This window comes from Hesperophylax consimilis, chromosome 20 (genome assembly GCF_061612785.1).
Source record: "Hesperophylax consimilis isolate HC1 chromosome 20, BYU_Hcon_1.0, whole genome shotgun sequence".
Taxonomy (NCBI): domain Eukaryota; kingdom Metazoa; phylum Arthropoda; class Insecta; order Trichoptera; family Limnephilidae; genus Hesperophylax; species Hesperophylax consimilis.
In genome coordinates this window covers 30,015,020-30,303,377 of record NC_142855.1, presented here as the reverse complement: position 1 = coordinate 30,303,377, position 288,358 = coordinate 30,015,020, and the positions used below count along the sequence as shown (strand labels likewise).

Below are 288,358 nucleotides of genomic sequence, written 5' to 3'. Positions count from 1 at the left end.
TTTTTTACATTCATAACATATTATTACAATTACTATGCTATGTTTGTATTTGTTTTAGGATCCGCATATTGATTTGAACAAATAAGTTTACATTAGGACGGGTTTTTGAAAAATAAGTTTACCTTAGGACGGGTTTTTCTCAAATGAGTTTACTTTAGGATAGGTTTTGGACAAATGAGCTTACTTAAGGACGGGTTCTGGACAAATGAGCTTACCTTAGGACGGGTTTTGCTCAAATGAGTTTACTTTTGGAAATGAGTTTACTTTGGATTGATGTTTTGGACAAATAAACTAACTTAAGGACGGGTTCTGGACAAATGAGTTTACCTTGAAACGGGTTTTGCGCAAATGAATTTATTTTAGGATATGTTTTGGACAAATGAGCTTACTTCAAGACGGGTTTTGGACAAATTAGTTTACTTTAAGACGGGTTTTGGATAAATGAGCTTAATTTAAGACAGATTTTGAACAAATGAGTTTACTTTACAACCAACCAACAGTTTAAGTTTGAATTTGAAATTACCGGTCGAGGATAATTGTGCCGATTTATCGGAGGATGATGATACGATTGACCCCGTACTACAGCTAACCCCGAGTTTTGTGAGTACAATTCTACAAGTTTTACAAGCTCAAATGCTTGTCCGTCCGTAACATGTCCAAATCCTTTTTTATTTATTATTATTTATTACTTATTATATCAACGCCAGGTGTTAGACGATGTCCTCTGGAGGTCTAGCACGGAAGATTGATAAATACCTAAATATCAATACGATATTGACCAAATATTGCATCTATGGTCAGTTAGAGATATTTGCGAACACGGTCAGAATATAATTCCGACAGTCTGTTGACAAAAACCGTTCCTTTAAGCGTGGCCTCCAAGGTGTCGGATAATCAGTATGCACGACTTTTAAGATATTGTCAAATAACTGACTTTTTAATTAATGAGGGTGAACCAACTAAGCTCTTAGAACTGAAAAAGATCGTACACACAATTCAAACACTTAATAAATTCACTTTAGACGCGATAATTGTTTTCCGTTCCAGCTTCGTTTTTAACTCCCTTTTAGTGCCAAAAAGTAGATGCAGACTGCCAATGCATGTTAATGTTAATAATTCTATTCAAAATTGACATTTTTTGTATTTTTAACATTTACGTAGCCGTTTTACGTTTAGGAATGTCAATTCATAGAGAGATGTGTCAATGCTGCCATGTATATCAATTCTGATTTACTGCGTTGCAAACATCGTTCTGTACATAAATCGGGAAATCGATATAAAATTATCTGTAGTTACACCTATCGATCCGATATCGTAAAGTTATCGTCTCTCGAGAATGCTACCCACTAAGCTAAAAGCATAGCAACATTATTACGGCTAGGTCGGTCAACTTCTTTAAATTGTGTACAACAAAACCTAATATCTTTGTGTCTGATTTTCCATCCTTGTCCATTATAACTCAAAGGCCTATCGTAGCACACAATACACACCTCACTACGCCGCTACGAACTCCGCTACGACTCTACAGGCTATGTGACTAGGGTCTCCTCACTTCACAGTCAGTCTCTCGCGAACTGTCGTAGCGAGCGCTCGTAGCTCGTAGCACCAAGTTCGTAAACTAACGAGCTATAACAACCAAACTTACTAAATGTACGTTAAAACTCGTAGTAACAAGCAATAACCAATCGTTTTCTTTATAAATGAGCTTAAATCAGGACATTTCACTCGGTTCTTTATTTATCTTACTAATAAATGTACGTTAAAACGAAGATCTTATTACCGCATAAAATACCCACTTTGTTGTTTTCATTTTAAATAGTTTAAAACTAATTTTACTCGCGTTTTATTTATTAGCAATTAAACTGGCCAGGTAAATGTACGTTAAAATTTTTAATACGATTTATTTAACAACACCATATTGTTTTTTATCTAAACTACTATCTCCAAAAGTACGTTTAAACTAGTAGTATTAATAAAAAAACCTATTGTTTTCTTTAAAAACGGGTTTAAAAGAATTTTCTACATTACTAACTCTAAATGTACCTTTAAACTCATATAATTACCTTATATCTATTTGTATCTAACTTACTAAATCCAAATATATGTTCAAACTCGTATTATTAACTAAAATCTATAGTTCTCTTTACATATGGTTTAAAAACTTATTTCACTCTGTTCCATATAACTTAAAAATTACATATATTTACTATCTTTATTCTAACTCAAAATTTAAGTTAAAACAAGTTGTATTAAAAACTTAACTATTATTTTGTGTCACAACTGGATTTAACTAAGTCTGATCTAAATTACTAACTCCAAAAATGTACGTTCAAACTCCTATTATTAACTGAAAACCTTGTTTGATTTCTTTACAAATGGTTCAAAAACTGATTTTACTCTGTTTTATCTAACTTAAAAACTAAATGTGTTTTCTACAAACAGTTTAAAAACGTACGTTCAAACTCCTATTATTAACTGAAAACCTTGTTTGATTTCTTTACAAATGGTTCAAAAACTGATTTTACTCTGTTTTATCTAACTTAAAAACTAAATGTGTTTTCTACAAACAGTTTAAAAACGTACGTTCAAACTCCTATTATTAACTGAAAACCTTGTTTGATTTCTTTACAAATGGTTCAAAAACTGATTTTACTCTGTTTTATCTAACTTAAAAACTAAATGTGTTTTCTACAAACAGTTTAAAAACGTACGTTCAAACTCCTATTATTAACTGAAAACCTTGTTTGATTTCTTTACAAATGGTTCAAAAACTGATTTTACTCTGTTTTATCTAACTTAAAAACTAAATGTGTTTTCTACAAACAGTTTAAAAACGTACGTTCAAACTCCTATTATTAACTGAAAACCTTGTTTGATTTCTTTACAAATGGTTCAAAAACTGATTTTACTCTGTTTTATCTAACTTAAAAACTAAATGTGTTTTCTACAAACAGTTTAAAAACGTACGTTCAAACTCCTATTATTAACTGAAAACCTTGTTTGATTTCTTTACAAATGGTTCAAAAACTGATTTTACTCTGTTTTATCTAACTTAAAAACTAAATGTGTTTTCTACAAACAGTTTAAAAACGTACGTTCAAACTCCTATTATTAACTGAAAACCTTGTTTGATTTCTTTACAAATGGTTCAAAAACTGATTTTACTCTGTTTTATCTAACTTAAAAACTAAATGTGTTTTCTACAAACAGTTTAAAAACGTACGTTCAAACTCCTATTATTAACTGAAAACCTTGTTTGATTTCTTTACAAATGGTTCAAAAACTGATTTTACTCTGTTTTATCTAACTTAAAAACTAAATGTGTTTTCTACAAACAGTTTAAAAACGTACGTTCAAACTCCTATTATTAACTGAAAACCTTGTTTGATTTCTTTACAAATGGTTCAAAAACTGATTTTACTCTGTTTTATCTAACTTAAAAACTAAATGTGTTTTCTACAAACAGTTTAAAAACGTACGTTCAAACTCCTATTATTAACTGAAAACCTTGTTTGATTTCTTTACAAATGGTTCAAAAACTGATTTTACTCTGTTTTATCTAACTTAAAAACTAAATGTGTTTTCTACAAACAGTTTAAAAACGTACGTTCAAACTCCTATTATTAACTGAAAACCTTGTTTGATTTCTTTACAAATGGTTCAAAAACTGATTTTACTCTGTTTTATCTAACTTAAAAACTAAATGTGTTTTCTACAAACAGTTTAAAAACGTACGTTCAAACTCCTATTATTAACTGAAAACCTTGTTTGATTTCTTTACAAATGGTTCAAAAACTGATTTTACTCTGTTTTATCTAACTTAAAAACTAAATGTGTTTTCTACAAACAGTTTAAAAACGTACGTTCAAACTCCTATTATTAACTGAAAACCTTGTTTGATTTCTTTACAAATGGTTCAAAAACTGATTTTACTCTGTTTTATCTAACTTAAAAACTAAATGTGTTTTCTACAAACAGTTTAAAAACGTACGTTCAAACTCCTATTATTAACTGAAAACCTTGTTTGATTTCTTTACAAATGGTTCAAAAACTGATTTTACTCTGTTTTATCTAACTTAAAAACTAAATGTGTTTTCTACAAACAGTTTAAAAACGTACGTTCAAACTCCTATTATTAACTGAAAACCTTGTTTGATTTCTTTACAAATGGTTCAAAAACTGATTTTACTCTGTTTTATCTAACTTAAAAACTAAATGTGTTTTCTACAAACAGTTTAAAAACGTACGTTCAAACTCCTATTATTAACTGAAAACCTTGTTTGATTTCTTTACAAATGGTTCAAAAACTGATTTTACTCTGTTTTATCTAACTTAAAAACTAAATGTGTTTTCTACAAACAGTTTAAAAACGTACGTTCAAACTCCTATTATTAACTGAAAACCTTGTTTGATTTCTTTACAAATGGTTCAAAAACTGATTTTACTCTGTTTTATCTAACTTAAAAACTAAATGTGTTTTCTACAAACAGTTTAAAAACGTACGTTCAAACTCCTATTATTAACTGAAAACCTTGTTTGATTTCTTTACAAATGGTTCAAAAACTGATTTTACTCTGTTTTATCTAACTTAAAAACTAAATGTGTTTTCTACAAACAGTTTAAAAACGTACGTTCAAACTCCTATTATTAACTGAAAACCTTGTTTGATTTCTTTACAAATGGTTCAAAAACTGATTTTACTCTGTTTTATCTAACTTAAAAACTAAATGTGTTTTCTACAAACAGTTTAAAAACGTACGTTCAAACTCCTATTATTAACTGAAAACCTTGTTTGATTTCTTTACAAATGGTTCAAAAACTGATTTTACTCTGTTTTATCTAACTTAAAAACTAAATGTGTTTTCTACAAACAGTTTAAAAACGTACGTTCAAACTCCTATTATTAACTGAAAACCTTGTTTGATTTCTTTACAAATGGTTCAAAAACTGATTTTACTCTGTTTTATCTAACTTAAAAACTAAATGTGTTTTCTACAAACAGTTTAAAAACGTACGTTCAAACTCCTATTATTAACTGAAAACCTTGTTTGATTTCTTTACAAATGGTTCAAAAACTGATTTTACTCTGTTTTATCTAACTTAAAAACTAAATGTGTTTTCTACAAACAGTTTAAAAATGTACGTTCAAACTCCTATTATTAACTGAAAACCTTGTTTGATTTCTTTACAAATGGTTCAAAAACTGATTTTACTCTGTTTTATCTAACTTAAAAACTAAATGTGTTTTCTACAAACAGTTTAAAAACGTACGTTCAAACTCCTATTATTAACTGAAAACCTTGTTTGATTTCTTTACAAATGGTTCAAAAACTGATTTTACTCTGTTTTATCTAACTTAAAAACTAAATGTGTTTTCTACAAACAGTTTAAAAACGTACGTTCAAACTCCTATTATTAACTGAAAACCTTGTTTGATTTCTTTACAAATGGTTCAAAAACTGATTTTACTCTGTTTTATCTAACTTAAAAACTAAATGTGTTTTCTACAAACAGTTTAAAAACGTACGTTCAAACTCCTATTATTAACTGAAAACCTTGTTTGATTTCTTTACAAATGGTTCAAAAACTGATTTTACTCTGTTTTATCTAACTTAAAAACTAAATGTGTTTTCTACAAACAGTTTAAAAACGTACGTTCAAACTCCTATTATTAACTGAAAACCTTGTTTGATTTCTTTACAAATGGTTCAAAAACTGATTTTACTCTGTTTTATCTAACTTAAAAACTAAATGTGTTTTCTACAAACAGTTTAAAAACGTACGTTCAAACTCCTATTATTAACTGAAAACCTTGTTTGATTTCTTTACAAATGGTTCAAAAACTGATTTTACTCTGTTTTATCTAACTTAAAAACTAAATGTGTTTTCTACAAACAGTTTAAAAACGTACGTTCAAACTCCTATTATTAACTGAAAACCTTGTTTGATTTCTTTACAAATGGTTCAAAAACTGATTTTACTCTGTTTTATCTAACTTAAAAACTAAATGTGTTTTCTACAAACAGTTTAAAAACGTACGTTCAAACTCCTATTATTAACTGAAAACCTTGTTTGATTTCTTTACAAATGGTTCAAAAACTGATTTTACTCTGTTTTATCTAACTTAAAAACTAAATGTGTTTTCTACAAACAGTTTAAAAACGTACGTTCAAACTCCTATTATTAACTGAAAACCTTGTTTGATTTCTTTACAAATGGTTCAAAAACTGATTTTACTCTGTTTTATCTAACTTAAAAACTAAATGTGTTTTCTACAAACAGTTTAAAAACGTACGTTCAAACTCCTATTATTAACTGAAAACCTTGTTTGATTTCTTTACAAATGGTTCAAAAACTGATTTTACTCTGTTTTATCTAACTTAAAAACTAAATGTGTTTTCTACAAACAGTTTAAAAACGTACGTTCAAACTCCTATTATTAACTGAAAACCTTGTTTGATTTCTTTACAAATGGTTCAAAAACTGATTTTACTCTGTTTTATCTAACTTAAAAACTAAATGTGTTTTCTACAAACAGTTTAAAAACGTACGTTCAAACTCCTATTATTAACTGAAAACCTTGTTTGATTTCTTTACAAATGGTTCAAAAACTGATTTTACTCTGTTTTATCTAACTTAAAAACTAAATGTGTTTTCTACAAACAGTTTAAAAACGTACGTTCAAACTCCTATTATTAACTGAAAACCTTGTTTGATTTCTTTACAAATGGTTCAAAAACTGATTTTACTCTGTTTTATCTAACTTAAAAACTAAATGTGTTTTCTACAAACAGTTTAAAAACGTACGTTCAAACTCCTATTATTAACTGAAAACCTTGTTTGATTTCTTTACAAATGGTTCAAAAACTGATTTTACTCTGTTTTATCTAACTTAAAAACTAAATGTGTTTTCTACAAACAGTTTAAAAACGTACGTTCAAACTCCTATTATTAACTGAAAACCTTGTTTGATTTCTTTACAAATGGTTCAAAAACTGATTTTACTCTGTTTTATCTAACTTAAAAACTAAATGTGTTTTCTACAAACAGTTTAAAAACGTACGTTCAAACTCCTATTATTAACTGAAAACCTTGTTTGATTTCTTTACAAATGGTTCAAAAACTGATTTTACTCTGTTTTATCTAACTTAAAAACTAAATGTGTTTTCTACAAACAGTTTAAAAACGTACGTTCAAACTCCTATTATTAACTGAAAACCTTGTTTGATTTCTTTACAAATGGTTCAAAAACTGATTTTACTCTGTTTTATCTAACTTAAAAACTAAATGTGTTTTCTACAAACAGTTTAAAAACGTACGTTCAAACTCCTATTATTAACTGAAAACCTTGTTTGATTTCTTTACAAATGGTTCAAAAACTGATTTTACTCTGTTTTATCTAACTTAAAAACTAAATGTGTTTTCTACAAACAGTTTAAAAACGTACGTTCAAACTCCTATTATTAACTGAAAACCTTGTTTGATTTCTTTACAAATGGTTCAAAAACTGATTTTACTCTGTTTTATCTAACTTAAAAACTAAATGTGTTTTCTACAAACAGTTTAAAAACGTACGTTCAAACTCCTATTATTAACTGAAAACCTTGTTTGATTTCTTTACAAATGGTTCAAAAACTGATTTTACTCTGTTTTATCTAACTTAAAAACTAAATGTGTTTTCTACAAACAGTTTAAAAACGTACGTTCAAACTCCTATTATTAACTGAAAACCTTGTTTGATTTCTTTACAAATGGTTCAAAAACTGATTTTACTCTGTTTTATCTAACTTAAAAACTAAATGTGTTTTCTACAAACAGTTTAAAAACGTACGTTCAAACTCCTATTATTAACTGAAAACCTTGTTTGATTTCTTTACAAATGGTTCAAAAACTGATTTTACTCTGTTTTATCTAACTTAAAAACTAAATGTGTTTTCTACAAACAGTTTAAAAACGTACGTTCAAACTCCTATTATTAACTGAAAACCTTGTTTGATTTCTTTACAAATGGTTCAAAAACTGATTTTACTCTGTTTTATCTAACTTAAAAACTAAATGTGTTTTCTACAAACAGTTTAAAAACGTACGTTCAAACTCCTATTATTAACTGAAAACCTTGTTTGATTTCTTTACAAATGGTTCAAAAACTGATTTTACTCTGTTTTATCTAACTTAAAAACTAAATGTGTTTTCTACAAACAGTTTAAAAACGTACGTTCAAACTCCTATTATTAACTGAAAACCTTGTTTGATTTCTTTACAAATGGTTCAAAAACTGATTTTACTCTGTTTTATCTAACTTAAAAACTAAATGTGTTTTCTACAAACAGTTTAAAAACGTACGTTCAAACTCCTATTATTAACTGAAAACCTTGTTTGATTTCTTTACAAATGGTTCAAAAACTGATTTTACTCTGTTTTATCTAACTTAAAAACTAAATGTGTTTTCTACAAACAGTTTAAAAACGTACGTTCAAACTCCTATTATTAACTGAAAACCTTGTTTGATTTCTTTACAAATGGTTCAAAAACTGATTTTACTCTGTTTTATCTAACTTAAAAACTAAATGTGTTTTCTACAAACAGTTTAAAAACGTACGTTCAAACTCCTATTATTAACTGAAAACCTTGTTTGATTTCTTTACAAATGGTTCAAAAACTGATTTTACTCTGTTTTATCTAACTTAAAAACTAAATGTGTTTTCTACAAACAGTTTAAAAACGTACGTTCAAACTCCTATTATTAACTGAAAACCTTGTTTGATTTCTTTACAAATGGTTCAAAAACTGATTTTACTCTGTTTTATCTAACTTAAAAACTAAATGTGTTTTCTACAAACAGTTTAAAAACGTACGTTCAAACTCCTATTATTAACTGAAAACCTTGTTTGATTTCTTTACAAATGGTTCAAAAACTGATTTTACTCTGTTTTATCTAACTTAAAAACTAAATGTGTTTTCTACAAACAGTTTAAAAACGTACGTTCAAACTCCTATTATTAACTGAAAACCTTGTTTGATTTCTTTACAAATGGTTCAAAAACTGATTTTACTCTGTTTTATCTAACTTAAAAACTAAATGTGTTTTCTACAAACAGTTTAAAAACGTACGTTCAAACTCCTATTATTAACTGAAAACCTTGTTTGATTTCTTTACAAATGGTTCAAAAACTGATTTTACTCTGTTTTATCTAACTTAAAAACTAAATGTGTTTTCTACAAACAGTTTAAAAACGTACGTTCAAACTCCTATTATTAACTGAAAACCTTGTTTGATTTCTTTACAAATGGTTCAAAAACTGATTTTACTCTGTTTTATCTAACTTAAAAACTAAATGTGTTTTCTACAAACAGTTTAAAAACGTACGTTCAAACTCCTATTATTAACTGAAAACCTTGTTTGATTTCTTTACAAATGGTTCAAAAACTGATTTTACTCTGTTTTATCTAACTTAAAAACTAAATGTGTTTTCTACAAACAGTTTAAAAACGTACGTTCAAACTCCTATTATTAACTGAAAACCTTGTTTGATTTCTTTACAAATGGTTCAAAAACTGATTTTACTCTGTTTTATCTAACTTAAAAACTAAATGTGTTTTCTACAAACAGTTTAAAAACGTACGTTCAAACTCCTATTATTAACTGAAAACCTTGTTTGATTTCTTTACAAATGGTTCAAAAACTGATTTTACTCTGTTTTATCTAACTTAAAAACTAAATGTGTTTTCTACAAACAGTTTAAAAACGTACGTTCAAACTCCTATTATTAACTGAAAACCTTGTTTGATTTCTTTACAAATGGTTCAAAAACTGATTTTACTCTGTTTTATCTAACTTAAAAACTAAATGTGTTTTCTACAAACAGTTTAAAAACGTACGTTCAAACTCCTATTATTAACTGAAAACCTTGTTTGATTTCTTTACAAATGGTTCAAAAACTGATTTTACTCTGTTTTATCTAACTTAAAAACTAAATGTGTTTTCTACAAACAGTTTAAAAACGATTTTTTTCTGTCTTTTATCTAACCTACTAACTCCGAAATGTACGTTCTATCTCGATTATTAAAATATAAACGAATGTTTCCTATGTGAACTGTTTAAAAATCAACTTTACTATGTTTAAACTGGTGTTATTTACTAATAACCTTTTGTTTTATTCTCTGTTCCAATTCAGCAAAATAAATTAATGTGAACCTACATTCAAATTGTAGTACACAAGTTAAAAACAATAAGATAATGTTTTGTTTATGAATGGTTGTAAACTTAGTAATTTATCCTTATTCTCTTATCTAACATACTAACTAAATATACGTTAATTCTTGTAGTATAAGTTAAAAACTCAATTTCTTTTTTATAAATGGTTTTAAACTCAAAAATTGAATCTCTATCAAATTAACTTAACAGCAAAATTTACCTTTTATTGTTTTCTATACTGATTTTAAACAATTTAAAAAACAACTTATTTATAGTTTTTTTAGGATCGTTGATCTTTGTAAGTATTTTATGCAGTTTTTAATGATAGAAAAATTCGGGAACGCGAAAGAAAGATTTGTTGGGGATAGTTTGTTGTTTGGTGGTCCAACATCTCCGTCTATCCCTGCGGAGAAACGGCGTGGTTGTTAGTTAGTTCAGTTAGTTAACAATTCTAAAACTAGCTTATTAACTTATGTTGTGGGTCAGAGAAAGGTTCCTATTCAGATCTGCTCACCAAAACACGGCTAAATCCATTTCAAGCTGCGTTTTCGTTAAGAGGAAGCTACAAGCCAAAAAATGTGTATATTCTTGGTATACCTTATATTTTAGGCAATAGGAATTAAAATCGTTTGACAAACGGAGTCTAGAAACGTTCGATTTCAAGCATAAAACTGTTTTTTATTTATTTTGTAAATAATTTTATAAGAAAGCAAAAAAGAATCAAGTGAAACTGTCACAGATAATCTTAGCTATAATACTGTATTTTTTTAATGTTGTTTCCTTTACGCGTTCATACATTACTATTGAAAAAAAATGTTTTTAGTGGCTTGCATTTATATTTTTTATTGAGTAATTTATTTTTTATTTGTATTCTACTCAAGTGAAACGATAGGAAAACCTTCAATTTATCAAAAGCATATTTTTTGGTATTCATAATGTACAACAATTCGTTATACAGATTAATCAAAATAGTTATTTGGCATTAATTCTGATTGGTGGTCTTAAACGACGGCGATACTGAGAGTTAATTTCATTCTGAAACGGGCCGCAAGTGAACTGTATATTATTTTTAATTAATAATTTGTGAACTAACACAAATTCATCAATTAAAATTTACTTGCGAATGTCGAGATTAGAACATGTTAATTTTATGGGCTTTTAAACTATAGAAATCCCCATCATTCAGTCAATTATTAATGGCAACATATATGTATTTGCGCAGGAATACATTTAATACTAAAATCAAGTATTTAAGCAGATATAAGGAGGATAGTAATTTTGGAAACTTCCTTCTCCCCCACTTGGCTGCTGGATAGTTGACATTGAAAAACTGTCTTCATTATATTGGTACAGCACACCCGTGAAAAATCACGGGATATTCTGAATTCGTGACAAAAAAGTTCTAATTTTTTAAATCACAAACATAATTTTCTGTTAAAAATATTATATCATATATGTGCAAATAGATACTTAATCGTTTGTGCGTACTCTTAACACAATCAGTTCCATTTTGAGTTCATTGACCAGAGTTACGCAGGAAGCACAGACAACTGAATATAGTATGTCTGATGATCTTATATACACGGTGTCCGGAAACTCGTAGTACAAGCGGGAAACTGGAGAATCTACACCACATGGGGAACCCAAAAAAACATAAAGTTTTTTATTATTTTTCGGAATAACTTATTGAGTAAAACCTCAAATTATAATATTTTTAAATATTGAAGACAATATTAGTGATTCTTAAACGCAAATCTGAAACAGAAAAATCAGAAAAGGAAACGGTCACATCTGGGACTCGAACCCAGGACCCTTGTCTTTCCGGGGTAGAGCATTGTCCCGGAAAGACAAGGGTCCTGGGTTCGAGTCCCAGATGTGACCGTTTCCTTTTCTGATTTTTCTGTTTCAGATTTGCGTTTAAGAATCACTAATATTGTCTTCAATATTTATAAAGTTTTATGATTTGAGCATTTTCAAAAAAAAAAAAAAACCAAAAAAAAATATTTTTCGGCTATTTTAGGGTTAAAGTTTTTTCTGGTGTTTAGGGTTGAATAACAGATGTTTTAACCCTGCAGAGCAGAAATATTTTATGATTACACCGGGTTAAATGAAGGGTGATTTCAAAATAATGCTTCAAATCCGAGTTTCTTCATTTGTTTTACTTTCAAATAGTTTTAATTAGTTGGGTACTTTGATCTTCAGTAATAATTTATAAGAATTTGATTAAAAAAAAAAAAAAAAAATTAACTTCAAACTCGATTTACTCGATAACGAAAGCTCAAATAAAAAAAAATATACTACAAAATCGACTCCAAATGTGATGTAGATTCACCAGTTTCCCGCTTGTACTACGAGTTTCCGGACACCCTGTATATTAATCCAACAAGTAACTACAAATGTAAAATTTTGGCAAAAATGCTTCCTTTAATATGGTACTAAAATCCCACTCTCATTCAAAACGCACAACAATACAATAACATTTAAATCTCAAATAAAAAGTTGGATACAAAACACAGGGAGATCAGAAATAGATTATGTACTAACAAAAAATACAGACCAATACTAAAATCGCTCAATTAAACAAAAAAAACACCATGTTATTTTTGATTTGAGATTTTCACGGCCAAAAGTATTATAGTGATTTTTGGGGTATTATGCCGTGTTGAGCTACATCCTTCTTTAGCAAACGTTTCGGACAGCTTTGCAGTGTCTATTCTCAGGGCAGATGTGTAATCGCTGTGTAACAGATGCGTAATCGATAACACATCTTCCCTGATGATTGAAACGTTGGCTAAAAAACGAGGTAGCGCAACACGGCATAATACCCCAAAAACAAATCACTATAACCATGTTATATATGTTTTTATAATAGTTTAAAAAAAAACTATTCATGTTATATATTTATATTGGTTTGTATTATCCATGCTAGTAAACTTTGATATATGTGTAAATAAATAATATATAAATGAAATCCTCAGCAGAATACTCTTCAAAAATATTTTTTTTATAAATATCGATGGTCATTTATAGGTGTAAGCGACTCTTGTGAAAATAGTTAATAAAACACGTCTTATAATTGAATAAAAATAACTCAATAAATGTCTTAAGATGAGACAATACACTAAAATAAAGCCAGAATCTTGACGATGTAAGTGAAGCAGCCGGCCACGAAATATTCGACGCGCGGCCTTGAACATACCTCCGAATTTGCCCAATCAAATCTCTAAAATAAAGTGGGAATCTTCGAAGTAAGTGACTAAGACGTGTCAAAACAATATTCGTCGCGCGGCCCGACGTAATAGATGAACCTACGGTCGACTTTGCCCTGGCAGGCCTAGAAAATTGATATGTTATGTGTGAAAAGTGGGAAAATACGTTTATTTTTATAATTTTTGATGAACTAATTACTAAAATCGCAAATGTTTCTAGAGGGATCCCTCGAGAAGTTACTAATTCATCGTCTAGAAAAATAAAATCTGGTGCTTTATAATTGTTTTACGTCAAATATTTTAATGGTAAGGCCTGTTTTTATTAATCTTAAATATTTAAATAACTTACATCCAAAGTGATCAGTCTAGAAACATTTGAGATTTTAGTAATAAGTTCATCAGAAATAACTTAAATGTGAGCGTAGAGCATACCCCCCTTATTAGAGTCTTATATACAACTTATGTAGCATCTAAATAAACACTGAATTTTTTTTTTATATTCCTATAACATGTTTAATAACAGAACCAGATGTGTGAAGCATATTGTGATTTCATATAATTACATTTTCAAGTCGGCAAATGAGAAGAGATTATCTTGCCATTTCTGCGCAGTGGTAGGCAGAGAGGACTTTCCTTGGCACACACTTCTTGCCTCATTCACATTCATACATCGTCTCATACATACTCTTCTATTATTCTGATTCTTCACATGGCCCGACTCAAGTATATGATTCACTTGATCGTGCCATGTCTTCCTCGGGCGTCAAACCATCTGAGCGTCCCTCTCTTAATCTTTCTCATTATACTTACACCAACTTTGCATTATTTGCGGATCGCCACATTTATCACACGATCATACATGGTTTTACCACATATAGGCCTCAGGGATATCATTTATACAACGTTCATAAGATTTCTCGTTCAATTTTAATAATACTACCCAACCTTCTATTACCCATTTCCTTGAAAAGACCAGATTACAAATTACTTAATTTTTTTTGATGATATTGTGACAAACATTATTTTATAAAACAGTTATATAATTAAATTAGACATAAATCTTATTGAATTGCAATCCGGATGTCGCGAGTTCAAATCCCGGTGTGCGCAAGTAAATTTTATTTGATTAATTTGCATTATTTCACAATTTTACTCAAAAATAAATTCGCAATTCACAGCTTTTTTTGTTTGTGCGCTTAGTTCTTCTAAACTACGCAACGGTTTGTGATAAGATTTTCACTATCATTTAGAAAATTTCTTCCGGAAAATTTATGTATATAATACTTGCCTACTATATTTATATAAAGTAGAAAAAAGCCGATTAACACCGGGTACACATCAGATCGTTGAAAAATAATAATGTAAAGATGTAATTTATTACCAGGGTCAATTTGGATAACATTAGTAACTGCATTCAGAACAGATGAATGGTTTGTTTTGGGACATCACAAGTCTGAGATTCTTTCCAGGGCTTTTTGGAAAACATTTACAATTGTATAGTTTGAATTTTCACATTTATAAATCAGTATAAGACATATGAATCCTATAGTACTATAATTTTAGAATTTCTTAGGTGATAGAAATTACTACTCGATAATAAATTAAATACTATCAGTATTGCCCTGGTGTAATAAGACAACCATTCAGAATTGGAACGTCGCTTTAAATGGCTTTAGGCATGCTTGGTGACAATTGGCCACGCGGTAGTATCAATAACTCCAGATGGTTTTTAAATACGTTTATTGCGAAACTGGTAGGTAGAGATATTATTTTTTAAACCTATGTAAATATTTGTAACGAATTCTTGCGCGTATTTAATATTTTTTCCAGTGTAAAGATTTTGAAATAAACTACATAGCAATTAATATTTAAATTGATATTGTGTAATTAATTTAATTAAGAAAATAAAGCCGATATTACACGGGTCTGGCAACACAGTGGGACGGCGTATTGCTAATAACAAGTGAATATAAAGCCAAAATTACGGTACATAATTAATGCTTTTAATTAAATAAAAAATGGTACATTTACCTACACCGTTGTACAACAAACCCAAATATAATTAAAAAATGCTGATTTCAGTCGGGACTCTGTCTGTCTGTAACTCCGGTTAAAAGAACTCCAGTATTTGTGCTTTAGATTTAAGTTCGTAAAATTCAGACAATTGATAAATTAATTGACTTATATTATAATATTTTTAACAGAAAACTATTTAATCGATTTTTTTTTCAAAATTGGAACTGATTCGTCTACAATTTAGACCACTCATTATTTTTCAAGGCTTTGCCCTTGTTAAAAATACTAATTTTGGTTTTGATTCTCTATCTGTAATTTCAAAATTGGACGTGTTTGTTTGGAGAATTCAGACAAGCGATAAAGTTCCTACCTATAAAATTATTTTCAAAATTGGAACTGATTTGTCGAAAATTCAGACAATCCGTTATTTTTCACGAATGTATTATTATTATAAATTGACAAACATTGGAATTTTTTTTTGCCAGCTTTTACCAACCGGTTTCACTCGGATGTGATTAGTTTCGTGTATACATTTATTTTCTCAGATTCTTGTAAGAAATATTCATCGTTCTATCAGGGACCTAGACAACTAGCACGGTCGATAACTTATCATCCTTCCTAAGCATGACTGCAGATCGTCAACGATCAAACAACAGTTGACGTCAAATAAATTAAGATCACTTTGTGTTATGAACTGTTGTTTTGAAGTCGAGTTATTTTCTGTTCGTTTATTTTTAAATGCAGTGAAAATTATGTATTTTTTTAATAATGTCATTATGGTGATTTAAGAGTGTTATAAGAGAAAAAAATTTACAGTGCGACGCCTCGTGGAGAGACCATTGATGCGAGGAGACTTCATATAAAGTAAGTATTGAATTAAAATAAATTACGTTATTGATTTATTCACTTTTATTATACTAGGTGGCGTTTACCCGGCGTTACTGGGGGTTATGCTTTTGACGTAGATATATACCGTTCAGAAATTTTTTGTAGGTTTTTTTAAGATGTACAATTCCGTAGTACATTATTTTGATGTATCTTATAAGGTTTAGCCAGCGTTAGCAATTTAGTGCCCAAAAATATATTTTTACTTGATTATAAAACATCGAATTTTCTCTACTTTTTATAAGTATAATATGCATGTATTATATATGTAAACTTTTCAGAAGAAATTTTCTAAATGATAGTGAAAATTTTATCGAAATCCGTGGCGTATTTTAGAAGAACTAAGCGCACAAACAGACAGACGCGGATAGCGACTTTATTTTATACTATTTAGTGATTAGAGATTACCAAACACCGAATACTAATAATACCTTCAACTTCTGACATTCTGATGGCAACTTGCTACACTAGCGCCTCCTAGCGGCATGAGTTTATTTATTTATTTATTTGAGGAACATAAACAGTCTTAGTTATACAATATACATAAGAGGATAACAAAAAAACAGACCAATTATTAATGTTCACAGATATTCAGAAACATAAAACTAACCTGTAAACGATAAACCTATAATATGCCTACCATAAACAGCAATAAATAAAAGTGATTATAACTATACTTAAATAGACTTGGGTTGGAACGGGAAAGGGGAGGAGAGGGATAAGGAAAAGTTGCCACGCAAGTAATATTAAAATATTAGGTACAATCAATTTAACAGTCGTGAATATGAGTTAGAATGTGATACAATGAGATTCTGTAGTGATAGTAACTAGCAGTGAATATGTCAGCACGAGTGTATATTTGCAAATTTATTATTATAATAGTTACATGTCCTTTGCATAAATTCATTTTGGTTGGAATTGGTATTGCATCTATCAATGTAGAAAAGGATATTTTGTCTGCTGTATCGAATTGGCGCATGGAAATTTATTTTATTCAGCAACTCCTCCTGAGTTTTGAGAAAGGAAAGAGTGGAAGTTCTGGGGAGGTAAAAGCTATTAAGGTATCAGCGTATTCAACACAAATTATTAACCCTCATGGACCGACAGTTATTTCGTCTATTCGTAATCGATTGTTTCTTTGCACGGAAGATTCTCTGGTTCTCTAGGATCTATGCCTATCCCAATCAAAACTGAGGCGAGCCTCATGTTCAACAGACGATTATGTATCTCTTCGCGAAGAAGTACTTTCTCTGCTATTTGTTATAAGACGTACCAAACGCATTTTTTTATCACTACGACCTATATTCAAAGCCGAGACATCATTTAAATACAAAACTGTGATTAGGAAAAAAACGACAGATAACATAAGAACATAAAATAAGAATAACAAGTAATATTGTCAGTAAACAACCCAACACGGAAAGCTCCGATATACTTGTTATCGCCACAAAGTATTTTTATAATTGCGATATCTTCTAAGATATTGATTTAAATTATATGTTTTGTAACTGTTGCTCCAGCCTCATTTTCGAAAAGGTAAGGTCCAATCACTCCGCTGGACCATAAACCGCACCAAACAGTCACACGTTGAAGATAGAGAGGCTTTTCAACAATAATTTTTGGGTTTTCCGAGCCCAGATGCGACAATTTTACTTGTTGACGAAGCCACCGAGGTGGAAATGGGCCTCATCACTCAAGATGATTTGCATTTCATTCACTCAAGTGAATTTTAACAATTTCAATGCGTTGTTGAAGCGTGTATCGTTCCATTTTTATTAATAACGTAGTTTTTACTTGTCAAATGTTAAAAAATGACAGCTTCAAAAGTAACATCTACCGAAATATTACCAAAACACACAATACTAATAATACCTTCAACTTCTGACATTCTGATGTCAATTAGCTACACTAGCGCCTCTTAGCGGCATGAGTTTTGAGAGAGGAAGGAGTGGAAGTTCTGAGAAGGTAAAAGCTATGAAGGTTGGGTAGGAATCTATGGATCAGTGTATCCAGGACGTATGAATATATCCCTCCCACTGCTACGCAAGACAATGGGTCAAGAGACCAGTTAAGAAGCAGCCTGCTAACAGGCGCGTCACCTCTGCTAAGTCATCAAACGTAGCGATCCACTTGAGGTGACCTATGGCAGAGGTGTTGATTATTCAATAAATGATTCCCGGGCGGCGGAACCAAAGCCCGTCTCCCAAATTGAAGTGGTTTGTTGTCTGCGAAGAATATCGTCCAAAATTGCACAAGGGACTAAATAAATTTCACATATATTTTATTTTATTTTATTAATACAAGACTTAGAGGGTACATATGGTTTTTGTGATATTTCACCCTCCATGCTAGGGATGACCCTGTGTTATGGCGGGTGATTTTTACAGTTTGAACATAATCTATACATTACTATGACATGAAAAAGAAAAATAAGAAAAATGATGAAAAGCTAGTTTGGGTTCCAAGAAGAGAATGGAGAAATAGAGAATTATAAGAAGATTATAAGATCTATTAATTTGAGTAATTATTAGTAAATAGATCACACTAATTAATTATGTACATACTATACCGCTAAGTTAAGGAATAAGGATATATTATGTTTTGTCTGAAAGGTGATTAAATTGATAGAGTGTAGAATGAATGGGTATTGTAGTTGTAATTTATTCCGTGTGTAAGGATCCATTTCGTTATTTGTTTTTTAAAGGAATGGGGTTGACTCACGGTTTTTTTAGGGATAAGGTTAAAGATTTTAGGAGCTAGGAAGAAAAATTGTCTTTGAGCTGACGTGGTATGTAGTGAAGGCACTTTGTAGTGACCGCTGGTTATTTTTCTGGTGGTGTAGTAGTGTTGTAAGAGAGTTTTGTGTTTATATTTGAACAGGAAATTGACCATAAATATAAATTGACCATACTGTAAACAGTTGATTTCTCTGAAATAAATGATGAAATACTAAATTTCGTTTCGAGAAAACTGCCAACTAATAGTGATCCTTGTAAGTTATAATGATGTAACATTAAGTAACGGTGACATTCAAAAGATTTTCCTGACCCTGCTTGGCAACCTCTATCTAATATAATTAATTAACACGATGATATGATATCTTTTGATTCTATGCTTTTCTGACGTTATGTTTTGTTTCTTTCATTAGGCCTGGTCAATGCCATAATTAAGTAACCGTAACGCGCGCCATTTCTCCATAAGGCTGGCCGCATACATACGTTTTCCGTATTCGATTTCCGAATTCGTTTTCCGTATTCGGACATCCGAATGCACGGAATCAGTAGAAAATACATTAACTGCCGCACACGTTCGTTTTAGTTCCGAACGGAACAAATTCCTTACGCACGTTCCGAATGCAAGCCGGCGCGTTCGGAGAAACCGAATGGAAAAAACCTAATGACGTCATGTGGAACGCAGCTCTTGCATACATTTTGTTTGTGTCGACGCAAACGTTCGGAAATTTCCTGTCGCCGTTTCTCATACATAAGGTAGCGTAAAGTAGCCGAATTTGCTGTTAGGTGGGACATGTTTAAAAGTGATTTTTTTACGTGAAAATAAAAATTTCGTGGGGGGGTGGCTAGAGAATTTCCAAAAAATAAAATTTGTCCCCAGAAAATAAAAAAAATCATGGGGGGTGGCTAGAGAATTTCGGGACATGTTTAAAATTGTTTTTTTTGAAGTAGCTTAATTGGCGACCAGTCGCCTTTTAAATTTTTTCGGCGCCGATTCTCGCTCTGAGTAGCCTAAATGGCGATATATCGCCCTTGTTGGCAACACTGGTACTGACGTTTATACATTCCGAATGAAGAAAAACGAACGTTTGCGCTAGTCTCACGGAATTCCGAATACGGAAAACGAATTCGGAAATCGAATACGGAAAACGTATGTATGCGGCCAGCCTAAGGGTGGGTGAATAGAACGGACCACAAAAAATCACTGTCTCATCGCATACTTCTTGCCTAATTCTCATGTATGTATATCATGTTCATCATTTATATATCGTGACCAATTGCCCAATTACCTGTCCCTGTCTGACAGTCTGGAGTACCTACTTCGTTTTGGGAGGCTGGTATGCGAACCGCCGCCCCGGTGCCATTCATTGGATGCGGATTCGATTGAAGGCGCCCATAAAATTTAATGTATACACGGTTTACATTTGTCACATAAGAACGACTCTTTCTTGAGTTTATTAGTTTATGGAACGATTTGTCTGTGTTTCCTCCGTCTTGCGCAGTGTTCAATCCTTTCTCTCCTCAAATAGACCCTCCACACAGCATCCCCGAAGATGCGTGGAGATAAATGAGTATTGTAGATTTATTAAAAAAAAATAACAAATTATTTTAAGCAATATTGACTCGCCTGAAATACTTGAAAAATTGAAAATATCTCGAAGCCACGTCGGCTTAGTCCAAAACCGCCAAATAATTCAATATGTACTAGTATTTCAATCAACAATTATTGCTTATTACATTATATCACCTGTAAGCCACCAACGGTAATGCAGTTAAAAGCGGGATTGCAGGCCATTCCTTATATATCGGAACACGTGTTCATTCGGCTGCGCCATTTCTTGATAATATATAAAGATGAATAATACATTCGTATTTTACTAAAAGTTTACCACGAAACCTATCAATTCATTCGTTATGTGCCTATGGCCCTGTTTTTTAACCGGATTACGAACAATTTGAAGATATTCTTAATAAATTTGCAATATTTTATGTCAGTTAGTTTTTCTTCGTGTGACATTTGCACTGAGGAAAATTGTTTTCCTCTGTGTGGAATTAATAATAAAATAAAAATACAGTGTGTGGCAAGCCTACGCACGACGGAAGCGAAACTTTTAGTATTCTTCTCTCTCTCTCTTTTCATTTCATTCTCTCTTTTTTCTAACTTCTATCTCGTCACTACTCATTTTTAACACTAAAACTCTGTTCCAAATCGAATAAACCACAATCAATTACGTATTTCACTAGTATTACACTCACCGCGCAGTACACGAAGCAAGCAGCTGATGCCTGGCGTGGCGTCGTTGGCTAGAGAGAGAGGAAAAGAGAGAAGAGAGAGAGAGAATGTTCGTCAGTGGCTCCCTCACCTCAGTAAGCGACTACGGTGAGAGAGCGACAGTGAACGGTGAGCGGTGGTGGGGGTCCCGTACGCCCACCACCAAATGATCACGGTTTTTCGTGACGGTCATGTGTCGGTTTTACTCCGGTCCTCGAAAATGCATGACGCGCGTAAAGAAGTTTCACTTCAAAAATTTAAACAAATGTTTTATTACATTAATCAGGCCATCAACTATTTATAAAATGAATTAATAATTCGGGCATCGCCGGGTACAATGGAGAGGTCGGTGGAGGGCTTAGTGGGAATGATGTAATCTTCATATAATCAGATTATCAGATTAACTGGGAACCATTTTTTCGAACGTAATTTGTAAAATGCTGGCAGTAAAACTGAGAAGGTTAATGTACACAACGTTACACTTAAAAACAAATAAAAAAAATCATTATCTCTACAAAGGAAGTCTTGAAGAACATAATTTCTCTCAGGGACGACTTCTTCTTTGATATATATGATATAAAAGAGACATCCGACATGAAACCTAGACAAACCTCACCCTATGAGCCTGGACACCCCTGCTAAGTCGCCAAGCGTAGTAAACCACTTGAGGTGACTATGGCAGAAGAGTTGGTAATCCAATGAATGGTTCCCGGGGCGGCGGTACACGTACAAGCCTCACAAATTAATACCACTTCATGGAAAATAATAATCTAGAAAATGTATTTATTTTGGATGTGTTCTTTCACGGAATTTGAACAATTCCTCAAATTTCAAAGCAGATTTGCAAGTTCTGTGAAGGTTTTATTCAAGTTATTTTATTATATCGGTCGGTGGCCGAGTTGACATCGCGCTTGGGTCCCACCCAGGCGTAGTGTGTTCAATTCCTCGACTGGCAAAGTCCTCCATCACAACACAAGCAACATTTTCAGCTTACTGTGGTGGTAGTAGGAGATTTTCAAATATTGTCAGGTTATTCGTAACCAGAGAATGTTTGTCTTTCTTTAAAACAAATTATATATAGATAATTATTTGCTAGTTGCTCCACAAAATTGAAATTACATCAGAACTTGAATAGAACCTTCACAGAGCTTTGAAATTTGACCAATTGTCCAAATTCTGTGAAATAATCCGTCCTTAATCTCAAGTATACCAAGTATTGATTGAAAATTTATTATATTATAGCCTTCTTTACCTACATTCCGTTCAGTTAAATAGATCCGCCACATGTATTACAAACTTCATGTAATCCAGATACAAGCGAGTGCTTGAAATACTCACTCCTGTTATTTTTACATTTAAACATAATTTTGGAACGAGTAGCTCTCGTAGGTATATGAAATTTAATGACGTTAAGTAAATCAGGGCTGTCTATAACACCATTTACTTGTTTTAACATAAATATTTTAAATTCGTTTATAATCCTCATAAATTATATAATAATCTAATCTATATCAAATTATTATAAGCATTAACTACTTGCCTGAAATATCGATACAAATTGAAAATATCTCCCGAGTAAAAAGTAAAAAAACTAAACTAAAAAATAAATGCCGCCGACGGGAATTGAACCCGCATCTTCTGATGTCCGGTCAGGTGCTCTGAACCACTGAGCTACGTAGGCTTATTTCCAACCCGCCAAATGATTCAATATGTACTAGTACCTCAATCAACAATTACTGCTTATTATGTTTTTTCCACCTGTAAACAACCAACTTTATTTTGTAGGAAAGGCTTTGTTAGTGCTAAATATCCCACTAGATGGCGTTGAGACATATTATATCTACATTTGTTGGTGAAATATATATTTTTTTTATGACAAACTAATGGCTTATTCCCAACCGGCTAAATAATACAATATGTACATATACTTCAATCAACAATTACTGCGTATTATTTTTTTTTTGCGTCGTTTCTCCCCCAGTCTATGAAGTAAATATTATGTTCAAACTTGAATTGATTTTATGAGACAAATGATGTTATATAATATGGGCTTCTGAAAAATCCATCTTATTCTTTAAATCATCTTCTTCTAAAAATCTGTTCGGCAAGATCAAGTGAATCAATTACTTGAGGCATTTAAATAAATGAGGGAGTAAATATAAATGTGATCGAAGAAAATTATAAAATTTTGTTTTTTATTCGCAAGAGACCCAATTATCCGGTACTTACTTATTGAATGATGGTAGAGAAGTCATATTTTACATTTGTTTGTTAAGTTCCGTTCCGTTTCAAGATGGTGGCCGTTTTAACCTGTCCTGCGAAGAAAGGCACGATCAAAAAGATAATTTCTTTAAATTTTATAAGTAGCTATTTTTGCCAAAATACTAGCAAATTTATTAAAAAATTCTTTAAAATAATTAGTAATCGAGTTAAAAACGGGATTGCAGGCCGTTTCTTGGTACAATTTTTAGTATTTTTTTTAATATATCTGATCACGTGTTCTTGCACCTGCATTTGCCTTGATGATATTGGATTTTTATGAACACGTGTTCCGACATCGTGATAATACACACGTTTTTAGTAAAAGTTTATTAGGAAACTGATTAATTCATTGGTTAAGGGCCTACAGTCCTGTTTTTAACTGGATGAATGAGCGTAACGAAGTCCTGTTTTAAAACAATCATTTGGCATTTCATCTGTATGTAAATTTGTTTGTTACTTTCCTGTTCGGTAGCGCGCTCTGGCGAATTAAAAATGAACTATCAAACACGACTACCATGTTGAGAGGTTTTATTTTACATTAGCTCCACGTAATAATAATTTCCGTCAGGGCCTTGTCATCTTCGGGGATGCTGTGCGTAAGGTTTGTAGAAGTGACGTACTTTTGAATTCATCCCTCCCCCTGCAGTGCAAAGTCGATGAGTCGAGAGAGTCCTGCTGTAGAGGTGAAAAGATCTCCCTCAACCAGTTTCTCCAAATCCAGCCCGCCATACAGTAAGTAAGTACCTCCGCCGCCAACCTAGACAATCCTCACACCATGAACCCGGGCACCCCTGATAAGTCACCAAATGCAGCGAACCACGTTGGTTGGTTGGTACCCATACCCGCCTCTCAAATCTAGATTGACTCGACCCGGAACAAACAAACAAATTTACAGACAGACGAAATGCTAAGTGGTCTTATTAAAACAGGACTGCGCTGCGCTCAGTCAAATATGTGAAATATTTCACATATTTTTAAATGTAATATTTGCGCTTGTCGAGTTTCGAACCCGCAAACTCTGCATCTAGAACCGAGATCATAATCTCTCGGTCACTGAGAAAAATGGCACCGTGTTTAGTCAGTTATTCACATACAAAATTCATAACAATAATAACATAAGTACACAACAAATACATTATTCTTTAAATAATAGCGTTCTCTCAATGAAAACACGGTAACACTCTCAACGATAGAGATAACAACTAATTAGTTACTAATTAGAGTAACGTATATAATCTACTCATTCTTCTGTGGCAATTCTACAAAACAGTACATTTTCCATATTATTGTTTTACAATCTGGCGTGTTCCCGGAGTTGTTAGGAGATTCTTCTATATATGTAAACCTTTCGGAAGAAATTCTCTAAATTTTGATGAAAACCCCATTAAAATCCGTTGCGTAGTTTAGAAGATATTAGCGCACAAATAGACATACGAAGATAACGATTTTGTTTAAAACTGTTTAGAAAACACAAATTATTATTAGCAATAATTAGTCGCCTGAAAAATAAAATAAGCAGTAATTGTTGATTAGTACATATTGAATTATTTGGCGTGTTGGAAATAAGCCAAATAATTCAATATGTAAATAATAAATTATATACTAAACTTACACTTCTCAAATGATACCGAATCCATTAAATTTCATAATTTTAACTCCCTCCAAACACTACGTCTAATTTTTGATCAAATCTTATTGTTTAAAATCCTAAATAATGGTCTGGACTCACCAGAACTTAACAATTTAATAAATCTTCATATTCCGTCTAGATCAACCGACAATCTGATTTATTTTATCTACCCTCGTGTAGAACAAACATTCGAAAAAATTCCCCAATTCCTCGTATATGTGCACAATTTAATACAAAATTTTACAGCATTGACATTTTTGGTAATAACCTAAAGAAATATCGATATGAAATAATGCGTACGATCGATTATTAATATGAGAGTATGGAATGTATCGGGAGCATCTCCTATCCTCTTCCTATTTTCCTCTTCCTCTCCCCTTCCTTTAACACCAAATTAATTTTAAGATATTAAAACTTCATTTTCAATGAACTTTAACATAAGAAACTTCTGTGGCTTGACTTCAGTTAACTTGTATATTTATATCTATTATTGTATATTATATAAAAGCGGCATTTATTTTAACTCACGAGATATTTTCAATTTGTGTTGATATTTCAGGCGACTATATATTGCTTATAATAATTTGTTATCCTTTGTGCTATGCATAAAACAGTGTCTTATAAACATTATTTTATCATTAAAATTATAATAACTGCTTAGAGATGTTACTGTGATCGTTATGTTTCAAAGAGACTGTCAAAAAGCCGGAGAGTTTGTGTAAATAAATGGGATATTTTATATAAGAATTTTTTAAAATGGCTTCCTTACATTTTTCCGTTTGAAAACTGAAATAAAATTACTCATAATGAAAAAAACACAGTTTATTAGACAGATGCATGAAATGTAATTAGTATTTTTTTATTATTTTTATTTCTTGCTAGAGCAATCCCGATGAGTCAAAAAACTCATTATAGGACGAGAAGAACTTACAATACATAGGTTGGAGTTAATGGGTATATTTTACATTGGTATTTTGATATAAAAATTATAAGTGTCACACACGAAACAGTTCAAAAATAGTAAAATATCATAATTATAAGTATCACATGCAAAACAGTACACAAATTAAAAAAGGGAGGTTAAGTCGAAAAAACAAGAAGAAACAAAAAAAGGAAACAGACAAGGGTATACACATAAGAACAGAGCCAAGGTAGGAATTTAGAAGAAGGTACATACACACTAATACATTGGTAAAAATAGGTTATGCACGATTACAAATGCAGGGGATAGAACAGGAGAGAGAAAGAAACAAAACAAAGCACGACACGACAAGAATTGCGTATTTTCGTTGTTATATATTTTTTTTAAATATTCTTTTAAAGCCTTACTTTGAATTTTTGGATTATGCTGGATGTTTAACAAAAAATTGTCCAAAGAAGCGAAGTTAGCAGTCCACAACGGAGTGCTGGTACCTACCCTGATGTATGGAAGTGAGGCATGGAACTGGCAAAGAAAGGATGAAAGTGGATTAAATGCTGTTGAAATGAGATCCCTGAGGCGTTTGTGTGGTAAAACCATGTTTGATCGTGTGAGGAATGTGGAGATCCGCAAAGAGTGCAAGGCTGATGTAAGCGTAATGAGTAAGATTAAGAAAGGGACGCTTAGATGATTTGGGCATGTAGAGCGAATGAGCGAAGATAGGAGTGTAAGGAGGATATATGATGCAAATGTGAATGGTAGCAGAAGTCGGGGACGCCCGAGGAAGACATGGCACGATCAAGTGAATCAGACACTCGAGTCGGGCCATGTCAAGAGTCAGAATAATAGAAGAGTATGTATGATACGATGTATGAATGTGAATGAGGCAATAAATGTGTGCCAAGACCGAGTTGTTTGGCGGTCCGTCCTCTCTACCTACCTCTGCGGGGAAACGGCGTGATGGTTAGTTAGTTAGTTTTATACATATCTGGAAGAGTGTTATAGAGTGTGTAGGCAATATAAAGAGATTTTATTACATATATCGTAGTGTGTGCTAGAGGAATGCGGATTTTATTTTTATTTCGAGTATTGTAGTTGTGTATGTCATGATTGTAAAGAAGCTTGATGTTAGTGTGGGTTGATTGTTGGGTAATTTGTAGAATGGTGATTGTGATTTCATACTTGAGACGGACGGATGATTGGAAGGGGACCCGAAATTCAATAGGTGTCTAGTATAAAGCTTATGCAGCGATTATGAATAACGTTTTCCACTATCCCAATATAATATTTATACCGCAATTATGAGTAAGATAATTAAAAGTTAGAACTGAGCACCGTTCCAGCAGCATACAACAGGCAATATAACCAACTATGAAACTAACTTTGAAGCCATATTTTCCTATTAAAGCAATGAATAAGATTTATTCGATGGCTGGACTCTCTGGGCAGCTAACTAAGTTAGTTGGACCCTTGTCAAAAGAAGATTTAAGTTTTAAAGAAAGATTCAAACTTTATTCAGAGGTTCTAAAAGTGTAGAACGAACAAAACAAGAGGAGCATCTGGCATACTAACCATTATATTTCTTAAGCCCCCGTAGAACCAATTTCTACAGATTTATAACAAGTTTCTCGTTAACTCTTTAAGTTTTTAAGTTCCAAAAATATATATGTTGTTTTTGAAGATAATATCCATATATTTCTTATGCCATAACGTTAATTATATGAAATTCCCTCGAGAGAAAAAAACATTGCAAATAAGCTCCGAAAATTATTTAAAACACGTTTTGTTCTGTTATTTAATATTATTTTATAAGCATGAAAAAATTCACCGTGTATCTTTAAACGCAACTTAAGCAGCTGTCGAGAGATTTGTGATCTATTTCAAACGAGTCTTGTTTTATTAAATATTTTGACCATTTTCCCTTAATTATTTTCGTTTTTTTTAATATTGGCGCGCTCCCTCTAACATTCGTATTTACATATCTCCCTTTCAAACCATTTTTTGAAGGTTTTTCAATTCGCTTCTCAATTAAACCCAAGTAAATGGAATATTTCTGAATGTATCCTAAAACAAAAAAAGTTTTTCAAATTTCTTTTACTAAAAAAGACCACATAATTTTTAAGATTTTATAATTTTAAAATCAAATAATAAACAAGTTTTAAACATGACTCAAGAACTAAAACGCTTGATACAAAACACGGTGAGATCAGAAATAGATAATATACTGACTAAATACAGACTGATAATGAAAATACTCAACTGCACTAAAAAACATCTCTAATTTGTAATATATTTATAATTACTTCCTATTATTACTACCCATACTACAAAATTTAAATAATACCTTAACAAAATCTTCAGCACGGGAGATCCCAGTGATGTCAATATCGCTATTTGTAAAAAACGGAATATTGACGTAGATTAATATCGCCTCCCACCGTGTTTTTCGATTGTACTTCGAATTTCCAGACACCGTACATATCCAATCTTCCATGACGATGCTGTTTGTGGTGTTCGATCCTCTCTGCTTACCTGCACGAAAGCTACATAACAGATAATCACCTACCCTAACAAGGACCACTCTGAATAATTAGTCCATAATATTTTACGAGCAACAAGTACAACACGTGACGTCAGTATATATATTTAGGTAGGGGGTATTAATCACGTTAGGACCGCCGAAGCGCTTGTCGGTATTCAATACAAAAAACACTTAGCTTTAGAGTTTGTCCGCACGTTTCACTGCAATTCAATTAGTCGAGACGAATTTCCATGTTTGCTTATAATTAAATAAAAATTTTATATTCAACAGCTACAACCTGATACGAAAAAATTTTAATAAAAATAAAATAAAATAAATAACCCTTCTTATATATAAATAGTATTTAAAATATTTTATGTTTTTATCGTACTTTTTGCTGATGATAACAAAAAACAGACTTTACTTAAGTATCTTAAAATGTTTAATAGTCATATTTTATCCAATAAAGATCCAGTGATCTTTAATTACAAAATTGATAACAATGATCTTCAGAAATTAACACAAATTAAAGACTTGAGCGTCTATTTCAATCAAATATTTATATTACTAAGCAAGTAACAGAAATCTCTAACAAAGGTTTATAAATGGCATAACCAGGTTAACCAACAGAAGTAAAGAGCGGCTTATACTTTATAAAAATACAGTCACACCTAAATTATCTAATTAATTATTATATAAACAAGAAATAACTAATATAAGAGAATAAATTTATTAAAAGACTCTTTATAACATTTATAAAAATTTTACAAGTACAATATTACAAAATGTTTATTTCTAATGATAAAAAATGATAGCGTATATCACCTTTCATAAACACTTTTTATTTTTCGAATTTTTTGATCACCCATTATTCAGAAATATTCCATTTTTTAATTTTATTGCAAAGCGGAAATACGTTGACCACCTGACAAAACATGGCCGAGGCGTGAGGATTTAAAAAATATATATTTAAAAATGTGTATACGATTTATTTCAATTCTAAGAGCTTCGTTAGTTCAAATCCATAATAACTGATCAATATTAATATAAAATTCCTCAGTTGGGTAAAAATTTATGAACTTTTATTAGTGAGGGGATAATTTTAAAAATATTTAATAATATTTTTATTTTATTATTGTGACTGATCTGTTTCGGCATTTAAGACCATTTTTAAACTGTGATTTGGCCACATTTAGTCGATTAATTTACATGATTCTATTTACCCCCGCCCAATTTAAATTTTTGATGATGTCTAAAATGATTGTTTACCGGTTAAACCGATTTACTGTGATAGTTATTGTAACAATAGATTCTCTATTCTAAGGGGTTTTTTGAAATCCCTTTTCCCCACTTTACCTGGTAATGTTTTCGTAATTGTTGAATAATGATGTGACTGCTATGTGTTACATATTTAATTGTGTTATATTGTTTAGGTCTCGTGAAAATACCGAGAAGTGGGAAATAAATAATTTTCCTTACTTAATTAATTATTGTTCTATTAGGATCGTTCTTTCGTTTATTGATTTCCAATTGTTGGGGTAAATTTAATATTATACCCGTTTTACACGACACCTTTTTTCATCCAGTTTGTCTAATCGGGATTAAAAAAAGGACGTGTTCAATTTTAGTAGTTTGTACCGTGAGTTGTATATATATTTGTATTACAGTTTAAGATGGCGGACGTTATTTGACATCTGCCATCGCTCGTTATTTTACGTAACTATATTACGTGAAAATTGTGTATGTTGCTTCAGTTTTAAATTTAAAATATTATTAGTAAAAATACTACAATTTGTTTTACTTTTTTTATATTAACTCCACACAGGAGGCCCTGAAGAAAATAATTTTCCTCAGGGCCTATGTCATCTTTGGGGATGCTGTGTGGAGGGTCTTTTTGTGGAGAGGAAGGAGTGAACATGGGTCTTGAAGAGTCCCATGTTGTAGGAGGGAGGAAACACAGAGGCCGGCAGTTCGTTCCACAGCCGAGCTGTTGAACCTAAGAACGAATCGTAGAAGCGACCTGTTCTCATGTGACAAATGTCAACCGTGTACAAATGTTGGGCACGCGTTTGGCGTGTATCCCGACTACGCACCGGTGCCGAAGGGATCAATGACGCTAGTTCCTCAGAGCATCTTCCATTGTAATACCGATAGAACAAGGACAGCATACCTACCTGACGCCTGTGCTCTAAAGATTGCAGTCCGTTTGTTAAGATTGGGGAATCTATCAAACGGACCGCCCGTTTATTATTACTGATTGTGAATGTGTATAACTGTTAGGTATGTGACATTTTCTTTTTAGGAAATAATACACGAGAACTTTGCATACGTACATTTAACCCATAGAATATAGAATATCAATGTGAGTTCTTAATATTGTAAGATACTTTTAATTAATACAGAGAGACAGGGTTGTGACCGGCGTGCGCAAATAAATTTTATTTGATTAATTTGTGTTATTTCACAATTAATTAATTAAAATAATATATAGTATATTTGCGGCACGTTCCAGAGTGGAAGATACTACCAGTATCGCCCTGGTGTAAGACCACCATTCAGAATTGAAACGTTGCTCCAAATGGCTTTAGCCGTGTTTAGTGACTAGATCTGAATAGCTAGGTACTTCCCCACCTTCCTCTTTCCCTTCCCCACTTACATTCAGCCTCACAACATCCCCCAATCGGGGATGCCATAGTCTCACTGGCTCCAGACGGGAGCAGTTGGGACTCTTGTGAGGTATTCACTATAAAAAAAAAAAAAAAAAATCATATTCCATATTATGCTAATATCGTACCGATCAAGATACTGTGATCAAGTGAGCAATTTTGCCAAGGCGTAGGTACCTATAACAATCATTATGATAAAGGTTCAAAGACGAACCGGTAAACAAAAACATAGATTGGGTAACAACCAAGCACGTGACACAGCTCGCAAACGACAGTGACAGATGCTTTAATGATTGTGATCTATGGTTATGTTCAAGGGGTTACCATTTTTAGACGATTTAGTACCGTCTCAACATATTATTTTTTCTCTAATAGCAATTACCTGTTTGAAAATAATATTCGTCTAAAGCGAAAATATTTCGTATGGGTCCCTATATGGGGAAAGGTATGAAAAAAAGTATCTTGTAAAGCTGGTACAATACCCTTGAAGGGGTAATTGTTCAAGGTAAGTATTTTATAATTCAGATTCATTATTTTTACCTGATGTAGTTAAATAGGTCCACAACAGTTCTGTAAGTATATACACAGGTATACACATTAAGTATACACGTAGGTTTAAATGTATACATAATGACATTTCTTATGGGTAAAGTGCTTTCGTTGACTCGTTCATAGAATGCTTAGCGTCTAAGGGCAGACATCAAGCTGTGTTTATAATTGAACACTAAACAAAGGAATTTTCAAAAGTGCACATTTGATCTTTAAGTTCATTTATATATGTTCTGTAAAACATCCAATTGGGTGTAATAAAAGTTAAATAATTACAAACATGATTAACGACAAATTACGTAACAATATGACTCGACTGATTTTCGGCATATTATGCCAAGTTTGCAAAACGTCTTGAACGACCGCACGCCATAATACACCTTTCAAACTCTTTTGTACAATTATTGGTGATGATCTGGCTAGTAAATCACACAGACCATCGGGGAAAAATTAATTCCCTATGAAAAAATGGATTGATTACAAAATTCACTCTGCAGGAAAGGTAACAAATTATAATCCAGCCAACAAATACATAAAAACAGAAGACTCACCGAAAATATCACTCGCATTGAGTTTAAAGCGATTCCTTAAATCTCCAAATTCAGAAGCGGACGGCAATCGGCACAATAATATTTGCATTCGCACTATGAAATTATAATCTGTCACGACCAGCTCTCAAGAGAGTAGAATTTAGAATAAAAAAAGAATTAACACATTGTAATTCTAAAGTACTGTCACTTTATTGTGACAAAAATATTTTAATCCTTTAGTCTTAAATCGACCAAATAGGAATAGTGGTGCCCTCTTTAATCAAACGATATAATTTGGATGAATCCAGCTGATTAATGTAAAGATGACTGTAATTCATTATCACTTACCTGCAGAGCAAAATCTATACAAAACTGACCAGAGATGTCTATTCTGTCCACTATTTTTAATTTTTAATTTTCAAATTTTATTTCAAACTAATTTTAAGTCTACTGCTTCTCCAACTATCGATATATCATTATAACTTTCATGTGTACCTTTAACAGCTGTATTAATTTAACTACGTTCTGTAAATCACCAAAAAGGTTTGGCAAATACAAACATGTTTATTTTTATAAATATCAATAAAGTTACTACACACTATTATTATTATTATTGGATAATTTGTATAACGCCGCTTTTGTGAGATATCACTTCAGGGGCGCTTTATAGTTGATGCGGGTATTACAAAAAATATATAGTTGGTCTCACAGTGTAAGACCACCATTCGGAATTGAAAATTTGCCTGAAATAACTTTCGCCGTGTTTGGTGACAAGATCTGAATAGCCAGGTAGGGAGTACCTTCATATTCCCAATCTCATTCCCCTCTCCACTATCTCCAGCCTCACAACACACCCCAATTGGGGTTACCATAGTCTCACTGACTCCAGACTCCATTCTGGGGTAACTACTTTTAGTAGATTGTAAACTGTTTTCATAAATATGTAAACACATTATCTGGTAAGACCATCAAATTTACAAAAATATAATTTTGCAAAAAACAAGTAAGTCATTATGAAAATTGAATTTTGCGTCTTCCAAGCGACATAAAATGTAAAATATCAACTTGAATAAAAAATCCCAAGTGTTTTTTGAGTTATTTAATTTTTTCTTAAGCTTGAGTTAATTTATTTCACTTCAACTTATTCAGCTGACGTATAAACGTAAGAAGTTTTCAAACTGTTTGTAAAGTTTCAAACTGTCTGAATAGATTTCCCCGGTCGGTGGCCGAGTTGACATCGCGTTTGGGTCCCACTCAGGCGTAGTGTGTTCAATTCCTCGGCTGGCTAAGTCCTCCATCACAACTCAAGCAACATTTTCAGCTTACTGTGGTGGTAGTAGGAGATTTTCAAATATCGTCCGGTTATTCGTAACCCGGGAATGTGTGTCTTTCTTTTTAAAAATTAAAAAAAAAAAAAATTTCATACTCTCTGAAAAGTTTCAAAACTGTCTGAAAAGTTTGCAAACTGTCTGAAAAGTTTTCAAACTGTCTGATAAGCTTTTAAACTGTCTGAATAGATTTCAAACTGTCTGAAAAGTTTTCTAACTGTCTGCAAAGTTTTCAAACTGTCTAAAGTTTTCATCTGTCTGAAAAGTTTTCAAACTGTCGGAAAAGTTTTCAAACTGACAGTTTTCAAACAATTTTAAAATTGCATTGAAAGGCGAAATAGCTATAACAATAATAAAAACCAAAAAATATTATATTTAAGAACTTAATATTAATTTTATTATATTGATTTATAAATTAAAAAAAAATGAAATGGAGTTCTGCGAAAACACAAAAATAATTAATAATGTGCTGTGTAAGATATTGTAAAAAATATGGTTTATATTTTATGACGTAGTGTTTCGTGAACACCTCAATAGGAGAACCTGTGCCGAGATCTTGTTCAGCTATAAGTCTTTTTGACTGTACAAAGCCATTTACCAGTCTGATAACTTTTGAATATTAGATAGGTCCATTATCGAAAGTCCTGTCTAGAAATAGTCTGCTCTGAAATGCTATGGAGTTTCTGTGCCATGGAGAGCGCTTGTATTGGGCTGTATTGGTATATTACTTTCATTAGGAAAGGTTCTGCCTCTGAAATGTTACGGGGCTTGTAATACTTTGGAGATAGCCTATGTTTGGCTGTACCAATGTATATTACTATCATTATCGAACTCCTGCTTCTAGAAATAATCGAAAGTCTTGCCTCTAGAATTCTCTGAAATGCTACTGATTTTATGTACCATGGAGATTTATATTTATATATTTATTTATTGATATTTTATTTATTTGCAAAAACAGTACAAAAACCAATACATTGCAAAAGCGGTAAACAAATTATTGAAGAAAATTTTATACATAAGTATACAGTTAAAACATATGCAAAAGCGGTAAACAAAATATGGAAAAAAATTTATACATAAGTATACAGTTAAAACAAATACAATATTTCGCGCTTAAAGTCGTTGTAGGACATATGGAAAATATCCAAGTTAGCTGGAAGGGAGTTAATTAACCTAGTGAGTCTTCCCAGGGGCATCACCATTGGTAAGTTAGTTCTGGACCTGGGAAGAATTAAAAGCCTGTGTTGGCGGCCTCTCGTGAAATTATCCGGGACATAAAGTCCTATTTTTGACAGAATGTCTGGAATTGATACTAAACCATTCAGAAGCTTGTAAGCCATCAACAATAATGCGACGTCCCGTCTGGAACTAAGGCTGCAGATATTCAGCATTCCCGAGATAAATGCTGTTGGAAACAGCCATGGGTAAAAACCAAACTCTCTCATATAGAGGTATCGTAAAAATTTCTTTTGAATTTTCTCGACCATTAGTACATAGACAGTGTCCTCTGGCCCCCATACCTGAGATCCACTCTCGAGAATGCTACGCACTAAGCTAAAGTAAAGCAGCCTAATGACTGCAAGGTTTGTCAGTTCCTTTGAATTGTGTATGACAAAACCTAACATTCTTGTAGCTGATTTACAGATCTTTTCAATGTGAGCGTGAAATGTTAAGCGAGCGTCATACACAATTCCTAAGTCCTTATAAGTCACCGTATGCTTCAGTGATGTATCTTTCATTTTGTAATTAAAATATACGATCTTTTGTGACCTCGTAAAACACATAACTGAGCATTTTTGGAAGTTGAAACCGAGTTTGCTGTCAATACTCCAGTCAATAATTGCATTTATATCTTCCTGGAGCTTTTTACAGTCTTCTAATGATCTTATTCTTAAGAACAGTTTAATATCATCTGCAAAAAGTAAAAAACGGACGAATTTGATTTTTCCCCGAATATTATTTATAAAAATTAGAAACAATAAGGGTCCTAAATTGGAACCCTGCGGAACACCAGAGTTTGTAGGATACGCGTTAGAGTTAAAATCACCATAGGAAACGAATTGTTCCCTTTCTTTTAAATAGTTAGCAAAGAGTTTTATTAAGTTTTCGGAAGAACCAATTTCTTCAAGCCTACTTAAGAGCACTAAGTGATCAACCTTAAAAATTCACCAGTGCAAAGTGCATCGAGAGCCCGTATTTTTGCCCGGATTCATGGGAGTTCAGGTAGGCTGTTTTCCTTCTTCCACTTATTCCCGTGCTATTCAGAACCAATTGAATGAGCATCTAATTATCGTTTTTTACAGTTCACTCAAAGTGTAATAGAACACGCTACATTGTTTGGTCCTTCGAGCCGGATATCGATCTGGTTGGATATTGAACATCGGTTCAATTAGCCATTCAATTTTTTTTTTAACATCACAACCTTGTCATCCATTCTCCTGTCTAAAAGCTGTTTCAACAATTTAAAATCATTATTAAATAATAGAAGCATAAATTTAGTACCTAGAATATTGTCAATATTGTTTGCAAATTCGGTGGGTAATCTTAATTTTGTTACCTTAAGTATTTAATTTTAGTTACCTGTTCTAAATCCTTGTCCACTTCTTTTTTTCCTAAAAAAGACCCTTTATACAACATCCCCATAGATGATATAGGCCTTGATTGTGTGGAGTTAATGTTAAAAAAACATTCGTATACAATAATCTTAATTTTTAGAAGAACTAAGCGCACAAAAAGACAGACGTCTTGTTCTGTTTCTTTTAGATTTGTTAGTATTATCTAATTCTCCATTGATATATTACATTGGTGACTATAACATTAAAAAGTTTTATGCTTTGAATATAAGTACGTAGTGATTTCCGAAATATAATGTATTGTATATTTCCATCCCTTACGACATGGAGAGATATTTCAAAAACGTTTCTGCCCTTTTTGGTTTACATAATAAATTATTTAAAGAACGCGTGAAAAACGAATGCTGATAAAACGGGGGAAATTCGCGAAGGAAGTTCCAAAATGCTAAAATATTCCCGCCAAATTGCCGGCTTCCGGTCGGCCATATTGCCCGGAAAGGGAGGACATCCGGTTATATGAGATCAAATCATGATGATGATTATGTGCTGTATTTATGAGGAAGTACAATATCACATCCGCCCTTATGATAAAAAATGAAACACTTTTTGAAACGTTGTCTAAAGAAGGAGATTGCGCAACACGGCATAATACCCCAAAAATAAATCACCGGATTGTATGAATTCTTGAAAAACCAGATCAAAATATTTAAATAATAATATGTCATACTCTAGGTAGGTACTAAGTAACAATTTTGAAAATGATACTTAAAATCAAAAACAATTTGAGTTCATTGAACGAGAAAAACAATCCCGCACAGAAAACCAAATGTAGTATATTGGATGATTTGTTTTCATTATTGACGACGATCTCAATGGTTGAGTGTTTATTATCCTCGGCTACGAATACGGAAGTCGCGGGTTTGAATTGCGGCATGCGCATGTAGATTTTGTTATATACATTCAGTTTTACCATTCTGAACCAAAACGTTGCTTGAAATGGCTTTAGCCAAGTATTTGAATAGCCAGGTAATTCCCAACCATCCTCCCTCCCATCTTATTTACCTTTCCACTAATTTCAGCCTAACAATATACTCCGAAAATTGGTTATATTGGTTATCGTCTTACTAGCACAAAAAGACTAGGTGTAGTTTTTTTTAAATATTTACACTACACAGGAAGCTCAGAGGAAATCAATCTCCCCCCATGACCTACGTCATCTTTTGAGGAGATAAGGAGTGAACACTGGTCTTAAAGAGACCCATGTTGTGGGAGGTAGGAAACACAGTGGCCGGCAAATCTCTACAGCCAAGCTGTCAACCTTTTAGCATCCACTTACTTGTCACAGATAGGTACTTTCCTTTCACCTTTCCTTAACTGGGTAGAGTATTAAACCTTCGTCCTTGTTGGGTATTGGAGAATCCTGACGGACATTTCGTTCAGAATATAGACATGTTATTACGTCGATACAACGAACCCATTAGCAATATGCCATCACAATCAGGAACAATATTATATTATTATTGTTAGCAGTTCTGTGAAAAGTAGATTTCGAGTCCAAAACCCATATTTCTCATTTTTCTTCTGTCTATATAGAAAGGGTGTTTTTTTTAGATTGGAGCGATCTGCTAAATAATCAATTAGCTGACGTGTACGTTGCTGGGGGTTACCCTTAAGAGATAGACATATAACACACCTGACTTTTCAGTAGACCTTATTAAGATGTACAATTCCGTAGTACATTATTTTGATGTACCTCATAAGGTTTAGCCAGCGTTATCAATGTAGTGCCCGAAAATACATTTTTACGACTTGATTACAAAACATCGATCTTTTTCTACTTTTTAAAAATATAATATGCATGTATTATATATGTAAACCTTTCAAAAGAAATTTTCTAAATGATAGTGAAAATTTTATCAAAATCCGTTGCGTAGCTTAGAAGAACTAAGCGCACAAACAGACAGATTCGGATAGCGAATTTATTTGGTTTGTAAATTTCATGCCTATTTAAAAAAATTATATCTCCGAATTTTAATATGCAGACAGATAAACTGCTTATATTACTAGAGAGCAATTGAATGCACCTACGCTTTATCGTTTATTTCATATTTTTAGGGGTCGTGAAAAAATTATAAAAAAATTGTTAACAGCTTTAATTCTGCTGATTATTTACTTTAAAATAGCCGTTTATAGAACCTATTTTGAGTAATATTAAATATTATGACTTCTGTGTGTTGTCTATGGCCTAGTTGATAAGCACTGCTATAAATTGAAATTCTAACATGTGTTTTTATGTACATAATACATAATTAAGACGATGCACTACGTCGTGTAATATTTTAAATTGAGCCTCTATCAATAACAACCCTTACGTGGATGGCGATAAGGTTTAAATTCCCGCTTAACACCATCCGCCTATTTTGATTTATGCAAGAAAAAACATGGCCAAAAAGTGCCTTTTATTTTATTTTGTGGATGTTCGGGCATAAATATTTAATTTTTTTTCAATCATTTTATAAATAACTTAATTTGCCACATTATACAATAAAATCATAACCGAAAATGGGTTCGTAAGTAGGAGATTTTGAACTTTAAAGCAGTTTTCAAAGGCCTTTACATTATTTTTTTCTGGGCTTATAAAAAGACTTAGATCTAGATCTAAAAAATACTCGATTATTTCAAAGGCCAAGATGTATTCTACTCGCAGTATTTAATTGAAGCATCTGAAACATTTCTAGGCGAACAAATTTTCAAACCAAAAACACATGATTTTGCATTACTACGTATGGCATCGCCTTGACAGAAAATAAACATAAGATTTATTACCATAGTAAAGCTAAGCTTGTGTGTATGGGGGATGTGTCATTTTCTTCGTTATTTTGTAACTAATATGCCAAAGTATTAAGTTTATATTTTCAGTGTGTTTTTTAATGTTTAGTTTAAAATTTTATTGCTATTTATATTTCGAATACTTTCTGAAAGTGAATTAAAAAATTTTACTCCAAGATATTTAAAGTTGAATTACCCCATTGTTTTTTTTACATTTCGGAGTTGGGAGTATTGACGTTTGTCTGAGTAATCTATTATGTTTAAGGAATCATTTATAATTCAAGCTAAACGAATACAAACTTTTCTAATGTTTATAATATAATAATGATAATTAAAATGCATCCAGTTTTTCAGTACACTTGAATACACAACCTTAAAATTTTATCCCAAACCATTAATTTGGTACCGCCGCCCCGGGAACCATTTATCGCATAATCAACACCTCTGGCATTGGTCACTCGAAATGGTTTGCAACGTTTGGCGACTTAACAGGGGTGCTCGGGTTCATCTGGTGAGGTGTGTTTTTGTCTTGAGGCACCTGCACATGGGTTTGGGGAGACCCTTTACCATCTCCAGCTTGTCTCTCTCGAACCATTAGTCGGTCGCTCCTGGACACAGTGACTCCTAGATTCTTGCCTAACCCTCATACCTTTTACATTCCCACAAATTCCTCTACTTCTCATTTTCTTAAAAAAAACCTCTACACAGCATCCCCAAGGAAAGGAAATTATTTCTTTCAGGGCTTCCTGTGTGGGGTTAGTGAAAAAAATAATAATCATATCCTGATCAACTAGTATTATATCGTAAATTGAATCCTATAATTTCTACACCCGCTATATCCGATTTTTTGACAAAATGATCTGAGTATGACATCTTGTTCACATTTTTGCGAGCAACAAGAGGAGCCTAAAATTGAGTTTCAAAACCCTCCTTATCGCGACCAAAAACCATGTTAAAACTGCGAGTGAGAAACCAAATCCGCTATATCATACAGAAAGTCACTATCAAAACCCGCTATATCGGATTCAACGAATCACAAGCAGTTATTTTGCCAAAATACAATATGGCCGCCGCTCTGACGCCACGCTCGTGTGTCAAAATGATCTACGCGTGAGTTTCTAAACCCGCCATGTCGCCTCAGTTGACTTTCAAAATCACGAAGTGAGTATCAAAATCCGCTATATCCATTTTATTTATCGAAATTACTTAATTATTGCTAGACATATATAGAAAAATAAATGCTTTTCGAAATTTTATTACTCCAATTCATTATATAAAAAATTTTAATGCATTTACTTATGTACGCTAGAGATGTGACAGTTTTTTGCGGTTTTCTCCAAATCAATGAAAGTTGATATAGCGGGTATAGAAATTACACGACTCGTATATAAAGAGTTTTCCAATAAGAGATGTTATTTTGAATAGCCCGCTATTTCGGTAGATTAACTTTCGAAGCTATTTTATTTTAACATTTGACAAGTAAAACCTACGCCATTAATAAAAATGGAACGATACACGCTTCAACAACGCATTTAAATTATTAAAATTCACTTGAGTGAATCAAATGCAAATCATCTTGAGTGATGAGGCCCATTTCCACCTCGGTGGCTTCGTCAACAAGCAAAATTGTCGCATCTGGGGCTCGGAAAACCCAAGAGTTATTGTTGAAAAGCCTCTTTATCCTCAACGTGTGACTGTTTGGTGCGGTTTATGGTCCGGCGGAGTCATTGGACCTTTCTTTTTCGAAAATGAGGCTGGAGCAACAGTTACGGTGAGTGGATTTCGCTATCGAGAGATGATTAATGATTTTTTATGGCCGGTATCGGATGGTATTGATGTGAACAACGTTTACTTTCAACAAGACGGCGCTACGTGCCACACAAGCAACGAAACCATTGATCTTTTACGATTGAATATCAAAATAAAACCTCTTATTGGAAAAACCTGTATATGTATATATACCTATATATGTTCTACTCTTCGCGGTTATCGGCACATTACTTTGGGTACATTCCTCGTTTCAGACATTACCTTGCAGACACTCTTCTCAGCCGGTGACATAAACGTCACTAGATGGACGCCCCAATACGTAAAAAAAAACATCATTTGGGCTCAGTGAGTTAAAATTAACTTTGACAATATCCGTTGTTGAGTGGTTACAATCTCTGTCTGCGAATCAAAAGTCGCCGCTTCAAATGCGTCTAAATTACTTATTAGTTCATAGTTTATTAATTAAAATAATAAACACCCTGCAATGCTTTGCTATTGCTGATATCCCTCTCAGGCGTAACCAAAATGCTACTCTTAATAAACTACATTACATCTACGTTAATTCGACTTCATATCTGATTCAGGTGCAGTTGTCCAAAGAAGCGAAGTTAGCAGTCCACAACGGAGTGCTGGTGCCTACCCTGATGTATGGAAGTGAGGCATGGAACTGGCAAAGAAAGGATGAAAGTAGATTGAATGCTGTTGAAATGAGATCTATGAGGCGTATGTGTGGTAAAACCATGTATGATCGTGTGAGGAATGTGGAGATCCGCAAAGAGTGCAAGGCTGATGTAAGCGTAATGAGTAAGATCAAGAAAGGGACGCTTAGATGGTTTGGGCATGTAGAGCGAATGAGCGAAGAAAGGAGTGTAAGGAGAACATATGATGCAAATGTGAATGGTAGCAGAAGTCGGGGACGCCCGAGGAAGACATGGCACGACCAAGTGAATCAGATACTTGAGTCGGGCCATGTCAAGAGTCAGAACAATAGAAGAGTATGTATGAGACGATGTATGAATGTGAATGAGGCAAGGAGTGTGTGGTGTGATCGAGTTGTTTGGCGGTCCGTCCTCTCTGCCTACCCCTGCGGCGTGATGGTTAGTTAGTTAGTTAGTTAGATATTGCATTAGGTATTCCTCAGGCGTCCCCGAATTTTGCTACCAGTCAAACAACTATCAAAACACTCCTGACACTAATGAGAACAATGTTTGAAATTTTCAGCGATATCTGCAGGCTACTTGTCGAGTTTTGCGAGCTCAAACATACACAGGCTAAATTTTTATATATTAAGAAGAAAAAATTGTAGCATGTTTGTTGTGGTAGATATTGAATTGGATTTGGACAAGAGTTGGAAAGACCGAAAATTATAATACTAATTATAGGATAAGTGACCTCAAGGATGTTGTACCATTAAAGGCAATATCTAATTTTATTTATTACAAACAGACACAGAAAAACGTACTTCCCTGGCAGTTGTCAGGTCACTTCAGATTAACACAATTTAATTTTCAAAATTACGACATTTCTTATGTTACGCCCAATTACTATTAGGTAGAAGGTTAGTTTCAAAAGTAAAGTTAATAATAATAATAATTTGGATGATTTGTATGACGCCGTTTTTGTGCAGAATCACCTCAAAGGCGCTGTACAAATACATGATACATTTCTAGAATGATTCATGTATTACTAAACATATGTGAAGATAATATACATTACAATACTTACCTGGTAGGTCACTTGAGATTAACACTTAATAAACATTAACTAATTGCTCATTAGAGAAATTTATATACAGGATTTAGGACATAATTGGATATAACTGGACTTTCTCTTAGGAATGGTATATTTAATTTTTAGTTTATACCTGAATTTTGTTGGACTTGTTATAGATCTTAGTTCCGGAGGGAGTTTATTCCAATCCTTCGACCCAGATGCTTCGAAAGCGCGATCACCAAACTTAGTATTTGGCTTGCGCTTAGGTTCCATCAGTCTGCCTACAGTTGCTGATGTTGCTGATCTAAGAGTTGACTGCCTCAGACCAGTGTTTTCCTGGACGCATAGTTCAGAGATGTAGGGTGGGGCCATTTCATTGATGGATTTAAACACCATCCAGCACAATTTGTACTGGATTCTTCCAGGACACTTGAGCCAGTGAAGGTTACCAACTGTCAATATTTTAAAATCACCTACTACCACCTCAGTAAACAGAAAATATTGTTTGTGTTGTGATGGAGGACTTAGCCAGCCGAGGAATTAAACATACTACGTCTGGGTGGGACCCAAATATAAGGTAAGTTTTTACTGTAGACCTGAATTCTGTTGGACTTGTTATGGATCTTAGTTCCGGAGGGAGTTTATTCCAAGCCTTCGGCTCAGATACTCCGAAAGCGCGATCACCAAACTTAGTATTTGGCTTGCGCTTAGGTTCCATCAGTCTGCCTACAGCTGATGATGTTGCTGATCTAAGAGTTGACTGCCTCAGACCAGTGTTTTACGGGACGCATAGTTCAGAGATGTAGGGTGGTTAATTAGTCAGTTTAATGAATTTAGGTGATTTTTCAACAAGGGTTGCCAATCTTTTGCAATTAAACTCAATGCTGCTTCGAGTTTTCCGTACAGAGTGCTCTACCAAATTGCAGGAGTTGTCAATATTTTAGGCATTTAGTATTTTAGCCGTATTCAGACGATATTAAAATAGAATCTCGTGTGTGTTATTCTGTTGAGTTTGGCAGCCACCTCTGGTCTGAAGCTCTTAGACATCTGAAAATAAAATAGAAAAAAAAATAACGTATGTTTTTTAGATAGTAGTTCAAATTAGTAGTTTCCTATTAGTAGTTTTTAGTATTCCTTATTAGTAGTTCAAACATTAAATTATTCATGAAAATGACAAATTGCTAACACACAAGCTATGCGTATTGGCTGCCATTTGAACTTTAGGCGCTTTCCTGTATTATTATTTTAACAATCTCCGTGGTTGAGTGTTTACGAGCCTTGGCTACGAATCCGTAAGTCGCAATTTTTTTGTTTGAAATTTGTATTATTTCACAATTTATTCATTCATTAAAAATCAATATTGTCCTGATGAAGGAACATCATTCAGAAACGAAGCGTTGTTGCTTGAAATGGCTTTGGCCTTGTTTGTTGAATAAATATGATTAGCTAGCAAGTCCAAACAGTTGGGATATATCAGTTCAGTTTCAGTGCCGACAAACCGGGCGTTTATTTAAGGTTGGTTCTGTACAGATGTTTTTTTTTCATTACCCTCCTCACTAGACATAGTCTGTTCTGAGGCTGGTAATTAACAATTTATATATAAACCGAATATTTAGTAAAAAATAGTAAAATAAAAATAATAAGAAAAATAGTAGTAAAAAAATTAGTAATATAAAAAAAGAAAAATAAGTGTAGTACTATATGTGTTGAAAAATTATGTATAAAAATATGAAATGAGTATTTCGTATTATAAATTTATATAATTTATAAGATAAATATTCACTCCTTCAATAATTAATTATTGCAATTTTAGGTTTTATTTATTAAAAATTTAAAAAATATATAAATTCATCGTACACTTGCAGATAAAATCAACAGATGTCGCACATTAAAATAAAAATAACATATATTTATCTAAGACACTGTCTCGATTGCATTTAGTTCGAGTTGATCCTTGCGATCATACATAAAGATGCTGCCAATGTTGATAGTTCTTATTCGAAGTATGATACAGTTAAATATGACCGAAGGAGATAGGGTCCCATTAGCTCAGTGGTAGAGCAGTGTCCCGGCAAGACAAGGGTCCTGGGTTCGAGTCCTAGATGTGACCGTATCTTTTTTGTTTCCATTTTTCGATTGCGAATCGCTAATATTGTCTTTAATAATTTGAGGTTTTACTCATTCAGTTATTTCAAAAAATAAAATATATACTAATAAAGATTGAACTCCCCTGATCGTACCATTGATAAACACAACATTCAACCGTCAAGTAATAGCCGCTAATGGATGTCGTGTACATTACTGTATTGTACAGTCCTGTGCAAAACATGCTTGAACACTCTTGACTACTAACCAACTAACCATCACGCCGTTTCCCCGCAGGGGTAGGCAGAGAGGACGGACCGCCAAACAACTCAGTCACACCACACACTCCTTGCCTCATTCACATTCATACGTTTTCTTATTCTCTTTTATTATTCTGACTCTTGACATGGCCCGACTCTAGTATCTGATTCACTTGATCGTGCCATGTTTTCCCCGACGTTTGCTACCATCCGCATTTGCATTATATAATATCCTCCTTTCTTCGCTCATTTGCTTTACATGCCCAAACCATTTAAGCGTCCCTTTCTTAATCTTACTCATTACGCTTACATCAGCCTTGCACTCTTTGCGGATCTCCACATTTCTCATACGACGACATTTAGACAAATATTAAAAAATCGGTCGCGATGAACAGCAGCTTCTTGGCAGAACCAAAAAATTAAAATAAAAAATTTAAATGGACACATTGAAAAAATGTCCCGAACGCCATTTATATAATAAAGAATAGTGAAACGGTGTGGGTTTTTGATGAAATTTTGCACACTGGACCTTCAAAACAGGAAAAAGGTTTCATTTCGACTTGAAATTTCAAAAAACTACCCCCACAGCTTTTTCCATCTACCCTTCAAATTAAATTTTCGCATTTGATATTCAAAATAGTATAAAATAAAGTCACTATTCGCGTCTGTCTGTTTGTGCGCTTAGTTCTTCTAAACTACGCAACGAATTTTTATAGAGTTTTCACTGTCATGTAAGGAATTTCTTCCGGAAGGTTTTTATATATAATACATGAATATTATATTAATATAAAGTACAGAAAAGTCTATGTTTTATAATCAAGTCGTAAAAATATATTTTCAGGCACTACATTGCTAACGCTGGCTAAACCTAATAAGATACATCAAAAGAATGTATTGAAAAATTGTATATCTTAAAAAGGCCTACAGAAAAGTTTAAGATTGTATTTGTCTATCTCTTAAGGATAACCCCTAGCAACACCGGGTACATGCCAGCTAGTTCAAAATTAGAGGAAATTTACCGGGCAACGTCGAGGATTTCTAATATTGAGTATAGTGCTCGAGTTTGTCTTTCCTCTCTTCTACAATATGTATCTCTCCAAGACCTATGTTTATACCTTCCTCTCATCAAAAATACCCTCCTCACAGCATCCCCAAATATGACACAAGCCTTGAGGGAATATATTTTCCTCTGGGCCTCCTTTGTGGAACTGTTGTAAATAAAAAAATAACGTTTCCTTTCTGTACCATGTTCTTCCACCAGGGCGATGCTGAGAGTATATATGACTGAATAACTAACACGGAGAAAAATTAGTTATTAAGAATGTCTTCAAATTATTTGTAAAAACGGTATTGCAGGCACTTGGTCATGCAGCTGTATTTGGGTTGATAATATATATAGATGAAATGCGAAAATATTAGCATTGTTTTGAGAACACGTCCTCCAACATTGTGATAATATATTCGAATTTTACTAATATGTTTACAGGAAACATATTAATTTATTTGTGAAGGGCCTGCAATCACGTTTTTAACTGGATTACCAATAATTTGAAGAGATTTTTAATAAATTAACAGTGTTCATATTTCACCGTGTAGCTACGATTGTATTCAGCACGGATATACCTGTATACAAATCTTTCTCGGTAAACACTTCTTGCTTCATTCACATTTATATATCGTCTAATATTAAGACATGGGACAGGGCGTCTTCTTCATAAAAAAATTAAATTTAGATTTGAGGACAAAATACCCAACCAAATTGAATAATTCTTTTCTTAATCAAAAGGTATAGCTAATATCTAATACAATATGTACTATTTTATATATTTATGTTTTAAATTATACAATATAGGTCATTGTAATTCAATTTTTCATGTTTTTTGAGTTAAGACGAAGCTTAATGCTAAATCACTATTTTGATTAATCTTTATAACGAACTTGTGTACATTATGAATACCAAAAAATATGATAAGATAAATTGAAAATTTTCCTATCGTTTCGCTTGTGTAGTATACAAATAAAAGCATAAATTGCTCAATAAAAAATATTAATGTAAACTTGTAAAAAATATATTTTTTCACTACAAACAACTTTAAAAAAAATACAGTATTATAGCGAAGATTATCTGTGACAGTTTCACTTGATTAACTTTTTTGCTTTCTTATAAAATTATTTACAAATAAATAAATACCGGATTTGAGCTTAAAATCGAATGTTTCTAGACTCCGTTTGTCAAGCGATTTTAATGCCTATTACCTACAATATAAGGTATACCAAGAATATACACATTTTAACTTGTAGCTTCCTCTTAACGATAATAATTTAGAAAACAATTTCAGTCTATTATGACCGTAAATTTAAATTACAAACAATCATCTTAATTTTATAGGCGGATATGGAAAACCTCCGCCCCGGGATCCATTTATTGGATAACCTCTGCCATAGGTCGCCCCAAGTGGTTCGCTTCGTTGGTTGACTTAGCAGGGGTTCTCGGGCTCATTCGTCACTAACGGTCACACTGAACCCCAAATTCCTACCCATGCTTTTCCTTTCCTTAAAACGACCCTCCACCCAGCATCCCAAACGATAACACAGGCCCTTAGGTAAGTTATGTAAAAAAACACGATTTAAGGAAAAACACATATTTCGCATTTGCATCATATATCCTCCACATAGGATATATGATGCAAATGCGAATGGTAAGTCGGGGACGCCCAAGGAAGACATGGCACGATCAAGTGAATCAGATACTACAGAACAATAGAAGAGTATGTATGAGACGATGTATGAATGTGAATGAGGCAAGAAGTGTGTGCCAAGAACGAGTTGTTTACGGTCCGTCCTCTCTGCCTACCCCTGCGGGGAAACGGTGTGATGGTTAGTTAGTTAGTCAGTCACAAATTTGCTGTAAATCAATTTAAATTTCTACCCGCTAAATAAAATAAAAAATTACCCCAATTTTACCTAAGAACGCATTTTTTTATAGACAAAATTATTTATTTATCTTATTAAATTAACGCCATCTATGAACATGTAGATTTTAACGAACGTCGCGTAGTTACTCGGTCGTTGCCTCAACGATAAAATTATTATTTTAAGGTTGTATTTATTATTTTTTCCTAGAAAAACGTCAATATTTTGAATACAAGGGATTTTTCGAGTGCCCGCTGTTAAGCGTGGATACTTTACACTCGGGATGAAATCCTGTTAGGTCCGCGGACGTATCATAAGTATCGTAAGTAAGTAATGCTTAGTTCAAAGAAAGATAAAAGTGACATATACCCGGCGTTACTAGGGGTTATGCTTAGCAGATAGACATATACTGTCCACTACTTTTTTGTAGACCTTTTTTAGATGTACAATTCCGTAACAGATTATTTTGATGTATCTCATAAGGTTTAGCCAGCGTTGACAATGTAAGCGCTGAAAAAATATTTTTTTTACGACTTGATTACGAAATATCGATTTTTCTCTACTTTCTGTAAATATAATATGCATGTATTATATATATAAACCTTCCGTAAGAAATTCTCTAAATGATAGTGAAAACTCTATCAAATCCGTTGTGTAGTTTAGAAGAACTAAGCGCAGAAACACACCATTTGATCAAAATCTTAAACGAATAATTAAAATAATTCAATGCCAATTTCAACGGAGGCGTACAAACAACATGGCCATAAAATTAATTAATTCACGGAATCAACCTATTCCAAAACACCCTTGATGTAATGTGATTAAAAAAATTCAGAAATATAGTTTTATTGTGTATGTATTCTTATATTATCAATTAGTAGAGTTAAATATTAAATTACTCCTATAAATGTCACATTTTCAACACGCAGCTGTGTACATTGCCTGCTAAATTTTCAAGCCCTATCGATTGCTTTTTTATTATTCTTTTACGCCAGTTGACTATAAATGTAAAACAAATTTAAATTTACTGCATAATGTAGTGCATAAAAATTAACATAATAAAGTAAATAATAATACTGATCAACAAATAAAAGAGAGGAGAAAGAAAAGTGTTATTACTTGCCTGGAGTAAATAAAAAAAATTAAACTTAAATAAAAAAGTTAAATATCTACATAAAAGTAAGTTACAGATTATATGATACAGTAATCTTAGCGAAATTAAATATTAGAAATTTATTTCTGATTTTTTTTTTATCGAATAAATGAAGATATCAACGGAATTGAATTTATTTCCAAGCCTATCGGACTAGGAAAATAATAAATAGCTAGTTTTATATGTATGAACAAAGAACAACTCAGGAAATCTCACTATAATTGTAACTCATTCGTAAAAGTGTATTTGAAAGGGAGGTATGTAAATACGAATGTTAAAGAGAGCGCGCTAATATTAAAAAACTATAATAATTATTTAATAAAACATGACTTGTTTGAAAGCAATGAGCAAAAATCTATCTACAAATGCATTTAAAGATACACTAAGATTTTTTTTCATGACCATAACATATCAAATAACAGAACAAAACGTTTTTTTAACAATTTGCAACGCTGTATGAAATCTTGGGTCCCTGTGACGCACGATGCTGTAAGAAATTGTGGGTCCCTGGTACAAACGACGCTGTATGAAATTGTGGGTCCCTGGTACAAACGACACTGTATGAAATTGTGGTTCCCTGAGACCCACGACGTCGTATGAATTGGTGAGTCCCTGGGACACACGACGTTGTACGGAATCGTGAATCCCTGGGACACACGATGCGGTAAGAAATTGTGGGTCCCTGGTACAAACGACGCTGTATGAAATTGTGGGGCCCTGGGACAAATGACGATGTATGAGATTATGGGTCCCTGGGACATAAGGTTCAGAGTGAAATTTTAGGTCCCTGAGACACACGACGCTGTATGAAATTGTGGGTCCCTGGGATCCACGACGCTGTATGAAATTTTGAGTCCCTGGGACACACGACGCTGTACGAAATTGTTGGTATCTGGGACACACGACACTATATGAAATTTTGGGTCCCTGGTACAAACGACACTGTATGAAAATGTGGTTCTCTGGTACACACGACGCTGTATGAATTGGTGACTCCCTGGGACACGCGACTCTGTATAACATATGGGTCCCTGGGACACAAGACGCTGTATAAATTCGCCAAGCCACAAAGTAACAATCAATATTTGAGATTTCTAGACTTCACCCTTGGTATTATTGTCCTCTCTGTAGACTACCTAGGTCCCTGTTCAAGTGAGGTCGCCCCTTCAGCCCCGGTTATTAGTGTCTAGGGCTGTTGTAGACATATAAACCTGTGACCCTGGAGCCCTACAGCCCTACAGCCCTCGAGAGGGGGTACAAAAGGTCCCTTGCCCTGCGAGTGCCTTCTAATTACATTGTCAATAATTAACGGAAATGCTCTCGGTTCAATTAATAAAATTATATCGAATTTTAGGCACTCTGAAATAATTATGAGTCATAATAATAAGTGTTTCATTGTCTTCCATTTTATTGTAATAAATAGAGATAATGATATCCTCACTGGGATCTCCCGTGCAGAGGATTCCACAGACATAATAATAAAATTTAGTAGTATGAATAAAATAAAACAATTATAAATACATTTAGAACTGATTTTTCTGAAATAATCTACCTTTAGTGATTCGCTATTGTCAATATCATTCTCGGACGTCTCTGACTTCTGCCACAATTCAGTACTGTATCCCACGATGTTACTGTTCAAAAAAACACATGACATCGTCTTTATTTCGACTCCTATCTATTCCTCTGGCGTCCCCGATTTCTTTTATCATTCAAACAACTCTCTTAAACACTCCTGACACTAATATGAACAAAATTTGAAATTTTCAGCGATATCGGTCGAATACTTTTTGAGTAATGCGAGCATAAACATACGCAAGCTGATTTTTTATATATATAAAGGGTTTTTCAATAAGAGGTGTTATTTAGATATTCAATCGTAAAAGATCAATGGTTTCATTGCTTTTGTGGCACGTAGCGCCGTGTTGTTGAAATTAAACGTTGTCCAGATCGATACCATCCAATTCCGGCCATAAAAAATCATTAATCATCTCTCGATAGCGCAATCCTTTCACCGTAACTGTTGCTCCAGCCTCATTTTCAAAAAAGTAAGGTCCAATGACTCCGCCGGACCATAATCCGCACCAAACAGTCACACATTGAGGATAGAAAGGCTTTTAAACAATAACTCTTGGGTTTTCCGAGCCCCAGATGCGACGATTTTGCTTGTTGACGAAGCCACCGAGGTGGAAATGGGCCTCATCACTCAAGATGATTTGCATTTGATTCACTCAAGTGAATTTTAATAATTTCAATGCATTGTTAAAGCGTGTATCTTTCCATTTTTATTAATGGCGTAGTTTTTCAAAAAATGACAGCTTCAAAAGTAACATCTACCGAAATAGCGGGCTATTCAAAATAACACCTCTTATTGGAAAACCCTGTCTATATATATATGTACTAGCTGCTGTACCCCGCGTTGCGGAGGGTTATTTTTAATAACGTTAACGTTTTTTTTTAATAAAAAAATTACTATTCATATTTTCACCACATGTCACCACTGTTTTATCCTTTGTTAAAGTTTGAAAACCCATCTGGCAATATTATATTCGAATTCCGTTGAATAATGTACGTGTGTACCTACATTGGCGCACTTTTACAATCACAACGAAATGGCACGGCACCATTCGTCTCATTTTTTATTATTATTATTTAGTGTGTACGAAAGAGTGAATACGCTTTTCGACATACTTGCTTATAACAGCTGTTGAACACGAAAATCAATGCCGATGACAGTGATGTAGTGTGGAAATTTTTATTTTGTTTGTTTTTAATTGAAAAAAAAAATTCTACCGGACAGCAAAGTGCCCATAACATTTTTTACTCCAAATGTGCTAGGGAATAGCTGGTTAAAGTTTGTCGGGTTAGTGCCGATACACCCTGTATATTTATTTTTGTTATTTTATGCTAATGAATTTAAAAATAAGTTGAGAACCAGGTGTCTAGGGCCCACGGCTAGCAGGCTGGACGCCCTCGCCCTTTGCTGTGTCAGTGTTAATCAGGGTGGACAGGTCAGCCGTTAAACGCGCTCTTCCCGCCAAAATCCGAATTCCAAATTTGAAATATTCAAATGAGCAGCACGACCGCCAGGCGGCGTCTGTGTTCGGGGGACGCTGTCAAAATACAGGGAAAATCACTCGTTAAGACATATACACATATTTTAATTAATTAAATACGATTAAAATTATTTCCTCGATTTTTCCACCATTCACTTCATGAAATATGATGTATCCCGCACTTTTACTATAATAAAACCACAACATTTACACCACAACTATAATTCGACTGCATAGCTCATTCAAATGCCGAAATTACTGTTTTCCTTTGGCATAATCGACTTTTTCTAACATTTACTTCATGTAATATTGTAATATGCAGTGAATGTTACGATGTTATAAAGATGAGTGTATAAATTAAATGTCGGGGACACCCTGGAAGACATGGTACGAACAAGTAAACAAAATACTCAAGTTGGGTCAAATTAAGACTTTCGAGAATCAGTATTTATTTTATTTTATTTTATATTATAGAAACAAACAGTACACGATTTACAGAGATGAAACAATATACAGGAATAAAATACTTCATGTTGTGTACCTATGATATGTTTCCTTGTAATTTCTGCTAAGTGGTATGTTTATTCCTTAATTACCAGGTGACGTGTGTAGTTTATAGGTGTGTGTGTGACGTGTGTAATGTATGTGTGAGTGTTTGCGTATGTGTGTGTCTATATGTATGCGCATTGAACAGTTTAAATTATTGACATGATGCCACGTTTGAATTTGGGCAGTGAATCCGAAAAAATGTCAATATTAGAGTTATATATCATACTCTCAATATTATTTAGAGCATGAGGAGCTCGGTTAATTGTCGAATTAGATGCTGCATTTGTTTTACAATTTAGCGTGTGGAATAGCACTGTATATCGTGTATGTCTAAAAGGTATGTTGAAGTTAATAAGGGACAGAAGTTCAGTACAGTTAATCTCATTGTTTAAAATTCTGTGTATAAATAATGAGTCAGCTACTGCTCGTCTTCGCTGCAAAGTTTCAAATGTACCTACACTCAAAGTTATTGTTGAATCTGTAGGTAATATATTTTATAAATTTATTTTGGATACGTTCTATACTATCAATGTAAAGTTTTTATTGTGGATTCCAAATTTTCAAAATTTATTCAATTCAAACGCCATAAAATGGCTTTTAGAATACAGTGATAATCGAATTACAGAGCGTACAGTGATAAACAGGATAAAAAATACAGTGTGTGGCAAGCCTTCGCACGACGGAAGTGAAACTTTTAGTATTCTTCTCTCTCTCTTTTCATTTCATTCTCTCTTTTTTCTCACTTCTATCTCGTCACTACTCATTTTTGACACTAAAACTCTGTTCCAAATCGAATAAACCACAATCAATTACGTATTTCACTCGTATTACACTCACCGCGCAGTACACGAAGCAAGCAGCTGATGCCTGGCGTGGCGTCGTTGGCTAGAGAGAGAAGAAAAGAGAGAAGAGAGAGAGAGAACGTTCGTTAGTGGCTCCCTCACCTCAGTAAGTGACTACGGTGAGAGAGCGACAGTGAACGGTGAGCGGTGGTGGGGGTCCCATACCCCCACTACCAAATGATCACGGTTTTTCGTGACGGTCATCAGTCGGTTTTACTCCGGTCCTCGAAAATGCATGACGCGCGTAAAGAAGTTTCACTTCAAAAATAACAATAAATTAAATAACAATTGATGTGTACACAAAAACACTATTTGCAAGTGATGCAGTTATTAATAATTTATAATATTAAGACAATGCCTATTTTAAAAGAAATATATACCATTGATACAATAGTTGAACTAATTTATACTAGGCTTGTAAAAGACCTGCCATAAGTCGAAGTATGATGTGTCTATGATAACAGTCAGTAGTGAGTTTATTGTTACCCACTAAATTAATTGTACTTGGAATAGCTGAGTAGGCATCGCAACTTGGCAGGGCCATCAGTGATTCAATAATACTCATGGATAAGAAATTATATTTTTTAATAAAATAATACAACATATGTTAGTTAACACTATAAGATATCTGAAGGAAATAGTTTAGATGTAGTAAAATATGATATAGGAGTCATGCAGAAGAATAATATCATTCCTGACACTCATTATTGTGTTTGAGGTATGTTATTATAGCCTGGTAGGAGACAAATGTCTTGGCTGCGAAACATACGAGAGTGGACCGGCATTAGAAGTGTGGAGGAGCTATTCCGGGCAGCGCAAGACAAAGAGACATTTTCAAGAGTGATCGCCAACGTCGGGGGGACCTGATACGGCACATAAAGAAGAAGAATTATAGCCTTCTCATAACTATATTCCAGTATGAATTCCAGTACCGACTTAAAGTCAAGCAATTCTATATACATATTTACTGCCCGTGTACATCAATGGATATTTGAAAGGGGACGACCTTTCTTTAAAGATTATATGAGCTCTTAACACAAAAAAAAAATATATATAAAAATTCTGTCCAACTTGTCTCATATCACGAAAATTAAAATTAAGTGTTGAACATAAACATGTTGTCTTATAGATAATACCAGAGATAAATAAACTTGCACACAAACAATTATATGCATCAAACAATCTATATTAATCATGTTTATATTTTAAACTTAATTTTTAAAATTTTAAAAATTTTATCTGTATCTTTTTAAATATACATATACTTATTTTCTTTATTTTAATATATTTGTTCTTAGTTTTATTTATCATTAAATTTGGTTTTTTTTTCTTTACTTCTTTCTTATGTTTCTATAAAATTTTATTTTTTAGTTCTTCTAAGTTATTTTTATTATTACTACATGTATGATTTATAGTTGCATACTTATTTTTCTATAAAATAGTAATTAAATTTTTTAGTTCTTTTATGTTATTTTCATTATTATTTCATGTATGATTAATACTTGCATACTTATTTTTCTATAAAATATTATTTTTTTTGTTATTTTATGTTATCTTTATTATTATTTCATGTATAACTACCACAACACGGGCATTAGCCTAGTATGGTAGTTGAAAAAAATGTCTAAAAATGTAACATTTAAACATTTATTAAATAATTTAAAAAAATAATAATAATGATTGTGAATGAGGCATGGAGTGTGTGCCAAGACCGAGTTGATTGTTGTCTGTCGTCTCTGCGTACACCTGTGGGGAAACGGCGTGATGATTAAATACTTCCTTTTTACAAATTATTTGCGACACGTTCTAGAGTGAGAAGTACTTTAAATTACCATCCTGGTAAGTGACTACCAATCAGAATTAAAACGGTGTTTACAATGGCTTTAGCCATGTTTAGTTTCCAGATCTGAATAGCCAGATACTTCCCCACCTTTCTCTTCCCATCTCCTTTCCATCCCCACTTCTTTCAGCATCACAACATACCTATCAACACGTTAAAACTAACTTTTTTAAAACACAATTCATCAGTTTTAAAAGTCTTGACTGAGGATTGTACCTTCCTGCACAGTAACTCCACCGCCCTAAAAATCTCGTCAAATACCAATCGGGTAGTACCGAAATTTATTTCAAATATTAACTGCTTAACTGTCCGTGTGTATGTGCGTGATTACAGCCAAACATTGATCGATTTTTTTCTTATTTCTAGATGTCACCAGGTTTACTGCTGTAGAAGAGGTGCAATTTGTGGAATAAGCTGTCAAAGGAAAGCATTTAAAAGGTAAATAATAAAATAACTTATTTTACCAAACAAAATCCTGTAATTGCTGCTGTAATTTTTTTAAAACCTCATACAATTTCTGAGATATGCATTTTTGTGCGTGTGATTTTGCATGAATGCATTATTGTTGTCAACGAGTCGATCTGCCGAGTTTCAGCTCGATCGGATTTCAGGAAGCGGGTAAATTTCTGCTTCCAAGATAAGCATTCATTCCATGCAAAAACCCTTGGGTTTTGTTTCATAAATACACCATGAAGTTGGCCATCAGATCTTGTTGTGTTCGTACAAACAGGTCTCGAACACGAAAGAGTTTATAAATGAATGGTTCTTTTTGATTATAACAGGGATTTATTAATACTCTACGTATTATGACTATTATGACTCGATAGTCGACTTAACTACAAGCTGGCTAATTGGAATCTGAAACAGTAAGTTTATCTGGGATCCTTCCCACTGGCCCTGGCGACTACTGGCTACTAGCTGCCATCTTGCGGATTTCCACGCAAGCTCCATGCACTGCCCTCTATGAGTGCACATATGAAGATCGTACTTCCCAACAGAACTTTAAAATATAACAAATAATTATAAACAATAATTAGTGATCCGAAATATCAATACAAATTGAAAATATCTCCCGAGTAAAAATAAATGCCGCCAACGGGAATTGAGCCCGCGCCTTCTAATGTCCGCTCAGGTGCTCTGTATCCACTGAGCCATGTCGGCTTATTTCCAACCCACCAAATGATTCAATATGTACTAGTACCTCAATCAACTTATTTATATTAATTACTGCTTATTATATTTTTTCACCTGTAAACAAACAAGTTTATTTTTGTAGGAAAGGCTTTGTTAGTGCTAAATTTCTCACTAGATGGCGTCGAGATATATTATATCTTCATTTATTGGTGAAATATTTTTTGACTTGTTAAATATTATTATTTTTTTTACTCGGGAGATATTTTCAATTTGTATTAGTATTTCGGATGACTAATTATTGCTTATAATAATTTGTTATCCTTTGTGCTATGCATAAAACCTTGTCTTATAAACGTTAGTTTATCATTAAAATAAGAACTTTAAAAGATAAATCGGACAATGACAAAACTAAATCTCTCTGATTTAATGGCCTTCGCAGTGTTGCACCCCCGAGGTGTATTTTCCAAAGAAGGCGTGGGCGGACATGTAGAACTAACTGAGCTGCTGGTTCTACCCTTGTGACGTCATTACCACTATCACCCCCATAAGCCTGCCCTCATTAATTATTGCATTTTCACTAACTAGCAAACTACACGAACACAAATAGGTAATACTGATTTATACAAAATCTTATTATTTTTTTAATGATAAACTAATATATAAAAGACAAGGTTTTATGCATAGCACAAAGGATAACAAATTATTAACTAACAAAATCAAGTTGGTTGTTTACAGGTGAAAAAATATAATATGCATTTATTTTTTATTGAAGTACTACTACATATTTATTTATTTATTTATTACACGCCCTAGTGGGCTTTTCTTTAAAAAAAATACAAGCATTTTGTATCAGAGTAAGCACTTAAAAATTAATACAATAAAGAAGAATGTAAACATAATGGCAAAAATGAATCCTAACGCATATAATTGAATTTAAAAGATTCAACAAAACAAAATAGTAGAAGCGGAGAGGTTATATGGGTACATAGGTCTATTTGTGTCTAGAAGAACATTTATACTGATTAGTTTTAAGATGAAATATATCACCCAGATCAGAAAGATTGTGAAGTGTCGGAATCGGAGAATTTTGGTAAGCTAGTGTCCTGGTGTTATTGAAGTAAAAAGGTAAGAAATGTCGGCATGATGTTTTGGGAACATGGATATTGATACATTGAAGTAATTCGGGAAAGTCAATTTTAAAATACCTACAATATAAGGTATACCAAGAATATACACTTTTATATTATATTCTTGGTAAGCCTTATATTGTCACAAATGTAGGTAATAGGCATTAATATCGCTTTGCAAACGGAGTCTAGAAACGTTCGATTTCAAGCACAAAAAGGGTTTTTATTCATTTTGTAAATAATTTTATAAGAAAGCAAAAAAGTTAATCAAGTGAAACTGTCACAGATAATTTTAGCTATAATACTGTATTTGTTTAAAATTGGTTTATTTTACGCGTTCATACATTTCTATTGAAAAAATATTTTTTTAGTAGTTTAAATTTATATTTTTTATTGAGTATTTTATTTTTGTATTTGCATTCTACTTAAAGAAAACGACAGGAAAACCGTAAATTTATCTAAAGCATATATTTTGGTACTCATTAGTGTGATTTAGCAATAAGCTTCGTCTTAAACAACTCGGTCTTGTCACATACTTCTTGTCTCATTCACATTCATACTCTTCTATTATTCTGATTCTTGACATAGCCCGACTCAAGTATCTGATCAACTTGGACATGCCATGTCTTCCTCGGGCGACCCCGACTTCTCCTAACATTCACATTTGCATCATCCATACAATGCTTTCATTGCTCATTCAAATTACGAAAATAAGTATAAAACAATGATTCTACTTTGTATAAATCTAAAATTACAAACGATTTACCTTTGAAATCTCACGTGTTTTTTTAAATATAATTAGGTACTACGTTTTCGACAGATAATAATGACTTTGACCGCAATGTTTTTTTCGTTTCGTCCTTTACACGAACCTTGAACAGCAAACCATTTATCCCATTCCCTTTACAATGTCTGTCGTGAACAGACAGACGTATCCCCGCAGGGCTAGGCAGAGAGTCCCAACTGAGAGACACGTTGTTAATGCGTAATTTGGGACTGTCAGGTAAAACGTCTGAATCAAGTGAACGATAATAATACGTTATACGAAAAGGCGTATTTTTTAACGTTTTGCTTTTGATAAATGTTTTGCGGTGATTTTTTAAAATCATCTCCACTTATATAAATAAAATAATTTCCTTCATTGAGTATGTCATCATTGGAGATGCTGTGCGTAAGGTCTTTTCAAGGAAATAAGGAAGGAAAAATGTACACAGAGAAAAATAAGTCTTGCTATTATTAAAAATGGTATTGCTGTTATCTGACTTTTAGTACATTCTTAATATAACGGAATACGTGTTCACGCACCTGCACCATTCCCTGATAATATATAATGACGAAATGCGAAAATATTATGATTTATATGAACACGTATTTCGACATCGTGGTTACATTCATAATTTTTTCAAAGTTAGAAATCCTATCAATTTGTTAGTTAAAGGCCTGCAGTCCCGTTTTTGATCGGATTACGGATGATTTGAAGTGATTTTTTATTAACTTAGCAATAATTTTTTTTTTTTTTTTGGTAAACTAATGTTTAAGACAAGATTTTTTATGCATAGCACAAAGGGTAACAATTATTTTATAAGCAATAATTATTAGCCTGAAACACTCATCTACATTGAATAATCTCCTGATAAAAGATACATGACGCCAACGGGACTTGAACCCGTGTCCTTTCGATTTCCGGTCGACAGCTCTGACCACTGATCTATGGCGGCTTATCTCTTATCCGCAAAATAATTCAATATATACTAGTGCTTCATTCAACAATTACTGCTTGTTACATTTTTTCACCTGAAAACAACCAACTTTATTTTATATGAGAAAGGCATTGTAAGTGCCAACTCTCTCACTAGATGGCGTCGAGACAAATTGTCTACATTATAAAATAATTTTTACCCTTTGTGCTATGCATAAAAAATCTTGTCTTAAACATTAGTTTAACAAAAAAAATAATAATAATTAATATTTGACAAGTTCTAGTATTTCACTTAAAAATGTAGACAATTTGTCTCGAGCAATATTTAATATAAGTAAGTTTTTTCTGCTTAGGAACGTGGGGGTCTGTGTGTCCATGAGTAACGGACGTAGGAATCTATTTCTTCCACTGCAGTACAAGGCGATGGGTCAATAGAGTCAAAAGTTGTTGGAGATGTCATTAATTTTTCCGCCGCTAAGACATAGGCAAACCTCACCCCATTAACCAGGGTTACTCCAGCTAAGTCACATGTAGCGAATGGTTACCTTCTTCAAAAAGGCCTCATTCAAAGGTACCGCCGCCCCGGGAATCATTCATTGGATAACCAACACTTTTGGCATTGGTTGACGGGGGGAGGTTTGGTGGGAGGGACTCGTTCGTTACTCCTGGAAACAACTACCCTCAGATTCCCACCCTCCCCACTCACAAGGAGGAAAATGAGGTTTGCTAATTTATTAAGAATCTCTTCAAATTATTAGCAATCCGGTTAAAAACGGAATTGCAGGAATACGATGAATTTGCATATTAATATTACATATCATGAATAAATGCAAAATAATTCTGATTTTCAAAGACACAGGTTCCGACAGGACGGGTTTTTTCATAGAATTTAAACAATACATCAAATTTTAACATTAATATGCGAGTTTTTTTTTTAAATGTATGTTATCATATAATTATAGGCCAGTTACTTGACAGAACAGAACTTGAAAATCAACTTTGAAATATGAAGAATTTTTCAATTTCTCCGAAACAAGCCGTCCTTAAAGTTCACCAGAAAACCTGTTAATTCATTCGTAATGCCTGCAATACAGTTTTTATTCGGATTTCCAATAATTTGAAGAGATTCTTAATAAATCAGCAATACTTATTTTTCTCCGTATAGGCAGAAAAAATGATTTTCCTTACCCGAATATCATTATAATGTATATTTTATGTAAATGAACGGAACTTGTGGTTAATAAGCGCTGTTTACGCCAGTGTGTAACGTTTGATTAATATATGTTTTAACCACAGACATATGAATATATAGACTAGAAATTAAAGGTGAGGGGTAAAATCAACTGTTGAAGAACGAAGGAGGTGGCTGACTGTGATTCGTCAGTAAATCAATCTGACAGTATATAAGCATCTCGCATTATAATATCACCATTTAGTTCTTAAAATTAAAATCTGCTTTTGAATGAATAGACATTTTTACATGGGAGCGCAAATTACTCGCCACGTTATGAATAAATTTGCGAAGTCCAAATTCGGCAAAAAAAAATTTCTTCTATTTTCAGAGTCGAATATTTTGTTTACGTATTTAGTTAATACACTTTTATAAGTGTTCATAATTTACTTCCCAGTAACAACGATGCGCACACTAGAGAATCGCTACATTTGACCAATGTTGGCTCGATGTGATAGTATGTGTTTCTACAACTGATTTATATTATACGACGTGAATAAGCTTAAAATGATGCTTACACATGGAATGTAATACGACAATTGGGTTTATTCTCTTTTTCACATCTATTTTTACAAGTTTTCATATCACAAGCCACTATTTTGCCGTGTTATTTCATAAAATGCCTCGACCATAGCTCGACGCTAGTTCGAACAAGAATGATGACGTCACATTCTCAAGATTCACGGGAAGCCATACGCGAGCCCAGCCGGCTCCAATGGAACCGGTATGGGGAGTGGGGAATAATACGCTTTTAATCACTTAGGGCAGGTCTACTAATATTCATATGTCTATGGTTTTAACATTAACCACAAAGTTCTGTTGTGTCTATGTCGCCTGCTAATTCATACATATTACAAACATTGTAAACACCCTGTGGGAGATGTTTGATTTTAGTATCTACATCCTGTAGATATCTAAGTAAATAAATCACTCATCTAATTGAAATAATGTTACGAAGACGATGAAGTAGCAATCTTCCCAACAAGCCTTTCAAACAAATTATTATAAGCATAATTAGTCTTCTGAAATATCAATACAAATTGAAAATATCTCCCGAGTAAAAATAAATGCCGCCAACGGGAATTGAACCCGCGCCTTCTAATGTTCGGTCAGTTTCTCTGGACCACTGAGCTACGTCGGCTTATTCCCAACACGACAAATAATTCAATATGTTCTAGTACTTCAAACACAGTCAAGAAACACGCCAAACACGCGTCCAACATTTGTCACAGTTGAAATTTGCCACATGAGAACGGATCGTTTCGCTCGGCTATGGAACGAGCTATCAGGCTCTGTGTGTCCGTCCTCCTACAACATGGGTTCAGTCCTTTCTCTCCTCAAAAAGACCCTTCACACAGCATCCCGAAAGATCACGTTGGTCCTGAGTTTGATTCAAATGGCTTTAGCTCTATCTGGTTACCAGATCTGAAGCCAAGAAGCTTCCTTTACCGTTTCTTTTTCTCACTTGCCAATTTAAATAAATAATTCGTTATTATTTTGAGTCTATAAGGACGGTTTTATTTTACAAAATTTGAACAATTCATTAAATTTCAAAGTTAATATTCAAATTCTATCTTCTTCTTCTTTCGTATGGTGGGGGGGGGGGTCAGAGGGGGACATCTACGTTTGCGAGCAATTCTAGGGCCTTAGGCGTCGCCGTGTGAACCTCCACAATCCCGCCGGTAATTAATGTAGCGGGCATTCATGGTCCACATGTTTGGTGGTCTGCATCGCACCTTATTCACACATCGCCGACTCTTTAAGGTCCCATCTGTGCATCATGTGGGCACAGCGGCTATGGGAGCACCTTAACCTATTGATGGCAGACCAGGAGAACCCAGGCTGTCTCTCGGTGGGGTCCTGTATGAGATGGGCATTTCCCACGTTGGCCGTTTGCCACTCAATTTTCCACCTTTCTTCTGGGGTGAGAGGTAATCGGAGGAGCCTCTCTCCTTCCGCCCAAAAGTGCTTTCGGGACTTCAAGCGGCATGCCGGGTGAGAGACTTCAAATTCTATGAGAGTCCTATTCAAGTTTCGTAAAATAACCGGTGTATAGAACTCTCACAGAACTTGAATTTTAATTTTAAACAACCCGTCCAAAGAGCTTACACAATCAAAGAAGGTTGATATTTAAAAATGTTTTTTAAATATGTTTCACTACAAGTAAGATAAAAAAAATGTTGAAATATAAAACACTCGTCAGATGCCAACTTGAGTATAACTCTACGTTATGGTCTCCATTTTTCAATATTCATTCAGATAACATTGAAAAGATTCAACGGAAGTTTCTAAGGTTTATAAATTATAAATTGCATATTCTTATACAAAACATAAATAACAATTACCTCTTGGATAAAATGTTTCTATTGAAACTTTCAGAAAGAAGAATAAGCACAGATTCAATACTGTTACAAAGAATACTACATTTTAAAATTGACTGTCCCGAATTACTTCAATGTATTAATATCCATGTTCCCAAAAAATAATGCCGACATTTCTTACCTTTTTACTTCATTAACACCAGAACACTAGCTTACCAAAATTCTCCGATTCCGACACTTCACAGTCTTTCTGATCTGGGTGATATATTTCATTTGAAAACTAATCAGTATAAATGTTGTATATTCTAACACTTTTATTCTTCTAGACACAAATAGACCTATGTACCCATATAACTTCTCCGCTTCTACTATTTTGTTTTGCTGAATCTTTTAAATGCAATTATATGCGAGAGGATTCATTTTTGCCATAATGTTTACATTCTTCTTTATTGTATTAATTTTTAAGTGTTTACTCTGATACAAAATGCTTGTATTTTTTTATAGAAAAGGCCACTAGGGTGTAATAAATAAATAAAATTGAGTTGCTTGGTACCGGCACACCTACACGCCCAACGTAACACACTATTTGCTTCTGTCGGCGAATCTCTCCAAAACATGCAACAGACCGTTATTTGTCGGATGTTGGGTTAATGTAGTTACGACACGGACTGTGTAATATATTGGAGTAAACAAATTTCTATTATCCGCAGCCTCTGTACGTTTGGCATATTTTGTAGCCTTGGAATTGGAACTACCTCTACTAGGTAGGCCTTTAATTGGCTTAGATGGGACGTAGGATTATATATACATCTTTTATGTGACATCTCTTAAGAGAGCCCCCCTGTCTATGCAGTGTAAAGCAGGTGTAATCTCAACGTCTCTACATCGTTGGTGTTCCATATACTAGCCAACTTGCACAAAACGAGTCGAAGAATTGAACCAACATTATCTGTGAACGGGTGATCAATGCTGCTAGATCCTTCCGCAGGGTCAATTGAAATACTTCATAGCAGACTCAGCATCAGTTAGAGATTAGCAACGGATCAGACGGACCGCCCTTGCACATAATAAAGTAGGCCTATCAAATATCGTGAGGCTCCAGCACAGAGGTGGCTTCTAAATTCAATTGTTGAACGTACTTGAGCTGGTCACCGTTGGAGAATTTGCTGGCCCTATGCAAGACAATATGCACTAAAAATACCAATATATGCATTAACAATGCGAAAACATGCACTAATAACAAAATTTATATAAGCAATACAAAAACATGCAACATCAATGATTAAATATGCACCAATATTGTCAAAATATTCATCATGATGCAAAAACATGCACTAAAAATGCAAAAATATACATCAGCAAAACAAAAACATGCACAACAATGATAAAATTAGCACCAAAAATGCAAAAATATACATAAGCAAAACAAAAACATGCACAACAATGATAAAATTAGCACCAAAATGCAAAAATATTCATCAGCAAAACAAAAATATGCACAACAATGATAAAATGGCACCAAAATGTAAAAATATACATCAGCAAAACAAAAACATGCACGACAATGATAAAATTAGCACCAAAATGCAAAAATATACATCAGCAAAACAAAAACAAACAACATCAACGATTAAATATGCACTAAAAATGCAAAAATATACATCAGTAATCCAAAAACATTCAACATCAATGATAAGATTTGCACCAATATTGTCAAAATATTAATCATAATGCAAAAACATGCACTAACAATGACAAAATATGCACCAATACTATCAAAATATCCATCATAGTGCAAAAACATGCACTAAAAATGCAAAAAATATATATCAGCGAAACAAAAACATGCAATAACAATGACTAAATATGCACCAATATTTCCAACATATACATCGTAATGCAAAAAACATGTACTTACAATTCCAAAATATGAACTATAATATTGATTAGTAAAATATACACTAGCAAATAGAAAACATTCACTAGTATTATCAAATTATCTAATAAAATTGCCCAAATTAATAACTAACACCACCAAAATGTACACAAACAGTGATAGAACACGATATTTGCATAAAATATTAAAAAAACAAGGAAAATGTCCAAATAATGTAGGTTTACTTTCAAAATTTAGTAGAAGTGAAAGGAAATGACAATCCATCCTCTCTACCTATCCCTGCGGAGAAACGTCAAGACCTCAGATAGTTTCTCAGACCAACTTGATCACTATTTGACAAATCCCCTGTATTGTAAGTTCTCTCAATGGCCACGTATGTTTGAAATTCGTGCAAACATGCCTTCGCTTTGCGGCCGAACAATGCATACCGCACCATATAATACAACCTTCCCCTAGCCCTTCTCCACACATTCACCCCTCCCTCCTCCCGAGGTGAAACTAATTTTCTTTACGAGCCAATCTCGCTCACTTATGGAAGCAGAAATATGAAGAAAACGGGAACAGAATTCGTAAGTTTCTGGAATATTTTATCATCTTTTTGAAAGATGCTTTACTTTGATGTTTTTATTAATGGGATCTTTTGCGTGGTAGAATTACTTTAATTGAGTTCTGAATCTCATGTGAATGCATGCATAACAAATACTGTGGTTGCTGTCCTTGTTCTACCACTATTAAAGTGGAAGATGCTCCGATAAATGAATGTCATAGATCCCTTCGTAAACGCGTGCCCCACGTCCGTTTGATAGATTTTCCTATCTGAACAAAAGTATTACAATCTTTAGAGAGCAGGCTTCAGTTGGGAACGCTAATCAAGATGCAAGATGCTCCGAGGAACTAGCTAAAGATCTCTTCATCACCGGTGCATATTAGAGAAACACGCCAAACGCGGGCCCATCATTTGTCACAAAATAACGTATCGTTTCTACAACTCGTTCTTGAGTTCAACAACTCGGTTGCGAAACGATTTGCCGGCCTCTGTGTTTCCTCCCTCCTACAACTTGGATCTTTTGCCAAACACATGTTCACTCCTTCCTCTCCTGTAATAACCCTCCAAACAGCATCCTAAGATCTGACATAGGCCTTTCTTTCTCTCTTCGAAAAGACCCAGCAACCCTAAAAATGTCACAGGCCAAGAGTGAAATTATTAGTGAAAGTCCAGCCTTCATGTTAGAGACTCTTTAGAAATTTAGAAACTTCAAAGCAACAGTTTTCAAATCACAACCGAATTTATTATTGAAGTGAAACTTCTTTAGGCGCGTAATTCGGGGACGGAGTAAAACCGAGTCAGGATCGACACGAAAATGCGGGTACCCCCACCACCGCTCACCGTTCACTGTCCCTCTCTCACCATATGCGCTTGTTGAGGTGGGGGAGCCGCTCACGAACGTTCTCTCTCTTCTCTTCTTTCCTCTCTCTCAGACACCAGCGAACTGCGCCACGCCAAGCATCAGCTGCTTGGTTAGTATACTGCGTCGTGAGTGTAATACGAGTGAAATACGTAATTGATTGTGGTTCATACGGTTTGGTACAGAATTTCAGTGTTAAAAATGAGTATTTAATTGTAATATTGTTATTTATGTAATATTGTATACTTGTGAATAAATTGAAAATTTTTGGAACTATACATTAATCGAACGTCATTCATCTATAAGAAAATATTAGAAAAAGCAAATCCATGCTTCGTCGTTGAATTATTTAACCTCTAATTTTCAAACTAACCTAAGAGAGAAAATAGAGATGATGAAATGAAAATATAGAGAGAGGAATACTAGAAGTTTCACTTCTGTCTTGCGTAGGCTTGACACACCCACTTTTTTTTCAGTATTTAGGAATCAAACAGATAAAAATATTATTTTCTATATTCATAGTAAAAATATTGAAAAATGAATAATTAAATATAACCAAGTAAGTTTAATTAATTTGAGTTCAAGTAGTTCTGTGAACAAAACCTTGCGTCCAAAAACGTAGGTAAAAATACCAAAATTTCCTCTTGAATTCGTAAGATTTTTATGATGGTTCTTACCTAACAAACACTTCCCAGACGTTAAACTTTGTTTGAGTTACACATTGAATAAATAATATACAAGTTCCGATTTGAATTTTTATTAATAAATAAAGTATTAGTTCTGATTTGAATTCTTTCTAATAAAAAAATGTCTTTACTTGCGCTCTGAAAGAAAGGGCTGGCAACGTCGCATTTTGGCAGACCGACACATGAGATCCACTGTTTCTTTCCCAGAACTTTCTCTCCTCCCTTTCCTTGAAAAGACCCCCCACGCAGCATCCCTAAAGATAACATCCCTACGGGAAATACAGTATCGAGCTACTGTAAAAAAAATGGTTAGGAAATGCTGTCAGCTACAGAGAACATGTAATAAATCTATCTTCCAATATGACACTTCTAGAAATTGTTTATTCAGTGAACGAGGGCAGCTCGCTTACGTTTGACAGTGATAAAATTAATAAAAATCATTTTTCATGTCAACCCGAATGACAAAGTTACGTTTTTGACAGAAAATTAATTATATTTTATTATGTTAAAAAATTGAAAATTTTTAATCAGAAAAAATGTGAATATTTGGAAACAATTTAAGACTTGATAAATATAAGGTTATTAGTTGTAGGTAAGATTAATAAGGGACGCTTTGATGCTTTGGACATGGAGAGCAAATGAATGTGTCAGTGAATGGCAAAATATGTCGGGGATGTCTGAGAAAGACATGGCACGATCAAATGAACCAGAATACTTGTGTCAGGCCTCGTAAAGAGTAACAATAATACAAGGGTATATATGAGATGTTGCATGAATGTGAACAGGTTAACCTTTCAGGTTTAAGGTGAAATAGCATAGAGTTTCGGAATGTTCGGTATTATAAAATGTGCTTAATATTGTTTATTTTTGAAGTTGTCGTAAAAAGAAATACTATTTTAGAAACTACATAAAATTATCTTTAAAATAAAAATATGATATTTCTAAAAGAATACTAATTTTAGATCAAACATGACAATTTTAAAGGTTTTAAAAAAACTTATCGAGACATTTTGACTCGAAATGTCGATATTTACAAAACAATTTATTTTTATGTAGGGAACTAGTAAGAAAACGAATGTATTCACTTTTGTATGTAGGGAATTAGTAAGAATACGAATGTATTCACTTTTGTATGTAGGGAATTAGTAAGAAAACATTCACTCCTTTCTTATGTAGGGAATTATTAAGAAAACTGTCCCTTCACTTTTTATGCCGTTAAATCAAATGAAAATATTAACTTTTAATGAAAAAAACTCGACGATTTGTAGATTTTTAGGATATTATCCATTTTTTCAAGAATAAATATTTGAGACAAACAACCAACGACGAACAAATCGTAATGTATGTACTTCGGTCATATCTGTCTTTCAAAGCCTCTAATGGAACATCGTGTTTGTGACTAGTAATGTCCTTATGAGGCATATATTACTATATATTGTTATCTTATTAGAAATAATTTTGAAAAAAATTACACATTTTTAATTGAAAATAAAAAAAGTTTTGAAAATAGCACACCTTTTTCCTTATTTTCTTCGTAACTTTACTGAACCACAATTACTGATAAAAAATATGTATATTATATCAGAAATATGTATTATAAATATTCTGTCACCTTAATTTTTTGTCATTTCATATAAAAATAATTTGTAAAAAATTCATATTATTTTTTCAAATATCGGTCGGAACTTATGGTTTCATATAAAATGTATCTATATAGATGTTTAATTATTCTGTGATTACTTTTAATATTTGAATATGAAACTTGGTGTTTTCTCTTTCTAACACCGTTTATTTCATATTTCTAACTATAACGGTAAGGGAAACAAAACGATTTCTATAAGACCATAGTTTGAGCTGTTTCGTAAGGGGTGAACAAATTGAAACTCTACGGTTATTTTTTTAACGATCAACTTATGTAAAACAAGGTTTTTAATGCATAGCAAAAATAAAGTTGGTTGTTTACAGGTGAAAAAATATAAAAGCAGTAATTGTTGATTGAAGTACTAGTACATATTGAATTATTTAGCTCAGTTTTCCAGAGCACCTTACCAGACATAGGAAGGTGCGGGTTCAATTCTCGTCGGCAGCATTCATTTTTCCTCTGGAGATTTTTTCAATTTGCATGGATATTTCAGGTGACTTTGCTTATAATAATTTGTGACTCTAAAACTGACCAAGTTGGCCTGCGAAGTTAAGGGGAGCGACGCTAAAAAGGTTGAGAAACATTGATATACTCTAATGGACTGAAGTCAGCAATTTGTGTATCTAATAATGTTCTATGATGGACATTAGGAACCTAAGTGCTGTGTTAATCTAATTAGTAACGTTATTGTAGGCAATATACGCACCTAATGGCTATTGAAGTCTATTGGTAAATCCAGAAATTCCTTTATAATAGATAATTATAGATTTGAATTCTTTTACTTCTTGCTGTGCCGTTTATTTTCGTTAACCCTCAGGCCCTCAGTCATCCCTGGGGATGCTGGGAATTTTCGAGAAGGGGAAGAAGTGATCACGGGTCTTGAAGCGATTTATGTTATGCCGGCAAGAACGAGTCGTAGAAGCGACCCGTTCTCGTGTAACAAATGTTAACTGTGAACATATGTTCAGTTTATCGTGTTTCCCGAAGAGATCAATGACGCTAGTTCTTCGGAGCTTCTTCTATTGTAATACCGGTAGAACAGGGACAGCATACCTACCTGACGCCTGTGCTCTACGGATTGAAATCCGTTAGTTAAGAGAAGAACAGAGTCAAGAAGTTTTTTAAGGTATTTTGGGGTTCCAGACCAAAGGTGGCTGCCGAATTCAACAGTGGGGCACGTTAAAGTATTTCTTTCAGAGAAATAATTTTTTTAACAGTTTCTTAAGGATATGTCAAAACTTGAGATGTTAAACAATTTAAAAATATTAGTAGCCGAATGTACAAATGCGTCTGGTTTTCACCATTATGTTCGTGACAATGGGAGTTCAATCGGAGAATTAAAAGGGGAAAAAATCGCTCATATAAAATCCAGTATAGATATTTTTCAAAATTGGAACTGATTGTGTGAAGAATTCAGAGATGCGATATACCTATAAGTACCTAGGAAACTATTATAGTATTTTAATTTAAAATAACATTATTATGTAAAATTGTCATTTTAATTTCAATTCACGACAAAGTACCTTCTGATAAATTAGTATATTTTGTCAAAAAATTATATTTTAGGGTGTGTGTTTGTGTGTGTGCGTGTGAGGGTGTGTTTGTGTGTGTGTGTGCATATCATCGGCAACGAGTATATCTACCGAGTTCAGTTCGATCGGATGTTTGAAAATGGGTTAATTTGGCTGGGCAATTAATAAAATAGTTGGTTTTCGTCGAATAAACAAAGAACAACTAAAGAAGTCTCGGGTTACGATTTGGTACTCTGAATGTTATTAGCTTTGTCAAGTCAGGTGCATTCATTGAGCGTTTAACTAATTTGTTGTTTGTTTGCAAGTACCAAATGTACGGTTAAATTGTGTTGTCAAATCAACGCGAGAGACGCTGGACCATTACAAGATCTGTCGTGACGAACTTTCCTTGCTTCACGTATGTTAATGAAGCAAAAAAAAGTGTCAATAAAGAGCTTGTTTGTTGCGGTATATCCTCTGTAACTACCACTGCTGGGAAACGGTGTTGTGATTAATTATTAGTTACTCGATAACATAAAAATAATTTGTATGGAGCGATCCGGCTCGAAGGACCACTTTTACTCGTCCGTATCATTCCGCAATAAAAGCTGCTAATTGCGAAACAAAACGATAGCCATTATAAAGATATTATTATCGTTGTTTCCTTTGCTAGAAAAAAGAAGACTTGGCGTGAGACCTGAACGTTTTCATCCGCGGGGTAAATAATGCCCACTCACTTGTGCGTGTGACAGATTGCACTAGATAGGACTATACAGAACGAAATACGACTCAAGCTTAAACTAATACTATTAATTTGAACACAGATTTTAGAATACCAAATCTGAAATAAGTTAACAACGGACTCAATTTTATTATTATAATATTATTTCTAATTTAATTTTTTACTGGGGATTGAACCTTCTTCCCCAGGGACAGGCTTTTAAAACGCTGTGAACTTTTGAAATGTTGAATCTTATTACACAGTTAATCTATCATAAAAATCGTTCAATCCGTCGGTTGATGTTTACATTCACATTACTCAAGTAGACTATACTATTTAGCTGAACCTAAACGGCCTTGTTCCAGTGATTTTATGTGAATAAGATTTGTGAACTGTCAGTGATTGAAATCTTCAAGTTAACCCAACTATTTGTTCCTGTTGTTTGTACCTGTGTTAAATACAAAAAATTCCAGTGCAAAGACTATTTATTTCTACTTTTATTTTCAAAATATCATAAGAATAAATATACCAAAAAATATAAAAGTGAATTCACTTCAGTGTGAGCAGCGCTCTACATTACTATACACGTTCCCATTTCAATAATAAATAATAACTAATCAACATGACAAACTGCAACGTCTGCCAGGAACCTACACTCTCCGCCAAATCTGTGTTCGCGTGCACCACATGCAAAGGAACTTTTCATCTACACTGCGGGGGAGTGGCTAAAAGTACATACCGACGCCTTGGCAAGGAGAAGCGTGCACAAATTAAATGCAAGAAATGTTTAAATGTTGTATCTACGGTTAATTCTAGCATTGTTGATAGTTCATCATTAGACAGCCAGCTATTGACTAAACAAAACCAAATACTAGAACAAAACACTCAAATCCTCACCACAATAGCAACAATGAGTAAACAAGATGAAGATATCTTACATACTTCGTGTTCACGAACTTGTCTTTAAAAACTTAAAAAAAAATTATTTGTCTATTCAATTCGTTTTATTGAGGATTAAACCTTCCTCCCCAGGAACTGGGGTCAACACCACTAACACCGAAGCTAAATCTAAATTTGATAGTAACGACATTTATTTCGTAAATTAATTAGTGCTGTAATTTTTTTAAATAACAATGTTATGGAATGTGTGTGTGCGTGCGTGTGTAAGCATGAGTGCCACCAAAAGTTAATTGGACGCATTGTCATCGACAACAAATCTATTTGCTGAGTTTCAGCTCGATTGAATGTCGGGAAGTGCGTTGGTTTCCACTTTCTAGATTCCATATTATTCGTTAATTAATTTATCAATTCATAAAAACAATTCGAAAATTCTAATAGATGTGTTTGAAAAAAATCCATGGAATTGAAATGGTCTACCAATCTAATCTTCTTTTAAATATTCGGTTTTACGAGCTAAAGCTTCCCCCGTTTTTAGAATTTTACATTTTTAAAAATAATGGATTTTATCCCAGGACAACGATTTTTTTCCAAAATGGTAAGCATATATGTTGTAGGAAGGAGACAACACAGCGCGTTTGGTGTGTCTCTACTGTGCACCGGTATCGAAGGGATTAATGAGGCTAGTTCATCAAATCATCTTCCATTGAAATGCCGGTATACCAAGGACAGCGTCCCCACCTGGCCTCTTTGCTTCAAATGATACAAATTTTGTGTTAAGATTAAATAATCCTTTAAACTTATCGCTCGTTTTTCTAAAGACGAAAATTTGTGTACTACAATTGTCTGGGTTTGTAAAATTAATTGGGTGTTGTCAATTTTTCTTTCTAATGACCATTCTCGGGTATTGTATGTCTTCAGGACACGAAATATAGCCTAATAGGGGTTTTCCATGGAAAAATATTATAGAGCAATCAATAATTGGGTATTTGGGGATAAATGGGTCGCTCGCTTGTTTATTCCAGGGGAGGGCAACCGTATTACTATACCAAGAGCTGTGCAGATATTTTTGTAAGCAATATATCAGCGTCACGTATCCCTATCCTATCTTTCTCTTTCTTTGCTTCTTTTGTGCAAACCTTCATTTGTTTTTTATAAATAATGTGTGTGACTACGGTGAGACCCAAAAGGTTGAACTGGACATTTCCAAGACCTTTGACAGGATTTCCATCATCCTTGTGCACGTGCAAAGTCAACATGTTCCTAATATTCAAAAGCTGGCGTCCCTCAGGGATCGGTTCTGTGTCCGACTTTGTTTTTTGTTTGTTTATTTATCTATAGTTGTTTGCACCAATTCATTGTTAAGCGTATGACAGTCCAGTCCATGTTTTAAATACCCAATCATATCTGATTACGTCTAAAAGGGATATAATAATGACCATCCAGTCTCTTTCAAAAGAATCAATCTTACCAAAAACGTTTAAAATCTGTTTGAAAAAGTCCTTCATAATTGCAAAAGCAACAGATTTCTACCATAAGATAAATTTGAATTCATTATTATTTTCCAATGGTTCTGCACGCAGTCTGCAAGCTGGCATTATAATCTCACGCAATGCCACAAACACGATACCAACAGCGTTATACCGCGGCTAAACAAATGTATTATGCTCACAAATATTGTGGTAATATTCAATATAATGTCAACTATTCATTCGACTACGAGTTATTATCGATTTTTTCTAAGGTTAGGTACTCTAACTAAATAACCATTACACCGTTTTTCCTGCAGGGTTAGGCAGATATGATGATGGTACGCCACACAACTCTGTCTTGACAACAAACTCCTTGTTTCATCCATATATACCGCACAATAGTCCCAACTTCTCCTAAGTGTCTGAAGCCAGACTATGGCATCTCAAATGTTGAGAGGTTGAAGGTAGTAGGGAGGAGAAAGAGACGGAGGAAGGTAGAAAAGTTACCTGGCAATTCAGATCTAGTCATCAAACCCAGCTAAAGCCATTTTGATGGTCTTACACACGGAGAACAATAAGTAACACTTAATGTATTAAGAATCTCTTCAAATTATTGGTAATCCGGTTACTTGAACGTTTTAGGAACAGTGTACATGTACTATGACGAAATTCTAAAATATCAGAATTTTTATGTACACGTGTTCCGACATCGTGATAATATTTTCCTATTTTATTATTAAAAGTTTATCAGAAACCTAATAATTCATTCATTAAGGGCCTGCATTCCCATATTTAACCAGATTTTATGTGCCGCAATAATATTAATATTTTCAAACAATTTCATATATGTACCAAAATGCTTCCTTAACGAATAGACAAAGTTCTCTGTTTCTATAGAATTAAATCATTAAAATAAACGCTACAAAGAAGTGAGCCTATTTCCTAATGTAGCCCATTACACCATTAGGTCTATAATAGCCGTATAAAGTATTAACGTAGATGATGGCAACACTAAGCTGTCTTTCCCCCATTTCCCATAGAATCAAAAATAATGGCAACATTAAATAATAATTCAATATGTAATGATAGTTTTTTTAAATATTTGCTTTTAAAATAATTGCATTACAGGAGCAATGTACGCAGGTTTTATACAAGATATTTTTAATTTGTGGATTATCATGAATTGAAATATCGATATCTTTACAATATATATATTTTTTATTTTTTTATTAGGTACAATATTTTTTACAATTTAAGTTTTCCAGTAATGTAGGCCTCACTGGGTGGCTTGCCCGTGCTGAGGCCTTCCTTTTATAATATGAAATATAAACTACACAATACATTTAGTGAGAAAAATTATACATTTAAAATTAAAAATACATAATAATATATTAAAAATAAAAAATAAAAATAGTACATTGAAAATAATCTTGTGTATTTGTGAGTGATGTGTGTTTATATTGGTTTTGTATGTTACGTGAAGGTTTTATTTGTGTTTTATGCTATGAAATTTTGGTAATATTGTCAATTTTGTTCTTTAATCCATTTTTTAATTTTGTGTGTGAATTTATTTTTAACTTTCCTCAATTTTAATTTCAAGTTTTAAACTGTTGAAAGCTTTTATTGCATGGTGTTGGTAGTGTCTTTGTCCAAAGCTTGAATTTACTGTCGGAGTTTTTATGTTTTCTTTGTACGCTTGTCTAACTGGTCTGTTAGTGTTATTTTATGTATGTTGAAATTTATTTTTTTTTGTCAAAAATGTAGTTTAGTAGTGTTTTAACGTATAATTGGCGTATATCTAGTACGTCACAGCTCTTGAATATTTGGTCTGTATCAGTCAGTCTATGTTTTTTTAGTATTACCTTTAAGATCGTTTTCTGTGCGGTTTCTATGTAATTGATAGCCAAGTTTGTTGCTCCTCCCCAAGCAATAATTCCATATTCTATTATTGATTGGCAAAGTGCAAAATGTATTGTTTTCAATTGTTTTATTTTATATAAGGCAAATATAAGGCATAACTATCGACGATTTTGTACCTGGATTATGATGAATTGATGTATCGATAACTTTACAGTATAAGGCGTAACTATCGACGATTTTATACCCGGATTATCATGAACTAACACGTGGTCAACGAATTCCCGCTCCATTCATTCCCCTGCGGGATTGATGGGGTCCACGTGGCGACGCCTGAGGCCCCAGACTGGATCGCAGACCCAGATGTCCCCCTCTGACCCCCCCACCATACGAAAGAAGAAGAATGAACTGATATATCGATAACTTAACGATATAAGGTGTAACTATCGACGATTTTTTTACTTGGATTAACATGAATTGATATATCGATAACTTATCGGCGTAAGTATCGACGATTTTATGTCTGGATTATCACAAATTGATATATCGATAACTTTACAATATAAAGCGTAACTACCGATGATGTTATGCTGATTTCCCGAGCACAGTTGCGCTGTTGATACTCAGACCGATATTGATTATGCAAATTGATTACGCTGGCAACACTGGCGCACCCTTCTATGAATTGTCATTCCTAAACGTCAGACGGATAAATCAAAGTTAAAAATACTCACAGATACTTCATTTAACCTTCCCCTTTCTCATATCCTTCCATTAACACTCTAATTAGCCTCTAAACGTACACCAATTTCGAGAGGGATAATGTAGGTATGAAAAAAAACTTTTTTTAAACTTTAATATTTACATTTTAAAACGTCTTTTAAAAAAGCAAAATTTTGGTTTGTCTGAAGATTTAACATTCTTGGTCGAACTGCAGTTGACAACTCAACTGACTTTAAAAATGCCGATTGAGTAGGACCAACATTTATTTCGTATATTAAGAGGAAGCTACAGTCCAAAAATGTGTGTATTCTTGGTATACCTTATATTGCAGGTAATAGGCATAAAAATCGCTTGAAAAACGGAGTCTAGAAACGTCAATCAAGTGAAACTGTCACAGATAATCTTAGCTATAATAATGTATTTTTTAAAAGTTGTTTCCTTTACGCGTTCATAAATATCTATTGAAAAAATTTTTTTTTAGTAGGTTACATTTATATTTTTTATTGAGTAATTTATTTTTTTATTTGTATTCTACTCAAGCAAAACGATATAAAAACCTTCAATTAATCTAAAGCATATTTTTTGGTATTCATAATGTACACCAATTCGTTATAAAGATTAATCAAAAAAGTGATTTAGCATTAAGCTTCGCCTTAAATGATGTAATGTCATCCGATTTCAGTATATCTTCGCTTGTGTGTACGTTGTTATCACCAAAAGTTTACAGAATGTATTGTCATCAACACATTAGTCCTGCCGGGTTTTAGCTTGATCGAATGTCGGGAAGTGTTTTAAATACCGTTTCCAAGATTTGCATTAATTAATTACTGAAAAAATTTGTGAAATTCAAATGACGTTTTTAAAAATCATTTATATGAAGATTTCGTCTCTCGATTTTCCGCAAAGGCAATACTGAGAGTAGGTACCTACCCTTATATCGGATGGATTATTTTCAATAGAATTTGCTTTAAATTTATTATCTAAGAGATTTAAATTCACAAATCCAAATTAAAGGTCGCCATAATGGTATTTTAAAATCCCAGAGCTTTTGACATTGGCTTAATTTCCGTTCCTTTGACGATTACCTAGAAATCTACTATTGGTCCAGCCGAAATCTCTTTCAAATTATACCTAAATGTACTTAGATATAACCAGAACACGGTACTTAGACAGATGGATAGCTAGCATACTGTGTTATGTAACTAATCAGGTTGATTTCTTCGCTTTTGTGAAATGATCATATATGGTCTTATATAAAACGTTGTTTCTCTTTTACCGTCCTAGTTAGAAAAATAAACTAAACAGTGTTAGTAAGAGAAAACATCAAGCTTTATATTAAAGTATCAAAGGTAACCACATTACAATTAAAATGTACACCTCGGTGAAACCAAGGGTTTCGAAACATTTTTGAAAAAAAAATGAAACTTTATGATTTTTATATTAATTATTTTCATATCAAACGACAAAAAACTGACGTAGAAGTAATATTTATAATATATTTGTCTAATAAAATACTTTTTTTTGTTATCAGTAATTTTAGTTAAGTGTACAGACGCAAAAACGTAAAAGGAGTTTTTTAGCTTTAGTATTTTTAATTTATGTGTTTATTTTTATTATAAAATTTGAAAGCGTATTTCATTACCTTTAAAATATAGTTTTTAGTTTTCTGTTACGTTCAGAATTATCCAATTTATTCCAAATAAATTGGATAATTTGGATTTTAAGTTCCAAAAAAATTATATGTTATTTTTCAAGATTATTTATGCAAAAATGTTAATTATATGAAATTCTCTCGATCTAAGAAAAAAATCTCAAAGTAAGCTCCGAAAATTATTAAAAAAACGTTTTGTCATGTTATTTAATATGTTATAGGCATGAAAAAATTCACAGTGTATCTTTAAATGTAACTAAAGCATTTGATGAGAGATTTTCTCTCAATTTCAAACAAGTCGTGTTTTATTAAATATTTTCACAATATTAGCTTAACTACTATTGTTTTTTTTTTTAATATTAGCGCGCTCTCTCTAACATTCGTATTTACATATCTCCCTTTCAAACCATCTTTGAACGCGTACTACGGGGTCTTAAGAAATATAACGACCAATATTAGAGAGTCCTAAAGAGTAATTAATTTAATCTAGAAACGATATACTCCAATACTTAGAGGTATTTGTGATGTGTGATATTACCCAGAGAGGAAGACTGCCATACTTTCATTATCACCGTGGTGAAACACCACCTTGAAGCTTGAAATGGCTTTAGCCGTGTTTTGTGATATCAGATTCGAATAGCCAAGTACTTCCACACCTTCATCTTTCAATCAATCAATCATGTTTTCAGATCATAAACTAAAAAACACAATTTTTTATTAAATTTATAAGATAAAACAATAACTGAAAAGGGGTTAGTAAGTAGGATTTATTACTTCAAAGCATTTTCTATAGGCCTTATACTTATCTAGGCTTTAGACAAGAATACTCGGTTTTAGCAAAGACCAAGATGTGAGTAATTTATCGAATGTGAATAACTTATCAAATGTGAGTAACTTATCAAATGTGAGTAACTTATCAAATGTGAGTATCTTATCAAATGTGAGTAACTTATGAAATGTGAGTAACTTATCAAATGTGAGTACATTATCAAATATGAGTAACTTATCGACACATTATCTAAAAATTAAATAAATAAAATTGTTTTGTGGTGCTGTTAAATTTTTCTTAGGAAACCTTAACCCTTTTAGTTCCTCTTGAGAAAAATGAACAAAAAAAAATAATATCTCTTGATTTTGTTAAACAAATCGCCACGTATTTTGCTTATCTCTCGTGAAAGATATTCCTCATGGTGTCTATTTTTTATGCTAGGTAACCTTTATTCCAGCAACAAAAAATGTAAAAAAAATAACAGATCCCGTTTTCGCTGTTTTGCTTGGACTGGAATCCATTATTGTTTATTTATTTTTATGTTATCATTATATTTATGCATGTTACACTGAAAATTACTATTTTTTAAGTTAAACAATTGTTTGTGCGATTGTTTTTTCTTTACATTTTTAAAATAACCGTTACTATTTAATCAAATTAGAAAAATATCTAAGCTAGTGAGCAAAAAATATTTATGCTTCAACAGTTTTTTTTAACCATAGAATGGACAAAAACACTTCAGCTGTCACCTGTCACTATCATATTGCGTTAAAAAATGTAAGCAGAATCAAGTGATTTTGAAGCCGCAATTATTTTTTTTCTTTTTTGCATAATCAGAGAGCCTATAGTCTTACAAATGAACAAATTTAATTTTTTCCTGCTCGGACCCATGCCCATATCGTAATTTGACAGAAATCGCAAATTTATTAAAAACTGACATATCTATGGACAACTGAAACATGTAAGTTGCGAGTGACTTTTTGCTCGTTTGACAGCCATTGAAATATACAGGATAGCAACTTGAGTTGACTAATTATACACAAAAACAAAAACAAAATGAAATTACATTATGCTGCTTAGCGAAGTTTTTTTGTTGTTGATATTTTGTCTATGGTTAACTGTGGGATTATTGCAGTTGTTTTGCCTCTATATACTAGGGTATTTATATTTTTTAGATTTGTTTCTGTTCGATATATAGATCGCCTAATGTATTCCTCCTCACAAAGCAAAATTGGAACTACAGCAATACGATTCTACAGGTTTTTGTACTTGAACTCATTGCGCGTACCAACACATAGCTGGGGTGACCACATGTTACCGCACAATTAATTCATTGATTTAGATAAATAATATTTGTAATGTAATAAGTTTATAAGTTTTATAATGCGGCTAGGTGTGTCAGGTTATTTTAATGTAACGTAACCCAACGTCTTATTATTATGTAACCTTATCCAACTACATATTTTACTGTAACTTAACTCAACTACAAGTACCTAAATATTATGGTTTAACTTAATTTTAAAGACATATAATAATTTTACCTATTATTATGTAATCTTATCCAACTACACATTTTACTGTAACTTAACCTAACTAGAACTACAAATTAGAGTTTCACTTAATTCAAAGACATATTATAATCTAACCTAACCCAGCATCATAGTATTATGTAACCTTATCCAATTACATATTTACTTTAAAAACAACCAAAATTACACATTATAGTTTCACTTAATTCAAAGATATATTTGAATCTAACCTAACCCCACGTCATATTATTATGTAACCTTATCCAACTACATATTTTACTGTAACTTGTCACAACGACACATGGTACTACAATGTCACTTAACCCAGCGCCTTATCTCGAATAAAAATCTGCATACAAAACATAGGGAGATCAGAAATAGATAATATACTGACACCAAATACAGACTGAAACTAAAAACACTCAACTAAACAAAACAAAAAACACATTTAAATGTAAATTATTTATAATTCTTTCAGAACAAAAAAATCGATTTTATACATTTATAATTACTTTATATTATCACATACTACTAAATTTTTTATGTAAATGAAATCTGGTGTAATGAGGATATTATTATAACTATTTTTTATTAAAAAAATATAATAAAACACTCATTGTTATTATATATTGTTATTTAACCTAACCCAATGACATATAATAATGTTACCTTATCCAACTACATATTTTACTGTAACTTAACCCAGCGACATATATTGTTATTTTACTTAAACCGATACATATTATAATATTATCTTATCCAACTTTATATTTTACTGTAACTTAACCAAGCGACAAATATTGTTATTTAACCTAACCCAATGACATATTATAATAATCTTCTTATAATGGTCTTATTATAAGGGTCTTCTTTGGTTCATTATTATAATGGATAATGAGGGAGATAGCAAATATAAAAAGCAACCGGTGCATAATCACACAACAAGATTCACTGAAAATAAGGGCCTCATTATTCCAAGAGTAACAAATAAGTATGGAAGCCGAACGCTTAAATATTTAATACCAGAGATTTTGAATAAATTTAATAATTCTTTTAAACCTCAGAATAATGAGAGACCCTGCCCCAAAAACACTAAGCGTTGGCTAATAAGCGACGAATCAATGTATCTCTGAACTTTATTATTGATGTATTCCTGAACATCTCAACGTACCTGCCTAAATAATTTGTATATAGGTAGGTACTTTGATATATATTATTTTGTGATATTGTTTATTGTATAATTTTGTGTCATACATGTATTAAAAATTAAAAATGTTTATATATATTATTTGTAGAACCTACAGACAAGCCGTCATGTGTGACAGCTTTGTGGGACTGCATTAAACTTGTATCTTTAAAAATTTATAATAAATAAAAAAATACCTTATCCAACTACATATTTTAATGTCACTTAACCCAGCGACATATCTTATTATTTAAAATAATCCAATTTGGGATACCAAAGATTTACTGGCTCTGGTTAGTTAGAACAGTAAAATATAAATATAATCATTGGAGACAAACGACATTTTGAAACAGAAAATCAGAAAAAGATTCTGTTGTATCTAGGAATGATTCTCAGATACGACCGAATCTTTTTCTGTTTCAAATTGTCTTAAATGATTAAATATAACAATTTTTACACTCCAGATCAAGGCTGCCCAACCTTTTTGACAGTTGGGCCAAATTGACGATTTAAAAATCACTGGCGGGCCACTGAATACTTACAGTTCCTATTTCCATGGGGGGGGGGTTGTTAGAGAATTTCTATAAAACATAATATTTGAAATCCATGGGGGGGGGGTTGTTACGGAACTTCGCTGAGAAAAATTCCGCACACCCAAAAACATCATATGTGATTCCCCACAACAATTTTTCGAATTCCATGGGGGGGGAGTGGCTACAAGATTCCATTTCGGACGCAAAAAATATTATATCAAAAACCGGTGTATTTTTGTTTAAAAAGTAAGTTCAAGAGGTTAGATTTTTTCGTCGCTGATTCTCGTTCTGAGTAGCCTAAATAGCGATAAATCGCCTTCGTTGGCAACACTGGTGACCGCGCGCAAGCTGCATTGTTTGTTTTACCGCGGGTTCACGCGGGCCACTTATAATTCGTTCGCGGGCCACAATGTGGCCCGCGGGCCTGGGGTTGGGCAGCCTTGCTCTAGATGTTATTAAAAATTCTGTTATTAAAAAAAAACATGATTGTTTTATTTCTTTTTCCAGATGTCGCTGAATTTACTGCTTTAGAAAAGTTCCGGTTTGTGGAAAAAGGGATAACATTTTAAAGGTAACTTATATTCTATCTTATTTTTTTTTAAATATATAAATATTACGTTAAGGGTTAACGTAACGTACGTTATAATCTATGCGTTCATAGATGGCAATAATTTAATAATTTAATGAAAATACACTTTTTGCAAGTCGTGCTTTAACTATTTATTTTTGCCTCTGGCATATTGTCATTATATTTCTTAAATATGCTGTCAGAAATTCCGAGAACTTGTGGTTATTTCTCATATAAATGAGATATTTCTAAACGTTTCCGACAGCTAAAGAACTGCTTTTAAAAATACGTGTCCAAATTTATATTATTATTAGAAATAAACGTTTAGTTTTTTAAATATATATATTTTTTAAATAAAAAATGATTTTATTTAATAATTATTACTTTTTCATCTAAACACTGAACTAAAATGATTGAAAACAGAAAAAAAACAGCGCCATCTGTTGGACGTAAAAGCAACATGCGTAATTGTCTTTCTACCTGCAATATACCTTTATTATATAGATGTCACAGGTAAAAACATGTATTTAAAAATAAACAACGCATTCTGTTGGAAGTAAAAGCAACACGTATTATTGTCTTTCTATCTGCATCGACAGACTGAGCCCTAGAAACGCGTGGCGGGATACAGTTATTAATCCATTTAAAAAATCAAAAATTTTCATTTTTTTTTCTCAAATTGCGATCGGAACCATTGATTTCATAGAGGTGTACATTATAATTACTCTGTGGATAACTACTAGATTTGAATAAAAAAGCTTGGCGTTTTTTCTTTCTAACACTGCTTAGTTCATATTTCTAGTTATGTCACAACAATTTATATGAGACCATATTGTTTTTATATATATTATTTGTTTGTGTCAATAGTTGTGTCCGTGTAAAAATTCAATTCTTTCAAGAAAGACATTCAAGTGCAATATTGGATTGAAGTTTTGTGGTGGTCTAACATATCTGTAAAATAGCGTCAGATAGTCAGTTAGCCCGTCCACGGGTCGGTAAACGATCGACATAAACCACCGGCGCTGCACAGAAAAGTTCCTAAGCCAACCTAATTTTTTTGCAGCATTCACTGTATTGCTTACCGACCGGTTGTTTCAGTTGGTTAGTGTTGTGTTCGCACAAACAGTTCTCCAACTTGTCGTGGAAGGAGATTATAAATAAATGATTCTTCGCGATAAATAATTAATCAGTATTAATTCTTCGCGTATTACAATGGTGACTCGATAGTCGACCTAACTAGAAGCTGGCTAATTGAGATCTGAGAACTGAAAGTTCATCTGGGATCCTTCCCACTGGCCCTGGCGACTACTGGCCACTGGCTGCCATCTTGCGGACTTCCACGCAAGCTCTATGCACTGCCCTCTATGAGTGCATCTGTGAAGCTCTTACTTCCCAACAGTTAGTTAATCAATTAGTCCTTATTTAGTGAGTTCCCATAATAGAATGGTCGCCCCAATATCATTGTATCGATTCTTCATTCCTAACTGTGGGCTATTAATACAGCATGTACAGCTTATTCATTATTCAGACTAGAGTACATCCCATCCTGCCCCACCCACCCCACCCACCACACCCACCCCACCCTCATCAAGACCTCAAAGCTTTCCTCTCGAATTTCACTGAAAAAAATAATGCTAAATGTCATTTTTTTTCTTTTTTATTAAAATGGAAACATCATTTGAAATTACTTTAGCCGTTTATGATGTGAGATTTTGTGATTGATTTTTTGATCTTATTATAAGCAATATCAATACAAATTGAAAATACCTCCCGAGTAAAAATAAATGCCGCCGACGGAAATTGAACCCGCACTTCCTGATGTCCGGTCAGATTCTCTGGACCACTGAGCTACCTCGGCTTATTTCCAACACGACAAATAATTCAATATGTACTAGTCCTTCAATCAAAAATTACTGCATGCAAACAATAAACTTTATTTTGTAGGAATGGCTTTGTTAGTGCTAAATTTACCACTAGAGGACGTTTATTTTAATTCGAGAGATATTTTCAATTTGTATGGATATTTCAGACGACTAATTATTGCTTATAATAATTTGTTGTCCTTTATGCTATTCATAAAAAAACCTTTTCTTATAAACATTAGTTTATCATTAAAAAATAATAAATATATTCTTCAAGATTTAAATCATTAAAATTAACTGATATACAATGTTTCTGGGGATAAAGTGCGTTAACTTCGATAAATAAATTTGTACCATGTGTGGTCGTGCGAGAAATGTTTAGATCTGCAAAGAGTGCAAGGCTGATGCAAGTGTAATGAGTAAGATTAAGAAAGGGACGCTTAGATGGTTTGGGAATGTAGAGCGAATGAGAGAAGTAAGGAGAATATGTAATGAAAATGTGAATGGTGGCAGAAGTTGGGGACGCCCGAGGAAGACATGGCACGATCAAGTGAATCAGATACTTGAGTTGGGCCATGTCAAGGGTCCGAATAATAGAAGAGTATGTATGAGACGATGTATGAATGTGAATGAGGCAAGGAGTGTGTGCCAAGACCGAGTTGTTTGGCAGTCCGTCCTCTCTGCCTACCCCTGCGGCAGAAAAAAATAATATACAGGGTGTCCGGAAACTCGTAGTACAAGCGGGAAACTGATGAATCTACATCACATTTGGAGTCGATTTTGTAGTATATGTTTTTTTGATTTGAGCTTTCGTTATCGAGTAAATCGAGTTTGAAGTTGATTTTTTTTTTTTTTTTTTTTTTAAATCAAATTCTTATAAATTATTACTGAAGATCAAAGTACCCAACTAATTAAAACTATTTGAAAGTAAAACAAATGAAGAAACTCGGATTTGAAGCATTATTTTGAAATCACCCTTCATTTAACCCGGTGTAATCATACAATATTTCTGCCCTGCAGGGTTAAAACATCTGTTATTCAACCCTAAACACCAGAAAAAACTTTAACCCTAAAATAGCCAAAAAATATTTTTTTTGCTTTTTTTTTTTTGTGAAAATGCTCAAATCAAAAAACTTTATGTTTTTTTGGGTTCCCCATGTGGTGTAGATTCTCCAGTTTCCCGCTTGTACTACGAGTTTCCGGACACCGTGTATATATTTGGTATTTGTTTTATGCTTTTATACTGTTACATGTTTTTGTGGTATATTTAAATAAATAAATATCTATTATTTTTTTTTTGGTAAACTAATGTTTAAGACAAGATTTTTTAGGCATGACGCCGTGCTGTCATGTATCTTTTATCAGGAGATTTTTCAATGTGGATGAGTGTTTCAGGCTAATAATTATTGCTTATTAAATAATTGTTACCCTTTGTGCTACGCATAAAAAATCTTGTCTTAAACATTAGTTGACCAAAAAAAATCTAGTATTTTCACCAAAAAATGTAGACAGTTTGTCTCGACGCCATCTAGTGAGAGAGTTAGCACTTACAATGCCTTTCTCATATAAAATAAAGTTGGTTGTTTTCAGGTGAAAAAATGTAACAAGCAGTAATTGTTGAATGAAGCACTAGTATATATTGAATTATTTCGCGGAAAAGAGATAAGCCGCCATAGCTCAGTGGTCAGAGCTGTCGACCGGAAATCGAAAGGACACGGGTTCAAGTCCCGTTGGCGTCATCTATCTTTTTTCAGGAGATTTTTCAATGTGAATGAGTGTTTCAGGCTAATAATTATTGCTTATAAAATAATTGTTAAATAAATATCTATTCAAATCTGCCCTGATGATGGACGCTGTAGGATTGCGCAACGCGGCATACTAACCCAAAAATTAAAGCGATAATCTCCCTTGTATTTACTCTTAAGGTATTTTCCGCTCAATTACTTCACACAATCGGTACCAGAGAATTAAAATTTCTGACATATTTAAAAAAAAAAAAAAAAACATTTTTTTTTTTTTGAAATTTAACGAAGGTTTTTGACCGTACTCGTATCAAAAACAGGTCCCATTTTACGTTAAGTGAGTGATACTTGATTGAGTATTGGATGTTAGAACACAAATGGATCGCCAAATATATTAATTGCAGATTTCGGTGCATTGGGAACTCTTTGTTAAAAAGTAAAAGGTTCTACTTATAATTGTGTTTATTTACGTTACAAATAATAGGTCTGGATTTAGCTACACTGTTCATTACCCAAGGGTTGGTAATTCTCTGGTTCGAGAAGCTTATTCCCTGTCAATCTCATCTCACAAGTAATTGTTACACTCTAGCGACATCTGTCGGACTCTGGAGTAAGCTGACTAGCGCCATCTATTGCTTAAGTACTCAACTTATAACCATACATTACATTAATTAATATCACAGTGGTAATTTTTTTAACCTTAACTCAATGCAGGAGACCTTGAGTATAAAATAATTTCTCTCCGGGGACGTGTCATATTTGTTGATTCTGTTTGGAGGTTCTATTTAGTAAGGGAAGTAGAGAAAGTTCTGAGAAGGAAGAGGATTTGAGGGGTTGGTAGGAATCTGAGGTCTGTGTGTCCAAGAGTGACGAAGTTTTCAATTTATTTAGCTGACGTATACTCGACGTTGCTTGACTTTTCTACTATAACCTTCCGGAAGAAAATCTCTAAATGATAGTGAAAACCCTATCAAACTTCGTTGCATGGTTTGGAAGAACTAAGCGCACAAACAGACAGACGTGGATGATGACTTTGTTTTATACTGTTTAGAGATACAAATGTATTGTCACGATTACGAATTTACAGGAAAAAGTTTATCAGGAAACGTATATATTGAATTGACATGCTATTGTCTAAGAGTCAAAAGGTCTTCTGGCTTGTATCACTAATTCCCTTTCCAATCGGTAAATTTTTACCTTGTATGTTTTCATGTGGTTTGATATCACAAAAGGTGTTAAACAAGGCTGCGTAATGTAACCGTGGTTATTCAATCTATACATGGATAATTGTATGCAAGAATTGAAAGAGGTAGGATTGGGCGCGAATTTGAGTAATCTGAAAGTATGTTGCCTGTTGTATGCTGATGATGCGGTGCTGATTGCTAATAGTATGGATGATCTGCAGTCTCTCGTGTCTAGGATGAACGAAGTATGCGTGAAGAATGAGTTAATGATGAATGTAAGTAAGTCTAAAGTAATGGTGTTTGAAAGAGAGAGTACGAAAACAGTGTGCAATATAGCTGTGAATGAGGAATACTTGGAGCAGGTGGATGAGTTTGTGTATTTAGGAAGCATGTTTACGAGAGATGGGAAGGCTGACAGAGATATTGAAAGAAGAGTAAATGCAGGTAACTCCATTCATGGAGGACTGAACGCAGTTGGCGCTAGCAAAAAATTGTCCAAAAAAGCGAAGTTAGCAGTCCACAATGGAGTGCTGGTATCTACCCTGATATATGGAAGTGAGGCATGGAACTGGGAAAAAAGGATAAAAGTAGATTGAATGCTGTTGAAATGAGATCCCTGAGGCGTTTGTGTGGTAAAACCATGTATGATCATGTGAGGAATGTGGATATCCGCAAAGAGTGCAAGGCTGATGTAAGCGTAATGAGTAAGATCAAGAAAGGGACGCTTAGATGGTTTGGGCATGTAGAGCGAATGAGCGAAGAAAGGAGTGTAAGGAGAATATACGATGCAAATGTGAATGGTAGCAGAAGTCGGGGACGCCCGAGGAAGACATGGCACGACCAAGTGAATCAGATACTTGAGTCGGGCCATGTCAAGAGTCATAACAATAGAAGAGTATGTATGAGACGATGTATGAATGTGAATGAGGCAAGGAGTGTGTGTCAAGACCGATTTATTTGGGGGTCCCTCCTCTCTACCTACCCCTGCGGGGAAACGGCGTGATGGTTAGTTAGTTAGTTAGTTAGATATATCTCTACGATTATGACTTGTTGAACTCGCGCATACTCCACTTTGCTGTAGCGCATTCAATCACGCAAAACAATATACGTCTCACGTTGTAATTTATACCATCCGGCGTCGCTAGGTAAGAGTTAGAGTGTTTAAACAAACCTTGCCCTTTACCCTAAACACTTCCATTCCCCTAACTAAACACTTCGCAACCCAACTTGACACCCAACGTGGAGTATCTAAATGATATTTTTTTATACGATTTCCACACAAGAATCCTAACTGCTCACAAACGTCTGAAGAAACTGATACTGCGTCATCCTAAATGTGTTGGGAGGTTGAAGATAGAGGGAAGAGGAAGATATGAAAGTACCTGGTTAGTCAGATTTGGTCACCAAACATGGTTAAAGTTTTAAATTAAACAAGCAACTAAATGGTGGTCTTTCATCGCGCGATACTGAATATCTTTCAAGTCAAACAAACTAATTGCGATTGTTGATGTGATGTGATATTGTATTTGTATTCTTGCTTGTTTACGAAGATTATTATCTGTCTTGAGTTATTCAGAGAGTCTAAGACAGTTAAATCGATAATTTCATAATATCGGATGGATAACGCGTAACTACCGACGATTTTATACAGATTTCTCGAGCACAGTCGCACTGTTGATACCCAGTACGATATTGATAATAAAAATTGACATAACACTGGCGCTTCTGTCTATGATTTGACAGTCCGCTATGTTAAATACTTGTTTATAAGACAGGGTTTTTTATGCATAGTACAAAGGATAACAAATTATTATAAGCAAATAAAGTTGATTGTTTACACGTGAAAAAATATAATAAGCAGTAATTGTTGATTGAAGTACTAACTAGTATATATTGAATTATTCGGCGTGTTGGAAAAAGCCAACGTAGCTCAGTTGTCCAGAGTACCTGACCTGATCAGAAGGTGTGGGTTCAATAAATTGATCGTCTTAGATGAATTAATTAAGTCTATGGATCATGCATATGATTTCTTTCAATTCTAAGAACATGCAGGGTTTTCCAATAAGAGGTGTTATTTTGAATAGCCCGTTATTTCGGTAGATGTTCTTTTTGAAGCTGTCATTTTTTAACATTTGACAAGTAGAAACTACGCCATTAATAAAAATGGAATGATACACGCTTCAACAACTCATTGAAATTATTAAAATTCACTTGAGTGAATCAAATGCAAATCATCTTGAGTGATGAGGCCCATTTCCACCTCGGTGGCTTCGTCAACAAGCAAAATTGTCGCATCTGAGGCTCGGAAAACCCAATAGTTATTGTCGAAAAGCCTCTCTTTTCTCAACGTGTGGCTGTTTGGTGCGGTTTATGGTCTGGCGGAGTCATTGGACCTTACTTTTTCGAAAATGAGGCTGAAGCAACAGTTACGGTGAATGGATTGCGCTGTCGAGAGATGATTAATTATTTTTTATAGTAAAAATTGGATGGTATTGATCCGGACAACGTTTGCTTTCAACAAAACGGCGCCACGTGCCACACAAGCAACGAAACCATTGATCTTTTACGATTGAATATCAAAATAACACCTCTTATTGGAATTCCATGTAGTTAGTTCATCCCCATTCATTTAAGACAGTAATTTAACATAACGAATGACATTATCCAAAAAAGTTATGCATAATGACAGTTTATCTAACACCTTGGAGGTCGCGCTAAAAACAACAGCTTTTGTCAACCAACTGTCGAAATCATATTCTGACCGTGCTTGCAAATATCGCTTACTGATCATAGATTAGCGGATTTCTTCGATACCGTATTGATATATATATATAGACTTCTTGTAGTTAAATTTTTCTAATATTTTTTTTTATCCTAGGGGGTACCCTTGCGTAAATCCCATCTCCGGCAAAATAAATAATGATCTCTAATCACGAGCCGTCGCGATTCTCCAAGGGGGTACCCTTGCAGGAAGTTGAGCTTAATTACAAAACACACTCCCCCGAGATCAAAGTTTGCGTACTGCAAATAGCAATCTGCTTTGGTAATTAGCGCTGGAACTACCAAGTAAATATTACAAAATACAAGTGAGAATTGTGGGAGAGAATAAATTAAATAAAGAGGATGAGATAGGTCCAAGGACCTCGAGAAAAAACACCGCACAATATTTTTTATTATTCATACAAAGCTTCAGATATGATTTGAAATTTTCACGGCCAAAAATCTTGATTTATTTTTGGGGTTTAATGCCGTGGTGCGTTTCCTCCTTCTTTTGCCAACGTTTCAGACTTATGTTGATGCAACTATAATATTATAATAATAAATAATAATACTTGGATGACTTGTATAGCGCCGTTTTTGTGCAAAAACACCTCAAGAGCGCTGAACAAACTTATAATACATTTCTACAGTGATCTATGTTATTACTTAACTTTTTATGGAGAAAATATACAGTACAATACTTACCTGGTAGGTCACTTGAGATTAACACTTAATTAACACTATCTAATTGTTTATTGGCGAAATTTAGATAAAGGATTTGGGACTTAATTGAAAAATTGAATATAACTGGACTTTCTCTTAGGATTGGTATATTTAATTTAAGGGTACGACAGCTTAAAAAGGTAAGTTTTTAGTTAAGACCTGAATTCTGTTGGACTTGTTATGGTTCTTAGTTCCGAAGGGAGTTTATTCCAAGCCTTCGGCCCAGATACTCCGAAAGCGCGATCACCAAACTTAGTATTTGTCTTGCGCTTAGGTTCCATCAGTCTGCCTACAGCTGATGATGTTGCTGATCTAAGAGTTGACTGCCTCAGACCAGTGTTTTCCGGGACGCATAGTTCAGAGATGTAGGGTGGGGCCATTTCATTGATGGATTTAAACACCATCCAGCACAGTTTGTACTGGATTCTTTCAGGGCACTTGAGCCAGTGAAGGTTACGAAGGTGTTCTGAAATGTGAGAATATTTTGAAACCCCGGTTATGAGCCGTGCTGCTGCATTAAACACTGATTGAAGTTTGTCAATTTGATATTTTGGAAGGCTGGCATAAATGCCGTTGCAGTAATCAATGCTTCTTCCTTTCTTCCTTAATTATGCTTCTTCCATTAAAATATTTTTCTCCACACAAATACCTGTCCCTGTCTGATAGTGTGGAGCACCTACGTGCCTTCATCAGTGACATTCCAACAATTTATTTGTACATTATTGTTAAGAAAACCGGTGCAGTGAACATGTCCCTTCAGTGCGTTCAATACGAGTCTATTACGGAAGTTTGTGTAGTGATGATCTAGCAGTGTCCCTCAAGTCCATAATATCGATAGAAAACGACCAAGTGTAAGTCAGAATCCTTCCCAATTCTAATTGTTAACCACAGCTACCTCAACAGTTTTGTCAAATATTGATTACAGTTCTTATAATATTTTATGCGAATCAGTTTGTGTCCAACATTTGAACACTGTTGAAATTAATTTGTCATTAGTGTGATATTATGTAACTTGTAATCATGTAACTTGTATCATGTAACTTGTAAACATTTATTAAATAATAAAAAATAAATAAAAAAATAATAATTATCAACGGAGTCAAGACAAAATTATACCGGCGCAAATTTCACGTACCAAATCACACATGGACTACATTACTCATTGACGAAATCACACATGTACTATGTTACACATTGACGAAATCACACATGTACTATGTTACACATTGACGAAATCACACATGTACTATGTTACACATCGACGAAATTACACATGGACTTCATTACTCATTGACGAAATCAAACATTTACTAAGTTACACATTGACGAAATCATACATGTACTAAGTTACACATTGATGAAATCACACATGTACTAAGTTACACATTGATGAAATCACACATGTTTTAAGTTACACATTGACGAAATCACATATGTATTATGTTACACATTGACGAAATTACACATGGACTTCATTACTCATTGACGAAATCAAACATTTACTAAGTTACACATTGACGAAATCACTCATGGGCTTCATTACTCATCGACGAAATCACACATTTACTAAGTTACACATTGACGAAATCACACATGGGCTTCATTACTCATCGACGAAATCACACATTTACTAAGTTACACATTGACGAAATCACACATTTACTAAGTTACACATTGACGAAATACCACATTTACTATGTTACACATTGATGAAATCACACATGTACTAAGTTACACTTTGACGAAATCAAACATTTACTAAGTTACACATTGACGAAATCATACATGTACTAAGTTACACATTGACGAAATCACACATGTACTAAGTTACACATTGATGAAATCACACATGTTTTAAGTTACACATTGACGATATCACACATGTATTATGTTACACATTGACGAAATTACACATGGACTTCATTACTCATTGACGAAATCAAACATTCACTAAGTTACACATTGACGAAATCACACATTTGCTATGTTACACATTGATGAAATCACACATGTACTAAGTTACACTTTGACGAAATCACACATTTACTATGTTACACATTGACGAAATCACACATGGACTTCATTACTAATTGACGAAATTACACATGGACTTCATTACTCATTGACGGAATCAAACATTTACTAAGTTACACATTGACGAAATCACACATTTACTATGTTACACATTGATGAAATCACACATGTACTAAGTTACACTTCGACGAAATCAAACATTTACCAAGTTACACATTGACGAAATCATACATGTACTAAGTTACACATTGACCAAATCACACATGTACTAAGTTACGCATTGATGAAATCACACATGTTTTAAGTTACTCATTGACGAAATCACACATGTATTATGTTACACATAGACGAAATTACACATGGACTTCAATACTCATTGACGAAATCACACATTTACTATGTTACACATTGATGAAATCACACATGTACCAAGTTACACTTTGACGAAATCACACATGTACTAAGTTACACTTTGACGAAATCACACATTTACTATGTTACACGTTGACGAAATCACACATGGACTTCATTACTCATTGACAAAATTACACAAGGACTTCATTACTCATTGACGAAATCAAACATTTACTAAGTTACACATTGACGAAATCTCACATGGACTTCATTACTCATTGACGAAATTACACATGGACTTCATTACTCATTGACGAAATCAAACATTTACTTTGTTACACATTGATGAAATCACACATGGACTTCATTACTCATTGACGAAATTAAACATTTACTATGTTACACATTGATGAAATCACACATGGACTTCATTACTCATTGACGAAATCAAACATTTACTATGTTACACATTGATGAAATCACACATGGACTTCATTACTCATTGACGAAATCAAACATTTACTAAGTTACACATTGACGAAATCACACATGGGCTTCATTACTCATCGACGAAATCACACATTTACTAAGTTACATATTGACGAAATCACACATTTACTAAGTTACACATTTACTAAGTTACACATTGACGAAATCACACATTTACTATGTTACACATTGATGAAATCACACATGTACTAAGTTACACTTTGACGAAATCAAACATTTACTTAATTACACATTGATGAAATCACACATGTACTAAGTTACACTTTGACGAAATCACACATTTACTATGTTACACATTGACGAAACCACACATGGACTTCATTACTCATTGACGAAATCAAACATTTACTAAGTTACACATTGATGAAATTACACATGTACTAAGTTACACTTTGACGAAATCACACATGTACTAAGTTACACTTTGACGAAATCACACATTTACTATGTTACACATTGACGAAATCACACATGGACTTCATTACTCATTGACGAAATCAAACATTTACTAAGTTATACATTGACGAAATCACGCATGTACTAAAATATTTTCATACAACCAATTTAAACTCACGATAAAAAAGAAAGGGGCCTATTTGGCCCGGAGCTCTGTATGCCAGTATTTCAAAAAGTCAAAAACACATTGACGAAATCATGCATGTACTAATTTACACATTGACAAAATTATACCTGGATATTTCTGAAAGTTTCTGAAAACTCAAAAACTATTTTTGAAAGGTGATTAATTACGCTTTCAAATTTTACTGTTAGAAATAAATGTGTAATTTTTTAAATCAAATGGGTATTTTTGTCGAAATGAATGAGTTATGAGATGTTTCGGAAAGTGAACATATTGACTCTACGGGTAATAAATATCTGTTTGAAAAAATTGGCCTGAGAGGTATTATACAGGGTTTTCCAATAAGAGTTGTTATTTTGATTAACCCGCTTTATCGGTAGATGTTACTTTTAAAGCTGTTATTTTTTGACATTTGACAAGTAGAAACTACGTTATTAATAAAAATGGAACAATTCACGGTTCAAAAACGCATTAAAATTATTAAAATTCACTTGAGTGACTCAAATGCAATCATCTTGAGTGATGAGGCCCATTTCCACCTCGGTGGCTTCGTGAACAAGCAAACTGTCGCATCTGTGGCTCGGAAAACCCAAGAATTATTGTTGAAAAGCCTCTTAATCTTCAACGTGTGACTGTTTGGTGCGGTTTATGGTCCGGCGGAGTCATTGAACTTTACTTTTTCGAAAATGAGGCTGGAGCAACAGTTACGGTGAATAAATTGCGCTATCGATAGATAATTGATGATTTTTTATGTCCGGAATTGGATGGCATTGATCTGGACAACGTTTACTTTCAACGAAACGGCGCTACGTGCCACACAAGCAACGAAACCATTGAGCTTTTACAATTTAATATCAAAATAACACCTCTTATTGAAAAACCCTGTATTACACAATAGATAGGTAACTAATTTATTGCTTCTCTGAATTATTCTTCACACAAGCAGTTGTGTGAAGACAAATGAACTTAAATTCAAAACAAATTTGAGTTCATTAAACTTGCACATCACATGCAACCGAAATTAGATTGTTTGATGCCTGACCTTAAAAGAAGATGGAACTAGTTTTAATATTAACGGTTATAATATGTTTCGTGGTGAAAACGCTTCTGTGTCATCTGATTGGATTAATAAAAAAAAGTATTTATCGTTTTTACCGTTTTGGGTGTGTGTAGAATTATACAAACAGATATGAGAAGAGAATACAATAAGAAGTTATCCCTTTTTCACTTATTGTTGAATTTCCCTCGAGAACCCCTGGCTCGTTGATACAGCGTCTTCCAGGGCTGTTAAAACTATCCGCGTCCGGCCCGCGGCTCTTTTCAACATTTATTAAGTACAACAACTGAGCGATTTTTTTTTGTACAAAACTATTTGAGGCCAAAATATCCTACCAAGCTGAAGACTTATTTTTTAATCCAAACGTTTAGTAAATATCTAGTACGGATTTGCGATACTTTATTTATTAATGTTATAAATTATAAAATCCCAGTGGACCCCACAATGCATCGGCATTGCTAAACTTCTGTCTTGGGCGTCTCTGACTTCTGCCATCATTCACCACAATGTATACCACAATGTTACTGTTAAAAAACTACATTACATCGACTTTAAGGCGAAGCTTCATGCCAAATCACTATTTTGATTAATCTTTATAACGAATTGGTGTACATTATGAATACCAAAAAATATGCTTTAGATAAATTAAAGGTTTTCCTATCGTTTTGCTTGAGTAGAATACAAATAAAAAAATAAATTACTCAATAAAAAGTGGAATTTCGTTGCAGGAGACATTACACGTACTTAAATTGTACTTGAATGACACATAAATTAATTTTAATATTACACAAAAATTACACTTAAATTACATTTAAATGACGCTTATATTACATTTAAATTATATTTAAATCAAATTATAATAACACAACAATTACACACAAATTACACACAAATTACACATAAATTACACATAAATTACACATAAATTACACATCAATGTCAGTTAAATTACACTTAAATTACAAATAAATCACACTTAAATTACAATTCAATGTACATAATTACAAGTTGTGTAATTTAAGTAGGTGTCTCTCTTGCGCAGGATTACCAATCAAACTGGATACGTTCTTGTTTTAAATGGCTTTAGCTTTGTTCATTGATCTGAAAACCAAGTAATTTCGATCTTCCTTCAGCATCACAAAGCATTCGAACTGGATATGCTTTAGTCCCACCAGTTCCAAAATGTTTTCATATAAAAAGTACCCTTATGTTTCGTTGACATTCGATAGAATAGTGGATCGATTAGTTCTCGTCAAATCCGGCCGGCTTTAATAAAAAATTGGTAACCTCTGCCATACAATATCACAGCGCGTTAGTGATAAGCTTACGAAACGTCCGAATTATCGCAGGTCCGGGGTCCAAACGAGGTCCACGTTTTTTCAGCCAGGCCTAACCATTATCCTAAGCTCCTTGTGAAGTCCACCTCTTTTGTCTTATAACGGTTAGCAGCGGCGTCCACCATAATTTAAAAGAATTACCTTCATATTAAGTAGATACCATAGACATATGAATATTAGTAGACCTGCCCTAAGTGATTAAAAGCGTAATATTCCCCACTCCCCATACCGGTTCCATTGGAGCCGGCTGTGCTCGCGTATGGCCTCAAGTGAATTTAGAAAACGTGACGTCATCATTCTTGTGCGAACTATGGTCGAGGCATCATCGGTTCATTTTACGAAATAACACGGCAAAATGGTGGCTTGTGGTATGAAAACTTGTAAAAATAGATGTGAAAAAGAGAATAAACCCAATTGACGTATTACATTCCATATATAAGCATTATTTTACTTTGTTTTAACCTTATTCACATCGTATAATATGGATCAGTTGTAGAAACATATACTATCACAACGAGATACGTCTGGACGCGAAACACAAAGCTGGTTGGTTGCTGGGAAGTAAATTATTAACATTTATAAAAGTGTCTTAACTAAATACCTAAACGAAATATTCGACTCTGAAAATAGAAGAAATTTATTTTGCCGAATTCGGACTTCGCAAATTTGTTCATAACGTGGCGAGTAATTTGCGCTCCCATGTAAAAATGTCTATTCATTCAAAAGCAGATTTTACTTTTAAGAACTTAATGGTGATATCATAATGCGAGATGCCTATATACTATCAGATTGATTTATTGACGAATCACAGTCAGCTTTACCCCCTTCGTTCTTCAACAGTTGATTTTACCCCTCATCTTTAATTTTTAGTCTATATATTCATATGTCTGTGGTAGATACACTATACACGGCGTTGGGAATTAATAGTTCAAGAAGCTATAGGGTTTTTCAATAAGAGGTGTTATTTTGATATTCAAAAAAACTTTTCCCGTAAAAGATCAATAGTTTCGATGCTTGTGTGGAACGTAGCACGGTCTTGTTGAATAAAAGCGTTGTCCAGATCAATACCATCCAATTCCGGCCATAAAAAATCTTTAATCATCTCTCGATAGCGCAATCCATTCACCGTAACTGTTGCTCCAGCCTCATTTTCGAAAAAGTAAGGTCCAATGACTCCGCCGGACCATAAACCGCACCAAACAGTCACACGTTGAGTATAGAGAGGCTTTTCAACAATAACTCTTGGGTTTTCCGAGCCTCAGATGCGATAATTTTGCTTGTTGACGAAGCCACCGAGGTGGAAATGGGCTTCATCACTCAAGATGATTTGCATTTGATTCACTCAAGTGAATTTTAATAATTTCAATGCGTTGTTGAAGCGTATATCGTTCCATTTTTATTATTAAAAACGTTGTTTCTACTTGTAAAATGTCAAAAAATGACAGCTTCAAAAGTAACATCTACCGAAATAGTGGGCTATTCAAAATAACACCTCTTATTGGAAAACCCTACACAACATATTTTAAGTTGATTTCGTGATATAACTTTAAAATTAATTCTATTTTTAAGACAGAGGAAATATGTCGCTACCCGGATGGGCAGCATTATAAAGCGGCTTACGGTAGGGGCTGTAAGAAGAGATTTATTAATGCTGGAATTGAAGAGGCCGGATTATACGAAGGAGGAAAAACAGATGCTTATTTCAAATACACACAAACGAGTCGAAAAAACATCAACTGTAAACGGGCGTTCCGCTCGTGTCCGTTAAATTGGATCAATGCTGCTAGCTCCTTAGAGCAGGATTCATTAAAATACCTGCAAAACAGATTCAGAGTTTCCACATTGCGTCTGTGCATTAGAGATGGTAATCGATCTGTTCGCCAACCCGCAGATCGCTCTCCTCCAGAATCAAGTAGGATTTTTAACTATTAAAAGCTCCATCCTAGAGGTGGCTCCCAAATTCAATTGTTGGGCGTTCTTGAGATACTTTGCGTTATAGCGAATCGAGTCGGATTTTTTTAGACACTAATCACACGTTATGTCCACCCCCACTTCAACACCTTATATTGCCATACAATTCTATGGCAATATAATATCAAAACAATATTCACCTATATTTTTTTAGTATTATTCACGTTGGTATATATTTTGCCCCGAGGAAGAAAACGTTATTCCTAAAGCAGTTGGCGCTAAAGAAAAAAATAGTTGTTCAAACAAAGTAACATTGTTTCATGTCACTGAAATTGAAGCAAAAAATTAATGCGTTTATGGAAAAAAAAAGTATTTTGGGTTCTTTATAATCCATACGATGTAAATTCACAAGATTTGAGCTTGCTTGTTCTTCAAATTTCCGGACACCGTGTTAGATAAAAAATATATATTTTGATAAAAGTTATATCATATGTTTAACGAACCCATTTTACTATGCACGCCTCTGAATTTTCACCGATCATGCAGTATAAGAGGCAGAAAAAGGGTCAGAGGATGAAAATATCCTTTTTAACCAAATCTCAAACTGAAATACGTATTATAATATTATATTCCAAAAAGATCTTTTCCAGTTATTATTTGAGGAACCGAGGACATAACTTTGTAATAAAAATATATTTAACTAAATAACTCACTAGAAACCTGCACTTCAAATTTTAACGTTTTTTGTTTTATTTATTTTATCAAAATAAAATTTTTCTCTGAATTCATAAGATTTGTAAATATGCACAAATAACTTTATATCCAAATTTACAGCATTTATTTAATGTAACAGGAAGTATACAAAGTTAGCCATCTAGTCAAAGTTAGCCATCTAGTCAAAATTAGCCACCTGGTTAAATTTAGTCAACTAGTCAAAGTTAACCACCTAGTTAATGTTAGCCATCTAGTCATATTTAGCTATTTAGTCAAAATTTAGTCACCTAGTCAAGATTATCAACCTTGTTAAATTTAGCCATCTAGTCATAGTTAGCTATTTAGTCAAAGTTAGTCGCCTATTCAAAGTCAGCAACCTAGTTAAAGTTAGCCATCTAGTCATAGTTAGCTATTTAGTCAAAGTTAGTCACCTATTCAAAGTCAGCAACCTAGTTAAAGTTATCCATCTGGTCATAGTTAGCTATTTAGTCAAAGTTAGTCACCTATCCAAAGTCAGCAACTTAGTTAAAGTTATCCATCTAGTCATAGTTAGCTATTTAGTCAAAGTTAGTCACCTATTCAAAGTCAGCAACCTAGTTAAAGTTATCCATCTAGTCATAGTCAGCTGTTTAGTCAAAGTTAGTCACCTAGTCAAAGTTAGCAACCTAGTTAAAGCTAGCCATATTGTCATAGTTAGCTATTTAGTCAAAGTTAGCAACCTAGTTAAAATTAGTCACATAGTCAAAGTTAGCAATCTAGTTAAAGTTAGCCATTTAGTCATAGTTAGCTATTTAATCAAAGTTAGTCACCTAGTCAAAGTTAGCAACCTAGTTAAAATTAGCCACCTGTTTAAACTTAGTCACCTACTCAAAGTTAGCGACCTAGTTTAAGCTAGCCATCTAGTCATAGTTAGCTATTTAGTCAAAGTTAGTCACCTACTCAAAGTAAGTCACCTATTAAAAGTTAGCAACCTAGTTAAAGTTAGCCATCTAGTCATTGTTAGCTATTTAGTCAAATTTAGTCACCTAGTGAAAGTAAGTCACCTAATCAAAGTTAGCAACCTATTTAAAATTAGCCACCTTGTTAAAGTTGGTCACCTAGTCAAAGTTAGCAACCTATTTAAAATTAGCCACCTTGTTAAAGTTGGTCACCTAGTCAAAGTTAGCAACCTATTTAAAATTAGCCACCTTGTTAAAGTTGGTCACCTAGTCAAAGTTAGCAACCTATTTAAAATTAGCCACCTTGTTAAAGTTGGTCACCTAGTCAAAGTTAGCAACCTATTTAAAATTAGCCACCTTGTTAAAGTTGGTCACCTAGTCAAAGTTAGCAACCTATTTAAAATTAGCCACCTTGTTAAAGTTGGTCACCTAGTCAAAGTTAGCAACCTATTTAAAATTAGCCACCTTGTTAAAGTTGGTCACCTAGTCAAAGTTAGCAACCTATTTAAAATTAGCCACCTTGTTAAAGTTGGTCACCTAGTCAATGTTAGCAACCTATTTAAAATTAGCCACCTTGTTAAAGTTGGTCACCTAGTCAAAGTTAGCAACCTATTTAAAATTAGCCACCTTGTTAAAGTTGGTCACCTAGTCAAAGTTAGCAACCTATTTAAAATTAGCCACCTTGTTAAAGTTGGTCACATAGTCAAAGTTAGCCATCTAGTAAAAATTAGCCACCTGGTCAAAGTTGTCTCATTCCGTCATGATGTTTTTTAGAAAAAGAATACGTGTTCTCGATACATTCTGAATGACTTATATTTTGTCAGAAAACTGGAATTCTATCACTATTTTAACAGCTTAATTTTTCTTTAACGGTTTTACCGCGCATACGCCTCAGGGATCTCATTTATACAGCATTCAGTCAATTTTCATTCTAGATCTGCCAGTTTCAATTATATATATCTCTGGAAATAGAAGAAGTTTATTTATTTATTATTGGATAATTTATATAGCGCCGCTTTTGTGAGAGATCACCTCAGAAGCGCTCAGTTATTTTGTAAAAAGGAAAAAATGCTAAAGGAATTGGGTATATTTTTAAAATCAATTTTTCCTACCAGCAAATAAAACGTACTAGCAATATTCAAACATAATAAACGGATATATCTTTTGAAATTATTAATCTTTTGTAAAGGCCGAGATAAACGCATTTATCCTTCCGAGGATCTTTCGGCTCTGCTCAACCGAATGACGCATTAACAAAGGTATGCTTATTGATAAGCTTCAGTACCCGGCTATACACGGGATGTTAAATACATTGATGTATTATATTTAGATGAGAGATGAGGCAAAAAACAGGTTCTACGTTTTTACCTCCAACTGACCTCCAACGCTCCAAACGATTTGACTAAAACTATCGAATTCTCTCTACAGGCACCACTTATCGTGTTCTGATAGTGGAACACGTTTCCACGAGATATTATTACGCAATAGTGCCTCTAATTGTACTCGATTTTTCCAAATATAGAAAAAATATGTTTTTTTTTATTCGTCGCGTAGTCAAAACGATTTTAAAAACAATTTAATATTGCCCTGAGAAATACCAGATCTTAATAGCCACATACTTCACAACCTTCTCTTCCTCATCTCCATCCCTATCCTACTCTTTTCAGCCTCAGAACATCTGATAATATTAAAACGCCATAGTCTGGACGTTTTCGGCTCTCTGATCGGTCGAATTCAAATCGTATGTTTCGGTAAATTCCGCATAGACTTCGCGCAAATATTTTTTATCGGAGGTCTGCAGGCAAAAAACGACTATACTGCCACTCAATTTTAACCGACCGTTAGGTTCATTTCGGTTGGCAAGCGACCGGACCCAAAAAATTAAGAATTGAAAATTAAGACCCGATCATACTGAAATACCGTTACAATATTTACCGAGAAGAAATAAAAATTAGAAGAAAAGTCTAGTCGGACACTGCAAATGTATTGGAAATGTTCGATAGTACATTTGCAGTGTCTTTTCGAACAGAGGAACAACAGCAGTCGAATTATTGAAGCTCATAGAATTGAAAGAAAAAGAATACGCAATTACTAGACTTAAATAATTCATCTAATTCGCGACCACTTTATTACGTGTTTCAAATATGACAAAATTCCTCAAAAACAAATTAATTCTTGTCTATACATATAATTCCTAAAGAAAGTACGTGACAATCATTCTTGTATCTTCTGTCACTTTGGTTTTCATGCAAAACGTATGAGAAGGAAGATTTAGCTATTTTTTTTGTTTAATTTTATTTAGCTACAAAAATTAACATTTTATATCTAGTAAAATCCTATTCTAAAACTACTGTAATAAAATTCTATTACCTACGTAATAATATTTGGACTTCACAACATAACACTCGAAAAGCTGCAAGACTTTTAGTTTCCTAAATCTCTCTGATTGGGGATGCCATAGTCTCACTAGCTCCAGACTCTTGTGCGGTATTTATATTTAAAAAATCATCGCCAATGATAATTTAAATGATAAAATTCAAAAACGATTTGTATGGACCGATCCGGCTCGAAGGACCACTTTTTTCCTATATAATTTTAGAAATATATGGGACGAGCTATCCTCGTCAACTGATAACTTCTACCGCAGGGTGACACACTTTCCAGTCGTGCGTCCGTGGACACAACACACGCTTAATCCAATCTGTCTAGGTACTTCTCGTTCTGTGGACTCAATTAACATAGCTAACAGAACGATTGCACACGGAATATAAATTAAACTAGATTCGTTATTATCTCAACACCAAAACAGTTTTTTTTTGTTTTTAAATAATTTTTTGTTCCTGAATACGGAGTTGTTGACGCCACGCCGACCAACTTCAGTGACAGCCGTCTTACCAGCCAGTAGCGTCAGCTACATCACAATGACGTTGTAGCCAGTTGGAACCATCTCAAAAATATTACGATCAGAAAAGAAAAATTAGCTTTAAATTTTCCACACATTTTATTGATATCCATAGTTTTGTGAAAGCACCCTTTACTAGGGATGCTATAGTCTCACTGGCTCCAGGTGGTTTGGAGCAGTTAGGACTATTCATTTAAACAAAAAAAAAATTGACTGACGATTGAACAGAGGAACTGGAGTTGACAACTTTATCAACCTCGCCAAATGCCGATCGGGTAGGTCTGACATTTATTTCGTATATTATGTGCCTTAATGTCATCTGATTTCAGAGAAAATGCGTATATATTTGCGTGTGTCTACGTGATTGCCACCAATAGTTAATACAATGCATTGTCATCGACAACGAGTCTATCTGGAGAGTTTCAGCTCGATCGGATGTCACGAAGTGTGTTAATTTAATCGGGTAGGACTGACATTTATTTCGTATATTATGTGCCTTAATGTCATCTGATTTCAGAGAAATGCGCATTTGTCCACATGTGATTGTGATTGCCACCAATAGTAAATAGAATGCATTGTCATCGACAACGAGTCTTTCTAGCGAGTTTCAGTTCGATCGGATGTCAGAAAGTGGGTTAATTTCCGCTTCAAAGATTTGCATTCATTAATTACTGAAAATAAATAATTTGAATTGTGCCCACTTCGAGACACATTATTGTTTCAAGTGAGCCCGTTTAGTCAACTCTCTAGTAAAAAAAAAGTTCTATGGACTAAACCTATATGCCTTACGTCATGTAAATTTCAAAGGATTTGATTCCTAAAAGATAAGGATCCTTATTAATTATTCAACAGTGGTAATGACGACCTTTTCAATGCGCAATTAGATTATTACAGACCGGAGCAAAGGGTCTATTTCATCCCGGATGACCTAAAAATATTACGTAATTTGTAATACATTTATTACAATTCTTAAATTTTAACTAATTCACTAACCATCAGACCGTTTTTCCGAGGGGTATGCAAAGAGAACGAACCGAAAAACACCTCTATTTGGGAGGCGGGTATGCGTACCGCCGCCCCGGTAACAATTTATTGCATAACCAACACCTCTGCAGTAAGTCATCCCAAGAGGTTTGCTATGTTTAGATGACTTAGCAGGGGTTTTCGGGTTCATGGGGTGAGGATTTTCTATATCTTGGAAGCTGATTTTGAAAAACTAGTTAAGGCGATGCCATACGTCGTGTGACATTTTAAATCAAGCCGCTAACAAAAAAAAGTGGGTGTGTCAAGCCTACGCAAGACAGAAGTGAAACTTCTTTTGTTAAACCGTATGAACCACAATCAATTACGTATTTCACTCGTATTACACTCACGACGCAGTATACTAACCAAGCAGCTGATGCTTGGCGTGGCGCAGTTCGCTGGTGTCTGAGAGAGAGGAAAGAAGAGAAGAGAGAGAACGTTCGTGAGCGGCTCCCCCACCTCAACAAGCGCATATGGTGAGAGAGGGACAGTGAACGGTGAGCGGTGGTGGGGGTACCCGCATTTTCGTGTCGATCCTGACTCGGTTTTACTCCGTCCCCGAATTACGCGCCTAAAGAAGTTTCACTTCAATATAATATATTTTTAAAAATAATGTACAATGTACAGAAATAGAATCCCACACAAGATCGCGTAGTGCGCTCTAGCGAACGGATATTTTATCAGAGGGAGATAGTTTTAATTTTTTTTTCTGTAAATTATTACATATTATCAAAATAAATAAATTAATTAAATAAATGTAATACAATTATCATAATATACGGATTAGATAATAATTTTAATCCAACACAATAACGCAAAGCGCGCTCTAGCGGAGTAATGTTTTATCACAGTGAGATAAGTGTTTTTATTATTTTGCAATATTATTTTCTTTTAAAAAATGTTCTGACCTACTAAAAAATAAGATATTGAATGAAAAAGGCGTTAAAAACAAAAAAATAATGTGCGATGGCCGAGAATCGAACTCGGATCAACTGCTTGGAAGGCAACTATGCTGACCATTACACCACCAACGCCAGTTGTCGGGATGAGCTAAGAAGCATTTATATGTTACTTCAAAACTTTGAAAATTATTACATATTATCAAAATAAATAAATTAATTAAATAAATGTAATACAATTATCATAATATACGGATTAGATAATAATTTTAATCCAACACAATAACGCAAAGCGCGCTCTAGCGGAGTAATGTTTTATCACAGTGAGATAAGTGTTTTTATTATTTTGCAATATTATTTTCTTTTAAAAAATGTTCTGACCTACTAAAAAATAAGATATTGAATGAAAAAGGCGTTAAAAACAAAAAAATAATGTGCGATGGCCGAGAATCGAACTCGGATCAACTGCTTGGAAGGCAACTATGCTGACCATTACACCACCAACGCCAGTTGTCGGGATGAGCTAAGAAGCATTTATATGTTACTTCAAAACTTTGACTAGATCAAATGAACTTTAATCGGTGGTGGGGGTACCCGCATTTTCGTTTCGATCGTGACTCGGTTTTACTCCGTCCCCGAAAATTCATTACGCGCCTAAAGAAGTTTCACTTCAAAAACGATAAGGTTTAAATTCCCGTTCAACACTATCCGTCTTTTTTGATAAATACAAGAAAAAAACATGGCCAAAAAGTGGCTTTTATTTTATTTTGCGGACGTTCAGGCACAAATATTTAATTGTTTTACGATCATTTTATAAAGAACTTAATTTGCCACATTATACAATAAAACTGTAACCGAAAATGTGTTCATAAGTATTAGATTTTGAAATTTAAAGCAGTTTTTATAGGCCTGATACATTATTTTTTTCTAGGCTTATTAAAAGACTTATCTAAAAAATACAGAATTAACTAGTAGGCCAAGATGTGTTCTACTTGCAGTATTTAATTAAAGCATCTAAAACGTTTGTAAGTGATCTAATTTTCAAACCAAAAAAACATGATTTTGCATTACTTCGTATGGCATCGCCTTAAGGGAGATCTGTTTACCTCTCCAACATACCTTTTGTCCTTCCTTTCCTTCAAAAAACCCATCACTCAACATCCCAATATGACATAGGCCAGGTCTATGTGCAACTAATGTAAAAAAATAACAAAAAACATTCATTTATCTTCTTCTTGACATGTTCCGACTTGGTTCACTTGATCGTGCCATGTTTCTCTCGGGCGTCCAGGTCTTCTTCAACCATTTAACTTCCGCGTCATGTACTATCCTTATACATCACAAGATCTCACCATGCCTACATCACCTCACAAAAAATGCTCATGCGAGAACATAAAAATAGCTAACAAAATCAAGTACTTAGGTGTTATTATAGATCAGCGGTCTGGGAACTTTTTTTAACCATTACCCCAAAATATTTTTGCGTAAGTCGATATTACCCCTTCCCCCCATTTTGAAAAGAAGACAATCAATGTATATTTAAATAAACATTATTTATGTTACATGAAAATAGTTAGTATGTAATAGAAAAACCAAATAAAATTGGATCAAACAAAAATTGAGATTTTCAGGTTTCCCTTTCAGTTTTTGGAGAAATGATGCTGCTTCATGTTTGATTTCTGTTCTTCGTTTTTATGTTTATTAGAGTGGAAAAGCCTTGTTTACAAAGATAGGTTGTTGCAAATGGCAGCAACTTTTTTACCGCCTCCTCATGTGCAATTTTGAAAATCTTCGTAGCTTTTGACATCCAAAATGACGACAGATTGGCTTTGCTCTCAAATTGAATACGTGTTTCAGTATTAAATCTAATTTCAAGTATTGTTTCTGCCAAACCCGGAGGTTCTTCTGGTATGTTAGTAATTTCACATTTAAAAGGATCTACAACCCAATTGAAATTATGTATATCAAGATCTGGAAAGTAGTCAGAGAACCGCTCTCTGAGTTTGGTAAGATGTTTTATAACTGTATCCTTGATGTCATCAAAAGTAATATTTTCACAGTCTTCTAAAAACAAAGCTAACTTTGAAAAAGAAGCTATCTTGTTCTATTCTACTTTTTGTCTCCAAATCAAATGAAATCGGTGATGAAATGATGTTCCTCGTCAGTAATTTGCGCACAGTCAAACGATGCGTCGGAAGCCCGTGCGCTTAAATAAACCAATCCGTGCGTGAATGACCGCGAGTGTTAAGTTTAAACATTACAACTTACGTAGCACCTCTAGTGGCCGATGCAAGAAACAACTATACGCAAGCACGCAAACACTTCTCACGCACCCACCTGAATTGATTAAGTTTGTAAAAATACTAACACGTTTATGAAATAGCAAACCAGAAAAAATTCCTTATTACCCAAAAAAAAACATTTTTACCCCATTTGGGGTAATTTACCCCGGTTCCCCGACCGCTGTTATAAATGATCAACTGCGCTGGGAGGCACATATCAATTATTCTACAAAAAGACTCCGCAAATTATGCTACATCAGATCTCTCAGATCTATCCTTAAACTAAGAACATTAAAATGTGCTTTCTTTTTCAAGCAATTGCTACATATGGGATTGTGAGATGGGGAGGTTGTGCATCTTCAATTCTCCGTCCCTTGATTTTAACTCCAAAACTATTGCTAAGGATTATATTCAAATGTCACCCGTCACACCCATCAGAGCCACTTTTCAAAAAATTTATTATCCTAGATATTCGGCAATTATACATTAAGACTATTCTTATATACATATGGAAAAAAATATCATCAAAAAAACACAAGAAAATATTCATACGCGTTACTCGTCACACCTAAAATGTGTAATTCCTCCAACAAAAACAGCATTTGCCCAGCGACAATTATCCTTTTTTTTTTTTTTTAGTAAAAGATGATACATTTATTTATTTATTTATTTATTGGTAAAGGTAATTTATTTATTTATTGGTAAAGGTAAGAGACAAACAGCTTATACATAAAATACAAATATAAATATATACATGTTAAAAACAGTCAAGCCAAAAGAGTCTCATATATTAATATTGATTGGAGATGGAGTTTTATTGCATAAAAAAAAAAAATAATAAAAATAAAAAAATATATATATATATTTTAGGTGAGGAGGGGAGGAATGGGAATTTAGGATGAGGATAGGAGATGCTCTGGATACATTCCATACTATAGTATTAATTTTCGATCGTACGAGTTACTTCTATTCGATATTTGTGAAGTGTATTGCTAAAAATATCTATGTTTTGAAATTTAGTATTATATTATATTTATATACATTATATAAGAAATGTTTTGACTGCCCAACTAGGAGGATTCCCGTTTTAGGACAGTCAAATTAGGATGAGTATTAACATTTTGATAAGTTTAGTATTAAAATAATAGGTAAATGTACTTTTAACTGGTGCCTAAGCCTACTAACATATTTTGTATAAATATGAATAACAAAGAGAAGAAAAATAATAAAATAAAATATCCAATTAAACATAAAATTAACTGCTGCTTGGGTAGCATTCTAATTTAGAAGTACTAGGTAGGTACCTACATATATACAAACAATTATAAAGATTAGAACATAAAGGTATCTTTTACATGGTTTTGTTGGAGTTTTTGTTGTTGTTTTAGGTGTGTGTTTGATTTCATTTTTTGTGTAGTAAAAGTTCACTCTCCTTTCTACCTAATTGATGAAACCAATTAGTGGTCAATTTATGAAGAATAGCTGTGTTTTCTTTTTTCCAAGAGTCAGGCATGAAGTTGTATAGTTTTGGACCTAAGAATGAGAAGTGTCTGAGCGAGATATTATATTGCTCCCAAGATATTCAATTCGCTCAATATAGATACCAGAAAATAGGAAAGTGAACATTTTTTTTATAAAAAATATTCAGAATTGGCTATTGGTAAAGGGAAGGAACTATTGCAAAGAATGTCTCGTGTCATTAAATTAAAATAACTTCATTATTGAAGACAATATTAGCGATTTATAAACGAAAATCTGAAACAGAAAAATCAGAAAAGGATACGGTCACATCTAGGACTCGAACCCAGGACCCTTGTCTTTCCGGGACAATGCTCTAACACTGAGCTAATGGGACCCTATCCCCTTTGGTCATATTTAACTGTATTATACTTCGAATTAGAACTACCAACATTGTCTTCATTTTTTCACCGAACATTTTTTATTGGCAACTATCTTTATGTATGATATTGTCTTCAATAATTAAATATTACAATTTGAGGATACTCAATAAAGTTATTCCAAAGAAATACAGTATGTGGCAAGCCTACGCACGACGGAAGTGAAACTTTTAGTATTCTACTCTCTCTCTTTTCATTTCATTATTCTTGTGCCACGAATGTTTTTCTCACTTCTATCTCGTCACTACTCATTTTTGACACTAAAACTCTGTTCGAAATCTAATAAACCACAATCAATTACGTATTTCACTCGTATTACACTCACCGCGCAGTACACGAAGCAATCAGCTGATGCCTGGCGTGGCGTCGTTGGCTAGAGAGAGAGGAAAAGAGAGAAGAGAGAGAGAGAACGTTCGTCAGTGGCTCCCTCACCTCAGTAAGCGACTACGGTGAGAGAGCGACAGTGAACGGTGAGCGGTGGTGGGGGTCCCGTACCCCCACCACCAAATGATCACTGTTTTTCGTGACGGTCATGAGTCGGTTTTACTCCGGTCCTTGAAAATGCATGACGCGCGTAAAAAAGTTTCACTTCAAAAAATAAATAAAATAACTTTCAGTCTACCAGTTCCATGCCTCACTGCCATGCACCAGGGTAGGTACCAGCATTCCATTGTGAACTGCTGCATATTATGCTGACCTTCATTAGTGGAGTTACCTGCATTTCCCCTTGTTTCAATATCTCTGTCAGCCTTCCCATCTCTCTAGAACATACTTTCCAAATAAACAAATTTATCCACGAGCTCCAAGTATTTCTCTTTGTAACACAACACGTCTTTTTATATTTTTTGAAAATTAACCTTGTCTTGTTTACGTAAAAACGTGAAATGTTTTCAAAATACGTTATTTAAGTATGTGCGTCGTAGTTTATGTCACGTTCAACACGTATCACGTGACGTGTTAATTCCAACGTAGAAAAATCGCTTTGTTTTTCAACGTAACGTAAATAAATCATTTTGGGTAATATTTTTGGAATTTTAAAATTCTCTTACCTGTGTAATAATATTTCGTTACTAATATAAATGCGTTATTTCCGTGTTTTCATTTTAAATACATATATTTGAATTTAATTTTGTTTTCTCCAATCTTGGAAGCGGTAATTAACCCACTTTCCGACATCTGATCAAGTTGAAACTCAGCAGATACACTCGTCGTGAATGACAATGCATTCTATCAAATTTTGGTGGCAATTGCTTACATACACGCGGACATATTCGCATTTCACTAAGATTGGATGATCCACATATGGCGAGATTTGTATATTTGGTTAGGAAGGTTCAATCGTCAGTCGAACTAAAAAAAAAATTAAAAGTTATATACGAGTAGGTATATACTACAAAAATTTTCACGGATATACAGTGTTTTCCAATAAGAGGTATTATTTTGAATAGCCCGCTATTTCGGTGGATGTTACTTTTGAAGCTGTCATTTTTTTGACATTTGACATGTAAAAACTACGCCATTAATAAATATTGAACGATACACGCTTCAACAACGCATTGAAATTATTAAAATTCACTTGAGTGAATCAAATGCAAATCATCTTGAGTGATGAGGCCCATTTCCACCTCGGTGGCTTCGTCAACAAGCAAAATTGTCACATCTGGGGCTCGGAAAACTCAAGAGTTGGAAAGCCTCTTTATCCTCAACGTGTGACTGTTTGGTGCGGTTTATGGTCCGGTGGAGTCATTGGACATTACTTTTTCGAAAATGAGGCTGGAGCAACAGTTACGGTGAATGGATTGCGCTATCGAGAGATGATTAATGATTTTTTATGGCCGGAATTGGATGGTATTGATCTGGACAGCGTTTACTTTCAACAAAACGGCGCTACGTGCCACACAAGCAACGAAACCATTGATCTTTTACGATTGAATATCAAAATAACACATCTTATTGGAAGACCCTGTATATTTTTTGTCGTGTAACTGTTCCAGACTGTCAGGAGTTAATGGGATTATGGCATCCCCCGCATAACCCATTAATCAGGTTATATTTTGAAGCTCATAAAGAGGAAGATTTTAAGTTCCTGGCTATTCAGTTCTAGTCACTAAACAAGGTTCTTTATATTATTCATTAAGGTTTTGTCATGATATTGGAAGTTCTGGAATAATAGTCAATAGAATTTGATTATTACAATGCATTATCACTTCTGGCAGATGGACACACCCAAAATACGCGTCTAATTTAATTCTCTTCAGTGACTGACCACTGGTAAATACTATCAGTATTACCCTGGTAAAGGACACCATTGAAACCTTGCTAGAAATGGCTTTAGCCGTTTTTGATGACCATGCCTGAATAGCCAGGTACTTCGTCACCTTCCTCTACCTTATCTTCTTTCAGGAGTAGTTGGGACTCTTGTGCGTTATTCACATAAAAACCTTTCGATTCTGAAAGTCGATAAACCCCTATATCAATACGATATATGTTCAGTTAGCGATATTTGCGAGCACGTTCAGAAAATGTTTCCAACAAAAATCAATGCTTTTAGCCAATATGCACAACTTTTTGGATATTTCCTTCCTTGCCCACAACCTTTAGCCTCTCAACATACCCCAATCTATCTCTGGATTTAGACGGTTGGGAGTAGTTGGGACTCTTGTAGGTTTCACATAAAAAAAAACTTTTTGTTTTTGTTTTTATGCTTCCGATTTTGTTGTCCGGGTTAAATCTTCCCAATAGGAAAACTAAACCCTTCCACTCACTTTTCCACAAATGATCATCTAGTCAATCAACACTATGCAAGTGCATTATATAAGTAAAATAAATACAAAACAATACAAGAACAACACGTCAACTCACCAGAGATCAAATGGGTAAATAATTCACCGACTCCAGATATTTTCATATCAGAGGGTTCGGCTCGGTAGAACTTCTAACAGGACCTATAAATCCTACTGATCCCTCAACATAAATATTTTAAAAATCTTTCGTTATCCTACACGTATTCAAAATGACCGACTTTTGCATCTTTATACATAAATGTTTTATTTTCTTCCTTTTTTTGTAACAAATAATGATATCCTCACTGGGATCTCTTGTGCTAAGTATTTCATTTACAATTGTTTTCTTGCAAATTGCAAATGCGAATGGTAGCAGAAGTCGGGGACGCCCGAGGAAGACATGGCACGATCAAGTGAATCAGATACTCGAGTCGGGCCATGTCAAGAGTCAGAATAATAGAAGAGTATGTATGAGACGATGTATGAATGTGAATGAGGCAAGGAGTGTGTGCCAAGACCGAGTTGTTTGGCGGTCCGTCCTCTCTGCCTACCCCTGCGGGGAAACGGCGTGATGGTTAGTTAGTTAGTTAGTTACTTGTTTTCTGGTCACCATATACGATGCAATTGTTTAATTTCAGTTTGTATTTAATGTCAGTATATTGTCCAATAACTGACGTGTACCCGGCGATGCTGGGGATTATCCTTAAGAGATAGACATATACCAGAGAGGACTTTTATGTAGTCCTTTTTAAGATATACAATTCCTTCATACATTATTTTGATGTAGATCACAAGGTTTAGCCAGCGTTACCAATGTAATGTTCGCAAATATAATTTTTCGAATCGATTATAAAACATCGATTTTTATCTAATTTCTATAAATGTAATATGCATGTTTTATATATGCAAACCTTACAAAAGAAATTCTCTAAATAATACTGAAAACTCTATTAAAATCTAAACTAAGCGCACAAACAGACAGAGAGATTTCTGGTCTCCCTATGTTTTGTATCCAGCTTTTCATTTGAGATTTAATTGTTTTTATATACTTGGTGTTAGTTTTGAATGAGAGTGGGATTTAGCTCTAGAGTTTAGTAACATATAGTACAGACCATCTTATTTCTCAATTTCCCTTCTTTGTCCTAATACGTTCACATCTGAACAAAATGATATCACCGATAAAAAACGTTCCAACGACAAAAGATTTCATACAAAATTTCTTCTTTGCAAAACATTGTACGTTTTTCAGAGATTGCTGTTCCCATGAAAAGAATTTTTGTAACAATTCTCTTTGTGAGTTGTATTATAATTCACTGGAGAAATAGACCTATAGAAGTTCGTTGTTGCATGTCCGCTTGTCCGAAGTAAGATCAATTTTTCCTCACTTTATATAAAATTGATGAAAAGATTTCAAGTATCGATCTAATATGTAGGTACTTCCTTGAGCAGATATCCAATTTCATCGGCCTGTCTGGCGTCTAGGAGTAGAAACGTCTTATGCTAATTGGCGACAATAGTTTTCTTTCAAATTAGTATGAATCACATGTACAGGGGTTATTCGTCTTATGTACCCATGGTCAGTCTTCTCTCGTCTTATATAGTCTTGGGAAATCTTGTATGGTCTTGTATGGTTCGGTGTAGTCTTGTATAGTCTTGCGTAGTTTTTTAATATAGTTATTCACAGTCTTGAATAATCTTCTGTATTCTTGAATGGTATTGTGTAGTCTTGTAGCATAGTCTTGTATAGTCTTGTGTAGTAATAAGTAATAGTCTTTTGAAGTATTATATTATAGTCTTGTATAGACGTTTGTAGCCTTAAGTAGTCTTTTGTAGTCTTGTATTATACAGGGTTTTCCAATAAGAGGTGTTATTTTGATATTCAATAGTAAAAGATCAATGGTTTCGTTGGTTGTGTGGCACGTAGCGCCATCTTGTTGAAAGTAAACGTTGTTCAGATCAATACCATTCAATTCCGGCCATAAAAAATCATTAATTATCTCTCAATAGCGCAATCCATTCATCGTAACTGTTGCTCCAGCCTCATTTTCGAAAAAGTAAGGTCCAATGACTCCGCTGGACCATAAACCGCACCAAACAGTCACACGTTGAGGATAGAGAGGCTTTTCAACAATAACTCTTGGGTTTTCCGAGCCCCAGATGCGACAATTTTGCTTGTTGACGAAGCCACCGAGGTGGAAATGGGCCTCATCACTCAAGATGATTTTCATTTGATTCACTAAAGTGAATTTTGATAATTTCAATGCGTTGTTGAAGCGTGTATCGCTCCATTTTATTGCGGCGTAGTTTTTACTTGTCAAATGTCAAAAAATGACAGCTTTAAAAGTAACGTCTTCCGAAATAGCGGGCTATTCAAAATAACACCTCTTATAGGAAAACCCTGTAGTTATAGTAATAATAAGTAGTAGTCTTATACAATCTTGTGTAGTCTTGTATACTTTTCTGTAGCCTTGTATTATAGTCTTGTATGGTATTGTTAATATTATATTAATTTCTCTCTACGACGCTGTTTTTCGTGAAAAATCACCCCAAGAACGCTGAATTACAGGCTCTGTGTAGTTTTGTAAAGTCTTGTACAGACTTGTATAGTCTCGTAGAATAGCCTCGTACAGTCTTGTCTACCCAAGAAGACTAGAAAAGCCTCGACTGAGTATACAATCATCGTAACATTGATTCGCCTACTGTTTTAGGAACGTTCAACCTTTCACTGGAGTGTGAGGAAAGGGTGAGTTCACCAGTTTTACAAATAGAAAAGATTTTTTAAATAATAACAAAATTAAACTTGATTTGAAATATGTTAAACTTGAGTGTAAAATACTCTCAGTATTGCTCCGGTGAAAAACAATGCCATTCAGAATCGAAATGTTACATTAAATGGCTTTAGCCATGTTTGTTGACCAGATCTGAATAAGCAGTTATTTTCTTAGTTTGAAGAGAGTGGGTGGAAATGGGGAAGAGAAAGATTTTTAAGTAAGGTTTTCCAGATCAGAACAGCTTGCAAAAGAGCAAAACATACTTTTTTACTCATTTAAAAAAATGTTTTCATTTTGCGCTCACTATCTAACCGTCACTCCCTCTTCCCGAAGGGGTAGGCAGAGAGGACGGACCAACAAACAACTTGGTCTTTGCACACACTCCTTGCTTCATCCACAATCATACATCGTCTCATACATAGGTACCCTTTTGTTATTCTGATTTTTGACATGGTTCGACTCAAGTATTTCGTTCACTTGATCGTGCCATGTCTTCGTCAGGCGTCCCAACATTGCCATTCATATTTGCGACATATATTCTCACGAGGCCCTAAGAAAAATAATTTCTTTCAGGGCCTGTAGCATCTTTGGTAATGCTGTGTAGAGAGTATTTTTAGGGAAGGAAGGAGAGACAGTTCTAGGAAGAAAAACGCGTGACGGACGTGTAAATCCTTCCCCCTTAATGCGGTGCAAAGTGATGTTCCGAGAGAGACCTGCCGGAGAGGTCAAAAGGTCTCATCAATAAGTCCCTCGCGATCTGGCCTGCCACGCATTTGGTGTGCAGACGCGTCCGCCAAGAACAAACGGTCACACCAAACGAAGTGAACTACTTTAGCTGATTTGTGACAGAGCTGTTGGTTATCCAATAAATGGTTCCCAGGGCGACGGCACTTGTACCTTTCTCCCAAATTGAAAAGTTTAGCACGATTCTTTAATAAATACTAGATGTTTAAATTTATTTCACTGCAAATATTATTTGACTAACTACCATATTTATCACGTACTCCTCATTGCTCTGAATACTAATGAAGGGAAATAATTATGCAGAGCTAATGGACATCTTCAATTTATCACTAAATAAATACAAGAGATTGTTACTGGGGCAGTTCAATTGCGTATAAAGCCTTAGACACATTACGCCATAATATGTGTGCATTATTTGGGCGTGGCATAAACGTATTATATGTTGGGGTGACACACTACGCTATAATCTCACTCAGGAGAGGGGTCAGATTTTATTTTCTTTTTTAATATTTTAATTGTTCTTTAATGTTTCTTCTGGTTAAACTACAAATAAGCAGTTTTTCAAATGGATTTACTTGTTTAATTACAATATAAATATGATTTGAATAGCGCCGTTTTTGTGCAAAATCACCTCAATGGCGCTGTACAAATATATAATACATTTCTAAAATGATCTATGTTATTGCTAACTATATATGAAAATAATATACAGTACCATACTCACCTGGTAGATCACTTGAAATTAACACTTAATTAACATGAACTAATTGTTTATTAGTGAAATTTAGATACAGGATTTAGGACATAATTGGATATAACTGGACTTTCTCTCAGGAATGGTATATTTAATTTAAGGGTATGACAGCTTAAAAAGGTAAGTTTTTAGCTTAGACCTGAATTCTGTTGGACTTGTTATGGATCTTAGTTCTTAGCCTTCACCAAACTTAGTATTTGTCTTGCGCTTAGGTTCCATCAGTCTGCCTACAGCTGATGATGTTGCTGATCTAAGAGTTGACTGCCTCAGACCAGTGTTTTCCGGGACGCATAGTTCAGAGATGTAGGGTGGGGCCATTTCATTGGGACCATTTATACAATTTATTCTATATTTGTACAGCGCCCTTGAGGTGATTTTGCACAAAAACGGCGCTATAAAATTATCCAAGTATTATTATTATTTATTATTATTATCATCGCAATGCCCACACTTATAAAACATCATCTTTCTAGGTGTGACATTTCTGTATGGGATTGTATGGCGAGATATATAGAGTAATATAAAACGCTTTGAACTTATGGCGTAATCTGTCCCCCTCTTAAAAACAAAAAAAGAGGAGTTAACCCTTAACGTGCCAATAATCCACCGTGGATTTCTGACGTTTTTACCCGAAGCGTGTTGACGAATCCACCGTGGATTCGCCAGTAGTCAACGCACGGTTTTATTGTATCTTGTAACATAATATTGGTGAACTAAAATATGTTTTATTAGCCTGGCAATGATATAATAAATTATCGTGATATTATTTTGGACTCTCATTTCTTGCTAATATATTTTTGATGGTTTTTATGGTAATGTGAGAAAGAAAATAAATTCTCTTATAATATAAGTATTTTTTTTTATAAAATTTGAAAAATATATCTGGTGAGCGGCGATTGGCATTTTACAACATTTATTAATGTGAAACAGCACAAGAGACCCAACTGATACCAAACGTTTGGAGTCAGGAAGACTGTGGCATCCCCAATCGGGTTATGTTGTATGGCTAAAGGTAGTGGGGAGGAGAAGGAGATGGGGAAGAGAAAGGTGGGAAGTACCTGACTATTCAGATTTGTTCATCAAACACGGCCAAAGCCATTTCAAGCAAAAGTTTCAATTCTGAATGGTGGTCTAACACCAGGGTGATACTGAGAGTATTTTCTGTAACTGTAACTAAAATGAATAAATTACGAAATTACACAAATTTATAAAATAATATTTACTTGCACACGCCGGGATATGAACCCGCGATTTTCGAAATGCTTGAGACTTATCCATTCGACCATTTGAAGCTGTACCGTACAAAAAAATAAATTATTCTGCAGACACCCATGCCATAACCGGTGTTTTCACCCTTAGGGTTGAAATTTCCAATTTCAGCTAAAAAAAAGGCAAAAGAGAAACTTTACAGTGCAACATCCTCTCGTTAGCTGGGGGCGGTCGCTGATAGCTCCGTTCTAACCTCTCCCTTACTCTCATAAAGATCGCGTGCAACAGAAAGAGAGGTAATAACTGAATTTTCAGGATTATACCTCGTAGAACTTTGAAATGCTTTTCTATTTCAAGTAGCAATTTGGTTTTATTGTTATTTTTTTAGATTGGTAACATTGGGTAAATGATAGCATAGAGGAACGAATAAGTGTATTTTCCTCTGTGGTAAAGAGCGGTTAGTTCTTTGGCTCCGGACAAGAGGTTGCTGGGTAAAAATCCGACTTTGGTGAGTAGAAATTAGATTCTTAAGGTGTGCGTTTTTTAAACTATTCCCCTTAAAATAATTCCCCACAGGACCTAATTCAGTTTTCGAGATGCTGTGCTGAGAGTCTTCTTAGGAAAAGAAGGATGGGACATTCCAGGAGTGACGCACGTATGAATCCATCCCTCCCACTGTGCTGCAAGGCGATGGGTCGAGAGAGTCCGGCTGGACAGGTCAAAAGGTCTCCCTTAACCAGTCTCTCCCGATTCGACCTAGACAAACCTCACTCCACGAACCTGGGCACCCCTGCTAATTCACGAAACGTAACAAGTCGCTTGGAGTGACCTATGGCAGGGGTGTTGGTTACTGAATAAAATTTTCACGGGGTGGCGGTATCCACACCCGTCTCTTAAATTGTATAAAAAATCTTTTCAAAATGAAGATATAAGGAAAAAAGGCGAGGGTGATGTAAGCGTAATGAGTACGATTAAGAAAGGGACACGTCAGAAGAATATATGTCGCGGAAGTGAATGGTAGAATAAGTCGGAGACAAGAGTCCCAACCGTCAGGAGCTAGTAAGATAATGGCATTCCCTATTGGGGTATATTGGTAGTGGGTGAGAGAAGGAGATTGGTAATAGGAAGGGAAGATAAGTTATCTGGCTATGCAGATCTTGTCAACAAACATGGCTAAAGCCATTAAAAGAAATATTTATTGATACCAGGGTGATACTGAGAGTATCTTCCATTCTGAAACGTGCTGTAAAATTCTAATACTATTTTCAATGAGTAAATTGAGAAATAACACAAATTAATCAAATAAAATGTTCTTGCGCGTGCAAAAGAATGCTAGGCACTATTCGTTACGTTTGGTGACTTAGCAAGGGGTGCGCAACTAAGGGTCATTTGTCCATGCCATTTGGCTTGGTGACAGATGCGTCCGCCCACCCTTTGACCTCTCAACCCTTCGTCTTACACATCAGTTGGAGGGCTGTATTCTCACGTCCGTCACTACTAGACCCACTGATCCCCAGATTCCTACGACTTCCTCCCTTCGTTTCCTTAAAAAATACCCTCCAGACAGCAAGTATCCCCAAGTATGACATGGGCTATGAGGATAATTGTTTTCATCAGGGCCTCCTGTGTGGAAGTACAAAAAAACATGACAAAATTACGTTTATAAAAAAAAAATGAGGAACTGCAGAACATTCTTTATTTTTTTATTATTGTTATAGTATTCATATCAATGAATATTTAAACCTTCCTTCAGGGGAGTTTCTCACGAGAACGGCGCTATAAACATAATTCAATCATTATTATTATTAACAGTTCGGTTCGGTTTTTCGGTTCCCCAAAAACGCATCAAATCTGCGACCAAGAAATAAAATAATAATTTATTTATTTATTTATTAAACGCCATAAAAGGCTTTTACAGTAATGTGAAACATGGGATTATAAGTACACAGTTCGGGGCTGTCAGAGACTTGACAATTAGAAATAGCATTTTTGATTAAAATAATACATCCACAAGCAGTTTTTATTGATGCTATACATATACATTTCACATATATGTATATATGTGGAATGTATATGTATAGAACACCATATATATGTTACACATAAAGAAGAACACAACAGTCAGTATGATGCAGTACAAACAGACATTTAACATTTCACAAACATATCAATTACATTCATAACCAAGTATTTTTGCCTTGATGCAAGACGGTGAGGTTTTGAAAATATCAAAAAGGTCTGTATACGTGTTGGCAGTGCGGTGAAAACGCGCCAACGGTGAATGATACAAATAGTTAGTGCTATGATTGTCACTGTGGAAAAGATGGTGGAGTCGAGTTGATTTAACAGGGACACGAAAATTTATAACACTTAACATTTGAGGGCAGTCTATGAGATTGTTCAGTAATTTAAAAAGTATAAGAATGTCATTAATAGTTCGCCGGGTAGAAAGAAGTGGTAGATTTAGACCAGACATTAATGTATTATAGCAGATATCAATTACAGGCTGTCTCAATTTGAATTGAACGTATCAAAGAAATTTTCTTTGTACTTTCTCCAAGTGGTGTAAGTTACAGGTATAAATCGGAGACCATACAGGAGATGCATATTCTAGGTGCGATCTCACAAGAGAGCAGTAGAGTAATTTAATTGACTCAATGTTTTGAAAAGTCCTTGTGTTACGCATTACAAAACCTAGAATTTGCATGGCCTTATTGGAAATTGTTTCACAGTGACGATCAAAGGTAAGTTTTCTGTCAAAAATAACACCAAGGTCTTTGATAAATGGTACTAATGCAATTTCATTATTGTTAATTGAATACGATATGGTTATTGGAGTCCGTGAACGGAAAAAAACATGTGTGGAAACACTTTTTTACGTTTAGGAATAATTTGTTTATTTCACACCAGCTAGCAAGTCTATCTATATTATGCTGAAGGATAAGTGCATCATTTAAACATTTTATAATCTTAAAAAGCTTTAGGTCATCTGCAAATAGAATGAATTTGACATTTTCGAAACATAAAGATAAATCATTTATAAACAATACGAAGAGAAGTGGGCCCAGATGAGAGCCTTGAGGAACTCCAGATGTTACTTTAAATTTATATGAGACTTTATTATTTAATTTTACCATCAGTTCGCGGTTACAGAGGTAACTATTCAACCATTTTAGGAATGATCCATGTATAACAAGGGCTTGCAGTTTCGCGAGAAGGATATTAATATTTAACTTATCAAAGGCTTTTGAAAAGTCAGTATATATTGAATCTACTTGTGCACGAGACGTGAAAGCTTCACAGATATAGTGTTCATACAATAGAAGATTGGTTGTGGTAGACCGACCGGTCACAAAACCGTGCTGTTCTGGAGTAATAATATGCCTAAACTTAACAGCAATTTTATCTAAGACAATACTTTCAAACATTTTCGGGGTGGTAGACAGTATGCAAATTGGTCTATAATTTAAAACACAATTTTTATCACCTGATTTAAATACAGGTGTCAAGTGATTAAGTTTCCAAGGATCAGGATATATTCCAGTTTGAAGTGACAGATTGAATATGTGTTGAAGTGGAGCTGCTATAAACTGAGCGCATTCCTTTATGAATACCGGTGGAATTTTGTCAGAACCTGACCCCTTCTTACAATCTAGAGATCTGATCTTTGTATTAACATCATCCAGAGAAATGTGGCATGTTGATATGTCAGTTACATTGGTGTATTTAAATTCAGGTATAGTTACATTATCATTTTTCTGTTCATAAACACTTGAGAAATGATCAGCAAAGAGGTCAACTATTTCTTGATCACTGTCAGCATGTTTTCGCCCTGAATACATTGATCGAGGACAGCCGTTGTTGTCTTTAAGAGAATTCACATAATTCCAAAAATGTTTTGGATTTGACTTGATAGTCTGCTCTACATCTGTAATATAATCTGAATAGCATTTTTTAGATAGACTTTTACATTTATTTCGTAAAACAGAAAAAATTTTATAGCAGTCAGTGGAGTTATCGGATTTAAAGTTAATGTGGGCAATTTTTTTACATTGAATGAGTTTTTTTAGTTCAGTACTAACCCATTTTGGGTAACAGTCGTTACGTTTTACAATAGAAGTTGGTATGCAATTTTCAATAGTATCATAAAGGTTTGAGTTGAACACATTTGTTGCTTCTTCTACGTTTGTAGACATAAAAATGCGGTACCAATTGAGCGAAGAAAGATATAACCGCACTTGATTATAATCGGCTTTCTTGTAGTTTAGTTCGTGAACGGGAGGTTGGGGACTAAGGAGTTCAATGGGTGCCAAATAAATGGTCGCTTGTAAAGGGGGATGATGAGAGTCAATGGATACTATTGATTCACGCGATTCACTGACATTACTATTATTTATGTTTGATATGACAAGGTCAAGAATTCTGTCATTTATATTTTTAACATGATTTAATTGTTTAAGGTTGAGAAAGTTGATGATATCAATGATTAATTGGGCTTTAGCAGAAATGGGATTTGAAGACTCGGTGGGTTGTACCCAGTTTACATTTGGGAGATTAAAATCCCCAAAAATTATTAATTTTGCATCAGGATATTTCAATTTCAAAGATTCAATTTCATCACAATGTTTACAATACACATCAGCACTAACTTGGGGGGGGATATACACACACACAATTATTATTTTTGTTGCTTTGAGTTTCACTAATATAGCTATTTGTTCAATGTTTTTATTTTTTAGTTTTAATAGTTTTGAATGGAACATCTTTCTGATCGATATTAAAACCCCGCCGCCAATAATATTTTCACGATCCAGCCGGTAAACATCGTAGTTGGTGAAGCCTAATTCAGGGGAAGATATATTTTCATGAAGCCAGGTTTCTGTTAGGCAGTACACATCGTTATTTATCGTTGGAATATTACACCTTAGGGTGTTGAGCTTGGTACGCAAACCTCTAACATTTTGGTAGTAAAATGTTAGTTTCGTGGGGAGTTTTTTGTATTTACAATAACAGGTTTATTGTTCTTATATTTGATTGTGAGACCTATTTCACCGTCTCGGGTTCTTTGGTCTAGGGTTAATCGTAAATTGGCGAGATAATTTCTTTGGGCTGGAGTTTGGTCGGAATAAATTTTAATGCCAGGGTACTCTGTTATGCTATTTTTTTTTTCGCAAAATATCAATGGCTTGGGTGGGATTGTCAAGCATCACTTTTAGAGGTCTGGGTTTGTCCGTTTTTTTTATCCCCAGACGAAAGGTTGTGATGTTGGCCTTGGTGATGGTTGAGTTTATGGCCGTTAGTGTATTTGATATTTTTGTCGTGTCATCTGTAATTTTGTCAATTTGAGAGCAGGCCAAGCTTTCAGGAAAGTTGAAAATAATAATGTTTTTCGAACGTTTTTTCCTCTCCTCGAGCTCGTCAGCAGCTTCGCACATTGTTAAATTTGGTAAATATGAAGATTCATGTTGTGAGGTTGATTCTATCAATTTTGAGGAGACCATGTGTTCATATGACTTAACCTGTCCCTCGAGGATTCCAACTTTGACACCAACATCCATCATGGTGCCAGAGAGGTTGGAAAGTTTGTTTAGTAATTTAGTCATCTGATCTTTAGTTAGTTTAAGTGCCGGATCAGTAATATTACTATATAAAGCACTAATTTCCTCCTTAGCCTTGTTGATATATGATAGTGCATCAGTGGTACTCATCTTGCAATTGGATTTTGTATATTAATAATTTATATAAGATGCAGTGACAACCCTGTTCATGCGTTGTCTATGACGAGAAGTGGGTGGGCGTTTCACTTGTACTCTTCGAAACTTTGATTGTATTAGTATTCTTCCTTCTAATCGGCTTTGTATGTGTGTGTCTAATGGAATCCAGTGACAGTTGAAATTTTAATTAATAATAAAGAATTACCGGTTAGGCAGCTGCAACTGTTGGTACACAATGTTAATTTTTGATTATGGTAAAGTACTCGTGGGTGAAAAACACTACTTTAAGCTCTTAATTTTAATATAATTATTAATTTGTGTGGAGCAAAAATTTACGTGTTGACTGTGACACTTAGTGTAGTATTATAATTATAATTTATTAATAATTTATATTACAGGATTTGGGGAGGCTAGTTCAAGCTCACATGTCCCATTTATTGTAAAAAAATATACGTCAATAGTTCTAAGTTGTAGTACGGTACATTGAAAGGTATACTGTGTGAGGAAGCTGATTGTTTAACCTCCTTAGCCGCACACGTCAGAACTCGTGATTCGTGGAACGGCCGCACTGGATTAACGTCACCTGACTGGATGCAGGAACAGGGTCTATCCGCCCCCATGGTGGGAAAATGAACAACACAGTACGATAGAGTTCAGTTCGACTACCTAATCATAAATCAATTTGTTAGTAACACAATAAAAAGGCAAATTACAAACGTAGAAAATAAGCTGTGATCGATGTAGTATGGTGTTGTACGATTTAGTATGGTACAGTTAAGTATGACAAAAGGAGAAAGGGTCGGATGAGCTCAGTAGTAGAGCCACTAGGCTAAGGTCTCTAGACTAGGCTGAGGTCCTAGCTCAGTGGTAGAGCCACTAGGCTACGCAGAGGTCCTGGGTTCAATTTCTAGATGGGACCGAATCTCTTTTGTTTCAAATTTTCATTTAATAGTCGCTTATTTTGTCACTGTCATTGGCATTTCTTCTCGTGTTCAACAGCTGTTATTATCAAGTATGTCGAAAAGTGTCTTCGCTCTTTCGTACGCACGAAATAATAATAATTAAAAATGAGACGAATGCTGCCGTGCCATTTCGTTGTGATTGTAAAAGCGCGCCAATGTAGGTACATAAGTACATTGTTCAACGAAACTCGAATAAAATATTGCCAGATGGGTTTTGAAACTTTGACAAAGGATAAAACAGTGGTGACTTGTGGTGAATATATGAATAGTAAAAATTTTATTAAAAAAAAACGTTATTAAACGTACTCCATATATGGTCAGGAATAGCTGGTTAAAATTTGTCGGGTAGGTGCCGATACACCCTGTTGTGTATAATAACCCTTTTACATAAAAATATATCTATTGTAGATTTTTCGTATATCACTTTTTCTAATGAAATTTTTTGTTTTTTTTTCAGATCAACATGAGAGAGACGGGAAAAGGAGGACATCTTGCGGAAGAAGCCAGAAACACCAGCACTGACCACGAAAATGGTAATTATACATAATCTTATGGGCGATGAACACGATGAAGTGGTCCTTCGAGCGGGATCGGTCCATACAAACTGTTTTTAAACTCAGGGAATAAATTTGCACTAACACATCATACATAATAATCTTCTGTTATTCTGATTCTTAACATCGACCGACTCAAGTAGGTACTTGATTAAATTGATCATGCCATGCCTTTCTATCCTTAAAAATCTTTATTTTTTCATCAATTCTTAATCCTAATTGATCCTAATCTTATCCGTTACCTTTATATCATCTGCCTTGTATTCCTTGCGGATATCCACATTTGCAGCATGGTCGTACATGGTTTTACACATGTACGCCTCAGGGATTATTTCAACAGTCTAATTTCATCCTTCCTCAGCTACACTGCCATATTTCAGAGTTGTTGTCAGCACTCTATCGTGGACTGTTAGCTTCGCTTCTTTTAATACATAAATATTTTTGACATTTTAATACATAAATATTTTTGAAAGCAATAAATTAGTCGCCTGAAATATCACTACAAAATGAAAATATCTCCCTAGTAAAAATAAATGCCGCCAACGGGAATTGAACCCGTGCCTTCTGATGTCCGGTCAGATGCTATGAAACCACTGAGCTATGTCGGCTTATTTCCAATCCAATACAAGTCAAGACAGAAACAGAGTGTTGATGGAGTTCATGAATTCTGCCACATCAATACATAGCACAAAGGGTAACAATTATTTTATAAGCAATAATTATTAGCCTGAAACACTAATCCACATTGAAAAATCTTCTGATAAAGATACATGACGCCAACGGGACTTGAACCCGTGTCCTTTCGATTTCCGGTCGACAGCTCTGACCACTGAGCTATGGCGGCTTATCTCTTATCCGCGAAATAATTCAAAATATACTAGTGTTTCATTCAACAATTACTGCTTGTTACATTTTTTTCACCTGAAAACAACCAACTTTATTTTATATGAGAAAGGCATTGTAAGTTCTAACTCTCTCACTAGATGGCGTCGAGACAAATTGTCTACATTTTTTGGTGAAGATACTAGAACTTGTCAAATAATAATCAATACAAACTATTCTTGACGTGACCGCATTCCTCCAAGTAAAGTCCTGATAATACGTACACATAATTTTGAATTACACGTAATTTTGAATTACACGTACACATAATTTGTACTACATGTACAGTTTTCCTTGAACATTTTTTTTGTAAATATCCACACAAAAAACAGAGAAACCCATCGATAGTTTGAACAGCGTCATTTTCCGTGAAAATTCATATCAAGGGTGCTCTCCAAATATTTCCTTATTTGGAATGTTTTTTTTCTGATTTTTATAGGTATTATTCGGGAAACATTTTCCCATTATCCAATTACAATAAAAACATGATGATTCTCGTAGCTACATTTATTCAATTATTTAAATACATTTGAAAAAATTTTGTAAATGTTGAATTTGTACGCATCCAAACAAAATCGTACAAATAAATTGGGTTTGTAAATTTGTAGCTCACTATGCCGCGCCCCAAGCTATTTGCTTTTTTTTATAAAGGCCATAAATTAATACTACTCGATAAAAGAAAGTTTAATTACCTGACCGGACATGACGGCCGGCATAGTCCAGTGGTAACGCATTGGACTGCCATTCCGAAGGTCGCGGGTTCGAACCCGGCGTGCGCAAATAAATTTTATTTGATTAATTTGTGTTATTTCACAATTAATTAATTAAAATAATATATAGTATATTTGCGGCACGTTCCAGAGTGGAAGATACTACCAGTATCGCCCTGGTGTAAGACCACCATTCAGAATTGAAACGTTGCTCCAAATGGCTTTAGCCGTGTTTAGTGACTAGATCTGAATAGCCAGCTACTTCCCCACCTTCCTCTTTCCCTTCCCCACTTACCTTCAGCCTCACAACATCCCCCAATTGGGGATGCCATAGTCTCACTGGCTCCAGACGGGAGCAGTTGGGACTCTTGTGAGGTATTCACTATAAAAAAAAAATAAAAAATTTTAAAAAAACATCAGAAGGCACGGGTTCAATTCCCGTTGGCGGCATTTATTTTTACTTGGGAGATATTTTCAATTTGTATTGATATTTCAGGCGATTAATTATTTGTTATCCTTTATGCTATGCATAAAACCTTGTCTCTTAAATATACGTTTATCATTTAAAAGTAATAAATATTAGTAAGTAGTAATGATAATCGAACAAATAATTTTGGAACACATTGCAATGTTTGGGAACATTTTAAGTCCAAGCACGAACTAGATACTCCATTTGAGAACAGATGGGTTCTAATTTCTTTAACGATTCTACAATAATTCAACTTCAAGTTGTTTGTGAACTGAAGGAAGTGTTCCATTTTTTATTTTTAAAAGCTTACTAGGTATATTCTGTTCTTAAAATCCATGTAAAACTCGGCTGGGAGTAAAACCAAATATAAATTCTGACCGTTCTCTGTCGTATCGCTAACTGGCCATAGATAACGGATTTTGTCAATATCGTATTTTTTTTATCAGGTCGAAATTATTGGTTCCTAACTAGGCAAATTGCCCGTTCCAAGGAACCAAAAAATATGTGAAAGTAAGTGTGTGATTTGTCTATGTCTATAACATATCTCATTAATGTTTTAATTTGTGATTTTTAATCGTTACAATCTTATGATAGAGTCGAACTTGAGCTGTTGTGTACGTTTCAATTGTGTATGAGCAATAATTAGAATAATGGAATATATATATATATATATATATATTGTGTGATTAGTCTTTGTCTATTTATTATGTGACGTTTTTTAACATTTTTCAGATTCTCCTCTGCCCAGTCCAATCAACCATTTAGTTATTATTGGGCCTATGTATGAAATATTACAAGTTTTTATGTTTAATTCAGGGGGGATTTTGTTGTACAGTTTAGGTCCCAAGTATGTGTGTGTCTTTTGATACTTTGCCGTATTGCTCGTTGGGATCATAAGGTCATTTCTGGTGTGGCTTCTTGTGATGTGTTTATGGTCAATTTTATTAATATTGTCTAGATTTTTATGTACATGGATAATAACCTTTTTTATATAGTTTTGACGAACATCAAGTACATTAAATTGTTTAAAGAGCTCATCGCTAGAGAACCTATATGGTTTCCGCATTATGACTTTAATTATTGATTTCTGGGCCTTCATAAGCGGATCTAGAATTGATCTTCCTGATGCTCCCCAGCCAATGCAACCATACATTAAGAGGGAGTTGCACAGTCCGAAATATATTTTTCTTAGATCTACTTGTCTAATTATGTTTGCACTGCAAAGAAAATATGAGTAAGTTTTCTTACCCTAGTTGTAAGATTGTCAATGTGATAATTCCACTTAAGATGATTGTCTATTATAACACCTAGGTACTTGATGTTTTTCACACATTCAAGATCTTCACAATTGCAGTTAGGTTCAGTATTATAGAGTCATGATTATGTGTTTTTGACAAAGGTCTTTATCGATCGCCCATGCTAGACCTCCTGATGTAGCTTAATATATGTATAAGAGTCAATCGACCAGAGTTGAAGCTGTGTATTGAATAGCCTACCAGCAAACTGAATTGAATATGTCTTTACGTCTCTTATCTCCGATCTACCGGAAATTACATATTATTTCTATCGATTTTCTCCGTCAAATTGAAACACGTTTTCAAGATAAACTGTATCATTCAAACTTTTCGATCAAGAACGGATATTTGGAGAGACGGAAATTACTAATGTATTTTATAATAGATGTCAGATCGATCTCAACTTTATTAAAACTTTTCATTTTTTTATATTAACTCTTTATTACAAACCTAGTTTTATATACGCTTAAACGCCTTCGTCGATTCGACTACGCGCATAATAATGTTTTTTGAAGTGAAACTTCTTTACGCGCGTCATGCATTTTCGAGGACCGGAGTAAAACCGACTCATGACCGTCACGAAAAACCGTGATCATTTGGTGGTGGGGGTACGGGACCCCCACCACCGCTCACCGTAGTCGCTTACTGAGGTGAGGGAGCCACTGACGAACGTTCTCTCTCTCTCTTCTCTCTTTTCCTCTCTCTCTAGCCAACGACGCCACGCCAGGCATCAGCTGCTTTCTTCGTGTACTGCGCGGTGAGTGTAATACGAGTGAAATACGTAATTGATTGTGGTTTATTCGATTTGGAACAGAGTTTTAGTGTAAAAAATGAGTAGTGACGAGATAGAAGTGAGAAAAACATTCGTGGCACAAGAGGAAATATCCCCTGAAAATCACCAAAGAAGAAGAGAGTCTGATTCACACAGTGATGACATTAACGTAAGGTAAACATAACCAAGAAGAGTGGATAAATATCTCACAAAATAGTATTGTTGTTGTTATAGCATGATAGGATTGTTTAACATATTGGCGAGATTATACTAACAGTGAAATATGATGTAGGGATGTCGTGCCTACAACCGAAGCGTAAATAAAACAAGCGTTGACTGGGAGAATGAAATGAAAAGAGAGAGAGAGAAGAATACTAAAAGTTTCACTTCCGTCGTGCGTAGGCTTGCCACACACTGTATTTTTTTATAATACTGTAATACTATTTCTGGTGTACTATTTAGTTAACTTCTTAGTTTGAAATAAACTTGAGATCAATAAATAATGCATTCAATAAATACTTTGGTAAATGATTACAATAAATGTCTTGCAAGACATATGTCCGTTCTACCAGAGACTGTGAGTTATTATAACAAGACAAGCAATTGTAACTGAACTGGCTACCTAGGGAACGGCTAGCATCGGCTAAGCTCGTAATCATAGGGTACAGCCGACATGCTATCTCTGCTATGTGGCGTAAGTACCGCAAACTGAAAAAATCTTAAAGCTACATTAATTGGTTAGTAATTACTTTGATCCACACACTCTCTAGTGACATCTGGTGGGTGGTATTGAAACTACCACCAAATAACAACACTATAAATACTTATTGGGTATTTAAAAGTGGTTACAAAATTGTCGGAAAAATCAGTACGATTATCAATTAAATGATATTTACTTAGTAATTAATTACCGACAAAATCTATATGAAAGTCTCCTTAAATATATATAATATGTTCTATCGGAGACTATGAGTTATTCTAACAAGAAAAGCAATTGTAACTGAGCTGGCTACCTAGGGATCGGCTAGTATCGGCTAACCTTGTAATCATTAGGGTACAACCGGCTTGCTATCTCTGTCATCAGAGGTATTAATTAATTAAATTAAGAGCTAACAGCTTAACACACTCATTTCGGTTGTTTACGTATTTGTTAGTTCTGCGTGAAATCTATTTAAATGAACTCAGATTTAAACTGAAGTTAAGAATCATTTTTAAAATTGGAACTGATTGTGTGATGAATTCAGAAATGCAGTGAAGTAGGTACTTGGCTATAGTTTTAAAATTTAAATAGCGTTTTCTAAAATTGCAACTGATTTTGTCAAGAATACAGACAAGCAATAAGTACCAGAAGCGATTCTTAATTTTTTTGTGAGTTCATAAAAATGTGTTCTCAAATCTTCTTTTCTTTTTTTCCTTAAAAAGAACCTCTTCACAGCATCTCCAACAATATTGATTAACTTGAAAGAGAACGTTATTTTCCAAATCACAAATAAATAGATGATTTGAAACAAGTGAAGCTAGTTGCTCAAAACTTTTTTTTACAAACTTGACATAATATGGCAAAAATTGCTCCAGTGGTTCTGCTTCGTCAAATCAACTAACTTTTGTTATTAAGGGTTAACTTAGTAATTCCAAGTTTGTCCTAAACGCAACTAAACAATAAAAAAGAGAAAAATAAATATGAATATTATTTGGCAGAAATTATAATTGATATTTTTTGTTGATCTCTTTCATAAGCAAATCTTTGACCTTTCACCTTTAGAATTTCTGCCTAGCCTTTGACATATGAATTCATCAAATAATACTATGCAAGGCATCTCGGTAATTCAATTATTGTTGTTGGAATAAATTGAAATTAGTCTAAGACAAGCGTCTGGTTGTGTGTGCACAACATATAATATAACGTAGATAGATACGTGTAGAATTTCGAGCAGTGTTTCTCAATTTTATTTATGATTCGGTTTTCCAAAATGTTTATTAAAATACGGGACAATACCCATAAGAGGAAGCTACAAGCCAAAAATGTTTATATTCTTGATATACCTTATATTGCAGGTAATAGGCATTAAAATCGCTTCACAAACGGAGTCTAGAAACGTTCGATTTCAAGCACAAAACTGTTTTTTGTTTTATTTTGTAAATAATTTTATAAGAAAGCAAAAAAGTTAATCAAGTGAAACTGTCACAGATAATTTTAGCTATAATACTGTGTTTTTTTAAGTTGTTTCCTTTACGCGTTTATACATTTCTATTGAAAATATGTTTTTTTTATTAATTTACATTTATATTTTTTATTGGATAATTTATTTTTTTATTTGTATTCTACTTAAATAAAACGATAGTTAAACCTTCAAATTATCGAAATCATATTTTTGGTATTCATAATGTACACCAATTCGTTATAAGGATTAATCATAATAGTGATTTAGCATTAAGCTTCGCCTAAAAAAAGTCGGTATCATAACGACGTAAGTGTAGAAGTCGTGCATAAAATTATGCGACGCGCGGCTCTCGTCTGTTGGGCAGACCTACCGTTGAATTTGGCCGGCTAAATTTCTAAACTAAAGTAGGAATCTTAACGACTTAAGTGATGAAGTCGTGTAAAAACAATATTCAGCACGTTGTTCAGCGTATTGGATGAGCCTATGGTCGAATTTGCCCTAGCAAGTCTAGATAATAAGTATTCATCGTCTAGTAAAAAAAAATCACGTACTTACAGCTAATTTAATTGTTGAAAAACGTTTAATAAAATTTTCAAACCATTTTACATGAAATATTTCAATGGTGAGGCACTGTTTTTATTAATCTTAAATATATATATCTTACATCCGCGGGTGATCGCTCTTCGTCGGAATTAATTCAAATGTGAGCCTCGTGCAAACCCCTCGTTGTTAGAGTCTTTTATCGCCTTAGAGCCATTCAATAAGATCGCTCTGGCTATCAACAGCGCAACCGTGCTCGGGAAATCGGTATAAAATCGTCGGTAGTTACGCCTAATCGATCCGATAATTGTAATTTTATCAAATTCGCTAAACTAGGCCCTATCAAATTCCTACCCAGTTTTCATACCTTATTTTTTTGCCATAACTTCCTATGATTACTTTCCTTAAAAGTACCCTCCACACAGCACCCCAAATATTAAACATGCCCTAAGGGAAGTGATTATTCTCGGGGCCGGTGTGAAGTAATCGTAAAAATGAAATCAAAAAAATTGCTCCACAAAATATTCAAATTGTTCCCATTATGAGAACCACTGATGGAGTATTGTAGAGTCATCAGTACGTCAGTCTGGGGTTTTCATTCATATCACATTATCTAATACGTTTTCAAATTTTAATGAAAATACACGAAACCAATGGAATATAACTCACTAGGTCTCCCTCCAATTTTAAAATGTACTCGTATATATTATTACGTCCTGGCACTGCTACACCAAAACCAAACGCAGAAAACCTCATTACAAAGATTGGTTTTACTTCTAAATACATATATACACATACTTTACCACAATCTACATCTACCCTGATGATGGAGAATTTACATTTAAATTCGCAGTCTTAAACGTTGGCTAAAGAAGGAGGAACCGCAACACGGCATAATAACCCAAAAATAATCAATAATTTTGGTCTTGGTATGCTCTATATGCACGATAAACATTCGAAAATGTGTCTCCTCACTGCCATACGTCAGGGTAGGTACCAACACTCTATAATGGACTACTAGCTTCGTTATTTATAAAATCTGTTACCTGCATTTCCTCTTCTTTCAATATCTCTGTCAGCCTTCCCATCTCTCATAAACATACTTCAAAAATACACAAACTCATCCACCTGCTCCAAGTATTCAACATTCAAAACTATATTGCACATGATTTTCGTACTCTCTCTTTCAAACACCATAACTTTAGACTTTACATTATAATTAACTCATTCTTTACACATACTTCGTTCGTCACAGATACGAGAGGTCATAGATCTGCCATGCTGTAAGAAATCAGCACACAACAGGCAAAATTATTTCAGATTACTCATTTTTGCGCCCAATCCCACCTCTTTCTTGCACACAATGATCCACGTGTATATTGAATAAGCACGTAAACATAAGGCAGCGTTGCTTAACACCTTTTGTGCCGTCAAACCAAACACATGGATCACTTCGCTCATAAAGAGATGCGACTGCCTGTTTAAGATTCGTATTCACTCCATAATTGGACAATATCTTCCATAGCATATTGAGAATAGTTTATTTTAAAGTATTCGGAATCAAGTCAAATCACACACAAATATGACTATTTTCTTTTTACAATAGAATTGTTTACATTGATAAGCTGTGGTATTCCACTACATCATAGTCGGGATTTATTTCAGTGCAAAAGTTCTGGTACTAACTACCGTATGTATTCCTCATTTCCCAGAATACGAATGGAGGGAAATAATTATACTATTTATAAAATAGTAAAACCCCTAAAAACGTCTGTAACCCTTCAGGTTTCAAGTCCCTACGACATGGTGATTTTTTTTAAATTTCGGATTGCTCCCGAGATATCTAAAATGTGCAACATTTTTCTTATTTTTAAAGTTGTCGTTAAAAAAAATATTATTTTAAAAATAAGATTAAATTATCTTTGAAATGTTTGCATTTGAAAAAACATTGATGTTTTTAAACAATAAATTTTTAATATCAAACATTAAAATGTTAACAAAAAAAATTATCAGGATACTTTGCCTCGGAACGTCCATAATTTTGTAATAATTCGATATTTATAAAACATATTCCCTTTGTGTAGGTAATGATTAATAAAACTTTATTTCACTTTTTGTACCGTTTGTACAAAAAAATAATACAAATAATTTTTTAACTTTCAACAGTCGATGAAAAAATGCCGAAATTCGAAATCATGCATTTTGACAATTTTTTTAAATTTTATCCATGTAATAATGTAAAAATGTTTGATACAAACTGTGAAGAATAATTTTATTCATCTTTCCAATGACGTACAAAAAATCACATATCGAAGTATTTTAGAAAAAAATATACAAAAATACTTTTGTAATGTATTGACGGCCTGGTCAGATCTGCCCTTCAGAGGCTATAATGAATATTATTTTTGTGGCTAGCAATATCCTTCCGAGGTCTTAAGGGTTAATAAATGAATAAAAATGCATTTATAAAAGAGTAGACTTGCCCTAATGTAAAATCTGGGTGTCATTTTGACGAGCTGACGGCAAATGACGTGACCACCTTTTTGGCACCTGTATAGTTTGAGAGTGCTTTGAATAATCTACAATATCAGTCGTACGTTGACCGCCGAAGAGCGCACAGAAAAGTAAAGTAAGGTAACGACAACCTTCCAAACCTTTATACAAACTTCAATCAGTGTTTGATGCAGCAGCACGGCTCATAACTGGGGTTTCTAAATATTCGCACATTTCAGAACACCTTCAGTGGCTCAAGTGCCCTGAAAGAATCCAGTGCAAATTGTGCTGGATGGTGTTTTAATCCATCAATGAAATGGCCCCACCCTACATCTCTGAACTATGCGCCCCGGAAAACACTGGTCTGAGGCAGTCAACTCTTAGATCATCAACATCATCAGCTGTAGGCAGACTGATGCAACCTAAGCGCAAGCCATATACTAAGTTTGTTGATCGCGCTTTCGGAGTATCTGGGCCAAAGGCTTGGAATAAACTTCCTCATGAACTAAGATCCATAACAAGTCCAACAGAATTCAGGTCTAAATTAAAAACGTACCTTTTTAAGCTGAAAGAAAGTCCAATTATATCCGATTTTCCGATTATGTCCTAAATCCTGTATATAAATTTCACTAATAAACAATCAGATAATGTTAATTAAGTGTTAATCTTAAGTGACCTACCAGATAAGTATGGTAATGTATATTATCTCCATATATAGTTTAATTTTCCGATTTTATGTCCGCGTTAAATCTTCCCCATAGGAAAAACTAAACCCTTCCACACACTTTTCCACAAATGATCATCTAGTCAATCAACATTATGCAAGTGCATTATATAAGCAAAATAAATACAAAACAATACAAGAACAACACGTCAACTCACCAGAGATCAAATGGGAAAATAATTCACCGACTCCAGATATTTTCATATCAGAGGGTTCGGCTCGGTAGAACTTTTAACAGGGCCTATAAATCTTACTGATCGCTCAACATAAATATTTAAAAACTCTTTCGTTATCTTACATGTATTTAAAATGACTGACTTTTGCATTTTTAAATATAAATTTTTTGATAGATCTAATACGCCTATATTTTTAATGAGAGAGCTGGGTATAATGCCAGTAGCCGAAATAACGAATTGTAATATTTTTACAGTCTGAGAATGCCAAATTCTTTTCATCTCATTTCCTAAATTTGTGTATTTTCTTATTTTTTCATTAGCAGATTTTTGAATATTACAGGAATTTGGAATAGCGACATCAATGATAATAGTTATTTTTTTTAATTTTGTCATGTAAAACTATATCGGGTCTATTATGACTAATCGTTTGGTCTGTTAGTATAGTTTTATCATAATATATTTTGTAAAATTCGTTTTCTAAAAATGAATTTGGTTCGTATTCGTAATATGGTATTATATTACGGCAGTCAATCAAGTTATGTTTAATTACCAAAATTTGGTGAATTATTTTTAAAACTTGATTGTGCCTAAATGTATACTCGGACGGTGCTAATATAGAAAATCCCGATATAATATGTTCTATAGTTTCCGGAAAAGCCAAACATTTTCTACATAAATCATCAATTTGATTTGTATCTTTGATTATATGCTTCCTATAATTTTTAGTATTAATGACTCTATCCTGAATGGCAAGCATAAATCCTTCTATTTCTGCGCTCAACTCTCCAATACTCAACCATTTGTTTGACGAAAATTTGTCGACATACGTTTGGTTGAGATAATTGAAGTGTTTTGCGTTTAAAATTTTATTTGACCAGGAATCTAATAATTCCTGGTTGGGATTTATAAAAATGTTGGCATTCTCATCGTATAAATGTAAAGGTGTAATATTTCTATCTGTCTTGCAAATTATTTTGTGTATTTCTGAGCTATGAGCTTTCCCATGAAAAAAAGTTGTTAGCATTTCTACCTGATTATGTTTCAAAGAAGTTATTTTGACTATACCTCTACCTCCTAAATTTCTAGGTAAATTAATTCGTTCTATAGCTGAATTTGGATGATGGCAATTAAACCTTATTAGCGTAGTTCTAATTAATCTTCCTAAGTTATCTAAATCTGTATTGGACCATTTAATTTATTATTATTATTATTACTATTTTATTTTCTAATCTTAGATACTGATAGGACAATTCAAGTTGCTTGTATACTGTTAGATGGAGATGTCCACGTCAACCATGGGTACTATGTTTAGGTCTATTATTTAGTATGTCTATGATCTGCCTAGTGTTAAAAATACAATCTAATCTATTATGTGTCACTGCCGACATTCTCAGCGTATTTCTGTGCGTTATGAACGATAATAATGATATATAAATGGAGAATAATTGTCTTATGTAATTACTTATTTAATTAAATGCACACAATACTCTGTAAATTGCGCTACAGCCTCCGTGGGGTGGTGGGTGGGAGAGATGAATCTACATAATGTTTTATCTGTGATGAGATAATGAGATTAAAACTGAAAACCGTTTTTGAAAGATCATAAATAAAAATATTAAAATAATACTGGCATAGCTATAAAAGTGAAAAATCAGTCAATTTAAATACATGTAGGACAACGAAAGATTTTTCAAATATTTATGTTGAGGGATCAGTAGGATTTATAGGCCCTGTTAGAAGTTCTACCGAGCTGAACCCTCTGATATGAAAATATCTGGAGTCGGTGAATTATTTACCCATTTGATCTCTGGTAAGTTGACGTGTTGTTCTTGTATTGTTTTGTATTTATTTTGCTTAAATAATGCACTTGCATAATATGGATTGACTAGATGATCATTTGTGGAAAAGTGTGTGGAAGGGTTTAGTTTTTCCTGTGGGGAAGATTTAACGCGGATATAAAGTCGGAAAAATAAAAATTTAATCTACCAAAGTTCTTCACGGATTACTTTGAAATTTTGACACAAAGTTGCATTCGAATACGCTTGTGTTTTAAAATATCAATATTACTTAGATGTCGTTATTACGTTGTTTCTCCATCTGCATAGATTGAGTCACAGCAACACGTGGGTGTATAACTAGTAATAAATAAAAGAATCTAAAAACTTACCAGTTATAAAACAAATATAAATTTAGAAATATTAATGTTTTCAATGGAAACGTGTAGTATTTTTTGCGTTTTTTTCGTCTAAAGGCTGTAAAACGAAAAACACACATATTATTGGACAAATAAAAAATTCTGTGTATTTAGACTTCTTGTGTTTGTGCTCGCAAAACTCGAAAAGTAGTCGACCGATTTCTGTGAAAATTTCAAAGTATGTTCTTATTAGTGCAAGGAGTGTTTAGAGAGTAAATTGAATGATTTAAGAAGTCGGGGACGCCTGAGAAATACTTTGCAATATCTTTGCACCGGAATGAGATAGGAAGTTGAATTAAAATCGATGTAATGTAATTTTTTAACAGTAACATTGTGGTATGCAGTAGAGAAAAGTGGAAGAAGTGAGAGATGCCCAAAAAATACATTTTAGTAATAGCGAAGCATTTCGGGGTCGACTAGTAATTATTAAAAATAAAAATTTGTTTTCATAACAGTATTTTAATTCTTCTGTGGTTAACTTCTAGATTTGAATTCTTTCTTTCTAACAGCGTTTAGATCATTTTTTTAACCATGACAGTAAGGGGGACCAACGATTTCTTGTACCAATCAATCCACTTAATTTTGTTCCAACGGTACTTGTCTTCGATTTTGCCCGTTTTATGATAATATGTTGTTGATATACGTATTTTAACAAATTTGTTTTTTCCAGGTATCTCTGCAGAAAGCGGGATTGAAGAACTCATGTCCCTTAGAAACATTCTCTCATATCCTGAAGAAGTGGCGCTGAGATTAACTGACCAGGAGTACCAACTTTTCTACCAGGTAATTACCAATGCCATATTACTAATTACAATACAGTGATTGGGAAAAATCGTTAATAAAACAACCCAAAAATGGTGGACACTTATTTGGTAAATCATTCTTCTTCTTTCGTATGGTGGGGGGGGGTCAGAGGGGGACATCTAGGTCTGCAAGCCAGTCTAGGGCCTCAGGCATCGCCATGTGAACCTCATCAATCTCGCCGGGAATGAATGGAGCGGGTATTCGTTGACCACATGTTCGGTGGTTTGCATCGCACCACATTCACACATCGCCGACTCTTTAAGGCCCCATCTGTGCATCATGTAAGCACAGCGGCTATGGGAGCACCTTAAGCTATTGATGGCGGACCAAGAGAAACCAGGCTGTCTCTCGGTGGGGTCCTGTATGAGATGCCACTCAAGTTTCCACCTATCTTCTGGGGTGAGAGGTAATCGGAGGAGCCTCTCTCCTTCCGCCCAGAAGGGCTAAGAATAGTAAATATTCAGGGACAATATTTTAAGGTAAATCATTAAGATAATATGTTATCATTAAGTTAACAAATTTAAAACTTTGCACATCCATTTTAAGCAATGTTTCGTATCATTTTACTCTTCTGTTATTTTGAATCTTGACATGGCCCTATCTATTTGGTATTTGATCTATTTGATTGTCTTTCTCGGTTGTCCCTGACTTCTTTTATCATTCACATTCGCGTCATATATTCTCCTCGCACTCCTCTCTTCGCTCATTCTTTTTTTTGTATGTTTTTATTTACCTAGTTATAAAATTACATTTCTTTACAATACATCTAAAACTTATTTTCTATCGTATTTAGGTGGATCAATGCAAAACGAACTCTAAGCAGAATTCTTGCCTGAAAAGACTATGCAATCATTACAATAGCGTATTATCCAATGTGGATATTTTCAGTTGCGAACTTACCAAATAAAAGAGGTCCATAAAAGAATATTTCTCTGATGGTTTGTGAATAATCTTATGTCTCTATTGTTTTTATTTCTATTATGATTTGATTTATATCAACAACCTCTCTTCATGGCTAAAAATGTATTGATAAATGTTTTGCTTTGTAAACATTTCGTTTTATATAATCTTTTGTTTTGTACATTTTTTTAATTCATATTCTGTCCCAGTAGAGGTAAAGTCACAAGGAGGAAATCCATAATTGGTTTTATTTTACTATATAATACTTATGTACAAACCGAAATAAATGTTAACTGTCGATTTCCCGAAAATTAGTAAATAAATAACCCACGAAAAGCAGCAAGGCTTTTAGCTTCTTCAACATCTGTCGGTAAATCATTGACAATCTTAAATATTTTAAAATAGAGATTATTTTGGGTTCCCGACTTGTTTTTGGAAGTCTAAAATCTCCACAGTTTCTCGTGGGGTAGCCATGTATTCCGAAATTAAAATTTTTAAACATGTATTTTGGAAACTTCTTATTTTTTAGCTTAAATATAAATATTAGGGTATTGTAAATTATTCGTTGTTTGACAGTAAATATTCTTAGTTTTTTCTGCATAATAATTATTTTAGAATACCTACTACAATTCAATACCTACTGCTCGCATGCCTCTATTTTGAATTATTTGTTATTCCATAATAATTTTCATCTACATGCCCAAACCATCTAAGGCCTCCGTGGTCGGGAGTCCTCTCGATTAGCAATCCGAAGGTTGCTGTATAATTTAAATCTATGAATTTGTGTTATTCCGCAGCTTATTAATTAGAAATAATATATATTATATATTGCGGGACGTTCCAGAGTGGAAGATGGTCTCATTATCGCTCTGGTGTAAGATCTCTATTAAGAATTGTTGTCTGGTGACCAGATCTTAACAGCCAGGTACTTCCCCTATCTCCTTCCCTTCCCCACTGCCTTCAGCCTCTCAATATACCCCAATCGGGAATGCCATAGTCTCACTGGCTTTAGACGGTTGGGAGAAGTTGGGACTCTTGTAGTGCTAAGTAAACCAAGTACTTGTATTTATTAGGGAGCTATTTGTAACAAAAGAGGGACTCTACTAGCGTGCATAGCCTTTTATACAATCTCGCATGCATACTATCTCGCTCGCACCCTATACACCTTAACACAAACACCACAACGTTTAAATCAAATAGAGATAATGATATCCTCACAGGGATCTCTTGTGCTGAGGATCTCTACTATATCTACTGTCTCCTCCATTTCATTCCCCTTACCACTACCTTCAGCCTTACAACATACACCAAGTGGGTATGCCTAGTCTCACTGACTTGAGACGTTTGGGAGCAGTTGGGATTTTCTTAAAACACACTCATTTCTCTAGCTTTCCGTATTGTGAATTTCATCCTTCCTGTTTAATATCAAAAATGATTTTTAAAGAAGTTATCATAAATACAAAAAAATGAATGATAATTTTCAAAAATTTTCAATTTTTTCTAATTATTTCCTGAGGGAAAACGCTTTGTAAAAATACTCGTATGAAAATGTACGTGCACAATTCAATACATTGTCCCTCGAAGGGAGATTTCTTTACACTGTATAAAAAATACCTAGAAGTCTGAAAAATATTTATTTATTTATTGGACAATTTCTATAGCGCCGTTTTTGTGAGATATCACCTCAGGGGCGCATTACAGGTAATGTAAGTATTACAAAAAATTAAATATTACAAAAATAAAGTGAAGTTAAGTTAAGTAAAATGAAGTAAAGGAACAGGTGAAACGAAGATAGAAGATGGTGACTTTGCAGCAAGAATCCTAGGTGGTGAAGAATCTGGACCAGCTGCTGCAGCGAGAAAGTCCACCGCGTCCACCAACAGTGACAGCACGAGGTTCGTCATTCGGCCAGGTATGTGTCTGCTGCTAATAAAGCGCTGACACAATATCCTCACTTAGATAACAAACCTTGGCAGCACTGCTGTGACGTTCGGCGAGTCAATCATTCATATCTGTGATTGTTGAAGCAGTGCATTTTGCCCGTAATAAAAAGCGACGGTCGGGATAATAAATTATCCTGAGCTTAGCGAAACACTTTCTAGGGCCTTCAGAGTTTCCGAGAATTCCGTTGAAAATATCTACTCGCCCAAGTTCATCGCGAGCGAATTTAGAATATTTTTAGTAAAATTTTCGATTATTCGCTTTTAACAAACTGCAATCAAATCACATTACTATAAAGTCTTAATAACTGGTTGTTAAGTTTATTTAAAATGTTGATTGATATATCGTCACCTTAAAGCAATAGTGGGATATCTTCGAAAAATACACTTTTGAGATAAGTATGCAGTTCGATGTAAAATTTTGAGCTCTACATGATGCATTACTGGGATATTTTGTAAAAAAAAATTGCCAGTGTTACAAGTAAAATCTCAGTATTGAAATGTTCGGTCACTCAGAGCAATACTGAGATATTGATGTTGTCCCACTGTTGCTTTCAAAGGGTAGTTTAAAATACTGAAATAAATTTATTGTCTCACTGTAGCTCTATAGTTTTCAACAAGTTGGGTGATCTTGGAAGAGAAACATAAATAAACTGAAGGTGAATACTGGTCAGGAGTATGTAGCAAAGTCAGGAAAAATACGCAGAGCAAAACAAATTAAGCCTGTACTGTGTACTAATTGTAAATACAAATGTTCTGAATCTGTTTAGGAAGTTGATCGATTAAAATATTTTAATATTTATGATTCCATGAATGCTAGCTAATAGTGGTTATTATTTTGAGAGAGATGGACATAACATACGTATGTGTAAGATTTTTTTATGGCAACCTTAGATATAAGCAATAATACCATTGCATTAAAAAATAAAACAGACAGCTTCCTGCAAAAGGATGATTTAGTTGATGGTGTTATGAATCACATCAACAGCTTTAGTAGAGTGTAATCGCACTATTGTCGTGCAGGATCATCTCGGATCTCCAAATATCCAAAAGATGTACAATTTGTACAAATAGAAGTGTGTCTCAGTAGGTAATCTCTATGTTACACACTCTACATACAATTCAATACCAAATTCAATATATATTTTTTTAACCAAAAAAGAACCTTTGTGGATTTTGTGTATAATACAACTATAGTACTGCAAATGAGATATTAGAAAAAATAATAATATTCTGAACACATTCAGAATGTAAAGCTATCTCGACAAGAAAAAGATAAAAACATTACCAAGACCACTGATGATACTGTAGTTGCCATTTATGACTTTCAAGCTGTTATGCCGTTGCCAAATGGCAATATATCTATAAGAGCAAGTTAAACGTTATAACTTCTGTATTTACAATACCAAACACGACAGGGCCATTGTTACATGCGGCATGAGGGTGTAACTAAAAGATGCGAAATTGAAATATCTACCTGCGTGTACACATTTTTAAAAGACCTTTGCCAGGGGAAACGGGAAGTGATATTTTATTCTGATAACTGTGTGGCACAGAATAAAAACAATTTGATTTATTTTCTATGTACATGCATGCACTATGAACACTTGATATTCAAATCATTACCCATATATACCTAATTGTTGGGCACTCAGAGAACAAAGGAGACTCCATTCATTATTGCATCGACAGAGAAAAGGTCATGGTTTTAAAACAAGGCCTAATATTTATTCCAACGGAGTTAGCGATGATCATAAAGTGTTTAAAGAAGAATGAACCTCGTTATAAGTTAACAGAAATGGAAACAACGGACTTCATTGACTGGAAGAAGGTATGTGAGAAGACTGGAAAAATTTTTTCAATAAACATGGACAAAAATAAATGTATTTGGAATAAAGTTAAGATTTTACAGATCACTGAAGACGAATCGTTAGTTATCAAATACAAAAGCACCTACACCGAGGATCCATTTAATCAGAGCATTAATGTGAGAGAGCGACTAAAGAATGTTCGGAATGAGAATAGGAAGGAAGGGATCTTACCGGTTTCGGAAGATCCCTTCCTTCGTCAGGAGAATATTTAAACTCCTGACTAAGGAAGGAATATTCTCCCGACGAAGGAAGGGATCTTACCGGTTTCGGAAGATCCCTTCCTTCGTCAGGAGAATATTTAAAACTCCTGACTAAGGAAGGAATATTCTCCTGACGAAGGAAGGGATCTTACCGGTTTCGGAAGATCCCTTCCTTCGTCGGGAGAATATTTAAATATTCTCCTGACGAAGGAAGGGATCTTCCGAAACCGGTAGAGTGAAAATAAAACTATCGTGGTCAAAAACAAATTTATGTGTTTTTATTATAAATTATGATGAGCCACAAAGTGAATGCTTTTTACAATTACGCAACACATATTTGTTTTATTTTTTTGTTCTTAAAGTTTTCTGTAAAAAAAATTACATACTTTTTATTCTAAAGGTTTTCTGTTATTTTTGATACATACCTACTTTTATTCTTGGTTTTCTGTTAATTTTGTTACATACTATTACCCTTAAGGTTTTTCTGTTATTTTTGTTACAGACATTATATAACGCTTCTCATAAATAAATTTATAAGCACAAATATATTTTTTTTTCATTTTTATTCCACCTTACTATCGTCAATTGTCGTATTGACAAACTATAGGAGTGAGTGGGTGTGTACTGTTGAAAATGTATTTATTATTATAAACATCATTACTATGCTACACTGAGATAATTTGAGATGATTACCAAACACTCCACGCAACAGTGAGATATTTCCAGATTTACGTATACTTTGTCAAAATTAGTATGAAAAAATTAATTATTTTTCTATTATTACAATTTTGTGTTGATGTTAAATAATTTACCTCTCTTATACTATATCATTAATCTGCAAGATTAGTTAATTTGATGCTGCTAGAGCTCACGCAAACCTAAAAGTCCTATTATCTCAGAACACCATTTTTCAAGATATCTCACTATTGCTTTAAGGTGACGATATTTTAAAAATAATTTTAAAGGGATTTTGCCTCATTTCCCTTGAAAATACTAAAAAAAACACAAATCGGTTAGAGGACGCGTTAGGACGCGTCTGGCTGCCATGAAGGGTGCTATACGGCTATATGGATATGAAAGGAAACTGATGTCGCTAACTTACATAAGACAGACCAATGAAATTGTTGTTTTAAATTTTATTTCCGCATAAGAGTCTGAATTGCTCCCGACCATCTGAACACGAAGAAAAATAAGTATTTCTAATATAATTTATTAAAAATTACTTCAATTATTGTAATTTGACTAAAAACGGGATTGCAGGACATTCCTGATAAAATTTTAACAATTTCAAAACATGTCGGAACACGTGTTCATGCACCTGCATTTGCCTTGATAAGACACAAATGTGAAAAATTTTATGAACACTTGATCTTGATAGTACGTTCGTATTTTACTAAGTTTATTAGGAAACATATTAATTCATCTGTCAATGGCCTGCAATCCTGTTTTTAACCAATCGTTGTATATTATCGAGGCAAATGCAGGTGCACAAACACGTGTTCCAACATATTTGGAATTTACTAAAAGTTTATCAGGAAACAGTCTGCAATTCCGTTCTTAATCATATTAGGCGATCTTCAATATCAGAATTTTTTCTATGGCATTTGGTTTTATGAGGCTTAAGTTAGTGGGAAAGGGAAGGAGATGAGAATGAGGAAGGTGGGGTAGTGCCTGGCTATTCAGATCTGATCATTAAACATGGCAAATACCATTTCAAGCGACGTTTCATTTCTAAATGGTTGTCTAGTTTTCAACAGATTGATACTGAGAGTGTATTCCACTCTGAAACGTACTGTAAATATGCCACAAGTACAAGATGAAAACTACATCACATATGGAGTCGATTAAGTCGTACAATATTTTTTGTTTTAAGCTTTCGTTTTTGATACGTATTCGAGAGTTTGCCCCCCGAACAGGGAGGGCGCAAAAAAGTTATCATTCTTTGAAGCAAAAATATCGATATTATTAGAAAAAAATATATTACTTACCATATTTCTCCAAAAGTAGGGTAATATTGAGCTTAATTTTGGCATGCGGATAAGTCCACAACAATGGTTTATCTGCGCACTGAGCGCAGTTTAGTAGCGCGCGTCGCGTTTTGACACAATGAGCCGGTAATGTAATTACGCCACGGTATAAAGTTCTCTTCTCTTTGGCGAAGGCGAATTATGATAAAAAAGAGAGAATAAAAATTTTCCCCGCATATTTTTTATGATACCTTTGACCACTGGAGTGTTTTATAAAAGGTTGGTACTACCCGGTGTTGTGAAATAACTAAAATAGAAAAGAAAAGACGAGAAGCAATGGTAAGAAGTAAAAAGATTCAAGCAGAGACGAGAAGAGGCAATAATAGTCAAGAAGAGACTAGAAAAGACAAGAAGAGGCGGTAAGACGTAAGAATATGGAAGGCGAGGAAAGAACGGGCAAGAAGATGCAAACATATGTATGGAAGCCTAGGCGAGCCAAGAAAATGCAATAGGAGCCGAGAGAAACAACAAAATACAAGAAGAGACAAGATAAACTAGAATAAACAAGAAGAAACGAGAAGAACCAGGATAATTTCCTCTAGTTAGAAGAAACAAGAGAAACTAGAAGAAACTAGAAGAAACAAGAAGAGACAAGAAGAACCAAGAGAAGTTCCTCTAGTTAGAAGAAACAAGAAAAACTAGAAGAAACAAGAAGAGACAAGAAGCGACAAGATAAACTAGAATGGATAAAAAGAGACAAGAAGAGACAAAATGAACCAGGAAGGGCCAAAAATAGGCAAGAAAATATGAGAAGAAGCAAGAAGAAAGATGTCTTAAAGAATAAATAATAATTCTCAATCAGTTCCTTTATTCCTGCCCATCCTAAATTCCGGTATTATTAAGCTCAAATCTCCTTCTAATCCTTCGAGCACGTGTTCCAAGTCCTAAAATAAGAGTTCCCCGATGTTCCGGTCTCACCAGGATAGGAGTACTCCTGGCTGTATTAGCGCACTCGTTCTAGCATCCTTATTAACATAATCCAACATTTAAACGCTTACTACGGAGTTTAACTAAACTGGAAATTTTCTGAATGATTTAGTCCTACAGTTAGGGGCCAACCTGCTGTATTATCTACCATTGCCTGTCAAATGTAATCAAATATTGGAATTATTATCGAAGTGGAAATGAAATATGACAAATTCTGGCCCTGTGGAGTTTTCCATAAGAGCTTCGCACTTCCAATAGCGATAAAATAATGGTATTATGTTCCAAAGGGAGAATGAACGAACTCCTTCGCATTTTAACCCTTGCGAACATGATTTATCCGACAGATAAGTGCATTTTTATGGTTTATTGTGTAGTGACTTCATATGTTAATGTCTCCATAAAAAACAAGACAATTTTTCGATGAAGACTTTCTTTTTGAATCACAGGCTTTATTAAAATTGCTCAACAAACGGAGTCTAATTTGAAGCACAAAACTGGTTTTTATTTATTTTGTAAATAATTGTATAAGAAAGCAAAAAAGTTAGTCAAGTGAAACTGTCACAGATAATCTTAGCAATAAAACTGTATTTTTTAAAGTTGTTTCCTTTACGCCTTCATACATTTCTATTGAAAAAAAAATATTAATAGCTTACATTTATAATTTTTATTGAGTAATTATTTTTCATTTGTATTCTACTCGTGCGAAACCATAGGAAAACCTTCAATTTATCTAAAGTATATTTTTAACTCCTTAAGCTCTTCGGTTGTCAGATCTTGATCGTGCTATTCCACAAGCTCATCAATATCGCTGTTATTCACCTTCAGTCTAATGGTATTAACCAAAGACACAATTTCGTTGACTGTGACTCCACGGGTACTGTTTAAAACCCCTAAAAATCACATTCAAAAACCCTCTTTGGCCAAAGCTTCATCCAATCAGAAGTGAGGATCCTTTTGGTAACCCTTGTCAACTATCTTAAGGCAAGTAACGATGTGAAACTGATCTTTCCAAAACTTTCTTAGAGTGAGACTTGTCCCTTCAATCACCCTAAAACAACGCTCGAAGAGCGTTTAAGTGGAGAGTTTTTAGTTAGAAATAACCTGCTGATCCATATAATGGAGTAACGGAGTGGTTGATGCATCTATCTTCTTAATTTTATACTTGTTCTTGAGGACAGTGCTATTCGTTGAAGTTGAACGATTGCTTGTGCTCGCTAGATCATCCACGTTTATACATTGTTTTCGCTTTTCAATGATTTTACGTTTTTTTATACCGTTACTTTTATACTTTTATGGCTGTTTTTTTTGGTCTTTTCTTCAAGGGTTTAATAACTTTTCTAATGATGGTTGAACAAAAGTTGTGTGATCACATGCGACACTAACGTGCTAGCGGAACGAGTGCTAACCAGAGACTGACATGGCATGGAAGTCCCGGCTCACAAGTGAGTGACGTGAAGATGGGTTTTGCTCGTTGTACGAATTACCAGTTGTAGGAGGTGCTCGTTATGAGAGGTTGTACTGTATGTTTAAGAAGTCCAAATAGGTAGTCACACTATTGATTCTGATGTCAGTGATCCTGTGAAGTATCGGTGATTGTGTGTTCTTGTTGCAGGTCCCGCCCATCGAGTTCCTGCGGCAGGTGAGCGTCGATCTGGGCGGCGAGACCGCCCTCGGCACCCCGCCGCCCTCTAGCTCTGCCAGTCAGGTCCGGTGCCTTATCAAGAGGTTCAACGAGGTAAACTATTGCAATTTTTTTTAAATAACATTAGATGATGTGACATTAGGTTCTTTATTTTTTAAGTAATATCCCAAAGCAGTGCGTTTTTTACAGTGAAGTTTAAATTTTTTTTTGCTATTTATATTTCGACTACTTTCTAGTGAATTAAGAAACTTTACTCAAAGATATTTATACAGAGTTTTCCAATAAGAGGTGTTATTTTGATATTCAAAGAGCTATCGAGAGATGATTAATGATTTTATATGGCCGGAATTGGATGGTATCTATTGATTTAGACAACGTTTACTTTCAACAAGACGGCGCTACGTGCCACACAAGCAACGAAACTATTGATCTTTTACGGGAAAAGTTTCCGGACCGTGTTATCTCAGTTGGAGAGAGGTGATCACAATTGGCCACCGAGATCTTGTGATTTAACACCTTGCGACTTCTTCCTTTGGGGCCTCGTGAAAGAAAAGGTCTACGCCAACAGCCCAGCGTCGATTCAAGACCTCAAAGATGGAATTCGTGAGGCTATCGAGGACATAATGCAGCCACGCAGCGATTTGGTTATGGAAAATTTCATGAAAAGGATATGGTCCTGTAGGCGTGGTCGTGGTGGTCATTTGACTGATTTTATTTTTCACTATTAACGACATACCTTCCTCTTTATAATGAAATAAACATTCGATCATTTATATTAAAAAATGGCATTTTTATTTGAATATCAAAATAACACTTCTTATTCTTGTAGTTGAATTGCCCTATTGTTTTTTTACATTTCGGAGTTGGGAGTATTGACGTTTGTCCGAGTAATCTATCATTTTGTATTGTTATTTAGAATATTATCTTTGTAAATTTGTAATGTTGCATCATAAAAGAATAATGACATGTGGTTAATTTTAAATTCTTAAAACAAAAGTTTTAGTTGATACTATTTGTGCTATGTAAAGCGGTTGTGTGTGTTTTTTTATTAGTAATTATACTATATCATCTAACATTGAAGTTAACAGATTGAATTTTTTTATAATATTCATATAATACTTGATATTAAATTGAATAATTCAGATTTAGTTATAAATAAGTGTATATGAAAATTTAATTAAGAAAATTTTGATAAGGATGTGAGATGAAGAAATATTGGAGATAGGTGCTTAGAGTGTAGAATGAATGGGTGTCATGATTGAAATGTACTGCAGATGTAAGGATCCATAAAGTTTTTAAGATGAAGGATGATTAGAGGTAGGTGCTTAGAGTGTAGAATATGTGGGTGTTATGATTAAATGTATTGTAGATTTAAGGATCCATAAGATGAGGGAAGATTAGAGATAGGTGCTTATAGTCTAGAATGTATGGGTGTTATGATTAAATGTACTGCAGATGTAAGGATCCATAAAGTTTTTAAGATGAAGGATGATTAGAGGTAGGTGCTTAGAGTGTAGAATATGTGGGTGTTATGATTGAATGTATTGTAGATTTAAGGATCCATAAGATGAAGGAAGATTAGAGATAGGTGCTTATAGTGTAGAATGTATGGGTGTTATGATTAAATGTACTGCAGATGTAAGGATCCATAAGGTTTTTAAGATGAAGGAAGATTAGAAATAGGAGCTTAGAGTGTAGAATGTATGGATTTCAAAATTGAAATGTACTGAAGATGTAAGGATCCATAAGGTTTTTAAGTTAATCATGGAGTCTGTTGAACATTTTAGAAGCTTGGCTGATGAATTGTCTTTGTGATGATGTATTCATTGTAGTGTTGCCCACCGCGTGACATTAAAATCATAATAGGGGACATGAACGCGCAAGTTGGTAGGGAAGCCCACTTTACACCAACAATAGGAAAACACAGTCTCCACCTACACTCAAACGAGAATGGAGAACACCTGATAAACTTTGCAGCATCTCACGATATGGTCATAGGTGGTACGTTATTTCCACACAAACATATACACAAAGGAAACACCCAAATGGCAGAACAACAAAACCAAATAGACCATGTACTTATTAGTGCTAGATATAAATCCAATCTACTAGATGTCCGCACGTATAAGGGAGCTAATGTTGACTCTGACCATTTTCTCGTTGCAAGTCGACTGCAGTTTAAAATATCAAATGCTGGTAAAACAACAAGGTCTAAAATCACAAAATTTAATACCAACAAACTACAAGACCCCGCGACAAAAATGGAGTTTCGAACTACACTCAACAGGATAGCGCAGTGTGACATAAATGATATCAACTCACAATGGACGGCCTGCAAAAACCTTTTAACAACAGCTGCTCTCGAAACCCTGGGTAAAGAAACTCCTGTCAGAAGAAACCATTGGTTTGACTCAGACTGCGCAGAAGTAACGAAAAAGAAAAATGAACTCTACCAAAAAACGTTACAACAAGACTGCTCAAGACGACTTATGGACACCTATAGGGAAACAAGGAAGATAGAAAAGAAGTTGCACAGGAAAAAGAAACGTGAATATTTACAAAAAGAAATTAGAGAGGCTGAAGCACTCAGGCTTAAGAATGAGAGTAGGCTTTTCTACAAAAAAGTAAATAACATGAGAGCTGAGTTTAAGCCAAAAATAAATATATGCAAGGACGAGAACGGAGTGATACTGAGTGAAAAGCTTGACATCCTGAGGAGATGGGTGAGACACTTTGATACAATTCTCAATAACAACTCGGCAGAGGTGGAGCACAACACGGTGGAGAGCATGGGAGATGACTCGTACAATGACAATACTGAACCCCCTTCGCTGGAGGAAGTGAAGCAGGCAATAACACAGCTGAAAAACAACAAATCCCCCGGGTCAGATGAGCTGGTGGCTGAATTATTTAAAGCAGCAGGTGGAGAGCTTACTCAATACCTGCATAACCTAATTCAAAAAGTATGGACAGAAGAAGAGATGCCCGAAGAGTGGAGACTAGGAATTGTCTGTCCTCTACACAAGAAGGGCGACCAACTCGAGTGCTGTAATTATAGGGGAATAACGTTGTTAAATACCGGCTATAAAATTATGTCTAACATCTTGTACAAAAGATTGCTCCCAATGTCCGAGGAAATTATTGGCAACTACCAATGTGGCTTCAGGCCAGGCAAATCATGCATTGATCAAATTTTCTCCTTGAGACAGATTTTAGAAAAAACATTAGAATACAATGTCGAGACTCATCACCTCTTTGTAGACTTCAAGGTCGCGTATGACAGTATTAATAGGAACGCATTGTATAATGCAATGAGTGAGTTTGGAATACCGCGTGTGCTGATCAATCTGGTGAAACTGACAATGTCCCCAGTAACGTGTAGTCAGGGTTAGCAGTGATCTGTCCAAACCATTTGAAGCGCTCTACGGGGTGAGACAAGGAGATGGATTGGCCTGCCTCTTATTTAACATAGCCTTAGAAAAAGTTATTCGTGACTCAGGCATTGAGAAAAGAGGAACGATATTTGACAACTCTGTGCAACTATTGGCTTACGCTGATGATATCGACATAATTGCGAAAAATCCCGATGATTTACAAGACGCCTTCATAAATCTTGAAAGTTCTGCCAAAAATATGGGTCTTGTAGTAAACCAGCAGAAGACCAAATACATGGCCGTAGGATATACCCAACAAACCCTATCTCTCGTATATGGAAGCCAAAATTTTGAAACGGTACCAAGATTCACATACCTGGGCTCCCTGATAACAAACAATAACAACACTACAGAGGAGATCCAGAAGCGCATCGTGAATGCAAACCGCTGCTATTTCCGCCTACAAAAACAAATAAAATCCAGACTGCTTTCCAGAACCACCAAGGTATTAGTGTACAAAACACTAATTAGACCAGTGCTTACGTACGCAGCCGAGACGTGGGTTCTAACTAAGAAGAATGAGCGAGCACTGGATGTTTTTGAAAGGAAAATTTTGAGGCGCATCTTCGGACCGGTTCTAGAAAATGGATTTTGGCGCAGACGTTATAACAATGAGCTCTATACTCTGTTTAAGGAGCTAAACGTCACAAAATTCATAAAACTGGGAAGACTTCGGTGGCCAGGTCATGTGGAGAGAATGAGCGAGCATCAAGAACCAAAGTCCCTGCTGAGCTCAAGACCGATAGGGAGAAGGAGCCTGGGAAGGCCAAGGTTAAGATGGAGCGACAACGTCCTCAAAGATTTGTCTGCCTTGGAGCTTCGAAACTGGAGAGAGCTGGCGCGGGACCGAGATGAGTGGAGGAAGACTCTTGAGGAGGCCAAGCAAGACCCACCAGGGGTTGTAGAGCCAAAAGTGATGATGATTCATTGTAGTGTTGGCTGGTTATATTTCTGATTGTGTATTGTAAGAGTTGGTTTTTGTTATATGTGTACAAGAATGTGTTCTAGATAGAGTTGACGTACAGTTCAAATACACGATGTACTCGAAGCAACAACAAAAACTTACTACAAATACCAATAACGCATACTACTTTTGGTCAACGAAACTTTAAATACTTTGCGACAAAACTTTACAACATTCTTCCAGACAATTTCAAAGACAATGTAAAAACTTCAAATCAAAAATAAAAATAGGGCCTTTACCGGTACATTCACCCAAATTCGCAGTTATTGAAATAACCACAAAATTGAGCGAATACATCTTAATACAAGTATAGGTATGTTCAAATGTATTAAGAACTAACTTGAAAAATTCTGCCTCAACACAGGCTAGCCTAGTGAGGCGGTATTTGAGAAACCTCAACTAAATGTACGTTTATTTTCTTACTTACCTTCATCATGTAATTTTTGTATTTTTCTGTTAATTTTATAACCTTTATAAAAAAGTTACAAATCAATGTACAATATACATCATAATATGCTTTTTTTAGTTGTAATGTGCAAACTTTACCACTGAGCTAATTCAACCATATCAGCGGTCTTATATAAATGTATCATACCAAGAACTACCAACATATTATATAAGTAAACAAGAAAAAACAAAAAAATAAACATTAGAACAAAGTTAATGAAAGAAGACAATAAGAAACAAAATTATACACTGCAAAAATAATGAATTAGTACAGCTTTTTACTTCAATAGACGCGTAATAAAAAATATCAGTTAAGAGAGCATAAGAGTTACCAATAGAGTGTAATCTATTTATAACATAATTGTAGCCTGAAACCGTAGTATGATTGTTACAATAATACGTAGAACTACAGGGTTTTCCAATAAGAGGTGTTATTTTGATATTCAATCGTAAAAGATTACAGATGGTTTCGTTGCTTGTGTGGCACGTAGCGCCGTCTTGTTGAAAGTAAACGTTGTCCAGATCAATACCATCCAATTCCGGCTATAAAAAATCATTAATCATCTCTCGATAGCGCAATCCATTCACCGTAACTGTTGCTCCAGCCTCATTTTCGAAAAAGAAAGGTCCAATGACTCCGCCGGACCATAAACCGCACCAAACAGTCGCATGTTGAGGATAGAGAGGCTTTTCAACAATAACTCTTGGGTTTTTCGAGCCCCAGATGCGACAATTTTGCTTGTTGACGAAGCCACCGAGGTGGAAATGGGCCTCATCACTCAAGATGATTTGCATTTGATTCACTCAAGTGAATTTTAATAATTTCAATGCGTTGTTGAAGCGTGTATCGTTCCATTTTTATTAATGGCGTAGGTTTTACTTGTCAAATGTCAAAATGTACAAATACGTTGTTCAAAATAACACCTCTAATGTGTAGGAACATGAAATTGAATCAACATTCATATATTAGGGTTATCCAACTCATTATTTACAATCTCTAAATAGTATAAAATAAAGTCACTATCCGCGTCTGTCTGTCTATTTGTGCGCTTAGTTCTTCTAAACCACGCAACGGATTTTGATAGTATTTACATTATCATTTAGAGAATTTCTTCCGGAAGGTTTACATATATAATACATGCAAATAGTGGTTATAAAGAATAGAAAAAAGTCGATGTTTTGTAATCAAGTCATAAAAAATATATTTCGTGCGCTTACTAACGCTGGCTAAACCTTATGAGATACATCAAAATAATGTACTACGGAATTGTATATCTTGAACAGGCCTACAGAAAAGTCTGTACTAGTATATGTCTATCTCCTAAGGATAACCCCTAGCAACGCCGGGTATATGTCAGCTAATTTTAAATAAAAGTATAAATGTTACTCCGTACAGCAATGTGTGGCGATGTGAAAAAAAAATCATTTGCGATTGTCTCCCAAAACTGTTTGTACCACGCGATAGTAAATTGTTGCCAAGAAGGAACAAAGAAAGTGTATTATCCGTTTAAATATTCACGTCAACCCTTCAAGACAGGAATGCTAAATGGGAGAAGCCACCCTTAACTTTACCCTCTTAGGGAGGCGGTACCAGTTTACGCCTAAATTTGGGACATTCAACCTCATTCATAAATAATTTTCCTTTACTTCCGGCTGTATTCCTGCGCTAAAAAAATCTCAATTCCTCGTCTTCTGAGTGGTACTTTTAAACTCTATATCGCCCAATATCGATGTCAATATTTACAATATCGGATCGATGGGGAGTATCTACCAAGTTTCCGAGCACGTTCGCGCTGATGATAGCTAAAAAAATCAAATTGAAATTACTAATAAATTAACAAAAACTAAATTTTTTTTATCGAAACTGGAACGGAATCAATTGATCGCGTCTTAAAGAAACTGTAGCAGGTATTCTAAGATAATTATTATGCAGAAAAAACTAGGAATCTCAAGTGTGAGACAGCGAATAATTTACAATACCTTAATATTTATATTTAAAAATATCCCGCATGTTACCAGTTAATATTTCGAGAGCATTTTACACTAATTCTGAAATAAAAAACTTAATTAATAAAAAGGATGTTTCAAATAAATTAGATAAAAATGGGATATACACTTTAGAGTGTAATGAATGTAACTCACAGTATGTAGGTATGACTATTAGAAATTTCAAAACCAGAATTAGGGAACACGAATTATGTTTAAAAAATAATAATTTCTCCGAGTTCCGCTAATCATTTGATAGAGACAGGCCATAGCTTCAACCGGGATAAAACTATGTTTAAACATTCTAACATTAATAAATATTTTAATTTGTGCGCATTAGAAACATTAGAAATCAACAAAAAATTTAATTCAAGCATTAATATAGTAAATAAAATAATAGCACTTTGCAAATCACCTCTATTGACAATGTTCCCCGTTATTTTGACTCCTCCCTCCGTTTCCCTCTCAACCCCCTCCCCCTCCCTCAAATCCCCTCCCACCAAAGAACCAAACTAAATAAAACCCCATATTTCTGCACATTTAGTTTTAAAATAGCTAGTTAATGACACGGACGTGTCGAAACCGGTCGCTAATTTAATAAAATTTATACGTAACAAATGTACATTGTGAATAATAAAACTCGTTAAAAACAAAAAATGTCCAGAAATTATTACATAGTGACTGCCGAAGAAAAACAAAAAAATTATATTTAAGCTAAAAAATAAGATGCTTCCGAAATAAATGTTTAAGTATGTAAATTATAATGTTTAAATCCATGGTTACCCCACGAGAAATTGTGGAGATTTTAGACTTCCAAAAACAAATTTGTCAGGAACCCAAAATAATCTCTATTTTAAAGGATTTAAGGTTTTAAATGAACTACCAACAGATGTTAAGGAAGTTAAAGGCTTGCTGTTTTTTGTGGGTTATGCCTAAATACTACAAAGAATAAATTTTACATGTATTGTAAAGTGTTCTTAATGTCATAGAAATAATTTGTTAAAAGGTTTATACTTGATATTAAAATGTAATAAAAACCTACAACAACAAAAAAATATGAATTGATTTAGTCTATGGATCTTGAATGCGATTTCTTTCAGTTCTGGGAGCTTAGTTAGTTCTCCCCAATTGTGCATATTTGACAGATTATCCGGCACTTTGTAGGACGGGCTAAAAGTATTGACTTACTGTCGGAATCATTTTCTGGCCGTGCTCGCAAATATCGCTAACTGAAAAAAAAGTCAAAATCGTATTGACATAGGGGTTTATCGATCGTCCGTACTAGACCTCCTGGTGGAAGAACACAAGAGTCCCAACTGCTCCTAACCGTCTGGAGTGACACCAGCGGCTCTATGGCATCCTCAATTGAGGAATGTTGTGAGACTGAAAGTAGTATGAAAGGAGATGAGATAGAGGAAGGTGACGAAGTACCTGGCTATTCAGATCTGGTCACCAAACACGGCTAAAGCCATTTCAAGCAAAGTTTCAATTCTGAATAGTGTTTAACACCAGGGCGATACTAAGAGTATCTTCCATTCTGGAACGTTACGTAAGTATACTATATACAGGGTGTATCGGCACGTACCCGACGAACTTTAACCAGCTATTCCTTAGCACATTTGGAGTAAAAAATGTTATGGGCGCTTTGCTGTCCATAACATTTTTTACTCCAAATGTGCTGAGGAATAGCTGGTTAAAGTTTGTCGGGTACTTGCCGATACACCCTGTATATATTATTTTTAATCAACACATTTTTGTGAAATAAAATTTACTTGCGCACCCCGGTATTCGATCCCGCGTCCTCCGGATTCATAACTTTAAATGGCTTTTTTTTACTATTTTTTGTGACACCTTACAAGAGCGCCCCTGTATGTACAGTATAAAGACAAGGGGAACTATGCCGCCACACAGTTGAGCAGAGTTTTGCGGCGAGTTAAGGTAGGGGCTGTAGGAATGGATATATTAATGCGGGTCTTAAAGAGGCACGGATCATATAAAGAAGAAAAAATTTCTGTAGTTTATTCCACGTAAAAGTCGAAAAAACGACCCGTTCTCATCATCAACTATGAACGGGTATTCAATAGCCAACAACCAACCTTCATCTTTCCAATCTCCTTCCGCTCCCCACTACAGACGGTCGGGAGCAGTTTGCGTTCTTGTTGCTAGACAAAAATATTAATAAATTTACATACAAAAGCGTAGACTTTTCAAGCAATACTTATAAATATTTATTACAGAACATATCGTAAATCTAGGTGTCATTTTCTTAATATTGTTCGTAATGACTTGTTCATTCGATTAGGTAAACAGTGTTCTGACTTGGTTCTGACCATGCTTTAAATTTCGGTAAGTCAATTTGTTTTGCAGTAATTATAATTCAACAATAAAGCGCGGAGCGTTGTTTGCCCTCTCCTTATAAATTAGTAAATCTTTCAAATACTGATCTTCAAAACGTCAAGGCGTTCTGATAATTCAACAATATTAGATTGTTCAACAATATTCTTAGTTGATTTTTTAAGATTGCTTTGCTGATAATTATTTAACTTATTAATTAATTCAAATAGTTAATGGATATGTCTGAGTTAATTTTTTTAGATTGCTTTTTCAGGTTCCAGGTTAAATATTCCTTTAACAAAAAGGCGATAATTTCTGCAGTAAGCACGGTAATAAATGGTAAGACAAAGATATATATGTTTTTCATGTTTTCTAAGAAGAAATCTTGTTTTTAATCAAAACATATTATAAAAGTAAGTGTCGCTAAAAGTCAGAAACGAGTCCCGGTACGATGAAGGGAGTTTTATAGTGTGGTAGTCCTCTATCCCCCATCCATGAAGAAGGTTCCCGTTTTTACCTGAAGGGCGTGCTTTTGAAGATATAAGGGCTGGAAGTTTCGCCCTCTAGATATTTTTAGAACAGTTTAGAACATTCGAGAGTATTCGAGAGCATTCCACAACATTCCAGAACATTCTGAAATGTTCGGGGATTGTCTGGAATATTAAGGAACATCCCAAATCATAATAAAATAAAAACGAGATTACAGGCCGTTTCCTTATAAACTTTTAGTATATTCGTAATGGTGACAATACATTGGTATCTCTAAATAGTATAAAACAAAGTCACTGTCGTCGTCTCTTTGTTTGGGCGCTTAGTTCTTCTAAACTATGCAACGGATTTTCATAAGGTTTTCACAATCATTTAGAGAATTTCTTCCTGAAGGTTTATTTAGATAATACATGGATATTATATTTATTGAAAGTACAGAAAAATCTAGCAATATCAGCTATACCATATTCGTATTTAATTATTATATATTATTTTCAATAATATTCGCATACTCGTATTTAATTATTTGAATAATAATTTAAATCCTTGCTATATGTATTTTTTAATATATAATTAATTAAAACATTAGTTGTATGAATATCTTTTTTTTGTGAATATTGCACCAGAATCCCAACCGCTCCCAACCCAACAGAGTACAGTACGTTACTTGTAGGTCTATAACATTCTCGATTGGGGTTTCGTGATACAGAGTTTAATGTATGGGACGGAGGTGACGAAGAATACAATGGTGACTGTTTAGATCTGGTTATCAAACACGGCTAAACCCATTTCAAGCAACGTTTTGATTATTCAACGGGTCAATGCTACCACACACAGAATCTACATTATCTACCAAACAGAATCATGGCCATATGTAACTCAGTTTCAATAAACTAAGAATTTACATGTCATTTCCAAAACTCGAACTGATTGTATCACCCGACCATAACTCTCCAATTCCTACTATTTTTTTTAAATGTTTTAAGTTGAAAACCTTTTTAATAGACTTATGGGAATTGGTAGTGAGACAATGAAATATGATGTTGTTGTCACAGTGTTTATTGAGAGTCAGGATAATACATTAGTTGAGTTGCTCAGTTGGGAGATGGCTCTGGGTCGAGGATGATGATGACACCAGGCGTAGGTCGGCGATGACTGCGGTAGAATGGTTGAGATGCGGGTCAGTGGGTCGACACCGCATTGATAGAGATCGGGCTCGTGGACTTGTTCAGAGCTGATGAAGGCGAGGAGTCTTCTGGGTACTTCAGCGTGAACGAGGTAGCCGAAGGTACGATGGACCTGGTCGGCAGATGAGCGGGAGGTACATGCTAGCGACGATGGTCGCGGAGCCGAGGCGCAGACGGCGATAAGCTGATCGCAGAGTCTAGGCGCGTGAGGTTAGCGCTGGCCAGGAATGATAGCCTGGGCCAGGGCGTTGAGGTGAAGAAGGATCGAAGCGTGATGCGGGGGGAACCGGCCATGATGGCCGATTCCTCCACTACGCCGATTCGGAGATCTCGAGTAGGATGATGTCGCGTCGAACTTGTTGACTGGAGTGATGTGGAATGATGACTGACGTACTTAGGTCCTCCACCGCTTATATAGCTGCTGACTCCTTTGTTCTCGTCTGCCACGGGTTGGAGTAGCGTCTGGACGTCGAACCCGCAGGACCGCTGACTCGGTTTATTGTATGAGCGTTTGCATCACCCTGTATGCAAATCAGCAGTTTACGTATTGTGGTACCGATATTTTTATTCAATGTTTCGTAAGACTGATTGCTGTCTCAGCTGTTTAACTCGTGCAGTCTGGTTATGAATTGATGACCCTAGGAGCGGTGACATAACCGCTACAGACTTATTAAACTCGACCAACTTATCATCAAGGCGCACTATGATTGATTTAGTTTTTCTTTTTAAAATAGCGAATTGTAGATTAGACGCCATTTGATACGATTTAACGAACCTTATTACACTGCGTGTACCCACGCGTTTGACAAGACAAACTTCTCTCTATAATGTTCCAAAGTCTGCTGATAATTATTTCGATAATTCGTCCATTCAGAGGCTGTAAAGACTAGGTAACAATTTTAGTTCCATCGAAGTTTACCGTCACCACTGACCAAAATAAAAAAATAATATATTGGAATATTTGTAACTGATCCGAAAAAAATCCGGCACACTTAATAAACATTTTTCCATGTTCCATAAAACACACAATCAGGCGTTATAAATGTGTACATTATGAATACCAAAAAACATGCGTTAGATAAATTGAAGATTTTCCTATCGTTTCGCTTGAGTAGAATACAAATAAAATATTAAATTACTAAATTTAAAAACAAATATAATAGAAAAAAAAAAATTCTACTAAAAATTTTTTTTTTCACTACAAATGTATGATCGCATAAAATAAACAACTTTTAAAAAATACAGTATTATAGCTAAGATTATCTGCGACAGTTTCACTTGATTAACTTTTTTGCTTTCTTATAATAAAAACCAGTTTTGTGCTTGAAATCGAACTTTTCTAGACTCCGTTTGTCAAGCGATTTTAATGCCTATTACCTACAATATAAGGTATGCCAAGAATATACACATTTTTGACTTGTAGCTTCCTCTTAAGGATAACTAGTTTTGTGCCTGCTTACATTGTCCGTACTCGGCACATTATTTATTTATTTATTTTTGTTTATTGCAGAAACAAACAGTACATAATTACATAGATGACGATAGTTACAAAATTATAAAAGTTAGTACAATAATTGGTACCAATGACATGTCGCTGACATATATGCATATAAGGTATATTATACATTTTACGGTTAAGTTACATTTTTAAGTTAAGTTAAATTAGTGTGCTGGGGAAGGAGAGAGGTGTCTGTGAGTGTTTGTGTGTGTGTACGTGTGCATGTGTGTCTGTGTGTGGTTGTATGTGTTATGTGGGCGAATTCAGTGTGCTAAAAAGCTTTTCTTAAATAGAGGGAGAGAATCAAAAAATATATCGGTACTTGTGCTTGTTTGAATTGAGTTGAATGTTTGAAGGATGCGAGAAATAGGGGAATTGGCTGCAGCGTTTGTATTATTACTAGTTGTGTAAAAAAGGTTGGTGTGTCGAGTTCTTTTAGATGGGGTGTTAAAATTTATTTGGGATAGAAGTTCTGAGCAGTCTATTTCGTTGTGTATTATTTTATGGAGAAATGTCATGTCAGCTACCGTTCGCCTGGATTATGCCATGTAATATATACTAATTATCTATCCCGTAGCCAAATGGGGGAGTATGTAGTACCCAAAATTACTATCCTCCTTATATTAGCTTAAATACTTAAATGCTTAAGTATTCCTGCGCAAATACATAAGTTACCATTAATAATTGACCGAACAATTGGGATTTCTATAGTTTAAGAGCCGATAAGACAGAAAAATGCATGAAGTCATAGGACGACCATGCGTATATTAAAAACTTTGTATACAAATATATTTAAAAGCCTTCATCGCGTGAATAAATAAATAAAAAATGTCACAAAGGTACAAAATTTAATTAAAAAAAATTATTTAATTAAAATTCAAGTATGTTTTTTAACATTCTGTAACACGTGTTGAACGTAAAATTAAATCTTAAAATATAATTCGTTGATTCGCCCTTGTGAGAACTTCCTTTCCTGCTTTTCGTCTAATGAGCACCAATATTAGATTACACGGCAGTCTTCAAAAAACATTACATCGTATTTACTTTCAAACAATTTGAAGGGATAAACGAAAAAGGTGTAAGTATCAGCATGCAAAACTTTAGAACCGTAAATCTGAGCCATACAAATGATTGAACACTCTTACAAATTCTCAAGAAATTAATTTTCTCGAGAAAATAAAAGATAATAATTATTTTAAAAAAAAAATAAAACGAAAAAAAGAGATTTTGTAAATGTGTACATATTATTTTAATTATTTTCAAAACAGCATCTTGAAAATCACGGGATATTATAATTCTCATTTTGTAAACATTATTTTCAGTTAAAACATTTTTGTTATGGGTACCCTTTTTATCGCTTGCCCAAATTATTCTTTGCAAAATCAGTTCCAATTTTGAAAGCGACACTTAAATTCAAATCTGAGTAAATTAACGTAAACAATTTCACGTGGTAATAACGCACATCACGGACAATAGGCCTTGAGGAAATTAATATCTCTAATTGCCTCAATGGCATATGTCAACTTTGGGAATGCTGAGCGGAGGGTCTTTTTAAATACATCTTTTTGAATTTCTGTTTTGTTTTTGGTAATGAATGAATGCAAATTACCCCACTTCCTGACATTCGATCGAGCTGCAACTCGGCAGACAGACTTGCTGTCGGTGACAATGCATTCTATTGACATTTGATGATAATCACGTACACATACAAACTGAAATCGGATGACATTACAGCAGTTAATATACGAAATAAATGTCTGTCCTACCCGATCGGCATTTGGCGAAGTTTGTAGAGTTGTCGACTCAAGTTTCAGTGTTATTTTTTGGACATTTTATAATAGATCTTTTAAGGAAAGTAAGGAGAGAAAGAAGCAAAGCTAGCAGTCCACAACGGAGTGCTGGTACCTACCCTGTATTACGACACACAAAAATAAAAGTTACAATTACACAAAAAAAAAAAAATTGTTGTGTATAAAACTTTATCAAAGGTTTTTTTCATAGATTATCATGAATGATTATGTATACCCATAGACATATGAATATTAGTAGACCTGCCCTAAGTGATTAAAAGAGTATTATCCCCACTCCCCATACCGGTTCCATTGGAGCCGGCTGGGCTCGCGTATGGCCTCAAGTGAAATTTGAAAACGTGACGTCATCATTCTTGTGCGAACTATGGTCGAGGCATCATCGGTTCATTTTACGAAATAACACGGCAAAATGTTGACTTGTGATATGAAAACTTGTAAAAATAGATGTGAAAAGGAGAATAAACCCAATTGTCGTATTACATTCCATAAGTAAGCATTATTTTACTTTATTTTAAGCTTATTCACACCGTATTATATGGATCAGTTTTAGAAACATATACTATCACATCACAATGTAGCGATTCTCAAGTGTGCTCATCGTTGTTTACTGGGGTAAGTAAATTATGAAACATTTGTAAAAGTGTCTTAACTAAATACTCTGAAACTAACTACGACTCTGTAAACAGAAGAAATTTACTTTGCCGAATTTGGACTTCGCCAATTAGTTCATAACGTGGCGAGTAATTTGCGCTCCCATGTAAAAATGTCTATTCAATCAAAAGCAGATTTTACTTTTAAGAACTAAATGGTGATATTATAATGCGAGATGCCTATTTACTGTCAGATTGATTTATTGACGAATCACAGTCAGCTTAACCCCCTTCGTTCTTCAACAGTTGATTTTACCCCTCGCCATTATCTTCTCGTCTATTAATTCCTATGTCTGTGTGTATACCAGTGTTTCGCGGTATGAGCGTAGAACGCGGTGAGCACAAGGAGAAAAATAAGCATTGCTTATTTATTAAGAATCTCTTAAAATTATTGGAAATTCGGTTAAATACTGGATTGCAGGCCTTAACAAATGAATTATTAGATTTCCTGATAAACTTTTAGGAAATGACGAATATATAATCGTGATTTCGGAACACGTGTCCACGAAAATCATTATGTATTATTAAGGCAAATGCAGGTACATGAACACGAGATGCGATATCTTTTCGAAATTTACTTAAAGTTTATCAGGGAACGGTCTGCAATCCCATTTTTAACCGGATTACCAACAATTTGAAGCGCAATAATATGCTGCAAATGTTTTGTCTTTCATTCATATATATTAAATGTGTCATTTGTTTATGCTTCAGGTGAGCGCTTGGAGCACGGAACTCGTGCTTGGCGCGCCCGGCGTTCTAGAGCGGCGCGCGTGCCTGGCGTGCTTACTGCGCGTCGCGCTCGCGTGCTGGAACATGGGCAACTTTAACGGAGCCATGGAGATAGTCGCCGGACTGAAGTAAGTTATGCTTCATCCAGTTACTATCATTTACTTTCATGTGAATAACGCACAAGAGTCCCAACCACTCCATAGCCAACCAATGTACACACACTAGAAATGCCGTCCATTTTGATTTGAACGGAAGCCAATGTGTCCTCTAACGAAGCCTGAGACAAGTTTGCCTCCTAGTTGGTCATTTCAATACCAATGTTCACTCATTGATTTCCTCAAAAAGATTCTCCGCTCAGCATGCCAAAGATGACACAGGCCCTGTAGAAAATGATTGTACAACGCATAAAGCTACATTTAATAAATTATGCCATTTGGTCACTGTGAAACTAGAAGACGCTTTGCAGCGACTTGGAAGACTTGATGGAGGAATACTTCAAAGCGCTGCTTCAGTGCAGGGGTTTCTTTCGGCCTTCAGCTGTTTTATAGTCTGTAGGCCGGCGGAAACTACTTGCTCTGGGGACTGCCAAGGTCAACAAAGACAACGAGGTCAACAGGGACAGCGAGGTCAACAAGGTTGACTAGGTTAACAAGGCTAAAATATCAAAACAATTTCAGCAAAGTCGACAAGTTCAACGAGGTCAACAGGGTAGGTCAACAAGGTTAACTAGTTTAAAATATCATTAAAGGTCAGTAATGTCGACAAGTACAACGAGGTCAACAGGGCCAAAATATAAAAAAAATTATACAGTGTGTGGCAAGCCTACGCACGACGGAAGTGAAACTTTTAGTATTCTTCTCTCTCTCTTTTCATTTCATTCTCTCTTTTCTCTCACTTCTCACTCATTTTTGACACTAAAACTCTGTTCCAAATCGAATAAACCACAATCAATTACGTATTTCACACGTATTACACTCATGAAGCAAGCAGCTGATGCCTGGCGTGGCGTCGTTGGCAAGAGAGAGAGGAAAAGAGAGAAGAGAGAGAGAGAACGTTCGTCAGTGGCTCCCTCACCTCAGTAAGCGACTACGGTGAGAGAGCAACAGTGAACGGTGAGCGGTGGTGGGGGTCCCGTACCCCCACCACCAAATGATCACGGTTTTTCGTGACGGTCATGAGTCGGTTTTACTCCGGTCCTTGAAAATGCATGACGCGCGTAAAGAAGTTTCACTTCAAAAAAGTAAATAAATTCAACCAGAACAAATTATTGTAAGCATCAATTAGTCACCTGAAATATCCGTACAAATTGAAAATATCTCCCGAGTAAAAATAAATGCCGCCGACGGGAATTGAAACCGCATCTTCTGATGTCCGGTCAGATGCTCTGGACCACTGAGCTACGCCGGCTTATTTCCAACACGACAAATAATTCAATGTGTACTAGTACTTCAATCAACAATTACTGCTAATTATATTTTTTTCACCTGTAAACAACGTCGTATAAATTCAACCAGAACGACAAGGCAAAAAAATAAAATAAAAGTTCAATAATGTCAACAAGGTCATCAAGTTCCATAATGTCAACTAAGTCGTAAAGACATTTCAAGTACCTACTAATCTTTAAAAAAAATGGGTGATTTTCCACAAAAACATGCATTGTTGACATCTCCCTTTAACACGTTTTTCTGCATTCCTTCACACAATTACCTAACCCTATCTGATAGTGTGGAATACCTACATCGGTGACAATTCATCATATATTACCAGTCTGTTAAGAAAACCTGTGCAGTGAACATGCTGTTCCCTCGGTGCGTTTAATTCTATTCAATAACAGAGGCTGTGCGATGATCACCAGCAGTGTGTTTTTTGAAACCAAGACCAAGAATCTCTTTCCAATTCTAACTGTTAACCACAGCAACCCCAATAGTTGTGTCAAATATTGATTACAGTCCACAAAAAAAAACTGAATTGATTTGCAGACAAGATGTGCTACTCCATGCAGCTTTTTCAAATTTCACGAGACCTTCAATTGTAGAATTTCATATTTTTAGCAGGATTTTAAGCGATTTTTTAATGTAAAATTGCCCTCTGATAATCGAAAATCCTTTCTCAAAATCGAGAGGTTTTTTAAAAATCGACAGACAACCCAATTAATTCGCAAAAACAAATTTATCGAAATCTGACATTGGCTCTTTTATGAACAAACCACAGAATTATTGCAGATATTTTGGTAAAATTTCTCGTACCACATTGTTTATGAAATTTTTGATGAATTCTTACTGAAGGTTCGTTATTTCGTAGTATGAACAACTGACGAAGAATTTAACAAGTTTTAACGTTTCTACCATAAAGCCAGGAGTTAAAAAGTGACTTCCTTCTAGGACAGGGACCTCCAAGCTGCAGGCCGCGGGCCTATAATAATAGAACCATTTATTCATTGGATGGTATTCAATCAACCCAAAGTGATTGACTATTTTTGGTGAGTTAGCAGGGGTTCCCGGGTTCATGGGGTGTACAGTTTGTCCAGGTCTTGGTGGCGTATGTGTCTGCCCACAATCTTACCATTTTTCTTCCTTCCTTAAAGACCAGAGATGAAAGAGACTATCTCATCTTTGAAGACGCTGTGAGGGGGTCTTTTAAGTTAATAAATGAGAGAAAGTTCTGGGAAGGTAATAGGAGTGACGAACGCGTGAGACCATCCCTCCCAGTGTTGCGCAAAACGATGTTCTGAGAGAGTGCTGATCCAGTCTGCCGCAAGTGTGGTCAAGTCCTCATCCCATGAACCCGGGCACCCCTGCTAAGTCACAAAACTTAAAATAGTACAGTACGTTTTTGGGCAGAAACGGAGCATAGGATCTTCCGATCTGGTCATAAAAACACGGTTAAACCAATTTTAATTATGAGTTTCAGTCTTTTAGCAGGGCGATACTGAAATCCCCTGAAACGCCTTTCTCAGTCCATCCGCTCTACGCATCAGAAAATCATCCCTTCCTTTGCAAGCATAATAGCCGTTGGCTCAGAAAGTTTTCCTGCCTCTTGTCCTGAACTTTTACAAACTTCCATACAAAGCGAAACACTGAAACAATATATTCTAGAAGTGTAGTCTATAATATTGATGCAATTTTTTACTTGCAGACTACACGATACATATTATCAAAACATCATTATCCAGGGTAACTGGACAACTGAGAACACAACGACAATTCAACACACATTTAAAAATTGATACAAAGTCATGAAAGAGATGAATCAAAAAACTAGTTTAAATTGGTTACTTAGGTTCAGTTTATAGGGTAGATTTTTTTCAGCTACCCAAATTTGGGCAGCTATCGCTCGAAGGAATTAGTGCTACCCAAATTTGGGCAGATATAAGGAATTAGCGGTGCTACCAAAGATATTAGAAGAACGAGATGTGCTATGAGCAGTTCATACTGTGTGGAATTGTTTTACCGAGTGTCGCCGGTTTTGTTCACCAATACTACTGCACACCATCGCTTGCGCTAAGGTATCCGCACTAATACATAGAACAGATTTCTGTGCGTACACGTCCCGATACCGTTCAAAGTACCCTAATTAGGTAGTACTCCGCCTACGGTCCGGCGGCCAACATAGCATATCTCGTTCTTCTAATATCTTTGGGTGCTACCCAAATTTGGACAGCTATCGCTCGAGGGAATTAGCGGTGCTACCTAAATTTGGACAGCTGCCGCTCGACGGAATTAGCGGTGCTACCCTAATTTGGGCATGGACATTCGTGTTGCCAGTCATAAGGCATCTCGTCCTCTCCAAATATTAAAAATAACCGGGAAATTGATTTAAATCCGTTACAATATTTTCTTAAAAAATAACTTTTTTTTTTTGGAACTTAAAAGGAAGCTTCAAGCCAAAAATGTGTATATTCTTGGTTTACCTTATATTGTAGGTAATAGGCATTAAAATCGTTTGACAAACGGAGTCTAGAAACGTTCGATTTCAAGCATAAAACTGGTTTTTATTTATTTTAAATAATTTTATTAGAAAGCAAAAAAGTTAATCAAGTGAAACTGTCACAGATAATCTTAGCTATAATACTGTATTTTGTTAAAGTTGTTTCCTTTACGCGGTCATACATTTCTATTGAAAAAATATAATTTTTGTAATTTGCATTTATATTTTTATTGAGTAATTTATTTTTTTATTTGTATTCTACTCAAGCAAAACGATAGGAAAACCTTCAATTTATCTAAAGCATATTTTTTTGGTATTTATAATGTACACCAATTCGTTATAAAGATTAATCAAAATAGCGATTTGGCATTAAGCTTCGCCTTAAAAACTTAAAGAGTTAACGAGAAACTTGTTATAAATCAGTAGAAATTGGGTTTGCAGAGGCTTATGATATTCTTGTCATAGTTCTTCTAAGTTATTTCTGCCTCTTTTAGGCTCGTACCTCATCTGCTCGAAACCTTTCTATCCATTTCTCTTGTTCAGTGGTCGGCTGGTGAAGTTTGTTTTTAAAATTCATAATGAAGGGATGTAAATGTTGATTTTAAAAACACAAATATTGATGTTTCATCGTGAGATTAATAAGTTCTGAAATTAGGTTTCGTTCAAGGTTTTTTTACAAATTAAGGTTTACTGATAAGTTTAAAATAACACCTGGCTATTCAGATGTGGTCACCAAACACCGCCAAAGCCATCCGCAAATATACTTTATATATTATTTAAATGAAAAAAAATGAAATAATACTAATTAAATTTACTTGCGCACGACGGGATTTGAACCCGAGACCTCCGGATTGCTAGTCGAGAGACTTACTCCTCGACTACGTAGGCCGTCATAAACGGTATAAAAGGTTATTTCATTATTAAATTAAGGATTTAATTTTTTTTGTTCTTATAACAAACATTTTTTCTTTTTACAATTCGAAAGAAACACGTGTTTTTTTATTTGGGAGGCGGGTATGGGTACCGTCGCCCCGGGAACAATTCGATGTACAATGAAAACCTCTCTGCCATAGGTCACTCCAAGTGGTTTGGTGACTTAGCAGGTGTGCCAGGACTCGACCTACCGCCTAGCACCGCAGTGGGAGAGATGAATTAAAACGTCCATCACTCCTAGACACAACTACCCACCCATCATACCTTTTTCCTGCCCATATCTTCCTCTCCTTTCTTTCCTAGAAAACCTCCTCACAGCATATCCAAAGATGGAATAGGCCCGAAGGAAAGGAGCGGAGAAAACTGACTCATATAAAATACTTATTTATTTATTAAACGCCATAAAAGTCTTTTACAATAATGTGATACATGAGATTATAAGTACACAGAGGTACATAGGCGAATATTAGTATTACATTTAAGAACACAACAATATGTATACAAAATGACATTGAATGTGATACAGCTGAAATTTTCTTAAGGCATAGAATGCTACAATAATAGAAAGCACTTTATTTAAACAGGAAAAAAAATTTACAGAAAAGGTAACTTGCCAACAGATATAATCTAGCAAAATATTATAATAGCGCAAATAGTAGTGAGTTTATTGTTACAATCAATTTTATCTCCACTTGGCCGACGGGTATGGCAAAGTAGCTTCAACAATTCAGGGCTGTCAGAGACTTGACAATTAAAAATAACATTTTTCATAAAAATAATACATCAGTTAGCCAACACTATAAGACACCTAAAGCAAGCAGTTTATATGTATAAGAACACCATACATATGTCACACATAAAGAAGAACATGTCACTATGATGCAGTACAAACAGACATTTAACATTTCACAAACATATCAGTTACATTCACAACCAAGTATTTTTGCCTTGATGCAAGACGGTGAGGTTTTGAAAATATCAAAAAGGTATGTATAAGTGTTGGCAGTGCGTTAATTTTTTTAAAATCTGGTCAAATTAGTCGTTTTCCTGTTAAAAACGGGACTGCAGGCCTTCAACGAATGAAATGACAAAGTATCAGTTAAAATCGGATGTGGAACGCGAAACACGTGTTCATACAAATATCAGGAAATTGGCAGGCTATCACTTTTTAACAGCGTCATTTTTCTGAATGTGTGAGAAGCTTAAATAAAAAAATCGACATCGTAGTATCATATGTCTTTTTCGATTTCATACAAGACGTGTGAGAAAGAAGATTATTATGAATTGTTTTTAGGACGAACTTGAATATGATCGACGTGTGTTCGATCTCTTGCTGGGACTTGTATACATACTGTCTCAATGACAAAGGGTACTCGTAGATCTGTGACACACAATATAAAGCCATACCTTGTCGGGCCATATGGAACGAGCCATGTACAGATGGCGATATGGAATATATGGGACACTCCACCCAGATGGGAGGGGGTGTAGAGTAGAAGGGAGCGAAGAGGGGTAGAGGAAGGGTGGTGTGGTACCTACTCACTTTATTTCCCTAGGGGTGCATGGGCGGGGTTTTTGGGAGACAAGATGCTTTGGATAGCACGATAAAAAGTAGAAAATTCCTAAATGCAAAATTATGTCCTTCTATAGATTTGCTTAACAACTGTTACATCTATTAAAGACCTTGGTGTCTCTCTTGATAGTAAGCTTTCTTTTCGGGATCACATAACTGCAATCGTTAATAAATCCTACAAACTACTTGGTTTCATCACTAGAATCACTTCGGACTTCAAAAACGTTAATACCCTTAGAACTCTTTACTGCTCCTTGGTTCGCCCCCATCTTGAAAATGTTTGTTTTATTTGGTCTCCTTTTTATGCTGTCCACATTCGACGCATTGAATCTGTTCAACATCGGTTATTAAGAGGGATTGCTAGGAGGCTAGGTTTAGAAAAAGGCAAATACTCGTATGATGAAATTGAACTAACTCTAAACCTCTCTCCTTTGGAAGTCCATCGGTTCTTAAGAGGGATTGCTAGGAGGCTAGGATTAGAAAAAGGCAAATACTCGTATGATGAAATTGAACTAACTCTAAACCTCTCTCCTTTGGAAGTCCATCGGTTCTTAAGAGGGATTGCTAGGAGGCTAGGATTAGAAAAAGGCAAATACTCGTATGATGAAATTGAACTAACTCTAAACCTCTCTCTTTTGGAAGTCCGTCGGGAAAGAAATGACCTCATTTGCTTCTTTAAAATTATAAATTGTATTATTGATTCACCTGCAACTCATTCCCTCCAATATCCCCTCGCAAAGACTCAGAAATAATGAACTGCTCTTCCTCAACCATCATTCGACAAATTATGGATATTATTCACCATTGTCCAGAATGTGTAGACTGGTCAACTCAAGTCAAAACCTCAACTTTTTTGGGATAAGTCTGAATGATTTTTGCCAGTCGCTAAACAAGTGACGGAATATTATAAGTGTCCTGTGCTCCTGACTCACGGCGTATTCTTGACTTGATTCGACTTGTCACTTTATTTTCTTATATTATATCTGCCATATGTCTTTGCTTTCATGTACCTTTGTCTACTCCTGTATTTTTCATTTTACTTTATTCGTGTTATTATTTTGTAATTTGGACGATGTCCGTTAATAAATAAATAAATAATGTTATGTATTAATAGCCCTGGGGGTCTAGTACATTGAAATCGACATCTTTACAGTAATATCGTTGAGCACGGTTGCGCTGTTGATAGCCAGCCCGATATTTTCAATGAAATAAATAAGAAATGGATGTATGCTGGGAACACTGGCGCATCTGACTATGAATTCACATTCCTAAACCTGAAACGGCTACGTAAAAGTTGAAAATATTAATAAATTGACAATTTCAAATTGAAAAATCAACTTTAATATAAATTGGCAGTCCGAATGTACTTTTTGTTACTAAAAAGAGAGTTAATTTCTCTTAAGCTTTATAAGTTCAGAAAAAAAGATAATTATATGAAATTCACACGATGGAAAAATATCGCAAAAAAGCTCCGAAAATTATTAAAAACATGTTTTTTTCTGTTATTTAATATGTTATAGTCATGAAAAAATTCACAGTGTATCTTTAAATGCAACTAAAGCATTTTTTTTTCTATTTCAAGCGAGTCGTATTTAATTAAATATTTTCACCATTTTCGCTTGATTATTATATTTTTTATTATTAGCGCGCTCCCTCTAACGTTCGTATTTACATATCTCCTTTTCAAACCATCTTACTACGCTTAATACGGGGCCTTAATTAACTTAAATCTATGAATTCTTTAAACGATTTCTTTCAATTCTAAGAGCTTAGTTAGTTCACCTCCATTTATTGATAATCCAGTTATTTAGCATAACGGACGACATTATCCAAAAAAAAATGCGCAAATTGACAGCTTATCCGACGCTTTGTAGCGGCTTTTGTGTACCGACTGTCGGAATCATATTCTGACCGTGCTTTCAAATATCGCTAACTGACCACAGATGACGGATTTCGTCAATATCGTATTGATAGAGAGATTTTATCACTACGCTCGTCTCTGATGCTCTCTCCCTCTGTTATATGCTTTCTCTATTACTTTTATTTACCTTATAATCTTTGTACTGTACTGTATTAAAAATCTAGTCGAATTATTCGTTTTCCCGTTAAAAACGGGACTGCAGGCCTATGACGAATGATTTGAAAGAATTCCTAACAAAATATCAGTTAAAAGCGAATATTATACAAATACTGATTTTGTAGTATTCCGTCACGATATATTTTCGGAAAATAACACGTGTTCTCGATATATTCTGAATGACTAATATTTTTTATCATAAAGTTGACAAAAATGAAATATGATTTAAGATTTTCACGGCCAAAAGTATTTTTGTTATCTGTTTTTGGGATGTTATGCCGTGTTGCGCTAACTCCTTCTTTAGCCAACGTTTCGGACAACGTTACAGTGACAATCATCAGGGCAAATGTGCTACACATGCTACACGTTGTCCGGGCAATATTCCCAGTCGAGACCGTTAACTATTTTTATTTTTCGTGTATCTTGTTCTGTTTCATACTTTTAGATCAGTTCGTTGGTTGTTATGAAGCGTCCATCCTCCTTCGAACATCCCAGGGCGTGTAGAAACAGAATTGCATTTTATGAGTTCCCAGTATATCTACTGGATATAACGTTGTACTAAATTACATTACCCTTATTAGGAATGTGTTTGCGATACTGGTACAATTTTGGACTATTGCAATATATTGGCGAAAAACAAATTCAACTGAAAATACCTCAAAATATTTTTGATCTATTTCTATTTAAAAGAAAATAAATTACTATATTTCATTATTCTTTTAATGACAAACTAATGTGTATAAGACAAGGCTTTATGCAGTCGACTGAAATATCAATACAAATTGAAAATATCTCCCGAGTAAAAATAAATGCCGCCCACGGGAATTGAATCCGCACCTTCAAATAATGCAATATGTACTAGTACTTCAATCAACAATTACTGCTTATTATATTTTTCCACCTGTAAACACCCAACTTTATTTTGGTAGGAAAGGCTTTGTTAGTGCCTAAATTTCCCACTAGATGGCATCGAGACATATTATATCTACATTTGTTGGTGAAAATATTTTGACTTGTCAAATATTATTATTTTTTTATGATAAACTAATGTTTATAAGACAATATTTTATGCATAGCACAAAGGACAATAAATTATTATAAGAAAGTCTCCTGAAATATCAATACAAATATCTCCCAAGTAAAAATAAATGCCGAGTAATATTATGCAAGTGTACCTAGCAATGCTTCGCTATTGTTAATATCTTTCTCGGGCATTTCCGACTTCTCCCACCATCCACTGCTTGTTCGAGGAACGAACAAGGGTTGGGATAGCCGTACTTTAAAGGGCTATTCCACACAGATAAAGCATAAATGAAGTCTATGGCTTGTTACTAAAAAAAAATATGTGGCAGTATAAAAAAAACACCCTTTTAATAAAAACAGAGTGTTATTTGGAATTCATGTTTCACGAACTTAAAGTTAACCAAACTTTTGTGAAGATCGTTAGTTGGGGTCTTTTCTAACCTCACAGTTAGTTAAGGATAAGAGAAGTTAAGGATACTAAGTCAGAAGTTGTTTCGTGGAGTTAAAAAAATCTTGAAATTTCTTTTCTTTGAACATGATTTCTTGGCACATAGTTTTGTGGAAACAACGAATAAACTCTTTGATTTCAGGTCAGTTAAACTTTCCTTATCTGTGGTGTGTATTTACTACACATTGCTTCTAATAACTTTCATAACTCTATAAATATAATAAATTCTGGTTTCAGATTTTAGGTATTCCTCTGCTATACATTTTTGCACTGAATTAAAAAATATTATCTTACATAGTTTTCAAATTCAATCAAAAATCAATGTGTTATGTTAAAAATCGGTAACAAATACACCAATAGAATCAACCATGTGACAGTGCTACGCGAAGAGTGACCGCTTTAGTTCGCAATGCGGGAACATTAGAAATCCACACGTCCACAGTTGTATTTTGATTTAGACCATCGATACCTACGACCGCATAGCTGTGTGTAGCTGTGTGTCCAGCGTCCATGGCTCATCCATCCAGCACCTGCAGCCAGTCGGTCGCGGACCGTCGTTAGATAAGGACTCCTCGCACGTTTGTTTAGCATCTGCCGATGGTTTTTTCATGTTTTCAGCAATTACATTACAATTTTTATCACTTTTGATATAAAATATAATAAACACAAGCGATTAACTATGAATATTCATATTTTTCCGATATTTAATCGCTTATTTAGAGATGTGTATTGACTACACAGCACCGGAACGCGTGGATTTTTTTAGCACAGTAAGGGAAAGGTTTAAATAAAAAAAATATTTCAAAACACTTTTTGGCATATGCACCTATTCATTACTATGCGGATGACAGTCCAGTTAGGTTTATGTTTGTCACTAAATTATTCAAGTCAATAAACCACTGTACGTAATCGACATGCTGTCACTTCTCTACTTCTCCCAAGGACTGACGCGGTAGCAGGTCCATTGCTAAAATAATGATAGAAGAATTCAAACATAGTCAGGTTATTCGTAACCAGATAATGCTTTTCTTAACTAAGTTATTTCTTCAAAACCGTCAGGAATAGCAAGAAAAGAAAACAATTATCTATATGGCTCTTTGCCAATCACTCTTAGAATACGGTATTATCGTTTGGGGGAGTGCAAATGTCGATTTCCTAAAATCTCTCATTAAGGCGAAGCTTAATGCCAAATCACTATTTTCATTAATCTTTATAACGAATTTGTGTACATTATGAATACCAAAAAATATTTTTTATATAAATTGAAGGTTTTCCTATCGTTTCGTTTGAGTAGAATACAAATAAATAAAAAAAATACTCAATAAAAAATATAAATTTAAACTTCTAAAAAAAATATTTCTTTAATAGAAATGTATGAACGCGTAAAGGAAAAAATACTTTTAAAAAGTACAGTATTATAGCGAAGATTATCTGTGACAGTTTCACTTGATTACATTTTTTGCTTTCTTATAAAATTATTTACAAAATAAATAAAAACCAGTTTTTTGCTTGAAATCGAACCTTACTAGACGCCTTTTTTTGTTATTTGTTTTTGTGGTGTTATGCCGTGTTGAGCTAACTCCTTCTTTAGTAAGCCTCATACATAAGCTCACATTTTAACACAACCTCAAATAACACATCTGCCCTGATGATGGACACTGCAATGCTGTCCGAAAGGTTGGCTAAAGAAGGAGTTAGCGCAACACGGCATAACACCCCAAAAACAAATAACAAAAATACTTTGGGCCGTGAAAATCTTAAATCATATTTCTTACTAGACTCCGTTTGTCAAGTGATTTTAATGCCTATTACCTACAATATAAGGTATACCAAGAATATACACATTTTTGGCTTGTAGCTTCCTCTTAAACAACTCTATTCTAAAACAATACTCCTTTACTATCATTATAACATAATAAACTCCAGGAAGTTGCAACCATTCGGGACCTAAGCGTAATATTTGATAAAAAAACTAATTGTCACACCTCATATTAACAATATTATTTTAAGATCCCTGAAAATGATAGGATTTATCAAACGATATAGAAAACATTTTCAAAATCCCAAATCAAAAATAACGCTCTACAATTCCTTCACCCGCAAGTACGCAAGTTCTATATGGATTCCAACCTACAAAGTTCATATTCAACGAATAGAGCGGGTTCAAAAACAGTTAATGTACCACCCAGCCACAGACATATAAATATATAGACCAGAAATTAAAGATGAGGGGTAAAATCAACTGTTGAAGAACGAAGGGGGTAAAGCTGACTTTGATTCGTCAATAAATCAATCTGACAGTATATAGGCATCTCGCATTATAATATCACCATTTAGTTCTTAAAAGTAAAATCTGCTTTTGAATGAATAGACATTTTTACATGGGAGCGCAAATTACTCGCCACTTTATGAACAAATTTGCGAAGTCCAAATTCGGCAAAATAAATTTCTTCTATTTTCAGAGTCGAATATTTCGTTTACGTATTTAGTTAAGACACTTTTATAAATGTTCATAATTTACTTCCCAGCAACCAACCAGCTTTGTGTTTCGCGTCCAGACGTATCTCGATGTGATAGTATATGTTTCTACAACTGATCCATATTGTACGATGTGAATATGCTTAAAATAAAGTAAAATAATGCTTATATATGGAATGTAATACGACAATTGGGTTTATTCTCTTTTTCACATCTATTTTTACAATTTTTCATACCACAAGCCACCATTTTTCCGTGTTATGCCTCGACGCTAGTTCGCACAAGAATGATGACGTCACGTTTTCTAAATTCACTTGAGACCATACACCAGCCCAGCCGGCTCCAATGGAACCGGTATGGGGAGTGGGGAATAATACGCTTTTAATCACTTAGGGCAGGTCTACTAATATTCACATGTCTATGCACCCAGCGTATTGTGATAAGCGAGCTCGATCATTTCCTCACTACACCGATAGACTAAATTTCTACACAGAGAAGACTAAATATTGATATACATTTTCTTTTCAAAATTGTTAATGCTTTAATAAACTGCCATCAACGTTCCTAGAATTGGTTCACGAATTATAATTAATATTAAAAAAATATCAAACTTATCTGGGGTATGACTCAGCTTTACCGAAAAAGTGCCGTAATTTTAACAACACGTATAAAAGTCTTTCCATTGATTTGACAATGTCATCATTGGCCACCTTCAAATCATCTGCTAATAAGACTTAAAGCTCCCCATCGTGTTGTTCTAAAAACTTATTACTGTTATGTAGTGTATATGTAAGTGTTTGTATGAATTTAATGCATATTTGTGTGTGTATGTCATTAATGTTGCGTTTGTATGTAATTAGTGATCAACTATTAGTATTTTTTTTTCTTTCGACTTTATGTCCGGGTTAAATCTTCTCTACAGGAAAAACTAAACCCTTCCACACACTTTTCCACAAATGATCATCTAGTCAATCCACATTATGAAAGTGCATTATATAAGCATAAAAATACAAAATAATTTAAAAACAACACGTCAATTCATCAGAGATCAAATGGGAAAATAATTCACGGACTCCAGATACTTTCATATCACAGGGTTCGGCTCGGTAGAACTCCTAACTGGACCTATAAATCCTACTGATCCATCAACATAAATATTTAAAAAATCTTTCGTAATCCTACATGTATTTAAAATGACTGATTTTTGCATTTTTATATATAAAATTCTTTGACAGATCTAATACCCCTAAATTTTGAATAAGAAAGCTAGGTATAATGCCAGTAGCCGAAATAACGAATGGTAATATTTGTATAGTCTGAGAATGCCAAATTCTTTTAATCTCATTTCCTAAATCTGTGTATTTTTTTATTAACAGATTTTTGAATATTACAGGAATTTGGAATAGCGACAATGATATAAGTTATTTTTTAATTTTGTCATGTAAAACCATATCAGGTTTATTATGACTAATCGTTCGGTCTTTTAGTATAGTTTTATCATAATATATTACCTATATATGACCGGTCGGTGGCCGATTTGACATCGCGTTTGGGTCAATACCTTGACTGGCTAAGTCCTCCATCACAACACAAGCAACATTTTCCGCTTACTGTGGTGGTAGTAGGAGATTTTCAAATATTGTCAGGTTATTCGTAACCCGGGAATGTTTGTCTTTCTTTATAAAAAATAAATAAATATTGTATAAAATTCGTTTTCTAAAAATTTATTTCGTTCGTATATATAATATTGTACTATAATTACGCAGTCAATCAAGTAATGTTTAATTACCAAACTTGGTGAATTATTTTTCAAACTTGATTGTGCCTAAATGTATACTCAGGCGGTATATTTTATTTTACGATTTTATTTCCGGGTTAAATCTTCCCCATAGAAAAAACCAAACCCTTCCACACACTTTTCCACAAATGATCATCTAATCAATCAACATTATGCAAGTACATAAGCAAAATAAATACAAAACAATACAAGAACAACACGTCAACTCACCAGAGATCAAATGGGAAAATAATTCACCGAATCGGTTCGGTAGAACTTCTAACAGGGCCTATAAATCCTACTGATCCCTCAACATAAATATTTAAAAAATCTTTCTCTTTCCTACATGTATTTTAAATGACTATATAATGTATATTATTTATTAATTATTATTATTAGTATTATTAATTAGTATCAACCATGTTAAATGTAATTCTATCTTTGTAGCTTTGGTATGAATCACTGTTGACGAACCTAATAAAAAAAAAATATATCAGTAAATTCTTCAAAAAAATCCCACTCTCATTCAAAACTCACAACAATTTAAATCTCGAATAAAAAGCTGGAAACTGGAGATCAGAAATATTTTATAATAATTTCAGTAAAACACTATTTAATATAATTAGAAATACTTTATAGTATCCATCATACCAAATTGTATTAATGTAGAATGAAATCCTCAGAATGGGAGATCCCAGTGAGAATATCATTATATATATTTGTTACAAAAAAGAAGATAATAAAACACAAAAATAACAGAGCCAAGGAGCTTTACGCTCTTTCACGGAGGTCACAAAAGTTAAGTGTTTAGCTAATGTTTTGTTTAGTAGTGGACTCGTAAAGGTGTCCTGTGGTAACCCGCACCTCTTTGGGGAATATTCTAGTTATTTTGCTTTCAAAGCACTCGTATATTTTCCCTTTTTAATAAGAATTTTAAGCAGAGTAGTCTCGAGGGGGTGGGTATTAGTTTTGTTATTAATGGTGAGTGTAATGGAAATTAGCCTAGTTAAAACCATGAATATTAACCCTGGACAGCTAACGTTGCTATTATACCTCGTGAAGCTAACAATTCGACTTTTTGACTAACATTTTTTTAATCAGATTTTATACGGTAAAATATAAAACTTGTGGAGTTATAATTTAAGCAACATAATAACAAAAAATGTATATTTATCCAATATTTAAGTGCAAAATTTTATAATAAGCCATATTCTAAAACTTCCGGTAATTTTTTGGTTTCGGTTGTCTCCTTATTGTACTTTTTTAAATTGTCTGCTCAGAAAATTCTCATTTCTGATCACAAACTGCCTCCTGTTTTATATTATGTTTTAGTTTTAATATTCTTGTTTTGTCCTGTCCTGCTGTTATTGTTATTCCAAGTTTTGTCATCATTTTGTATAAACAGTGTATTTAGTGTTATAATATTAGATCTGTATTGGGTAAGGCACACTGTAGGAATAATTTTAAGAACCACTAATACTGGATTAGGTACCATTTTTAAGTTTGTTGTAGTAAAGCGCACTTGAAGTGGAATGACACTAAACTGCGCTATATAAATGCCATGTTATTATTATTAAAATCATGTTTTCTAAAATGAAACTACGTTTTTAGGCACATTACATCTTTCAATACCAAATACAAAACTGTCATTGTGAAAAATTGCCTCAAACATCGTAAAAATATACTTTAAATGATAAAAAATCTGGTTTAACTGAGAATTGAACTTTCATACCCAGAAACTGGAGTTAACAACTCTACCCACCTCGTCGAATAACTATCGGGTATTACCAACATTTATGTTATGTCATCCGATTTCAGAGAAATGCGTATACATCCGAGCAAGTAAAATTTAATAGATTACATTGTCATCGATAACGAGTCACTCTGCCAAGACTCGATCGGATGTCGGGAAGTATGTTAATTCCCGCTTACAAGATTACCATTTATTCAATACCTATAACAAAATCGATATTAAAATAGACATACTTAAAAAGAAAATACAGGGTTTTCCAATAAGAGGTGTTATTTTTATATTCAATCGTAAAATATCAATGGTTTCGTTGCTTGTGTGGCACGTAGCGCCGTTTTGTTGAAATTAAACGTTGTTCAGATCAATACCATCCAATTCCAGCCATAAAAAATCATTAATCATCTCTTAATAGCGCAATCCATTTACCGTAACCGTTGTTCGAGCCTCATTTTCGAAAAAGTAAAGTCCAATGACTCCGCTGGACCATAAACTGCACCAAACAGTCACACGTTGAGGATAGAAAAGTTTTTCATCAATATCTCTTGGGTTTTTCGAGCCCCAGATGCGACAATTTTGCTTGTTGACGAAGCCACCGAGGTGGAAATGGGCCTCATCACTCAAGATGATTTGCATTTGATTCACTCAAGTGAATTTTAATAATTTCAATGCGTTGTTGAAGCGTGTGTCGTTCCATTTTTATTAATGGCGTAGTTTCTACTTGTCAAATGTTAAAAAATGACAGCTTCAAAAGTAACATCTACCGAAATAGAGGTCTATTCAAAATAACACATTTTATTGGAAAACACTGTACATGAATCATCGATGACAATCGAATTAAGTGAGTAACTTTAAGTTTTTGCGCAAGTTGGACAAAACTATTAAAACCACGATTAAACCAACAAATGTATTCATTTATTTAACTGTTAATAGTTCCACTTCATGTGGTCTAATATAAATAAACATTTTTCATTAAAATTTATTTAAATGTGCTTCTACCCTCAGATGCATTTTTTTATTTTACCAGAACAAACTGTAGGTACATTTGAATTCCTTTTAGCAGTAATGTTCACTCTTTTAAATCTAATATATTTCCTATGTTTTGTAAGGTATGTATGGAAGTGTATGTTGTTGTGCTGTTATCTATAAAGTATAGTATGCTAAAGTATGTTTCAAATTTCTACGTATTTTGGTAATTAATGAAACAATTGACAAGTCGTCCGTAGGTAAGTAAAAAACAAAATAACCTACCGAATAAACACAGTGCGCCAGTTTAGCGTATACTAAGGCCCACTGTCCATGTAACCGCACGTCATACGCACGCTTTCGTCAATTGACGATTGCAAGACGAATGCTTGCATCTTGCTTAGAAACAATGAAATCTGTGTTCACGAAGCGGCAACGTCACGTCAGCCACTCGTCGTGCGCGCGGCAACATGTCACTACTCGACCGACCGCATTGCAGTATTTTGTCTTTGTATCAGTGGTCCAACAGTAGAGACTAAATTTTGGTACGTATGTTTAGTCATTCGGTAAAATGATTGAAATACAGAATCATCTTCTGATAACTCTCTGGCAGCAACAAACAATCTAAAATTTATATTTATTTCGATGTATGGATGAATCCAGTACTTTCTTCGCTTGTTTCGTCGTCTTCTAATAAAATTGTATGCTATAATCACTTCATCATCATCACTTGACATTTTCACAACAAAAGACGTGCTTTCTCGATGCTAGTTGAAAGAAAACTGAGACGTTTTGTGACGTGACTGACTATTGCATGAAGCAGCGTGGACATAACAAATATGCAAAATACGCAATACTTCATTTGTAGGTTACATGCATCCTACAAAAGACGACTGTGTGGACAATGGGCCTAAGTTGACACGTGATGGTTTTACTCTCGGCAGAAGCATTCAACAGATACAGTTGGATTTAAAATTGATGCACGTCATTTTGACGAACGTTAGCTATCCAGGGTTAATACATAGTATATATACAAGATCACTGAAAACAATATATTCCTAGAACTGCAAAGCAGACAAGCAGACACGCGTACAGAACAGTAGATTTTCCTTCAAGTATGATATCCTTCAAGTGTGTATACACCACTTTTGACGCTCAAACCGTGAAACTTTGAGAAAGATTGATATATTGAAGGATAGATCAATTTTACCCAAACATAAGATAAAATTGACATATTATTGAAAAGGACAGATCAATTTCACCCAAATTTAAGATAAAATAGTACATATTATTTTTTTTCATTTTTTTTAATGAAAGACAAACATTTCCGGGTCACGAATAACCTGACAATAATTGAAAATCTCCTACTACCACCACAGTAAGCGGAAAATGTTGCTTGTGTTCTGATGAAGGACTTAGCCAGCCGAGGAATTGAACACATTACGTCTGGGTGGGACCCAAACACGATGTCAACTCAGCCACCGACCGGTCATTAAAAAAGACAGATCAATTTCACCCAACTGTAAGATAAAATTGACCATATTATTGAAAAGGACAAATCAATTTCACCCAAATTTAAGATAAAATTGACCATAATATCGAAAAGGACAAATCGATTTCACTTAAATGTACGATAAAATTTACCTTATTATTGAAAAGGACAGATCAATTTCACTCGAATGTGAGTTAAAAATGACATTATTTTGAGCACAGATAAGTCCACAGCGTAATTCTATCAGTTTATCATACATAATATCTTCGGTGGTTATAATAATAATACGACTACCGCTCGCAGCGCCTGAAAAAGAATTATAGGCAATTTACATAACTTAGCTGCTCAGTTATAACGGGGCGCAGGTGCAAACTTTGTATGGGAAAAGAATACGCTGGGAACGTAGCAAATACAGGAAAATTTCTTTATTTTTAAAGAATTTCAATTATCGCGATTGATTTGCTACGTAAATCAATTAAATGTATCGATTATGGTAATATATCATTTTAAACACAGTCAGTCTTTCTTATAAAGATTCCCTTATACGCCGTTGAACGTTAGTATAGCCTTACGTTGAAGAGGGCCGTATACTGCTCGAGCTAAAATCTTTACTCATAATTGAATCAATCGATTGTGAAAGATAAAAAATAATTGAATTAAATCAACAGGATTTGAATCCGCGACCTTCGGAATGCTAGTTGAGAGCCTAACCCATGCGAAGATTTTAGTATAAACCATTTAATTTAAACCATGGCCATAAGTCCATTAAGTTTTTTTAAATGAATGTCATACCAAATCTTCCTCACAATATATCACGTAGGTAGTAATTTTTAATAACATTAACCTATCTTTCTTATCCTCACTGGGATCTCCCGTGCTGAGGACTTAATGTATAAATGTATTAGTATGGGTATAACATAATGAAGTAACTAATTAATATATTAAAATGGGTTTTAGGCTGTATTTGGTGTCAGTATATTATCTATTTCTGATCTCCCTATGTTTTGTATACAGATTTTTATTTGAGATTTACATGTTATAATTTGGGTGTGAGTTTTGAATGAGAGTGGGATTTTGGTGTAGAGTTTAGTACGTTAGAAAATATTCTTTAAAATAGCTCGCAAAACCCAACAATAGTTTGTAAATCTGTAGTCATAAATGACAAAGAAGTAAAGGAACCAAAGGAGATTGCAACCGCATTTAACGCATTTTTTCTTTCAGTTAGGGAAAACTTAGCATCAGCCATAAATACGTCTAAAACTGATGTAAATACGATGTAACTAACCTCAAGCAAAACAATCTTTTAACATGATCTGAACACATAGAAACAAAATCTCACGGGTCATATCAAATCTTAAGTCTAAGGCGGCAACTAGATTCGATGGTGTAACATCTCTACTTCTCAAAAATTGCAAACATGAACTGATGGATTTTTAATAAATCTCTCTCTGTCAAAAGGTATTTTCCAGACAAACTAAAAATTGCAAAAATCATACTTACTACGTTCAAATACTTCCAACTATCTCTTAAATTTTTTGACGTGTCATTAAAGAAAGACTAATGAAATATCTCGAACCCAACAAAATTCTCACGTCAAAAACAATACAGTTTCAGAAGACGTTCTTACACTAATTCATCAAATTTCAATGCTTATTTTCGGGTTCTGTGAAAGTCGTATTCAACTTCTGTTATTTTATCATTATAGGCTAGTTGCTTGACAGAACTGAAATAATAACAGAACTTGAAAATTAACATTGAAATTTGAAGAATTGTAAATTCTCCGAAACAACCCGTCAAAAATGTGCAGCTTTTGATTTCATATTAAACCTACAGAAACATATTAATCGTGGTGATTTTAGTCAGGCAATATTTATTGATCTAAATAATGCTTTTGACACAGTGGATCATAACGTATTGATCAAAAAACTGAAACATTTGGGCATTGTTGGCACTCCACTGGAACTTCTCCCATCTTACCTATCGAATTGCTTTTCGGCCGTTGAACTGGGTGGAGTCACGAGTGAATTAGGTAAAATAACGCGAGGAGTCCCCCAGAGACCAATTCTTGGACCGTTGCTGTTCCTAATCTATGTTAATGACCTAATAAAGTGGGGTATTAAAGGAACTCTACAGTTTTATGTGAAGCTTGAAACGGAAATGATTGCTAATGTTTCCCATCTCATAAGCTGGTTGAGAATAAACGTAAAAAAAAACGTATTTCATACTTTTCTTAAACAAGAAAAATTGGTGACATATGTCTCGAAAAGAAAACGAACACAAAATATTTAGGTCTGATTGTAGATTCGAAGATTTTCGCAGATTTGAGATTTTCACGGCAAAAAGTATAATATTGATTTATTTTTGAGGTACTATGCCGTGTTGCGCTACCTCCTTTAGCCAACGTTTCGGACAGCATTACAGTGTCAATCCTCAGGGCAGATGTGACATACCCCAAAAATAAATCACTATAATCATTTCATATAACGTTACATATTAGATGTTCCAACATAATAAAGTCAAGCTTGTGGGTATGTGAGGATATGTTATTTTATTCGTAATTTATTTATTTAAATGTTAAAGTATTCAGTTTATATAATAAGAACAAACTTTGAAATTTTCAGCGATATCTGTAGGCTACTTTTCGAGTTTTGCGAGCGCAAACATAGGCAGAATGATTTTTTTTAATTAATGAACTACTACTGAAGTGTACTTGGCCTTTCTGGGGGGTTATCCTTGAGAGATAGATATATTATACCATTTCAAACTTTCCTGTAGGCCTTTTTAAAATATACAATTCCATAATACATTATTTTGATATATCTCATAACGTTTAGCCATCGTTAGCAATGTAAGTGCAAGAAAAAATATTGTTTTCGACTTGATTACAAAACATTGATTTTTCTCTACTTTCTATAAATATGAAACTAATTTATTATACAGAGTGTATCGGCACGTACCCGACAAACTTTAACCAGCTATTCCTTAGCATATTTGGAGTAAAAAATCTTATGGGCACTTTGCTATCCGGTAACGTTTTTTTCATATTTTCACCACATGTCACCACTGTTTTATCCTTTTTCAAAGTTTGAAAACCCACCTGGCAATATTTTATTCGAATTCCGTTGAATAATGCACATATTGGCGCACTTTTACAATCACAACGAAATGGCGCGTCACCGTTCGTCTCATTTTTAACTATTATTATTTAGTGTGTGCGAAAGAGCGAAGACGCTTTTCGACATACTTGCTTATAACAGCTGTTGAACACGAAAAGACAGTGATGTAGTGTGGAAATTTTTAATTTTTTTGTTTTTAATTGAAAAAAAATGCCCATTACATTTTTTATTCCAAATGTGCTAAGGAATAGCTGGTTAAAGTTTGTCGGGTTAGTGCCGATACACCCTGTATATATGAACCTTTCAAAAGAAATTCTCTAAATGCTAGTGAAAACCCTATTAAAATCCGTTGCGTAGTTTGGAAACACTTTGTTTTATACTATTTAGAAGATAGATAAATAATAATAATTATTATTTTATCATCTGCCTCGTTTGGTGTAAAATAATTTCATAATAAAGATAATTAAATTGCACGTTAACTTGTTAATTACGATGTTGGTTGTTAAGGCTATCAGATTTACCGGTTTAGTTAAACCGATGTGACAGTTGGGACAACTCACCTTACAGGGACAATGATGGAGTTAATTATAACTGATGGCATTCTTGAGTAGAAGATCCTCCTACATGAGATAGGGACGCTTTTGTAACGGTACGTAATTACCTTCATGTTGGATTATTGGAAGAATAGATGACCTTCGTTGTGAAAAGATGAGATTCTTTGGGAACAAATATTGTAGAGAAAAAATACAAGAGCTACTTGACCCCAAAAACTCTGACAAAACGATGAAAATATCTACAAATAATGAAGCCTAAAAAATTTCTTTGCGTTTACCCTTTAGGATAATTTATTCGCTTTTGGGTATAACTTAGGTCAGGGGTGCTCAAACTTGAACTGCTGGCGATCTACCTAAATATTATTAGATTCCGATCGATCGACTCTGAGAGGCTGCAAGCATGTGTGATGCAGAATTGTCGTCTATGTAGGTAGGGTGTATCGTGACACAGATATAAGTGTATATTCAGGGACGTTGCATAATTGCATGGCCACGAATCCACATAGAATTTGGAGGTACGACAGAAATTAGTTCGCAATATGCATTTTTTTCATTCAAGGTAGGTGGAGGTCTGCACTAAAAAGTCAATGAAAAAACTTATATTTATTCAAAAAGTCGTATCGCCTTCAAGTTACAACTCGGACTGACTTGGACTGACTGACTACTGGCTCCCACTATTCTGCTTCCACGGCGCAGTATATATATCGGCACTCAGTGGAAAGGTCCAGAGACAGTGCATACCCGTGCTCCGCAGCACGTGGAACTTTAACATCGAATACGAAATTTGCCAGCTGTTTTAGAACACTCCGTTCAGTAACTCAGTCCGCTACAAGCTACGAATAAATAATAAAAAAGAAGAAATTTTTCTCGAGATCGACTCAAAAAGCACTCGCAATCGACCGTTTGAGCACCCCTGACTTAGATGGTCTCATATAAATTTTTGTAACTCCCTAATACTGTCTTGGTGAGAAATATGATTTTTTTTACATTCTCTTATTGTAATGGACACCTACGCCAGTAACACCGACTGTAAATGCCGGTTACCTCTCGGGGGTACCTTAGGTAAGGATTTTCAAAGAAACACAACTTGCGAATGTCGTCGGACAACTGACTGGTTGTGCCAGTTGTTTGCATATTTATTGAGTTCAAATCCAACACGTGTTAATGTACAGCAATTATATTACTTATCTCTAAACAGGATGCATGAGAGCATTAAAGAACCAAGAAAAATAACCAAATTTTAATTACTAAGGTTAAATCCCATTTGACACATGATACGTGACCGGTGATAAGCTTCAAAAGAGATTCGGCGTCGTTAAATGCGTGATAACAGTAAATATTCATTTCCTTCGTTATTTTAATGATTATTTAGATATATCGACCTGCTGTCCGGTACACTTATGTTTGGGGATGCTGTGTGGAGGAAATTTTTGGGGAAAGGAAAGAAAGAAAGTTGTGGGAAGGAAAAAAGGATGAAATTGTGTAGAAATCTAGGGGTCAATGTGTACAGGAGTGACTTACGTATAAATCAATCCATCCCACTGCGGTACAAAGCGATAGGTCCGGCTGGAGAGGTGAAAAGGCCTCCCTCAACCAGTCTCTCCCGATCGTAGTACGTGGGCAAACGCATCCGCCGCCAAGACATGAAATTAAGTACTTAGGTATACTCGATTCAAAGCTCACTTTCACAGCAAATTTTGAATATGTGCTAAGGAAGATATCAAAAAAAGTCAATTTTCTTAGAAGATTAAGAAATAAACTAAATGGAAACACTACAGAGCTCAATTATAAAACTATAGTTGCTCCACATTTAGATTATTCCTCTACTATGTTATATTTGGCCAATGAAGGAAATTTGAACAAACTAGATGTTATACAGAATAGAGCTATGAGATGTATACTGGGAAAAGGCAAATTCGCAAACATTAATCAAATGAGAGAGCTGTTAGAGACAGAGAGACTGTTATTTAATGTGTTAATTTTTGTGCATAAAGTCATGAACAACCAAACGCCAAAATACTTTAAGGATGAAATTGTTTTTAATAGAGATGTTCATAATTACGAAACCAGAAATGTAAATAGAATGCCACATATGAAGAAATCAAAATCACAGAACTGCCTAATGTACGAAGGACTAAAGATGTATGATGAAATGCCTGAATGTCTGAAGAATGAATGTATTTAAAAAGAAATGTTATGTTTATTGTAAAAAATTTTAAAGTGACAAAATGAAATATTAACTTGTTTATATTCAAATGTATAAACTAACTCAATAAATAATAAAAAAAAGACCTAGAAAAACCACCAAAAAGTCACCAAACACAGCGAACCACTTGGGACGACCTATGGTAGAGGTGTTGGCTATCCAATAAACGGTTCCCGGGGCGGCGGTACCCATACCCGCCTCCCGAATAAGTGTAAATGTGAGATGACAATAGACAAGGGTTTATATACAGTAGCCCCATTCGAAAGCCCCAAGACAATACGATATTGACTAAATTCGTCAGCTATGATCAGTTAGCGATATTTGCGAGCACGGCTAACTATGGATAAGAAATGTTCCGATGGCAGATAGACAAATTGTATCTCGGCCTCCAGCTATCAGGTAAGCTTCACATTTTTTACTGATGTCGTTCGTTATGCAAAATAACTAGCTAATTAACGAACGAAGTTGAAATAACGAAGCTCTTAAAAGTTAAAAATTCATATGCAGTAAGTTGAATCCGATTGGGCCAATGACACCAAATCGGTTCGGGCTTGAAAAAAGTTGCTCCCGTAATATTGGCCTTTTTCTAATGTTAATTCATAGGTGTTGCCAGCGTATATCGATTTCTAATTAATTTCACTCTCAATATCGGTCTGGATATCGACAGCGCGACCGTGCTTGGAATAAAATCTCCATTAGCTAAATTCTGCAAAGCCTAATTTTTTGCTAAATGGTTTTAGTAACGTTTAGTGAAAAAAAAAATTGAATCTTGTAAATTGTCTTTTTTTACTATTACTATCATTTAGAATCACAATGATAGTGGATTTCTGCAACTGCCTCCGTAGTTCGGCGTGCTCGATGCGTTTTAGGTATATCCAGGACGTATAGCCACAGAAGGTCTTGGATTTTGAAGATGGTGTTTCATTTCTATCATTGAAAACGCTAAAAAAGGTCACATTTTATAAAAATTCTCAACAATTAACCCATTTTGTTGTTGCAGATCCACCAAGCTGAAGGGGTTCTGGTTCAGCATCAGCGAGGAGCCTGTTCCCGGTCTGGACTTCCTGTCAGCCGCCCTCCTCTCCGCGGAGTACGAACGCGCACTCGCCCGGGCGCTGGCCATGCCTTCCTGCCGCGTGGTGCCCTTCTTTGGGGCGTTCCTCAGGGAACTGAGGTGGGGCCAATTTTATGTTTTTTTAAACAGTATAATTGATTTGCATATTTTTATACCTGTTTACTGCTTGCAGGAAGCCTTGAGGAATACAACCTCTCTAGGAGGTCTTTATTGTCTTTGAGAATGCTGTGTGGAGAGAATTTTTAAGTTAAGGAAGAAGAGGAAAGAAAAACATATTGGGGTATTATGTCTTGCAACGGGCTAAAATCTCCTTCAACGGGCCTTTCCCGATCCGGTTCGCTATGCAGCTGGTACGAGTAGGTGGATGTATCCGCTGCCAAGACTTGGACAAACCTCACCCCCAAGAACCCGGGAACCTCTACAAAGTTATTTAGTAGTGAACCACTTGGGTTGATCTATGGCGAAGGTATTGGTTATCCAATCAATGGTTCCCGGAGAAGCAATATTCATTTCTGCCTCTCGAGTCGAGGGTTTTACTATTTATAGTTAAACTATACAGATATTTAGCTGAGTGATTCAAATAACACAAAACACATAACTCTGTAAGTGTTAGAATCTTAAACCATTTAAAAATATTCTTATGCTCTGTGCACCGAGTGTAAAGTATATTAAAATGTCAGTTTAATTAATAAAACTTGATATTATTTGAACAGGGAGATCCTGGCTTCTTCCCCAATGATGGCCAGTCCAGGATACCAGCACATGTCGCGGAAGGAAACTGGCAGGGATTCCAGGACTGTTCAAAGAGAGGCCTATTCAAAGGATTCCAAAAGGTAAACAGACTTTGGGAGAATATATCCAACACTTATCTTAATCTGGCGGTTATTGCTAGAAGTGAAGTAAAAGTGTCAAATGAATAAATTGTACAGGGAAGGTGATTAATTCCCAAATTCTCGGGGTAAATTGATGCAAATATTAGACAGGCCACTATTTCATAAATATACAGTGGCTAATATAGACATTTGTAACTTTAAAAGAAAGAAATATTTAAAGAACTTTCTGATATCCAACTCAAAGCAACAAAATTTGACATTAAGTTGTCCCAGATGGAGGTCGTAAGTGATGTCATCGTTCTAGTATCTTCTGCCTTTTTTGTTATCATGCAAGACGTGTGATAAGGAAGAACAAACAGGTGACCACTCTCTAAGAACTTCTAGCACTAACTCCCAGAAATATACTGTGACCTCGTGTAAGAAAATTGGGACGGGCAGTAAAAAAAAACCAAATTATGAAATTTAGACTTACTTTTTTTCAAAGAATTTGAACAACTCTTCAAACTTCAAAGTTAATTTTCAAGTTCTGTGAAAGTTTTTTTCCAGTTCTGTTATTATTTCAGTTTTATGACATAACTGGCCTATAATGATATACTAACAGAACTTGAAAAGAACATTCACAGAACTCGCTAATGAACGTTGAAATTTTATGAATGGTAGGAATAAAACAACCCATCCTTATGTATTTGTTTTTGGGGTGTTATGCCGTGTTGCGCTAACTCCTTCTTCAGCCATAGCCTTGAAATAATAAACACATCTGTCCTGATGTTGGACACTGCAATGCTGTCCGAAACGTTGGCTAAAGAAGGAGTTAGCGTAACACGGCATAACACCCCAAAAACAAATACTTTTGGCCGTGAAAATCTTTTATTTTGTCTAGAAAACGTTTTAACTCGAGTCACATTTTAAAAGGTTATGAAGTCGCTGGAATGTACTGTTCTTAATAGTTTGATAATAATAATAATTGGATAATTTGTATAGCGCCGTTTCTGTGAAAAATCAGCTCGAAGGCGTTTTCAAAATTATTACGAGTTCCTAGCCTATATTTTATTATATTATTTAATAATATTGTTTGGATGATTTGTATAGCGCCGTTTTTGTGTAAAATCACCTCAAGGGCGCTGTACAAATATATAATACATTTCTACAATGATCTATGTTATTACTTACTATATATGGAGATAATATATAGTACCATACTTACCTGGTAGGTCACTTGAGATTAACACTCAATTAACCAATTGTTTATTAGCAAAATTTAGATACAGGATTTAGGACATAATTGGAAAATAGGATATAATTGGACTTTCTCTCAGGAATGGTATATTTAATTTAAGGGTATGACAGCTTAAAAGGGTAAGTTTTTAGTTTAGACCTGAATTCTGTTGGACTTGTTATGGATCTTAGTTCCAGAGGGAGTTTATTACAAGCGATCACCAAACTTAGTATTTGGCTTGCGCTTAGGTTCCATCAGTCTACCTACAGCTGATGATGGATTTGACTGCCTCAGACCAGTGTTTTCCGGGATGCATAGTTCAGAGATGAAGGGTGGGGCCATTTCATTGGTGGATTTAAACACCATCCAGCACAATTTGTACTGGATTCTTTCAGGGCACTTGAGCCAATGAAGGTTACAAAGGTGTTCTGAAATGTGAGAATATTTAGAAACCCCGGTTATGAGCCGTGCTGCTGCATTAAACACTATTTACTAACAGAAAAAGAAAACAAACTTCCCCAGCAAGTCACTGAATTTAGGACTCTTTACGACTGGATTTTTTTTAAATGACTTTAATAAGCTAGAAATTTTTAATTGTTCACATTTTGTACATGTTTAGTTATTTACAATTTCTCAGAATGAGAGGTTTGAAGGTGAAAGGTTTCTGACCTCATGGATATGACTTTGTAAAAAGCTAAGTTTTAAGTTTAGCTCTGAATTCTGTCGAATCTGTGATCATCTTAAATCAGTCCATTCCTGACACTCTGAAAGCGCGCTCAACATAGTTAGTATCTGGGGTGCGCTTTGATACCTTCAACCTCCCGATAGCTGATGACGCTGCTGACACATTGCTCTGTAAGCTGGATTTGTGCAATTGCAATAAACATTTCCGTTGATAGTGGATTCTCGGTCATTCAGTTTTGTTTAATTGTTCATCGCGCAATACGTTCATTAATTAATATTGTTTTCAGATCCTCGGTAGTTAGAAAAGACGTGTCGCCTTCAAGAAGAGAAACTGTTCGTAGGGCAGACACAACACAAGGAAACTCGGGTGCCAATTCAAGAAGCAACTCCAGGAGTGATTCTATTAAAGAAAAGACTAATGTAGCGCTTACGGAATTAGAAAAACCCCAGCCTCTCTCTTCCAATATTACAGAAGAACAACAGTCTGACGATAGACTGGAATCAAACGAAAGTCAAGACTCTCCCACAAGCTTGACATTCTCAAAAGCAGATATTGCTCTCAGAGACCAATTGACCACTTCAATAGAAATCCACAATGAACCACATAACTTGAGAAGTTCTAGAGAAGATTTTAGTTCGGCACAAAATAGGGTATCTTCTATCGACAGTGAATGCGCCAAAAGAGAAAGTAGAATATCTTCAATTGATAGTGAATCTTTAAGAAGAGACAGAATGTCATCTTTAGAAAGCCAAAGCTCAATTCCTAGCTCATATTTAGTTAAAAGAGACAGCTCTGCAACAACTACAGACAATGCAAGTGGTCCCATGACTTCAAGAGGTTCTAGAGGCGAATCTCTACGCAAAGATAGCAGACTAGCATCAATAGACAGTCAAAGCTCTTTACAGAGCTGTATGGTGTCAAAAAGAAGTAGTCTCGCTTCCATGGACAGCAGATCAGGGTCCATAGCGTCCAGAGGATCCAGAGGGGACTCGATCAAAAAAGACTTCAGACTAACTTCTACGGAAAGCTCTTCAAAATGTGAGAACGCCTCTACAAGTACTGATCCAAAGGGATCCGCGCCAAGAGGATCGCGAGGTGAATCAATCAAAAAGGACACAAGGTTAAGTCCAGCTGTTGAGACGTACCACGCAGGATATTTGTCCACTAAGAAGGATGTAGGGACGTCTTCGTTGGACACTCACGACACCCAGACAACAGGGGCGGCTGGTTCAAGTGGTCACAGGAGCAGGGAGATGAAGAGGTCCAGCATAGAGGGTGCTAACACCGGAATGGGTGGACCGTCCAGTGCAGTTATGTCTCCGCAACAGTGTCGACAAGTGGTAAGAGGTTTGTGTAGTTTTCACTATGATGATTTTAAATTACACATTCATTTTTACCTGTATCGCTGCGAAGGTACACTTATTATCTTATTATATCACAGTTATTTATTTTGAAATAGAAATACTTCGTTTTGTATACAGTATAGGGCCTGCACCAATGGAAGATGTTTCAAGGAACTCGCGTCATCGATCCATTCGGCACTGGGAAACACACTGACGATACATCAATTTTCATGAGATCATACGAACTGTTAACAAAAGCGAATATATTAATTTGAGGGGATCATTTATCTGCATTAAATGTTAATTTTTTTTAATGCAATGCTCTGCTGTCAAATGCAGTCATGGGCCACCTCTGTCTCTTACAACAAGCGTTTCTTCAAAACCCAGTTTCACCAATTACTTTCCTCAAAAAAGTTCCTTCTTACAGCAACCCTAAAGATGACACAGTCCGTGAGGAAAATTATTTTATTTCATTTAGAAAGTACATGTGGTTTTTTGTGATATTTCACCCTCCATGTTAGGGATGACCCTGTGTTATGGCGGGTGAATTTTACAGTTTGCGGACATAGAATCTATTCATTACTGTAATATAAAAAAGAAAAATGATATATAGCTAGTTTGGGTTGCAAGAAGAGGATGGAGAAGTGAGAGAATTATAAGAAGAAGAAAAATTTGAGAAATTATTAGTAAAGAGATTACACTAATTAATTATGTACCTCCATACTATGCCCCAAATTTAGGGAATAATGATATATTATGTTTTGTCTGAAAGGTGATTAAATTTATAGAGTGTAAAATGAATGGGTATTGTAGTTGTAATGTATTCCGTGTGTAAGGATCCATTTCGTAATTTGTTTTTTTAGAGGAATGGCGTTTGACTCACAGTTATTAGGTTTTCAGGGATAAGGTTAAAGATTTTAGGAGCTAGGAAGAAACATTATCTTTGAGCTGAGGTGGTATGTAGTGAAGGTACTTTGTAGTGACCGTTGGTTATTGTTCTGGTGGTGCAGTTGTGTTGTAAGTTAAATTTGAACAGGAAATGTATGTAGGAAAATTTTAGGTGGAGTTGTCGCATGTTTAAGACCTTATACTCTATGAGGAGGCGAGTGGAGGGGTCGGTCTTGTCGGTCGATTGTTAATGACACGTATTACCATTTTTTGGGCTTTTAGAAGAGGTTCGATGGTAGATTGTACACAGCCACCCCAGATTATAATGCCGTAAGCTAGTAGGGATGTGCAGAGAGCATTTTCTTTAAAACCACCACCTTTAAGCTTCAAAACTTTTACCGGTTCGGGATGCTACAGTTTCACTAGAGACAGGACACAGTTAGGAGTAGTTTGGTATTAGTTTTTCTCTGTAGACTCAAAAAACCACCAAGCTAGTTCTTATTAGTGCCAGGAGTGTTTAGATAGTGTTTGAATGGTAAAAAATTGACGCCCGAGGATGACTTAACCCATTACCTCCTCATTAGAATGAGATACGGAATCGAATTAAATTCGATATAATGTAGTTTTTTAATAGTAACATTTTGGTATACACTAGTGAATGGTGGAAGAATTCAGAGACGCCTGAGAAAGACATTAGCATTGCAGGGTCCACTAGTATTCATGTAAAAACGTGTCATCGACCAACATTTACTTGTAAAACTTTTCGCCAAACAAATCTAAAAAGTACTAAAGAACTTAATCGATTTTGGTCCAAACGAGAAATACAAACTCCTTTTACAAAGTCAAAATGATACAATAGTTCAATATTGTTGCTTTCAAATCATCAAAATTTTCTGTGGTCTCGAAATAATGGCTTTACTGAACTAGATTGCACTAGATGGGCTCACCTAGGAATAGGAGTTGAAGAAAAAATCAACCCTTAAAAAACTAATTGTGAAAACGTCAAATTTTTAAAGTTTATTTCATGTTCTGTGAAGGTTCTATTCAAGTTTTGTTATTATTTCAGTTTTTTTAAATAACTGGCAAATTATGATTTAATAACAGACCATGAATAGAACCTTCACAAAACTGGAAAATATTTTTTTTATCTATTTTATTAATATGTAGAATATTATTTTATTTTTTGTCTAAGGATTGAACGTTCCTCCCCAGGGACTGGATTCAACACTGCTAACACCTAATCCAAATTCTATTTGGACGCAACTGACATTTATTCCGCATTTATTCGTGCTGTAATTTCGTTTTATTAAATATAATGTCATCCAATATCAAAAAAATTCGTGTGTGTTAGTTTATAGAATGCATTGTCATGCGCAACGAGTCAATCTGCCGATAGCAAGATCGGCAAAATTGGTTAAATTCCACTTTCAAGATTCCACTTCATTCATTAATTCATTCAATCATTAACTTCTGTAAACTCTTACAATGTCTTTTGAATCATAAAAATAAATAAACCGTCCTCCCCAGAGACGAGTCAACCGCGCTAATAACTAAACCAAATCCCGTTTGGGATGGAGCGCAATTTTTTATACATATTATCATGTCATCAAATTTCAGAGAAATGTGTTTATGTCTGTTTGTATATGCGTGTTTGCCACCAAACTTTGATAGAAATGCATTGTCATGCGTAACGAGTCAATCTGCTGAGTTTCAGCATGATCTGATATTGATATGTTGGTTAAATTGTACTTACATGATTTGAATCGTTACTTCACGAAAACCAAATTAAAATTCAAGTAGATAAAACGTGACAACCTTCTGTTTTATGTTCTCCCAGTTTTCTTTAGATATTTTTTTTATATGAGCATCGCACGAAAACTGTTATCAACCGTCTAGAGCCAGTGAGACTATGGCATCAGATCGATGTGGTCACAGAACAAGGCTAAAGCCATTTCAAGAAAAGTTTCGATTCTGAATAGTTATCTATCACCAAAGCGGAACTGAGAGTATCTTCGTTAGAACTTGCCGCAAATATACTATATGTTATTTTAAGAGGAAGCTACAAGCCAAAAATGTGTTTATTCTTGTTTAACCTTATATTGTAGGTAATAGGCATTAAAATCGCTTGACAAACGGAGTCTAGAAACGTTCGATTTCAAGCACAAAACTGGTTTTTATTTATTTTGTAAATAATTTTATAAGAAAGCAAAAAAGTTAATCAAGTGAAACTGTCACAGATAATCTTTGCTATAATACTGTTTTTTTTTAAGTTGTTTCCTTTACGCGTTCATACATTTCTATTGGAAAAATATTTTTTTTTAGTATGTTACATTTATATTTTTTTATTTGTATTCTACTCAAGCGAAACGATAGAAAAACCTTCAATTTATCTAAATCAAATTTTTTGGAATTCTTTTTATTTTTATTTTTATTATTGCACAACAGATAGATTATCCAATTACTGTACAATTCTCAATTTGACAATCTTAACACCTATGAAGATAATTATTATACAAAAAAAACTTTAGGCTATTTAAAGAAGAATTATATTATATCTAGTGCTTCTGAGATTTCATTCAATAGCACCATTCCTCTTGTCATGCTATGTTGTGCTAGAATATCTGTTCTGCCGTATGGTATTTTGAATAAGTCGTGTCGACGACTACGGCTGAAGTTTTCGGGCACGTATAAACCTTAGCATTCCAAGAGGAACGGGCTATCAATATAGTTATGGATTATGTTAAAACTAAGTATTGCAAGATTTGCATGACGTCTAGTTTCCAAGCTAAATCTATTTGTTGCCTCAAGTAAGTCCACATGGTGCATGAACCTTGGATAAGTTCCACGCATCCGCATATAGACATACCTGAGGAATTTTTTCTGGATTTGTTCCAGCATATTAATATACTTAGTTTGGTGCGGAGTCCACACACCACTAGCAACTATTCATAATGTACAACGAATTGTCGTTGTAAAGATTAATCAAAATAGTGATTTAGCATTAAGCTTCGCCTTAAGTGACCGTTTAAAGTCATGAAGTCTTGATATAAAGTCATGAAAAGTGAGGAAACAAGATTTTCAAATGTGTGTTGAATTTTTATTGTGTCTAGTTATCACGGAACCGTTATTTTTTATTTAAATAATTGTAAAATAAAACGAATTAATCAAATTAAATTTACTTGCGCACGTCGGATGTTGAACCCGCGACCTCCGAATTCGTAGTCACGGATCGTAACCAATCAGAAATGGAGGTTGTCAGAATGTTGAAGATTCTCTCAGAATAGCGCTGGACAAAGATATCACCATTCAAAATCGAAACATTGTTTTAAATTGATGCCAAGACTAGATCTGAATAGTCAGGCATTTCACGACCTTCCACTTTCCCATCTCTTCTACCCTCTCTGCACCAACCTCACAACATTCCCCAAATCGGGGATGATCTATTTGAAATTTGTCCAATGGACTAGTGCCAAGTCAAACTTTGCAAATAATTATAAAATTGACTTAGGCGATTCAAGATTTATTTGATTACCGAAGTAACTTGAGTCTATAGTCTATAGCAGATGTCCTCAAACTTTTTTGTACAATAGATCACGTTTATGGGGGTGGCTACAGAATTTCAGAGAAGATACTTATTCTAAATATAAGATTTTCTCATTAAACTCTGTTTCGTTATGACGTTTGTCATTTTTCTGGCTTTATCAACTTTGTTCTGCTCCCACCAAAGATATTAGAAGAACGAGATGTGCTATGAGCAGTTCATACTGTGTGGAATTGTTTTGCCCAGTGTCGCCGGTTTTGTTCACCAATACTACTGTACACCTTCGCTTACGCTAAGGTATCCGCACTAATACATAGAACAGATTTCTGTGCGTACACGTCCCGATAGTATTCAAAGTACCCTAATTAGGTAGTACTCCGCCTACGGCCCGGCGCACAGTGGGCTGAAAATCGGCTTTCATAGACATAGAGACTTGAATTTTCAAGGGTATTTTTTTTGGCTAGAAATGGATTCTGCTGATCATTACTATGCTATAAAATGTCGTACAAAGCAATTGCGTGTACAAATGAAGGAGTTATAATTTTTTTAAGAAAAATTTGTATGGCGCTGACATTAAAAATGAGGCTATCTCTGGAATCATAAGGTTGGCCGTTCTATCCTTACATACAGATAATACTACTATTTATTTGTATTTTTTGACATACTTCATATTGTGGCGCAAGGTGCGATTTTTTTTTTTTAAATCCTCAAAGTTGAAAAAAACCCTTTTTAATGTTGATGATTCATTTTAATGCTTAAATGCTTTTAGGCTTGCAGTGTAAATAAAATATTGTAAACTAGACAAAGCATACTCATATGTAAAGCATTTAAGCATTAAAATGAATCTTCAACATAAAAAAGTTTTTTTTTCAACTTTGAGGATTTAAAAAAAAAAATCACAAGTTTCGCCACAATACGAAGTATGTCAAAAAAATACAAATAAATAGTAGTATATTTGTGTGTTAGGATATAATGGTCAACCTTATGATTCCAGAGATAGCCTCATTTTTAATGTCAGTTCGATACAAATTTTTCTTAAAAAAATGATGACTCCTTCATTTGTACACGCAATTGCTTCATACAAATTTTTATAGCATAGTAATGATCAGCAGAATCCATTTCTAGCCAAAAAAAATACACTTGAAAATTCAAGTCACTATGTCTATGAAAGGCGATTTTCAGCTCACTGTGCACAGTGTTTTGGCTTGGAGTGTAAATAAAATATTGTAAACTAGACAAAGCATACTCATATGTAAAGCATTTAAGCATTAAAATGAATCTTCAACATAAAAAAGATTTTTTTCTCCACTTTAGATTTTGAACATGAAACAGGCACGCACCAAGCAAAAGCGCGACAAGTAACAAAATAAACGTCAGCGACTAATAATTTCAATAACTACTAACACTAGAGTCAAATTCGCTGTTACTCGTGTAAGAGTACGTAGACGCGATGGAGAGGTATTTTGGAATTGCGGAACATACCACAATAACATTTTCAAAGTACAGCGGTCTTTTCTGTATGTGTGTTGTGTATATTTTATGTGTATTTAGCAAAGAGCATTAACCATCTATGGTACGTGGCTTGAACTATCGCAATATTTCTTTTAACAACTGCCTTAAATATGAAAAAATACTTTTTATGTTTTTAATTATTAATGTTCTGATTAGTATATAGCCTCATTCGACGGCTGTGAGACCTCTGGAAGCTGGCGCAGCATAGGTCCAGAAGGCGTTCTGAACCTTGAGAGGGTTTACAGGACACAGGCTGTGATGGACCACATAGCGGCATTCCACCAACATCACCACGACCTCACCAGGAGATACGGGACTGCCGGTTTCGGGGACTATTTGAGGTGAGTGTAGTAGACGCTTACGCCAGTGACATCGACTGTAAATTTGCCGGATTCCTCTTGAGGGTACTTTGAGTAAGGATTCGCAGATGAATATCGTCGGACAACTGAATTTTGGGACAGTTGCTACAATTGGGCTAAAAGTGTTATGTTTACACGTATTAGTGGGGTTGGTTATTCTTATCTCTGAAAGGAATTCACGAGAGCTTAGAGATGAAACAAATAGATTTTCATTAACCACTAAGGTCCCACGGTTTGTCGTGCGAGTATTCAACCTTGCAAAGGTAACATAGCACGTTTAGGGTGATAAGAATCTTATCATGATTAGTCATCGTTCGAGAATAGATAAACCTCTGCTGTTCGATATAGTAGGTCTTCTTTGTCTTCGTGTGGTGTGGGTCGACGTCGGGAGTCGCCTGGTTCAGCTCAGATGTGTCTCTGATGAAGTGGGCATTCTTCTGTGATGTTTTGATTGTGTGAATGTATCTACTATCACGCAATTCCGACTTCTTTAGGTTCCTTTGACGCATTATGAAACGCGAACCGAGCCACGAATTACGGGAAAGGAACGAAGCTCGCGCCATTTGCGGTGCTTTTTTTCTTTCCCATAAGTTGAAGTTCAGTTCGGCAGTTCGGCTCGCGTATGTATACGTAGCATTATATATGGACAGCGGCTGTGAATATCCTTAGGGTTGAAAGGCAGAGGCTTCTTCGATTACCTCTCAATCCAGAAGATAGATGGAAACTTGAGTGGCAATTGGAGAAATGTCCATTTCGTGCACGACCTCACTGGTTTCTCACTGCCTCGTGTCTTCTGGTGTACTCTGGTCTGCCATCAGTAGAGTGAGGTTCTCCCACAGGCTCTGTGCCCCCATGATGCACATTTGAGCCGTGAAGAATTGGTGTTTTGTGAGGCACAGTCTAGGTCACTGACCTAGATGTTCCTCTCTGACAACCCTACCATATGAAAGAAGAAACGGCTGTTACTGCACCAGATCTGGATTAGTGAGGTACACGTTTTCCGAGAGAGAGAGAGAAAACCCTGGCTTTTTAGTAGCTGGACCCACAACAAGGTGCTTGTGTTTCATGTACGAAGTCTGCCACTCAGTTTGCTTCAGCTCTTCAGGGGAGTATTGTAATGCTAAGGTAGGGTCTGATTGACTGGTCATTGATCCGTCTTTGAAATTGTTATGTTGCAATTTTCTTCCATGCACTTAGTCAATCTCACCCAAAGAATACGAATACGTCTGTAATTTGTATTACATTAACTCCACATAGGTCATCTTTGGAGATGTTGCGTGAATGGTATTTTAAAGGAAAGTAAGGAGAGGTTATTTTGTGTTTGGTAGGTAGGTATCTGAAGTTTATTGGGTCCAAGAGTGACAGATGTATAAAATCAATCCTCCCATTATGTTGCAAGGTAATGGGTCGAGAGTCTGCCTCAACTGGCCTTTCCCTATTAGATCTGGCAGCTGTATCCACCGCCGAGACCTGGACAAACCTAACCCCATAAATTAGAGAACCCCTACTAATTTCCTATGTGTGACCTATGACACATGTGCTGGTTATCCAATAATGAATGGTTCTCGGGGCGGCTGTACCCATCCCTCCTCCCAAGTTGGATTGCTTTCACCGGTGCAAGAACATAGTTTCTGCTAATCAACCCAACATACTTACTTTCCCACACAGAATGCGATGTTTCAGAGTCACGTTTTCAATTTTTATCATATACACTGAACCGAAAATTTGTACTGATAGGAAATAAAACTGAAGTGGCCAATTTACGTGAAATCTTTCAAAGTCTGCGCTATGAAATTCTGTTCGGAAGAAATTTGATATTAGAAAAGCTTGATTAATTTCATCCATAATAAGTGAAAACTGGCTTTACTTCGTATACACCAAACACGCTTACAATGCATTTCCATCTCTTCAGTAATGTAATCCAATCAAAATAAAGAAATAAATTACAAGAACACATCTATTTTTGAAACTTAAGGCGATGCACTACGTCGTGTAATATTTTAAATTGAGCCGCTATCAATAACAACCCTTACGTAGATGGCGATAAGGTTTAAATTCCCGCTTAACACCATCCGCCTGTTTTGATGTATGCAAGAAAAAAACATGGCCAAAAAGCGCCTTTTATTTTATTTTGTGGATGTTCAGGCATAAATATTTTTTTTTCGATCATTTTATAAATAACTTAATTTGCCACATTATACAATAAAATCATAACCGAAAGTGGGTTCGTAAGTAGGAGATTTTGAACTTTAAAGCAGTTTTCAAAGGCCTTTACATTATTTTTTTCTGGGCTTATAAAAAGACTTATATAAAAAATACTCGATCATTTCAAAGTCCAAGATGTATTCTACTCGCAGTATTTAATTAAAGCATCTGAAACATTTCTAGGCGACCAAATTTTCAAACCAAAAACACATGATTTTGCATTACTACGTATGGCATCGCCTTAAAACAAACACATGAAAAAAGGGTTTTTTGCACCACGAGATACAAACTTGACCAGTGATTATTGTATTATGTCCACAGAGAAGCATGCTCATCTGCTTCGGCTTCGGAGCCCGTGTTCGTGCTGAGTTCGGGAACTGTAGGCCGAGGCAAGCCGGGTACAGAGGACGACGCGCTGTACGAGACGGAAGGTGCACCGCCATACGTACCAGTGCAATCTCTACCGCACGATCACGGTGTGACCATGTTCCCGCCCAACAGCGTGGACCATCACATCTTGCAGGTGATGCACCACGGCTGCAGCGGGGTCCTGTGGGAAGCGGAGTCCCCGGGCGCCAGCAGGAGTGCCCCCGCACACCTTCGCCTCGAGAGGGGCGGAGCCCTGCTTAGCTGGTGTCGCACACCCTGGAGACAGCCGAGAAACTCCGATGGGCCAGGTAATGTTCCAAGAAACCATCAGATCACTCCAACCACTTGTAATATTGATTTATTTACATTATTTCCTTAAAGACCCACACAGCTTCCCCACAGATGACATATTTATAATTCCCACCTGTATAAAATTAACATCTATCTACGTATAATTGAATAATAGAAGATAATAATAAAGATAAATAATAGAAGAGTGTCTACGGCAGTCGAAACCCATATTTTTTTACATATGTACAGTTTTATTAGAATTATGAAATATCTAATTTTTATAGGGAGGTCAATGCTTATGTCTGATTTACAAAACCTCTGTGAAAAACCTAGGCAATGCCAGAGACCTTCAAAACAAGAGATAAGTGATGGTCCACGTGATTTTTAGATAAACCACACCTACTCCCTTTTCCCATCCCTTAAAGCATAAATTTTGTTACTTCTTGATGAAATTTTACACGCTTAAAATTAAATTATAGGAAAATTACTGCCTACATCTGATTTGGAAAAGCCCTGTGTAAAAATACCGGGAAACGCCGGGGTAACAAATTAAAAACAGTACAGGTCCCACAAGCGGACCCTGTGGTAGGCCTTAGTTCATCAGTAATTAGCTTTATTTCTTCCAGGTGACATAATCGCAGAAATGGGGGCGGCTTGCATTGAAGTCAGTCTCAGCATGAACCCAGAAGAGGTGGTTCCATTGAAGTACACAACTAATCTAGTCAACGATGGGGAGGCTGGAATCGTGAGCGAGGAAGGGTGAGAATTTTTATTAGTGAGCTATATATTGTGTGAATTTGTTTGCTTTACACTTTGGCTTATTCATTATACCTTATTTAAACGTTTTTTTAAGTACGATAGAGATATTGCTCAAAATTCATTAGCTAATGATCCTTGTTTTTGTTAATTACATTAAATAACGGCACAAGTACCGTTTACATACATGATCGGTCATAGTATAGGGTTTTCCAATAAGAGGTGTTATTTTGATATTCAAAGAAAAATGCCTCGTTTTTAATATAAATGATCGAATGTTTATTTTATTATAAATAAGAAAGTATGCCGTTAATAGTGAAAAATAACATCAGTCAAATGACCACCACGACCACGCCTACAGGACCATATCCTTTTCATGAAATTTTCCATAACCAAATCGCAAAGTGGCTGCCTTATGTCCTCGATAGCCTCACGAATTCCATCTTTGAGGTCTTGAATCGACGCTGGGCTGTTAACGTAGACCTTCTCTTTCACGTGGTACCAAAGGAAGAAGTCGCAAGGTGTTAAATCACAAGATCTTGGTGGCCAATTGTGATCACCTCTTCGAGAGATAACAGGGTCCGGAAACTTTTCCCGTAAAAGATCAATGGTTTCTTTGCTTGTGTGGCACGTAGCGCCGTCTTGTTGAAAGTAAACGTTGTCCAGATCAATACCATCCAATTCCGGCCATAAAAAATCATTTTATGGCCGGAATTGAATACACATAACACCTCTTATTGGAAAACCCTATACAATATGGAAAAAAAGAATAAAGACAATTTTCCATATAAATAAAAATGTAAATGTTCGTTTGTTCAAAATCTTAAATCTCCGAGAGTTCTTCCCCGATTGTTTTGAAATTTTTACACAACGTTACATTCGAATACGCGTGTGTTTTTATATACCTATATTATATAGATGTCACCTGTGACAGATAAAAACATGCTGTTTTTGAAACGCTATCTGTTAAACAAAGATGTCTTTTGAAAAAACAGTGCCATCTGTTGGACGTAAAACGTAGCGTTTCTATAACTGCACAGACAGGCTGAGACAAAGTAACGCATGGCGGGGTACATCTATTATTATATAAGTAAACAAGAATAAAGAATATACATTAGTACAAAGTTAGTGACAGAAATGAAAAAGAATCAAAACTAAAAATATTTGGATAATAATTGCACTGCTAAAATGTTTAATTAGCTCAGCTTTATACTTCAATAGAGGCATATTAAAAACATCAGCTAACATAGCATAAAAGTTACAAATGTTGTGTAATTCATTCATAACAGAATTGTAGCATGAAACCGTAGTATAATTATCACAATGATACCTAATAGGGAAACTTGATCTAATGGTAGGAATCCTTTAGAGTCTATTGATGGATGATTCTGAATAAATTTCAATATACCTTAAAATGTTTTGTTTGACTCTTTCAATGATATTAGTATGATTATTAAAGACAGGTGACCAACATGTAGAATTATATTCTAGAATGAACGAGAGAATTTTTAATGTGTGAATATTTTTTAAATCATTGGAAACCCAAAAACAGACATTTCGCACACCTTTCCTGATCATGACAGCTTATGAGGGAAAACTCAGGGCTTTTTCTTGGGTTTTTTTCCAAAATGTAAGCAATCTACCTATATGTAAGTAATAAATGATAATTGACCAGTTCAGGCACGGAGGTTCCATCGAAGCCAGAGTCAAGTTTACGTCTCGGATGCTGAACGTACTGTACAGAACCCACAGTTAGTTTAATAGTACCACTAACTTAACCTTAATAATAATAATAAGCCTTTTATTCTGAACTTCTGTTAGGTATATTAATATTAGAAATGTTTTGTTTGTTATAATATATCCCGAAACTCAGTTTGCCTCTTGGCATAGGCCTCCTCTAACAATTTCCATTGGGACCTGTCACGCGCTACTCTTCTCCATTGATGTCCAGCCGTGAGTTTTAGGTCGTCTTCCCATCTCATGTGTTGACGTCCTCTACTTCTCTTGCCATCTCTGGGATACCAGTCAGTGACATTTTTACACCATTTTTCTTGTGGGTCTCTGATCATATGACCTGTCCATCTCCATTTTTGTTGGTCTATTCGGGTAACTATATCGGCAACATTTGTTATCTCCCTTATTTTGCTACATCTCACTCTGTCCTGTTTTCTTATTCCTGTCAAACTTCTCTCCATGGCTCTCTGGCAGCGTTCCAACTTTTCTCTGTGGCGTTTGGTGACCTTACTCTGTACAAATTCAAGTGCACCCAATCGTTGAATTCAGAAGCCACCTCTGGTCCGGAACCTCAAAATACCTGAAAAAACTAGACACTGTGCAGAAACGAGCTGTCCGTTTGACAGATTCTTCTATAGTAACAAACTGATTGCAATATTTAGAGTACAAGCGTCTGGCAAGTATGTAGTCGTTATTCCAATAGTTTTTCAATGGATGGCAAGCGTCATTCCTTCAGCATGTACGGTGTACAGTCGGGAATCAATCGTTCCTTCGACTCGTGGAATGATTTGCTGGCCTCTATGTTTTCTCTCTTCCTACAACACTGATCTCTTCAAGCTTCAAGTTCACTTCTAGATCTCTTCAAAAAGACCTTCCACACACCATTTATTGTGTGAAGATAATGTAAAAATAAGAATAATTGATCTTCATTAAGTATTGTTCTATTTTCCAGTTTCCTGGACCTTCAAACAGTCAAGGATATGGTAATCGGTACCGGCAGACTGGAGGCAAGAGAGGTCCTAGAACTGACTGCCGCTGGGAAGAGACATGGACTCGAAGAGGTCTACTCCCTTGGACTGGTCTACGGGAACACCCTGAGTGATAACAGGACCATCTACGTGATGATGCCACTGCAGTCTTTCAGGTAAATACACTGGCATCCGTTGGAAGGGTTTAAATACTATAGGGAAAATTGTAAATGGAGTTAAAGCTCGAGTATAAGAGTTTACACGACATCATTGCTGCAGTATAAAACATCAAATTAGTTGAAATACACGAAAAAATATGTTTGTGTGGAACTTTGCAATTATATAAAAAGATAAAAATCTTGGGAATATTGAAGATATTATTTGTAATTCCTAAATTACTATGAAATCAATAAATATGATGGAAAATAATAAGGTGTCAAGGGCTAAATAACAGAAAGGACATTTTTTTAAAGTAACCATCGCAACTGAAAAATCAAACCCAGAATCCATGTCTTAGCTCGACAAAACTCTACCGATATATTGAGCTACACTCTAAAAATATATTGGGACAATGCTCTAAATATATTGTAAAGACAGACCTTCTGAACTAAAAACTCCAATAAAATTAAATTCGTTAAAATACATGCAAAGAAAGCAGATAAAAAACTAAGAATTAATTGAGAATATTATTTATAATTCTTAAATATATATGAAATCACTCAAAATGACGGTAAATAATTTAAATAATACCTCAATAACAGAAAGGATATAAATATTTATAAAAAAAAGATAACTGTCACAACTTAGTAACAACAACTTACTTAAACCCAGAATCTTTGTATTACCAATATATTAGTAGAGTGTTGTCACAATATATTGGTAGAGTGTGTCCCAATATATTGTTAGCGTGTTGTCCTGGTAAGACAGAGGTTCTGGTTTCGATTCTCAGTTGCAACGGTTACCTTTTTCATTTATTTAAGTGTTTTCTGTTATTGGGCTATTGAGGTATTTTTGTGATTTCATATCAATTTAAGATTTTCCAATAATCCTAAAATAATTCCCAGATTTTTGTCAGCTTTTTCAATGTATTTAAATTACTTTGACTGTGATTGGCTTCGTACGTTTAATATTGCAGCGAGAATCAAACCCAGATCCTCTTTCTTACCGAGACAACACTCTTCCAATATACTGGTAAGACAGAGCTTAAGAGTTTGATTCCCAGTTGCGACCGTTACCTTTTTTTTAAATTTTCTACCTTTGCCTTACCAATTATTGTACGGGTTTTCCAATAAGAGGTGTTATTTTGAATAGCCCGCTATTTCGGTAGATGTTACTTTTGAAGCTGTCATTTTTTTTACATTTGACAAGTACAAACTACGCCATTAATAAAAATGGAACGATACACGCTTCAACAACGCATTGAAATTATTAAAATTCACTTGAGTGAATCAAATGCAAATCATCTTGAGTGATGAGGCCACAGACATAGGAATTAATAGACGAGAAGATAATGGCGAGGGGTAAAATCATCTGTTGAAGAACGAAGGGAGTGATGCTTACTGTGATTCGTCAATAAATCAATCTGACAGTAAATAGGCATCTCGCATTATAATATCACCATTTACTTCTTAAAAGTAAAATCTGCTTTTGAATGAATAGACATTTTTACATGGGAGCGCAAATTACTCGCCACGTTATGAACAAATTTGCGAAGTCCAAATTCGGCAAAAAAATTCGGTTCTATTTCCAGAGTCGAATATTTCGTTTAAGTATTTAGTTAAGACACTTTTATAAATGTTCATAATTTACTTCCCAGCAACCAACCAGCTTTGTGTTTCGCGTCCAGACGTTTCTCGATGTGATAGTAACAACTGATTCATATTATACGATGTGAATATGCTTAAAATAAAGTAAAATAATGCTTATATATGGAATGTAATACGACAATTGGGTTTATTCTCTTTTTCACATCTATTTTTACAAGTTTTCATAGTACAAGTCAACATTTTGCCGTGTTATTTCGTAAAATGAACCGATGATGCCTCGACCATAGTTCGCACAAGAATGATGACGTCACGTTTTCAAATTTCACTTGAGGCCATACGCGAGCACAGCCGGCTCCAATGGAACCGGTATGGGGAGTGGGGATAATACGCTTTTAATCACTTAGGGCAGGTCTACTAATATTCATATGTCTATGGATGAGGCCCATTTCCACCTCGGTGGCTTCGTCAACAAGCAAAATTGTCGTATCTGGGGCTCGGAAAATCCAAGAGTTATTGTTGAAAAGCCTCTCTATCCTCAACGTGTGACTGTTTGGTGCGGTTTTTTGGTCCGGCGGAGTCATTGGACCCTACTTTTTCGAAAATGAGGTTGAAGCAACAGTTACGGTGAATGGATTGCTCTATCGAGAGATGATTAATGATTTTTTATGGTCGGCATTGGATGGTATTGATCTGGACAACGTTTACTTTCAACAAAACGGCGCTACGTGCCACACAAGCAACGAAACCATTGATCTTTTACGGGAAAAGTTTCTTTGAATATCAAAATAACACCTCTTATTGGAAAACCTCGTAGAACTCTATAAACTCTATGCACTACTTGCACTTACTATGCTACGTTGCATGAACGATCATACTTTCTAGATACAATAACTCATATAATCAAACTAACTTTACTCGGATATGATTTGAAATTTTCACGGCCATAATTATCGTGAATAATTTTTGGATTATTATGCCATGTTGCCCTTCCTCCTTCTTTAGCCATCGTCTCAAATAATGTTGCGTCCCTGATAATGGACACTGTAATGCTGGTTGAAACGTTGGCGGAGGAAGCGCAACACAGTATAATAATCCTAAAATTAATCGAGATAATGACTGTACTATGACAAAAGCCTGCGCGCTCGTTTGCTTTCAAATCATCTTCTTCTCCTTTTTGAATTCTTCTTTTTTCAGGGTGTGGAAACTGGGATTCCAGCAGGTGCTGCGCGCTCTAATGCGGCAGGCTGCCCTCATAGACGGCAGCCTCTCTTGGCTGCGGTCCACTTACACGCGCTTGTACTACGAAGACGGCTGCTGCTGTGAACCCCTGGCTTCGGATGCCATCAAGGTACGTACCCAATTTCAGATTCATTCAAACAGATGAGAATCTCAATAATCTCATCATGAATCACCCTCAATGAATCATCTTGTCATCACATATTTATTTGATTGAAGGCATTCGGAGGGCGGGACTGGACTGTAGCGGGGCTTGTAAATGCGCAGCAGAACAAGGGCCACTCCAACAGCGAACAATCCGTCACTTCCACAGGCAAAAACACTTCCTACATCAAGTTTAAGGTAAAAACCACTTATCTGTTGTGAATGCACTAAATTAATAAATGTATTTGCTGTTATTTACAGTTCTTTTGAGAGTAGGACTTTTAAATTTATTAATTCCATTACATGGATGACTGGGCTTGTTTCACTAGGAACTTCTGTATTGAAATCAGGCTCAGTTTATAATATAAGCAGCTTATAATCTTACCAATATATCGCATTGGTGAAAGGCGCATTAATCGTATTTGTCAACTAGATCTTCCTTTCCTCTTTTCCAACCTTTTCCATCTCCTTTCCCTCTCCACTCACTTCAGCATCCCATCATACCACAATTGAAGGTGCTGTATTCCCACTGCCCGAAGGCAGTTGGGACTCTTGATAAAAATAGATAAAAATCTGATTAAACCAGGCAACTACTCACTGAGTGAACTAGTAGCAGAGATGTGCAAAATGGGTACCCAAAACCATTTGAAATGCAAAATGGAAATGGGTCAAAACTTTTCCATTTGAAAATGCAAAATGGTTTTTAGAAAAGCATTTCAAATGCAAAATGCAAAATGCCCATTTTCAAAATGCATTGAAAATGCAAAATGGTTTCTCAGGTCAAACAATTAAAATAAATATAGAATTTCAAACAGTTTTGTCATTTAATAATGGACATCAATTGAGAACAAACATATTACATGATGGTAAATCAAAAAATGCCACGACTACGGATTATGAACCACAAAAAATTTGCGCGGGACAAATGTTGCCAACGTAAAAACATAGAAACTGCTATCTAACATTTAATATTACAGCGTCATGGCCCCATGTTCAGTATTTGAATCAGTATTTTTTGTAATGGTATCACCCAATTGCCAGGGCTTCTACCAGGGAGCAACTTGACAAATGTAAATTATCTCTCATAGCGTGGTTGAGGACCGACTGATATTTGGGGTTTATGAAAAAAAGATGAGTGGAGATAGTAGGAAGAATGTTGCAAAAAAGCATTTAAAATGGAAAATGCATTGAGAAAAGCATTTAAAATGCAAAATGGTTTTTAGAAAAGCATTTAAAATGCAAAATGGAAAATACCCATTTTGCATTTCCATTTGAAATGGATTTATTTGAAATAAAGTACATCTCTGACTAGTAAGAGTACTAACGAGACACTGTCATCTCAGGAGAAACATGCAGCATTGGGAGTGGAAAACACCAATGGATATAGGAAATGTGAAAAGGATGAACAGACTCCAACTCACCTTTGGTGCCAATTTTCCACATCGCTGAACACAGACACACCGGAGACATAAACAACATCTTTTTCACCTCGTCTTATTTGATTGTTGGACCCATCGCATCAAGGGGGTAACAGATTACGCTATAAGTTCAAAGCGTTATATATAACTCCATATTGCTCGCCATGCAATCCCATAAAGACCTATCACATCTAAAAATATGTAGTGTTGTAAGTGTTGGCGTTTCGACGGTATGCGCTGTGACCTGCTCTGAGCCCCATAATTACGCGGCAGTCATCTGTCAAAGTGACAGATCCCTTACAAAGGAATGATATTCCGCGGCAGTCCCTCAATTGATCTGCCCCTCTCGTAAGGAGGATTATAGCGTAGTGTGTCACCCCAACATATAATATGTATATAATGTGTCTAAGGCTTCAACAAGACACTTTCGGGCGTTCTTTTCGTGTGCTACTTCAGTGGCCTCCGTCCAGAGTTGGCCCTATGCGGGTGCAATTGGAGCAGTCCGCTCCGGGCGCTGAATAGCCAAGACGCCAGAGCGCTGATAATATCTAACTTCTAAATAATTAGAATATTATTGATTGCAGTCATCATCTACCTAGGCTGGTTTCGACAAGGGCCGGCCCTTAGCAGTCTTAACCTCTGGAATTGTTTTTACCAACTGCGTCTGATTTGACCTTCTGACATTCTATATATGACTAAGACACCTCAATTGCTACTAAACTTGACCTTATCTCTTGATGCATTGCAGAAAAACAAGTCGACTTCAGAGCTGAAAAGCTGTTCACCAAAAGTGGCTTCGCATTCATCAGGAGCTAGAAGTGAAGATGAATCATCTCCAGCAAAACACAGGTAAACAAGTACCCACATGTTTTAAATTGTCCAATAAATTTAACTGGTCACTGAAGTTCTTAATCAGTTTAAAATAGAATATATAAATAGCTTACTTAACCTCGAACTTGTTATATGGTTGCAGAAGTTCATCATCTGCCAGCAGCGTCTTGCTCTATCGCAAGCAAAACCGGCACAGTTCCCTTACAACAACTGTGATGAGTTCCAACTCCCCCAGTTTCAAGAGCAAATCTGTCACAGGAAGGTATTATTTTAACATCATTGTTTTGTTAATCAGAGTTTTTATTAAACGGATACTTCTTTCAATATCTCTTTCAGTCCTTCCATCTCTCGTACTTCTCCATACTTCACAAACACACTTCTTAATCATACTTCTTTCAATATCTCTATCAGTCATTCCATCTCTCGTACTTCTCTATACTTCCCAAACACACTTCTAAATCATACTTCTTTCAATATATCTATCAGTCCTTTCATCTCTCGTACTTCTCCATACTTCCCAAACACACTTCTAAATCATATTTCTTTCAATATATCTATCAGTCCTTCCATCTCTCGTACTTTTCCATACTTCATAAACACAAAACTTATCCACCTGCTCCAAGTAATCATAATTCACTAACTATATTGCACACTGTTTTCGTACGCTCTCTTTCAAACACCATGAATTCCTTAAATTCACCATTTAGTCACTATTCATCATACTTCGTTCATCCTAGACACAAGATAATGTACATCATCCATCTTCCATCGCCACTATTAAATTCCATGTACCGACACTAGGAGCACAAGACAAAATGTAACATTCTTCTGAAATACAAACACAACCAACTATCAGACACACTCACTAACCAAAAGGATGCATGATCTGGACAGCAATTTTGAGGGTCATATTGATATATTTACTGACTCAATTTAAAAAACTAATAGCATTGGTAATGTTGTTTTAGTGACTTGTCCATTTTATTACTAGTTTTATCCGCCACGCATTGCTGTGGTTAAATCTGTCTGTGCAGATTTGCCTTTACGTCCAACAGATGGCATTGCTTTAAAAAAAACATGTTTGACCAACAGATTGTGCCGAATGTGTGATTGTGTAATAGGTTACATATATGTAACTATTTAACCTAGTTTTGGTTTCATCACTTTTAATGACTTTATTGAATTGATGAGTTATCATGGAACCCTATATAAAATAGGTACATAAAAACATACGCGTATTCGAATGCAACGTTATGTCAAAATTTCAAAGCAATTGGTGAAGAACTTTCAGAGATTTACGATTTTGAACAAACTAACATTTAAATTTTTATTGATGTTGGGAAGTAAGAGCTTCACATATGCACTCATAGAGGGCAGTGCATAGAGCTTGCGTGGAAGTCCGCAAGATGGCAGCAAGTGGCCAGTAGTCGCCAGGGCCAGTGGGAATGCTCCCAGACAACTCATTGTTTCAGATCTCAATTAACCAGCTTCTAGTTAGGTCAACTATCGAGTCACCATTGTAATACGCTAAGTATTTATAAATCCCTGATTTATCACAAAGAACCATTTATTTGTGATAAATCAGGGATCATTTGTGATGTCCCGAAAGAAACCATTCATCTGTTCTGAATGCAATTATTTATGTTATCCAAACTGACCCTGGTAATAAATTACATCTTTGCGATTCTTTCAAGGATAAAGAAACCATCCTGTCACTTCGAATGCAATCAACAATGTTCTCAAAATTTGTTTTGACTGTATCGCCATTCCATTGCAAGAATATTATGTACTAAATACACAATTTGGCTGTCCTAAAACGGGAATCCTTCCCAGTTGGACAGACAAAGATTCATTTTGTTTTGATAAAATAAATAAATTTATAATCTCCTTCCACGACGAATTGCAGAACTGTTTTTAGGAACACAACAATTTATATATAAAATTACTGTTATTACATATTTTACTCATATCGTTTCATGTTTGGTTTATCATTTTAACGTTATATCATGCTTTTAAAACATAGTGTTTAATTTTCGATAGCACAATAGGTATATTCTGTTCTTATAATTGATGTTAAAGTCCAGCTTGGCGTAAATCCAAAAAGAAATAACATTAAAATTAAATTTCAATCCTTTTAGAAATTCTATTCTAATTCGTTGTAATTATTTTCTAGCTTGAAGAGAGTTGAGACCAGCGAGCAGCTTTGGAGAAATATAAAGCAACTACGCTCCGGATCGTTTGGGTTCGACACCCAACTCGACTTCAAAGACTTTGTTATTCTTTTCAGAGCTTTCAGGTATTTAACATTATTATTACCTTCTAATTATAATTATTTGTGATGAACGTATGTCTAAAAGTATGATAGAGACCATGAACCTATATAAAACGGTGTGTGACGTCGCATAATTGTTTACGAATCAGTTTGTGATGGACTGAAATCAATATTATTAACCTTTTAAATTGATCAAACTACTTGGGATAGCTGGCTAAGTGTCATTAGAATTGGGGAAGAGTCTGATTTACCCCACGATCTTCAGAAGTACTTGCGTATCGATATTTAAGTCCTGGAAAAGTGATTTAAATTAGGGTCCTTGGAATTAAAACTCCGTTCTTGAGAGCAAACTGAATCACTTTTATTTAACAATAAACCTCCACTATCACATGATATGACTAGGCACTTTTTAATAAATACTCTGGGTACAGGCTAGTTCCTGTGGTTCTTTAGGAAAGGTGAAACCTTTGGTTGTTTTTGAGCAAGAGAGAGTTTTAAAGGAAACCCGACCTTTTATATGACAAAGACTGTTGACACCTTCAAATTCAAAAGGGCCGCAAAACAGGGATCGTCTTTGCGGACACAATTTAATCACAAACAAATAGCAGAGGCGAGAACCTTTCATAAATAATATAATCTAACCTTCATAGGTGTCACTAGTGGTACATAATTACTCTGAAAATTATACAAAAAGCACTATCGGCACGAGGTTTCTTTAAAAGATTCTATATTATACACACTGAGAGTGTGTGTAAACAGTCCTGGTTTTCTTAGCAGACTGACAAGGTATCAATAAATTGTTGCAATTGTCACTCATGTAGATATTTCAAACTGTCAGACAGGGACTGGTAATTGGGTAAGGGAATACAGGAACGTTACTGGGAGATTACGATAGATGGAAAGGCTCACAGAGATATTAAAAGAAGGGTAAATGCAGGTAACTCCATTAATGGAGAACTGAACGCAGTTGGCGCTAACAAAAAATTGTCCACAGAAGCGAAGCTAGCAGTCCACAACAGAGTGCTGGTACCTACCCTGATGTATGACAGTGAGGCATGGAACTGGCAGAAGAAGGATGAAAGTAGACTGAATGCTGTAGAGATGAGATCTGTGAGGTGGAATATCTGGCTATTCTAATATGGTCACCAAACAGTATACTCCAGGATAATATCTTGAAGTAAATTGTGAAATAATAAAATTTTGTTGCGCACGCTGGAATTTGAACCCGCGACCTTCAGATTGCTAACACAGAGGCCAGAAAATCGATTCACAGCCGAGCTCTTAAACTGAAGAACAAGTCGTAGAAACCACCCGTTCACCAGTTTGCAACACCTGTGCTATAAAAGATTGCAATCGATAACCCGGACATGAATATTGACCATCTGTAGTCTTCTATCTGAATAATAAATGAAGCCAATTGTTTCTCTCTAGCCTGATGATGAGAAAGGACCTGCGGGATCTGTTTGACCAGCTGGCCATGGCGCGATATGGCAAACCATCGCTCTGTCCAGAGAAGAGTCGCAGCTCGCCGGAACTGTTCAGAGCCAAGGGAGTACCTAAGAGCGGTAAGACGAACAATACATCGTACCTGTATATTAATTGTATGCATCCCACGATAGGATTTGTCCTAAAACACAAATCGATCACAACACAGATTCCTAAAAATGGCATTTAGGTACTAACAAACTGCCTAGCTTTTCACTTGGGGGATGCTGTGTGGGGGATCTTTTGAGGAGAGGAAGGAGTTAACATAGTTGTAGGAGGGAGGAAACACAGAGGCCGACAAATAGTTCCACAGTCGAACTGTAGAACTCAAGAATGGGTCATAGAAGTGGCCCATTCTAACTAACTAACTAACTAACCATCACGCCGTTTCCCCGCAGGGGTAGGCAGAGAGGACGGACCGCCAAACAACTCGGTCTTGGCACACACTCCTTGCCTCATTCACATTCATACATCGTCTCATACATACTCTTCTATTATTCTGACTCTTGACATGGCCCGACTCGAGTATCTGATTCACTTGATCGTGCCATATCTTCCTCGGGCGTCCCCGACTTCTGCTACCATTCACATTTGCATCATATATCATCCTTACACTCCTATCTTCGCTCATTCGCTCTACATGCCCAAACCATCTAAGCGTCCCTTTCTTAATCTTACTCATTACGCTTACATCAGCCTTGACCTCTTTGCGGATCTCCACATTCCTCACACGATCAAACATGGTTTTACCACACATACGCCTCAGGGATCTCATTTCAACAGCATTTAATCTACTTTCATCCTTTCTTTGCCAGTTCCATGCCTCACTTCCATACATCAAGGTAGGTACCAGCACTCCGTTGTGGACTGCTAACTTCGCTTCTTTGGACAATTTTTTGTTAGCGCCTACGGCGTTTAGTCCTCCATTAACGGAATTACCTGCATTTACCCTTCTTTCAATATCTCTGTCAGCCTTCCCATCTCTCGTAAACATACTTCCTAAATACACAAACTCATCCACCTGCTCCAAGTATTCCCCATTCACAATTATATTGCACACTGTTTTCGTACTCTCTCTTTCAAACACCATTACTTTAGACTTACTTACATTCATCATTAACTCATTCTTCATGCATACTTCGTTCATCCTAGACACGAGAGACTGTAGATCATCTATACTATTAGCAATCAGCACCGCATCATCAGCATACAACAGGCAACATACTTTCAAATTATTCAAATTCGCGCCCAATCCCACCTCCTTCAATTCTTGCATACAATTATCCATGTATAGATTGAATAACCACGGTGACATTACGCAGCCTTGTTTAACACCTTTTGTGATATCAAACCACCCCGTAAAACCACCGTTTACCCTAACACATGCAACGCTTCCCTCATACAGAGACGCAATTGCCTGAGTCAGATTCGTATTCACTCCATACTTGGACAACACCTTCCATAGCTTTTTCCTGTCGACTCGGTCGTATGCTTTTTGTAAATCTACAAAGGCACAGAAAAGTTTCTGGTTTTTTGCCAGAAACTTCTCAGTGAGCATACGCAATGAGAAGATCTGGTCCATGCACCCCCTTCCACTCATAAAAGCACCTTGCACATCCCATATTTTATCCTTTGTTTCCTTTCTTACTCTTTCAATCAAAATTCTACCATACAGCTTGCCAACTGAACTAAGAAGGCTAATAGCCCTATGATTCCCACATTCCATACGTGACCCTTTACCTTTGTATAATGGCATGATCACAGCCCTTCTCCAATCTAAAGGCGTGTAACCTTCCTTTAAACATTGGTTAAAAAGATTGCACAACCATGTGAGAATTACACGGCTACCTCCTTTAAAATATTCAGCCCATTCTCATGTGAAAAATGTCAACTGTTTATATATTTTGGGTGCGCGTTTGGCGTGTTTGCCGATTCTGCACCGTTGCCAAAGGTATCAATGACTCGGAGCATCTCCCAGTGTAATACTGGTAGAACAAGGACAGCATACCTACTTGGTCTGAGGCCGTCAACTCTTAGATCAGCAACATCATCAGCTGTAGGCAGACTGATGGAACCTAAGCGCAAGACAAATACTTAGTTTGGTGATCGCGCTTTCGGAGTATCTGGGCCGAAGGCTTGGAATAAACTTCCTCCGGAACTAAGATCCATAACAAGTCCAACGGAATTCAGGTCTAAACTAAAAAACCTTTTAAAGCTGTCATACCCTTAAATTAAATATACCATTCCTGAGAGAAAGTCCAATTATATCCAATTATGTCCTAAATCCTGTATCTAAATGTCGCTAATAAACAAATAGTTAATGTTAATTAAGTGTTTATCTCAAGTGATCTACCATGTAAGTATTGTACTATATATTATCTCCATATATGGTTAGTAATAACCTAGTAGAAATGTATTATATACGTACAGCGCCCTTGAGGTGATTTTGCACAAAAACGGCCCTGTAAAAATCATCCAAATATTATTATTATTAATGCCTGTGCTTTGTCAAGATAGAGGAACGATATCAATCGGACCGCCTGTTTCTGCACGGGGTAAAGGTTTTTTTTCAGGTATTTTGGGGTTGCCAAATTCAAGAGAAGAAAGAAGTAGGTAGCGCAAAATGGCATAATACCCCAATTTGATAAAAATGTTGTTTCCAGGCCTCCTGACCCGGAATGGCTCACTAGACGTGGAGTTACCCGGAGACAAGACGGCCCGGAAACACGCGCTGGAGGGCCTGGCGACTGCCAGCATCACGGACAACAGCGCAGCCCTGGAGGCTGGGAGCCAACCTGACAGAGTCATCACCATGGCAACACTCAACAAGTTCTGTCAGACACGCCAAGGGGAGACCAACACGGAGGAGGAACTGAGAAACATTGTGCAGGTGATATTTTCCCTCTATCTCTCTCTCTCTCTCTCGTTGAGGGAGTCTCTTTTGACCTCTTTCGACCCATCGCCTTGCACCGCAACGGTACAGATGGATCCATCACTCCTGGATACATTGAACCCCCAAATTCATCGACCCCCCCAGATTCATCGACCCCCCAAATTCATTGACCCCCAAGATTCATCGACCCCCCAGATTCATCGACCCCCCAGATTCATCGACCCCCCAGATTCATCGACCTCCATGATTCATCGACCCCCCAGATTCATTGAACAGCAGATTCAACGACTCCCAGATTCACTGACCCCCAGATACATTGACCCAAAATACATTGAACCCCAGATATATTGACCCCCACGTTCATTGACCCCCAGATTCATTGACCCCCAGATACATTGACCCAAAATACATTGAACCCCAGATATATTGACCCCCACGTTCATTAACCCCCAGATTCATCGATCCCCAGATATATTGAACCCCCAAATTCATCGACCCCCCCGATTATCGACCCCCCAAATTCATTGACCCCCCAGATTCATCGACCCCCCAGATACATCGACCCCCCCAGATTCATCGACCCCCAGATTCATAGACCCCCATGAAACATCGACCCCCCAGATGCATCGACCCCCCAGATTCGTCGACCCCCCAGATTCATTGACCAGCAGATTCAACGACTCCCAGATTCACTGACCCCCAGATACATTGACCGAAAATACATTGAACCCCAGATATATTGACCCCCTGTTCATTGACCCCCAGATACATTAACTCCCAGATTCATCGATCCCCAGATACATTTTCCCCCAGATTCATTGACCCCCAGATACATTGACCCAAAATACATTGAACCCCAGATATATTGACCCCCACGTTCATTAACCCCCTGATTCATTGACCCCAAGATTCATTGACCCCCAAATACATAAACCCCCAGATACATTGACACCGAGATTCATTGACCCCACAGATTCATTGACCCTCAGATACATTGACTCCCATATTCATTGACTCCAGGATAAATTGACCCCCAGATTCATTGACCCCCAGATTCATTGACCTCCAGATGCATTGACCCAAAATATATTAACCCCCAGATACATTGACACCAAGATTCATTGACCCCCAGATTCATTGACCCCCAGATACATTGACTCCCATATTCATTGACTCCAGGATAGATTGACCCCCAGATTCATTGACCCCCAGATTCATTGACCTCCAGATGCATTTATCCAAAATACATTAACCCCCAGATACATTGACACCAAGATTCATTGACCCCCAGATTCATTGACCCCCAGATATATTGACTCCCATATTCATTGACTCCAGGATAGATTGACCCCCAGATTCATTGACCCCCAGATTCATTGACCTCCAGATGCATTGACCCAAAATACATTAACCCCCAGATACATTGACACCAAGATTCATTGACCCCCAGATTCATTGACCCCCAGATACATTGACTCCCATATTCATTGACTCCAGGAAAGATTGACCCCCAGATTCATTGACCCCCAGATTCATTGACCTCCAGATGCATTTACCCAAAATACATTAACCCCCAGATACATTGACACCAAGATTCATTGACCCCCAGATTCATTGACCCCCAGATATATTGACTCCCATATTCATTGACTCCAGGATAGATTGACCCCCAGATTCATTGACCCCCAGATTCATTGACCTCCAGATGCATTGACTCAAAATACATTAACCCCCAGATACATTGACACCAAGATTCATTGTCCCCCAGATTCATTGACCCCCAGATTCATTGACCTCCAGATGCATTGACCCAAAATACATTAACTCCCAGATACATTGACACCAAGATTCATTGACCCCCAGATTCATTGACCCCCAGATACATTGACCCCCAGATTCATTGACCCCAGATACATTGACTCCCATATTCATTGACTCCAGGATAGATTGACCCCCAGATTCATTGACCCCCAGATTCATTGACCCCCAGATTCATTGACCCCCAGATTCATTGACCCCCAGATACATTGACTCCCATATTCATTGACTCCAGGATCGATTGACCCCCAGATTCATTGACCCCCAGATTCATTGACCCCCAGATTCATTGACCCCCAGATACATTGACTCCCATATTCATTGACTCCAGGATAGATTGACCCCCAGATTCATTGACCCCCAGATTCATTGACCCCCAGATACATTGACTCCCATATTCATTGACCTCCAGATGCATTGACCCAAAATACATTAACCCCCATATACATTGACACCAAGATTCATTGACCCCCAGATTCATTGACCTCCAGATGCATTGACCCAAAATACATTAACCCCCAGATACATTGACACCAAGATTCATTATCCCCCAGATTCATTGACCCCCAGATTCATTGACCCCCAGATTCATTGACCTCCAGATGCATTGACCCAAAATACATTAACCCCCAGATACATTGACACCAAGATTCATTGACCCCCAGATTCATTGACCCCCAGATGCACTGACCCAAAATACATTAACCCCCAGATACATTGACACCAAGATTCATTGTCCCCCAGATTCATTGACCCCCAGATTCATTGACCCCCAGATTCATTGACCTCCAGATGCATTGACCCAAAATACATTAACCCCCAGATACATTGACACCGAGATTCATTGACCCCACAGATTCATTGACCCTCAGATACATTGACTCCCATATTCATTGACTCCAGGATAAATTGACCCCCAAATTCATTGACCCCCAGATTCATTGACCTCCAGATGCATTGACCCAAAATATATTAACCCCCAGATACATTGACACCAAGATTCATTGACCCCCAGATTCATTGACCCCCAGATACATTGACTCCCATATTCATTGACTCCAGGATAGATTGTCCCCCAGATTCATTGACCCCCAGATTCATTGACCCCCAGATTCATTGACCCCCAGATACATTGACTCCCATATTCATTGACTCCAGGATAGATTGACCCCCAGATTCATTGACCCCCAGATTCATTGACCTCCAGATGCATTGACCCAAAATACATTAACCCCCAGACACATTGACACCAAGATTCATTGACCCCCAGATTCTTTGACCCCCAGATACATTGACTCCCATATTCATTGACTCCAGGATAGATTGTCCCCCAGATTCATTGACCCCCAGATACATTGACTCCCATATTCATTGACTCCAGGATAGATTGTCCCCCAGATTCATTGACCCCCAGATTCATTGACCCCCAGATTCATTGACCCCCAGATACATTGACACCAAGATTCATTGACCCCCAGATTCATTGACCCCCAGATACATTGACTCCCATATTCATTGACTCCAGGATAGATTGACCCCCAGATTCATTGACCCCCAGATTCATTGACCTCCAGATGCATTGACCCAAAATACATTAACCCCCAGATACATTGACACCAAGATTCATTGACCCCCAGATTCATTGACCCCCAGATACATTGACTCCCATATTCATCGACTCCAGGATAGATTGACCCCCAGAGTCATTGACCCCCAGATTCATTGACCTCCAGATGCATTGACCCAAATAACATTAACCCCCAGATACATTGACACCAAGATTCATTGTCCCCCAGATTCATTGACCCCCAGATTCATTGACCCCCAGATTCATTGACCTCCAGATGCATTGACCCAAAATACATTAACCCCCAGATACATTGACACCAAGATTCATTGTCCCCCAGATTCATTGACCCCCAGATTCATTGACCCCCAGATTCATTGACCTCCAGATGCATTGACCCAAATAACATTAACCCCCAGATACATTGACACCAAGATTCATTGTCCCCCAGATTCATTGACCCCCAGATTCATTGACCCCCAGATTCATTGACCTCCAGATGCATTGACCCAAAATACATTAACCCCCAGATACATTGACACCAAGATTCATTATCCCCCAGATTCATTGACCCCCAGATTCATTGACCCCCAGATTCATTGACCTCCAGATGCATTGACCCAAAATACATTAACCCCCAGATACATTGACATCAAGATTCATTGACCCCCAGATTCATTGACCTCCAGATGCATTGACCCAAAATACATTAACCCCCAGATACATTTATTTATTTTTTATTTATTTATTTATAATGTATTACAAAAAACATGGTAAGTAACACATTATTCCCAATGAGTTGAGATAAAACTCATTACGGGAAGTACAGACACATAAAATACATTTTACAAGGATATTACACTTTTAAAAAAATACAACATATTGAAAAGGAAAAGAAAAATAAATAAAAAAGGAAAAATACATTGTTAAGAATAGAGATTTTAGAAATACTGAGAGACATCTATACACATGAAACATAGTAAACCAACATATGAAAGCGAGCGAAAATTCACTGGTTTAAAAACATTTTCAGGAAATAATCTTTAAGCGTTTTAACTAATATTTTTTTGTTAGTTACTGATTGCTTTATTTCATTAGGTAATGCATTGTATTGTCTATATGCAATATATTGTAATGAGTTAATACCAAATTTTGTTGTGTGGGTAGACGATGCTAGGTGTATTAGATTTTGGGACCGTGTTTTGTGCTGGTGTATGTCTGAATTAAATGCTGGTTTGATGTTAGTGTGTGAGGATCTATGTATGATTTGTAATATTGTACAAGTGATATTGTATTTAGGTAGAACCGTAAAAGGAAGTATGTTTGTCTATAAATATATATCTTTGATATGTATATCCCACGGTAGACGGTAGATATTCCTTATTGCTCGATTTTGAATCACTTGTATTTCTGATATTTGTTTTTTAGTAATAGTGCCCCAGATACTAACTAAATAACTCAGATGGGAGTGAATCATCGCATAGTATGTGGCCCTTAGTAGAGATGTAGAGAGAAGACCTTGGAGTCGGTACAGTACGCCGGTTATTGGGGATATTTTAGATTTCACATGCTCAACATGGGAATTCCACGAAAGTTTAGAGTCTATTAATAGCCCTAAATATTTCGTGACTTCTATATTTTGGAGCTTCTCAGTTCCAAGTGTGATATTCATTGGCACATAATCCTTATTACCGAAAGTTAGGTAGTGCGTTTTTTTTATATTGAGGCTCAATTTATTAATACGCAGCCAATTAGCTAGAATTGAGACATCTACATTCATTTGAGACTCCAGGTCACTCAGGCTTGTACTGTGATAATAGATTACAGTGTCATCCGCATAAAGTTGGAGGTTTCCAGAGATACCACATTTAGTTATGTCATTGACATATAGCAAGAAAAGCAGAGGCCCAAGAATTGATCCCTGTGGCACTCCACATGTGATTTTACCTAAGCCACTCGAGACACCTTTGACTTCAACAAGACAAAATCTATCATCTAAGTAGCTTCGGAGGAGATTTAGGGGCTTCCCAACAATTCCCAAATATTCCAATTTCTTTAAGAGTATTTCATGATCGACCGTATCAAAGGCTTTTTTGAGATCTATAAATATGGCTGCCACATATTCACCCTGGTCTATATACTGTTGAAGGTTGGAGATAAAATCAAAGGCGGCACATTGAGTACTAGAATTTTTCCGAAAGCCATATTGTTGTGGTGTAAGGATATTATTCGCAGATATGTATTTTAGGAGTCTATCTTTGATTATGGTCTCAAATACTTTTGAAAAAACCGATAGAAGTGATATAGGACGGTAGTTAGAGATACATGTTTTACAGTCTCCTTTGTGTATAGGTATTATCTTCGCTAACTTTAATTCATTTGGAAACTTTCCCGAGGACAGTGACCAATTAAAAAGTTCTGTAAGGTGACCCGCTAATTCTTCTTTACAAGTCTTAAGAACTGATGGTGTTACTCCATCGAGTCCCGGTGCTGCTTTCAGCTTAGTTTTAGAGATGATCCTCAGTACCTCATCTTTGTTTGTCCTAGCCATGTACAAAGATTGGCAAGCCTTCGGTTCCACAAAAACGGTATTACAGTCATCCGGGAATGACGGAATGGTAGCTGCTAGCTTTTTTCCTATTGAGAGAAAAAACTCATTAAATGCGGATGCTATTTGGCTCGGATCCTTAATTACGCAGTCATTTACCACGAGGGATTCTATTTCGTTAGTTGGTTTATGTGTTCGGTTTGATAGAATAGAGTTTATGATTTTCCAGGTTTTAGTGGGGTTATTTTGGTTTTGTTGAAAGCTGTTCGCATAATATTTGTGTTTTAGATTTCGCCTATAATTAGTAATGGTATTTCTCAATCTCTTTTTAAGTGTTACAAGAGTAAGATTACCAGGGTCTTGTTTCCACTGCTTGTGAATCTGGTTTCGTTCTTTGATTAATGTATTTAATTTGGAATCAAACCACGGAGTATTCAGTTGTACCCGACTTCTTAAACCTGTTTTTGGTGTAGTTGTACCTGATTCTATTGCCTTTTTAATGTGATAATTGAAACTTTTGAAAGGGTCTTCTGAGTTGCTTAAGTTGATCGTGAAATTGTTATCAAGAAGATAGGATTTTACTGACATACTGTTGATGATAGGTCTCGTAATCCGGGATTTGGTTCTATTATTAAAACATTTTTTTAAGTTGTTCTTATAATCAACAATAAGTATATTATGGTCACTAAGTGGATCATCAATATTCGATATAGTAGTCTGAATGTTTTGCCTATTTGATAAGATGTGATCTATTAAGGTGCAGCTTGTATCAGTGACTCTCGTGGGAAATGTTTTGTTATGTATTGAAAAATTGTAAGATTGTAAGATGTTGCAAAAATTTAATGAAGAATGTGTGGATATGGATATGTCAATGTTAAAGTCTCCGAATATTAATGTATCTTGTCTACTTTCGTTCAGTATTTTTTCTAGATGTATTAGAAAATCCTGCATATTTGTGTTGGGTTTTCGATAGATAGCATAGATGTTAACTGGTTTCCTATCACTGCTACTAAGCGTTATACCTAAAAAGGAATTTTCATTTGAGAAATTTTCAATAATTGCACACTTCATAGTATCAATCACATATATTGCTACGCCGCCTCCTCCTTCGTTGGGGCGAGAAGAAAAAACACTTTTGTAACCATTCAGGAAGTAAAACTTTTCCTCTCCAATCTTAAGCCACGTTTCCGTAATGACGAGCACGTGTACAATGTACCGCGAACTTCTTACTTTTTCTTCGATCTCATCAAACTTATTACGGATGCTTCTCGCGTTCATATACATTATTCGTAGACAGTTCGTCACGGGATTATAATTCTCGATGGTGAGGCACTTATGCTCATGTATGTTACACTCCATAATCTATAGTTGCAAGGTCGTTCTTGAGTGCAGCGATGTAGGCCGGGCAGTTGTCCCTATCTCCAGTTGAGTGATCAGCAGGCTTACCAAATCTGGTGCATGTCGCGCAAACTGGTTTGATGGTGGAATTTGGGCAGGACTCACCAGTATGATTCTGTTGAGCACAATGTCCACATGTGGGTTTGGTATCTCTGCAATACTTGTATGAGTGACCAATCATGTAGCATTTGGTGCAGACAGTAAGGCCAATAAAATCTCGGACGCGGCAAATAGTCCAGCTTATAAATACTTTCTCTTGCTCGACTAGAAATTTACGTACGGTAGCGGGTACTGCGTAGATACGGTGACAAGCGTTACCTGTGCGAGCACCAGCCAGGTGACTTAGTTTACAGCCTGCAATAGTTTCTTCAATGTCTTCAACGTTGGGAATACCAGTGAGAGCCATCCTTAAAAAATCTTCGTCGGTCAGGTCCCGGGGAACATTAAAGAATATCAGTCTCGGTAGACGCTTTGACGGTAGTCGGGCCTTCAGTTTGCTCGAGTTGTCGAAGCAAGGTGCATTTAATAGCTTTTGTTGTTCGCCCGTGGTTGCCGTATTGATCAGGATGCCTTTATTTCTTATTTTTTTTATTCCCGTGACCCGAACGCCTAGTTCAGATGGCCGAATTGTATCTTCAATCATTTTTTTCGTACCATCACTGTCCTTTGTGGCGTCCGCATCCGTTGGAAAGATGCAAACGGCAGGTCTTGGTGGTCCGACGCGATGTCCTTGTTGAGTGATTGGTGGGGGTTGGTGAGCATCATATGGCTGTTTTCGGGCGATGTCAGCAAAAGAGAGGGTAGCCTCCGTTGCCACTGCCACTCTCCGCATTACAGGCCCGAGATCAGACTCTAATTGTATGATTTTTTGCTCAAGGTGCCTTTTTTCCCTCTTCTCGTGGCGTATTTTTATTTCTGCCATTCTAAGTTGTGCTGTAACTGTAGCTAAATCCGCACGCATCGTCTCTCGCTCCAACAACAGCTGAGATACGGATCTGAAATCTGAAAACCATTGACACCAAGATTTATTATCCCCCAGATTCATTGACCCCCAGATTCATTGACCCCCAGATTCATTGACCCCCAGATTCATTGACCCCCAGATGCATTGACCCAAAATACATTAACCCCCAGATACATTGACACCAAGATTCATTGTCCCCCAGATTCATTGACCCCCAGATTCATTGACCCCCAGATTCATTGACCTCCAGATGCATTGACCCAAAATATATTAACCCCCAGATACATTGACACCAAGATTCAACGACCCCCAGATTCATTGACCCCCAGATACATTGACTCCCATATTCATTGACTCCAGGATAGATTGACCCCCAGATTCATTGACCCCCAGATTCATTGACCTCCAGATGCATTGACCCAAAATACATTAACCCCCAGATACATTGACACCAAGATTCATTGACCCCCAGATTCATTGACCCCCAGATACATTGACTCCCATATTCATCGACTCCAGGATAGATTGACCCCCAGAGTCATTGACCCCCAGATTCATTGACCTCCAGATGCATTGACCCAAATAACATTAACCCCCAGATACATTGACACCAAGATTCATTGTCCCCCAGATTCATTGACCCCCAGATTCATTGACCCCCAGATTCATTGACCTCCAGATGCATTGACCCAAAATACATTAACCCCCAGATACATTGACACCAAGATTCATTGTCCCCCAGATTCATTGACCCCCAGATTCATTGACCCCCAGATTCATTGACCTCCAGATGCATTGACCCAAATAACATTGACCCCCAGATACATTGACACCAAGATTCATTGTCCCCCAGATTCATTGACCCCCAGATTCATTGACCCCCAGATTGATTGACCTCCAGATGCATTGACCCAAAATACATTAACCCCCAGATACATTGACACCGAGATTCATTGACCCTCAGATACATTGACTCCCATATTCATTGACTCCAGGATAAATTGACCCCCAGATTCATTGACCCCCAGATTCATTGACCTCCAGATGCATTGACCCAAAATATATTAACCCCCAGATACATTGACACCAAGATTCATTGACCCCCAGATTCATTGACCCCCAGATTTATTTATTTATTTATTTATTTATTTATATTTTACATGTATATTTACAGAATAAAAATATCCATTAACAAACATACATTATACAATCATAATTGCCTAATTAGCAATTTAAATTTAGTGATGCGCAGGTGGAAAATGTCGATGTCAGAGGCTAGTGAGTTAAGAAGGCCTATCATTCTTCCAAGAGGCATTGCTGATGGTAAGTTAGTCCTACATCTCGGAAGAATGAATGGTTTGTGTCTACGCGCTCTTGCGAAGTTATCAGGGACGTAAAATAAAATTTTATTCAAAATTTCTGGATTGTTGATGTGACCGTTCAACAAGTTATAGGCCATCATCAGCAACGCAGCTTTCCGCCTGTTGACAAGACTATCAATACCTAGCATTCCGGAAAGGAAGGCTGATGGGTATAAATAGGGATAGTACCCGAAGTCTCTAAGATAAAGATAACGTAGAAACTTCTTTTGTACTTTCTCTACCATAGAAGTGTACGTTGCATCCCCTGGTCCCCATATTATTGAGCCACTTTCCAAAATACTACGTACTAGGCTAAAATATAGCAAGCGAACCACGGCAGAGCTGCAGAAATGCCTGGAGTTACATAGCACAAATCCAAGCATTCTCAAAGCCCTGCTGCATATCGTTTCAATATGAACGTGAAATGTTAAGTGTGGGTCAAAGGTTATTCCCAAATCTTTCGGTTCAGAAATATGTTTAAGAGAACATTGGGACATCCTATAGTTGTAATAAATCACAGTGTTTGCTCTAGTATAGCACATTATGGCGCATTTCTTAAAATTAAAACCTAATTTGTTAATTTCACTCCATACCACGATAGCATTTATGTCTCTCTGGAGCTGTGCGCAGTTTTCTAAGGTCCGGATTCTTAAAAATAGCTTCAAGTCATCTGCAAATAACAAAAATTTCGCAAACTTTATAGCATGATGAATGTCATTAATAAAAAGGGAAAAAAGTAAAGGACCAAGATTAGACCCTTGAGGAACCCCAGAGTTTGTGGGAAAGTACGACGAGTTATAAATACCATACGTTACGTATTGCTGTCTACTTGATAAATAGCTTGCAAATAAATTTAAAATTTTTACCGAGAATCATATACATTGACTCCCATATTCATTGACTCCAGGATAGATTGACCCCCAGATTCATTGACCCCCAGATTCATTGACCTCCAGATGCATTTACCCAAAATACATTAACCCCCAGATACATTGACACCAAGATTCATTGACCCCCAGATTCATTGACCCCCAGATATATTGACTCCCATATTCATTGACTCCAGGATAGATTGACCCCCAGATTCATTGACCCCCAGATTCATTGACCCCCAGATTCATTGACCCCCAGATACATTGACTCCCATATTCATTGACTCCAGGATAGATTGACCCCCAGATTCATTGACCCCCAGATTCATTGACCCCCAGATACATTGACTCCCATATTCATTGACTCCAGGATATATTGACCCCCAGATTCATTGACCTCCAGATGCATTGACCCAAAATACATTAACCCACAGATACATTGACACCAAGATTCATTGACCCCCAGATTCATTGACCCCCAGATGCATTGACCCAAAATACATTAACCCCCAGATACATTGACACCAAGATTCATTGTCCCCCAGATTCATTGACCCCCAGATTCATTGACCCCCCAGATACATTGACTCCCATATTCATTGACTCCAGGATAGATTGTCCCCCAGATTCATTGACCCCCAGATTCATTGACCCCCAGATTCATTGACCCCCAGATACATTGACTCCCATATTCATTGACTCCAGGATAGGTTGACCCCCAGATTCATTGACCCCCAGATTCATTGACCTCCAGATGCATTGACCCAAAATACATTAACCCCCAGACACATTGACACCAAGATTCATTGACCCCCAGATTCATTGACCCCCAGATACATTGACTCCCATATTCATCGACTCCAGGATAGATTGACCCCCAGAGTCATTGACCCCCAGATTCATTGACCTCCAGATGCATTGACCCAAATAACATTAACCCCCAGATACATTGACACCAAGATTCATTGTCCCCCAGATTCATTGACCCCCAGATTCATTGACCCCCAGATTCATTGACCTCCAGATGCATTGACCCAAATAACATTAACCCCCAGATACATTGACACCAAGATTCATTGTCCCCCAGATTCATTGACCCCCAGATTCATTGACCCCCAGATTCATTGACCTCCAGATGCATTGACCCAAAATACATTAACCCCCAGATACATTAACACCAAGATTCATTGTCCCCCAGATTCATTGACCCCCAGATTCATTGACCCTCAGATACATTGACTCCCATATTCATTGACTCCAGGATAAATTGACCCCCAGATTCATTGACCCCCAGATTCATTGGACTCCAGATGCATTGACCCAAAATATATTAACCCCCAGATACATTGACACCAAGATTCATTGACCCCCAGATTCATTGACCCCCAGATACATTGACTCCCATATTCATTGAATCCAGGATAGATTGACCCCCAGATTCATTGACCCCCAGATTCATTGACCTCCAGATGCATTGACTCCCATATTCATTGACTCCAGGATAGATTGACCCCCAGATTCATTTACCCCCAGATTCATTGACCTCCAGATGCATTGACCCAAATACATTAACCCCCAGATACATTGACACCAAGATTCTTTGACCCCCAGATTCATTGACCCCCAGATACATTGACTCCCATATTCATTGACTCCAGGATAGATTGTCCCCCAGATTCATTGACCCCCAGATTCATTGACCCCCAGATATATTGACTCCCATATTCATTGACTCCAGGATAGATTGTCCCCCAGATTCATTGACCCCCAGATTCATTGACCCCCAGATTCATTGACCCCCAGATACATTGACTCCCATATTCATTGACTCCAGGATAGATTGACCCCCAGATTCATTGACCCCCAGATTCATTGACCTCCAGATGCATTGACCCAAAATACATTAACCCCCAGACACATTGACACCAAGATTCATTGACCCCCAGATTCATTGACCCCCAGATACATTGACTCCCATATTCATTGACTCCAGGATAGATTGTCCCCCAGATTCATTGACTCCCAGATTCATTGACCCCCAGATACATTGACTCCCATATTCATTGACTCCAGGATAGATTGTCCCCCAGATTCATTGACCCCCAGATACATTGACTCCCATATTCATTGACTCCAGGATAGATTGACCCCCAGATTCATTGACCCCCAGATTCATTGACCTCCAGATGCATTGACCCAAAATACATTAACCCCCAGATACATTGACTCCCATATTCATTGACTCCAGGATAGATTGTCCCCCAGATTCATTGACCCCCAGATTCATTGACCCCCAGATTCATTGACCCCCAGATACATTGACTCCCATATTCATTGACTCCAGGATAGATTGACCCCCAGATTCATTGACCTCCAGATGCATTGACCCAAAATACATTAACCCCCAGACACATTGACACCAAGATTCATTGACCCCCAGATTCATTGACCCCCAGATACATTGATCCCATATTCATTGACTCCAGGATAGATTGTCCCCCAGATTCATTGACCCCCAGATACATTGACTCCCATATTCATTGACTCCAGGATAGATTGTCCCCCAGATTCATTGACCCCCAGATTCATTGACCCCCAGATTCATTGACCCCCAGATACATTGACTCCCATATTCATTGACTCCAGGATAGATTGACCCCCAGATTCATTGACCCCCAGATTCATTGACCTCCAGATGCATTGACCCAAAATACATTAACCCCCAGACACATTGACACCAAGATTCATTGACCCCCAGATTCATTGACCCCCAGATACATTGACTCCCATATTCATTGACTCCAGGATAGATTGTCCCCCAGATTCATTGACCCCCAGATTCATTGACCCCCAGATACATTGACTCCCATATTCATTGACTCCAGGATAGATTGTCCCCCAGATTCATTGACCCCCAGATTCATTGACCCCCAGATACATTGACTCCCATATTCATTGACTCCAGGATAGATTGACCCCCAGATTCATTGATCCCCAGATTCATTGACCTCCAGATGCATTGACCCAAAATACATTAACCCCCAGATACATTGACACCAAGATTCATTGTCCCCCAGATTCATTGACCCCCAGATTCATTGACCCCCAGATTAATTGACCTCCAGATGCATTGACCCAAAATACATTAACCCTCAGATACATTGACACCAAGATTCATTGTCCCCCAGATTCATTGACCCCCAGATTCATTGACCCCCAGATACATTGACCCCCAAATACATTGATTCCAAATTTATTGACCCCTAAATACATTGACCCCCAGATTCTTGACCCTCAGATACATTGAACCCCAAATACATTGACCCCAGATTCATTTACCCCCAGATTCCTGCCCACCCATCATACCTATTTCTTCATCATAACTGTTACACCTCACAAGGGCGACCTTGTCTATACAATGTAAAGATAGTGCAACTACATCGCCACCTGGTTGGGCAGCACTGTGAGGCAGGTTAAGTTAGGGGATGCATGAAATGATTTATTAATGCTGATCTTGAAGAGACCTGTATTATCTGAAAGAGGAAAAACAGACTTATAATACTGACAGTGTTCTCCAGAGAAGAAGATACTCTCAGTATTGCCTTGGTGTAAGAGACCACCATTTGAAATTTCTTTAGCCGTGTTGGGTGACTTAATACTTCCCCACCTTCCTCTCCCCATCTCCACTACCTTCAGCCTCCCAACATACCCCAATCGGGAATGCCATAGTCTCACTAGCTCCAGATGGTTGGGAGCAGTTGGGACTCTTGTGCAGTATTCACATAATTTTTTTGTTTAAAGATTCAAGATCAATGCTGCTAGCTCCTTAGAGCAGGCTCTATTAAAATACATGTAGAACAGACTCAAAATGCCTACTGTGCATTAGAGATGACATCTGTTAAAATTGGATTTTCAAACAGACGGACCACCCTGCTTTACATAAAATCAAGTAGGTTTATCAAGCATGTTGGAGTTCCAGCCCAGAGGTGGCACCCAAATTCAATTTTTAGACGTACTTAGTTTTGTACTGAGTTAGTTGCTAGTCATCATTGAAGGATCTGCTTGCCCTTAAAAAATATACTCCACACAGCATTGCCAAAGAAACATGGGCTCTGGAGGAAAAAGAAATTATTAGTGCTTTCTGTTCTTCTCTGAGGAGTTAATGTTTAAATAAATAATTAATTATTGAAGACAACATTAGTGATTTTAGCACATTTTGGACTCGAACCCAGGACCCTTGCTTTCCCGGGACACAACTGAGCTAATGTGACCCTATCTCTTTCGGTCATATTTAACTGTATCATATTTCGAATAAGAACTACCAACATTGACTTCATTTTTATTGGATGCTATCTTTATGTATGATCGCAAGATTCAACTCGAACTAAATGCAATGTAGACAGTGTCTTTAGATAAATATATCTTATTTTTATTTTAATGTGCGACATCTATTGACTTTATCTGCAAGTCAAGGATGAATATTTTATTATTGAAGACAAAATTAGCGATTCCTAAACACTAGTATTGGTTCCCCGGCACGGCTAGGGTCCTGGGTTCGAGTCCTAGATGTGACCGTATCCTTTTCTGATTTTACAGTTTCAAATGTTCGTTTAGGAATCGCTAATATTGTCTTCAATAATTAAATATTACAATTTGAGGTTATACTTATTAAGTTATTCCAAAAAATAAAATATGAAATGATTGAGTAACTTATTTTATACGTATTAGTGTCAACCATTCTGGAGATGAGTAATGAAGTGTTTTATTGCAGAGACACGAGCCAGACCCAGCCCTGAGGTTGGAGAACTGCTTGTCCTTTGAAGGGTTCGCCAGATATCTGACTGATAAAGATAATTACGCCTTCATTCCGGAGTGGAGAAGTCAAGAAGCTGAACAACCAAGGTATTTTCAACTTCCTCTTCTGAATATTTTCATTTGCACTCCATTTGGGAAATCACAGGATATGATAGTAAACCTCTAAGTACCAGTAATATTATTTCAATATTTGTCAGAACAGAAAAATCAGAAAAGGATACGGTTACATCTAGGACTCCCAGGACCCTTGACTTGCCGAGGCACTGCTCTAACACTAAGCTAATGGGACCCTTTCCCCTTCGGTCACATTTAACTGTATCATACTTCAAATAAGAACTACTAACATCGTCTTCATTTTCCACTACATTTGGTAAAAATATGCTGAAAACGCCAGTAAAAAGGCGCATATATAAAAAAGAAAAACACTTTCTGTTACAATACACTAATTTTCATAATTTTTTCAACATTATCTTCGAAAGGTTTCAAACTATGATAATAAAAGCACAGAAATTGAATACTACAAATGTAACGTGTTCTATTACACGTAAATAAACCGTAATATTACATGTAAATAAATCTTGCTACACGACACGAATTCGAATGCTGTACTTGCGACAATTTACAATGCAACAAAAATCTTCTTATTTTCAAATGTGGGTAAGGCTGTTTAAGGAAGGAAATGGATAGTAGATATGATAGTAGGTATATGATGGGAAAAATGGTAGATTTTTTTTTTTTTTTTTTTTTTTTTTAAAGAAAGACAAACATTCCCGGGTTACGAATAACCCAACAATGTTTGGAAATCTCCTACTACCACCACAGAAAGCCGAAAATGTTGCTTGTGTTGTGATGGAGGACTTAGCCAGATATTATCTAAAACTGTTTCAATACTAAACGACAAATTTATTGACAAGAAAATATATGGAAAATGTACAACATTTATTTACAAGAGTGTTTTCCTACACAAACACCGTGCAGTCTTTCAGAACTGGCTTGATTTTCTCTGTCTCATAATTTCCGATTTTTTGTTCCAGCAAGAAGAAATACCCTTCTTGTGATACCCATTTCCAGGATTTCTGCCTGATTTATGCTTCCATCTCTGGTATTGTGCAAGGATTCCAAAATTTAGCACGCGATTGAGGTTTCAAATTTGGATGCGATTGAAACAATTCCAAAGCACATCAATTAGTTTCGATAACAATTTTGGTATTTAGAGTCTAGTTAAAAGACGAAACATAAATGACCTCTTAATGCTTTACAAAATTGTGAATAATCAAGTAGATAGTAACATGGTCCATCAAATCAAGTTAAACTTCAGGCCCAAATTCACTAGAAACATTTTAACATATTTTGGACCGAAATTTTTACCAATAACACTGGTTATTTTAATTCTATATCTAGAAAGTCTCGATCATACATCGATATTGCTAAAACACATCCTTGCATAGATATTTTCGTAAATAATATAACTTGTTTCACGAGATATCTCCACGATTACTGTACCTAAAAAAAATATTAAAAATAAAAAACAAATATTGTTTGTTGATTTTTGATGGTTTGATATTTTCTAATATACACCAAATTTAAATATATTTTCATAATTATTAAGTCTTGTAATTTTTAAGCTTTGTATAAAAAAATAATGATTTTGTTTTGATAGTGAATGTGCAAATGTGATTGCTGCAGACACATTAGTCTAGCGACATTTATATTTCTATATAAATCTATTTTATACTATACAAGAATGTACTTTAAGGCGATGCACTACGTAGTAATTCAAAATCATGTGTTTTTGGTTTGAAAATTTGGTCGCCTAGAAATGTTTCAGATGCTTCAATTAAATACTGCGAGTAGAATACATCTTGGCCTTTGAAATAATCTAGTATTTTTTAGATAAGTCTCTTTATAAGCACAGAAAAAAATAATGTATAAGGCCTATAAAAACTGCTTTAGTTCAAAATCTCCTACTTACGAACCCATTTTCGGTTATGATTTTATTGTATAATGTGGCAAATTAAGTTATTTATAAAGTGATCGGAAAAAAATTTAATATATATGCCTGAACATCCACAAAATATAATAAAAGGCACTTTTTGGCCATGTTTTTTTCTTGCATAAATCAAAACAGGCGGATGGTGTTAAGCGGGAATTTAAACCTTATCGCCATCTACGTAAGGGGTGTTATTTATAGCGGCTCGATTTAAAATATTACACGACGTAGTGCATTGCCTTTAATGTCCTGTTTGTGTCTCAAATAAAAATAAAAAAAATAAAAATAAAATAAAAAGTCTCCTCGAGAAACGAATACTGAGTTTGTTTTGCAAACGTAGCATTTGGCGGTAGTTCCAAGAATTGCGTATTTGATTATGTCACATTTTCAAGTTCATCCTCACTATCGTTGCTATCACTAATAACATTCAACCTTCGATTGACAGGAACCAAAATATCACTTCCGCTATCGCTCTCATAATCTCTTAAGCAGTTCTCAATTTATATCTGAACTTTCACTCGTGTTCGACCTTCTGAAATCAAAATTAGGAATATAAAAAATAATAATAAAAATGGTGTTTATGGAAAAAAGTGTGATTAAATTGAACGCAATTTAGTGGGACACGACCGTAAGGGGCAGTTCAAGTATTACGTAAGCAGATTTATTACAATTATTTACCCCCTCTTCCCCCTTGTCACCAAAAGTAAGCAAAGCTCTTACCCCCCCCTCCCATGCTTACGCAAAAATTGGTACCTATATGCATTTTTCTATTAATGTATTCTGTTTTTTTATTGATTCATAACCAGCACTTATAAAATAGACTTAGGATAGAGGACTTTAATACACATAATATTCATTTAAACAAACTAAGCGAGTACCTAAACGTATTAATTATTTGTGGGAATCCCCGAATATGTATTCGGTTTTATTGTACTACTGCTGAGCAGTGCTGACGTAATCACTATCTCGACCCCCCCACCCCCCATGTCATCAAATATAAGCAAAGCAAAAAACCCCCTGCCCCCCTATAGTGCTTACATAATACTTGAACGGCCCCTAACTGACGCGCACCAAAAGTGAACTGTCGAAACGAACGCTACCTACACTTTTTCGCACACCTACCTATGAGCGCCACAGTGCTTTTCGTCACTGTAAAGTTTAATAATCCTGACAGTATACAGACAACTCGCATTGTAATATAACTATTAGATATGTCCTTTTTACAATGGTGCGCAAATTGTTGGCTGCGTAAAAAATTATCTTCAAATCCAAAATCACGTAAACAAAATTTCGGTCTTGTTTCCAAAATTTAATATTTTGTTTCACTATTTAGTAAGACACTTTAATAAATATGTTATAAATTTCCCACCTCATTCATTTTTAGAGTCGCTACGCTGGCAGGTTCGGTTAAAAATGAACATTCAGACCCAGCACAGAAAAGTCCCACAGTGGACTGCATTGCAAACCGTTGCTTTGCTTCAGCAAACTGTACTTTTCTTCGTAGAGTTTGGTTATTAATAATTGATGTCGCAGCGTATTCAGTGCGTTCTCCAACCCTCCTGGATGTCTATGTGTCTAACAGAATTCCCTTATCTCTCTTCTTAGTTCGGTGGTGTCCCCGAGCGTGGTGCGTTCCGGCAGCCCCCCGGCCCCCGTGGACAGCATGGGGGGCCCGCTCAGCCAGTACTACATCGCCTCCAGCCACAACACCTACCTCACGGGCCACCAGCTCAAGGGCGAGAGCTCGGTGGAGCTCTATACGCAGGTCAGTTCACTTCTTCCCACCATATTTTTACCAAGAGTTGCTGATATGTCATCATCGCATTGTATGACCTATCATCAAAATGACGAAATACACAATAACAATATGTGTGGCGATGAGAGAACAATCCAGAATCGTCTCATTAATAATAAGCAGCTCGACCTACTTAGGTACTTACAAAGTGCTACCAAGAATTGATCGTAAACAACACGACCTACCTGCCTACCTACTTGCAAATTACTACCAAGAACAAATCGTAAACAACGCGGCCTACCTGCGACAATACGTCGCAGTCGGTCTGGCACATTACGACAACTCGTCAGAAGGTTCGAGCTTATCGCCTATGCATAATCGCTGCGCCGCCGAAAGTTCCCGAAAGGCCCAGACTGAGCGAGTGTCTCCGATTTAGTTACAATTCCACCTACCTACTGCCGCCGCCGGCTGCATCGTATAAATAAGCCCGACTCAGCGAGCAGTCAGTATTCAGTCTCCAAACCGCCGCAAATTCTATTTACCAGATAACTAACTAACTAACCGTCATGCTCTTTCACGCAGGGGTAGGCAGAGTGGAAGGACTGCCAAACGTCACACTTTACTTGCCTCATTCAAATTAATACTTCGTCTCGTACATACTTTTCTGTTATTCTGACTCTTGACATAGCCCGACTCAACTATTTGATTCACTTGATCGTGCCGTGTCTTCCTCGGGAGTCCTCAACTTCTTTTACCTTTAACATTAGCTACATATATTCACCTTTTTTATGTGAATACCAACTGCTCTCAACCATCCTGATCCAGTGAGACCATGGCATCACAGTTTTGGGTATGTGTGAGTTTGGAAAGGAAGGAGATGGGGAAGAGGAAGTACCTGGCTATTCTGATCTGGTCATCAAACATAGCTAAAGCCATTTCAAGCAACTTTTCAACTATCCTTACACTCCTTTCTTCATTCATTCGTTCTACATGCCCAAACCGGTGACCGGATAAATCATCACAATAATAATCCATCACATCTTTAAAAAGTTATATAAAGTCATGGAAAGTGATGAAATAAAAACTTTATTAACTTTTTTTGTTATTTGTTTTTGGGGTGTTATGCCGTGTTGCGCTAACTCCTTCTTTAGCCAACGTTTCGGACAGCATTGCAGTGTCCATCATCAGGGCAGATGTGTTATTTTGAATCCAAATACTTTTGGCCGTGAAAATCTTAAATCATCTTTATTAACTGGGTTAAGTAGGTTACGTTAGGTTAAAAAAATAAATTTTTCATCGTTTCTAATGACTTTATATCACTTTTTACAAGTGTGTTGAATTGTCACTGTGTTGAGTTATCATGGAACCGCGTAAACCATCTAAGCGTCCCTTTCTTAATCTAACTCATTATACTTACATCAGCCTTGCATTCTTTGCAAATCTCAGCTCATATTATCATAAATGGTTTTACCACACAAACACACTAAAGATCTCATTTCTACAGAATTCATATATATTTCATGTTTATATTGCAAGACTAACCACACATAAACAATAGTTTATACCACGATTCCTCGAGGTAATTTCCATCAGACGACGAACGAGTTGGAAAATGATATTTTCATTAAAAAACTAATAATAACGTGCTACAACGATAGTATTTTCTCTTCGCTCCAGTCGTAATTCCCACAAGGTCATTATTTGAGCTATATTCTGGTCCAAGAGCAAGCTGGCCGTGCATACCACGATACGCACAGAACCAAGAATTACCGTACTACTGAAACAGCATCGGGCAGTCGAAACAGCCGAACATAGCCGAAACAGAGACAGATTACACTCTAATGTCAAATTACGTGTTAGATTAGTGCAGATATGTAACTCACCCAGTGCATTATCAAAGCGCCTTGACCCTGAGTGAATACAATGTTAGCACTACAACATTCACACATTGGAACTCGTGCCCAGTGAATTCAAACAGTTTCTCTATATTTTCAACAATGAATTGCGTGTCTTTTACTTTTGTGATGATTTTGGGGACGCTGACGTAGCAGTATTATTTAATCACTTAGCTTACATATATAACATAGTAAGATAGAATGAATTGGAGTACGCACCCCCATTCATTAATATGTTCTACCTAAATTACACGGTGACCGGGTATGTCATCAAAATGACAATTCAACACACCTCCAAAAAGTGATATAAATTCATGAAAAGTGAAACAAACAAAAACTAGGTTAAATAGTTACATATGCAACCTATTCAACCTTGTTTTTGTTTCATCACTTTTAATGACTCTATATCACTTTTTAAAGGTGTGTGGAGAAGCAGTCGATTTAAAATTAGTGTGAATTAATTTTTAAAATATAAATTAAAAATAATGGACGAAAGAGACATCTCGAGACGGCCGGCATAGTCCAGTGGTAACGCATTGGACTGCCATTCCGAAGGTCGCGGGTTCGAACCCGGCGTGCGCAAATAAATTTTATTTGATTAATTTGTGTTATTTCACAATTAATTAATTAAAATAATATATAGTATATTTGCGGCACGTTCCAGAGTGGAAGATACTACCAGTATCGCCCTGGTGTAAGACCACCATTCAGAATTGAAACGTTGCTCCAAATGGCTTTAGCCGTGTTTAGTGACTAGATCTGAATAGCCAGGTACTTCCCCACCTTCCTCTTTCCCTTCCCCACTTACCTTCAGCCTCACAACATCCCCCAATTGGGGATGCCATAGTCTCACTGGCTCCAGACGGGAGCAGTTGGGACTCTTGTGAGGTATTCACTATGAAAAAAAAAAAAAAATCTCTGGTCAGTTTTGGATAGATTTTGCTCTGCAGATGAGTGATGACGAATTCCAGTCACCTTTGCATTGATCAGTTGGATTCATCCGGATTGCATCGTTTGTCAAAAGAGGTCTATTTAAGACTAAAATGATTAAAATATTTTTGTCACAATAATGTGGCAGTACGTGTGGAATTATAAATGTGCTAATTCATCATTATTAAAAATTTATTCCCTGATGGTCTGTGCTATTTACAAGCCAGATTATCACCAGTGTGTTCAACTGTCATTTTGATGAAATATCATGGAACCAGATGCAGCATCTCAAGATTATCTCATCTTAACCTTAACAGATTGCAATCTTTAGAGCAGAGAAATCAGGTGGGAATGCTGTCCTTGTTCTACTGGTATTTCAATGAAAGATGCTCCGAGAAATCAGCGTCACCGATCCCTTCGCCAACGATGCACTGTTACTCGTTATTGTATTCAACAGGTTGGTTGTTGATTGATTTGACTCGTTCCTTTCAAGAATTATACAACAAACATATATGAAAAGGTTTTATAATTTATATTTTCCTTATTCAAGACATTAATAACATTAAATTGGGTGTAAGATATATGGGAAGTAATGGTTTGGTACGGCTGGAAGTAAGTTCTAGTGGGTGGCACTTCGCCTGTACCAAAACCTGGCCCTGAAGTCATCGCTGCAAGTCAGGAAGGCTGGTGCTGTCTGGGAATGAATGATGTATCTGGAAAAAAAAAAATTTAACCACTGAAGTGACGAAATTAAGTAATGAAGTGATGAACTTAAGTACTCTAAAAATTCAGTAATAAAGTTACGATCTTAAATAATGATGTGACGAACTTAAGTACTCAAGTGACAGACTTAAGTATTGAAAAGATGAAATAAAGTAATGAAAATATGACCTTAAATAATGAAGTGACGAACTTAAGTGCTAAAGTAACGAACTTAAGAAATGAAGTGACAAAATTAAGTAATAAAGTAACAAACTTAAGTAATGAAGTGACAAACTTAAGTTATGAAATGATTAACTTAAGTACTCTAAAAAATGCAGTACTAAAGTTACGATCATAAATAATCAAGTGACGAACTTAAGTACTCAAGTGAAAGAATTAAGTACTGAAGAGATGAAATTAAGTACTGAAGTGATGAACTTAGGTAATAAAGTGACGAACTTAAGTGCTAAAGTAACGAATTTGTGTAATGAGGTGACAAACTTAAGTAATGAATAGACAAACTTAACTTATGATATGATGAACTTAATTACTCTTATAATGGAGTACTAAAGTGAAAATAGTAAACAATGAAGTGACGAACTTAAGTAATCAAGTGATGAACTTGAGTACTCAAGTGACAGACTTAAGTACTGAAGAGATGAAATAAAGTACCGAAATGATGAACTTAAGCACTGAAGTAATAATTTTGAATATAAACCTCTGGAGGAGGTGACTATGATTTGTTAGTTTGTTTTACCTAACAGCTCCGTTGTGCCCCAGTGACATGAGCTGAGCCCTGGAGGCATTGCGGGAGTTCCAGGCGCACAGCGAGGTGGTCGCCTCGTCGGGGAACAGCACAAAGTCCTCCGTGTGGTTGAACACCGCTTGCGCCAAGTGCTCCTGCTTACCTGTAGCACAATCCAAAATATAAATAACACTCATATATGCATATAACAAAAATCTTAAAAAATGGAAAACGATAAAAAATTAATTTTTATAGAGAAATCAAAAAATTGTTCAAAAGCTTGAAATCAATCTAAAATCAGCATTTAAAAAACAAGATGGAACTGATTAGTCATATGGTGACAAAGTTACGTTTGAATTTTTATGAAACAACCTAACTTTCATAAGGAACTGTAGCATCGAGAAGAATCCATTGAATAATTAATAATAATCAGCTCGACGCTACTTAGGTACGTACTTGCTACTTAGGTACGTACTTGCAGCCGAAATCAAAACAAAGCAACCTACCTACGTCGCAGTCGGTCTGGCACACTACGACAACTCGCCAGAAGGTTTGAGTCTACCACCTAGGCATAATTGCCGCGCCGCCGAAATTTCGCGAAAGGCCCAGACTGAGCGAGTGCCTCGAATTTAGTTGCAATTTACTACCTGCTGTTGCCACCGGCCGAACAGTATAAATAAGCCCGACGCAGCGAGCAGTATTATTAGTATTCAGTATTTACTATCGCCGACCACTACTACCTACCGTACTATGGAAACTTTGACCCAGTTTCCCGAGCATTCCATAGTATTGTGCATAAATAAACGTGAAATATTGCGATTGAAAATCAGCTTTCAACTTATCAATAAACGCTATACCTGAGTTGGAGAGATCTTTCATTTATACACCACAATAACCACAGAACAATTGTCAAATGATGATGATTGGTGTAAGAGTGGAAGACAGACTTACCGGTGGTTCCCGCCCCCGTGTATGCGATGAGACAGCGACTTGTGGTTAGTTCCCAAAGCTTTATCATGGAGTCCTTTCCTGATGACAGCAAGTACTAAAAACAACCAAATGTATGAATATCGGGTAGTTCCGAAATGAGCCAAGAAATGACAAAAGATGAAGGATTGCTCAGTTGTTCGATACCAAGTCAAAAGCATGGAGATATCTGATATCCAGAATTGTACTGGCTCGTATTTAACTAAAGAGAATGCCAAACATTCAGAATACATTTAACTAAGATATATTTAATTATCACAGAACATCTCCTATTTAACCAAGACGTGTGTAAAACATCTGCTATTTAACCAAGAAGAATGCCGAACATCTGGAATTTAACCAATAAGGATACTAAAACATCTGCAACAAAAACAAAAAAAATCCTTAAGGGAACCCCAAGGGGGAGTGAACTCCTCTGTTGTGGGGCCTACAGGGAAACAAGATGAGGAGTGGAGAGGAGAGACGAAGTCCTCTTCCATCGTGGGGCCTTCAGGGAACAAAGGAGGAGTGGATGGGAGAGATGAGGCCCTCTTCCCCCGTGGGGCCCTCAAGGAACCAAGGGAGGGTAAACTCTTTCGTCGTGGGGCCTTCGGAGAACCAACAGGGAGTGGACTCTTCCCCCACGGGGCCTTCGAGGAACCAAGGAAGATTGGAGAGGAGAAATGAGACCCTCTTCCCTTGTGGGCTTTCAGGGAACCAAAGGGGAGTAAAGAGATGAGGCTCTATTCCCTTGTGAGCCTTCAGGGAACCAAGGGGGATTGGAGGGAAGACACATTGTAGAACCAGAATACATAGCCACATATCCAATAACAACCCTGGTGAGCTTTAAAAAATGGACGGGGTGACTGTTAAAGGAATGAGGTAAAATGGGAGATAACACAATGTTCTTTAAATAAATAAATAATAAAAAAAATCTGCTATTTAAGCAAGAAGAATGCTGGAGATGGTAATAATAAAGATGAGACCCTTGCCCCTATCAACACACCTTGTTATTGCGCGTGAAGCAAATAGAGGAGACCTCGGCACCGTCATGAGCCGCCGTGAAGGTGTTGATGCAGCGGTTGGACACGCCGTCCCACAGCTTGATGTGCCCGTCCGCTCCGGCGCTGGCAAACAGGCGACCGTTGCTGGAGAACCTGGAGAGACAGACGACAAGTAAACCATGTAGCAGCATTTAGCCAGGGAGGGTCAGAGGTACGGTCAGAGGGGTGTAGACTCACTTGAGCGAGTTGACCTGCTTGGTGTGCTGGTGGCGCGGGTTGGGGCAGACGAAGCAGCAGCCCGTGGTGACGTCGTACATGCGTATCACGGGATGCGTGGTGGCCGCGATTATGAAGTTGCCCAGCGGGTGGAACGACACGCATTTCACAGGTCCAGAATCCTGAAACGGTTATTACTAATCATTAACATCGTCGGCATGCGTCTGGAATCCACTGCAGTCATTCTTCAGTTTATGGACAAAATGCATCCATTGTCATTTTATTGTGTTTCTTTAACTCACGTGTTGTCTATGGCACAAAATTGATACAGATTCATAAAATTCCATCTCTATATATCTATCTCCTTTAATATACATAAATTAAGCAGTGTTAAAAGTGTTAGTACCACCCTTTGTATTTGCATATAAAAGTTTACAATAGACACTTCCAAATATTGTAATATATTCCAAAAGTCATTGTTCGCCATTGCTTGCATGTTTGGAAAAGATTTGTTAAAATTTTATCAATTTTTAATTAATTATTTTTTACATGAAATGAAAAAAAGGTGAAAAGTCAACAACAACCTTTAATAAAGTGGTACTTTTGCAGTTTACAAGACAAAACAACTTGAATTTGGGAGCCACCTCTAGGCTGGAGCCCCACAATACTTGATCAACCAACATGATTCTGTGCAAAGGAGGGCGGTCCATCTGACTGACAATTCATTGTTAACGTACCGATTGCCATCTCTGATACACAGACGCAATGTGGGCATGCTGAGTCTGTTCTAAAGGTATTTTAATAGAGCCTGCTCTAATGAAGCTGGCAGTATTGATTATACGTGAAACTCGACGTACACAAGCGGAACACCTGTTTCCCGGCCCGCTTCTTCGACTTGTTTTCATGAAAGACGGCTTGTATGTGGAACGAGCTACTGGCATCTGTTTTTCCTCCTTCATATAATCCGGGCCTCTTCAAGACCGGTATTAATAAAACCCTTCCCACAGCCCTTACCTTAACCCACCTAAAAACGCTGCCCAACCGACATAGCTCTCCCGCCATTACACTTGTACAGACAGGGGTGCTAATTCATTTTGGGATACGTTCAAAAACAAATAATCAAATACTGGAAAATTAATGTCGACCGGGAATATTTGCAATTAAATCATTGACGACAAAATCTTAAAAAACCACGGGGATTGAAAAGAAGTCTAGTTGTTTCATTACCGTTATAGTTCTGTAGGCCTTCTTCGCAGACGCCTTGGTGATGTCGAAGAGTTTGATGGTGTTGTCCTTGGAGCCGCTGACCAGGATCTGCTCCTTGGGGTGGAAGTCCAGGCAGGTCACCTCGTCCGTGTGGTCGTACCTGCAAATAAAACACATCAGAACATAATCATCTCGCTATCGTCCACAGCCAAAATCGAATGCAGTGTGCGTTTTATGTCAGTTGGCATTCGACAATCGTAGAGAGTGGTCGATAACATTTTACTACGGTGCATCTAAGGCCGCATTTTCGCCGTAATTTTATATATTGGATATGCTGAGATATTTTCATTATTTTCAAAGACATAGCGATTTAAAACAAATTAAAATAATTTGTGCAGGACCTTTATTACGCTTGTCGCCAGCGGTCCGCTGGCGCAAAAGATACCCGCCTGAAGTGTGTTAAGAAAGGGATCCATGGATGGTTCTGTGCATGTAGAGCAGATGCTCAAAGGAAGGAGTGTAAGAAGAACATGAGGCGGAAGAGAACGGTTGTACTCACAGAGTTCTGATGACGGGGTGCCCCTGGCTCTCTCTGCCCGGGTCCATCTCATCTGGCGCAGACTTGGCCAGCATGCGCTCCACGTCCAAAACCTGAACAATATCATTAGGGTTCAATTCTCTGTTAACCAAGTCCCATCATAATAAAGGTGTTAGTAGGAGAAATTCAAACATTGTCAGATTATTTGTAGCCTGGTATTTTTTAAATAACATTAACTACACACAGGAGGCCGTGAGGAAAATAATTTCCCATCTAAATAATAACCTATATCATATTTGGAGATTTTTTTTATCTAAGGGCGGAGACGGTTTACACGTAGTTCCCGTGAGCACTTAGTCCATAGGCCCATTGTGTTATCTCCCATTTTACCTCAATCCTTGAACAACAACCCAGTCCCTTTAATAAAGTTCACCAGGTTGTCATTGGGTATGTGGCTATGTCTTCTGGTTCTACTGTATGTCTCCCCAGGTATCTGAGCCTAGTTCCCACCAGGGCAGGACATTGGCACCATAGGTGAATTGGAGTCTCTTCATCCTCTTCTATGGGTGTTTTCCACTCCCAATATCTGCATGTGTCTCCTGAGATGGCAGTGTCCCGTTAGTAGTCCTACCAGTTCCCTCAGCGAGTTTCTGTCCATATCGAGTAGTTTCTTGGTTCGTCTAGGGTCTGGTCATTTTATGAGAACTTTGGATTGTCTCATTCCAGGTGCCCTCTCCCATTCTTTGGAGATGCTTATGGAGGTTTTTTTTTTAGGAAACGAAGGAGAGGAACGTATAGGAAGAAAAACGGTATGAGAGGTGGGTTCAGTGGGTCCAACTGCCGTGCAAGGCGGCGGGTCGAGAGAGTCCAGCTAGAGCGGTCAAAAGACCTCCCTCAACCAGTCTCTCTCGATCTGGCCCGCCACGCAGCAGATGTGCAGACGCATTAGCCGTCAAGACCTGGACAAACGGCACGCCTGCTAAGTCACCTAACCTAGCGAACCATTTGGGGTTACCTATGACAGAGGTGTTAGTTAATAAATGTCAATAAATAAATGAATCGTTCCCAGGGCGGCGGTAATAGACATGAAAATTAATAAACATATCCAAGGCGTCCGGAAACTCGTAGTAGAAGCTGCAATCTGGTAAATCTATTATACATCGCAGAGAAACCAAAAAAAAACTTTTTTAACTATCCCACAGCCAAGTGGTGGAGTAGATACTACCCAAAATTACTATCCTCCTCATTTTAGCTTAAATACTTGACATATCAATTTAGTATTTTACACATTTCTGCGCAAATAAATTAATAATTGACTGAATAATTTGGAGTTCTATAGTTTAAAAGCCCATAAGACAGAAATGCATGGGGTCGTCGTAAGACACACTTGACTACAGACGTTTTATTTGGCATCTTGGCCTGTCAAGAGTTAATTGGTCACCGCTAGCTACATTCTGTTCTCCGCCACGTACAGAGCCACAACTCAAACCTTTAACTTGAGTTTGCGCATTATTGTACCCGACTTCCATCCACATCATCAAGATAATCATAGCTGGTGATTACAACATTGCGTTATACTTTGTATGTTGGTTCGGGGGCGGAACGATCACAAGCAGGGATCACAAGTTTTAATTAGGCAGAGACAGGATATAATTCTTTCATCTGATCCGTACGTGGCGTGAGCTAACATGTCACCGTACACTGACGTTTTTGAGCGGGAACTACGCTTCGCTGCAACATATTTTAAAAGACAATAAATAGCTACATAATAGTAACTCCGGACCGAAAGAGACTGGACACCATATGTAGGTGTTTTCAGCTCGCCAATCGAATTAAAATATTGTAAAATTGCTGACAAGACGATGAAATGCTCAGATCAAGAAAGAGAACCCTTTTCGGGTTCTCCACGTGATGTAGATTCATCTACAGCTAGTTTCTAGACACCATATATTACAAACAAAAGATTACGTGCCTTGTGTTTATAGGCTGGTTTTGTTTGTTTGTTGTGCGATCGAATCTGTTACCTTGATGCTAGCATCCACGCTTCCTGTGGCGACCAGTTGGCCGTCGCTACTGAAGGCGCCAGCGCGACAGGCCTGCTTGTGTGATGTCACGTACGCCGTCTCGTACAGAGCCGGCTCGGGCGCCAAGCTGGACGCATCCGCTTCGATCTCCAGATCTGCCAATCAAACATTAATACATTTATAGATAAGCTAGCACACTTGTAGTATCGATTGTGAACAATTGTTCAGTTGTTAGAACAGATAAGAAATTAGTTTACCACATAATGCAGGCAAATCTCTGTTGATAATCTGTACCTGATGTAACACTTCATAACTAATTAAGTGGAGGAGTGGATAGGAGAGATGAGGCCCTCTTTCGTCGTGGAGCCTTCAGGGAACCAACGGGTAATACTCTTCAGCAATGAGGCCTTCGGGGAACCAAGGAGGAGTGGAGAGGAGAAATGAGACCCTCTTCCCTCGTGGGACCTTTAGGGAATCAAAGAAGAGTGGAGAGGAGAGATGAAGCTACCTCCGTGAACTCTTCACGGAACCAAAGGGCAATGGAAAGGAGAGATGAGGCTCTCTTCGCTTGTGGGGCCTTCAGGGAACCAAAGGGGATTGGAGACACATTGTGAACCCAGAAGACATAGTCACACATCCAATGACAACCCTGGTGACCTTTATAAAAGGGATTATTGTTAGAGGAATGAGGTAAAATGGAAGAAAACGGGAACTGCATGTAAACCGTCTCTGCTCTATAAATAAATAAAATTAAATGTAGAAGAGGCGGACAGTAAAAACAATGATTCCTAAGGACGGGTTGTTTCGGAGAATCTGAACAATTCATCAAATTTCAACGTTCATTTTCGGGTTCTGTGAAAGACTTATTCAAGTTCTGTTTTTATATCATCGTAGGCTAGTTGCTTGACAAAACTGAAATAAAAACAGAACTTGAAAAAATCTTTCACAGAACTTGAAAATGAACGTTGAAATTTGATGAATTGTTCAGATTCTCCGAAACAACCCGTCCTAAGTGTGTGAACTGTATTAACAATCACTGTCTCCTGGCTTTTATCATATAATATCGGTAAAACAAATAGTATTATGCATTTAGTTGCTTGTCTCTATACTCAGTCGTTAGTTATAAGTTTTAGTAATGTTGTAAGTCACTTTAAGTAAGTTTATATAACTTCAGTCCGCCTCGGCAAGGGACAACCTAGAGGTGTTAGTCAAATTTATAACAAACTAACTACCCAATACGCCGTTTCCCACAGGGGTAGGCAGAGGGGACGTACCACCACACAACTAGGTCTTGGCACACACTCATTGCTTCATCCACATCACATACATCAGCTCATACATACTCTTCTATTATTCAGACTCTTGACATGGTCCGACTTAAGTATCTGATTCACTTGATCACATTCACTCGATCCTCATGAGTCCTAGACTCTCTCTACCATTCGCATCATATATTCTTACACTCCTTTCTTCGTTCATTCGCTCTACATGCGCAAACCATCTGAACATCCCTTAATCACATTTCTCACATGACGTACATGGTTTTACCGCATATACGCCTCAGGGATCTCATTTCAACAGCATTCAATCTACTTTCATCCTTTCTTTGCCAGTTCCATGCCTCACTTCCATACATCAGGGTAGGTACTAGTACTCCATTGTGGAATGCGAACATTGCTTCTTTGGACAATTTTTTGTTAGCGCCAACTGCGTTCAGTCCTCCATGAATGGAGTTACCTGCATTTCCCCTTGTTTCAATATCTCTGTCAGCCTTCCCATCTCTCTACAACATACTTCCTAAATACACAAACTCATCCACCTGCTCCAAGTATTCCTCATTCACAGCTATATTGCACACTGTTTTCGTACTCTCTCTTTCAAACACCATTACTTTAGACTTACTTACATTCATCATTAACTCATTCTTCATGCAGACTTCGTACATCCTAGACACGAGAGACTGTAGATCATCTATACTATTAGCAATCAGCACCGCATCATCAACATACAACAGGCAACATACTTTCAGATTACTCAAAGTGATCATTAGATATAGTATATGTATAGAGTGACATTTACCCAGTCCAGCAGTTCCCATGAGATGTTCCCCCATGGCTGCGTTTTGTTTCTCCCGCATGTCGGGTTCGTTCAGCAGGCCGATGGTCATGAGATGAAGTAACCTGAAACCATCGTACGCTTGTCTTTACATTCCACACCGGCTTCCGATCGCAGACAGACTTCAGATTCTGGTAATCATTGTATGGCGGTCTGCTTAACATACATTTGAACACAATGCAATGATTATCAGAGAATTAGAATATTGTGACCACAGACATATGAATATATAGACTAGAAATTAAAGATGAGGGGTAAAATCAACTGTTGAAGAACGAAGGGGGTAAAGCTGACTGTGATTCGTGAATAAATCAATCTGACAGTATATAGGCGTCTCGCATTTTAATATCACCATTTAGTTCTTAAAAGTAAAATCTGCTTTTGAATGAATAGACATTTTTACATGGGAGCGCAAATTACTCGCCACGTTATGAACAAATTTGCGAAGTCCAAATTCGGCAAAATAAATTTCTTCTATTTTCAGAGTCGAATATTTCGTTTACATATTTAGTTAAGACACTTTTATAAATGTTCATAATTTACTTCCCAGCAACCAACCAGCTTTGTGTTCAGACGTACCTCGATGTGATAGTATATGTTTCTACAACTGATCCATATTTATACGATGTGAATATGCTTAAAATAAAGTAAAATAATGCTTATATATGAAATGTAATACGACAATTGGGTTTATTCTCTTTTTCACATCTATTTTTACAAGTTTTCATATCACAAGTCAACATTTTGCCGTGTTATTTCGTAAAATGAACCGATGATGCCTCGACCATAGTTCGCACAAGAATGATGACGTCACGTTTTCAAATTTCACTTGAGGCCATACGCGAGCCCAGCCGGCTCCAATGGAACCGGTATGGGGAGTGGGGATAATACGCTTTTAATCACTTAGGGCAGGTCTACTAATATTCATATGTCTATGATTGAGCTGCAGGTTGGGAATGCCTGCTTTAATACAAAATGGATACAATACGGCACTTGAAATAAAGGTACCTATCGCTGGGCGGGCAAGGCGGATCGGCGTGGGTGGCTGAAGATAGCGTGGAAGCGATTGTTTGGTGTCCATCGTTGAACAATTGGCTAAAAAAAACAAACAAACAAAACACATTAAAATGGAGGCAAACTTACAGTATCCCATTCTAAATTAGAAATCCGTAGTTTATTGTTGTTGTTGTTGCGGTATTTTAAGTAGGTACATAGTTATCTATGTCCTAATACAATCCTTAAATACATATAATTATACTTATACATATACATATAATTATAGTAACACATTTAAAATGAATCAATCACATATTTTCGTAATTTAATTTTAAATGTTTTTATGTTTTCTTCTGATTTTATTTCTTCTGGTAGCTCTCCAAATATCTTCAACGCTCTGTACATCGATGACTTTTGACTCTGTGTTTTTTTCCTGAAGGGGAGTCTCAATTCATTTCTTTTCCTTGTCTCATGTGTGTGTTTGTTCTGTAGTTTATTAATTTTTCTTAGGAATTCACTAGACGTATGGCCATTGATTATCTTGTAGATTAAAAATATGGTATTAAAGTAAATAATTTGTTTAAATGACAAGAAATTTAACTCCTTCAACATGTTCCTAATTTTTGTGTATCTATTTTTCTTCAATATGGTTCTCATTGCTCTATTTTGTAGAATTGTCATTTGTTTCATTAAACCGTCGTTGGATAAGAATAGGATGCTGCTACATCCTATAAAGTGTAAAGTGTAGTTATCTTGTAAAGTGGCAGAGGAAAGATGAAAGTAGACTGTATTGCTGTAGAAATGAAATCCCTGAGGCGTATATGTGGTAAAACTTTATATGACCGTGTTAAAAATGAGGAGATCTGGATGCTGATGTAAGTATAATGGTTAAGATTAAGAAATGGAAGGTTGCAAAGGATTGTAAGGAGAATGTATGATGCTAAAGTTAATGGCAAAAAAGTCACAGGAGACCGAGGAAGACATGACACGATCAAGTGAACCAAAAATCAAGGTGTCATTAACAAGCGACCGACAAGATCTCCCTCCACTTGACTCCTCATAGAGTATAAGGTCTTAAACATACGACAACTCCACTTACCTTTTGGCTAATACATTTCCTGTTCAAATATAACTTACAACACAACTACACCACCAGAACAATAACCAACGGTCACTACAAAGTACCTTCACTACAAACCACGTCAGCTCAAAGACGAGCTTTTCTTCCTAGCTCCTAAAATCTCCTTATACCTGAAAACCTAAAAACCGTGAGTCAACCCCATTCCTTTAACCTTTCCTTATCTATTGTGTGTATTTACTACACATTGCTTCTAATAACTTTAATAACTCTATAAATATAATAAATTCTGGGTTCAGATTTTAGGTACTCCTCCGTTATACATTTATGCACTGAATTAAAAAAATAATATATTACATAGTTTTCAAATTCAATTAAAAATCAGAGTTTTTTGTTAAAAATCGGAACAAATACACCAATACCTAACCGTGTGATACTAATACGCTAAGTTTGTGCGAGGAAATGACACGCTATTAATGTCCCGCTTTAATTCGCTATGCGGGAATATGAGACATCCACACTTTTGCAGTTGTAGTTTTTGATTTAGACCATCGATACCTACGACCGCACAGCTGTGTTTGTGCCAGCCGCCAGCCAGTTGGCCGCGAACCATTGTTAGATGTGGACCCCTCGCACGTTTCTTTAGCATCTGCCGATGGTTTTTTCATGTTTTCAGCAATTAAATTACAATTTTTATCACTTTTGATATTAAATATAATAAACATAATCGAATAGCTATGAATATTCATATTTTTCCCATATTAAATCGCTTATTTTGATATGTGTATTGACTACACAGCACCGGAACGCGTGCATTTTTTAGCACAGTAAGGGAAAGGTTGAAAAACAAATAACGAACTGGATCCTTACACACTCAATACATTACAACTACAATACTCATTCATTCGACACTCTATCAATTTAATCACCTTTCAAACAAAACATAATATATCATTATTCCCTAACTTAGAGGTATAGTATGTACGTAATTAATTAGTGTGATCTATTTACTAATAATTTCTCAAATTTTTCATCTTCTTATAATTCTCTAACTTCGCCATCCTCTTCTTGCAACCCAAACTAGCTTTACATCATTTTTCTTTTTCATATTATAGTAATGTATAGATTCTATGTCCGCAAACTATAAAATTCACCCGCCATAACACAGGGTCATCCCTAACATGGAGGGTGAAATGTTACAAAAACAACATGTACCCTCTAAATCATGCAAATAAAAAAATAAATTAAAAAAATACTTGAGTTGGGCCATGTAAATTAGTCTGAATAACAGAAGGTAGTGTATGAATGTGAATGAAGTAAGAAGTATGTGCCGAGACAGACTTGATTAGACAGTTTGTCTTCTCTGCCTACCCTGCCGGAAAAAGGCGTCATATTTAGTTAGTTACAAATTCATACAAACTCTTCTGGTATGACTGTTGACGTGGCCGGACTCATTATTTGATTCACTTGGTCGTGCCGTGACTTTCTCGGGCGTTCCGACTTCTTATTCTATCCACTTGCGCGTCATATATCTTCCAAATACTACCTTCTCTATCCATCTGCTCTAGAGCAAATAAAACATCTAGATGTTTTATCTCGTTTTCATCTAGTTAATTCGTAAAACAGTAAATCTTTTTACCATACAAACCTCCAAGTTAGCCTATTTAAATATTCAAATATCGAGACAACCTAACAAATAATAAAAATGGAATAACGCTTCTCACTTGCGCCGTTTTGATGAAAAATTACAAAATGGGCGCTTTAAAACAGTCACAATCAACATTGAGAAATGATACACATTAAATAATGTTATATCATTAACATTTCGAACTGAAAACACGAAATACAATACACAAACATTGACAAAAACAAAACTAATAAGTTAGGTTATGTCAAAAACATCAGTTCACCGGCATTATGAAAAAAATACAATAATAACCTTATAATAAGCCGGTAGAGCAACTCCCTATTCTTGACAACGTTCTTCGTGTCTATTTCTTGCACTTCCTTCATTATACGCCTTTAATTTCAATATAAATATAGGTAAAACTATTTATTTAATTATTAAATGACGTTTGACAGACTCAAAACTGTTTGCGGAAATATTCCATAGACATTAGCATTGTGAACACTTGAAATAACAAGTAACCAAAGAATACAAAAATGCTGTGCGATAATAATCTTAATGGAATGAGTATTTAGAGTTTATTATTGCATAATATTATTACGTCTGATGGACCTGTGTCATTCTCAGGGAGAGTTGTGATGACGCCTTGTTTCTCAATCGATATGGCTACTGCGTGCGCACTTTAGTGGCCTTGTATGTTTGTAGTGATTGGGTAAGAACTGACCAATAAATTATTATTTTTTTATTTAAAATCTTATGAAACGGATTACTTTACTAAACATATAAATAAATAATAAGAACGTTAATATATATTTTATTAATTTAACTAAGGGTTCGAACCCGGCGTGCGCAAATAAATTTTATTTGATTAATTTGTGTTATTTCACAATTAATTAATTAAAATAATATATAGTATATTTGCGGCACGTTCCAGAGTGGAAGATACTATTAGTATCGCCCTGGTGTAAGACCACCATTCAGAATTGAAACGTTGCTCCAAATGGCTTTAGCCGTGCTTAGTGACTAGATCTGAATAGCCAGGTACTTCCCCACCTTCCTCTTTCCCTTCCCCACTTACCTTCAGCCTCACAACATCCCCCAATTGGGGATGCCATAGTCTCACTGGCTCCAGACGGGAGCAGTTGGGACTCTTGTGAGGTATTCACTATAAAAAAATTTAAAAAAACTAAAAAAAAAATTTCTTACTAAAATCTTGTTGTTGGGCTTAACGAAAAAAAAAAAATTAAAATTACTAAACAAACCAACTTAAAAATAAATAAAAATTGTAACTTTCAATGATAGAAATATAAAAAAATCTTAAAAGATTGCGAAAAATTCCAAATTTTCATTTTTGAATAAAGGTATGATTTGTTGTCTGCAGGTGTTGCTGACTGGCTGCCGCTGTGTGGAGCTGGACTGCTGGGACGGTGAGGATGGCAGCCCCGTCATCTACCACGGCCACACTCTCACCACCAAGATCCCCTTCCGCCGGGTCGTGGAAGCCATCGCCCGCGCAGCCTTCGCGCGCTCCCCCCTGCCCCTCGTGCTCAGCATCGAGAACCACTGCAGCCCTCCGCAACAGGTTGTCATGGCCGACACATTCAAGGTAGGCGGGCAAGGGTACCATTCATTGGATAATCATCACCTCTGCCATAGGTCACCCCACGTGAGATTAGTCTGTTCGGTGGTGGATGCATCTGTCCACCACTCGTCACCACATTAATCTGTCTTACTCCTTTCCTTCCCAGTATAGGAGTGATGGGTCACAGACCAGCCTATTCACAACCAATGCGTTGAGTTGGTTTTTGACCTCATCTGCTAGTATTGTAAGTTATTGATATCTTCAGCTAATGACTTTTCTCAATGATTTAGGCCGTGTTCGGAGATAGACTGGTGACTTCCTTCATGACAGAGTGGGATCAGGCGGACGAGCCCCGCCTGCCGTCACCCGCGCACCTCAAGGGCCGCGTGCTCATCAAGAACAAGAAGATCTTCAGACACGAGCTTCCCACCATACAGTCCCATCCGCAGCAGACCAGGTTAGCCACATATCTCCGCTTAAATTCCTATGTGACTTCTGTTGTTTAAACAGCGTTCATGCATAACTTTAATATCTAATATCTAAAATAAATATATTGTTTCAGGGGCCAGAGTAATGGCGCCACCAAGCCCAGTGCGGAACCGCTCCGCAACAGCTCGCTGGTGTCTGCGCAGAGTGCCTGTTCGTCTTCTTCGGTGTCAGAATACTTCTCCGACGAAGAGTATGACGATGATGACGAAGAAATTGACGGTATTATACTAATCATTAACTTTTTTTACATTAAATTCACACAAGAGTGAGACTTCATTACTTATAAGGATGCTATGTGGAAAGTTTTTGGGAGGAAATAAAGAAGTTTACATGGGCTTGAAGAAACTAATAATGTAGGAGGGAGGAAACACAGAGGATGACAAATCGTTCCACAGCCGGGCTTTTGATTTCAATAACAAGTTGTAGAAACGACACCAGTTATCAGACTATATACCGATGCTGATGGAATCAATGATGTTAGTTCCTCGGAACATTGTTCACTGAAGTACCATTAGAACATAGACAGCATTTCTGTTTATTAAGATTGGGGAATCAATCTAACAGACCGCCATGGGGTTTACATGGGGTGAGCAGTTGCTTACTGTCTGTCCACTTACACTACGCCCAACTTAACTCTACCTGAGGTGGTCACTTAAAGTTAACTAACTAATTCGCAGGGGTAGGCAGAGAGGACGGACCGCCAAACAACTCTGCGTCTCATACATACTCTTCTATTATTCTGACTCTTGACATGGCCCAACTCGAGTATCTGATTCACTTGATCGTGCCATGTCTTCAAAACTAACTTTCGCAGCTAATTTTGAATATGTGCTAAAGAAGGTATCTAAAAAAGTCAATTTTCTTAGAAGATTAAGAAATAAACTAAATGGAAACACTACAGAGCTGATTTATAAAACTATAGTTGCTCCACATTTAGATTATTGCTCTACTATGTTGTATTTGGCCAATGAAGGAAACTTGAACAAGCTAGATGTTATACAGAATAGAGCTATGAGATGTATACTAGGAAAAGGAAAATACGCAAGCATAGATCAAATGAGAGAACAGCTAAATTGGATTCCTATAAAAAAGAGACTATTATTTAATGTGTTAATTTTTGTACATAAAATCATGAACAAACAAATGCCAAAATATTTTAAGGATGAAATTGTTTTTAATAGAGATGTTCATAATTACGAAACCAGAAATGTAAATAGGATTAGATTGCCACATATGAAAAAAACAAAATCACAGAACTGCCCAGTGGCGGTTTTCTCTAAAGTGCGTTTGTGCGGCGAACCCCCATTAAAAATATGAGAAAATAAAACATCCTTGTTTTATAATAATATAAGCACATTATAGATAGCACGCTATTAAAATTTCGCCTTCAAAACCCGCGCCACCGAAAAATACGATGCCTATTCCAAATTTGTGCGAGTTAAAATCCGCGCCAAACTCTCCATACAAAATAATCTTAGCCGGTACAGACCCTATGACGGTGATATATACAACATTTGGTCTTTCTTTGCAAAAATAAGACAAATTGTGTGCGCCGAACACGCGTTGTGATATCACGTGACCTCCGAACATTGACGAATGTAACCGAAGAAACCCGAGAACTTCGCGGCCGACGTTTAACCTTTGAACCATAGGGATGCAAGTTAAGTGTTATTTTTTTATGTTATATTATGGTATTTAACTTTGTAGTCATTTTTGTACATATTTTTGTTTTCTTCTTTCTGCATTTCTCCAACCGTTTGCTTATGGCATTTGTAAATCTACTACCTATTTTTAAATTTATTTCGTGCCACCTTTATTTGTTTTTTTTGATGTTTTAAAATATCTATTATATATTCTACGAAATTATTCTTCTCTAAAAAACAATAATAATTAGCAACATACCTACATTGAGTGCTATAAAAACATTAAACAATTTAATTCCTATAAAACTTTTCTCATTATCTAATAATTGTGTCTAGGTAAAGTGATTTAAAAACAATAATATGTAGGTACCCCTCCCACTAACTTTATTTAAGTTGTGTGACTGCTGCCGTATTCGACTATTTGACGTAGGACAACAGTAAGTAAATTTTAATTAGATATGTTTATCTTCTCTTGAATTTCTGAACCCCCTGTTAAAAAGACCACGAACCGCCACTGGAACTGCCTAATGTACAAAGGACTAAAAATGTATGATGAAATGCCTGAAAGTCTGAAGAATGAAGGAAGAATGAAGAATTTAAAAAGAAATGTTATATTTATTGTAAAAATATGTAAAATTACAAAATGAAATATGATCTTCTTTATATTAGTTTATATTCAAATGTATAAACTAACTCAATAAATAATAAAAAAAATGTCTTCCTCCGGCGTCCCCGACTTCTGCTACCATTCGCATTTGCTTCATATATCCTCCTTACACTCCTATCTTCGCTCGTTCGCTCAACATGCCCAAACCATCTAAGCGTCCCTTTCTTGATCTTACTCATTACGCTTACATCAGCCTTGCACTCTTTGTGAATCTCCACATTTCTCACACAATCATACATGGTTTTACCACACATACACCTCAGGGATCTCATTTCAACAGCATTCAATCTACTTTCATCTTTTTTTCTGCCAGTTCCATCCTCACTGACTTACATCGGGGTAGGTACCAGCACTCCATTGTGGACTGCTAGCTTCGCTTCTTTGGACAATTTTTTGTTAGCGCCAACTGCGTTCAGTCCTCCATGAATGGAGTTACCTGCATTTCCCCTTGTTTCAATATCTCTGTCAGCCTTCCCATCTCTCTAGAACATACTTCCTAAATACACAAACTCATCCACCTGCGACAAGTATTCCTCAGCAACAACTATATTGCACACTGTTTTCGTACTCTCTCTTTCATAATATGTACCTAAAGGTAGTTATTTTTTTCTTATAAGTTGTTTGTTTCTTACAATAAACCAATTCTTTCCGACTCTCCACATTTTTACAAGGTTTTACAAGCATACTCCTCGGGAATCTTATTCTTACAGGATGCGGTGGTCCTTATTTTGATCTTAATGATATAACCTTCCCAGAAAAAGAACTTCACAGCATCCTGAGTTCTCTGGACGAGAAGGCGGAGATGCGTCCATCCCTCTCGCAGTATCCGGGTTTCAGGCGAAGCGAGGGAGACAGCGACAGTCCTCGACAGCAACCTGCATCCGCTGCGGGCAAGCGGGGTAACCAGATCGCCAAAGAGCTTAGCGATCTGGTCACTTACGTTCAGGTAAACATATGCATTTTATCAAACATACTAATTTCTATCTGTGAGTGATTAAAACCCTAATTGTTTTGAACATTATAAGTAACAGAATTAAGCCAAATAATATAGATCGTTCTCTCTTGTGCGCTTGGGTGAACTTACGTTACTTACTCCATTTTGTTTTCAGGCTATAAAGTTTCGTGGACTAAACCCAGGACCAGGTCTGGACACCGTTGGGTTGACATCAGCTGTACGCTCTCCGCACCAAGCCACCGTACCTCCTCCCCCCGCCGCCAGGAGCTTCGACTCTTCGGAGAGTGGTGACAGCGGAGGGGCACAGGTAATGAATACCTTCAAACATTCATTTACTGTACTTAGGTATAATCGATAGCGCGCCATCTGCAACTATTTACTAAAAATAAAGAATTAAAGACTATTCTTTCTTTCTGAAAGTGACGATACCTCTAGCTATCAGTATCAGGTATTATTTTTTTTATTTTTTTATTTATTCACATTTAAACCCGCTAAACTACTTATGTAGTTTGTCAGCAGGGACATAGAGACAACATTTATACACTCATAAGATACAATTTGAACGGTACATAATTATATAAATTGGTTACATTGCAGAAAAGTTTAAATAGCAGCATAAAAGCCTTATATAATAAGCAAGTAAAAATAAATGTATGAACAAATTAGTATTATCAACAAGTACATCAATAGTTTCATAAATAGAGGTAGGTAGTCAGGTATTACAAAATAATTGTTTTTCCATTTTCTAAGAATATGAATTCCATTTCAGGGGCATCAGTATAGATCATTTTTATCCAATAACCATTTCCTTAGATTATATTTAACATTAGCAGTATGCATGTTATTATTTTTAATTGTCATTGGTAATAGGTTAAAAATTTTGGGTACTATATAGTTAAAAGTTCTTTCACTATATTTATTAGTACATTTCGGAACTACCAGTCCTTCATTTTGAGTGAATCTTGTGTTATGTTTATGGCAAACTCTTTCCCTATACAGTGAATCAGACAATATAACATGTTGACTTACAATATTATAAAACAATAATCCTCTGACAGGTAAAATATTCAGACACTTGTATATTAATTTAATGTTACTTCTGTGTTGATTGTCATATTTATGGATTAACAATTTTATAATGGAGTTTTGTAATGTTTGTATATAGCTTATATTAGTTTTACAAGAATGTCCCCAAGAAGTAATTCCATAACGTATAGTGGATTCAGCCAGAGATAAGTAGATTAACTTTAAAGTACTTATAGGCACGAAATATTTTATTTTATAAATCCTACCCACAATAGCTCGTAGACGTTTACAAACATTAGCAATGTGTACATCCCATTTCATGTAGCAGTCAATAGTAACACCAAAATATACATAATTTTTGACAAAATCAATGGTTTCACATGAACAGGGCTGTGCAACATTTTTATGTATGCAGTCAAATGTGTGTGTATACAATGAAGGAATTACATTACATCTGGCGTGTGGAGATCTGATGTGCATAATTTTAGTTTTTTTGGCGTTTATAAAGAGGCCTGCATCATGCGACCATTTCAGAAGGGCAATAAAATCATGTTGCATAAGGTTCATTGCAGTAACCAGATCTTCGTGCGATATTACGAGCGCCTAGGATTTCTCTAAGACCTCGCTGGAAGGTACGACACATCTCGCTACCAGTATCATGCCTTGAGCCTAAGACCTGCTCAGCATCTCTGCTTGGTTCAAGGCTGCGCACTCGCTTTTATAGGCCGCTGGCGGTACATCCTTCGGTATGTAGCGAAGAGGCGAGCCACTGATTGGTGATTTGTGAACTGTGTGACCAGTAGGACATCCACGATGACCTCCGTTTGTGGAAGGACGCCGTGTTAGATGAGAGCGAGAAAGTATTTATGCTCTCGCGGTTTCGTCTCGTTACATTCTGTATTAACAAGGAACAACTAGAAACGCCTTTGTATTTTTTTCAATTTTTAGAAAAGCATACAGTTATACAAATTAGTGTCATAAAAAAAGTATGAAAAAAATTATGTTTTCATTTTTCTATTTTTTAATAAATTAAAACCAAAATTTCCTCTGAAATAATCAGATTCCTAAGTTGGTAGTTAAATTCTTAAATAACTGCTTTTTTTATTTCAAGTCCAGAATTTTACAATAATTTAACAAAAGAAATGTCACTACCAATGACAATTTTGAAAAATAATACTAACTGAACCATTAAAATGGCCACCATCTTGAACCAGAAACGGACACTACAAACAAATTTAATGACAGACCAAATGCAAAATTCAGTCAATTAGTTTCCAAAATGTTGCATTTACCGGTGAAGTTTTGGCTGAATTCTGGGATATTACTGTCCAATTATACAATGAATATTATAACCGATATTTCGACCATTTAACCGCAGTCATTGACAATATTGACGTATTGATCTGTTAAAAACACCCCCTCGACTTCTGGTTGCAGACGGTGCGGCGAAGTGGTGCGGCCAACCCGCAGCACCCGGTGTACCAGTGCTGTACTCTCGGGGAGCCGCTGGCCAAGAAGGTCTGCCGCAAACACCCGCAGGCCACCATAGCGCACACGCTAACGCAGCTAATGAGGACTTATCCGGCTGGGTAAGCTTGAGAATAATTTTCACAAAGGATTCGCACGGAACTCCCGGTGTAACTACGGGGGCAGTAGTCAACCGCGTGGTTAGAACGCTAGATACAGAAATTAAAGCACTCCTTAGTCCTTTAGTTTTTACAGTTCCCTACAAGGATAATGTAAAATTTGAAGGAATAATAATAATAATTGGATGACTTGTAAAGCGCTGTTTTTGTGCAAAATCACCTCAAGGGCGCTGTACAAATTTATAATCCATTCCTACAATGATCTATGTTATTACTAACTATTTATGGAGATAATATACAGTACAATACTTACCTGGTAGGTCACTTGATATTAACACTTAATTAACATTAACTAATTATTTATTAGCGAAATTTATATACAGGATTTAGGACATAATTGGATATAACTGGACTTTCTCTCAGGAATGGTATATTTAATTTAAAGGTATGACAGCTTAAAAAGATAAGTTTTTAGTTTAGACCTGAATTCTGTTGGACTTGTTATGGATCTTAGTTCCGGAGGGAGTTTATTCCAAGCCTTCGGCCCAGATACTCCGAAAGCGCGATCACCAAACTTAGTATTTGGCTTACGCTTAGGTTCCATCAGTCTGCCTACAGCTGATGATGTTGCTGATCTAAGAGTTGACTGTTTAAGAGTAGAGTGTTTTCCGGGACGCATAGTTCAGAGATGTAGGGTGGGGCCATTTCATTGATGGATTTAAACACCATCCATCACAATTTGTACTGGTTTAAGTCCCAACTGATTACAATCATTTGGATCCTGTGAGACTATGGCATCCTCAATTGAGGTATTTTGTGAGGCTTAAGGTAGTGGGGAGGGGAAGAGGATGGTGGGGAAGTAAATAGCTATTCAGATCTAGTCACCTAACATGGATAAAGCCAAGCAACATTTCAATTCTGAATCTCTTAAACCAAACAATATTGAAATTATATTCCCTCTGGAAAGTGCAACAATTGTACATTATAGAATTTAAATGATGAAGTGGTGAAATATGATGTGTACCTTTGGATAGAATAGAATCAAAGAATAAATTGTTTAATACTTTGAGATATTAAAAGAAGAGTAAATGCAGGTAATTCCATTAATGGAGGACTGAACGCAGTTGGTGCTAACAATTGTCCAAAGAAGCGAAGCTAGCAGTCCACAATGGAGTGCTGGTACCTACCTGATGTATGGAAGTGAGGCATGGAACTGGCAAAGAAAGGATGAAAATAGATTAAATGCTGTTGAAATGAGATCCCTGAGGCGTATGTGTGGTAAAACCATGTTTGATCGTGTGAGGAATGTGGAGATCCGCAAAGAGTGCAAGGCTGATGTAAGCGTAATGAGTAAGATTAAAAAGGGACACTTAGATGGTTTGGGCATATAGAGCGAATGAGCGAAGAAAGGAGTGTAAGGAGAATATACGATGCAAATGTGAATGGTAGCAGAAGTCGGGGACGCCCGAGGAAAACATTGCACAACCAGACAGTGAATCAGATACTTGAGTCGGGCCGTGTCAAGAGTCAGAATAATAGAAGAGTATGTATGAGACGATGTATGAATGTGAATGAGGCAAGAAGTGTGTGGTGTGACCGAGTTGTTTGGCGGTCCGTCCTCTCTGCCTACCCCTGCGGGGAAACGGCGTGATGGTTAGTTAGTTAGTTACTTTGGTCCGTACAAAAACACAATTTTATTTAAGAAGGCATCCAAATACAATTTTTTTTTTTTTTTTTTAAATTGCCGGAAACCCGGGCGTTTATTGCAATTACATGTTTAATATAACAAATGTGAAAGTAACCCGCCTCACTAGAAGGTTTCTCTTCTGAGGCGGGTAGAAATACAATAAATATACAAATACAATATTGTATTTGTATGCCTTTCTCGAAAGAATTATTTATTTTGCAAACTCGCATAACTTGCAATAAGTATTTTTTTTTTCTGAAATAATTAAATTTGCACCATCTATGAATGAGTAGATTAAGAATTCTTAGAATTTATGACTTTCTAGGTTAACTAGATAAATATTTCAACAATGTGTATTTTATAAAAGTCACTTGAGTATAATTCTCCCATCTGGAACCACATCACAACCAATACTCATGTACAAGCTATTGAAATAATTAATCCATCTTCTAGAATATAAACCGTTTGTTTGTTCAAAATCTTAAATCTCCGAAATTTCTTCACCGATTGCTTTGAAATTTTGACACAACTTTGCATTCGAATATGCGTGTGTTTCTATATACCCATATTATCTAGATGTCACCTGTGACAGGTAAAAACATATCTGTTAGACGTAAAAGGAACATGCGCTTTCGTTTCTCTATCTGCACAGACAGAATGAGCCACAGCAATGGGTGTCAGGTACAGCTTTAGTACAAAATAAATTCTTACACTTACAGCAATTTTAAATAATTTGAAATATATGCTTAAATGATGGACAAAAAGACTTTCACTGATGTGGTATTTCCTTATAAAATTCTAAATGATGCATTTGATTGTCCAGAATTGTTTACATTGATAAGCTTTCGGATTCCATTACGTTATACTAGTGGGTATTTATTTCAGGGCAGAAATTCTGGGACCAACTACCATAATATTATGTACCCCTCACTGCCCAGAATACTAATGGAGGGAAATAATTATGCAGAGTTAGATTGCTGCTGGGGCAGTTCAGTTATGTTTATTTATTTTATACTCGACACATCTTTGGAGATCCTCTGTAGAGGGTTTTTTTGAGGAGAGGAAGGATTCATATAACATGAGTCTCTTAGAGACCTATCTTATAGGAGGGAGGAAACACAGAGGCCGGTAAATCATTCCATGGCCGAGCTGTTGAATTTAAGAACGAGTCGAGTCGTAAAAATTACCCATTCTCATGTGACAAATTTCAATTGTGTACATATTTTGAGTTTCCCGACTATGCACGGGTGCCGAAGAGATCAATAAAGCTAGTTCCTCGGAGCATCTTCCATTGTAATACCGGTAGAACAAGGACAGCAGATTTACATTTGCAATCCGTTTATCAAGATAGGGCAATCCATCAAACAGACCGCCCGTTTCTGCAGAGAATCAAGGGTTTTTTTTAGGTATTTTGAGGCTCCAGACCAGAGGTGGCTCCCAAATTCAATCGGACAGCAGATGTGTACTATCTGCAGTATCTGCTAGCCCTGTACAGATGAGGTGATATGCTGAGATAATAATTTGACTGTAGCTTCGATGTATAAAAAAAAGACAAAAACTGTATAATTTTACTATTTCTAAGTAAAAGTCCTTAAAAAGGGCGTTAACATTAAAATATATATTTTTTTAAATTTTTTAAAAATATAGACAATCTAGCTGTCACCAAAGCCAAGTAAGCTGTATGGATGGTGTTTTTCTTCTTGTATTATGTAATGAAGTGTTAATTGTTTGTCTGCAGGCTACGAATCGACTCCTCCAATCTCGACCCCACTCAGTTCTGGTCGTGCGGCATACAGATGGTGGCCATGAACTACCAGACCGAGGACGCGGCCATGGCGCTGTACACTGCCATGTTCGAGCAGAACGGCTGTCAGGGCTACGTGCGCAAGCCCAACGTCATGTGGGACCCTTCGCACATCATGTATCGCAGGTAATTTGATTGAAAGGGTATCGTAAGTAATTTAATTGTGGTTGAAAGGTAAGACTCTCGACTAGCAAGCCAAAGGTTGCGAGTTCAAATCTCGGCTTGCGCAGCTAAATGAAATGGCTTTGGTGACCAGATCGGAATAGCCAAGTACATCCCCACCTTACTTTTCCCCATCTCCTTCCCCTCCCCACCTTACACAACTTTCCACAATTGAAGATACCATAGTCTCACTGGCTCAAGACGGTTGGGTAGAGTTGGGACTCTCAAATATGACAGAATTTATTTTCCTCAAGGCCTCCCCCTAGTGGGGTGAATGTGTGGCGAGAGAATAATCCAGATTGTCTCGCCAATAGTAAACAACTCGACCTACCTATCTTCTTGCGAGTTACTACCGAGAACTACCTACTCGCGACGTCTAGAGCTACCTACGACAATACGTTGCGAGTTGGTCTGGCACATTACGCCAACTCACTAGAAGGTTCTAGCCTATCGCCTATGCGTAATAGCAGCGCCAACGAAAGTTCCAGTAGGACCCAGACTGAGCGAGTGTCTCCGTTTTACCTGCGATCTCGCCTATCTACTGTTGCCATCGGCCGTTCTGTATAAATAAGCCCGACGCAGCGAGCAGTCAGTCAGTCATCAATCAGCCGTCAGTTAACAAGGCTCAACGAGTGATAATCCGCGCACCTTCATCGCGCGAAGGACAATATTCCCGGCTCCGCACGGATCAACCATGGACTCCACCGGGATATCATCGTCATCTCTCATCACGGCTACCTGACTCAATAAAACACTGTGAACACCTTCCAACCAGATCCCCAAAAATGAATCCATGAATGAAATGAATAAATCCCTTAAAAAATGTTTTTTTAAGCCTAATATTCAGTGAATGAGTATATTGTTTTAGGTTCAATCCCCTGGAGCGAGAGTTTGAGGGTCTGCACAGCTGGCGCGTGACGCTGTCAGTGGTGTCGGGACAATGGGTGGCCGGGGGCCCCGTGAGACCGCACCAGCTGTCCGGTGTGCGGCTGTACGACCCGCTGGTGGAGGTGGAGGTCTGCGGGCTGGTGGCAGACCAGGCCAGGAGACGTACACCAGCTGTCACAGCCAACGCGCTTAACCCGGTCTGGAACGAGACCTTCACCTTTAGGGTGGGTTGCTATATTTACATATATCTGCAACTATGCAAAACTACAACTTGAGAATATGTTTGGTTCCTATCGAAATGTCATTTGTCCAGTTCCTACCTATCTCTAACATTCACCTTGCTGGAAAAGTATTAAACAATGGTAAGAACACGGTACAAATTCGAGTGCAAGGAGAATTGAACTACTGAAATCAAGTTGACTATGTTGAAAGTGATTAATATCATTTACATATTCATTCATTGTGTTGAGGCTATGATGATGTATCGCAGTGGAACTCATTATATTGTGATTGTGTTATGCTTGAACTCATAATATTGTGATAGTGTTATGCTTGAACTCATTATTTTGTGATTGTGTTATGCTTGAACTCATAATATTGTGATAGTTTATGCTTGAACTCATAATATTGTGATAGTTTATGCTTAAACTCATAATATTGTGATTGTGTTATGCTTGAACTCATTATATCGTGATTGTGTTATGCTTGAACTCATTATATCGTGATTGTGTTATGCTTGAACTCATTATATCGTGATTGTGTTATGCTTGAACTCACTATATTGTGATTGTGTTTGCAGAGATACAGTGGTAAGTGATTGGACTTTTTTCGCCTCCTTCCATACCTTGCTTCATTCCTAAACATACCATTACCCAATTCCAACAAACACCATTTTATTTTGTATCGTTTTATTTCTTTTACAATCCACAAGTCATTTAAATCTGAAACTGTAATTCGGAAGCAGTTTTGGATGCAACATAGTCAGAATAACAGAAGGGTATGTATGAGACGATGCATGAATGTCAATGAAGCAAGGATTGTGTGTGCCAAGACAGTCACGTGGCGTTTTATCTTACCCTCTCTGCCTACCCCTGCAAGCCGGCGTGGTGGTTAGTTAGTTAAATTGCGATAATGCTTTGTATTCTAACTTTAGCCCACCTTGTTTGTCTTTTACTTTGTTGTTTATTGAGGAATTTAATATAATTATTCACTAAACACTTATTATTTATACTAGCTTAAATAGGCACTTATATTACGTTTTGTGAAACACTCAAGCTGACGTAATAAAGGTTTGTTAATTACAAACATACTTTACAATAAACTGTTCATGTTTATTTGACTTGTACATGAATATTATAATATTGTTTCGAGATGACAGAGTTGTACTCGACTTGACTTCTAGCAAAAGCAAAATATAACCGATGAATACACTACGGACACCCGCAAACGAGAGACTTTAGTTGCGGCAGTTATTTTGTATTATATGCTATAGTAGCGCAACACGGCATAATACCCCAAAAATAAATCACTATAATACTTTTGGCCGTGAAAATCTCAAATCATTCTCCGAAGACTTTAGATACTAATAACTAAAAAGTCGTCCAACTAAAAAATCTCTCGTTTGCGCACCTCCTTGGCAACTTCAAATACCGTAACTATTGCAATACAACTGTGATTATAGGGATAAAGTCGGAATGACTTCACAAGATCTTTCTTCAGTCAGACAATAATTTCATTCAAGAAGCTTTCCGATTTCGTTCTGCCACATTCTATCAGCCATACGGTAATTTGCTTTTGAAGAGGGCCTGTTTTAACCTTACTGCATTGCTGCTTGAACCCATTATACACCTTAGGAGCCAGGAATACACGGAAACGTTGTCCAAACGATGTGTTCATTTTTGCTACTATCATCCTTTGTTCCGATCTTAGTCTTGTTGTGTAATTGTGATCTACAAGACTAATGAAGCTTGGGATTGTTCGTATAGTACATTATGAGTGCATGAACATATGAACTGCTTTTTTATACTATTTTGCACAACTTACCTATAATAATGTTTTACATGTGAACAAATAAATAATTAAAATAATGAATTTGTTTAAAAGGTGGTGTTTATGGATCTGGCCTTTTTGAGGTTCACCGTGTATGACGCAGACACCAACTATATGCTCTCACAGCGCGTGCTTCCTCTCAAGTGCCTGAGGTCGGGATATCGTCATGTCAGACTGAGGTAAGGAATTATTCAATATGACCTATTATCTTTTTTTTAGATTAAAGTTGTAGTAGACTATAGGAAATAATTTCTCTCAAGGACTATGCCATCTTTTGGTGTTCTGTGTGGAGGTGTTTGTGTTTTTGAGGAAAGGAAGGAGAGAATAAATAAAAAATACATATTTAAGAAGTCAACCTATAAAAAAATGATAATTTGTGGTGTACCTCAGGGCACCATTCTAGGTCCATTTTTATTATTTTTACTAATTTTTTTTATTTTTTATTATAGAGCGGAGACTGTTTACTTAGAGTTCTCTTGATCACTTAGACCACAGGCCCAATGTTCTGTTTCCTATTCATTTCTTTGACAGTCACCCAGTCCCTTTTATAAAGTTAACCAGGGTCGTCATTGGATAAGAGGCTATGTCTTCTGGTTTTACAATGTGTCTTCCCAGGTCTCATCTCTCCTCTCCACTCCCCCCTGGTTCCTTGAAGGCTCCTCGAAGGAAGAGGATATCATCTCTTCTGTCCACTCCTCCTTAGTCCCCTGAAGGCCCTACGAGGAAAGAGGGAGTGTTGAATGATCCAATTTTTCGTCCCACAAGTATCTAGAGAAATGGAAGGTTCATTCCAGCCGAGCCCCGAGTGCTAGGGTAAGGTCTAAATACTTTGAGATGCGACCTTGTTTCTCGGAGGCACTGTTTGTGACACTATTCCCCAGATCATTCAGCCTGAGCAGTGAGCACGGTAGCTCTCACCTTGGCTTGGAATGACTATCGCAGGTTGTGTCATTACTCCCTGAGCGATGGGTCCTCCACACTCGCTACGCTCGCTAGGATCTTAGAATCATGTTTAATAGTAGGCTGACATTTTATGCTCATATTTAGACTGCACGTAACACTTCACTGAGAATTCTAGGCTTTGTTCTACGAACTGCAAGGAATTTTAGAGATACCCGGGTGCTTATAGTTTTATTCAATTCCTTGGTAAGGAGTAGACTTGAAAGTGGGTCTTTAATTTGGAGTCCACACCAGGTAAAGTATTCTCTTATGTTGGAGAGAGAGTTCAGAAGAAATTCTTGAAATTTCTCTACTACCTACTATTCTACTGACTTTCTTTTGGGTATACTCGGAATGAACTATCTACGGGTCAGGGAGGGATGTGCGCATTGCTACACATTTTTTCAGACTGATTTGTGGATGGTTTGAAAACTCGCTCATCGTGGAGAGCATTCATTTCTATTTTCCCGATGGTTATTTTCGTCACCGACAACATAGACTATTCTATCTCCCAGCCTGCAGGACCACTTTGAACTGATGATTACCTAATTGTTTTAATTTTTCTTCCTAGTTTATTGACGACCTGTTGTTTGTTGATCGGTTTGGTTGTTCTGTCAGGTCCCCATCCAACAAGCCGCTGCAGCTAGCATCACTGTTCATCTTCTCGCGCTCCGAGCAGGAGGGCTGTGGTCTGAGGGGCCCCACCCACTTCCTACCCGTGCACGGAGTCACCTCCAACGAGCCCTACACCATCCTCAAGGTGTCGGAGGACACCACTGCTGAAGAGGTGAAATTGGTTCAATTTTTATACATTTTTATCATACCTTTAAAAATAGGTAAATATACATAAAAGTGTGACACAGACAAGGTTAGATAATAATTAGTTATTTTTCTTCCCTCATTTGAAGTCTTTAGACACATTACGCTATTTTATGCGCAGCATGTATGTATTATATGTTGGGCTAACACACTACGCTATAATCTTCCTCATGAGAGTGGGCCAGATCAATTGGCGGACTGCCGCGGAATGTCATTTCTTTGTATGGGATCTGTCACTTTAACAGATGACAGCCGCGTAATTACGGCTCTCCGTAAATTAATTTGAACCCTTTTCCTGCCGTAGGTAGGAGAGGGAGTCGCATCATTTTCAAATATAGCCTGGCTAGCAGATCACAACACATATCGTCCCCACGCCCACACTTATAACACATCATCTTCTTAGAGAGCATTATGGAGTTTTGAACTTATGAAAACGCTTAGAATCCACCGAAAATAGGTTCTTAGTTTGTGTTATTTAAAAAAATAAATTATTATAAACTAGACTAAAAAACGCATTAAAAATAATTATTACTTCAAAACATGGCGTGAAAAAACGAAACAGCTATTAAAATGCATTACTTTTCGTTTTTGTTTACTGAAATAATTGTTTTTCATTGATAAGTAACTAACTAACCATCACGCCGTTTTCCGCAGGGGTAGGCAGAGAGTACGGACCGCCAAACAATGTGGTCTTAGCACACACTCCTTGCCTTATCCACATTCACACATCGTCTCATACATACTCTTCTATTATTACGACACTCGAATCTAGTTCACAACATCGTACCATGTCTTCCTTGGGTGTCCACGACTCCTTCTAGAATTCACATTCGTGTTTTATAATATTCTCCTTACATTCCTTTCTTCGTTCATACGCCCTACATACCCAAACCATCTCAGCGTCCTTTTCTTATTCTTAACTGATAACCTAGTCCCACTTTTCTTTATATTTACATTTCTTAAGATTTCCAAACAAACAAAAATAAAATAATACTTATGTTGTGTGTGTTTGGTGCAGGTAGTAGCACGCTGCGTGCGCATGTCGGGCGACAAGGCGGGCGGGCGCTGCGTGCTGGTGGACGCCGGTGCGGCGGGGGGGCCGCGCGTGCTGGGCGGGCACGAGCGCGCCGTGGGGGCCAAGCGCCTGGCACTGCGGCGACTCGGAGACGACCCCTCCAGCCGGGCTTGGCTCACCACTGTCAGGTATTTAAACATCCTTACTAACGAAATACTTTTGAAATGTCAAATCAAAAAAAATTATCCAAACCTAACCTAGTTAAACATATCCATTTTTACATAGGAGGCCTTGAGAAAAATTATATTCCTTGGGGCCGGGATGCTGTGTGAAGTCTTTTGGAAGACAGGAAAGAATGAAACTGTGTCGTAATGCTAAATCACTATTTTGATTAATCTTTGTAACGAATTGGTGTACAATATGAATACCAAAAAATATGCTTTAGATAAATTGAAGGTTTTCCTATCTTTTCGCTCCAGTAGAATACAAATAAAATAATAAATTACTCTATAAAAAATATTAATGTAAACTACTTAAAAATATTTTTTTTCAATAGAAATATATGAACGCGTAAAGGAAACAATTTTAAAAAAATACAGTATTATAGCTAAGATTATCTGTGACAGTTTCACTTGATTAACTTTTTTGCTTTCTTATAAAATTATTAACAAAATAAATAAAAACCAGTTTTGTGCTAGAAATCGAATGTTTCTAGACTCCGTTTGTCAAGCGATTTTAATGCCTATTACCTGCAATATAAGGTATACCAAGAATATACACATTTTTGGCTGGTAACTTCATCTTAAAGATACCCGTGTTGTAAGAGGAACGATACTCAGAGGCTGGAAAATCGTTGAACTCAAGAACGGATATGTGCATAAACGTTGGGCGTGTTTCCTGACTATGTACCGGTAAAGAACGGATCAATGACGCTAGTTCCTCAGAGCATCTTTCATTGAAATACCGGTAGAACAAGGAATGCATTCCCACGTGACGCATGTGCTCTAAAGATGTGCAAATCCGTTTGTTAATACAGGGAAATCTATCAAAAAGACTGCCCGTTTCTGCACAGAATCAAGTGATTTTTTTTAACTAACCTAACAAGTTTTACTATGTTTTGTTTTGTCCAGTTACCACATTTTGATGGATTTAAAATAATTGAGTTTTGGATATTTGTAACTCCTATGGCCTCTGGCATGTTCCGTCGGAAGGTTGGTCTTCTTCTTCCAAAAAATGAAAATCCAAATTAAATGAATATTTCTGAACAAATCCTAAAAATAAAAACTGTTTTATAAAGTATGTAGATAAAATACGCTCTGAAATTTTATTAGTAGCGTATAGCAACTTGAGTGCAATTGTATTGAATCATTTATTTGTGTTATTGAACCTTCGCAGACAAGGTAGCCAAAAGGAGGAAACGCGTCCTGCGGAAGAGTTCCTGGTGTGCGTGCACGCCGTGTCCCCAGAGATTCCGTACGCCATATTGCGCGTGCCACAGAGCGCAGGTGCCCGGTACGTGCTGCAGCAAGCGCTGTCGAAAGCGCGCAGTTCTGCAGACCCGGACAAGTAAGTAACTTCGCTCATTATCTCTAAATAGTATAAAATAAAGCCGCTTTCCGTGTCTGAAGAGGAAGAAGGTGGGGAATAGGAAGGTGAGGAAGTACCTAGCTATTCAGATCTGGTCACCAAACTTGACTAAAGCCATTTCAAGCATATTTTCAATTCTGAGTGAAGGTTTTTATTTATATAAACGCACATACGAGCTTTTACAAACATGTGATTAGTGGAAATGAAAGCATGAAGTAAAATTTGCTTTGAAAATTATATACAACCATAGACATATGAATATTAGTAGACCTGCCCTAAGTGATTAAAAGCGTATTATCCCCACTCCCCATACCGGTTCCATTGGAGCCGGCTGGGCTCGCGTATGGCCTCAAGTGAAATTTGAAAACGTGACGTCATCATTCTTGTGCGAACTATGGTCGAGGCATCATCGGTTCATTTTACGAAATAACTCGGCAAAATGTTGACTTGTACTATGAAAACTTGTAAAAATAGATGTGAAAAAGAGAATAAACCCAATTGTCGTATTACATTCCATATATAAGCATTATTTTACTTTATTTTAAGGATATTCACATAGTATAATATGGATCAGTTGTAGAAACATAATATACTATCACATCGAGAAACGTCTGGACGCGAAACACAAAGCTGGTTGGTTGCTGGGAAGTAAATTATGAACATTTATAAAAATGTCTTAACCTTTAACTATGGACGTGAAAAAAAAATCACACTCCCATGGACGTCGGGTCACACAGACCCCTTCATAAAATTCTTCTAATTTTCAAACCTGGACCAATCTGAATTTAGCAAGGAGTTTATATGTATAAAGTATTTATAAATAAAAGATCGAGTAATAAAAATAATCAACTTTTATTCATATTTTAATAATTATCTCCAAATTTAACAAACCTAGTCAGTTTTCAGTCTTAATTGACTTGAGATCATATTAAGGCTCCTTAATTATAGTAGGTATTACAAAAATCAAAACCAATAATTTTTCCTAGCTAATAAAAGAAACAGTAACAAAAAGTCACAAAAAAAAATTCTGAAAGAAATAAAATAAAAATTCTCACAAGGATAAAACTTATGTAAAATTACTGGCACTCAGAACATAGAGGCTTGGAACACTGAAGACAAACTGGCTTCTTGCAGTTAATACAGGCATGGGTTGTCTTTCTAGAGAGCTTTGATGGGCAAAATCTACATCTTTTACGATTTTTAGGACCAACTTCTTCAGCCTGTATTGCCGCTGGGGGCACATCTGCACCTAATATTCAAGTAATTGTCAACCTCAATTCTCTAGGCAACTTTGTGCATAAAACTCGTCTTTGAGCATGTGGCAGGACTAGAGACCGCGCTAAAGTTTTCAAAAAATCACCTCTTTCTATTTTCTTTTCCTGTTCCTGATTGAACAAGACCTAAGCATTTACTCCACTTAAATCTAGAACAAATTAAAAAAGATTATAATACTAAAATGTAAGAAAATTATAGTAGACGGGTCACATAGGCCCGAGTATATTTGTATGGAAATTATAGTCAACGGGTCTCCCAGGCCCTGATCAAATTTTAAATGATTATTACTCACGTAATAAGTGCCGGATGACGCGACCTTCTCCCTCCTTGGTCATAATACAACTAAAACTGAAGCTACTGAGACGCGCGGGGATGGCACGGGCGGGGAAGGTGTTTATTCCGAGAAATTGAAGAAAGGGTTGGGCCTCTGAGACCCGACGTCCATAGTCAAAGGTTAACTAAATACTTAAACGAAATATTCGACTCTGAAAATAAAACCGAATTTTTTTGCCGAATTTGGACTTCGCAAATTTGTTCATAACGTGGCGAGTAATTTGCGCTCCCATGTAAAAATGTCTATTCATTCAAAAGCAGATTTTACTTTTAAGAACTAAATGGTGATATTATAATGCGAGATGCCTATTTACTGTCAGATTGATTTATTGACGAATCACAGTCAGCTTCACCCCCTTCGTTCTTCAACAGTTGATTTTACCCCTCGCCATTATCTTCTCGTCTATTAATTCCTATGTCTGTGTATACAACCCATTCAGATGATTGTTATTGCCTTTTTGTAACCATATTTTGTGCAGTTGAACACATCTACTATCTAGGCTATCTAGGTACAAGCGAGTGTCAAAACCAGTCCTGATATTGTCCTAGTTGACATGTCAAAAGTGATTAGACTCAGTAAAGCTGGCCACATACATACGTTTTCCGTATTCGATTTCCGAATTCGTTTTCCGTATTCGGACATCCGAATGCACGGAACCAGTAGAAAATACATTAACTGCCGCACACGTTCGTTTTAGTTCCGAACGGAACAAATTCCTTACGCACGTTCCGAATGCGAGCCGGCGCGTTCGGAGAAACCGAATGGAAAAAACCTAATGACGTCATGTGGAACGCAGCTATTGCATACATTTTGTTTGTGTCGACGCAAACGTTCGGAAATTTCCGTTCAGTAATTCAGTGTTGCCAACGGATCTTGACCTAATATCGCCGTTTCTCATACATAAGGTAGCGTAAAGTAGCCGAATTTGCTGTTAGGTGGGACATGTTATATGCATAAAAATTTCGTGGGGGGGTGGCTAGAGAATTTCAAAAAAATAAAATTTGTCCCCTGAAAATAAAAAAAAATCATGGGGTGGTGGCTAGAGAATTTCAAGAAAATATAAAATTTGTCCCCAGAAAAATAATTTTCATGGGGGGGGGGGGGAGGTGGCTAGAGAATTTCGGGACATGTTTAAAATTGATGTTTTTGAAGTAGCTTAATTGGCGACCAGTCACCTTTTAGATTTTTTCGGCGCCGATTCTCGCTCTGAGTAGCCTAAATGGCGATATATCGCCCTTGTTGGCAACACTGGTACTGACGTTTATACATTCCGAATGAAGAAAAACGAACGTTTGCGCTAGTCTCACGGAATTCCGAATACGGAAAACGAATTCGGAAATCGAATACGGAAAACGTATGTATGCGGCCAGCCTAAAGCAGGGCTGTCTATAAATCCATTAATAATTTTAAAAATAAAATTATCTGAGAATTTTAATAATTTTATCTTGTAGTTGTAATAAATAGTTTCTCAGTATACCATTGCAACACTAAGAGTATGTTCTACTTTGAAAAGTGCCACATGTATGCTGAATATTATTTTCATCTTCCTTGGGGTGATCTTATACAAAAACAATTAATTCAATTAATATGAAATAACACAATTTAATGAAATAAAATTGACTTGCCACCTCCGGTTTCGTAGTCGAAAGTCTTACCCCTCGACCATTGGAGGCCACCAACCACAAAAGATTCAAGAAATTTAGTAATTACCATTTTTTATTTTATTTTTTTTTTTTAATTACTTATTAACCAATAAATTAACATACATTTTTTTTTTGGTATAATCCACCTCACTAGGCTGAGTCTGTTCCGAGGTGGCGGGAGTTTGATCTTATATTTGGAACAAAATTACACTAATCAAGCATTTTTTATCAACATTACGATGATTAGTCGACTTCAATTAGCGTGTTCTTAATGAAATTGTTCTTAATCTCATCTGACAGTTGAAATAGACTAAACGGTGTTGAGAATAAATAGGCCTTTGACATACTTCTACAAACCTTTGACTAAAACGTCTACATTTTTTCCAGATACGTGTTGGAGGAGCAACTTGACTGGGGAATGCGCGGAGGAGGTGCGCGAAGGATTTTAGCTGACAATGAAGAACTCTACGCTGTTCAGGTAATTTTTACTATTTTATAATTGTCTTTATAAATTCTTAAAATAATCGCTTTAGGAAAAGCGAAACCTGGATCAAAAAAAAGTTATTGTTTTGTGACCGACACTCATGCTTATATGTGTAATTTAATATATTGTTTTGATTTTTTATGTTTAAAACTACATATTTTGTTTTAGGCCAACTGGAAAACTATAGGTCGCTTCGTGGTGAGAGAAAAAGGCAACCCCAATGCAGGGGTGCCCAAACACAAGTTGGCCATCGCTAAGCTGGGCAGAGGTCTCAGCCTCACCAGGGGTGCTATATCAGGTAACACGAACCCTCATTTCATAATTAAGTCCAATTTCCTGCACATTCTGTTAATAAATTGGCATACACCAATTTGGCCTTGAGCTCTGTCAAAGTCGTTAAGGATTGTTAAATAAGTTGATTATCACAATAATAATAATTTTGTTTAACTCAATATAACAGAGCAATTGGTTGAATACTCTATCTTTCAGATAAAAAAAATCATAAGATTAATATGAAAATAAAGGGTTAACATACAAAACATACTTGTTTCATATAATACATAAACATGACATAAAGTAGTAATACAAAAAGAACACTAAGAAATCTCTCTGCGACTAAACTGTGTGATGCTTAGTTATTTTGAAATAGTAAAGGTCCAAGATGAGACCCTTGTGGAACCCCTGATGTGGCTGTTACGGGAGAAGAATCTAAAATTTTAATAATTATCACTCTGTTTTATTAACAGAAAGCTTTTTTCAAGGGACGGGCAACACTCTCTACTCCAGCAGCGGAAGCTCCTCTGGTTTAGGCGGTGAGAAGAAGCCAGTGCAAGCCGCCAGGAGCGATCCCACGTCCACTGCGAGGTTCGTTGACTTTAAAATAAGTCGAATCTTTATTGTGCTATTTTCTCAATGTAACCACTACTCCAATTTCTCTAATGAACAAGGCTTCTCCACTTCTCATAGTCCTGCGCTGCATGGATTACCAAGGACACAGATATTCCAGAAATTGGTGATATTTGATCACTCTAATGCATCGGTGATCTTTCTGCGTTTTTTGAACTCTTTGCTGATGACAGACAAACAGACAGACAGTAGGCAGACAATCATTGTGGATTCCGAACTCTTCTAGTATATTTTAAGCATAACTTCTTAATACGGGTTCATTGTTTAATGCATTTCCTTTGTTCCAGAAGACGAGTGTCAGCAGTCGGAAGCATGTTTGGAAGACTGGCCGGAGGGAAACGAGAGGTTATTATTATTATTATTAATTCAAAATATTTTTGTATTTTTTTTTATTTCTATCTAGTCCTAAAGCTTTTTATAGAATGAACTTGGATCGTGATGAAACTATACTACAACTATTATAATTAAATATAAGTTATAAATCGAATGTCTTATTTTTTTTAAGGTGCATTCTGAAGGCGAATGCTTCAGCGGTGGAGAAGAAGACTTCTTCCCCTCCTCTCTGATGACGTCGAGCGGCTTCGACTATCACAGAAACTCTTCGGGAACTTCCTCCAGCATCAAAGTAGAGAAGGGACGATCCAGCTCTGGATCCCTCGGAGCTTGGAGCGGCAGGAGGCCCAGCACCTCCAGACCAGATGACCTGCTCAGCGCCACGGTGGCGCGATTCAAGCGGGTCTCCATGCGGAAACTAAGACAGTGGAAATCCTGAGTTTGGCATTTCCTGGCAGAAGGGTACCAGGGCCTAAACTCAGGGCTTTGGACCTGGGAAGCCAGACCGAACGAAGACACCCCGAAGAGAGAAAAGGACACGGAAGAAACCAGCAAAGTTTCTTCCGCTGAGATCATCGAGACACTCTGGGAGTTTTTAAGAACGGGAGTAGCCGTCAAAGACGATGGATCAAAAGCGACAAGTGATAAAACTAAGCTGATTGATAAAGACAAAGATAAAACTAAAGTTGCTGATAAAAAGGCCGAGGCTGATACTAATCTCGATAAGATAGAAATCGATGTTAAAGATGACGAAAAGGTTCAAGAGGAAGATTCTCAAAATAAAGAAAACGGAATATCTGTTAATTCTAAAGGAGCGGGACAGCTAGCTAAAGAGTTTTTCAAAATTCTGCATGAAACTGTCAGCTTTAAGTATTCTAAAGCGGATGAGAAGGTTGATACAAATTTATTGTTGGATGAACCGAATGGAGACAATGAAGCAGTGGAAGCACTCACGGAAGATTGTGACGATATATGCGAAGGAAATGAAGAAAAGCGAAATTTTGATAGGAAGATTTCAAATATTGTAGAGTATTTTTACAATATTGTTAAGAGTCCTAAAATCGATGGCGCCGATCGGGTGAGGAGGAAAAGCAGCTGCTTTTGGTCGGAACAAAGCCCCCCAGACTTTGATAGTCGGCAGGAATCTATGAATGAAACATCGCCCGACGATACCAAAATTGAGAACCTTCCCAGTGACGATAAGGTGGAATCTCTTAAAGAGTTCTTGACCAGTACCAATATGCCTAAAAGAGAAGTCACAAGGGGCTCGAGGAAGTCGCTGGACATGCAGAAGAACACAAATGTCAAGATTCAGCGGAAACTCTTCAGCAAAAGATCGTCGTCAAGTGAAGAGAAACAGTCTCTTTTAGAATTCTTTTTCGATTACAAGGGAGAAAGAAGACGCAAATCTAGTAACTGCTCACGACTGACAATAAAGAAGCAGAAATCTCTTGAAGAAAACAGTAGCAGGACTGTAAAGCTGGTCAATGATGGAGATGTGCCTTCAACAAGCAGTGACAGGAGAAACTCTCTCGTAGAATTGCTTTTCAAGAATGAAAAAACTGTTAATTTCTGTTCGCTTTTAAGACGTTTTTCTCAAGACTCTTCCGAGATTTGTTTCATTGATGAAAGTCCCGAATTGAAGACAAAAGATAAATTAGTGGACCTGGTTTTTAAATGTATGGATAGTTTCGATAGCTACGTCGAACCGTTAGCAATAGTAAGAAAAGAAAGCATCAGAAAGGTTGACACAGATTCTAAACTAAACATTCTGTTTGGCACGAAAGTAGCTATAGCTAAACCAGAAAACTTCCAGCTAACACCAGAAAGCGAGCCAGTTTTGAATAACACCGAAATGACGTTGGTAGCCAGACCGCAGCTCAAAGACATGGGAACAAGCTGTGATATTTCAGACTCACTGACGCAATTCTCGGTAGAGTCTGAAATAACCGAAGACCCAGAATCCTGCATAGAAGACGAATACTGGATCAGACCAGAACAGCTCCAAGAGTTGAAGAAGTGCGCGGAAGTCATTTTCAATGAAGTTCAAGGACAGCAAGAAAACTCTAAAGTAGCTGGAATAAGTATAGACCTATGCGAGCAAACTGACTGTCCGGAATGCATTGCAGAGGCTGCTGCTAAGAACCCAGACGAAAACCAAGAATTTCAACAGACTCTGGAAGGTGTCGAAGAGAAAGACCAACAAGCTGATGTAATTGGCTGCGACCAATGCAGAATAGAAGCAATCTTGCTAGAAGCTCAGCTTGCGGCAGCCGCTGGCTCTTTAGAGACTAACTTCGAATACGATCCCCATATAGAAGACGATCTCCAAGTTCTGACTCAGCAAATGGACAATTTGGCTCTACCTCTATACAGAGGAGAACTTGAAATGATTAACGAGAGTTTCGAAGTCGAGGATTCACCATAAGCTTCTTCTTTAAAAGAGAGACAAACATTCCCTAATTCGAATAACCCGAAAATATATATTTCAATACATCCTACTTCCATGACTTAACTATTATTAGTAGAGGCCTGGTTGGGAACTAGAGGTGGGTGCTCTACCTCTCTCTTTAGCCAACGTTTCGGACAGCATTGCAGTCCATCATCAGGGCAGAGGTGATGATGATGATGATGGACACTGCAATGCTATCCGAAACCTTGGCTAAAGAAGGAGGTAGCCAACACGGCATAATACCCCCAAACAAATTACTATAGAGGTGAGTGTTTCAGTTTTCTCAAAATAAACAGGAATCAAATTCAGGAGAAAGCAAAAGCATTTTGTAACAATGGTTTACCAAGCAGTTCAGTAAAATGTTACGATAGGTGTTTTTTAAACGTTTCGTGAGGAATTCTCAAACGGGTTTATTGCGGGTGTAGTTACACTGTGTTTTTAAAACGCTTATTCCAAAACCCATTAAACTGTTTCAGAACTTAAACGATTTCACATAATTTTACTCACCTCTAGTGAAATCCCGTATGCCTAGTTCAGACGTTTCACTTTTAGTTGATCAACTCTTTGTTGAATGACACTTGAAAGCATATTGACAAGTGCGAACGTTCTTTCAACAAAGTTGGTCAAGTTCATTTAGAAATCTTGTCATTCAATAAAAGTTGATCAACTAAAACTGAAACGTCAGAACACGGTAACAGCTTTCGAGCATTCGGTCTATAATACTGTACAGTAAAACATAAATAAGGTTTTTATTTAACATTTTTGGCCGTACGATAATCACTAAAGAAAAATGTAATCTTTCGCTAACAGTTGTAAAAAACACTATCGCATCATCCTCCAAAACCCGTGTGTTCTGTCAATATTATGGATTCAAATTAAATTCCTTTATTTACGTCGAACGAACTCAATTAAAACAATATTTTTTAAATGTTTATACTACGAAACAGTTCTGCAATGCGTGGCACAACAAACTGATATTAAAATTTCGAAAAACTGTTACATGTAATGCTTTCCCAAATTTACAATTTGATATAAAGCTGAAAATGACCTTGAATGTGAATAATAATAACTTATCTGGATATTAACCAAGATAATTATGTACTGCAAGTATTATTTCGAAGCAAATATATCTGGATATTAATCAAGATAATTGTGAACTACAAGTTTTGGAAACAAACTTATATGGATATTAACCGAGATAATTATGTACTGCAAGTATTATTTGGAAGCAAACTTATCTGGATATTAACCAAGACAATTGTGCACTACAAGTTTTATTTGGAAGCAAACTTATCTGGATAATTAACCAAGATAATTATGTACTGCAAGTATTATTTGGAAGCAAATATATCTGGATATTAACCAAGATAATTGTGCACTACAAGTTTTATTTGGAACCAAACTTATCTGGATATTAACCGAGATAATTATGTACTGCAAGTATTATTTGGAAGCAAACTTATGTCTCTAATATAAATAATACTTTCCAACTGCCAAGTTCCAGACATGTCTATGAAATTGATCTGTTCAACATAGAATATCGACATTATACAATGTTTGATCAACTTCTTTCAAAGTAAGATGAAATTTAAAACGTCTAAAATCTATGCCACGCCTAAAAGACAATTATTACATCTTTTCAGTAGATAATAAATTAGGTACTGTATTTGTATTGCTCATGTTTTCAATTTTCGTTAAATTTGTTTTGATTTCAAAAATTCCAAAAATCGGAGGACCAATTTTATAAAAACCTTTTTTGGTCTGTCATGTACAAAATGAATTATTCTAAATTTCTGCCCTTTGAGTGTATTTGCACGTGGATAAAACAAAAACATATTCAATAATAAATTAGATGTAAGAATATTTATGCTTTCAAAAATAGATTCACAAAATTGTTTTAAATCAAAATTTAAAAAAAAATAGTATAACAATAAAATATATAATAACTAAACGTATAAGTATGTAATCAAAAAAGTGTATACTTCAAGAAATCTGTGTGTTGATGCAGATAATCATTTTGAGCGTGAGCTCTGGCATCATGAAAATTGCATTGATTTATAACAAAAATTGAAAATTGTGAACATGTGATGTTCTGAAGCAGCAAAACTCACAAATTGTGAGTTCTTGCGTCATGAAATTTTGCACAGATTCTTTTTTTTTTATATTTTAAATGAAGGAAAACTGTATTGGTTGATACTTCTAGTATTGCCCTGGTTAAATTTCGTCATTCAGAATACAAACATTGCTTGAAAAGGTTTTAATTATTTTTATTTTATTTTTATTTGATTACCGCACAATATTCCCAACTGCCCACAAAATGGCATCCCACATTGGGGTACGTTGAAAGGCTGAAGTTATTGAGATGTAAAAAGAGATTGGGAAGAGAAAGGTTGGAAAGTATCTGGCTTTTAGAATCGTTCACCAAACATGGCGTAAGCCATTTTTAGTAACGTTTCAATTATTGGTGGTCTTACACTAGGGTGATACTGAGAGTATATTCCACTCTGCAACAGGGGTGAGGCTCTCGACTAGCAATCCGAAGGTCGCGGGTTCAAATCCAGGCGTGCGAAGATAAATTTTATTTATTAATTTAAAATAATATAATACAGTATACTTGCGGCATGTGTCGGACTGCAAGATACTCTCAGTATCACCCTGGTTTAAGACCAGCATTAATAATTAAAACGTTGCTTGAAATGGCTTTAGCCGTGTTTGGTGACCCGATCTGAATCTGAACCTTCATCTACCCCATCTCCTTTCCCTCTTCACTACCTTCATCCTCACAACATGCCCCAATTTGGGATGACATAGTCTCACTGGCTCCAGACGGTTGAAAGCAGATCTCGGTCACATAAAACAAAAATTACTTGCGCACGCCGGGATTTGAACCGCCGGCAATTTAGTTTGAAAGAAATTTAAGAAAAATTTTTCGATTTTAAATAAAACTGATGTAGCTAATTGACACGACTCCTGGGCCCCAGATAGGCCGGTGTCTTAAAGTGAAATATATTATTTTAATAAAAACTTTTTAATGTTATCTACCTACTTACTATTTATGTAGATATTGTACATACGCGTATATTATAAATATTCATATAAAACAATATATATATATGATGTTTAAACCGCCTACAATGTTGAAAAACATATTTTTTTAACCAATTTCGCATAATTAATTATTTACATAGTTATGTTTATCAAATGACAATGGGCGATAATTTGCTCATTTTGCAATTTAGGTAAATATTATGTAACATGGATCACTAATAAAAATCCTTCGGGTACACCCTGTATAATAAAATTGCATATATAAATAATCAGCGTTTGTTGATCTTTATTATACAGGGTGTATCGGCACGTACCCGACAAACTTTAACCAGCTATTCCTTAGCACATTTTGAGTAAAAAATGTTATGGGCACTTTGCTGTCCGGTAACATTTTTTTTAATAAAAAATTTACCATTCATATTTTCACCACATGTCACCACTGTTTTATCCTTTGTCAAAGTTTCAAAACCGATCTGGCAATATTTTGTTCGAGTTTCGTTGAATAATATACGTACGTACCTACGTTGGCGCGCTTTTACAATCACAACGAAATGGCACGGTACCATTCGTCTCATTTTTATTATTATTTAGTGTGTACGAAAGAGCGAGGACACTTTTTGACACACTAATAACAGCTGTTGAACACGAGAAACAATTCCAATCACAGTGACGGAGTTTGGATTTTTTTTTTTTTTTAATTGAAAAACGATGTTACCGGACAGCAAAGTGCCCATAACATTTTTTACTCCAAATGTGCTAAGGAACAGCTGGTTAAAGTTTGTCGGGTACTTGCCGATACACCCTGTATTACGCTATTGGACTCCGAACGCTTCGCTTTTGCTAATGTTTTTCAATACTGTAAACCACAATGCTTCTGTTAAAAAAACTAGATTAAATGGACTTTAAATTGACTACCGGTGCAGAAATATTTCGCTAAGCATTCCTCAGGCGTCCTTGACTTTTTCTTCCATTCGAATCACTCTGTAAAAACTCCTGGCCCTAATAAGAAAAAACGTTGAAATTTTCAGCGATATCTGTTGGCTACTTTTCGAGTTCATGCTGAATTTTTATACATAAATATGTTTCTGTTCTAACTGAAGTTCTCTTCAGGACTTTACGAAGAGTTTTTCTAAATCAGACTAAAACAGTTACCTTCTTATATGATTTAAGATTTTCACGGCCAAAAGTATTTTTGTTATTTGTTTTTGGGGTGTTATGCCGTGTTACGCTAACTCCTTCTTTAGCCAACGTTACAGTGTCCAACATCAGAGCAGATGTGCAACATCAACCCCAAAAACAAATAAAATAAAAAAGGTGAACTTCTTGTTTTGAAGGTAAATTGTGCTTCATTTCATCAATCTTGGAATAAAACTGTAGATTTGTATTAAAAAACGATGTTTTACAATATCTACAATATTCTATATATTCTACAATATCTCTTGGGCCGACTAAAAGACAATTTACAAAGAAAATATTGATAATATTTTTGTTTGACTGAGGATTAAATGTATTTTACTTGATAAAAAAATACAAAATTATAATTTTTCTGTCGAGGCTGTTAAATTGCATAGAGTAAAAGAGTTTGGGATTACAATATTATCAATAAAATTAATGTTTCGATTTCAAAATGAAGTTAACAAGCGCTGTAGATACCTGTCTTTTGTAAATGTTCCTAATCTTTTCAAAGCAAATTGAATGTTTTTTTTACTGTTTGCAAAAGAATTAGTTTTATGTTATACTGTAAAATATTTTTAGATTATTTTTCAAAAATTGGTTAAATCATTTATTTATGACTAATTGAAGTACCCGGCATTGCCCGGAGTTTACTTTACTCAGAGTTTTTCGATTAATTTCACTCTTATTTTAAACGTCAAGTGTGCAAAATTTCATCAGGAAGTATCAAATTTCTGCTTTGAGGGCGGGAAACGGAGATGGGATAAATTAACGAAAGCTGATTACATCAACTTTCTCTTGTTTTGAAGGTGAAGCGGGCAAATTTTCATAAATCTCGCAATAAAACTGTTGATTTGTATGAAGAAAAACACCCTCTCCTGTTTACTAAACTCTAAATAGATTGTACAGATATGCAGATATGACATATGGATATTATTCTAAGGGCCACTGATAATGACGTTAAAATACATCTATTGTCTTACAAATTCATGACAAAATTCGATAAGGATTCTAATGTAGTGCATGTACGATAAAGATCCACATTAAAAAAATATGTGTGTTTGAACCACAGACATAGGAATTAATAGACGAGAAGATAATGGCGAGGGGTAAAATCAACTGTTGAAGAACGAAGGGAGTAAGGCTGACTGTGATTCGTCAATAAATCAATCTGACAGTAAATAGGCATCTCGCATTATAATATCACCATTTACTTCTTAAAAGTAAAATCTGCTTTTGAATGAATAGACATTTTTACATGGGAGCGCAAATTACTCGCCACGTTATGAACAAATTTGCGAAGTCCAAATTCGGCAAAATAAATTTATTCTATTTTCAGAGTCGAATATTTCGTTTAAGTATTTAGTTAAGACACTTTTATAAATGTTCATAATTTACTTCCCAGCAACCAACCAGCTTTGTGTTTCGCGTCCAGACGTTTCTCGATGTGATAGTATATGTTTCTAAAACTGATCTATATTATACGATGTGAATATGCTTAAAATAAAATAAAATAATGCTTATATATGGAATGTAATACGACAATTGGGTTTATTCTCTTTTTCAAATCTATTTTTACAAGTTTTCATAGTACAAGTCAACATTTTGCCGTGTTATTTCGTAAAATGAACCGATGATGCCTCGACCATAGTTCGCACAAGAATGATGACGTCACGTTTTCAAATTTCACTTGAGGCCATACCAGTGGCGGCTCGTGACTTTTGGGTGTACTAGAGTGCTAATATTATAAAAAATGGCATTTCTGATGTTGTTATAGCTGAAAACGATTTTTTATTTTTTTTCGAAAATCGATTTTTTGTATGAAGATTTTCAGAAAGTTTCAGTGTAGCCGTGCGCCGCACGGAATTTCTGAAAATCTTCATACAAAAAATCAATTTTTCGAAAAAAAAATAAAAAATCGTTTTCAGCTACAACAACATCAATTAAGCCATTTTTTGTAATATTAGCACTCTAGTAAACCAAAAGTCACGAGCCGCCACTGGGCCATACGCGAGCACAGCCGGCTCCAATGGAACCGGTATGGGGAGTGGGGATAATACGCTTTTAATCACTTAGGGCAGGTCTACTAATATTCATATGTCTATGGTTTGAACGAAATAAACGATACGAAAACGATGTTTTTGTATTTTCGTCAAACACTGCACTCTACATCACGGGTGTGAATGAGATAACAAGATACCTACGCTTACTTGCTTAGACTATAAGACGAACACGTAATACTGTACCAGACTGCCATTAAAATTGCAGACTGATATAATTGTATTTTGTGTGTATTTACAAATGAAATCTTATTTATTTTTGGGGTATTATGGCGTGTTTCGCTACCTCCTTCTTTAGCAAACTTTTCGGCCAGCATTACAGCGTTTATCATCAGGGCAGATATGCAGATCTGACGATGGACACTGTAATGCTGTCCAAAACGTTGGCTAAAGAAAGAGGTAGTGCAACATGGCATAATAACCCAAAAATAAATCACTATAATACTTTTGTACGTGAAAATCCCAAATCACATCTGAAATTCTATTTCTTTGTTTTTATCAGTGTTTGCAGAGTAAAGAAAATCTTTCGCAACGCGTGACAGTTCAGTACTAAAACTACGTAATCAAAAGCACAACGCGTCTATATATATATTGTTACTACTTACTACTATTGAAATCATCAAAATCTTACTTATTATTACTTACTACTGTTGAAATCATCAAAATCTGACTTAAATATTGAAAATTTGAGTCAAAATCTGACTTAAATATTGAAAAAAAAAATACAATTTGAGGTTTTACTCAATAAAGTTATTCCGAAAAATAAATAAAAAAATCTGACTTGTTATAACTTACTACTATTGAAATCATCAAAATCTGACTTGTTATTACTTACTACTATTGAAATCATCAAAATCTGACTTGTTATTACTTTACTATTGAAATCATCAAAATCTGACTTGTTATTACTTACTACTGTTGAAATCATCAAAATCTGACTTGTTATAACTTACTACTATTGAAATGATCAAAATCTGACTTGTTATTACTTACTACTGTTGAAATCATCAAAATCTGACTTGTTATTACTTTACTATTGAAATCATCAAAATCTGACTTGTTATTATTACTTACTACTATTGAAATCATCAAAATCTGACTTGTTATTACTTTACTATTGAAATCATCAAAATCTGACTTGTTATTACTTACTACTGTTGAAATCATCAAAATCTGACTTGTTATAACTTACTACTATTGAAATCATCAAAATCTGACTTGTTATTATTACTTACTATTGAAATCATCAAAATCTGACTTGTTATTACTTACTACTATTGTTACAACAATGTTATCCGCATTAAATAATTGATTTAACTGTTTATAACAACTTATTACAAACAATAAAACTGGAATTGAACTCGCACCTTCTGATGTCCAGTCAGACACTCTGGACCACTGAGCTACGTCGACTTATTTCAAACCCGCCAAATAATTCAATATGTACCAGTACTTCAATCAACAATTACTGCTTATTATATTTTTTCACCTGTAAACAACCAACTTTATTTTTGTAGGAAAGGCTTTGTTAGTGCTAAATTCCCCACTAGATGGCGTCGAGACATATTATATCTACATTTGTTGGTGAAATATTTTGACTTGTCAAATATTACTATTTTTTTAATGATAAACTAATATTTATAATACAAGGTTATTTATGCATAGAACAAAGTATAATTTGTATTAATATTTCACTCGACTAATTATTGCTTATAATAATTTGTTATCATTTGTGCTATACATGAAAAATATTAGTTTTTTATTAAAAAAATAATTAACTATTTATATTATATTTCGTATACACCTGTTAGTATATTATTGTTATTTATAGATTTAAACACCTAATTACTATAAGTGTACAAAGGAAATATTTATACCGTTTACTGCAATTATTGTAGAATAAATTATTACGTTTTAATGAATCATTAGTGTTTTATTTAACAATATACTAGTGGATCCCCCGCTTCGCTATTGCAAATATCTTTCTCAGGCGCCTCTGACTTCTTGCACCATTCACTACTGTATACCACAATGTGACTGTTAAAAAACTACATTACATCGGCTTTAATTCGACTATCTCATTAGGGTACAGAGAGATATCTCTGCATACGAAATAGCGTAAAGTATTCTTCAGGTCTCCACAACATCGGGAACTTCGAGACTTGGATTAAAGGGAGATACCTTCATTTAGCACACACCTTATTGACTAACTGCAACTAGAAGAAGAGAGGAAAAAGTCGCATCTCAAGCTCGGGAACTTCAAGACCAGGATCAGAGTAAGATTTAATTAATTATTTTCAAAAAGAGTATAAACCAGTACATTGCAATATCGGGAAATAGAAATTACATTCAAGATACATAAAGTAAGCACACACCTTATTGATGACAGTCTCACGAACTGCAACTAGTGTGGAGCAGAATTTTAGAAACCACATAAGAATCACAGTCTCTAGCAAAATCAGTAATAAAATCTGCATAAAGTTGCATTTTTAGAAAAATCTTCATTATAACGATCACCATTTGAAGGCTTGGGTTTGGACTTAAATATCCATTTTTCTGGCTCTATGGAGCCATTCGGGCTGAAATTTCGAAGTAGTGATAAAAATGATAGTCTTAAGCGAAATCAGTAATAAAATCTGCATAAAGTTGCGTTTGTAGAAAATTCTTCACTATAACGATCGCTATTTGAAGACTTGGGGACGAACTTAAATATCCATTTTTCGGGCTGAAATTTTCCTAGAGTGATAAAAAAGATTGTCTTAAGCGAAATCAGTAATAAAATCTGCATAAAGTTGCATTTGTAGAAAATTCTTTATTATAACGATCACTATTTGAAGACTTGGGTTTGGACTTAAATATCCATTTTTCTGGCTCTATGGAGCCATTCGGGCTGAAATTTCGAAGTAGTGATAAAAATGATAGTCTTAAGCGAAATCAGTAATAAAATCTGCATAAAGTTGCGTTTGTAGAAAATTCTTCACTAAAACGATCGCTATTTGAAGACTTGGGGACGAACTTAAATATCCATTTTTCGGGCTGAAATTTTCCTAGAGTGATAAAAAAGATTGTCTTAAGCGAAGTCAGTAATAAAATCTGCATAAAGTTGCATTTGTAGAAAATTCTTTATTATAACGATCACTATTTGAAGACTTGGGTTTGGACTTAAATATCCATTTTTCTGGCTCTATGGAGCCATTCGGGCTGAAATTTCGAAGTAGTGATAAAAATGATAGTCTTAAGCGAAATCAGTAATAAAATCTGCATAAAGTTGCGTTTGTAGAAAATTCTTCACTATAACGATCGCTATTTGAAGACTTGGGGACGAACTTAAATATCCATTTTTCGGGCTGAAATTTTCCTAGAGTGATAAAAAAGATTGTCTTAAGCGAAATCAGTAATAAAATCTGCATAAAGTTGCATTTGTAGAAAATTCTTTATTATAACGATCACTATTTGAAGACTTGGGTTTGGACTTAAATATCCATTTTTCTGGCTCTATGGAGCCATTCGGGCTGAAATTTCGAAGTAGTGATAAAAATGATAGTCTTAAGCGAAATCAGTAATAAAATCTGCATAAAGTTGCGTTTGTAGAAAATTCTTCACTAAAACGATCGCTATTTGAAGACTTGGGGACGAACTTAAATATCCATTTTTCGGGCTGAAATTTTCCTAGAGTGATAAAAAAGATTGTCTTAAGCGAAGTCAGTAATAAAATCTGCATAAAGTTGCATTTGTAGAAAATTCTTTATTATAACGATCACTATTTGAAGACTTGGGTTTGGACTTAAATATCCATTTTTCTGGCTCTATGGAGCCATTCGGGCTGAAATTTCGAAGTAGTGATAAAAATGATAGTCTTAAGCGAAATCAGTAATAAAATCTGCATAAAGTTGCGTTTGTAGAAAATTCTTCACTATAACGATCGCTATTTGAAGACTTGGGGACGAACTTAAATATCCATTTTTCGGGCTGAAATTTTCCTAGAGTGATAAAAAAGATTGTCTTAAGCGAAATCAGTAATAAAATCTGCATAAAGTTGCATTTGTAGAAAATTCTTTATTATAACGATCACTATTTGAAGACTTGGGTTTGGACTTAAATATCCATTTTTCTGGCTCTATGGAGCCATTCGGGCTGAAATTTCGAAGTAGTGATAAAAATGATAGTCTTAAGCGAAATCAGTAATAAAA

At 35.6% G+C, this 288,358-nt stretch overlaps 2 protein-coding genes across 2 annotated transcripts; one reads left to right on the top strand and one right to left on the bottom strand.

Annotated features, from left to right (window-relative positions):
- Nucleotides 1–81,794: 81,794 nt before the first annotated feature.
- On the top strand, nucleotides 81,795–275,874 carry LOC149414526 (1-phosphatidylinositol 4,5-bisphosphate phosphodiesterase epsilon-1-like). Its single transcript, XM_089644215.1, has 39 exons — nucleotides 81,795–81,860; nucleotides 123,962–124,037; nucleotides 137,146–137,258; nucleotides 146,757–146,879; nucleotides 162,298–162,443; nucleotides 187,633–187,806; nucleotides 188,421–188,540; nucleotides 190,728–191,781; nucleotides 197,882–198,066; nucleotides 200,611–200,966; nucleotides 201,576–201,708; nucleotides 204,392–204,583; nucleotides 207,368–207,521; nucleotides 207,629–207,751; nucleotides 209,720–209,820; nucleotides 209,945–210,064; nucleotides 211,976–212,098; nucleotides 213,506–213,639; nucleotides 216,223–216,449; nucleotides 231,752–231,860; nucleotides 232,214–232,226; nucleotides 235,391–235,550; nucleotides 252,944–253,168; nucleotides 253,435–253,601; nucleotides 253,707–253,852; nucleotides 256,699–256,889; nucleotides 257,053–257,205; nucleotides 259,362–259,513; nucleotides 262,936–263,127; nucleotides 264,032–264,275; nucleotides 266,155–266,279; nucleotides 267,658–267,826; nucleotides 268,877–269,061; nucleotides 270,269–270,439; nucleotides 274,100–274,190; nucleotides 274,365–274,494; nucleotides 274,943–275,060; nucleotides 275,390–275,447; nucleotides 275,608–275,874. Exons 2-39 carry the CDS (start codon nucleotides 123,968–123,970, stop codon nucleotides 275,872–275,874), a joined length of 6,714 nt encoding a protein of 2,237 aa, XP_089500341.1. The 5' UTR covers nucleotides 81,795–81,860; nucleotides 123,962–123,967.
- On the bottom strand, nucleotides 238,891–252,033 carry CstF50 (cleavage stimulation factor subunit 1 Cst50). The gene is made up of 11 exons (XM_089643688.1): nucleotides 251,875–252,033; nucleotides 248,870–248,956; nucleotides 247,826–247,926; nucleotides 245,747–245,901; nucleotides 243,744–243,835; nucleotides 243,206–243,344; nucleotides 242,000–242,160; nucleotides 241,765–241,915; nucleotides 240,744–240,837; nucleotides 239,805–239,955; nucleotides 238,891–239,058 (listed from the first exon to the last, which is right to left on the bottom strand). Exons 1-11 carry the CDS (start codon nucleotides 251,946–251,948, stop codon nucleotides 238,965–238,967), a joined length of 1,299 nt encoding a protein of 432 aa, XP_089499814.1. The 5' UTR covers nucleotides 251,949–252,033; the 3' UTR covers nucleotides 238,891–238,964.
- Nucleotides 275,875–288,358: the final 12,484 nt, after the last annotated feature.

What these genes read in the sequence shown, in the direction of transcription:
- LOC149414526 (XM_089644215.1), top strand. Translation starts at nt 123,968, where the DNA reads ATGAGAGAGACGGGAAAAGGAGGACATCTTGCGGAAGAAGCCAGAAAC. An exon ending in TCGCACATCATGTATCGCAG is followed by an intron (nt 263,128 to 264,031) that starts GTAATTTGATTG and finishes ATATTGTTTTAG; the next exon opens with GTTCAATCCCCTGGAGCGAG. An exon ending in GATCCCACGTCCACTGCGAG is followed by an intron (nt 275,061 to 275,389) that starts GTTCGTTGACTT and finishes CCTTTGTTCCAG; the next exon opens with AAGACGAGTGTCAGCAGTCG.
- CstF50 (XM_089643688.1), bottom strand. Translation starts at nt 251,948, where the DNA reads ATGAAGGAAGTGCAAGAAATAGACACGAAGAACGTTGTCAAGAATAGG. An exon ending in CCTTGCCCGCCCAGCGATAG is followed by an intron (nt 247,927 to 248,869) that starts GTACCTTTATTT and finishes CGATGGTTTCAG; the next exon opens with GTTACTTCATCTCATGACCA. An exon ending in GGGCACAACGGAGCTGTTAG is followed by an intron (nt 239,059 to 239,804) that starts GTAAAACAAACT and finishes TTTTTTTTCCAG; the next exon opens with ATACATCATTCATTCCCAGA.